General features: G+C 44.4%; 6 protein-coding genes and 2 long non-coding RNA genes across 19 annotated transcripts; 4 read left to right on the top strand and 4 right to left on the bottom strand.

The window, feature by feature from the left end:
- Positions 1 to 3,047: 3,047 nt before the first annotated feature.
- Positions 3,048 to 123,341, bottom strand: LOC148641239 (uncharacterized). Of its 2 annotated transcripts, XM_088619094.1 has the most exons (9): positions 123,204 to 123,341; positions 122,778 to 122,837; positions 121,946 to 122,069; positions 84,681 to 84,727; positions 55,915 to 56,001; positions 41,745 to 41,819; positions 13,914 to 14,038; positions 6,388 to 6,593; positions 3,048 to 4,011 (listed from the first exon to the last, which is right to left on the bottom strand). In XM_088619094.1, the coding sequence occupies exons 1-6, from the start codon at positions 123,231 to 123,233 to the stop codon at positions 41,814 to 41,816; spliced, it is 354 nt and encodes a 117-aa protein (XP_088475220.1). In that variant the 5' UTR covers positions 123,234 to 123,341; the 3' UTR covers positions 3,048 to 4,011; positions 6,388 to 6,593; positions 13,914 to 14,038; positions 41,745 to 41,813. The 2 variants fall into 2 exon arrangements, with proteins under 2 accessions (XP_088475220.1, XP_088475219.1); XM_088619093.1 differs by having other exon boundaries at positions 3,048 to 6,593.
- LOC148641240 (uncharacterized) lies at positions 14,278 to 27,975 on the top strand. 3 transcript variants are annotated; one of them, XR_015929970.1, is made up of 4 exons: positions 14,278 to 14,741; positions 17,600 to 17,667; positions 18,026 to 20,135; positions 21,969 to 27,975. It is a non-coding gene; the product is annotated as an uncharacterized LOC148641240 (long non-coding RNA). The 3 variants fall into 3 exon arrangements; XR_015929968.1 differs by lacking the exon at positions 21,969 to 27,975 and having other exon boundaries at positions 14,310 to 14,741; positions 18,026 to 18,177; positions 19,998 to 21,232; XR_015929967.1 differs by lacking the exon at positions 21,969 to 27,975 and having other exon boundaries at positions 14,313 to 14,741; positions 18,026 to 21,232.
- Positions 123,342 to 131,563: 8,222 nt separating the features above from the next.
- Positions 131,564 to 169,209, bottom strand: LOC148641238 (ubiquitin-associated and SH3 domain-containing protein B-like). Its single transcript, XM_088619549.1, has 14 exons — positions 168,540 to 169,209; positions 140,910 to 140,963; positions 140,260 to 140,446; positions 139,683 to 139,881; positions 138,929 to 139,098; positions 138,270 to 138,478; positions 137,367 to 137,502; positions 137,057 to 137,177; positions 136,529 to 136,651; positions 135,791 to 135,883; positions 135,515 to 135,659; positions 135,275 to 135,381; positions 134,880 to 134,989; positions 131,564 to 134,730 (listed from the first exon to the last, which is right to left on the bottom strand). Exons 1-14 carry the CDS (start codon positions 168,665 to 168,667, stop codon positions 134,593 to 134,595), a joined length of 1,920 nt encoding a protein of 639 aa, XP_088475675.1. The 5' UTR covers positions 168,668 to 169,209; the 3' UTR covers positions 131,564 to 134,592.
- Positions 169,210 to 169,691: 482 nt separating this feature from the next.
- gkup (glucuronokinase with putative uridyl pyrophosphorylase) lies at positions 169,692 to 183,369 on the bottom strand. 6 transcript variants are annotated; one of them, XM_088619553.1, is made up of 23 exons: positions 183,219 to 183,369; positions 180,757 to 180,863; positions 180,356 to 180,400; positions 180,030 to 180,183; positions 179,507 to 179,578; positions 179,077 to 179,165; positions 178,721 to 178,877; positions 178,145 to 178,222; positions 177,677 to 177,768; positions 177,083 to 177,188; positions 176,800 to 176,879; positions 176,422 to 176,490; positions 175,945 to 176,005; positions 175,465 to 175,481; positions 174,948 to 175,005; positions 174,760 to 174,852; positions 174,210 to 174,270; positions 173,886 to 173,999; positions 173,501 to 173,558; positions 173,240 to 173,308; positions 172,775 to 172,838; positions 172,445 to 172,516; positions 169,692 to 172,033 (listed from the first exon to the last, which is right to left on the bottom strand). In XM_088619553.1, exons 1-23 carry the CDS (start codon positions 183,273 to 183,275, stop codon positions 171,938 to 171,940), a joined length of 1,869 nt encoding a protein of 622 aa, XP_088475679.1. In that variant the 5' UTR covers positions 183,276 to 183,369; the 3' UTR covers positions 169,692 to 171,937. The 6 variants fall into 6 exon arrangements, with proteins under 6 accessions (XP_088475679.1, XP_088475677.1, XP_088475678.1 ...); XM_088619551.1 differs by having other exon boundaries at positions 180,757 to 180,890; positions 183,219 to 183,359; XM_088619552.1 differs by lacking the exon at positions 175,465 to 175,481 and having other exon boundaries at positions 175,928 to 176,005.
- LOC148641237 (uncharacterized) lies at positions 171,960 to 175,750 on the top strand. The gene is made up of 2 exons (XR_015930230.1): positions 171,960 to 172,097; positions 172,302 to 175,750. It is a non-coding gene; the product is annotated as an uncharacterized LOC148641237 (long non-coding RNA).
- A 1,319-nt stretch (positions 183,370 to 184,688) lies between the features above and the next one.
- LOC148641234 (alpha-2-macroglobulin-like) lies at positions 184,689 to 216,906 on the bottom strand. The gene is made up of 37 exons (XM_088619548.1): positions 216,890 to 216,906; positions 211,499 to 211,640; positions 209,829 to 210,009; positions 208,879 to 209,035; positions 208,045 to 208,097; positions 206,484 to 206,504; positions 205,898 to 206,066; positions 205,654 to 205,738; positions 204,435 to 204,552; positions 204,035 to 204,149; positions 202,885 to 202,994; positions 202,519 to 202,689; positions 202,030 to 202,248; positions 200,711 to 200,774; positions 199,844 to 199,989; positions 198,818 to 198,964; positions 197,400 to 197,549; positions 195,852 to 195,951; positions 195,420 to 195,537; positions 194,387 to 194,612; positions 193,406 to 193,532; positions 193,195 to 193,316; positions 192,515 to 192,566; positions 191,814 to 191,897; positions 191,505 to 191,681; positions 191,017 to 191,098; positions 190,424 to 190,580; positions 190,169 to 190,243; positions 189,265 to 189,427; positions 188,571 to 188,761; positions 188,206 to 188,421; positions 187,741 to 187,865; positions 187,182 to 187,272; positions 186,987 to 187,055; positions 185,573 to 185,678; positions 185,269 to 185,313; positions 184,689 to 185,055 (listed from the first exon to the last, which is right to left on the bottom strand). The coding sequence occupies exons 2-37, from the start codon at positions 211,558 to 211,560 to the stop codon at positions 185,033 to 185,035; spliced, it is 4,317 nt and encodes a 1,438-aa protein (XP_088475674.1). The 5' UTR covers positions 211,561 to 211,640; positions 216,890 to 216,906; the 3' UTR covers positions 184,689 to 185,032.
- Positions 212,247 to 215,226, top strand: LOC148641235 (uncharacterized). The gene is made up of 3 exons (XM_088619557.1): positions 212,247 to 212,611; positions 213,304 to 213,672; positions 213,961 to 215,226. Exons 1-3 carry the CDS (start codon positions 212,569 to 212,571, stop codon positions 214,062 to 214,064), a joined length of 516 nt encoding a protein of 171 aa, XP_088475683.1. The 5' UTR covers positions 212,247 to 212,568; the 3' UTR covers positions 214,065 to 215,226.
- Positions 216,244 to 228,553, top strand: thy1 (Thy-1 cell surface antigen). 4 transcript variants are annotated; one of them, XM_088619558.1, is made up of 4 exons: positions 216,244 to 216,367; positions 225,041 to 225,098; positions 226,178 to 226,501; positions 227,979 to 228,553. In XM_088619558.1, exons 2-4 carry the CDS (start codon positions 225,062 to 225,064, stop codon positions 228,080 to 228,082), a joined length of 465 nt encoding a protein of 154 aa, XP_088475684.1. In that variant the 5' UTR covers positions 216,244 to 216,367; positions 225,041 to 225,061; the 3' UTR covers positions 228,083 to 228,553. The 4 variants fall into 4 exon arrangements, with proteins under 4 accessions (XP_088475684.1, XP_088475685.1, XP_088475686.1 ...); XM_088619559.1 differs by having other exon boundaries at positions 216,265 to 216,367; positions 225,044 to 225,098; XM_088619560.1 differs by lacking the exon at positions 216,244 to 216,367 and adding an exon at positions 223,208 to 223,371 and having other exon boundaries at positions 225,044 to 225,098.
- The last annotated feature ends 516 nt before the right edge of the window (positions 228,554 to 229,069 follow it).

Genomic DNA, 229,069 nt, shown 5'->3' with positions numbered 1-229,069 from the left:
CTTGAGTAACCAGAACCAGACTCATGAAATTACAGCCTGTCCTTTAACACAACATGCTGCTCTCTGCCGCAAACAGTATCAACTAACAATGAGCAGACCAGGGCGGCCAGGTGGCACCTGGGTATCTGCTAAGGACAGATTTGGTGTGATTTTTTTTTTTGAAACACCAACAAACAAAAGCAAGAAAATCCTCAAAGGGACAATGTGTCACAGCAGGGCTAGTTCACAATGGACCGGGAGTGCTGAGCCCCAGCCAGTAATCCAATGCACGATATTGTAATGTAGAAAACGACTGCACAACCAGCTAAATAAGAAAATTCATAAACGGGGCCCTAGAATTTCAACTGATTTCATTGTTGATCAATCTATACGCTTCTGAAGCTGTTATGGGCACTCGACAAGCTGTTTTTAATTACAGCAGAAAACATTTTCTTACTGCAAAATGAACTGAAGTTTATTCCACTAGTTGTACAGCTTCACCGAGCTTCTAGATTGAGCACTGGTTGCACAAATAACAGGGGGCAGTTTTCTCAATTAGAGGAAATTCTGTCTGGAAGTCTGACTGGCAATATTCTGACGCAAAGTAAGTAATTAAATTACTATAATGACAAAAGAATGAGAAACGAGGAGCCAAATTAGGCTGTTGTCTAAATACTACTAATTAATACAGGAGCAGAAGATGAACTTGCTGATGCGTGAAGCTCCAGTCTTCCTTCTGTGCATTTCTTCACCACCAGTGTGGGGCTCCTACAGTATAAGCTACAGACTGAACACAGAAGCATGCAGCACAGGCTCCTGCAGAGCAGAACGCAGAGACAAAGAGGCCTGCAGCAATCTCAAGAGGGAGAACGCGGCCCAGCAGAGAGACAGCCAGGATCAGCAAGAGGTTAGAAATGAGGCAACAAAAGGAATGCCAACTTGCTGCTACCCTTGCGGGGTCACTGCAGAAGCTGGTCTTGACAAAGAAACCTGAGCGAAGCCACGGATTTGAAAATCTAGTGTTTTCAGTAACGCCTCCATTGTGTTCACTCACCCACCTTTCAGTGCAACATAAAATAAGAAATAATAAACCCCCCCCACCACCACCACTACCTTTGAAGTCCGTAATTATTTCCCCTTGCAATTATTATTAACTCGGAGCCTGCAGCCTTTCTTCTGGTGCCAGGGTGAGCATTCTTCTCTCGTTTGTGTTTTTGGACGCGTGCCCTTGCAGAGCATTTCAGATCTGCTAACGAACAAAGACCAGTCTTCAGAAAACAGAATAAAACGCACCCGATGCCCAGTGCTCATTGCCTGTTCTCTCTCTCTAACTCACAACTGTCATCGCCCCTCACAGCGATCCTCACTTCACCACTTGCGCCCACCGGCCACCCTGGCCCGATTGAAAATGGCTCGGGCTCGTATAAGGCCCCGGTAGCATCTCAAGCAGGAAGGGCCATGAAAAAACACAAAAGAATCTTTGGAATCCAGAAAAGGCACGAACACTTCCATTTTCCAGATGCATCAGGATACTGTGAAATCTGCTACATTGCTAACAACTCTCACCCACTCTGTCTCAAAAGTCTGATGCGAGCCCCACGACTGCTGTGTAACTAATGTCTGATTTCAACCTGCACCCAAAAAGAAGCAAGATTTAAAAAAAACAACATTTTGAGGTTTGGTGCAGTCACGTCGGTGCAGCTCACTGTCAGGAACTCCTGCTGCAAGATTTTGTTAGTTGTCAGGCTTTTGAGCGGAAAACCTGTTAACCTACTAGCAGAAAGTCGGCTCTGGCTCCCTGGGCAGATGTGCAGACCGGGCAGTGAAAGGAATGGGAAGACATCACGCCGCGGTTGTGCAGTAACCCATGAGACCCACATTCAGGTTTCAACGGAGGATCATTTCCGTCATTTCCTGCCATTCCTGCCACATGGAAAGAGGTTTTCCCAAACGTAGATTCGTACATTTCAACTGAAACGCAGACCGATCGATATAAGACTTACTGGACTGAAAAGAAAAAGTAAAAAAGTACACACGAGCTCAACTACTTTATAATGCAAACAGTTTCAATTTACAGTAGATCAATAGCCTATGTTTTTTTATTCTAAAACTGAATCTTCTGTCACATCAGAAATGACTAGGGCAGGCTATGTACTCCTACACATGCCGACTTTTACTTAAATACTAGATAACTGTAATGTATTATTAATTTTGATATGCTTTACTATGTTGTCTTTCTTACTTTACACTCTTCTGCATGAATACATCTGGAACAATGTAAACTTTGCTTTTATTCACTCACTGATTTGGAGAACAGGTCTACAGAATGTGCTGTAGTTTTGATCATAGACTGGAAATGAAGACCTATAACACTGGGCTTGACTTTATGGCAATGGTAGTGGATAAAAACCCACAAGCAGTTTGGAAAGCTTGAAGGAAATACTATTTAAAATGGCCCCTGGTCATGTTTTCTCCCTGTCAGGGGAGTCCAATCAGAATACACTGTATGACTTGAGCATGGAATTGAGCCATTCCCTATCTAGGGAGACTCCCCAGCAGGTATTACATTTGACTCAGGGAAGTCAGAGGGCAGAGGGCAGAGAGTGCATACAGTACCTATGGTACCACCTAGTCCAAACCATGCAAAATTTAGTATCTGGTGACACTACTCCTCTATTGTGACGCAGCTATGACCGACAACAAAAAAGACAAAGACCACAAACATACAGTTTTCATTGGGATTTGTACAGATATGACTTGTGTGAGACATAACTGAAGAAGCAGCACACTGCGCTGAGCCTGGGCAGTTTCAAGGGGTCACGACAGCACATGTCAGTGGGCTCAAGTGCTTCAGAAGCAGAAATGCTTTTTATTCGCTGACGGGCAATGGGTTGCCTGTTGGGGAAGTAGGCCTGCTCCGTGAAACGCGTCTGCTTCAGCGAGACTTCCTCCGATGCGCTTGAGCTATGCTGCAGCTAACTTATTTTTATGTATTAGTTAAAGTAAGGATTAACACAACTAATAACCATTTGTCAACCTTTACCGTGCAGGGCTTCTTTACCACAATGTACCACATGAAAGCTTTATTAGATGCATACATACAGAACAGTTGTATTATTTAGATAATAATGAGAGATTGATATACAGGAAGATCAAGGGATTTGTTATTTCACCACACAAAATGACAATGATGTGTGATGAAAAGATAATTAACATTAAGACATAGGGTGCAGTGAAAATGCTTTAAAAGGTATTACTTCCATGTCTTAATTAAATGGTTGCACGATGAGACACTCTCTTTTGGCTATTCAAACAATGTGTTTTGCAATTTGCAGCAGTAATTCATCTCTATTTATTGTTAATAGTAATACCAGGTATTCCAGGCAGAGGCAGCAGAAGCCAGAGACTCTTTAAAAGGAGTCCTGATATTCAGACAGGTCATACTGGTTGACATCACGTCTGTACAGGAAGAACTAACTGACAACACTGACTGATTTCTGTTTTGCCAACGGAGGGTCTTCTGAGGTCAGGATGTGTGTTTTTGTTTTGTGTGTAGAAATTCCAACACTAATACTCTATTTCCCAGAGGTGCTTTTCTCCTCAAACAGTGCTGTTCAACCTCTCTTCCTCTCCTGGCTGTGAACCACACCTCAGTGGAGGCTGACTGGAGGCAGGTGGGTGTCCTCCCATCTCACAGCCCAAATGAAGCTTCCTCTCTTCACCTAGCTGACCGTAAACACCACAGGAGGCCTGGAACACTGGGCTTGACCCTGCCAATCTAGGCTTCCTGACCTCAGTGGGCACCTGCTGAACTAGGGTACCCATTTGTTCTGCGAAGACAGTTGTGAAACCAGTCCCAGATCCCAGTCCCTCCTTGTCCTGAGGAAGAGCACTTGATCTCCCTCCCTGGAATCAAACTAATATAAGCAGCGCGGTGAAGGATGACATCGGAGGCAAGCAGCCGAAGAGCAGTGCACACTCAGATCCTGGAAACAGATATAACCCCTCTCCACCTCTTCCTTTTTTAAATGGCTAAAATAGCAAAATGAACAGAAACATTAACCAAGGGTCAACGAAAACACACACCATGACATCAGGCAAGAAATTAACTCCGAAAAGTACAGCCAACACAAAAGAGTTCTTAGTAAACACTGCAATCTCATCATACTGTATGTCAGTTTGCACAATTAAACACGATACTCAGGTTTACTCTGAGAGTACCTCTGAACAGAGGCTGGAACATACAAACTTTTTTGCTAGAGGTATCCATAATTCCTTTAAAGTAGAGAGGGGATTATCCAAGCTATAGATTTCCTTTACAATTCCTCACATGGAGGAGCAGATGGTGAAAACTGCATCAGAGAAGATGATGTCTAGGGCTGTGGCATTTCCAGACCTTTCCGAATGACTGAGATAGTGAATGCTACAGCCACAGATTCCACGAAATGTACTGGCTGGGGTGAAGTCACTCTTATGAACGCAAGCCATGTGAACTTTATACACAATTGGCTAGTGATTACTTTTCTTCCCCTGTAGCCATAAACAGTGCTTAGTACCATCTCTTGTCAATTAGGAAAAATGTAGCAACTTCCAGGGCAGAAATGTCTGGTATTCTATCACATAATTCACTCCAATTGCTCTTTACTATTTTTTCTTTTACTACAAAATATGCGTCAATGTAGTAAAATTCAGTGTTTCCTTGTACAGAGCTATGGGAGGGCTGACATGGCTGTGTAGCATATCAAAGAAGGTACATTATCCAATGAGATGAGCACTGTGCTGTGTACTACATAACTTGCTGCTCTTTAGGAACTCTCTCCTTAACTTACAGAAGATTCCATGGCAAAGGAATATTTTAGCAGGGAGGTGACTGTGACATTATCCTGTGAAAGCTATTTTGGGTCAAACACTACAGATAAATTATGTATCGTTATACATCTTTTATACTTTCATTTCTTCTACTGCTGGTGTGAAGGCACTGAAAGGGCTATCTTACTGTGACAAAGGAAGAGTCTATGGAGACAAATGGGATCTGGGGGGAGAATGCAGTCCCTCAATGCCATAGGTCAGGCAGTAGAGGGGTCAGAGTCGCTGTTGCAAGTAGTCTGTGCAAAATGTGATGCACTCGGGAAGTGCCTGACTCCCAGATGATTTATGATGCTTTAGCAATGTTATACAGTATGTGTACTGATTTGCTATTTTTTCTTGGTTTACCCATACTAATCTCATTGACTTACTTTAAATTTCCATTGTTTCTCTTGGTTTGCTTCATACTTTACCAAAATTTTCTATTCTTCACCATGATTTCACTGAGCTTTTATCGTGGTATACTGTACCACATGAAACCTTCAAAAGTGTTTGACCTGAAATGAAGGACTGGCAAACACGTCTAACAGGCAGAGCTCAATGCCTGCAGAACCACACTGTGCTTGGCTGAAAGATGTAAAACCCTCACAGAAATGTTAAAGGCCGCATAAAAAAACAAAATACCACTCTTTCTAATATGCCAGTAGCAGTCAAGCTCATTATTAGGGATTTCTATCAGGTTTTGGCTGCAGGTCATCTGTATGCCATCAGAGGACCATTTCTGGCCCAAATATTTTGAGTGCATGTCTCAAAGCCACAGACATCCAACAAAAACACAAACATGTTTTTTTTCCCCAGAGTGTACCAATGCAAAAATAAGTTGTTTAGTATGTACGGTATTTTGGATTTTCTGTGTCACTCCTTCCGAGATATTACAATTTTGAAGTGAATGTTCTTCCTGAATAACAGAGAGAAACGTATTGTGCATGACTGGTGACTGGGCACCGTGGCACAATTGATTATTTAAGAAAAGATCAGTGCCAGTCTAGACCAACCCCAGGAGAATGTGTAGCAGATTCTGTTCGTTTTCCAGGCTCAGATTGGTTTGTTAACATTGCACCATAAATATCTTTCATTGATTAGTTAATGAAATGCAGTACAAGCGACATTCTAGTTCTGCTAGCATTGCCCAGACACACACCCTGTTCACTGACTGAATGAGATATCAGCTCAATGAGGCACTGAGATCTTTTAGTACAATTCTGATGGGAGCCTTGGACATCTTCAAGAACACTAGTTACGTAACCTGGATTCAGTTGAATAACTGCTACTTGGTTTTTACAGGACAATGGCCATGATCTGTGTAATGTAATTAATTTAAAAAATGTTCAATGAAAAACACAGTTTGTACGATTTTGCAGCAAAGGAGTTATCAGTTCTTCTTACTGCTCTCCTTTAATTCATCCTGCCTTCCTCCCTTCCCCTCTGCTCCTCTCCTGTGGCTCCTGTGTGGGTGACTTCAGGCAGGCTCAGACTCTCCAGCAGTGCAGTGCTGGCTTGTGATGCCGAGAGGCTCAGGTGTGGCAGAGGCCGGTGTCTTACCGTGTGGAGCCTGGCTGGGGTCTGCAGAGGCGATGTTTTCTGACAGGAGCTCCGCGTGCCTCAGGGAAAGCTAGGAGGTTGTACAGTTATCTCCCGTGGTGTAATTCTAAACTATACAACCTACTACCTCAGCCTGCAAGCACGCAATCTGGGGCCATACAGGGGACTCGCCGAAGATCTCTCTCATCCATGCAGTCGGCGGGGGGCTGCAAGATGTACAACCTGCTGTCAGCAACTTTGTCTCCCGAATCGCTCATCCTGTTTCTGCTGCATCCCAACACTTCTCTTTTAATAAAACATGCCCCTCGCTCTTCCCAGAGAGGACGGCTCGCTGCACAGCCACCATGTGTTCGACCCTTCAGGGTTTGACTTGTGTTTTTCAGCCTGTGATTCATATTTTTTCATCTCAATGAACAGAATAACACAACTTTTTACTGTTCGAGTGTCTTGAAAGCTAATGTGACCACTGCACGCAGCCTTGGGTTAACTTTCTGAAAATGAATACTGCCCACTTTGGTTCAGCTGATGTTCACACAAGCTGCTGGTATTTCATATGAACAACTGGGAAACAAGTATTAGTGCCTCTGGGAGAGACATTCATTCTCTCCCAGAGGCACAGTAAAAGTATGACCAACTCACTAAAGAGTAAGTTTTTTTAACTTGATATTTTACTCAACATGCATTATCCTCCTATACCTAGTGGAAAAATGGAACACATTGGATATCTTGAACTTTTCTGCAGAGAAAAAAAAGCCGAATTAGAAAAATTAAAATGACCCCTAAATCCCACACAGAATTTTACAGACCCCTCACACTGAGGAATAAGAACAGCAGAGGCATACAGCATACTGGGGTTTGAGCTGAAGGGAATCTTATGATTTTTTTTATACTCTTAAGGCACTTTTTTGTGATCCAATCTTTTTGTATTTGGAAATAACACAATACAATTGTCTCCCATGCCTATCTCCCTAAAATCCTCCCCAAGAGGTAACCCATCCTCCTTCCTAACTGTTCTCAGGTTCTTCATAATGGTGCTACTATTACAGGCTATCCTTTACAAAGCACACTGCAGCAAAGTATGTCTACCACAGCGTTGTGAGACTTCATAATGCTTACTGTAACACACTTTCAAGACAATGTATCGCACAATGTACACTGTAACACACTGGCAGTCTCTGTACAATGTACATTGTAACACACTGCCAGACTGTACAATGTACACTAACACACTGCCAGTCTCTGTACAATGTACACTAACACACTGTCAGATCACACAGTGTACATGAACACTACCAGCGTCTGCACAATGTAACATATTGTTAGACTGTACAATGTACACTGTAACACACTGGCAGACAATGTACACTGTAACACACTGGCAGACTGTACAATGTACAGTGTAACAGTGTACATGGGTAGAGTAAGCACAATTATGGTTAGTACTGTAACTTGATCAGAGACTGATCTGATGCAAAGCAGATGCTGGTGACACCCAGTGAACACCAAAACAATAAGCAACATAATTTTTACGGTGAACAACATAACACAGCCACGGAGGACTGAGGGTGTGCTGCGGAGGCCCATTCCACGAGACGGAGAAGTTAAACTCAACACACCGTAAAATGAACAATACAGCTCCTCCACCAGACAGAAGAGCACACAGATAACACTTCAACCTTCAGCACATTAATCACAAGCACACTGCTGAGACAAAGTCCCAGGTAGAGAAAAAATTCAAGGTTTAATACCTAGTCATGATATCTATTTGAAAAAAAAACCCTGCTGACATTTCTGCCTCTTTTTGATTTTTACTTGGTATGAACAGTAAATGTTTTACTACCACCACTATTATTACTAAATCAATAAATACGATGAAGGATAAAATTATTTGTGGCTATATTAGGTAAGAATTGAAAACTGCAATACCTATTTTCTTCCCCCTTGGTTGGGTGTATTCTGTTTTCAGATCAATCTGAGAAAGAGCACCTTAGGTTGGAGGCCTGCAATGCGTACAAAAGAGTGAGAGGATTGATGCGTCATAAGGAAGCCCATTTGCTCCCCATGTTTCTGCCCAAAAAAACACACCTCTGCTCTCTTCAAAGCCTTGAACTTCCTAGCACACAGTCAGACCAGCAGTGTGCACAGGAGTGCGAACATCATTCAAAGGCTGTGACTGAGAAACACGGTACGGTTCGTCTAAAGCTCAGAAGCGGTGAAATGGAGTGAGTTTACATCAGTACTGGTGTGCAAGAAAAATAAATGCACTGAACAAAAGAATAAAAAAGAGCACAGATAAAAAGCAAATAAACTTCACACGGAACAGCAGAAACAACAGACCTTAATGAGACAAAAGCTTTCCAAGCTCATCCTTTAATAAATCACGAGTAAACTGCAGTGTGCAGCTCACAAGACTAATTGCATTCCAATTCAACGCTGGTAATAAATAAAAAAAACTTGCTTTATTACCAGTTTTACCCTAAAACGTCTTGTTTTGTAAACATGTTGAAATTACAGGATTTGTAGTTTTTAGCCTCAAATGAATTCAGACCATTTGGGGGAATATTTTCCAGCCAGTTATTTAATTTCTTCTAACACCTGATGCCTGACTAAATCCTGATGCACCTTTGAAAAGAAATAAAAGCGCAGTGCCTGAAACAGTGAAGTCCGGGACAGAGCAGCAGCAGCAGACGGGACGCGGTGAGCTGCAGGACGTGATTGCCGCACTGTCACAGACCTGTAGACACGAGCTTGTGTTGCCTTTCACCACAAGTTCGGATCTACGGGTTTGTGGCAGCAGGCACGATTTCTGTCTTCACAAAAAAAAATATTTGTCAAATAAAACACAGAACATTTTAGTCATGCAGATTTCTTTTGATACCTACTCCAAGAAGCTTCTACAGTCTTTAACTACCACCACCTCTGCCACACAGTCATGGTTTGAGAAGGACTGAAACGCTGTTATCCTGAGAGAAGACGGAGATCAGAAAAGATGATGCGAGAAAAATAAGACGATGCTGATCGAGTTTTCCTTAAAAATTCATTTGCAATGTTTATCACATATGCTACAGTACTGTATATGTTTGACTAACCCTCTCCTCTTATAAAAAATAACAAAAATAATACAATTCTCTAGCACTTTTCAAAGCACAAGTGAGTGTTGGACATGCCCAGGATGAGGGCATGCTGGCTCAATGCTGGCTCACTGAGATCCGTCTCGCTGAGCCACGTACTAGCAGACGCCTGGTCTGGCACTTGGCGTGAATGAACACCGACAGATGACAGAAGAACACAGTTTGACAAACGAGAATAACCCTGACGACAGATTCCTAAACGAGGGAGGAACTGGACAGTTTTAATGTCACTCTATAGCGCCTTCTTCTCTACATCTACCCTCCGATTCTGTTTCTGTTCACCTGATTTGCGTGCTACATTCTGGCTGGGGTGCCCCCTTCCCTGCAGGTACACCCACACCGATGTCTGAGGTCCTCATGACTGTGGTGTGATTTGAGATATGACTTCATTACCAAGAATGACTCCCTTTCAGGAGAGTCAGCCCACTGACAGTTTAAACACCATGGCTGTAGAATAAACAGAGAACACAGAGCAGGTCTTGTAGCTTCCAAAATTTTAAAATGTTTTCAGAAGTAAGCAAACAGGGGAAATATGGCCATCGTCTAGTAACAGTACAGTCTAGCCTTCTAGGAGATTCTTCCCCAGGTCAGCTGGCATGTATACTGGATATTAATGATCCATAGAGAAAGACTGCACTATAAAAAGGATTACATGTGCTCTTGTACTTTGAAGTAAATCTTAATTAGGAATTTAAAATAGCAATGTATACAGAGCTCTGTATCCATCAACAATAAACTGAAGGTGACTCAAGTTCGTGTTTAGAGTCGTTTTGGAATGAGGCAGTGCTCTCCTCATGTCAGTTAACAATATCCTACAGTGCAGAAGACAAAGAGCAGATCTTGTGAAAGATTAAAAAGGACCTAAGCTTGTTAGCAATCAAGGGGGCTTCCTGCTGCCCATTGAAGCAGTTCTCCCAAGCCTGGAGCCTCTACTGTGGCAAAGGAACAGGGTTCCCCAGATCCTGGTCTCCGTAGCGCCCCCAAAAGCTGAATTACAGGAGAGGGAGCTCCAACACTTCACACTGGAGTCACATTTGCTCCTCCTTTTCTCCGAGTAACTGTAAAAGTCTGGAAGAACACACATTCAGCACGAGATCATGTAGGTGTGAAAAAGAGCATTTCATACGCTGTTTCAGAATATTTCCAGCAGTTTATTAGAGTTATGAGAATGGGTCCAAAAATATACTAAAGCTACCCTGTCATCTTTGATCATAAATTGGTCAGATTATCTGCACCTTAACTGTTTATCTCTGTTCCAATCCCAGCACTGAAGAGTCAGCACTGCTGAAACACGTATCTTTGGTGCAGTGAGCTGTGGGCACATGGCCACCATCAAACAAAGTCAGACGCTCTTCATATGACCACGGACTCTTCGTGCTCTGAGTTTGATCCCATATTCTGGAATCTCTGAGTTACAGAACTGACCCAATATTCTGGAATATTGTTTTCTAGGTCTGGCCGTACTTTTCTGTACAAGGTTGTTCAGCAGAGGAGTGATGCAAGACTTTTAGCTCAAAGAAGGACACAAACTAAGTTTTTATTCTATTTGAAAATGGAGCCACTTCTGCATAAATATTTTATGGAAATTCTCTTTCACAGCCCTAAAAATTTGCATTGAATATTTATAAGATGAGAGCATCTCTAACTTCAAAAGTGTAGTATTTCTCCTAAATATAATTGTGGATAAATGCTGTAAAAACTACACATAACAAGGCAGTTATTTTCCTTATGATCATTAACAAAAAAAAAAGCACAACCTCAACTCTGACGACAATGCATGTTAAAGGCATGAAGCTGCACAGGGCTCACAGGTAAATGTGACACTGGAATACATCCCCCCCTCCTTTCTTTTTGCTAGACAACGATGAGTTTTGTGCACCAAGGAATCGATTCCATAGCAAAAGCAGTCCTCAGGAGTAAGACACGTACAGCACCGAGTGAAACAAGAAAGATAGGACATGGCAAAAAAAAAAAAAAAACTTCCTGTTTTAACCAGACTGAATCCTTGAGACTATGAACATGATTTTGCCAGCAGGTTTGTAGTGCCTGTGTAAAACGAGACCAGCCCTGACCCAACAGTGACCATCCTCAGTGATGAGCCCGGGTCCAACTGTGACCTGCCTCAGTATGACCAGTCCATTCCAGTCCAGCCCTGCCCGTTCCATGACTTGCCCCACCACAACAGACTGATCCTGACCTGACTGGAACTCGACTCTGCATGACCAATACTGACCAGTGGTGTCCAACGGCAGCGAAAATCGAACTGCACCGGCCAGCATCAGAGTGAATTAACCCAACCAGACTGAAAACAGCCTGCCTGACCAGTCCAGACCCAGCTGTGACTCACTCTGCTTAGCAGTGCTTTCGTGATCCAGTCACTGGTTTCGCCACTCCAGATCTAAGGCCATCATTGTTCAGTCAATGAAAACGATTTCAGCACAATATATCTTCTCCTTTTCTCCTTAAAAGGATCCAGGGCACCAGGCTTTGAACTGTGCTGTGGCCACTGCTGAACAAGACCGCACAGGCAGCCAGTCTCAGAACACTGCACATTACAAGATGAAAGGATTACTGAGCACTGCAATGCCAGAGCAAGACCAAGTGAAGACACTCTTCACTGGTTCTCAAGCAGAGGTGTGGCTGAGAGCCCCAGGAGAGGTGGAGGCTGATGCAGTGTATCATTAGAAAATAAGGGGCTGTTGGGGACTGAGAAGTCTCATAATCAGACTCAGAGGTGTGGTGAGCACAGAAACTATTGACTCTAGTGAAGGAGAAGAGGAAAATAAATGTGATAAAACTACACCTAAGCCCAATTCCCCTTTTAACAGAAGCTCTAAAACAGGGAAAGCTGCCCCTCCAGCAGTTCCGAGCGAGCTGGTGTTTAATACATGGCGCCCCTGTACGCTGGCCGTCAGGCAGGGCTCGATCTGTATCAGTCTCTGCGAGCTGGCTCACCAATGAAGGGCCGTACCAACACGTCTTTTCCTGGGCCGATCGCAGTCTGGCGCTTTTTAAAGGGAAGGCTGACTGGAGAAACAGGCTGAGGGTTTTAAAAAATTATTTCTTTCACACTCCTGTCTCTAGCTGTGTCTTCGCAATCAGCATGGCCAGAGTGCTGCCTCTGACAGTGAGCGGTGAGAGCTATATGGAAGTTAAAACACCGCAGATATACAGTACTCAAGTGGCTTCAGAGTCTCTGAAAACCATCAACAATGTAAATTATAGCTTTTCTTTCTCATGGTTTTAAAAAGCAAAAGAAATATTCACAATTCAGTACATAGTGCAGTACATAGTGAATAAGATAAACAAAGACAAGATAGTACAAACAAGATCGTGACAAGTGACAAGATAAACAAACCACTTGTTAGGGAAACCATAGTTTTCAAATCCCACTTTTACTCGAGGGTTTCAAAACCCAGCCTTAAGACAAGATGTGTGTGGAAACCAGAGCACCAATCTAAAAGAAAACTATTACTGGCCAAGGCCTCCAGTGAAGGGGTTCCCACTGTGCCACGACACCACTCACACCCATGGCTACCCAGCAATGCTCTACACCAGCAGAATGCAAGCCTTCCGGCCAGCCAGACACAGATAATGTGAATGGGCGACGTGCATGTGTGACCCACTACGTCCCCAGTACAGGAGGCATTTCATACACCCGTTTCAATAATCCTCGGTTGTAAATCAAGCAAGCATTAAGTCTAATGAGATCACTCGGGATTTTTTTCCCCCCCCCAAAGATACACCTTTTTTTTTTGACTGGCAAGTCGAAGAGTTTTGTGATGGGCAAGCCAAAAGCCATTGTGCAGTGACAATGCAGGAAACCCGTGAACACAGCTTTGTTCGTCCCACATTGAAAACAGACTCTTAAGAGATATTTGGCTGTTGAAATAATTTCATTAAATGTTCTGAAATATGAAGCACTGGCGTATCCTTTGCTAAGTATTCAAGGAATCTGAAAAGCAAACTAATTCTCAATTCTACCAAGAGTTCCTCAGGCGACAGATTGCTGAATTTGACTTAAATTGATTTCAAGAGACTCAAGAGGTTCTGAACACAAACACAAAAAATAACACGTACTGTACAACTGTAGACTGAACTTTTATGGTCAGATTTTTTTGGCCATGACATCCATGCGTATGGAGAAACAGTTCGTGATACTACGAAAACAACTCAATCTGCTAGTTCTGCGGCCAGATATCCTTTTTAGCTTGGTTTCTTTTTCCTGATGATTAACATTTAAAATGAGACAAAATAATCCCAAGATTCTCTGCATTTTGCTTTTCTTTTAAAATAACTTCATAGAAAATTGTCGGAAAGAAAACACGAGTACAAGACGACGAATTCGCAAGACGGTTCAGGCTAAGCGATTGAGAAAAAAGAAGAAAGACGTACTGGTTTAGCGATGCGGGTTCGGCAATCAGGACAGAGCCGATCAGTCCAGTCTGGAGACGCGTGGCAGCAAAATGGTGTCTGGCCGAGAGGACGACGTAGGCCGAATCGTTCGGGAAAAAAAATGCCTGGAATAAAAAAAAAAGAGAATCAATGTTAGTTCACAGTTAGCGGACTTGAAAAATGTGCACTTCGAAATCAAATCACCAAAACCCCCCCCAAAAAATCAACAAGTCCCCGTTCCTGTGCCGACATGGATTTACACAGGACAAAATCGAACAATAGCCAAATAATGCCTCCGCTGTTTCAACAAGCACGAATCGCCCAGTAACGACACAACAAGCCCCGAGCATGCTCCTCTCCCACGCCCGTCTTGTGCTGACCACTTCTGAGAAGGACACACAAACCAAAAAAGTAAAAATACAAAAATCTAGAAATCGAAATAAAAAGGCCAGGGTTTCAGCACCGTGAGACGTGAGCGGGTGAGATTTCTGGCGTGGCGGAAGATAATGTGGAATTTGTGAGCGGGCGAAGGAAAGGGTGGTGTTTTTTTTAATTTTCTTTTTGGCATTTTGTTCTTTCGTTTTTTTTTTTTGGATCCCAGCATGATCCTTGGCTGCTGTTCTGACTTTCCTTCGCGGTGCCAAATTCGGACGTTTCCTTTTGTTTTAAAACCCCCGTGAACAAAACAAAAAAAAAAAAACATCAGACTGAATGATAAGCTGTTCTTTACACACACACAAAAAACAGAAAAAGGAAGAAAGAAACAGAGGGAGAAAGGGGGAGAGAGAGAAACGAGGACCGAAAATGAAAGACAGCTCTGAAGAAAAAGTAAGTCTGAGAAGGTTATGTTTTAGTAGAGCCTTTCGTAAATATGCCATCTCTTCAGTTGTGTGCCACAGAGGTCTGTTTCCTCTCTATGAACACAACGGGAGCAGCGCTGCATTCTGCTTGTGGTCCACCCCGTGCCACGTAGAAAAAAGGAGCTCTTACTTTCTGTTTTTTTCTTTTCAAAATGGCTCAAGGCTTGAAGTAGCGAGAGTATGAAATGCCCCGTGCCCTTTTTTTAAGATGGCGAGATGTCTTATACAGCAGCAGGCACGATCCTCCTCGCTCTCTCGTTTCCTTTTTCCCTTCCTTTTTTTTCCCCCCTTTTCTTTTCGGATTAAAACGATGGCGCACAGCTGTGTCACCGCTCCTAATTGAGTGCTGCGCTGCCAGCAGACGAGATGATGCCAGGGCTGCAGAGCGTTTACATAATTCGACAACATCGCACTCCACAGCCCGTCTGTCCGTCTGTCCGGCCTCACACCTGCCCACCCTATCTGCCTGCCTGCCTGCATGTCCTGGTACAACACCGTGATCTCTGTCTGTCCAGCCCACAGCTGAATTCCCTATCAGAGGTTTTGTCATCTGGCTGCGTGTCTTTCTGACGGCTGTCGATCATCTTATCTCTGCATTCATCTGTCTGTCGAGCTACAGTACAGTGTCTGTCCGTCAGTCTAGGAGAAGTTTTAAACCCTCCAGCAGTACGTACGGAGCTTGCAAACCTCCGTCCAGAAAAAATACAATGAACAACGGAGCCATTTCACTTTGATAATTTAAAAACAGCCCTTTCTAAATTTGTGTATTTTAAGTTCTAATTCTTTCTGGACATCACAGATATTTTCTACAACGACTGTTTTTCCGAACCTGGACACAAGTCTTTTTCGGCTTGTCTGCCAGTTTGTCTATCGTTATATTTTCAGACCTGCAAAGTTTATCGCTAAATCACTAAATGGACAAGGCAGCTGAAACAAAACAAGAATAAAATGTAGATGCCTTCATCACTAGATAGAATGTTATGAGAAAAAATAGAATCATTAACTTATTTATAACTAATTAACATTCCAACAGCTACGTGTTTTCAGGTTACTTCCCACAACTTCAAATTAAAATATTACTTTTAAAACTTTGAATTAAACTGTTCTCCTGTTGAACTAATGTGGTATAATATCAAGATGCATACAGTAAAAACTGCACTGTATCACTTGCAACAGTCTTCTAATCCAAATAAATCACTCTTGATTTTTATTAAGTGTTGAATTTGTGAAAGTCGTGAACGTTAAAAAGTTTTACAAAAAGCATTAATGGACATTCTGCTCCTCACCTGTTTATTCTTCAACACCAAAGTGAGTTAAGTTACATAGATGAAGCACTGTTCTCCATTAACCTGAGGTGAGAGATCTGCTCTCTTCCTCTTTTCGATACTTTGTTAGGTAATAATGACCATAAGGAAAGTGATCGGCATTACAATGTTACCAATGCTTTGTAACAGCTAATGAATTAATGGGATGCAAGAAAGTTATTAAGCATTATATAACCAGTAAAATGCAAAAACGATATTTGTAGATGAGTGGTCATCTGTATCATAGAAAATGGTGCATATTTTACACACTTATATAGGATATATTCTGCATTACAGTATATATTATTTCAGAGATAAAACAAGTGTTTATATAGCATTACTTATGCAATACATTATTCAAGCATGAATGCAGCAGATTTAAAGCAAGAAATCTTCACCACACAAGCCACAATCCTCATTATATGGATAAAAAGCAAACTTTTGACATTTTTTTCTGACAAAAAAGCTGAAATCAGCTAAAGTTTTCCTCATTCTTTAAAGTAATAAAAGCTAAGATGATAAATGTGCTAAAATAAAAGTAGAATGGAATCCAAACACTGACATATGAATATTATATTAAATATTGTGCGGAAATATGGGTCTCATATTAAAGGAAAATATATCCTCAATGTAGCACGCTGAATTTAAGTACATATGATGCTTTTCATTCAAACAACTTTTTCTACAGTAGTTGCTTGCAAGAATTTATATATCATGCAAGAATAGTAAAACATATCTGATCTCTCTATAAAAGATTCACATGACTTCAAGAGCACAGTGCGATTGCGCATGTTCAAGAAATCAAATAAAAGTACAAATAAAATTAACAATTCTTCCAGAAAAAAAAAGATCCCAACTGGGGGGCAGGCAACAGCTGTGATTTGCGTGGTTTAACTTTCAAGACCTTTGTGCTTTACCTGTGTGAGAGATTCATTTTCCCAAAATTACAGTCAGGCCCAGCTCATCTGCATGGATGAGGAATGTATTTCAGCACAGCTCTGACTATTAGCTCATCTGTATTTTTTGGGGAATTTTGGCATTATGTGGGTTTTACCGGCAATAAAAAAGATGATCAATTGTGCATTCCACCTACAGTATATATATATACGGCCTAATTCAAGTTAGTGTTAGTGACTTCTGAAATCAGTTCGTTTGGCATTACAGAAAAGCAAAGCAAAGCAGTTCAGCTTCCCGAAGCTCTGCCCCTGCAGTAGAATCTGTCCGAGGGCTGCTCATTGAGCCATTCTGAAGTTATCTTTTAATTTCTAAAAACAGGCTGTGTTAAGAAAATAAGAAAATTGAAACAAGGGAAGACTGGGAAAGTTAATTACGTCGCATAGCGTGCCATCTTGCATTAAGAAAACATTTAAGAAAAACTCAATAGAACAAGAGAAACCAAATGCCAATTTTGTGTTTTTTTTCCCCGCTTTTAGGAACAAATAAAAATACTTGCAAATGATTCTGGGTTTTGAAAATTTAAGGTAATACAGTAACAAATGTTTCCTTTTAACCATTATTTCAGGAAAGGTTGGATTACGGAGCTTAAGAGCAGAAACTGCCATCTAGTCCACATCTCTAGAAGAACTGCAGGTAAAAATAAATAAATTTTGATATCAGTTCAAATGATTAGTGGTTTAGTCATGGATTCATCTGGAAGCCAGATTTATTTGAACAAATCACACAAATTTAAAGAGGCAAAGTATTTAATTTAAAGAGGTAGCAGATATAATTTTAAGCACTGTGTTTTATTTAAAGGGGTAGCTTATTACATTTTTAGTAGTGGCATATTTGATCTATTTTTAATATTACCACAATCCTAGCTTTGTGATCAAGTCTAGGGAACCCACACAGTTCTTACATCCCTTTACTTGTCACCTGCGCTGCCCTGACCAGCAGCTGACCACGAGGAACACTGCCGATAACTTATCCTCACTCGTTTCTTTCACAGAGTCCTGGTAATTGCTTTCAGAAGTCCAGAGAAACAGTGAGAAAGAGCGCCAGCGGAGATCTGTCGCCATGTTAGGAACTGAGCCTTCCGTTAATATGGATGAAGTGACGCAGGAAAGCACTACCCTGGCAGCTTGCAGCAGCTACCCTGAAGTAAGAGATCGCTAGGTTGTTGCTCACAACCCTCACAACTAAATCACATCAGAGACAGGCCTGTACGTGGGCACCCTGTACGCTCCCGCTTGGATACTCAGGATTTCAAAACCCCTTGCAAAAACGTCCCAGAACGGAGTCCAATGACTTGAGAACTGGATATACGACAGTGTTGCGTCAAATGAAGGGCTTCGATTTCTTTGCAATGCTCAACTCCTCTCCCGTCACAATCTGGGGTGTCCTGGTAGAGTTAGCCATGTAGCCCCCACACTGCAGTCTGAGCACAGACAGCAATTCAGGCACTTTCAAATATAATTTAAGAACAGAAAACAATGACATTTTGCTAAGCGCTTCTTTAAGGATGTCGAGCACATTGAACATTAAATTAAGAGTATTCAGGAATATTAAGATGGCTTGCTGATGTGGGACACTGATGAAGTGGGTGATCAGTTTCCAATCCCATCTGCTGTGACGCCCCATACTGGAATAATGACAAGAGAGCTCAAAGGCCACACTCCTACAGTACTTGACTTCAGTTTGGCACCACGAGGTTTTTCCAGAAAGACGGGTTTCGGGACTAATGTAGCCCCTCAACATCCATGCCCCCCAAAAATAAGTGCACAAACAAACAATATTGTGAATATAACACCAGAAATGAAAAAAAAAAAACAATAAAATCTTGAAAACCGAGGGACTACACTGTAGGAGGCAAGAATGTCTATCTGAGAATCCAAAGGCTGAGAAGACGATTCCTTCTGCTCCAGCACCCAAAATGACCAGAATTACTCTTCAGGCATGGCTGGGATACCAGGCTCCTTTTGCTATGTTTTGAGGGCCATGCCAAGAGAAGAGGAGATACCCCAAAAACACTCACAAAGTGCCGGACGCAGTTGCAGCACTCCAGGAGCACAGCCAACAGGAACCCCAGTACTTCTGAGCACAACTAAACAAAAGCTCAGACTGGAGGGAAAAGGTTTAAAAGCGCCAGGACCACGTTCCTGATAACGTCAGCAGAAATAAAGCGTGGTCGGCTGACGGAGACCCTTTGACACATGAAGCAGGCAACTGAATTCAACACTAATAAACTGAAATAGGAATAAATATGGATGAGAAACCCTATCACGCAAGTTAAGAAGCAGGACTGGAAAGGACAGCGTCGGCAAAAACTATAATAAATATAAAAATCTAATCTGGACGGTGGCCTTAGGCCTTTTGACTCGCGGAACAATCCAGCGCCTAAAAAAACTTCAATGAAAACAAAAACAGACACAACAATTAAATAAAATACAAGGTGAGACTAAAAGGAGCTATGCCAAATAGACCCTCCCCAGTCTTTAAACATGTTAATATTGACTTACCGGTCGTCTTTAATGTTTCCAAATGGGATTCTTTATACGCACTGCGCCTACAGCGCTTGGCAATAGGACGGCAGAGTCAAGTCCACTGTGGCCCGCGAGAAACTCAAAACACAAACACGTCAACGGACAAACAGAGCGAAACAACGGAAGAATGAAAGAAAAGGAAAGAAAGAAGGACAGCTAGCAAAAAAAAAACGAAAACAAAAAAAAGCCCCGTTCCTGTTTTTTTTTTTTGTTTTTTTTTTTGGTTTTGTTTTCTGTTTCGTTTTGGGAGAAAAAAAGGAAATTATCTCTTTGTCTCTAAAACCTCTGTATTCTACTAACCGGGTGCCTGCTTAACAACCAAATGACAGGCAACATCTGTTTGTAAGAAAGCCAAGATCCGAGTCTTAAAAAAAAAATTGGCTTAATTTTGTCTCTCTCACTCTCTCTCTCTCACTCTGTCCCTCAATCGCTCTCCAGTAAAAACGACACGAAAAAGAAGGAGAAAAGGAGACAGCAGAAATTCGGAGAGGGAAAATGGAGTTCTGCACGAGTCCCGTCCGCCCCTCCACCTCGCCCCTCTCGCTCCTCTTCCCGATCCGCACAAAGACGGTCCAGGTAGAGCGGCACTCCAGTCCTCTCTCGCTAGCCTTTTTTTCCCTACTTCTTGGAAGGCTTCCCTGCACCAAAAATAAATACCGCTCTGTAGTTAAAGTCAGCTCCTAAAAGAAGAAGTCCTTTTTGGAGTCTGGCCATCTTTCTCCATAGCAAAATCGCTGTATAGAGTGAGTGAAACTGCCACTTTCCACTTACACTTTCACCCTGGCTTCACAACGACAATCCCCACCCCCTGGCTATCCTTTCGGCTGCAAGTTCCGATATCCCGCAGCCCTCAATATCTGCAAACACTGTGCCCTGGGCACCACCTGAGCATCAGAATCTTCTTCACTTTTCATGTTTCAAAAACCGCTGATCTTGGAACTGGCACTCAGATAGGCAACTTCTATCACTGACCAGTCAGGACACTGCTTTTCTTCACATCTCATTGTGTGCGTCTGTTTCATTAATGCTCTATTGTCACACGCTTGCTTTCGTATTGGCTTTGATAACTAAATACTTCGATAATAAGGTGTTGCAAAATAAAAAGAAGAAACTCCAGAGTGAATAACAGGAAATACATCGGGGAGGTGTTTCAGTGCTACGCAGGTTTCAGTGCTGTGTGCTTTGCCAGCTGGCTTTGGAGCACAGTGCAACACTGGTTTGCTTCCCAAGAAAACATCCTCTCAATCAGCTTCGCAAAGTCTCCTCAGGATCTAGCTTTTCCAGGAACCATCAACTGACATGACAACTAACAATCTAAACAAAGACAGCAACAGAGAATCCAGATGTATGTGCTGGGAGAAAAAAAAATGAGCTAGGAGCTAATACAGATGGTATAACACCCTTCTTTAAGATATGGTGTGACAGGCTTCTGTTTTTTCCATGTTTACGCGGAACACTCCATCAAAGTGGGTAAGAGAGTAAAGCAAAGGGAGAGCGATACATTGGCAGCCGTAAAAGCCTGCAAGAGAGCAAGGAGACAGCGTGAAAGTGTGCAGAGAGAACGAGGACAGACATGCAGCTGCGCTAGCAATTAATACGAGAATAATGGGACAGCTATGGAGGAAAATGAGTTAAGTGAATACAACAAATACAAAGAATACAGTCTGAAAGAATTTGTGTGGGAGGCTTTTCCTTGTCTACTGCTTCTTAATACAGCATATTCCAAATCTTCGAACAGCACACTCCACACAGAATTACTAAGGCACCCTACAACACCGCACTACAACACAGTCCAAGACAAGTATGTGCTTCATGAGCGCTGTGTGCTGTGAAGGAAACCCAGGGGCAGAGGGAGCCAGCAGCGTCTGGGGGCCTTCTGGGCAGTTTGAAGTGTGTCAGCACTCGCCCACAAGCACTAAAGTCAACGGTACCAGATCGACAATTGATTGTCATAATGGAAAAGTCTAGATAAACCGCACGTTTCAGTACAATGCAAAAGAAAGAAATTCAAATTCAATCTCACATACACAAAACTTTCCTGTCCTACCTAGAAGAAAAGCCCGATATTTTGTGCAAAGTTAGCTATTTTGTGTTTATCCGTGCATGAGTACAACTATTAGTCGGTTTCCCTCTTTCTTATTATAAAACTTTAGGTTTCTGTTAACTTACTACCAGCTATTATCATGTTTTTAATAATATTAAAAAGATGCCTTTCAGTGGTACAGGCTATAGTCAGGATTAGGATCTTGTTACCATCATGCAGCTGATCTACAGTAAAGGTTGACAATTACTAAATTTATGCCAGCCTATTAATACTTTATTAATATATTTCTTTTACAAAATGTTTCTAAAAGCTGTACGCCACCCCTAATACAAAGCTTTACCTTTTTTACTCATGTACCCATGCAGACTGCAGCAAGCTCACAGGCACCAAGCAGGAAGAGAACTCTACTGATAAGGGGTGGGAAAGGGGATGGGGGAGACCCGTCGTCTGGAGCACACGCATATAGACTGGCAGTGTAAATGAATGTGTTAGCAGTTTGGTTAAAAAAGACAAGACAGGCAGGTTGCCGGCGAGCCAGGAGGGAGGCTTGTCTGTGTGGCTGTCTCTCTCCCCTCGGCTCCTCCATCCTGTATTCTGCTCACGCGCGGCTGCGGCACCCCTCCACCAATCCCCAGCATTAATCCGCACCTCAGACAGCCTGACTGCCAGAGACTCCCCTCTGTACAATACAGATCAGCTTTCAAACTTCCTGAGTGCTGAAATCAGCTGGGCCCGAGCCACGCTGGAGAGGGGCTGACAAAGTGCTGTGTCCCTTTTTTCAAAGACATAAAAATAAGAAATCAGCCTCTGGGAGTCTTGGCAGACTATCTGCGTGTGGCTTTCTGAGATGGAGGCATTAACAGAGCCTGTGTGCAGCTGGACTACAGCACCTACTGCCTGAACGCCAGCCATCGACGTGCAGTTGCATCTCTAAAGAGGAGAGCTCTTCAAACCCCGAAAGCGCTGCTGTTAGCTCTTGCTCGCTGTAGAGGAGGATACTGTACATGTCCTGTATTACTGTCTGTTGTGCTTTTACCATTTAGACCACCATGCTGACAAACAAACGGAGATGCTGAACTAATTGTTTCTGTAGTTAGCACTTCAAAAACACCCTGTGATATACCATGGTAACAACTGTGCTAAGTCGAGAAGAGTGTAGGGAAGCATGCTATGAATTATACCATAGTAAAGAAAAGTAAATGTCTGGTAAAACCCGGGGAAACTGCAACCCGCCAAGGGAAATAAGGTGGGTGGGGTGTTGTAGTATGCTGTGAATTACATGGGCCAGAGCCTATAGTACTCTCTGACTCTCCCCTGTGCTCTTATCTGACTCCTTGCTTCAAGTAACATTACAGGAAGTAGCTTTCAGGAACATTTACTCACAAAGGAACTTGGCAACATAAGAAAAAAGACACGGAGAACCATAAATATTCCCAATAATCAGGTGTGAGAACAGGACAGAAACAGAAAGGAGAAGCTGTTTGTAAAACTGCCATATCCCTCTACAATACCCCTCTGTTCCCTGTGACTCATTAGCACACTGTCGGAAAGGGAGCGAGACACAGCGATCTGACACTGCGATCCATCTAAAGGGCCCTGCGCCAGTCTCGCCACTCCCTGCAACACAGCCCAGCTGCCGATTGAGGGTTTTTTTTACTAAATGACTTATTTTCCCATTCAGTCTGTAGTTCGGAACAGCCAATTGCTATTCTGTCCATCTCCTGCGCTGACCTGCAGAAGCGATCGAAAAACACTGTGTGTGTCTGTGACTGAGTCATCGGGCCAGCTGCCCCGGCTCCCACGGCGCACCGGGACAGAAACAGCTGAGCTGTTTTGCCAAATGGAAGAGCGCTAAGCCCTGGAGACGCCTGGCGGCTTTGCCCATCCCAACCCCTGGCAGTGCCCTGGCTGAGTCATGACCACAGGGGTACCCTGGAATGGCGCAGCCTGAGGTTAAACACGCCTCGGGGGTCAGGGCCCGCCCCACACATCAGAAAGTCTTCTTGCCGCAGCCCCAGTGCCCATTAAACACTGGTCTTCTCCAGATGCCTTAGGGTATTAAACTCTGGAGTTGGACGATCTTAACTTAGGAACACAATTTCACTAACAGCTAAAATCAGATATTAATAATACAAACCATTTGAACATCCCTGTTGTATCCCCAAATTACATAAAGGAGGGGACCCAATTCATCCCCCAGAGCACTGCTGGGTGATGACCAGCAGGCTCTACTGCACAGCAGATCGGGGGAGCAGTGAGAAACTGCATCACCAGTTGAATTAAGAGGGATCTTCAGGGAGGCCGTACTGTATAAAACCAATGTGGAATTCAGCCAGGACACTGGGGTTAAAACTCCTACTCTTACAAAAAAATGCAATGGGGATCTTTAAAGGATAAGTAGTCTCATCCGAGATTAAATACTTCCTGATCCACCTACTCCCCCACCTACTGATCCACCAATGCTACTTTCAGCAGCAACCTGGTTTTCCTTAGGAGTCTTCTATCTTAGTGCTGACCTGGCCTAACTGTGCTTATGTATGAATATAGTTTAAGTAAACCAACTCTATACACAGAGAGCTTGTATTCATCATAAGGGTAGCTACACCAAACACACAACCAGAGACGGCCAACTCAAACTTTACACAGTGATAAAGCTGAGATGAGGCATTCCAGCATTTACCAATTTTAATAGGATTATCTCGGAGGCCCTGTCCACAGCACATCTCCAAGGGGCTGGTGCCAGGCGAGCCGCATGGGCTCCGATTAGAGCACGATGCCTGTGGACACAGTCCCCCTGTGTCTCTGACAGGGTTAAAGGGATTGTTCACAGTCACTGAGCCAGTCTGGGCTCGCACCTGTGGAATCCTTTAGAGCCCCTTCCTACAACAGAAAAACGCAAGGGAACGAGTTTAACCCAGTCCCTGCCGTTTTCACCACTCTTCTGGAAGCGTCTGCCTTTACACTGCTTCACCTGGGCACAGGCGGCCTGCTCTGTACTTTCATTCTTGACTTGAAGGATGCCACTTTGTCACCAGTGAGGTCAACTCAGAACCAGACCATTCAGATGGTTTAAATCCTACCCAGTCCTGTCTGAAACTGACCGTGTTCCCCTCATTAAAGTGAAGGGTTAATATCATGAAAAAACATCAAATTACTAATATCCATATAACGTAACACTGCTGGACAGATAATGTGAAATTCGGTTACTGTGTAACTTTAGGATTTTTCATACCATTTCATTTAATTAATTTCACTTAATTTTGCTTAAACTGTATTAAAACTCTTTAGCTCACCTTAAATTTAAGTATTTCCATTCCTATTTGAAATCTGGTCGGTGTAAGGTACTCTACAAAAATAAATTATTTTGGACCGTAAATAATTACATAACATGGTAGCACTAAGTACCATGGCCCAGAGTAACCGAGAACACATACACTGGGCCACATAGTGGAGGACCGGCTGGTGAGAGTGATGGAATCTACTCCCTTCATGCTCTGGCATAGCTCTTGAGCGTCGGTGTCCTTCAACACGATGGCCCCCCTATATGCACAGTGTTTTAAAAATGCAGGTAAATAAAGTTCCTCAGCTAGAACAGAATGAGGGAGGTTATCTTTCACACTGGACCAGGATCTGCTGGAAGAGACAAAATAAGCCTTTGCTGTTTTTGTTCTTCTCCTTTCCTTTTATTTTTGTCATCCTTCATCTTCTGAAAAATAACAGGAGCAGCAACATGCAGAGAGGCGTAAAGCTGGCCAGACGGCACAGTGCTGGGCCTGGGGTTCAACTCCCGGGGTGCTGTCTGGGTGGAGTATGCATGTTCTCCTCAAGTTTGTGTGGGTTTTGTCTTGGTGCTCCAGCTTTCTCCACCAATCCAAAGACCTTCTGTAAAGTTAACTGGCTTCTGTAAAATTAATTCTGGGGTGAATGGGCGCGTGTTTGTGTCCGTGTCCGTGTGTGCTCCGTGATGGACTAGTGTGTCATCCAGGTTATAATCCACCTTGTTCCCAATGCTTCAGTATGCTGTGGGCAACCAAGACCCTGAATAAGATAAGTGGTTATTGAAAGTGTTGTGATGATTATGCATTTCCTACTGTGTTTTTTGCTTTGCCGTCACTTGAAGCAGCTCCTAAAGCCATTGCACAGTACAGAATCTGATGTTGGCTGCAAAAAACACTATACTCTCTAGGGCTGTCCTACATTTCAAATATTCCTCCTCCTAGTTTCCTAGAATTTAGCCTTGGTAAGATTGATCTTTTCAGAGACAACTTTTGCTTTAATAAAATACAGGCGAAAAGCCCAGAAAATCATGCAGATCACCTATAAAAGGATAAGAAGTGAAATAATAAGGAAGAAAAATGATTATTTCAACAAGTCCAGTACGTCATCAGAAACTGTGCCTGGAGGATTCGGTCTGGGACATTTTAATGATGTATGCTTTCCCTTTAAAAATCACAATATAAGCAACAAAGGGAGAGAGGAGGAGGTGTTGGGAAGTGAGGGGCACCTAATTACTGTATTAATCACTTGGTAATTTCTATTCATTTCTAGTAATTGTCGCCTGGTAATCATGAAATGGGGCCAAACATGCAATATTAACACATCTTGCATGACAGCTAAGCAGGTTCTGGAGCCATAGTGCTGAAATGAAGAAATGCATGCGCTCACAGTTAAATTAAACTGACTAATGCCACTAAGCTTGCCAAGAAAACAGCTTGGCTTTAGGAGAAAAAAAGAAAAAGAAAATCAATGCTGACAGGCAGGGTTTGAAGGGCTGTAACTGTGTACGGACTCCTCGCCCTTTTGCCAGTTATATGCAAATTTTTCGGTATAAAGCTTGACAAAGATATGTCCTTTTTTTACATTTTTAAAGATTTTTAGATCCTCTAGCTAGAGTCTTAATTCCCTCCCCCCTCATCTCTCCCTCTCCTTTTATCCATATCTCTATGCCTTTTTGAAATAGGAGTTCAAGTTTAAATTCAAAAGGGGATCTTTTTGCGTACGACTCGGATTCAGATTCAGATTTTCTCAAGTACTCGACGGTCACTACTGAACACCAGCTTGAACTGGAGGCTCGGCGAAGGCCGGCTTCACCCTCTCTTTTTGTGCCTCTTGGCTTTTCCACGACTGTATTTCCCTTCCTCTGTGTGTTTCTATCTTTACCTCCATCTCTCTACCTTCCCCATTCCTTTCCTCTCTTCATGCCCCTCTCCCTCTCTGCGCGCTTCTCTCGCTTTAATTTACAAATCCTCCAGTGAAGGACAGCCGGAGTGGGCTCCATGGTAACCTGGCGGCCTGCCATCTCATTTCACTGCCAATTGATTCTGGCGCGTCGCCACGTTGCCTACCCCCGCGAGCCTGCTACCCATCATGCACCTGACACCCTCAGTCTGTCTGGCGGTCGGGATCAATCCAGTCAAGCACACACTGACACGCTCACACACACACACACTCACAAGCTCTGCATGCTGATTGCCGTGCTAGACATAGGCGATCTAACTGGGGATGCTACCTGAACGGCACATTCATTGTCCACCACTGCTCAGCTATTACCTTTTCTTACTCACACGCTTCCTCTGAGGATGCACGTTTACATTGTGTCGACTTCTGACCGAAATATACTGCATGCTCAACACCTACACTCCATTTTGCAACTCTTTGCGCTTTGGTTTTTAATCGGGAGATAGAGACATCTTTCTGAATATCCGCTGCATTTCCATGATCTGTGTGATTCCTTCCATTACTATCTGTCACGCTAGGAAGGCTCCTCTAAAATAAACTCAGTATCTTTAGTGTTGCACCGATGCTTCAGCAATGGACATCTGGGCATTGTATGACTAGGCTCCTCACCATGCTTCTTGTATTTTTGGTGGAATAGTTCATGCTGAAGACAAATAATGCACAGAATCGCAAATCACACAAACACAAATAAAACATTAATGGAAAGTAGCTGTCTGTCATCATGGTTTAACTGTGCTGCTTTAACAACCAATAGAAGTTTGGCATGTCTGCAGGATCCAAGTTTATACTTGCATCAGTCTAAATTCTTTTAATCATTATTTTTAAGGCAGTGTTTGCTGCAAAGCTTTTAAAAGTGAAGGAGACTAAAGTCAACACAGTACTCGGCCCAGGCTCTCTGGAAAGATCTATAGTCTTTTAAACTGGGAGGCCTGGTCACCGAGCCTAACCAGTCAAACCTACACATAAATTAGCGTCACAGTCACCTGCCTCGCCATTTCCTCTGGAGCATGTCCTGGGAAGAAGTCTGGATTGGAACCAGAATTATAAAATGAAAAAAAAATATATCTACGTAACAAAAAAGGAAACGGAAGCTAAATGAATGTAATATGTTTTGGAAATTAAACTTGTCTTCAATGTTTTGTTTATTGGTTAACATTATTTGTTCATGCCCTTATAGACTAAAATATTTGTCTCATTCCACTGTTTTCAATTACACAGCAATTTGAGAAAATGGCTCTTCCTCTCCTGTTTAATGGTCAATGAAAAAGCCTGGCAGCACAATCAGCTAATGCAATTCAACACTCCTACTTTTTTAGAGAATCCCAGCGTACACATTGGTAAGAAATATACTGTGATACCTAAATGTCTGCCCACTCACACTGCAATATTGCTTACAGCTCAGGCATCAAACTTCTGGATCTGTTGCATTCAACAGGATCCTTCAGCATATTGTATTTGATCAAATAAACCAGGACTTCTACTGACATTACATTACATTTTGTACCAAGTAAATAAGCTGTAAAGGTATATGTTGTAGGTAAAGTGATACGTCAAAGTCACAAATACTAATAAAAGGTTGGAAATTTACTGGAATTAACCCAGAATTTTATTTTGTTTGAACTGGAACATCACAAAATAATAACTTTGCATTGTTTGGGAGAGAGCTGAAAATGTTGGCTCTGTTGAAAGAGATACTGGAGTGAAAAGAAATCAGTTTCAGTTACTGGGGTGTCCTGGAAACTCACCCACCATGCTTAGCTAATCTGCACCAGAAATCTGCTCATTCATATAGCATCGTCAGCAAAAGTAGGTCTCTAGTCCAGAACAGCTAAGGACAGTGTTGTTCTGAAACAAGGGTTAGTCTTACTGTATATCAGACTGCATTTAAGCTGTGTCCAACCTCCGCTGGATAAGACTGAAGGGCCCTCACAATACATGGCATCAGATATAGTCAAACTGAACATAAAACACTGCTTTCTGGAAGACACAGGTGATTTCATTGAACCGGGAATTGCTCAGCTTAAACACAGCAAAGCTCTCCTTAAATTTCCACAACCATAAAGCTGCCCACCTTACAATCTACACTCTTTCTTGTGAATCCAAAGCTGCTAGGAGACTGAACAAAAATACTGTAAGATACTCCACCAGAAACATGTTCCAGCGTCCATACTTCATCCCATTCCCAAGCCACACATCACACTACAATTGAAGGAAATGTTTCTCATGTGGCTATTACACAGCACATCACCCTCATTGGAACTGCAGGAGAGATGTGCAACAGCAGATGCTGGGGTCTTCCAGACGGTCAGCAGCAGATTTGAGAGGATAAGAAGTACTGCAGCCATATCTGCGCTATTAAAGACACAGGAACCACTTGAATTTTAGCCTTAAGCACCATTTCTGAAACTTCTGTCTGTGATTTTTATGGTTTGTGCAATCAAGTTTTGAAACTGATGGAATTGAACATGACTGTAAAACCGAGGGTCTCACCAGAAATCAATCCTAGGAAGTATTTTACCACTATTACCTCTTACATTTTGTAATTTCCTAGCCAATGGAGGCTACACAAGATTACACACAACCAATCTCAGATTCGACTGCAAGAAATCACAAGCTAAGTGTGTCACAACCAGCTGCAAGTCGGGTGGCCTGCAACAGAATCCTCAGTTCAGCTCTCGGCCGATTTGTTCACTAATGAATTTCACATGCACAGAGAGTGTTTCTGTACACAAAAGGCTGCTCACAGGTTAGCACTGAGGAAGGAAAAGAAAAGAAGCCATGTGGTAATGATCTCGAGGAAGTAAAATACTCCCATTGAGCCTGACAGTTAAATGCCATGGCCAAGAAGTGTACCAGCTCTATGTATGCAGAAGATGTGGAGGTAGGGTGAGCAAACTGAAGCAGGGAAAAGGATCGCTCACAGCCAGGGAACTGCTTCTCTCCTGCATCTTGTGCGTCCCGTGTCACCATCTCCAGCAAGTGATAAAAATAACTCTTTGTGTACAGTGACAGGCAGGTGCATTATATGTTATTATCTCCAATTTAGCACTGGAACCTCTCTAACAGTCCTACAAGAGTTAAAGCTCAACACACACACACACACACACACACATTCTCTCAAATGTGTGTCACAGATAACCAGCACAGCCTGGACCTGAACCCCCAGCTACGGACTACTTACAGTATATTCATCTTCCACTTCTAACTGGCTTATTGTGTTAAAGCCTCTCTATCCCATGACTCACCACATATTTTAACAGCACAGGCCATTCTTTTGTGAGGAGGCTTATTTTAAAGGATTGTGGTCTTGCACCATCACAAGGAAGTGGTACAATCTCCCGTCAGAAGGGGAAATTGTGCCAGCAGTTTCAAATGGGCAACCACCACTTTAATCTGCATTTGAACCCGTGACCTCCGGGGCTTCAGGCACAAGCCTGAGTGGATGAATTGGTGAGAGAGGAGCTTGCAGCTTTCTTTTAGGAAGTGATTTTTAGAAAAGTTGAACAAGCACACTCATGCAAATTCTTTTTATTTCCTGCAGAATTCCAGTCTATGAAAGAAGTGCCCACATGAATGCTGACTCACTTGTGATTCACCAGTTGTTAGCAATCTCTGGGGCTGCAGCCGTGTGTCTGTGGTTTCATGAAGGGAAAACAAATGGAAAGCTGTTGTCAATGGGCAGCTCTTTCGCATTATAACAGCCTCTGCCCCTTCAGTGTATGTTATCTGTGTCCAGCAATTGCTCTTCCATATCATCACTAGACTTCAGGAATGCCACTGTGGTTAACATTCGCAACATCCCCGTTTTTGCAACAGAAACATCTAAGGCAGATTTTTCTACGCACATTTTTTTAATCAATCTCAGTCTGTTAGGTTTGTTGAGTCACTGTACAACAAAGTTCACCTCCAGGCCTGACTGCTGATCATTATTTCTTTTAAGAGCAATCCAGGAATTAATGCAAATAAGCTTTAAAAAGGAACTGTAAGGCAATTCTCCTTCAAGTACATTTACAGACAATTCAAAATTCAAATGCTCCTATATTCTACAGATACATTCATATGCTATATTTTACATACTGCATGCAATTTGGTCTCTCAAAAGACAGGCTCTGAATGTAATTTCTCAGGACTCAGCTTTTTCTAATTTCATTGACAATAACAGAGAGCTCTAAAGGAAGCATACAGTATCTGTCATTTTATCAACATGACTTTTTAAATACAACCTTGAAAATTTAGGCTGCTGCCAGGTGGACACAATCTGTCAAAATGAAAATCAAAGTGGAACTGAAGTTCAACCTGGAAGACAGTGGTTCTGGGACAGCAGGTAGGTACTGTATCCACTCATACCAAAAGGAACTACAGTGCTGCTCTCCTGACAAAGAACATCAGTCAGCTCACATGCTGAAACCATTCCAGAATGAGGTAATGGGCAATTTCCCTGATGTTCAGGGAGTCCAATCACATCACACAGAGTTAGAAGGAAAAGAGCAGTTTCAAAAAGGAGAGATTTAGACACAGATTTCCTTATGCCAATATAATGATCTCAGTCCATTGGCAAGACACTCTGCTTCATTTTAGTTAATCACCTCCTTTTTCATCCTGTACAAATGAAAAGACAATTGAAAAAAGGACAATATTTTTAAGCATAAGGAGCATCACATTTAGGTTAATGAAAAAAATCTTCCAAGACAGTCGGGTTATTATATTAATATGACAAGGGAGGTATTATGCTTTGTACTGTTGACTACCGTGATGAAAAACAACAAAGCACGGCAGATACTGAACATTTTGACTTCTGCATTGTTCAGGAGACAAAACTAAAACTCAGTAAAAGACCTTAATTAAACACCAGTGAATAAAATTTTTCATTACTGACTACTTTGTCAGTTTGCGAAAGGAAATGACAAACTAGTGTCTCACTCTTTTTTGCTCATGAAGTTTATTTTTTCCAATTAAATGTTGAATTTCCTACAAAGCCGTGACCGCAGTCAAAGGAAATGTCACCTTGAGAGCTGCCACTCCCACAAGTTTAGTTTTTGGGATGAAATTGACAAAAACATTTCTACTCTGGCGAAAGTTCAGCTCAAATCCCATGTGGCTGCTTTCTACCATGAAATCAGCACAAAAGAAAAGCAACTCTTTTACAGCCATGACACAATTTAGCCATGGCAGAGTGAAGCAATTTGACTACAACATATGGAAAATCACTGTGACAACTGTGAAAATACTGTGCTCATACACGACACTGAGCTCTCATACAGGCATCCCTGTGGTAAACGCCGATCTGTTTCAGCCTGATCAGATCAGGTACAGTCAAATTTCCTTAGTGAAGCCTTTTGGGCAAAGCTTCAGATCTTTTCATTGGTGTCAGGAAAAAAAAGACACGATCTGGGCTATCTGACAATTTCAGTATGTCTTCTAGGGAGCCTGGCCCCTGGTTTTTCAATTCTGACTTTTCCAGGCAGCAGTACAGAGCCCCTCTGCACATGTAAGAATGTACATGGGTTGTTTAAGGACACAGAGTAGCTTGTGCTACTTGATCCTGAAGCTGGGCAGGCTGGAGGATGCCTAGCCTGTGTGAGAAGCATGCCAGGAATTTTAAGAGCTAAGATTGCTGGCTCAGCACTGCGGCCAGATGTTGAGAGGCTACCTGGAGAAGGGGACTGCGCTGCAGTTAGAGGGGGAAAAACAAGAACTCCTCGCCTGTTAACTGTTGAATATCTTTATCTTTTTTTATTTTGGTTGATATTTACTAATAAATAAAAGGCTTCTCTTGTGTAATAATAAATCTGATCGCTGAGCATGTTCATATCATGGCAAGCAGAGCTGTGTCTATGAGTTCTGAAATACCAACAGGGCTTCTAGAGGGATTTTCAGGTTGCAGTACAGGCTTACGAACTTAAGCAAAATACAACTACATGTATATATTGTTTCTGAAGACACTCATTGTGAGAGGGATCAAATCGAGGACCTTGTGATGGACCTGCTGCAGTTTCACATAGTGCTTGAGGTTTCAGGACGGGTGGAGTGATTTGATGACTTTAGCTGCATTTCCTTAGATTAGTCATAGATATCTTTAGGCAAAATTAACATACATCTTTTGGCTTTGCAGTGCTTTTACCGTGATTTTACCAAGCTTTGGCTGCCTATACCACACCATACACAGTAAAAACTTACAAATGCTACTCACTACATGATGAATGGATTGGCAAAATAAATCACTGCTCGCAGATCCAAAACTTCCCTTTCCACTTAAAGCCATTCATTCTGATTCACTGAATCACTTCCCCAGTTCTGAAGAGTTGGGGAGAAGCCGCATAGTTTATAGTGGCAGAGCAGCACAGTATAGTCATAACGAGTGAAAAATATGGCCCCATTGTGTCAGAGGGCTGGCCTGGGCTTGGCAGGAAGAGGGAGGTAATACTGGAAAGACAAATACCACAGATAAACAACCTACAAACTCCAGAATGACAAATAGGGCAGGGAGGATGCTAAACACTGAACACACTGATAACGGACAGGAAAAACCATCACCATTCTGCATTGAAAAAAGGTCAAAAGGAAAATGATTCATTCTCTAGAGTGACACATATTTCATCTTCTTTTAAAGTAGCTGTTTGCACTATGCTGTCTGCTTCTTGTTATTTTGGAAACCAGCCTGTTAATACTGAACTGCTTGCCCTGAATAAACTGCGTTAGACTGTGCAAATGCGCAGATCAATAAAACAGACTGTATCTCTTTAAGATAAAGAATTTTCATACATCCACAAAATCCCAGCTTTGACTTGTCTCATTACAGTTGGCTGTGCATCTGATTTTGTGTTGCTATGGAGAATTGAACTGTAATGAAAGATTTTGGCTTTTTCTTTTAAAAACACATGGTTTCCATTTCTAAAATATGGCTGCGGTCAGGAGAACCTTTTTCGATTTTGAAAAGCCCTGGAGAAACCGAAGTGAAATGGAGTTGTCAAAAGTTTAGAAAATCTGTTTAAAAAATGATTTAGAAATGTATTAGATTTGAAAAATCCAGACTATAAATCATCATGACAGGTTACTATTGCTCTGAAGGTCTGTCTTAGGAGATGAGAAAAGCTTCAGAACTGCCAGACTCCCTGGTACTGCAGTGCTCCCTGCTTCATTAACACCCTCAGCTCACAGCACCAAGCGCATGGCACAGAGGACTGCAAGTAGCACATACAGAATGGGATGTCCATCGGATTTACTAAAGCACCACCAGAAAATGATTAAATCCACTACCTATATTCAAGTCTACTATCCCCTCTCTCTCCAAGAATTCCTGCACAGAATTCCTTCCACATTTTTTTTTTCTCTCCAGGTTAACTGGTTAATTTTTCAACAGGGCATTCAAGCAACAGTTTCTCTTTCATTCTCTTCTCCATAACCATGGCATCTCTCTTGCCAGATTTAAAAAAACTTACTGTACATATGATCTAAGTTTCAGGTAAAGGGGAATAAGGTTTTGCTGGAGGTAAAAACTTGGAAAACCTCCTGACAGCCGGGGTGGGACTTGGACGGTCATTAGATTCTTAACATACATGGCAACAAAACCCTTAGAAAGCTTTATAGTGATAAACCATATGAAATGCAAAGTGCAATAAAGCCCAGTAAGCTCGTGGTAAAGGGACTGTAAAGATTAAAGATGGTAAAATAAGATATATACTGCACCACAGGTATTAATGGCAAATGAATGAAAACGCACAGTATTAGCACAGTAGAACTAGATATGCAAAAGTGCAGAGCAAATTTACCTTAGCAAACTTATTTGGCAAACAGAAGTTTAAAGGAAAAGCTAACCTACAGTACATAAGCAGTCTCTTTGCTTCATGCAGATACTCCAGATTCCAGCAAATTGATGGATTAAAAGCACGTCCAGCAGCATGGATGCAAGACTAGGCTGGATTCTGCAGAGTGATTGTTAGCCCAATATTAAATAATTATCAGCAGTATGCTTTTAAGCATACGTTCTGCTCTGGTGAAGTACTCTCTCAACACTAAAGTGGATAACGTGATAAGAGAATAAGGGCATTCAACCCTTTTGAGTGCGAATGTGGCCACTGTCAAGCCAGATCACAACAGATTGGCTTTATTCAACAACACACACATACATGTATGAGGATTAGTGTGAGAATCAGTGACACTGAATAAATTCAAGAGTTTATTTAACAGATAGAAAAGACACATCCCTGGATAGGAAATGTCTGAGCACAAAGCAGATTTTACATTCACTGGGCCAAAAAAGATAGACCTTCCAGTGATATTAACAGCCTCTCTCAGTTGTAGGCAAAGTGGAGCTGGCTTGAGAATGAGCAGACAGACCTCCATCACCTTCCCTGGCCAAACCAATCTCCAGATACCTACCCTACTGAAAACAGAAGGGCCTGACGGGACATGCAGTTCACTCCCACACTCTATGAGTCTCATCACATCCTCAACTCTAGGCGACACTGCTAGAATGATGGGATGGGACCGAGCTGTAAACCTTTCAGAGGAAGAATATGTGTCATGAACTGCTGAAGCAGTTCTTGTAGCTCACAGAGGCCCAAACTGTCATTTGATGGGAGATTCTTATGTTTTGGCCTGCGGGTATTCTGGCATATATCAGAAATAATCTCAGAGCGGCGCTCTCACGATTATACATTCTCTTTTGCCAACACATTATTAACTTTTGATGAGACAAACTTCTGTAAGGGTGGCTGGAACTAACTGTTTTACCATCTGCATGATCGTGCGGGACAAGGGTATAAAAAAAAGACAGAATGATTTTAAAAGGAGCTCTGGTTCAAAGAATTTTTTTTCACATTTTCTGAAAGTAGCAGAAGTGCAAATCTAGCAAGGGACAAGAGGCACTGAGAGAAAAGATTTTGTTTCTAATTGAAGACAGTTCTGCAACCTTTCCTGGACTGTAACAGGAATGAGAAGAAGCACAGAAAATCACACAGGGTGCGCTTCTAAGGGTTTCAGGCACACCACACCGAGCTGCTGCGAGGGCTGGGGCGCTGACAGGGTAGCGCCAACACTGCCTGATGCAGAAAAGCTCTGCTGATCTGCGCAAGGACCGGACAGCGCGGCTGTGGCTTTAACAGAGGGGCCACCTGTTGGAACGGACTGAGAAAGGCCAGCAGCAGGAGCCTGGTAGGGAGGCCTGGTGGGTCCCCTCCCCTCTCTCATTCTCCGAGCCCCACTAGGCGGGGCTTTGTCTTTTAATCTAGGCGAGCACTCGACCCCAGTTCCTTCCCAAGGGGACCAGCCCCATGAATAACCCCACTGTGTGAACTCCACTCTTTCATTCCGCTGCACTATCTGGGAATGCCTGGGCCGTGAGGTAAGGGGTCTGAACCTCCACACCAGAATACACATAAAACGACCCATGTGGAGTAACAAGCCACTTTACTGTTCCCCATGACCTCAGTGAGCGCTGAACTCGGGGCCTTTTGTACTGTATCATCTGCTGGAGAGGTCCACCCCCCTTCTGTCTTACTGTTCAAATATCAATGCAATACCGCCTCACTGATTTAAATTTGACATCGGTGCATTTATTTTAGCTTTGCCCAGCTGCACAGGAATGGGTTATTGATTCTCAATGGGGCTTGTGAACTGTGAGGGTGGCTTCAAAGAAACTGTAATGTGGGTAAATTTGAGGACTGGTTTTGGTAGGCTTTCTAGGAAAATTGACCACTGCATCATGAACCCATTTTTGGAATAAGTATTCCAAAGAAACTGTCTTCAGAGAAGCGTTCAGGTCAAAATGAGGACAGGAGTGATAGTGTTGCGAAGAAACTGATGCACAATTGTTCACTACAGGAATTCTGTGATGTAATTTCCCAACATGCCTCCTGTTTTCTAAAGCTGTTTTTTGAAGGAATAGTGTTCAGAACACGGCATTGGACACAAAAGAGAACCACACTGGACACTCACGACAGTTACAGTGAACGACAATGACAGGACACCTCAGTATGGTCGCTGTGTGCTAGCCCTTTAACGTGTTGCCACAGTTTCACAGCAGACAGGAGATATAGGGAGAAAATGTACACGAAGAAGGAGCCTATCTGCACTCCATTTTCATTGGCACAGGTACAGCATCACAGGAGACTCTCAAGCCAGGCCAATTAAAACAAGCTGAAACAAACCGCTGAGCCAAGCATGTCTTTGTGTGACCCGCTCTCACAGCGAGAGAGCGGGGGGCCAGCCTCTGTCATAACTCGCGGCCCTCCTGTTTTTTTAGGTGGAATCTTTCCCAAGGACAGTGCCAGTGTTTCTAAAGGAAAGAAAAGGCTTTCTTTCTTTTTTTCACAAAACAGGGTCGACACATCCTGGTAAAGAGAGATGCCCAATTGGATGTGTCTAAATAGAAACCAGACACTTGTGCTTTTGTGATGCAGAACAAAAAGCCAGTTTCTGTGGAGCTGAAGGGACATTAACCCAATACGTGCCCAGCTTGTGGCAGTAAAAGAAAGGGTTAGCTGCAGATTCATTCACAGAGTCAGAGACCTGCTGTCCTTTCTACTACCTGCTCTGGAGTCCTAACGTACTGTAGTTACAACACAGTTGTCAATAGCACATTGCAACAAGAATAACAGCCACACGTTAAAAAAAATCTGAACCAAATTTAAAAACCAAAGTGAAATGGCTTTATCACAGCGGCAGCACCCAGCTATGACATCATCACTTTTCAGCAACCAAATACCTGTGTAAAGGTCAAGTGCCTATTTGTCAGGCTACTACATAAGCTGGAAAGCACATTGTCAGCACCAGTCCTGTGTGTGTGGGGAACTGAGGCTTTCCAGCTCTACCCTCACCCTGATCCTACACCAGACCAGAACCGTCTCCCTGTACCGACACAGAGTGGAGGAGGTACTGTACTCCTTTTCCTCCCCATGCTGGCTTCATGCTCTATTTCTCCATTCTACTGGAAGATACAATTCTCTTTGCTTTTGAAATTGTTACAAGAAAATACAAGAAATAAATGCCAAACAAATCTCAAATGTTTGCAAAACAGAAGACATGTCAAGTCAAAGTAATCTTAATTTTTAAGCACAAAATTAGAAGAAAAAAACAGAATAAACATTTTGGTTTCTCTGAGCACTGAATGTGCAATGATTCTTAACTTAACAGGGTTGTCTGTCGTCTCCTGACTTTCTGAATTCTTACTTGAGAAGCGTTTGCCCTTCTGAACACTTGCACACTGACCTTCACACTTCACTCATTCAGCACTCCAGATGTGATCGTGTAAGGCTGAAGATAACATCTGTTCCTAAGAAAAGCAACCAAGAAGTATTAAATATCAAAATATGAAATACCCGGAGTCTTCCTCAGAGGACGAACATGCAAACATTAAACGTACTCTTCACAGTGCTGGAAAGGAAGAATTATCCTAAATGAAGGACTTAAAAATATTTACCAAATCTGTATAATCTGAGGTGGAAATTCATAATTTTGTGCAACCTGGCATAATGGAGACGGCAGTTGTCCTACATAGACTAGTTATGACATTATTGGTGTTAGACAAAGTTGTAACAGAGCATAAATGCAATTTTCTTACAGACTCACTACACAGGAAGAGATTAAAGACTGACTTATATCATTTTATTTCTTTCCTGATTCATATCCTATGAATGCTGTTAATTATTGTGTTTGGTATCTGCTACACTGACCAATGATTTAAGTGGAAAATCCTAAAGTTCCTTAACTGATTCCTCTGGCCTGAGTGTGAGGAAGTGAGGATGGTGTGAGTGCATGCCTTTGGCACATGGAGCACTATTTAAAATGCAGTTTCTCTGTATGCTTCAGAGCCACAGATGGCTTTAAGCAAAACAGAACAGAAGCGCTGCACACAGCAGAGTAGTCTTAGGTGATCGTAGTGGCTGTTTATAGCTTAGATAGTCGTACCTTTACTGAATGAGAAGAGCAGTAACAAATATACTAACAGCAGTGTTTACTTTTCTATGGCTTTGCAGCACGAGTTATTATATTTTCCCCAACCACGTTTTCCAGAGACTGAGAATTCAAATAAAATCAGAGAAGGAATGATTTTGATGAGCTGGAATTCACAGCTGGGAAGAAAACAAGTGAAAGCTGAAATACATTTTCACGTATTTTTCATGTGTCCTCTAGTTCCTGTTTCACCGCTGACACTGAAGGAGTCCACAGGGTTGAATTTCTTGATGCCTTTGGGGATTTTAAACGTCAGAATGATATCCCCCTTTTTTGTTCTTCTCTTTTTAGTTCTTTTAGCCTGTCAAGGTTTATATTAGGTTGCTCTAGGCCAATTCCATAGCAGCCATATGTGTAGTGTGACATGGTGACCAAAATTGTCCACAACAGCCTATATTAGGTCATGAGGCAAATTCCACACTTACACAGTAACTACTGTATATATCCTAATGCGGTTTGCCTTGTTTACTAACAAGTCTTGCTTAGCACCCATGGTGACTTACAAAATACACACTAATATCAACATTATGAGTAATTTTATCAAATATTGTATTCAGTATTCAAGTATTCAGACAATCCAAATTTACCACATCATCTACTACATGTTCTGCGTCTTTACTGCTGCTGTGATAGTTAAGCAAGATCAACCCTTTATAAAACCATGCTAACTATTCCCCTTGATCTTATTTCCATTCAGATAATTCCCTAATTTGTTATAATTAATGGTTTTAAAAACTTTACTTGAAAGAGAAGTAAGACTTATTGATCTATAATTACTTAGTTCAGTTCTAGGGGCGGAGCAGTGGCTCTGCGGCTCAGGGTCTGTGCCTGTGGCTGGAATGTTGCCGGTTCAAATCCCGCGGCCGGCAGAGGAATCCTACTCCGTTGGGCCCCTGAGCAAGGCCCTTAACCCCAACTGCTCCAGGGGCGCTGTACAATGGCTGACCCTGCGCTCTGACCCCAAGCTTCTCTCCCTGTCTGAGTGGCTCATGGAGAGCAAGATGGGGTCTGCAAAAAGACAAATTCTTAATGCAAGAAATTAATGTGATCTTATCTTATCTTTTTTTTCCATGGATAGGTGTTATATTAGCAATTTTCCAGTTCACAGGTACTACCCCCATCTTGAGTGACCTTTTGGAAGAGTTGTCTTAATGGCCTATGAATATCAAAAACGTTACATGCTTTTTTCTACTGTCGGTCTCAATGACAGCCTTCCACCCCCCTGTGTCACTCTGCTTGCTAACAAGCTTGATTGCTCTTTTGTGTATGGCTCACCAAAGCTTTATGGGGATTCTGGACTGATTGCCCTTCTTGTCTCCCTGTGAACAGATTTCTGGGATGAGCTTAGTGCACAAAGAGGCACTTGTCAATGGAAATAGAAACCTATGCTGCCTTTCAACTTCCAACCTGGCTTCAGTCGTTTGCTGAGTGGGCGTGGCTATTAGCCACATAGGCTAGGCGAAGGCAAGCTTACCAATTTAGCTAACAATGACATTTTTATACTAATTTAATTATTTGAGACAAATGCGTACAGACGAGAACATAAGCATTGTGAGGCTCTTGCCTAACTCCTTCTCTAAGCACTCATCAGATGGAATCTGTCTAGCGAGATTACCGAGTAAAGCAAGGAACTCTAAAAACACCCATTGCTCCATGAATGAAAGAGAAAGTGTTCGATGTGAAAATGAGTCATTTACAGAGCAGGCGACTTCCACTTCAACATCTAATTAAATTTAGCAGTGGCTAATTAGAAGATGGTTTATTATCGGTAGAAAGAGCTTCACAGTTAGTCATGAAACGAGCTGCCACAGGTTTTCTAAAAGTGAAATGAAAGTCTCAGTAGCCCTTTAAAATGTGTGATTTTTCTTGAGCTGTTTTCTTCCCCACTTATCCTATGCAAGTGATCAGGTCACAGCAGTGCCAGACGAGGTGCTGCAGACCAGCTAAACTGATTATTCTTTTTTCTTAAATGATCAGGTTGAAATTAAGTAATGTTTACCCAAAATGTTTCACTGATGGGAACTCCCTAGTCCAGCACCCTCAGGACTTGACTTAACCATGAGAGGTCTACATTGCAGCCATTTTTCAACAAAATAAATAAACGTACTATAACAATACTTGCAATTTTGCATGATGAACATGCGACTGTACCAATACACACATACGCTTTCTCCTAGCAAAGAGTTACTGACTCTCTTCATCATAAAATGTTAATTGTGTTACAGCAATACTCTGTAGGAAATAAGTAAATAAAGCCCAAAGAAATACAAAATATACAAAATGCTGAAATGCAACAAACCCTGTTCCAACAAAGCTTTAACCAACATAAGTGCACCAAAACTAAATCTCTATTTATCCCATCCTTAAATTGGTTACTAACAAAAATATTAAGGATCTGATCACTTTATTTCTTCAAATAATACACTGTAGATGACCCTACATTTTTTAATTTACTCAAGGCAAATACTGATGTGCTCGTTTTAAATTCTGCAACAATTACACCTTTTTCTATGTCAGTATCAACACATGCTTTACCAGCACTTCCTCTGACTGCTGCTCTCTTAGAAGACGTATTCAGAGGTACAGTAGATAAGAGCTCAAGAACAGAACAGCACACTGAATTTTGCTGAACCACAGGAAGCTTGGACTGTTCCAGCTCATTATAATCCTGCTGGACCAGAGTCCAGACTAGAGAGGTTCAATCTGTTCCTGTTGTTATACTTGTAAATTATGATATCAGATTTTTTTGTGGTATCAAAAAATGGAATCTTATGCGACTTACTTTGTTTCCAGCTGGACGTTAAGAATGATTATGACACACACACAACACTCTCTAATACTTTGTTGCAGCAGCAGAGAGGGCAGTACAGCTTAAGGGGTGAGTCCATTTGTAGCGGTCTGCCTACCGAGTCATGTTCCCATCTGTTAAACAGACAGCAGACGGTATTTACCTGTTTGTATGGGCCACAGCGGCCTCGCAGTGTCACAGCAACACTTCGGTTCCCGGTGGTTAGCTCTGTTCAAGCCTGCTGGGCAAACATAATCGCCATTAGCCTAGAGCCCTGCACGGCCCATCTCCTCTGTCAACTCCACTGCAACGTTACATACAGATACTGTATATTGTCCCACCAGCCAGCCAGGGTGTCATTTAATCAAACATGTCAGCTGAGAGACTACCCGTGAAGGGACTGGCTGAGTCTGCACACGGAGACCCTGCACGGTCAGGACTCCACAGCTGACTTCAGAGATAAAGAGCGTGAATGCTGATAATGCAATGGCAAAAATTCGAATTTTCTCCTTAATTGGCTGAAACAAAAGGAATTCGCATGCTGAAAAGGTACCGAACGTTACACCTAGTCCTTCACAATATACCTAAGGCATAAGAATGGATTACATTTCTTTGGGAGGTCGGAGTGGCAGCAAAACCAAAAGGAAAAGCCCAATGGAAGTGAGACTAGTAGTATGGGAAAGGCATTTTCAGTTAAAAGCCCCTCTATACAGTTTTATATTGTGCCCATTAATGCTTTAACCCCCACTTAAGCCCTGTGTGAGTGGGAGATGGCAGAGTGTCATAAAGACGGCAGAGTCATCCCTTTATTTCAGAGAGCCTCTCCGTCGCACTCAAGCGGAGCTACAACCAAACACTCATTAATACCCCAGACAACTGTGGCTCAGTGCTCCTGGCATCAGTTTAGTATTGCATTGCGATGCATCACAAGGCAGGCAGGCAGGCAGACAGGCAGGCTGGCAGACAGATTGTTGCTGTGCCCAAAGGTGCCAGGCGACTTGCTGCCAGCGTGCCAACGTCCCCTACATGGCAGTTGTCTGAATGGAGTAGTTTATCGATCGTTTGCTTCTCTCTGAGCAAACATTTTAAAGTGGAAACAATTTCATGTGTGCATCAGTGCAACACCTCATCTTCTACATGCTAGGATCAATGATCTTTCAATAAACACACATACAATTTTAGATTTAGTAGGCTTAATTGATAGACACCTTTATCAGCCCTCAGTGTCAAAGCACATGAGTTCTCAGCACTGTTACGGAAAACACACTAAAAAACTGAACTCGGAGGAAAACTACATGTCGTGCTACAAAGAGCAATAGAATAATATTTTAAAAGCAATGTGGTACTTCCAACAGCCAAAATAATAGTGAAAACCCTAAACTCTCCACTACCTCATTTCAAACCCCAGCATTGCTGGGTTGAGCCCCAGACCAGGCTGAATTGCTGAGAAGGACGGCAGAGGAAGTTACACAGTAATGTGGTGTGCTAGGTCTGAGAAGAAAGTTACCATTCTTTCTGAAACAACATCATTATGATCATTATGGCCTGGCCCAAGAGATAAGCTATTTATCTTTTATTCTTCATTTTTTTCCAAAAAGCAAAGGCTTAACACTGCACAAAAGAAGCAAAGCCATCTGGACAACAGGAGCTTTTTTTTTTTTTAAGTGATTTTTTTTTTTTTTGACTTGGTTCTTTGAAACCTGATTTCAAAAGACTGAGAAAAAAATGACAAAAGAATGATGTTCTCTGTTCTGCCAGCACGTCAGGGTGAATCCCACAGAAAGTATGGGCGCGGATACTAAAGAGAGAACGAATGAACGATGCCACCTGTTCTTCCAGCCACCCGTCCAGGTTGGCAGAGACAGGAAGACGGGGGGCTGCGGAGCGCTGAGAAGGGGCAGGTCAGCGGACTGCAGGATCAATCAGACACGCTGACTGCATGTCTAGCAGATGGACTGGGTATCTGACTGACTGTTGACTGCCTACCTGTTGGGCTCACTCACTGACTGTCTAAATGAGCGACTATGCAACTGACTCCATACAGTATCTGCATGTCTCATCTATTGACTGTCTGCCTGCCTGCCTCACCGGCCAAGAGCATCAGGGGCTTCTGCTTAAAACACACCCTTGCAGACCCAGCTGTTTTTTAGCCCAGTCTCTATTTTAATACAAGAACTCATTGCTACAGACAGTTCGCATTTTAGAGTTGGCATAACTATAATATCCAATGCTTCATACGGTCTCAAGCCTGTGTGTCCTTTACCTTCTTTGCCTAGCCTTTGTTTTGGTGAAAATGTAGCAATCCCTAAGAAACTTCTCAGTTTTCTCTGGAGCACACAAAAGAGGGAAAAACCAACTTTTATAGAAGTTTACCACTCATAGTTTGTGGTTTTGTTTCATATGCCACTTTCACCACTTACCACACCTCTGTATCCTTTACCAAGATTTCACTGAATTACTGAATGTACAATGTCTAATATGGTATACTGTATGACAGTACATGAGGAGCTTGCAATGCTCTGGGACATCTGCCATCATAAGTAAAGGCCTTGTACAGTTAGCAAGCTACACAGCACTGAACGAAGGGGCTGCGGATGAACATTCAGTCTTGAAAGGGGCGGTGACCACAAATTCAACCATGACAGTAAGACCGATGAAAGAGAGAACAGACCCTATAGGAATGCCACATCCTTTAAAGCCCTTCAGACTACTGGGTTAATAGGTAAGAACGGCACACGATTGAGGGAGAGACACTCTGTACATTCCACAGAGTAACGCAGAGCAATCAAAAAACATCTTAAATATGCAGTGGCCAACCCCACATGCTTTGAACAGCGCTTAAAGAATAATAAAGCAGATTGGAAATGGGTTCCAGATGTGTTTGCAGGACTTGCGGTTCTGTCCAAAAGGGATAGGTTATGTGTAAAAAAACATTAAAAACAGTATTTTAACTTGAAGAAGGGGTGGAAATGCTGTGCCTTAAATAAGATAGCAAGTCAATCTATCAGTGTGGCTGTACATAAATATTTAAATCAAATCATGGTTGCACTTCAAATAACAGAGTAACACTCCGAACAAAGGTACCTGTGTGGTGGGAGACTTTCCCATCGGAGCTTTCTCTAGGTACTGTCAAACAGTTATGTAGAAGTGGACAAAATGAGAGAGAAGACATAAGCAAATGGAAACGGACTGAGAATGAAGGCAGGACAGATACATCAATTATTCTTTAAAAACAGCTTATTACAACTTTCTAAAGGTAGGCAAGCTGAGGACTAAAAATGCTGCTCTATGTGGCACCAGATTACCATATCTGCTCTGAGGCTCCAGGCAAACAGGTGCTTTCATGCCCTGAATGAAGAGGAGACTAAACCCCAGAGAGGAGAGCTTAAAAAATGCTGACTCGTTGTCTCTTGAAAGCTTTCTTGTACTCATCTCACACCATATTCAGTTACACTACAAACACCCGGCTGCAGGGACCATTTTACCCATCATTGTGTGACTCTGGCTGTTCTCTGCCCATTTGGCCCACAGTGTTTATTTGCTGAATTGCAATGCCCAGGATCAGAGGCTCCCTCTGAGTGCTATTATAAATATCAGAGAGAGGGAGAGAGAAATGGAGGCATCTCAGCTTACAATATGTCAGCCCCCCGTTATCGCATCTCCTGCACTATTTCTGCAAGAGCACTTTCCAGAGAGTTAACCCTGGCAATGGTTTGCGTCTTCATTTAGCAACCACTCCAAACAAACAAAACCCATTTGGGTCCATGGACGTGCATTTGAAATCCTAGGAAATCATGTCTGACAGAAAAAGAATCAAAATCAAAACTGCAGTTATGATTTTTCATCTCAACGAGGACGAAATGTTTGTGGGTTTGTACTTTAGTGCAGTATATAGATTTTCATTCTATTCCCAGATTAAATTCAGACATACTGTTCTAAGAAACTAATTTTAAATATTAAATGGACACACTGTCCAGCCATGCTAAGCCTACATTATACATCAAAGGGCATTGATAAAATGCAAGTTATCATCTATTGTGCATTAGATTTACATGGGTTTTTGAAACCGTAATGCACTGTGATTGTTCTCTTTTCAAAAACTGCTGCTGAACCTGCGGGGCCCTATTAGCCGTTACAAACTGTGGACATATTAGGAAAAATTGTTTCCCGATGAGGGTGAAGTAGTACAACATGTTCCCCTTTTAAAGGTATTGTGGTATACAATGGTCAAGGGCTGAGCAAGGTGAGGTGAAGTTGTTATATGGCAAAGTGTCATGAGAAAAGTAGGAAAGAATGATTTAAAAACATGGTGAACTGTTTAAAAGTAAAAGCAAGGCAAAAAACAGCAACTCTACTTTGGTACACAAGGGTTTCTTATCAACAGTACTCCAGTTGTGCTGTGCATGCAGTGCTGGGGAAGGCCAGTTGGACAGAGAAAGTAAGACTCGGACAGAGGTAGCAGAATGGAGGATTTAATTCACACCCGCTCAAGGCTGTTGACAGGCCTGACACCAGGCCCACTGCACAGGACTCTGAGGGCTATCTCTGATCAAGGCTTGACCTTGAAGAGCCACACACTCTACCACTGAGGGCACGTATAAATACAGCAGGTGGATATCACTGACTCCGCCTGAGGTTCTGTATCCTGACAACTGTAAATAACAGCGAGGTTCACATGGCTAACCTCTGCTGAGTCTATTCATTTTCACATTTAAAAAACGGAGGGCAGATGTACGCGAAATGAAATGGTGCACGCTGTAAGACAAAATATTCACCCACATGCTAGGGCATGCAAAGAGAAGTGATTGACATAGCACTCAGACAGCTGTATACTCTGTCCACCAGTAACACCAAGCATTTCTTTATCTCAACCTCACAAGCTGCTCTCTGTCAGTCGCTGCATGCACAACCTCCCATGCTGCCAGTACAGATCCTGCAGGGCATGCATCAATGTCCCCGTGACAGACTAAAGCAGGGGTACAGAAACTTGCTTCTGTCCCATGTTCATTACAGCGCTTTTCATAAAGGAACCCTGATTTAAGCTCACAGACAAGCAACCTTCTCTGAGGCTACCCTGATTTCACTCTGGCATAATTTAACAGAAGTAATAACTATTAAACAACACTGGCCTCAACATTGCTCGATTACAGTAGATAAAGATAAAGGTGACAAGGTTTGGTGATAAACATGCAAAAACACAATGGCACAAATGATGTTGGACCGGTGTAAAAACACAGCACACCAGCAAACCGAAGGATGGCCTAAGAGCTGATATTTTCATGTCCACTTATTAACTCGTTGCTTTGATTAAAATAATTTGTTGAGTTTAAAGCTGGCAGTGTCTGGCATTGCTTTAGAATTATGAAGCCAGATGGGAACTAGAAAAGTGTCCTGAATACCTGGCCACAGGTAAACCAGATAGTGCCAGTGGAACAAAAAAAGAATGAGGCATCCTTCCCAAAGAACAGAGGAGATGTAAAAACAAAACAAGTGGGGGGAAAAGATTTAATTTCTCAACTGTCGGCTGATTTTCTATGGAGATCTTCAAACGATGATGCACACATGACCATACACACTATGGTCACCCCCCTCAGTCTAGAAAAAAGAGAACTGAAATTGTAAGAACACAAATAAGCTAAAAGAGACATCTTGGTTGACAAATGAGCTCAAACAGTTTGATTTTTAATTGTCTTTTCCTCTGCTCACCCATGACTGACAGATTGTGGGTTCAAGTCACGAGTGCAGACACTATGCTGAACCTTAAATTTTCTCTTAATGCTATAGATATCAGGATGACCTCTGGCTTGAATAGCCATTGTGGTTCTGGGGTGGCCTTTACCTTGTACCTTTCCTCTGTTCTGCCTTTGAACAGAACTCAATGGTGTATAACGACTTGTTTGTGCCCGTTCTTAAAGACCACGGGACCAGTATGCCAGGACAGTAACTCTGAGAAGCAAGGCTGCTGAGCTGGAGCATGGCTCCTGCCACAACAGCAACTGTACAGAGGGTTCGCCTGAGGGTAGTGAATGGGACACTGGACTCATTTAAAGAGCAATTCCTATCTGTTCCAAAATTTGGCATAGTGGAACAGGGGGTGTGAAAAGGGATTGCAGAAGTCATGGAGACCGCTCTTCCTTTTTGTTTTACCGAGCGATCCGTGACACACGTTTATCCACATTATACCCCAGAAACTGCACAGCACAGAGTGAGGAAATCATTGAGGGAGGCAGCAATGCATCTTATGACTCTGTTCCAAAATTGTGTTAAAGTTCAATAACTTTCACTTTCCATGTCTTTCTATGTCTATTTCCTTGTTTTCTGGCATATTGTCCTTTATAACGGCTCCTATATACAGTAGATGAGGGCATAAGCTGAAGAAAGTAAATAACCAAAAGGAAAAGGACTGGTGCACAGAGGTAATCACATTACTAGCTGGAAACCAGTCAAGGGCCACAGAGCTACTGTATATAACTGAACAAATAATTTGCTTGACTGAACACCTATAGCCCTGCTCCCAGGTTCTGATGAGTAAAGAGCCCTGTAATGCCTCTTGGACTGTGCCTCCCCAGAATCTGAGGTTCACTCCACTGTTGTATCCTCTTCCATTAGCAAATGACACACGGAGCTCCTCCAGGGCTCCTGGTCTCCTGCAGTGACCGTGGGAGAGACATCTGCTGCTGCACTGAGTGAAGCGAATGGCAGCTGTCAAAGGACTCGTTCCTTGTTCGGAAACTAATGCCTGGATTAAAGCAAAAGTTCAACTCGAACATCCACCCAAGATCTGAACCCAGTGCTTGATGCCCTTTAAAACAGGGAGCCTATACCTCACTAAAAATCCACCGTCGCTCACAGGGGAATCCAAACCAATGGTGATCCGATGTTCTGGCTTCTGCTCAGTGAGTCTGTGCAGGTAAAAGCAATCGTAAATAAACAGGCTCAAGCTGCTGCATTACTAAAACGAAAACCGGGACAGTACTTGAAGGGCACAATCTCTCTCTATATTAAAAATACTGTATATGCAACACAATTCTTTCATTTGGCACCAGGCAGGCACAAAAGATTTCTTCTCTTCACTGTATTGTAGAAAAGTATAAATGTGTCTTAATGAGAACAGGCTGTCCAGTGCAAGGATTGTGGCCAGAGACTGAGGCTCCATGTCATACTGAAGGTGGGGGAAAAGGTCTTGCATCTGAATCTTTCTGCAGACCGCTCCCGACGCAAAGCTGCAGAACTGGAAAGCGTGATTTGAACAAATATCCAAATAAACCAAATCATTCTGTTTTGTGTTCTGCAGAGGCACTGGCAGTGTGAAAGTGTGAATTGTGGCGAATTAAAATAAAATAAACACGGAAAAATGTCTGTGCAAAAGCTTTTTGTCATCTTTTCTGCAGCCCTGGCCAGCTTTGAACAGCGAGCATGTAGCTCAGCTAGCACACACTGCCAGTCAGTACTCTGCAGCAGTGATGCATTTCCTGAGACTAAACAAGGCTGGAAAAAGTTGGGAGAGGGGGGGGGGGGGACTTTTGATAAATGCCAAACACAAGCAAATCAGTGAAATACACCAAAATAAGAGTAGAAAGTCAAGACTGGGGCAGTACCGAACAGGTTTCTTTTCTTTCTGTTCCAGAATAGCAGGAAAGCCTGCCTGACAGAAAGCAGGGGAGGCCTGAGCGATGGCCCCCGGCACTGTGATCAGTCCAGGCAGGATCACGAAGAACTGAGCTGCTCTTATTGAGGAACAATGAGTAGCTTCATCTGGGGAAGACATCTAGCAGCTTGCGATGCGTCCCAGTGCCAGAGAGTTAGGAGCACAATGAAGCCCATTGTTTCGAAAAGGCTACAACCTCTAACTGGGCACTTCACGTTGCTCATCTCTCACCACAAGGTCACGGCTGCACACAGACTGAAAAGGCCAGGCTCAAAAGTGGTCAGAGTTCGGAAGCTGGAATCTTAGTGTTAGTTTTTTTTACCTTTTTCAATTTTCTTTTTCATTTGCAAACTCATTAATCTCTCGTCTGTTACTTAATACCTGGTATGAGTAGGAACAAGCTCACATTGTTTTTGACATATGACACAGCTTGACTGGAGCACTCCTTGCATTTAGCTGTGGTTCAGAGGTGACAAGCAAGACTCATCTTAAGTACATATCTGTGTTTGGGAAATAGTTACATTGCATTAACAATCTGCACAGTGCTAGCTCACTGTTGACAGTGATGCTTGAGACACTCAGCTCTGCTTGGCTGCCATGATGAAGCCCAGTGAAGAGTATGGCATTTTCATGGAGCAGCCCTGCCGGCCAGCAGGCAAGGCCACTCATGCTCAATAGAGCTCCAGCTGGGAGACAGAGCAAACCGTATACTGACTGCATGTACAAAATGAGTGCAGAAATTTGACATAAATAACAACAATGAATCATATATAAAATGCAAAGATACCTGAGATTTGAATAAATAAAAAGGCAGATGCTTAAACTAAGAACTAGCTATATATTCCTGTATTTTGTGCTGTGACCTGGCATCTGTAAACAGCTGTCTGCACCTTTTTAACTTGATGGCACAATGATCTTTATATTCTATGCTGGACAGGATCTCCACCTTGTCCCTGACAGACAGACAGACATGCAGACAGACAGTCAGCAGTCTGTCTGTGACCAATCGTCTCTTAGCGATGGAGGGGAATGTGAACCATCCTGCTCTATTTTTAAAGCACCAAGTGATGACAGATCATCAGATTCCCTGACTCCCGAGTCCAAAAACATCCCCCTCCTCCCCACAAACACACGCACAGAACCTCCAATACACCCAGACACACAGCTCAGTCTGACATGAGCTCCCTTCGCACTTTCTATTACTGTCGCAGCGTCTCGCCGGCCTCTGGGCAGCCAATATGCGTCTATAATCATCTCGCTTATTACAAGATAAAAGTGGGAATGTCTAATGGGCACTGCAGAGATCTGCTGGGCAGCATTCGGGCTTCTCTCTCTGTCTCGCTGTGTCTCTCCCTGTCATGTACACAAAAGGACACTGAAGGTCAAGCAGAAAAAAAGAGGCTTTTTAAGATGCACCACTGGTGCTCTGCTCCTCCACAGTATCCATAAATGTACCGGCGCTGCAACAAGAAAAATCCTACTCTTATGCAGGAAAATAACACAGCACACAGCTTTGCCAGCAACCAGTACATCCTTCTACAGAAGAACTGCATACCATCCTTATTCCTTTCTTTAAAGGTCTAAAATCTTTCCCCACTCCTAAAATAAAAAAAAATAATAACTGTGTGACTCAGTCTCCTCAGTTGTTTACAAATTTTACAAAACAATTGCAAATTTAGAATGACTTAAAATCAAGCCAACGAGTCCTGGTCATTAAACCTCATGACACACTGAATCACAAAAGTCAATAAAGGCCTACAGAAATGTTGACTAAAACTTGCCAATTTGCTCAACTATGACGAACCACTGAAAGTGGTCCAGCAAACAAAGTGTATGTGACAAGGTTTGAGCGAACACCTCATATCGAACATAGGTCTAATGTCTGCAGTAATAATAATGAAATATCTTTCCGAAATTACCACAGCTCGAAGAGCAAGTACTTCTGTTCTGGAATAACCTTACCTTTATATTGCAAGTTTCGACCAGTTAATTTTCATTTGTTAAAAGGGGATGGCCTTTAATAGAAATATGTAGTTAGTTCTGTCAGCCATGTCTTTGATCATTCGACATAAATCACACACTTGAATACATTCTGAGCAACCTACAAGTGTATATCACAAGTATGAATAATGAAAGAGAATATTTTTAACAAAAAGGAAATTGTCTTTAATACATTCTTTTGTATTTTGTTTGACAGTATCTATTATAAGAAATCTAAGTTCTGATTTATGGAAAATTACAAACACCGTGTCTGTTCTAGGTTACAGCCAGCCAAAGTGGAAACAGCACTCGGAATACCAGCTGGAATAATGTACACACAGACACACAGCATAAGGAAGACATGATGCAAGACTACCACTAAATACATGTGCATCAATCGCCTTAAATGCATGCTACATGCACAGTTCTCATATTAATAGTCTTGAAATCCAGTATTTATTTTTGTAGTACAAGAAGTATAAGTATAAGTATAAGATGGAATAAGAAGCTGTGTAAAATAAATAAATATTTGTACTTCAAGTGTTAAACAAAGCTGCATACAGAAACTGTCTGCAATACATTAGACATTATTCTCCATGATTTATGTGTCCTGTATTCCGCAGGCTCTCTGCAGAGGATTCTCTCTACAATGACATTTGCTCACAGCTCCTGTAAAAACCATATGAGGTGTGGGAGAATAGTGGCATTGCTTGTGGTATTAATGCTCATGCCCTGAGGGCAGTACTCGAACCCAGGACTCCAGGTGTTCATTTTACAGACACAACAGCAAGCCCAATAGCAGCCTGCTCAGTGGGGCTTTGTGAACCTGATTTACGCAGATTTCATCAAAGTACTCTTGACCAGTAAAGACTTCAAGGCAGCTCTGCTCTAGAGATGCTGGCCTGAAATTAGCTCATTGAATTGGCAAAAAATAATCTAAACTATCAGATTAAAGAACTGTTAGGGTACACAAGGGTTTTAAACAAAGGGAATTAAGGGAAGTAAATGCACACTGAGACCAGATCATTAAATTATACTCAAGTACGTATTGTTCACAGAAATGTTCATTTTGAACTTGCAATGCACTCTTATCGTCCTGGGTCTGCGGCAAACACTCCCCTTTTGTCATTATTATAGAAGATACTGCTTCCCTGCAGACACTATGCTCCTGTCTGTCTAGTTCTCTCTCTCTGTGTTCCACTCTCCACTCCACACTTCGCCACAGTGTAGCTTGTTTTTATTGGCTGAGCGCCTGTCTCGAACCACTTTAACACTCCATGAGTTCACCGCTGTTATTGGCTGGCTCTCCATCAGCTAACGACAGGTGAGGCAGCCCGTGCTCCTTAATCAATCCCCTTTAAAAGGAAAAGTGCCGGGCAGAGAAGCACTCCCAAGCCCAAAACTGCCAGGTGTGCGAAGTCGAAGTCTCAAAGAGGGCTGCAGTATTTCTTTCGTTACCAGCTAGAAGAGCAAATTCTTGTGGCAGGTACAGATCTCCAGGTGCACCTATTTACAATTCCCTTTCAGGAAGTTAAGACTTTGAAAATGAACTCCAAACCAAGAGTATATATTTTCACTTCAATCTGTATATCACTGAATCTGCCTAACTCATTAATCCCTCCCTTCACTGTCCAGCAGTAATAGCTAGCAGAATCCCTTGTGAAGAGCACCTCCTTTTCACCAGATACACCTGTACCTGAATAAGAGTGCCTGGCACAGAGCAGCATGCCCACACACATTACTCATGAACTCCAGACGCAGCTGCCACTGGTGTAGCATGTGTCATCTGCCACCTACTTCATGATTGTTCTAACATCTGACTAGCCGTTTTTACAGCTTAAGAGGTCCAGGCAACTATTTTCACACCAGAAAAAAAAATTCTGCAACAGCTCCTCAGAGCTGACGGGGAAAGAAATGGGAATGCGTATTTGAGGTGCACTAGCTTCAGGACACTGTCATCTGCTTAGTGCCCTACTTGTCTCCCTTAGCCAAGGGCTGACTCAGCACGTTTACGATCCAGATCAAGACACCCATTTACAGTTTCTTCTGATGCTGCACCTCTTGTCTCGTTGGAGCTTTAAAAATAATGTAAAGTCATAATAAAGGCACTATAGACAGAAATACATTTATTTTTGTTTCTGGAAAAAGTGCTTATTGTTCTGATAAAATCAGTTTTCGGATTAATGAGTAAAGGAGCTTCATTGCTTCTACTAGCTGTGTATACATAATACTGAGATGCCATCACGATTATGATCTCTTACTTGTATGGACCAGTATTAATTGTTTAGACTGCAAATATACCTACCGCTTTGCAGCTCCCAGTTTTCTTTTTGTTGCTTTGATCTTCTTGTAATTGAAAAAGAGAGTGTTTCTAGCGCATCATCACAGGTTGCACTGCAGCAGCCACGGCGCAGGCTGAGCAGTCTGGGTGTGAGAGCGCACTGGGGCTCACCTTGCTGCCAGCCAGCTTCCTCCAGTGAAGGAAGTGGTGGCAACTCGGCTGTCATCTTCAGTGACTGACACACAGGCTGAGCCTGGTAATCCCCATAAAAAGCCTTTTTATAACTCAGGCTGCCGAAAGCAGCCCCAAGCCAATAGTAATGCCATGTAAAACAATAATTACTTTATTTAAGGCTTACCAGAGGGGAATATTTGTGGAACGGTATGGCTGAGAGGCATATCATAAGCCTGTGCCTGGAGTGGGAAAGTCACTGCGGCTCTTGTGGTTGGGCCTTTTTTTTTTAGGCAACCAGCTCTACTTCAACTGGCTGGAAATGTTCAGAGAAGAAAAAAAAAAAGGATGAAGTCAGAAACTACGGTCCCCCCCGGGTGGAAACTGCCAGGCAATGCTGCGTTATTTGGTCTCATGTGCCGATGTAAGGGTTATTTTAGGCAAGACCTGTCCCTGCCCTCTCTCTGCCTCAGCCCTTTAGTACAGGTATAGCACCACGGAGAGCCACACCCTCACCTCAGACTAGCAGCTGAAAGCAGAGATCTGGTATGACACACCAAGGCATGATTCACTCTGAAATTTACCCACACAGACAGTGCACCACGAACCAACAACATAGACCTTCTGCACACTACTAAAAGAGTTTATTCAACAGCGTAGATGTTTTCTTATAATATGGCCGTTTTGGTATATCTTGTGATAAAGATTCTGTGAAAAATTTGGAAACTACCCTGAGCCCAGTCCCCCTGGACTCACACCACTCAAATGAACAGGAGGGTGACAGGTTTTGAGAGCTCCACTCAGGCAGACAATTTCTGAGGTAATGTAAGTCAAAGGTGAGGAAACTGTGCTGATATGAGCTCTGCAAAACTGGAGCTTTAACAGCAACTGACATCCCATGACAAAGGAATGTGACGGTCAGTCCGTTCCTGTGAATCACTGAGTAAAATCTCAGTGGGTGTGTTGAACTAGCCTTTTGTTATTCTACTATTTCCTTTTGTTTTCAGACTCGATTGGCCCACTCATGACTGCACGTTTCCATCTGCACATTCTTGTCATTTCTGGAAAGAACACGTCTTGCCTGTTGTCATTAAATTAGCAGCTGGCCAGCGGGGCATTTCAAGTGAGAGCCTGCAGAGAGACGACCCATGAGTGAAAATGTTCGATTTAATTCTGTGCTATCCACTGCCGACTCTAATCTTATACGCCTGTACAAAACATTAGAATGACATAGAAAAAAAGTCTATTATACTACCAAGAGAGCTGCAGAAACACTAGAAGATCATCTCAAACAACATCACTCAACTGGAGTGAAAAAGTGAAGCAACTCTTTTGTTCTGGTCTGAATTGGATCATCACTGACAGTATCTGGAGCAGCTGGAGGGCAAAGTGACTGTTTCCATCAGTCTAGGTGTGTCAGAAAGGTGTACTCCTGTACATTCCCCTGCGTTTCAGCCACATTCTCATGGTCTTCTACTTACTTTCCTTCCCTATTTTTTCCTTAGCTTAGCATCATGCTTTACTATGACGTTCTGTTCTTTTCACTGTGACTTCTTTGCAGTCAACAGTATACCACAGTAAACATTTATTTTTGCAAAAAATTAGAATAGTTAATAATTTTGTTCTCCCCACTGGATTTTGGAACTGTGTGTTTTTGACATCCCACCTGATCGCTACGAACCCTGTGACCTCACACAGGGGAGAGTGAGGAGGTGCAGCCGAACTCCTCTGCCCTGCCCCCTCCGAGCCACCTACAGTATCTGCTAACAGGTCACAGGCAGCACAGACCCGTTTCGGAGGATCAGCGGATCAGGCTGGAGGAGAGGTGCGTACCGCGCCCACAGCACCACATGCCTGCAAGTGCCTGAGAGGCTGCAGGGATCATAAGAAAGGTCAAAAAGGAGAGGAGGCCATTCTGCCCATTTAGCCGGTTTATTAGCTGGTGGTTAATTGATCCAAGGATCTCTTCCATCTGTTTCTTGAATGCAGCCAAAGTATAAGCTTCAGCCACATGGCTGGGCAGCTTGGGTAAAGAAGTGTGTACTATTCTCACTTTCAAACACAGAGCCCCATAGTTTCCTCCTGTGTCCTGTGGCTTGCATTTCACTGCTTATTTTGAAGAAGTCCTGTGTGTTGACTGTGTTCACTGTGTCACTCAGCTAAAGACGTGACCCAGACATGCACCCATGACACCTAAATCGCACATTATTAAGTTAGTGTCTTCGGACTTTTTCAGCTTGACCAACAACCTACCATGGTAAGAGCTGCCCAGGCACGGATCTTAACAGATCTTGAAGATTCCCAGCTCACTCCCAACAGAATGCAGATGCACCAACGAGTCTGCAAAAACACATAAGGATTAAATTTTATTTAGCATGTCATAATTGAATTTACTGAAGATCGTTGTTGAAGTAATTAGTTTCACATGTCCATCATGTAAAAAAGATTCTTACATTTCCTTAACAGAACCCAAAATAAAGTAATTTTCCCCATACCTTACCAACAGGGAAAACTGGCCACCAATAATGATTAAATACAGAGGCATTTTCTGCGTTGCAGAGTATTTACTTCGGTCTGTACAGCTTGCCAAGCACAACAGTTTTGTACAACGAACAATGGAGAGGAAGTTAAGGAAAGTTAATGTAAGGGGTTTTAAGCAATAGGCCATTGGACCTGAGATCTGTTGTTCACCTGCCTCACCTCTCAGGATCTCCCAGGGGATTTTATTTCTGAAGTTGAATCAAATTTACCTGGTCAGCCTGCTGGACCTCAGGAACTAACACTCGGTCTTGTCACAAAGGAGATAAAGACAAGACCATTCTATAGATGTTCAGCTAGATTATACTATCTTTTATTTAGGTTCCTCCAGTGTCTTTGCCTCCCTACACCTTTATCCCTGACACTGTGGCTTCTGACTGAGATGCACGGCCCCCACTCCCAAAAACACAACCAGTTAATGAGAAACATTAAGATTGGCAGGATGACTCTTAAATCATCCAGCAGCCGCCAAGATAATCCAGTAACTAATAATTCAGAATACATCAGTTCAGAGGGCATTCATTGCTATGCTGGCAATTCTGTGTTTTCCTGACTACGCAGTCCAATAAGCAATACGTGAAGTAGCTATCAAACCAAGATCAATTACAATTTATTGTCCATGCAAAAGCAGGAGATCGCTTCGAATCAGCTGGTATTGAACACAAACTGTACTTTGCAAAATGTATTAGTGAAACGGTTTGGAAGTTTAAAAGACCGTTTGTCTGGATTTATATAATTGGTGTGGTCATTACATATTGCTGCTGCAATACAGAGCCAATTTAAATAGGTAAAGTAAAAACAAGGGGTAAAAAAAATACTTCACATTCTTTGTATTTCAGCGCCAAACGGCAGAACTGCTACTCCTTCAAAGACATACTCTGATTTATGACAGGCTTATTTTCTTACCAATTTTCAAGAACAAAACCGTTGTAGGCACAAATGTGAAGAACAAAAATCACACACATAAGCTAGCAGTTACTTTTATTAGAGTAGATTCTGAATTAATTTTAAAGCTGTTGTCAATAAATGGCCTTAATTAGGACCAGCATTCCAGAGAATAGTTGTACAACTAAGACCTATTGTAAACGTGCTGCCAGGAGCCTATTACACTGCACAGGAGCTGCTTCGTGGTTTTCTATGCCTACCTCGTATTAGTGAAAATTAAATGAGCAGTTTGAATCATCTGTTATTTTCCTGAAGTTGAATTAGGTATATTTTATATCCTACTGTGTATGTGTGTTGCGTTCATTCACTGCTACTTTCTCTGCACATATCTACTGCATTAAAAATAAAGGGCCTGAATGGTGGGGAAGGAAATTAATGTGACACAATGTTGTGAAACTTACTGATAAATTAAATGGTGGGACAAAGAGGTGCTGTTCTTTCAGGTTTTGTGAATAAGGCATGAGATAAGATTCCACAGTGTGGCCTCAGCGACAGAGGACCAGGTATTCCCTGGAACAACCGTAATTGTGCAATTCAATCTGACAAAGATTTTTAGAAGATTGCTAGTTCCACCTCCTCTTGTTTTCAAATTGAATGTAAGATCTTACTTGATGGATGCCTGGTATTTTCAGTCAGGATTCGGGATGGTATAGAGAGAAGACTGGTAAGAAACAGGGAGCCACTTAAAATGGTGAGAATGAAATCCAGGGAACATTGTTCGCATTGCTAGACAATTATGCCTCTGCGCTTCTATCTTGGCAGAGTGATAACTGAGTGGGATGACCTTCACATTCACATTTCAGAAGAGGCCACTTCACTGACATCACGCTGCTTCTTCAAAAGCCCTTTTAGAATTACAAGGGTAGAGAAAAATGACTTAACACTGTTTAAATGCTCCTTCACGCAACAATTATTGTTCAGTCTCTTTTTTGTGCATTGTTATTGTTTAAGTTTAATTGATGTCGGTGTTGAGAAGGTACTTGAAGAGCTGTGATGTGTACAGTTCAGGCTGGTGTCATATTTGTACTCCTTCCTCCAGCTGAGATATCTCTGTCCCACCTGTAAAGACCAGGGAGTGTTGATTGTACAATATTGTCTCAGCACCCAGAGAACTGACACACATTAACTCAGTAACTCAGCTGTTAGATACTAGTAGCTGTTAAGACATTTTTCTAAAAAAAGAGTATAGTAGGAAAATAAATTCCTCACATCATTCTTCTCTGTTCTTTACCATTTTTTCCACTTATTCAATCCAATTAATTTTTATATAGCACCCTTTCACAACAATGTTGCCCCAAGGCACTTAAAGCTGTGTGACAATAAATGACATTACAAGACGGAAAGAGAAAAGGCCAGAAGACAATGGAGGAGAGGAATCAAAAACTCCTCAGTAAGGAGAAAAAAAATGATGGAAGGCTTTTACCTTATAAAAGAATATGACCTTACATAACACTAAGTATAATAATGCTACTGTTATTACAGGCTACATTGTTACACGTACTGCCAATACAAAGGGCTGTGGGAGTCTGGAACAAGCTAACCAGCCATGCTGCTGAAGCTGATACACTGACTTCTGCTGGGATCCTAGGATCCCTTACTGTAGCTACAAGCAAACAAATGAACTAGATGGGCCAAATAAACGGGAGACGGAACCTTTTTAATGCTCTTAAAAAAGATCAAGCCCACCTGGCTGAGATGGGAGTCCTGCGCTTTGAGCTCCAAACACAAAAAACCTCAGCAGGAAAGCAGAAGTGAAATGGTGGCATAGGTCTTGGCATAGGGACGCACGCAGCAGCCAGACACGCCAGTATGGCACAGATTAGCTATACTGCTGAACAGCCAGAACAGAGAAACAGCCCGAGAGCAAAAATGGTTTCAGGTTAATTAAGAGTTTACCTGATATGATCTGACCTCTGGCAATCGGAGCCTGTTAAAAATGCACTTGGATCTTGTCCTCAGTGTGGACAGGACCTCAGTTTAAAGTCTCAGTCAAGGTCCTTTTTAGAATTTGCGTTACAGAATGAAGAGTGTCACTTGCAATAGCAACATACATTTTCTTACAACAATTACAAAAGAAAGAAGGCAATTTGGCCCATCAATGTCCCCCAGTCTTCCAGACAATATCTGAAAAGAACATGCTTCAACAGTTATAGCTGTTGTCTCAGCAATCAGCAGTAGGTCCTTTGACTAGGTCTGTCAGCAGGGGGAACAACATTGATTCAGAATTGCTTCTACTGCACCGTATAGATTCTCAGCCCTGCCTGCTACTAACCCAGATACGTTAGAATAGCACTGGTATAAGCAGTATGTTTGTATTTGTAACACCATGTTTTTTTTTTATAAACTGCCATCGGAGTGCTATTCGACCATCTTAATGCCAACAAACAAATGTGTGTACGTATATGGATTCTGTCCTCAGCTTAGCTGAGAGATCTAACACGGTGTTTGTTTTCTTGAAAGATGGAGTTTTGAATACTCCTGCAGTGCAGTTCATATCAATGCAGTGGTGTGTAAAATCCCTGTAGCGGTTTACAGTGTCACCGAAAGACTGTGTGAGACGCTTGTGTGAAAGCACATTTTTTGTGTCCTCAAATGACCTGCCACCCTTCTCCAAAAAAACCTTTAAATGCCTTTCTCTTTCCCCGTTTCTCATTCTCCCTTGAACTCTATACGTCCCTCCCCTCTTTCTGTCACTGCGCCCTCCTTTCCTTTTGCCTCTTCCCTCTCCCCGACGCGCTCGACATCCCTCTTCTATTTCTCTCCCTTTCTGCCCCTCTCTCTCCCTCACACTATTTCTGTTTCCATCAATCATTACCCTCTCTCTCTCCGTCTCATTCCTGCCCTCTCGCTCCCTCTGTCCTCATGTGCCCCCTCCCCAATCCGAGCCCCTCCTTGAAGAGGCCTCTCTCTGCTCTCTCTCTCCGACTGACACATCCAGCGGGATGGAGAAAGGCTCTTTTCAGAGGGTGGGGTAATCCGCACTCGTTGCCATGACACCAGACATCTCCCGCTCCTGCTCAGCAAGCGCATGAGCCTCCTCTCTGCTCCATTTCCCCGGAGTCCAACAGTGTGTGCGAGAGTCTGTGTGTGTGCGGGATTGTGGGCGCGCGAGTCTGTGTGCCGTATAATGTGTGTCTATATGAGTCGGTCTGTGTGTGAGCGCGAGTCTGTGAATCTGTGTGCAAGACGGTGTGTATGACTATGTCAGCCAGTGTAGCACTGTGCAAGTGTGAGTGTGTCACTCCGTTAGCCTGTGTGTGACAGTCTCTCCGATTTGTGATTCTGTGTGTCTTTTTTTGTCATGCACATAAGCTGGGCTCAGTGCAGCTGTAAAAGAATCTGACAGAAGCTTCATCTCTGCTGCTCATCTGAGGTGAACAGGCTGCAGGTGGCACTGAGGGATGACTGAAAGGGAGTGTTCTGTGCTTCAAGGTCACCTTGCAGGACCAGCTGAGAGCCTTTTAATTCAGAAAAGTGGTCCAATTATGTTATTGTGTTTCACGGGTTGTGTCATTGTATCATACACCTACAGTATATATATTCATATCGAGAACAATATCCCTGTGGACTTGCATGTATGTGGAGATGTAGAAACAGAGAGTAATACCTACTAGTTTTACAGCCACTATGTGATTTTTTAAACACAGGTGGAACTGACAGCCAGACGATTTGTCTGAAAGTCTAAGGTCATTTTTTACTTTTTTAATTTTTCACTTTCCAGAGGTCTCGGGAAAAATACAGATTATTAAAGTCCAACATACCGCTATGGAAATCATAGCAGTATTCAATCAGGAATATACTGTATGTAGGGGCAGCTGTACTGAACTGTGCAGAGGAACTGAGATCAGAAACCACAGATTTAATAATCTCTCTCAATCTGGTCTCCTCCCTGATCTCTCTCATGCTCACTGTCACATAGCCACCTTTGTCCAAATAGAACGTTCATACTGCAACACCAGCAAAGCTTCTATTTTACACCATCTCTTTATCTGTCTCTCCAATAATTGTTTCTGTAAGTATTGTTATATCTCACCTGTTTCTATTTTAAAAACTAATCGAACCACCTTTTTAGACACCAATATAGTACTCTTTGTTTACAAGTGTGTATATACACAACTGTCGTTGATATAGGAAATATCTGTCGGTTTCTCCAACTCTGCCAGTATGGAATTCGGTTTGTCTCACCCCTGTGGACTCTGAGAGTGTCATGAGGTCAGAGATCACCGACGTTCACACAGTTCTTGCAGCAAATCAGCACACGGCTCTGCCGACCCCAGACTGCATTGAGGCACAATTACCAGCAGAGGGCAGTGCAGGATCTCCCTCGCCTGTTCTCTCACACCTAACAGAACAACTAAAGGGTTGATCACACAGGGGCTATAAAAATACAAATCAAGAAGACGAATGCCGATCAAGTCCTTAAAGTAAAAAAAAAAATCAGTTCCCATGATTTGTAACTTAAAATTCTGGTCCATACCTCTGAATCTGAGGAAAGAAGATAGGAATTTACACAGGTGTTGCACAGGATTAAGGCTGCTGTGCTTCAGAGCAGAGTGCTCTAAATGCTGTTTTATGCCTGGAGGAATATCACAACAAGTACGAAAACTATGAGTACAAACAATGAGACAGTGCTGGTGGCAACGCACACAACATGATGGGCAGCAAAAAAAAAAAAAAAAGACTGAAAGGCAAGTGATGGAACCAAGGCTCCAGTTAGTGAGCCAGCTCCCAGATTAATTAAGGCCACCACACATGTAGGGGCTAGACACAACAGAACAATTACTTTTAAAAAGGTTTTACAAAGAGTCACTGTGTGAAAGAATTGAGGGTAATGGAGTTCTTTCGAAGGTATAAAAACCCTCACACTTTCTCTCCCCCCTTGTGAAAGCAATGTCTCTTTTTTCAGATCTTTGACACACTCCATTTTTAAAATTATGGATTACACAGATTAACCCCCTGGTGCACATAAAGCACAGCAGATGTCTTTGTGTGAGGAATTCCATTTCTGTATCTCAATCTGAACTCCAAAGGCTGGCCCTGACCAAGTTTATTCAGCTTTAAGTTATCAGAGAGTTATACCAAGTCCCAAAGTGCTGTCTTTGTTCTCAGAGCAGTTCCCACACGTTAGGACCGCTGTGAGGAATCTCTGGGGGGGGACTGCACACCTGACACTTGCCCACTTCCAAGACAACACGCGGGCTTCAGAGGTTTCTCTTTATCCTGACAGCAGAAGTTCACATAACAGCATGAGTGTTTGCAGTGGTACACATACAGTACAGTAAGATTTATTAACACAGTAACATTCTATTAAAATCATGTCAAAGCACAGAGAGATGTAGTGAAGCATGGCTCACACCAAAGCACTGTAAACTCTGAGAGAACAATGTGAAGGAGCTTGATGCAGACCTTGGTCTTGCCTTCGTCCCACAATACCGAATTCCTGATACTTTCCCCAGTCCCCTGTGCTCGGCTGTCTATTCCACACCCTGCTTCACCTCCCCAGAGACAGGAGCACTGAGCAAATCTTCCGAAATGCCACAGCGTGCACTGGTACTACAGTGTCTCATGTTGGGGGGTGGGAGCAGACTCTGTCTGCTAAAAATGGCTGAGCCGTCATGGCAGCCTGGAGTTGAGAGAGGTCAAACATTCATTTTACATTGACTTTACACACACTGACAGATGCTGTCCCCTTTGATCTAACTTTAGCCATTCGCCTTCAATCTGCAGGCAACAGACTTAAAACAAGCTCAAAGGTGGTACTCTCTCCATTTGAAAAAAAAACTACTAGAGATACAAAGGGTTTAGACATGTAGTACAAGTATTGGCCAGCTGAGTTCTGAATTAATTAAATCACCTGAACATCTTTAGTACATCTTGCAAGGATGAATGAGTACTGTATTTAACACAACTAAGAGGTCTGGCTTACAAATAAGAACTGTTTAATTCTAATACTGTATGTGTATATATTTACAAACCTGCCCTAACACATTACAATAACAATAGCCAGACATCATTAACTTGTCCAGTTCTGACAGTTACATTAGTCTTGGAGGACACAGGGAGTGGTTGGTCAGGCAGGTTATCAGGCCGGACCCTGGATGTCCCCCTTACAGTGCTCAAGGGGTCAATAATATACACAAAAAAGGGTATTACCATCAACCCAATCTTATGCCAAGATAGATGTGTTACAAGGGCATTCTAAGATTATGTCTGGCAAGCAGCTTTCCAGTTTTAGGACAGGCAGGCCAGTGGCAGCAAAGTACTGATCCTAAAATCAGGATAGACTTTGTCAATGGGGCCTTGAGCCTCCACAGAATACTCTCCCACAACCACATCATGGTTTACACATGGGGAGACTGCAGTGCACTAAACTGGCCAAACCGCTGTTCTGACTTCATTATTTCTACTCAGCAGCTAGTTTCTTATTGGGTAAAAAACACTTCTTTATCTCTCTTTATCTTCTTTAATTAGAATCTACTGAATTTATATTCTAAAGAATTTCAATTTCTCACAGCAAAATCTCAGTGCTTTCCCAGACCTAAGCAGACTTCCTGCTTAATCTAAAAGCAAAGGCTCAAAGAGACCGATCCTCCTAAGGAGGAATTTGCATTGTCAGTTGCAGCGAAAAACAAAGTTCTGCAGAAACTCGTCAGAGCACAGAGCAGAGAAGGTGAACTGCTTGAACTCAAGCCGAGTGCTGAGCTCAGGGTCAACAAGTCCAAGATTCCTGACACACGTTTACAGCAAGCATTTCAGGTCTCAATGAAATCCTTCTCCTGTGGGTTGCATGCCTCAAGATTTAAATAACTACTGCAAACACTTCTTATCTGTTTGATCTGCTTCTCTGCTTGTGGGTATCCTGCATAATTTCTTTTGCTGCAGCACTGCCCTATTACTCTCTTCCTATTTAAAGTGAAAAAGGTTAACCAGCAGCCATGTCACCCTGAAACTCACGACTGGCAGCCCCACTGAAGCTCAGCAGGTATGAGACAGGTCAATACCTGGATGGGAGACTCCTGGGAAAAATGTCATTACTCTGCTCTCCTCCCCACTGAGAGCTGGTGTGTGGTGAGCGTTCTGGTGCACTATGGCTGCTGTCGCATCATCCAGGTGGGGCTGCACATTGGTGGTGGTGGAGGGGATCCCCATTACCTGTAAAGCCCTTTGAGTGGAGTGTCCAGAAAAGCGCTATATAAGTGTAAGCAAGTATTATTGTTAAAACTAGAAAGCCAACATGGGGGGAAGATTATCCCTGTTACACAGGCATCAGTTTCCGAGCACTGTGCTCGTGGCCTCCATAGCAGCCAGCCATACTGTAGGTGCTGTTGTAGTCTGGTTGCACAGAGCAAAATAAAAAAAAAAATCAACAATCTTGAGGCAATACACTGAAAGAACTACTGACGAAAAGGAAACAGAACTGCAGCCAAACGGACACAACATGAAGGTGTTTCAGTAGTTCACTCGATTAGGACACATTCATCAAAGTACCTGAACCTCATGCCAAACCCGATGGCATTTAACAGCTGAGACTGGAGCGGAGCTGTTCGGCTCAGCATGGTGGTGCAGTGTCAGGAGTTTCCCATGCTGTGTTAAAGTGTAACCTCTCCAGTTCTTCCCAGGGTAATGTGTTTATTTTATGAGGACGAACTTGGGAGGCCCTTTTGTTTAACTTTCTCGTGAGGCTCGCCCTCAAAGTAAAGCTTTTTCAAACACGCAGGAACCAGATGGCCCCGCAGATCCATTTACTTGTGTTTAGGTTTGAAAAGAGTGGAGTGTGGCAGGGAGCCAGGGCCAGAATACACACACAGATATGGCTGGGGCACAGCTTGGGAATTGCAGTACAGTACTGACCAGTTACCAGGATATCCAATACCTTTATACGGCTACGAGGTCAATCCTTTTGTTAATAATTAAATCATCTTAAAAGGTACAAACAATTTATATACTTTCAAACCCATTCATGCACATACTTTTGACTCAGAACTCACTTCAAACGGTCTTATTAAATGCCATACCATATTTTTATATTTATTAAAGCAACCATGGGAAAATAGGTACATGACCTCAATAAGATAAGAAGCATGGAAATATTGATCAATCTTGTAAACTAGAGTCTTTCGTGAACCTACGTGGCTCAAAGGTTGAGAGAAAAGAGATCAGAGCACTGCCTATGGATGGGATAACAGTGCAGAGCTGGTGCCCATTTATACAGCAGATGTGACTGGCTCATTGCAGTGCTGCACTCCTCACATGACAATGCTCCCTTCCATACTGTTGGTGTCCACAAGACCAGACATGCACAGAGCAGTGACCAGCGCTGGCAAATTCTACAGCTTTACGCAGGAAACTGATACTCACCGTGTGTTTGTTTTTCCACTGTGATCCAAGCGTGGATTTGCAAGTTTACCTTGGCAAGGGCACAGGAGCTCTAAATAAAGTTCTAAAAGTATTTTAAAAGTACAAAACAAACTTGACAACATAAATAATCATACTACAAAAGTTATATTCATTTTTAATCCTGTCTACTCTAGGTCCTGCATTATCTGTACTAGGGATCAAACACTTCTGATTTAAGTGCTGAAATATTGGTTATCGATGTATCAGGTCACCTTTCTTAATAAAGCTTCACTCTAGTAAAGAAGCTGAATTATTATGCCGTGTGCAGAAGTAACAGACTTGTTGCTGTGCTTTGAAAGAGAGAAGAATATAAGAAAGGTTACAAAACTGAGGAGACACTACAAGAGGATACAAGTATTCAAAATCTGCAAAAGCCTTCACAAAGTTAAAGAAGCAAATTTCTTCAGAATGAACAGTGAGACTTGAACCACAGGGCACAAAAGACTGGAAGTGCATTTAAAACTAAGAATAAGAGGCCCGTGTTCATACAAAGGTAGGTGAGAGTATGGAACAAGCTATCCAGCTGTACTGTTGAAGCTGCTACCATGACTTCTTTAAAGGCACTTCTGGATGAGATCCTTGGATCAATTTACTACTAACAACCAAACATGCAAGAAGAGCTGGATTAATAGTAGTTTAAGCAGTAGTTTCTTATGTTCTTGTGTTAAATCTGAGCATAGTACAGCACAACAAGTTGCTCAAAGCTACAGCTGCGATACCCACATCAGTGATTTTAACTTTTGACCTTCTGGTCATCAGGGAAGTGAAATGTGGACCCTTATCTTAAACTACCCATGTACACATATACTGTGCACTGTCAAGTGATCCCCATGAAATTAGTTCAGATTCCATCAACGCAGGAAAGATGATGCCCAATTCCAGCGATACCAATGGGAGCACTTGGCCCACTCAGTCTCAAGGTCCTTATGAAGTGGATCTGAAATGTACACCAACACTTAGTGGTGTGAAAAGTATTTTTTCCTCGTAAATATACATTTATGAAGGTTATTGTTTTTCCAGCCAAATCAGAACCAGAAAAGCTTGAATACCAGGCAAAGTTTAAGTATAGGCAGCACAATCTGCACTGATGTTACTGATTATTAATATTCACTCTGTGCAACACAAGGACTGGTCCACACAAATTTTTTTAAAAATACTTTTTCAGTTAACATCTGTCATATTCACACTAATATTCTTCGCAATACAGAATATGAGTACTTCCAATTATGTAGCTTAATTTAGATATTTTGAGCACTAAAGAAAGTTAATGTATTCAAAACTCAAGTGGTATTTTTTGAGAATGGATTTTACAAATGTATTTTTGTAAAATGGCACAAACACTATGGCATTTTATTGTTGTTTTCTTTGCTCATAGCAAGTTGTAGGTCTATTGTGAGCTTGCTTCACATTATTGGAAGGAAAATAAACACCTTCATGCAGTGAGCAAAGCAAATTACAACACTGTGGTTAAGCATTCATTTATAACATTTGTCCATTAAAACTTTTCAAGTGCACAGAGTGGACAGGACAGATCTCACAAGCCACACAAGCAGCAGCAAGGGACATAAGAGGTCTGGCAATCTCAGCTCTCACTTACAGGACATACTGTATACCTAGCCTGTATGAACAACATCAGTACACACTAAACCTAGAACCCAACCCAATATATTATTATACAGGACACATGGTAATCCAGCTCAGGTTATAGAACTTTAAATAAGGAAAATGCTGCCACAAACTTGAATCTATCCATCCATACCTTATTTGAAGTACAGAGACACCTGAGATACGGTCACTTCAGGAATAACTACAATGCAGCTGACCGAGAGGAAGTTCGATGGGGGAAGAATGTCAGTGCTGCACAGGAAACTCCTATGGATTTCAGAGACATCTGCAGCACTAGCTTGCTACCTGCATAAACTAACAATAAATTAATAAACCTCACGGCAAAAGCAGATGAAGATAATTCATTTTAAAAAGTACACATGACTTTGCATCCACCTGTAGTATGCAACCTGCTTTTGAAGCAAACCCAAATAACCCCATAAACATATTCGTGTCATTCTCTTCACATACTTTAAATTTTTCAAAATTTTCACACTCTCATCCCTAAACAGCTACTACAAACAAACAGCTCAGTAACAAAAACTAACCCATAAAACAGCTCTCACGCCGAGCAAGAATCACACTCGACCAGCTGCACAGACTCAGGAATAAAACACATCTTAAACACACATGATGGGACTTTTGTTTGCCTTTGCTTATGAAACAAGCAGGTAAAGATGTACAGCAGGCAAGGTCACTCATCCTTTGACATGCCTCACTAAGCTGCTGCCACAACAAGTTTATGATAAACGAGATGAAAGAAAGAAAGAAAGAAAGAGACACTGTTGTTCACAAAAGCAGCTGGGTTCCCCCCCGGAGAAGCACAGGAGAGAGAGTACAGCAGCGCTGGGCTCACAGTCCTGGGGATGGTCTTCCTCAGGACTAGAACAAGCACTGCTCTCCCTGCTGGAGCAAGGGGAAGGTGGTGAAAGTGCTCTTCCTTACGAAGCGTGGAGGGCGGGGTGGCGGTGGTGAATTTGGGGTGCCCTGTGTTGCTGTTTTGCCCGTGCGGTGTTCTTCCCCGAGATCGCGCTGCAGGGTGCCGTGATGGCGCGGCATGGCGGTGCGGAGCTGGGGCTGCAGGCAGCCGGCTGAGCGCACCGTCTCTCTCCCCCACGGCAGAGGCCCAGGCGAGGGGGGTGCGGAGGCTCAGACAGGCAGGCGGGGGCCGGGGGAGACAAAGGGCAGCCGTGGCTTTGACAATGCCTCCCCAGACCTCTGACATCCGCCCCGAGGAGCCCAGGCTGTAGCCAGGAGAGCCCAGGACAAAGACAGAAAGAGAGAGAGAACGAAACCAGGGGACAGGAGAAGGAGGAGAAAAAAAGAGGGATGAATGAAGAATGAATGGAGTGGTAAGATCGCCAGGCTGCTGCTCTCACCTTTTGTGTGGCTTTTGGTTTGTTTTGTTTTCTTTTTCTGAAATTTTCGCATCTTAATCCGGCGTGAAGGTCCGAGAAGATCGCTGGGACGCGCTGGTCAGCGGTGTGCAGATTTGGGGGACGTTGCTTTTTTTGCGGTTGCGGTTTTGAGGGGTCTTTTTTTTTTTAACACTGTCCCTTGGCTTGTTCTGAACGTCCAGCACTGTTTAAAATGCAGTAAAAAAGTCTGGTCAGCTGGTGGCTGTTGTGATGTTATGTGGAATCTTCTCCTTCCGAGCCTTCCTTTCTCCTACACACGTTTGCAGAACAAGGACATTGTTTCTCCCCCTTTACAAGTAAAGTGAGTAAGTAGTGAGTTGCAGTGTGCAGTGTGTGCGCGAGTGTGTGTGTTCCTTGGTGTCTGAGTCAGGGCTCAAGGTCTTGCGTGCGTTGCTGGTCTGAGATGCGGATAGGAGATATCACAACTATCAATTAGTCAGCAATAGCTCAAGACCCCAGAGCATCTGTAGAACAAAGGTAGGGGGGTACGGACAAACAACATCAGCAGCACGGCAGCATGGTCACATTCTCCAACTGGGACCAATAACAGCCTCACTCCAGGCAGACAGACTTCCTCTGGGCTAATTAAGAATCACTGGGCTCCTGATTACAGTGGTATTTTACTATGATTTTTGGTACACCACCGAAATATTATTCCATTGAGATTCAATCTGAAAATTTGGGTTGATCGAGGGTATCATGAAGCGGAGGGGCAGAGAGGGGTCACTGTATCATAGCGTCAGCGAGAGATGTACATTTATTCAGCAAGCCCCGGACCTCTGCACAACACACAGAAGATAAATGAATCAGTTCCTGTTGGGAACTCACAGGTCTCCAGCAACTGCAAAAGGCAGCGACAGGGAACTGTGCAGGAGGTGTGTGGCGGAGGCTGAAATGTCTTTTAATGTCTGGTGTCTTGAGAAAGAGGTGAGAGTCCAACACTGGCCCACAATGTGCATCTTGACACAGAGTTGTGCAGCCGGGCGATCAAGGTTAAAATGGGCGATGAGGACGGCATGAGTGACTTTTATGTCACACGTGAGTGAGTGAAATTATCCATGTTTGCCATTAAATTTAAAGGAAATATTAAGCAAAAATTAAACTAGACAATCAAAGTGTGTAGAGGGTGAGATGATACAGAACAGAAATCCCATGAACAGAATGTGGCCCAGAATTTCAATTAAAATTTAGTTTTAATTTTTTTTTAAATAAGTTTGTGTGTAAATAGAAATATGCAGCACACATAATAAAGACATTTACAGATCTAAATAGCACCTTAATCTCCAATTTAAGAACTATTCTATCAGTGACAAATTGCAACTCCGGGGAACACCGGCACATACTAGGACACCCTGAATTCACTGAACTGCAGCAGCATTTCAATCTTTAATGGCATGTTTTGTTATTGAGCTTGTACTTTCCCCCTCTTTGCAGAGGAATTCCAGAAAAAAATGTAACTCCAATAGTTAGTTAAATACACTACCACCCCAACAACTAAACTGCAAGATCCTCATTCTCTAGTCATCTCTTGGAAGTGACTGACTGCATTAGAACCCAATAAACACAGAAATCCTAGAGAATCCTCAGAAATTACAATATCTCTAATTTTGTCTTTTTAAATGTAGTAAATGTATAAGGATTGACCATGTGAAATAATCAAATTAAATATCATCTCTGAAATTCATATTTATATATACTGTACTAAACATGTGGCAGAGGAGCCTCTGACACTGTGGTACAGATATCCCTCAGGAAAAAAAGTATGGTGTCCCAGAAGGACATACTGTACTTCACTGTGTTGCTGGTCTAGGTCTCTTTAAATGATCAGCTACTAAAGGCCTCGGACAGATGTGCCTATCTTCAAGAAACCATCTAAAAACGGTCCACACTAGACACCTCAATGCAGTGCAGCTTCTGTACTTAGCACAAAGCGCTGTCGCAATATGCACTGTTTCTGCAGGAGGTCTGTACAAAGCCGTCACAGCAGACAGCCCATCCAGAGAGACTCTGTACTAGGCTCCAGCCTGCATCTGTACCAATGTTAGTCTGGCAATGCATCGCTTGTCTGACAGTTTTTCCTTTCCAGGGGTATAGCTGACAGTGACAGGCAATACATGTGCCTCAGTGAGAGGAAAAGAGCTGTACTGCACAACGTACTGGTATCCACAGATGACGTTGATGTCTAGTGCAAAGAACCATAGGGACCACACTGCTCAATACTTCTAAAGCTTGTACTTCAGCTGTATACATTATTCATACTTCCCTCTGCTGCAGAATCAGGATAAAATTGAGATGTGTTCTCCATCCACAGCAAAGCAAACAGGTCTGAGAATGAGCAGACTGTAGCTACATATTTAAATTCAAACCAGTAGTTTTACATTTTTGTAGACTGTGGTATTGTCTAAATAGCCTTTTTTTCCATTCGGAAAAGAAAACAAATGATCGACAAGAAATGAGGTTGTTCAGCAGAACAGCGAGTAGTAATCTGGTCATGACATCCACTACAAACTGAGCTAATGGTATTTGTTATCTCCATAAGTGCAGAAAGCAAAAATCATACACTAATCTGTTTGTTAATAAAAAAGATTCATGTAGTTAAGGTCTGAAAGTAGTGCTTCTGACAGTAACACAGACATGTGCAAACAAAGTCTTGGCCTGTGGGACATTCTGCAGGGCAGGGGAATGGAATATAAGCTGAACATAGTATTTCAATCTGCTCAAAAGTCAACACTGCGTCAACAGTCAGTTCTGAGGCAGGTTTTGCCCAAGTCTCCTGGTTTCAGACAACACATTTGGCAGCACAGGGTCTAATGAATATCAAAATGGAAGAAGAAAGGGACAGAAATGGAAAATTAAGAAGGAAAAAAACCCAAAGATTTCCGTGTTTTAAACACTGAATTCCACTAACCGTTTATGGAGGAGAAGAGACTGTTCACAGAGAAGGGAGAGTTATGTTTCATTAACATATGTCCTGCTGCGTTAAAACACAAAGGTTAGAAAGATTTTCATTTACTGTATGTCTGTTGAATTGGGAGTTCCTTTAAGTCACATTATTAACTATTTTCAACAACTAAAAATGAGAAAAGAAACATTTCCACCTTTCTGAGAGATTACTCATTCCTTTAAGAAAAAAGTTTAAAATAGCCCCAGCTACCCTACACAGAGCATGACGCTGTCGGAGAGCCTGCCTGGACAGAGAGGGGGGAGCGATGTCAGCCGTGGGTCTGGACTGGAGCAGAGTGCCTGCTGCACTGTGTGGCTGTGACACCCTGTGCAGAACCATTCATCTGCCAACACTCCCCACTCCCACCCCCACCCACAGTTATTCAGTTAATGACACCGCAATCAGATCAATGAATCGCAAGGGTGGGAAAATAGCCTTTGCATTTCTGATCTTATTAATTCGCTGACTAACTCTGGAGGCCTACGTGATGGGCAAGAGAATGCGGTGGCATTATGAGGACGCTGGTCGACTCGACAGAAGGTGACCTGGTGCAGATCCAAGAGGAGAAATTCCCAATCTGTTACCCAAACAGAAGAACACTGCTCTCTGTTCCTTTCCCTCCCTTTTCTCTCACTGCAGAGTCTGGATCTGTGCTTTATATTTGAACCAGCCTACAAACTGCCCTTCCCAATCCCCAAGAGCAGACGATGACAGTGGTCTGAGGCTGAACTCTCTACAGAGCAGGTAAGCCAGTGAGAAGGAGTCAGCCAGACAAACATCCATTGATTTGATTCCTAGTTTGTAAAATGGCCTTTTGCATTAACTGTGTATAAAAAATGCCTTTGCTGCCTATGACATTAATACCAAAAATTGAGTTATACAAACCCATTATCTTACGAGCATTATAATATCACTAGTAATGAGTGCACATGCAGGAAAAGTGCCACTCGACAGCATATGAAACTTTGTATTGAATATGAAGACACAAAACATCCATTGTTATCTGAAGAGCCGATGTAATGCATGGATCCACTATGCATGCATTCAATTAAATATTGCACAATAATGTTCCAAAGAACTTGTTCAAGATGTGATAAAGTGCCTCGTTCAAAAACAGTCGATTTCTCTTGAATTTAAAAGGGTGGCAGGCCCAGATATCACACCTAGTTGAAAGCAGCATTAAAAGCCACTGATGAAGGGCACAGGCAATACAAACCTGCTGATTGTTTGCGGCTCTTAACTCGAGGCTGTATTGTGAACAGCACTCTGGTTCTGAAAAGCACCGCTGCTCATGAAATCAATGCAGGCTTTGAAGCTGCTTCCCAAGGAAAGGTACAAATAATACCAAAGGTCTTTAACAAGAACAGATCTTTGAGGATTAAAACCTAACTCTCATTCAGAAGGGCCTACAATACAGCCTTCTCTACACACAGCTGTGAACTCTATTTAGGTCAGTAGCACAAGGTTAGGGTGATTTTGCTTCTGAAATCAAAGCCACCCTCCAGGCAAAGAGCTCTCCAGTACTCACACAACTTGTAAACCGTTGATCTTGACCACGAATACATTCATTGTTGGACTTGAAACACTGGACTCTGTAAAGGTTTTCATTTAGGAATTTTAATTGATTTATAATTTGTCTTGATTTGTCTTGTCTAAAAAATATTGTTGCTTCACCGTCATCGGGGTGCAGTAATTTCACCCCAATTCATCTCATCAAATTATTCAAAGCAGCTTTTTACTTAGTTTTCTTTATTTCATACCTGAAATGCCAAAACGTTTATCGATGCTACACCTGTGCTTCTCTTACACACCAATATGAGAGTCTGTGTTGACAGACAAGACCCCAACCATGGCTGCAGAACTATGGTTTACAAAACTAAAGATTGTACATTTCTGTGCTTTGTCAATGTTCAACTACCACAGAAATCTCCAATATTTTTGATCAATAAATGCAGTTTAATGAAGCTTCAATCATTCTTAACATCCCCTTTCAGTAAGTTGGGATTACTTAGCTTTTTGCTAGCTACAGTGCAGGAGTTCTGTGGACCCATGCCACATTACTACGAGGGGTGCTGTAAAAAGTCAATAGTCTCACCAGTAGGGGCCAGCAATGGCCTGTCTGTTCAACTGTGAAACCAGGTTTTAAAGTCCTAGATGTAATGCATGCTTACCTAAGCCTGTTGGACAATAAGAGCCACACTTTATGCGCGAGAGCAATGCTTTCTCTGCGCTCTCGCATCACTTTATCATGATTTCTCAAGTACAGGAATAATGGGAATTTATTGCCACTCCTGGTAATGAACAGGAGCCCCGGGCTCCAAGAGCATCACCTGGAGGTTTTAAACTTTCAACACTACAAAAGAAACCACTTCCATCACTTGACTCGCTGAGCTCTTTCAGAGATGAAAATACACCACAGTGTCTTGCCACGTTACCCTGTGAAGACAGGAGAGACTTGCTGGTGCTGTTCTGTAGGCTAACAAGGTCTTTAAGAAGCTGGTCCCAGAGACGTGCACTGTGTAACAACCTCACTCCTGTGTTTTTGTGTGTGCTTGCTCCTCCCCCTGCTGTCCTTTATATCACAGATAACTAGCACTGTGGAGTCCCAGCAGTCTCTAGGAGATTTCCTAGCTAGGTTTTGTGGGCCTGGAAAATGACCATTGGCCCGCATTCTGCTAGGTATCTAGGTCGGCCAGGCAGAAGCTCATTTCACAGTAAACCCTTGGGACAGATACAGTGAATGTGCCTTTTTCTTGGTAAGGGAGAGAAGTGGGGTGGCTCAGACTAGAATAATTACCTGTCACAAAAAAACGATAGTCTGGGCGGCAGCAATTTTTGCACCATGAAATAAAATAGTCTGAGAAGATTAATAGCTGTCTTTCTCTCCTTCTCTCTCTCAAGCCATAGGAGTGGATGGCTATACAGGATAAACAAGATAAACAAGGCTGACACTGCATCAGTTTTGAAGGGGAGAAACAAATACAAATGGGTACAGGCATATGGGAAAAAAACATTGCCTACGCAGTTAATAATCCATCAGCACGGGTGCATTAAGTAAAGCAGAGTCGCAACTTTGTCAAGGGTTCAGTGCAGAGAACTGCTGCAAATAACCAAATTCATTTATAATGCACTTCAGTATATAGTATGTACAGTTAAAGGACATAATAACCCTCCCTAGTAAGAATTAAAGCACTAATGCATTGACTTCAGGTTAAATAACAGATTAACGACAAGAAACAACAGCAATCACAAACTTATAGTAATCAGCTAAAATAAACATGAATCCCCCCTCAACATAGTGTAGAGCCTGCACTTTCCCTGCCTCAGCAATTAGCACACCCCACTGGAATGAAATAGGCAATAAATCTGTCAGTGGGCTTGTAAAGTCACCTCCAGCCTGTCATTCCCCATAGCTCGGACACAGAACCTGGAGGGTTCGTTACGATATAAAAACAAGACCATGTTGAGCTGCAGGTGCTGGGGGGTGGGTACTTGGGTAGGCAGGAAGGAGAGTCTCACTCACTAGATGCTAATTTAAAAGTTGTCATAAATCCTGATTAATGACTAATCCTGATCTGCTCTTCTTCCATAAAAGACACCATTAGCCAAAGAAGGTTAGAACTGCAGATGTCTAGACCCTGCTGTAATTGTTAATAATACTATTGGAATTCATATAACAGGTCATCCACACTTCTAAGTGTCACACTCTTTTCAGAATTTGTTCATATGCAGCATATGTAACTACATTTCTCTCCAAATGTAACATCCATGTATGTAAATGTACTCCATATAATGGCGAACAGTATGCATACAGTCTGGCGCTGTGGCGTATAGGACAGTCGCACACTTACCCACCTTCCCAACACCAAGGAAGGGCTGCAAGAATAAATAATCACATGAGATCTAAAGCCAGCCTCAAGACGAGAGGAATAAAGAAAACGGGTTGTTTACACTGGCCCCTGTACTGCCCCACCCTACCCCGAGGAATCAAGAAATCAACACATCCACAGACGTGGAAGAGCACCCACTGGTAGAACGTCACCCTTTACGCGGCAAGGCTGTCGGGTACATCCGAACACGAGGCCCGTCCTTGCCTTGCTGGAACTAGCACAGATGAGATCACTGGCCCATCGGGAGGCAAGACACACAGGAAGCAAAGATGGAAGAGGGAAAGGATCCACTTCCTTGCAGGGCGGGCTGCCAACTGACAGCACTGCGGGGGGTGACTGGGCCCTCTGTGGAGCGGCCTCTGGCTCAGTGTTCGCAGCTTTACCATTTCCATTGGTTTGCCAAAACTCTCCACAGCTCATACTTTACCTTAACAGCCTTTTACAGGAGTGTCACATTCTGCTTTATCTTTGTATACCACAGCACACTTTCGAGAGAAAAATGGACTTCTCCTCACCCCTATTTTTTTGGGTGCAGTCTTTTGGAAAGGACTAAAAAAAAAAAACAGCAAGCCTGAAAAAAAGGCTTCAAGACGGTACTTTGGATTCCATTTTTCACCCGTAACCAGCACTAATGACAGAGAGGTATTCCAGGCACTCTCTTTCTGAGGATCGGACTCGGGGCTCTGGGACTGGCGGAGCACACAGCAAGGGGGCAACGTGAGGGTAACATCTCTGAAAAACAAACTGTCAGCTTGTTTCACAGCTCCTTTCTGCCTTCTGGGGGGGGGGGGGGGGGGGAAGGGGGGCTTCTTATAGTCTTTGGAAGAGCTTAGTCAGGTTAATACAGGTATTGACAGAGAAGAGGCATTGACCAAACAGAGGAGAAGGTGCTCTTTTTACCACTTCAACCAGAAACCGGAGAAGCCATTAACAAAAGGCACAGGTGCAATGTAGGCTAAAAGAGGTTATTTTAAATTAATGGAGGTCAGACTAAATATGTATGGTGCTGTCATGTGATCCCATTAAGACTCCTGTGTTCATTTTTGAAACCATGAAAAGTACGTTGCTGTTCCACAAAGAGCAATTTAGGCCAGTGTGGGGAGAGGCTTAATAACACTGAATGGTATATGAGGGACACAAAAGCATTTAATGACGGAGTAAATGCTTTAGAAAAAGGACATTCGTTTTAAATAGTTGGAACCATAACTCTAATAAAAGGAAATGGAACAGTGTTATAGCTTAACTTTAAAAAAAAAATTCTGATTAAACAGGAAATACAACAATAATGTGTGCTTTTATACAACAATAATTTCAAATTCATTAATAAGGTCACCTTTTGAAAATACTTCTCTAAGCTAAAATGGAAAAGTCCGAGAAGAAAAAAAGTTTGGACCGAAGCCTATAACAAAACCAAACTAACAGACCTCCTCTCACTTTACCCAGTATGCCACCACACCATCATCAGGATTCCTGTGACACCCATGCCCCCCACGACCAGCAATGTCTTATTTTCACACTCAGAGCATATAAGGAAGCCAGTTCAATGCTCTGTCTGAGCTCTGCCCCATACTAAAGTGAGAAAGGGGAACTCCCCATGACTATGGTTTGCCATTCCTTTCCACAAAATCTCCATGTGTTGAGAAGTAATTGCTTCCACGTTTCTCCTCAGGCACGTAGTCCAAGTCAAGCATTCTGAAACTGCAGGCTGTAATGACTGAGCACAACCGTCTGTTTTCCACGGTCGTCTTCAGATTTTCATATTCTTATTTCTGTTCTTTGGGGTCCATTCCCCCAGAGAATGGAGGTACCTACAGTTACAGTGGGGTGGAGTGGAGCGAGTGCTGCATGGGGCTTTGCTCAGGGGCTCATCATCAAAGTCTGCATTCGAAGCCATGTACTGTACATGCCCACTATTATTAGGCAACTGATTAACTTGCTGTTTTCCCACAACATGTTATGTTTCAACCTGAATTCTTCAATGCAGCAGGAAATTATGTTCAAGCAATGCCATTTTAAAGTATTATGTTGTTAATATCTCTTATGTTCTGCTCTGTTTGCTTCACTGCCCCTGAACTGGTAAGGTTTTCCCTAGAAGTACAAGTGAGAGTCTACAAGACAGGATGGAGTAGGTCTCATGAGTGCCCACATGGAGAACAGAGTTTTCTCTTTGTAGGAATGAAGAACTCATTACAGTCATGTGCAGTTGAGTGTCCAACTGAGCACTAAAACAACGATCATGAAAATGCCTTGATTTGCTTCGCGGAAGTGGAAGATTTCTGAATGACTGAACTGCACTTTTCATGAGACACTTTCCAGAAAGCATGTGAAATCTGCAGCATGGTCAAAAGAAGGATAATGCCACTGCAGGAATAGGCCCTTTAAAATCATGCACAGTGCCCACATTTCAGCAGTGTGCTCAGAAAATCTGGTTGTCAGCATCCTTCCGCATCACCTGTTTAGACAAACAGCAGGTTCTTATGTTTATAAATTTGCTTTGAATACTATACCAGGGCAATCTGTGATCAGCAATAAAAACTGTGCTACAAAGCCCTGCCGGCCATCTGCTTCCAGTGACTAGACCATGATTTTATAGCATTATTTATGGGGATGTCATATTTCAATTTACAACTTCTAGGTAAACGCAGCCGCTGTTTTTAGAGAGAAAGTGGGTGGTCAGCCAAGATGTCTGAGCACAGATCGATCTATCAGGGTTACAGCCCTGGAGGGATCAAGACTGACACATCCAATCCAGTTTATGCATACAAATTATTACCGTTTTTTATTCGGAGCTCAGGAGAGGGAACTGAAAGAGAGGCAAAAGGAACCGCATTTTTGGACTTGCCATAAGTACAGAGAAGGAGAGAGAAGACAGATTCATAAATAGTGAGGTTTCACTTAAAGTACCCGACTGAAACAGTAATGAGTGCAAAAAGGTTGCAAGTGATGGGCTGAAAACAAACAAACAACTAAAAGCTTACTATATGTGCTACATCCATGGAGACTTACAGCATTTGCTGTATGAAATGTAGGTGCAAAGGATCAACAGATCTTATTATAGGCATGTACAGAAAATTAAGTTAAATGTTACACAACTACAATAAAGGAAAGCACATTCAGGTTAGTAAAAGAAATGACCTCCGAGTTCTGCACAAAAACAAAGCAAAAAAAAAAGAAGCAGTAGATACCAAAACAACAGCAAGCATAAAGGGAGTGTGGCTGTCAAGCAGCAATGTAGGCAGGTCTCCAGTATGTGATCCACATTTAAAGGAAATAAGTGCACCAGGCCAATTACATGTCCAAAATGAACATTAAGTATTTAAGTGCACTACAGTGTAAGAGTTACTGAACACTGCAGGCTGAGAGGTCACAGGTGTGTCTTGAGGAGGTAGCCAGGGACTGAGCAGTCCCAACGTCTGTGGGAAGGTCATCCCACCACCGAGGGGACAAACAGAATGCTTGAGTATATAGCAAAGTTAAATCAAGAGACATTTTGCTCAAGCTTAAGTACTTTAGCAAGACCTCATTTAGAAAACCACGTTCAATTATAGTCACCATAACACAAAATTGACAAAAACTTAGAAAGAGCTCAGAGCAGAGCAACAAGAATTTCTGTTCTCCTGAACTTTGTACAGGTTCAAGGAAATAGATCACTTTCATCTTGAATGTTGACTGTAAGGAGTTATAAATACACAAGACCTAAGGGGGATCGACAGGGTCAATCCAGAATAATACTTCAGATTATGCTGGAGAGCAAAACATAGATAAACAGGGTCACATTTGGAACCTAAAAGGGAATTTAGGGACAAAGACAAAAACCTCTTTACACCAAGAACTGTGTGTGTATGGAACAGGTTTCTTAGGCGTTGTTGGCTTAAGTTATTACTCATTGTAACGTTCACAGACAACCTGAATTTTCTCTAGCCTTCTCCACCATTCTGCCACTGTATCACGGCAATAACAGCGGCTTCTAGTACTGGGCTCTGCAAAACTTTGTTACTTATGTTACTTTCTCTTTCCTTTTTTTGTACAAATACTGTAAAATGAACAAAGATATGCAGAGAGAGGCAATAAAATTAAAGAAATATGAAGGAGGAAGCTATATTTTTCCAAATAAATATAATTGCTGATTTAATGTCAGTTCAAATCATTTGCCGACAGAAATCTGTGTGGTTAATTGAGATGATCTGGCTATCATTGAAAAATTATGAAAAGAATAATGAAGTCCTTAGCCTATCAACTCCAGCAATAACAAAACATTTCCCACAAAGGATTGAAAATCATGGGCATGCTAAATGAGTTAATTACAGAGAAACAGGCACCTATTTAGACAGACATCATAAATAAAATAATTATAGAAAAGACCTAAAAAGAGGGTATGAGTAGCACAGCAAATAATTATCAGTGCTCTAAGAAAAAACAAACGCATTATTTAATTTGATCTCGTGCATTAACTATGCATTATGTATGCATAGCAATAAAGCTGCTGTATTCGACACGTGCCCCACTGGAAATAAAGGCTTTTTCGAGGCTGACTTCAGTTCTTTTTTATTTTAATGACAAGCACCAAAAGAAAACTTAAAGGAGCCGTAGCCCATATTTCCTGTCTTTGCTTAGCAAATATTGCTTCCTCAAGTCAGTGTTTTTGCAAGGAGGACTTAACTCTGAAGAGTCATGGTTTTGGAAGAGCTATTCACCCACTTCATGATGGTGTAATAATATATTATAATAATATAATGATAAATCCATAAATAATAAAAGTTGTAAAAACTTTTTTAACAAAAAACAACTTTTGATGCTTGATTATCCCCCCCACACATTAAAAACTGTAGAAACCCAATACACACACAATAAATGTGAAGCTTGCATATCGGAGTTCTTTGCACTTCACCAAGCGCACGTCTTATCAACTTATCTTTCAAGAGATAAGTTTTATCCCTGATGCATCATTCAGCTAAGCTGTGTCTGAAAACTGGAGAGAATCCAGGGTTTTTCATGGGCAGCTCGTCATGACACATGACACACAGCCATCTTCCCGTTTCTCAGCTCCAAACAGACGTTCAAACCCCATGGATGTTCCTGCCATACCGGTACACTGCAACTCAGCAGCACACTGCAATCCCGCACAAGAGCAGAGCAGAGCTGGACACAGAGCGGAGTAATAAAGCAGAATCAGAAATCATTTTGTTCCTCTTTCACATGCTCAGTATAGAAAAGCCAGTAGTAACTCAGCCACGCTTATCATTTCAGCCCCCAGTCCAGACCCAAGAGTCACACACTCACCTGCATCTGCATTTTGTTTCACACTTGTGATAGTATATTGCAAACCACAGAACCTTAGGCCCAATGTGAGGATGGGTGGATGTTTCATTGAGCTCAGTCTCACATACACCTGACCAGCTGCAGGAGTCACTGGTGCACAGTAAGTCAAGAATCTCACAGGCTACTGTGACCCAGACCCAGCAGCTCTCACAGCAGTCCATACTGCCACTGAGTGCTTCCAGCACAGACAGTGAATGGTATAACTCGGACTGGTTTATGGTATATCCTGTAAGCTCCCAAATACTGTATAGAACACAGTCTACCTGTGGGATAACTTATGAGTCCAACTAGGTTTACGTCTTAACTTCAAGTCTTCTTTTCAATTTGCATTCTTTGCGGTTCAGCTTTGGAACCAGTGTGGAATGAACCCCAACACTTTCTAACATGCCAAGACACTGAAAAAGAGAAGGCCAACCCAGAAAGAAAAATCTGGGCTGAGAGAAACACACTATTGCACCAACATCATGAGAAAGAACTGGAAAGACAGCAATGTTTCAAAAGAATAACAAAAGAGAACATGAGGTTTTCTTTTTTCCAATTCCAATTGTAATGAAAGTGCAGGGAACCACTGCGGCTATCTCAGATTCATCCAATATCAGCAGCTGTGGCATCCCCCACCACCAGCCTCTCCCTGCTGGGTCATTCAGCAGATTTTAATTTCAGTTCTGGCTTCTGTCTCTCCAGCTTATGCTTCAGTCACACAAAGGCCTGAGTTTCAAGTTGAACGTGAGAACCACCTCATCTCCTGACCTCTATTAGCATATGAATTGTCAGAAAAATGTTGGAAGTAAAGAACTGGAAGAAAGGGAGAGAGATGGAAAAAGAAATACAGGAGAATGGGGAAATTTTATCCGCAATGTGAAATAATCGGTCTCTGAAAACCAGCAAAAATGTAAAACAAAACTTGATCTCACGACTTTGAAAATCATGTGCTGATATCAAATGAATGTGGATTTATAGACCACAAGGAGAAAGATTTTACTTAAGCTTTGAGAAATGCCATAAACATAAGCTTTAAATTTAGATCATCTTCCAAAAAAGCTTTATAATTTTTCCAACAGACTTGTTAGAGAAGCACAGCAGACAGACCACCTGGCAAAGCTCCAAGTAATTACTCTGTACATTATACCCTTCTTATACTGCAAATGACCCTGATAACAGGGCAGCACATGTACAGCAGGAGGCTTATCAGGCAATGGGTGAGCACCCTAATAAATGTAGCTGACCTCTCAGTACCCCAAAAGCTTCCTGCTGCTACAGCCATGTGCATTCTTTTGAGAAATAACATTCGGTGGTCTCATTAGCAAACACGTCTTATGTGTTGTTTTATGGAAACATTAACCTGACCTGCTTCTCTGGTGTGAGAGTAAGATCTAGACCATCAGACATGGGCATGGCTATGCTCCATCTTGTGCTCACCTTGTGAAAGAGGTGTCGAACAGCTGGCGTGGGGCTGAACAACCAGATCTGACTGCTCTCCTTTCTCTCAGGAGGTTGGATAGGAGCTCAGTCTTGAGGGGCCTCACTCCCTGACCTCTCTTATGCAGACGGATGATGTGTGTGAGGTGTCTCAGCTGAGTGTCGTGAGTCCACTGAGGCCTGAGACCACTGACTGACCACACTGCTCTCGCAGTAGGATCTGAGCTGCACTTGAGCCCAGGCAAAGCACATGAGAGCAGCTGGGGAGTATTTTAAAAGATTTACCGCAAATTTCTCAAGAGCAATAATTCGAGAATGATTAATAAAAGTATGTTTTTTTTTTCCAATCTCAGAACCAACAGTCCCGTCATTTTTTACTTTTACTCAATCTGCACCCTTTCTGGCCCACAGATGCAGAATAGCTTGTTAATTTGCTTACCTTTGCAACGACAGGTTCAGTGCATCATCTGGTGAAAGACCTGAAAGTTTCTGTCCATCAACAGTCTCCACACAATTTGACTGAGCTTGAACAGTTCTGTAAGGAGGAATGTGCAAACCGCCAAATCTAGGTGTGCTATTTTGGTACAGACAAATCCAAATAGAAATATGGCTTTAATTCAAGCAAAAATTGCATCCACCATGTACTAACTCAGGGGTGAGTTTGCTTTCCAAACCATTTTTCTTGGTTTTCATCAGCAAGCGCTTGAGTGTGAAAGAATGTTGGAGGATTTGTTTTCCACTTGAGGGTTGTGCGTTACAATGTCTGAATAAAGGTAAAATTAATGTCTTGAGTTCAGGCTGTTTGGCCACAAAATGTAATTCTTCAGTAAGGGTTTGTAGACTTTTATAGGCCCGATATAACATAGTTCTGAGCTAACACTGAAAGTGCAAGCAGTGCTCCACTACTTTTTCCACTACTTTTAACTGCTGAAGTTCTATTACATTTTTATAAGGAAATCACCTTCTAGGCATGAAAGTATTCAAGCTCAAAGCTCATTAAAACAAAAAATGAACATTCTAAATGGAACACGTCCCAAGACTCCTAATCTCCAGTGTGTTGAGACAGACAGCCCTCCAGTTCAGAAGGTACATGGTTATAATCGTTACTGGTCAGTGAAAACAGTGAAGGACGGAGGACAAAATGTACAAAAACCAGATTACTGTATTATAGACAAGCAAATAATAGATAAAGCTTAAAATCAGTTAATTCACTGCTAAAAAACCTCTAAACTGCCACTTGCTAGAATCAAAGTGTTTAAAAATGAGAAGGATGTACCACTGATAGACAAGGATTTATAAATAAATTACTTATTACAGCTAATGATTGCACACCCTATGTGGATAAGCTGTATTAACGTTTCAATTATACTGAAAATAAAGTTTCTCCCTGGTGTCTCCTCTATTTTATCTTTAGTTTTAAATGTTAAGATTTTAAAATAAAATAATAATCAGAAATGACTGTTGGAAACTAACATCTGACCACTGAGTCTCCTACAAATGTTGACATCTTATAAAAGGATATCCCAAGGTCCCTAAAATCTTGTGTTCAGGCAGAAAAGCAACAGATGATTCAAAATTCATTTGTCATCTAGCAGAGCAACTTAAAAACATATTTTGTAGGACAATAGAAATTTACAGTATATTGCAGGCTTCAACTACACATATCTAGAGGCTGTTCTGCTGAACAATCCACTCAGAAAGTTTAAAATTAATCAGTTCTCAAGAGGAAGGGTTTACATCTTACTGAGAGTTTGAAGTGACATTTATAGGTCACTTAAGAGAGAACTGCAGCATCCAGGATGCCACATAAAACAAACATAAGGCGTTTGTTAAGATATGCCACATGTAACAAATCGTTACCCTTGATGTTGTAAACACAGAGATGAGGGTTGGTGTGTCTCTGTCGTTCTAAACCTATTTCAGCAATACCAGATTCTCCAGCACCAGAACAGGTCTTTCCACAGCACGCAAAACTGGCCATCCTGCTTAACACAGGAAAGGTACTGAGATCTTAAACCAGTATCTGCACTTCAAAGTGGACACAGAAAGCCTCGTACAAAGTGGCATTTGGTAAGGAAGATCTGATTTGACTAAATCTGATCCGATATTAGTATTCCCTTTCAAGGTGGTTTGAAAATGAGCGTCGGCGCTTCCTCTCTGCGATTCTTTTGAAGAGCCTAAAATAGCAGCCCTTAAAACAGGAGCCGTGATGAAAGCAATCCACATAACAAACACGCACACGCAAGGCAGTGAAGCTGAAACTGCAGACAGATGCGCACACACAGCCGGGACACAGGCGCATCACACGCAGTGTGGAAAAATGAGACGATGTGAAATGAATGTCACAAGAAGTGCCAGCAAATTGGGAGCCCCTTCTCACTCCACACTGGCTTAAAACCATCCTGGTATCGAATCGTTTATCGCAGAACGCCTCAGTAAATCCGCCAGAGGCGACCAGATTGACCCCATTCGTCAGACTTTATCACAGCGGTCTGACGGTGGGGGGGACAGAAGAGGGGAAATGGGAAGAGTTACAGCACTGACCTGACTCTGGCTGACTAACAAAGGACTCCATTCCTCGCTGGGGCTGGCTTCTCAACGCAGAGAAAATGAAAGACAGAGAGAAAACCAATAGATACAGTTAAACACCATATCAAAACATCAGAAAACCATATGTGCACAGACACAGTATGTCTACTTCTTCCGAATCGAACTGTATGCATCTCATGATCAAACGGGGTCACTGCGTGTCTGCTGGACTGTTAATGTCTGTTAGAGCAGTCAGGTTTTTGCATTGGTTGCTATTAGTTTTTCTTACAACATGCAAGTTGGATTAACACATTATATTTTCATGTAGGACAGCTGCAGATCCGGTCATAAACTGCGAGATTCTTTGCTATGAAGTTAACAGTTTGAACATGCTCTCCCAAACCCACAAGGCTGCTTTCAGGTCCTTTAACATTGAGGTGCTGGCTTTTAATTTTGCTCTTTAAAGGTAAACTGACCTTAAAAGGACTCACAGACTTTTTCCATTATGGTTACTTCAGGATATTTGCAAGCTTTTTTTTTAAAACCAGATTTCACTTAAGAATTAAGCCTAGTTTTGTGAGGAACAAGATTCAGAGCAGGGCATTACTACTATCTGCAAGGTTTCTGTAATTGTACCACTGTCTTCTTCAGACAAGACAATGTCTGAGGCAGGAATACAGGGGCTTAGAATAAACATAAGCAATCCTCTGCATCTATACACTAAAAAAAAGATCACATCATTCCACCCTATTTAAAAAAAACTGGTCAAATATGTGAGATTATGTGCCCAAAAATACTTTTTTGTTACACTATTCACATCACTTCCCAGTAAAAATCTGAGTCTATTCTTATTCTGTATGCAGTGGATGGGATACATTGTCTCCTTAGATTAAAACAACAGACTTTTTTTTCCCCAAACTAAAAATAAACTAATCAAATTAAACCATAAGCCCCTGTCTCATCCCCAGCTATGAGGCAGAAATGTCAAAAGCTGCATGTGCAGCCTGTTGTTTGACCTCTAGCGAAAAGAGGTCAGATTGTTCCAGGGACAACACAGCCTAGCCACTTGTTGTCAGGACAGAACCAGTACATTTGCAAAACATGCCAGACACACAAATACCCACTTGGTCTTGACTGTGGCTGATAAGCAAACGCACATGTGCACAGAGAGTGTAGGCAGTGCTACATATTACAGAACCTCCGGCTGAATATACTTAAAACACCCCAAAATAGCACACACTTTCAAATAAGTTTCATCTGTTCTTAAAACATATTCTGACACAACTACAACATCGTAGCAGGTGTTTTATAGGACACCAATCATGGTAAATAGCGACCCTGATCTTATCAGACTGAATTTATTGCCATATCTTTGCCAAGAGTGCTTTTGGGTTTTCTACCTTCAGACTGACTCCATTGCATACTGTAATTCTAATCACTACTTAACCACAAATCGCTATGCGTTACAGGGACCAGTCGTCCCTAGGACCATCTTATGGAGGCAGCAGTGAGATGACAGGTTCTAGCTTGATCTATGGGATGAATTAAGAGCTGGAAAGGGGCTTGGGCCAGATCAAGTCACTCTGAGTCCTAAACATGTGTTTTTATCATCACTGGCCTGTCAGGTCCTTTATGAAGCACTTTGTACAGAACAAAGACTCATCAATCTCAGATTTGCTGCAGAGGCTCAGTTTCTGCCATTACAGCGCCTGCTATGCTCTCATGTCTCTTCCTCTCTCATCAACCTGTCAGAGTAATTACAGAGTTAGTTCTTCTTCCAGGGAGAACCCATGGAAAAGGAGTTATGAGACAGCAGATAATTACCAATTTTTACCAAGCAGTGGTGTTGGGAAAGCTGTATGTGTTTCCCTGCCTTTGATTACTTGGATTGATAGCTGACAGTAAAATGGTCATGTGCTGCAGACAGTGATAACACAGTTGAGTGGTGAATTACGTATCATATAAACCAGCGCTTTCAAGGACATTTCTTTGATCTGTATAACCTGAACAATCTCATTTTACTTATTAAAAGCCTTTATCCAAAGCAACTTGCAGTCCTATAAGGTCTCTTAACAAAACAGACATAAATGATGGCAAAAGGTGATGACAGTCTGCAATATCTTCCATGTTCTATCATGTGTGCTCAACATTAGTCCCTCCTGTCTCTCCTCATGTTTTTCATATCGAAGCAATCTTAAAACCCGGCTGCTCAAGACATAAATCCCAAGCTGACTGCAAGGAAGTGTGTTGAGGACACGCGTTCAAGCACTGCCGAAGCCTGTCTTGTACTGACCTAATTTCCTCCCATTTAGACCTGAGAAACCTTGTTGTGGGAGAGGTTATTTGGATTGGCAAAAAAACTATCTAAGAAGAATCAAGAACAGCAGGCCATGTGGAAACAAACATAAGATAGGAAACTAACAAGAACTGAAATAACAGGAAAATTCAGATGATATAAACACTTCTGTAATTGTTCTGACATTACAATATACAGCTCTGTGCAACAGCACCCTAGCCCTGGAGCGAAAAGGGGAGCAAACAATCTGATATCATAAGAACACAAGAAGGCCTACAAATGAGACGAGGACATTCAGCCTTTGCCTTTGAGAAATCTGAATTGCATCAGGCCTATTTGTAAATGTCTCTAACACGAGACACATAAGATTCAGAGTAGGGTGTTACTTTGATCCAGGACTGTATCTGGCTGTTCTTCTCTGTGCTGATGCCAGAACCAAACAGCACAAGAGGGAGCAAAGCCCGTGTTTACCATTAGTGTGATACAGGCAGTTTTAACTCGACTATAAATCTACACAGGCAAATGAACAAGACAGTGCCAGGGGAACTCCAAGCATTACACTCCCTGTAAAAAAAATGGCAAAGCACCTCTGTTATTTTATGAATAACAACACTCAACACAAAATAGCATAGTATGTGATAGTCATAAGCAGAGCTTAAGCCAGTAAAACTGTACTGTACCTAATATAGGTTGTGTGAGTGCTGGCTCAGTGTAATTTAGAGACAATGAATAATGATTTCATATTAATATTTCTGGATGGAATTGGCTCACTAGATTGGCTATTGCAGTCTTATTGAGTAGGAGGTGATGTTCTAGGAGTTGCTATTGAAAAACAGAAAATTAAAACGTAAGAAACTTATTGTGTTGAACTTAGTGAACATGGCTTGAGCCGTTTTTAGAGCTTCAGAATCTTGATCTTGGGAGAGAAAGACAGTGGCTGGAGGTGCAGTGTGTTATTTTTGCTAAAAGGGTAAAGGAGGCACGTGAGTGTGTGATGAGAGAGGAAAGTGCTGCTGTGACCTGCTCTGGAGTCACTCAGTACACATTAGTGTGAGAGGTGTATATCACTGCTGTGACCTGCTGCTGGGTCAATGAGTTCACTGCAGTGTGGGGGAGAGCCAGACTCTACACAATAAGCTGTCAGCAGCACAGGCACAAGCAGGAAAGAGACAGGGAAGTAACTGTGCTCAGATCAAATGGGCCACTTCCAGTGACAGACCTGGGATTTAGAGAAACAGCAGAGAACTGTCCCGATTCTGACATCAAATAAGAGCAGCAAACTTCTACCATGCTAGAGTTCGATGTTAACATGCATCACATCTTGCTGTACAGTGCTTGAGGTAGTGCTAAGTGTGCAACTGTTCAGTCATTCAGGGTTATATAGCTGTTCAATTAGTGAAACACCAGAGGACACATTTTCATTACTGCCATATAAATCCACAAGTATAGAGAGGACCTGAGGCCTCTGACCTTTCTGACTCTTTCCAAGCTCCCACAACAAAACAGAAGTGGGCTGCTATGGCTTTGCTCACAAGTGATAAAATGATAAGTCAGGAAAAAACATGTAAAATAACTTCCCACCCATAAATTCATAAACCTGAATAAAGGGGAGAAAAGCAGAGCAAGAAAAAATCATGTGAAACAGCAACAGAGAGAGAAAAGGGCAAAGAGTGAGATAGTGAGAGTCACAGAAAGAAAGGATGTAACAGCAAGAGACTCACAGAGAAAGACGGAGAGAAACAGAAAGCCACCGACAAAGACAGAGAAAAGAGAGGGAGTGGTTAACAAAGGAAGATGGAGAGACACAGGGAAAGAAGAAGGAATGTGGGCTGTATTGATGACAAGGCAACTCAAGCACCAGACTAGAGATGGGCCCTTTACACTTTATAAGGCAGCTGTCAAAACACTAACCACTCTTCATTAGGAAAACCTTCCATATCCGCAAGCAAAACAGGCTTAGAAATAGGATTTAAAACAGCATTCTGTCAGAGTCAAAACAGGATGAAGAGGAGTCAGAGAAAGACATTTATGTGATCCAATGTGTGTTCAGATTGTTTCTCTACATGGAGGCTATAAACCCTGTGCAATTCAGACAGTCTGAATTGCACAGGGTTTATAGCCTCCATGTAGAGAAACAATCTGAAATAAAAATGTTTTGACTCTGACAGAATGCTGTTCCCTATAGCCACACAGAACTGTTACAAATCAAAACTTTGCACCGAGTTTCTGCAGACAACATGCATGTATGTTAATATGCACCAGCCCCTACCAAGGTCGGAATGTTCTGTTTTAAGACATGCAGGTGGAGACTCCATGAAAGCAGAACAACCATCTTTCTCATTGGCACCTGATCGTAGCCACCAGTTACTACACCACGGATGTGTACTATACTCCACACTTGTTTCTTTTTACATCATACAAACGGCTGGTTTTGTCTAATCTGAGTAGACCCCATCCATCTCCCACCCAATCAAGGTCAGACATGACCCCTTATGACAGTACAATGTAGTAAATTCACTTGCTTTTGTCAATTTCCCAAGGTTAAAGCATGGCTGTATCACACATTTAATTCACTTTGCTATAATTTCCCATAGTCTGCATCAAGCTGTTCTATGCGTCTATGTTTTAAATCACTTTCCTGTGGTTAAACCACAGTGAAACCACAGTATACTACAGTATCTTCTGCTTTACCAGGTTACACCACCATAAACTCTGGAGCTAAGCTCATATCCTAAAGACATGGAAAAGTCTTCTAAAAAGTGGTAAGTTGATACCTATGCCTCTTACAACAATAAATATCCATCAAACGGAATGCCTCTGCATTGCACAGACAATTCACTGGAGTCATCACGTCCAGAGGCTGCCATTTCAACAGGGTCAGCAATGCACAAGGCTGTTCCAAAGAAAATACCCTAAAAAAATCACTGGGCCAAATCCTGTATCTTAGATCATGACATCCACCAGGGATTACAGTAGGCAAAGATATCCCTGTGCTGTTGCTGACGGGCAGTATTAATTGTGGTTGGTTATTGTTGGCAAGCTGTGCCGTGAGCCACCTTCATGTCAACAGAAAAGAGGATGGCCACCGTGGTCCCCTGAAGCTCCTCAGCCCGTTTATGATGAAAACTTTGGGTTTCACAATGGCTCCCTCTTAGACTTACACACGGACGTTCCCATCTTGTTCCCTCTGTGTTTGTGTGGACCACGCAGAAGATGGCACCCGTACGGATGTACTGTGCAGTTTACTGTTCTGTGGGTGATTTGGATCATGGGGGGGGGGGGGGTCACCTGTAGAATGACACCCGCAAGCAGCTGTGCATGAGCACCACAACCCACAGGACTACTTAATGGCCTCGTATTATGGTTTTCCATTATTATTTTAATTATTATTAAACTTATTATTCTTCAAGCTGTTTGGAAGTTAAACTCTATAGCAGTCTTCTCAGTGTGGGCAATTGCTCCATCTCATTCTTTTTTGCCATTTCCTCTCTTCCTTACCGTCCACAATATTAACCACTCAACAGTGGCACAACATCACAATATTAAGGTTTTATTTTATGTTTAATTGGTGGGTCCCTTTTAGTAGCAACTGACTGAGAACAGGTACAGAAACTTTCAAAGACTGACAGGCCCTGGACTATACCAATACTTGGCTTCATGTCTTAACTGTTAAGAAAACAAACAAAAAAATACAAGCAAAACATGCAATGTCAATATTAACCAATTTCCTCTCTGATTTTCAGTTCTGTTATAACATGAAAATAAAGTGACCCATTTCATGGATGACTAAATATCTTTTGCTTAAACTGATAAGCCGCTCTGTTCTCCTTGCTGTTAGCTTTGCGTTCACAAGCTTTAAAACTCTCTGACCTCATTGTCAAAGCCTTCGATTCCACTCAGATAACCTTGCACAGCCACTAAAAAGCAGCTTGCAGACCAAAGAAAATAGCTGGACAGATTTCACGTTCTCCCGCCAAAATCTGGGAGACCCTCAATTACACAGAAATGAGACACTAGTTCCCTCATCACGGACTCCTGGTTCTTCGGTCTCGGTTTCCCTTTTCTTCACTTAGCCTCTCCTTATCTTCTCTGTCCTCGTTGCTCTCGATCCCTCTTTCTCATTCTCTTTCCTGTTTTTTCCCTCAGTTTCTCTCCTCTAATTTCTATTTCTCTATCACGGTCATTCTCTCACTTTACTATTCCTTCAGTGCTGCGTCTTCTCTCTTTTCCTCTGCCCTTTCTCTCCTTCTCTCCCTCTCGCAGTCGCTCCGTCACCCAGACCCTCATTCTTTCTCTCTCTTGCTCGCTCTCCTCTCTTTTCTGGCAGCCGCCATTTCAGGGATCCAGCAATCTTGCCGTTATGCTGAAAATGTCCGCGGTCTTTACAACTGCCTCTGCCCAATTCAGCGGGTTTATTTACTCTGAATACTTTATCAAACCATCCAGACATGCACGTACAATAAAATACTTTCCTGTACAAAGATCCTTGCCAGAAAAAGCAGAACAAATGAAATAAAAATGCAAATTAATGAAGAAAACTGATATAGACAAATGGGAGTGCTTCACCATCCCAGCAGGATTCTTATATTTATCAAATCATTTCAAAAGCCCTCTGACTGACTTTGTTACAGTAAATGCATCACTGCGTTTGCTCACTTCCTATCCACATACCACAAGCACAAGGATCACAACAAATATCGTTGTTTGCTGCATAGCAAGGCATGCTCTTGGATGCGAGAGTCAGTTGGGCTGTGATAAAGCCATCAGTCACAACTTTGTTTCTTGGTGCTCCATTTTTACTTGTCATCAGTCTGCTTGTCTAATCCAGAGCCACAGTTTCTTCTTAATTGAACTGGAGACAAAGCTATGAATTGAGAGAGGAGCTGAACTGTTTGTTCTCAGCAGCTCTGAAAAATATTTTGTTACGTTTCGCTAATAGACAGATTTGAAGCTACATCTGAAGTCACGCAAGGTGACAGGTTCGTTGCTCCTCCCTGCCCATATTCAAATACCATACTGATTGCAATGTATTCTCTTTTTAAATGAACAGAGACCTCCTAACAAAAGGATCAATAAAACAGGAAACCTTACAAAAGGTTTAAAGCAGATCACCTGGTGAAACCTCAGGGCAGGAAAATCGACAGACAAATAACAAAACCAATAACAGTGTTCTGCAGAGTGGCCACTTCTGGGGCCAAAGCTCAGTGCCCATTATATCAGATCACACTCCAGCCAAGCTCCAAGAAAGCTAATGACAGCCTCACCAGATCATAAATTCACTCTGCTTTCGCAAAGGGTGACAGTGCACCTTTCACTTCCAGAGCAAACATCACAGGTCCAGACTGAATTCATCTGAGTCTTGCCCCAGTAGTGCTCATCCTGCCCCACTGCCTGCACTGAGAGGCAGTCTGCCAGTCTTCCAGTAAGCTCTACCAACTGCATCCCAATAAGCAGGGTAGTCTGATGGAACCTGTGTCAGACGAGGGGGCATGTTTGAAATCGTGCTTAAATTCTCAATTCATCTTCTGACGTACTAGAAGAACGAAGAAGGGATAGAAGCAATAATCGTAATAAAGAGTCACATTAGACAGTTATTAGAGGTAGGTAAGAAATTTGAACACATTTCTTCTGTTGCATTCTTCAAAGGAAGCACTGGACAAAAAGTGAAACAGATAAAACTGAAATAATTTCTTGACTTTTGTGTACATTAAAGTGAGGGTAAATAGTTTTGAATAAAAGCATCAAGACAAACAACTAGCAAATAAATTAGCAACAGCTAATAGAAAGGTTAGCTTTGTAAAAATATTATATATTTATAGAAATCTCTATGTTCACTTCCAGATCGAGAAAGTTTGGCATGTTGTAAAAGGCACAGCTCTGCTGACAGAGAATGGCTTTGGGAGGGGCTATGGGAGGAACAACCCTCATTACACACCCGCCTGAGGATTTTATTGCTGATAACAGGCTGTGTTTTTATGAGGGGCCAGCCTACCTGACTACACTGACAGGTTCAGACCATCTGTTTGGCGATTCTTAATGCCTTGCAAGGAGGCGGCAGTCTTGTAAATGAGTTTAATAGCTCATCACCTCATAAACTCTGCACAAAAGACACATCGTCTGTCGCTGCATTAAAGACCCTCTCCAACTCACTCATACTGAAGGGATTTCAGAAAAGGAGCTCCTCTCCACCTTCCAGCCTCAGCAAATGTAATCTAACAGGACAAATGCTGGCTCATTGCAGACAACTACAGTTGTTCAACCAGGGCCACTAGTCATTGTAGGGATAGGCTCATTAGCCAATTAGTAGCTTGATCAAGCCTAGTCAAACGATTCCCCTTGAGTTTCACCGTTTCACCAGCATAACTACCAGTGGCAAACTTAAATGAGTGTTGTACAGTATTTTGTAAGTCCTACTATTTGCATTGACAACCTTCAATTAGTGGCTCCTCTTAGCCTCCCAGTCAGTTCTTAAATTGTTCATTATGAGGGATTTTTGACCGCTCCTGCATGCAGAACCTCTCCAGCTCCCTCAGGTCATGCAGGCAGCTCTTCCTCAGCTCACACCACAGACATTCTGCTGGAGACTGACGACAAGAAAACAGATTCTTATTGTTTCTAGCTTTTGATTTGTTGCAAAAACCCATTTGGGAACAACAAGTGAAACTTTACTTGATTAAAATCAAAATGTGACCAAAATGAAAGGATGTCATCCATGCATTTATTCTTTGGGACACTTACGCTGACTGGTTTGAGAATCTAGCCTAGAAAATACTCAAAGCCCACAGCAGAGCTCGGTGCCTTTCAGGGCTGTGTGAAGCACTGAAACCCCTCCCAGCACCAGCGCCATGGCTAATCGCCCCAGAGCTCAGAACCTAAGGGAAGGGCTACATCGCTGTAGCAAATACAGGCACAAGAGGTGGTGCAAAGATTTATGAGGTGGGCTCAGAGCTGTACTTACAACTCTCGCTTGTAATGAGATACACACACCAACACACCATAAATAAGTCTCCAGTCAAACCAAGGCACGGGAAACTCTGTTCTTAACCCTCTACCCTGCATTTTATCACTGGACCCACACCGCAACATCAAAATTGTACACTTACAGCACCCTCCAAATGTATTCATACAATTTATGAGCTGTACTCTAGGTGTACTATCAGCATCACATTTGATACAAACAAATCAAATCCTAAAGACTTGCATGAGTCGCAATATTGTATGCAGAATAACATGTTATTTTTTTTTACTCTGGCAATCAGTATTTAAACACAGATAAAGTTTAATCACTTATTCCCTTTAGCCTCCTAATCACTTCTTAGGAGGGATATTTGACCACTCTTCCATGCACACTGCCACGTTGATACCATGCATTTACTGGGCCATGGTTTCCTATATTTTCACATACACTACCAGGGTTTTTCCAGGTTGTTGCAATGCTTTCACTATTGTGCTTTACTAAACACATTGCTATATCCCTCGTACACCATCAAAGTAAGAGAGGCTACCTGCTTCAGCAGGAGAATTGTGTACTAATAGATTTAGTCTGCATGAATAGACACAGTCCTCAGCATAGTCTAATCTAAAAGGTTCAATCATTTCAAGTGATTACTCGGGTCATCCACAAAATAAAAGCCTGCAAATCTCTTTGCAGTAGCTGTAATCCGTTAGATACTAAGATGCTGGTTTAATGAATCCAAATGTATAATTTTACTTTTGAACACAATATGATGTTTTCATCTAGTAATCAGTAAAGCCTCCGTGGCAATTAATTAAGGGTGCAATTTAGGAAGAAGGTGTCAACAGAAAAAATAACTAGCTTTTGGCAGTAAATCCCAGAGAGAGGGACAGTAAAGCTGGGTTGTGTGCTAAGCACTGACCCTACTCAGGTCAGGGTCTGAGCTTTTATTTGAAGGATACTGAAATTAATCCACCACTAGTACAAATGTATCAGGATGGCTGGCACACATACATATAGATACACAAACGAAACATGACACTCTGGGTTCAATAAAATATTTTTAGCATCAATATTGAATACACTTAAAAAGCAGGATACACATTCTCAATTCCATTATAATTTTCGAAACTGTCAAAACTTTTGGCACAAATAATCCTTCATCGGGATTTTGTACTCTTTTGGTGCTTTCTTTTTCCCTTTGATGACACATAGATATCAAGAAACAGTCCTGGACCAGTGTTTTCATTTTTGATAAGCATATACAGTATACAGCAACTGAAATGTGATCATCCCATTCCACTGTATACAAATCAGGCTGCTGAGTGGCACATCTAGAGCAGCAGCCTTGAACAGAGGTAAGAGGTTGGGCTGCTAGCATTTACACCGCACAGTATGACATCAGGGTGCTTGGATTATGGGCGTGAAAAGTCATCACAAGCATACTCCTGAGTGAACCTTCACACAGTATAACATACCTTATGGGAAACCATGGCAAAGCGAATGCTTGTGTGGTATAAGCATGGTTAATTCAATTAACTACCTCACAAACACCTTGAACGCAGACAATGTTAAGTTGTCCAACCAACAATCATCAATCCCAGTGTGCCAGAAGCACCTGAGACTATAACACATTCACGCCGGAGAGGGGTTTTATCTAGGTGGCCAGGGAGAAGCTGGGGCCGGTCAGCATTTGCTGACTTGCCACACATTGATCACTGCTATGCCAGGCTGGGCATTTCTACATTTTCTTTTTCTAGATTTTCTCAGGGGTTGTCATCACCACAGCAAGACGTTATCAAGATCATTTAAAAAAAAAAGCAAAGACAGAGCAGCAGAAGTAACTCTCCATCCTGTGGATTAATGTTTTTTATATAGTTTGGTATAGATGTGTTGATGCTGATAGTATTCTTTTTTTACATAAAACATATACATTCAAACAAAATAAAACAGAAAATACAAAAAGAGGGGGCATACCAAAACACAAAATAAGTGTTAAATTACGTTTTACACAATTTCTAATTGTCTACTGCACCCCTGTTACTATTACAATACCGAGAGAGCATCTCTACGTATTTTCCCCCATTTTTACTATCTTTTTACAAATACATGTTTATTTGTAATTCTGTGGGTAATTTTCTCCTTCTATACAATTTCTCAAGATATATAATGAAATATCAGATATGTTTCAGTCATAGAGACCTTCTGCTTTAAACTATGCGTCTGTCAGGCTTTTTACTGTTTAATGTTTTGGGACTAGAAATGTACCAGAATTTGATAAGTTTTCACAGGCATTTTTTTTTTAAAACTATTTCTATTTCTAAACTGGTTGTCCCAAAATCATATCACCACAAATTATCCAACATATAGACAATCCTCTACATTGCTTCTCTCATTCCTTAAGTAAGGAAGCAGTTGGAACAAAGCTGTATTGTGTTGTCAGTTCTCGTGCTCGGCTTGCTCACCTGACAGAACTAGGAAAAACAACACTGGAACAGGAGGATAAGCAAGGCACCTGAAGAGTGTAAGCAAGATGCATTAAGAGAATTAAAAATAAAGAACAGCATCAAGAGCTCATTCCAACATCTTAAGTCTAGAACAGGAGAACACTAAGCTTGTCTCACATTAGTTTATTAAAATAAAAAAAATGGTTTGCAGTCAAAGTTGCCCTAGCTTACATTTAAAAAACAGAAGTCATAATAAGCAAGCAGTGGGTTGCTAAGTCCCTCTTTAGGGGGAGGACTCATGATTTTATTTTACATTTTAAACTCTAAAAGTCTTCTCCCTCAAATCAGACTCTCTATAACAACACAAAACCACGAGCTCTGGGGGAGAGAGGCAGCAGTGGGCCCCGCCTGGGAGCCACAGGCCGCCCTGCTGCGGTGAGGGAGCGAGCCACAGAGGGATCCGACAGAAACCGCAGTCAGCCGCTGTGCCTTGAGGCTCTGCAGAAACCCCACAGGGAGAGCAATGAACACAGCCGTCAAGGGCTCTCGCACCCAGGCCACAGCATCGTCAGAGACACCACTCTCACTTTCTCCCGCAGGAGAAAACAAAGCAGATGGAAGGAAAACTTTGCTTCTCCTCGAGAGAATGATGTCACAGGGCCTCCGTGATGTGTCATATTGATTTAACCCCTTCCTCCTTGCAGGGAGCAGGCACTACTATCTTTGTTCGTGAACTAGATCGAGTTTCTTCTGTTTGTTCTGCTCTTACTGGATTTCTTCTGGATTATTACTGGCCGTGACAAATACTTGTGGTTGCCACCTGTTTTAACACCAACTTTGCCAGCGTAACTGATCACAGGACACATGACAGTACTTTCACAATTCACATGATCTGTGTGAATGATGAACTGATGCCAAAATGGCTTTGTACATCATCACATGTCAGTTTCCATTCAACACCAAAGTACAAGTCAGTGTACAAAACTGTTTACCGACATTTTGAGAGTATTTTTAATTTGTTGTTTAGGGTCGAGGTTTAAAGATGCTGTTGGTCCCTAGTTTGGGTTGCCCAGGATTACTTTGCCTTGTGAGACCTGTTAGTGCTGGAATCCTATTCAGCTTCTTTTCTGTGTCAGTGTTAAATCAGACAGCCTGAAGGTTATGTCCAAGTAGGCCCAAGTACTTCACAGACAGGTTTGGCTATTTTACAAAATGTAAAAGCAACACCTTCAGCATTAAAGTAGCTCGTATCACATGCCTTTCCAGTTTAACTCATTCCTAGATATGGATCCATCTGCATGTTCTTGTTGACCCTCTGCTTCTTAGAGTGCTAGCCACCTGCTCTGGTATAGTCTGCAGCACTAAATGCTCTCCAGGTTGAATGTAAGAAAAAAAGAGGGAAAAGCAGACAAGCAATGCAGGCTTCAACACACAAGCCTGTGGTCATGGCTTGTATGATGCTAATTTTTATACTGTATCTCTATCACTAGTATTTAAGGTTTATTAAATTATTAAGAACCTACTAAAGATTCTAAAACAGGGCTATAAAGTTAGTTTAAGCCAATATTTTATTTTTACTGTTTTTGGAATACAGTTATAACAAATTCCAAACACTTTAAAGCTTAAATGTGCTTGAATTAATAGTGAAATCTTGAGAACTGATTTGGTAGTGTATGTTTCTCCCGGTGTCGTGTTGTCTTCTGTAGGGCAAAGTGACACTGTGCCTCCTACAAGGTCCAGGTTGTGCTAAAGCTGTTGCTAGCTGGATGGTTGTTTGCGACTTGGCAAACAGAGCACAGATCAGCACTGTGTAAAGAACTGTATCTCAATATTTTCAACACGCTGTTTAAAGAAAGAGCTTAATGTTCCCTTTAGGCATTTCACAAAAATCAGATTCTTGAAAACAAGTCACATGTCACTCTGTTATTCAGGGTCCTGGTAATCTATCATCTCATAAAACAACAAGCAAAACCACAGAGAGCCACAATTATGCAATTATGCCTCAGCTCTGCATCAGTCATTATATACCAGTCTCCTTAGTCACTGTAGCAAGAAAGCAAGAAGGATGATTTGGGGAGGCTGGAAACTCAAGAGTGCAGCCAAAGCACAGTTTATCAACAGCATAACATGCCTCTTACCCAGATTTCACAATCTGATGTGGTTATATCGTATTGCAAACATGAACTCTACCAATTTTTTTTTAAATAGTGCCTTTTGGGGGTGAGAACCTCAATAAAGACTGGGATTACAGAGCCCCAGGATGGAAGCCATTCAGTTGGCATGTTTTAAAATCTTTGGTAGGATACTGACAGGTCTTGGATACATGGATGCAGTGTTGGGCCTAAGTACAGTATATGACTGCACTGAAGGAATATGTAGCCAGTGGATCACCGGGTATATGCTCTGTGGAGTATGAGATAAAAAGGTGAAAGGCTCAAAGAAGATGTGAAGCCTACTGATTTGCCCTTGAGCCCGCTTCAATGTCTAGCACTTTACAATTTACTTCGGAAAGACACGGATGTTTATGTTGACACATCGCTTACATCTTACAGGCAATGTGGGGAAGCAAAAACAATAAAAACAGAAGACAGATAAAAGTGTAGACATTAAATCACAGGATGTCATTTTAAAATTGTACAATGCACTATTCAGGCCTTATGTAGACAAAAAGACCCGAGCCTCTGTAGTCTTGAACAGAGAGTATGAGGTGAACCGATACAAGTATTCAAAATCCTCAAGGACATTGACAAAGCCAATCCAGAAGACATCTTCAAATTTAACAGTGAAATACCAACCAGACACTAGTGGAAACTATATGGAAGTAAGGACAGGAAGCATTTCTTTACCCCAAGGATTTTGGAAGTGTGGAACAAGCGACCCAGCCACGTGGTTCAAGGACCAGCGGGATGAGATTAAGGGATCAATTTACTATTGACTACCAAACAGGCTGGAGGGGCTGGATATCCTCCTCTCATCTGGGCACGCACACAGGCACAACTTACAGACACCTATTACCCCAGCCAAAATATCTCTAGAGGTTGGGAGAAAACTGGAACACCCACTGAAAAACAGAAAAAGAAGCTGGGGAAACATGCAAGCTCCATACGTCAGGCTCTCCTGTCTGGAGCTGAACACAGAACCCAACATTGTGAGACACCATCGCAACCACACCATGCCATCCTGTACGGTCTACGGAAGCCTTATAGTTACAGAAACTAATGTTAAACTAAAGTTATGCCCAGAACTACTCGGAAAAACAAAGAAAACAAATGAATTTATTTACCTCATTTAAGACATCAAAATTTGATCTTAAACTGTATAGTAAATTAAGGAAAAACTTGTCTTTTGCCTAATCCACATAATCCTCCAATCATTTTAAAATATTCATAGAACAGGCCTTACCCAGTACTTTAAACATATTAAAGCTGACAGCTATTTAAGTACTTTTTTAAAAGACTACCCAGACAGAGCCATTATTTACGAATACATAAAACAATTCATTCAAAATTCTGATTTCAGCAAATGAAGCACTATACCACTGGAATAGAGAAAGCTGGGCAAACAGAGCTTTGCCAACACTGACTTACTCATGATCAGCAGGGTCTCTGGAGTGTTTTCATTAACAATACAAAGAGAGTGACCTCACTCCCCGACCTTTCACCTCCTAAAGGCTGGTTTCAGGAGGACACAAGAGGAAATCTTTGCAAGCTCTCAGCTGAGTCACATCATCCATTTCACACTCAAATCCAACTCTTCAAAAAGGGCTGCATTTCAAAACTCAGAAATCAGTATCTTAACTGTCCATCTCAGACAGAAAACTGAAACATAAAACTTACCAGATTTCCTAATCTCCTGGGTTTGTTAGCTTAATTGGTAAGTGGGATATATATTCACATTGCGTCTTACAGCATTTGATAGGTTAGTAGATCTGTGGGTGGACTGTTTTGTGGGTTTGGTATTTGTTGAGATTTCAGAACTGTGGTTGTAACGCTGGCGAGTTGTTTAGAGAGCGTGAACTGTGCAGTTAAATAGTTTGTTGACTTCAACTAGCAGAAGACTTTTCAGTTGTTGACTGAACTGCAGATGTTCTTTTTGAGGTTCTGGCTTGTTTGGTGAGCTCTTGGGTTTGGTTTTGAGTGATGTTGGTGAAGTGGCCTGCCTAGGAAGTTGTTCAACAACCTGTCCAATCTTATCTTCAACCATAAAATCAAACACAGAGAAGAACAGTTCTAATAACATTTAATAGCCACTTCAGGGCAGAAGACTGCTTGCACACTGGGCTCTGGTCTCTGTGACTCTCCTGATCCCCCGACCCCCTTACACGTTCACCAGCTGCACATTAGCAGAATGTCCTCCTGCTTCAGAAAACATCTTCATCATAATTCAATGGAAAAAGAAAGGCCATATCACCCGGTGGGTGGGTTATTTTTTTTCCAGTTCTGCGCACGACAAACCTAGGGTTACTTGTGGCTTTCTTTCAGCATTCTCACTCCATGAAATTAGAGCCCCTAAACCCAACTGAAGCCAACTCAGGCACTCGCGGTCAGTGCTAACACCACACTCAAAGACTGGGAGGGGGGTGACATTTTTGAGATCTCTACAAGGGTTCACAGGGCAGTCAGTGCCACGCCACGTCATTGCTCAATGATAAATGATTGCTCACCCCCTGTATTAGTTCTAATGCCTGGGTCAAGGGTCAAGGGTCAGGGGCCAGGGGCCAGGGGCCAGGCAGTGTTCAGTATGGGACTAGTTAAATTCACCTACCTTGCACATGAGGGACAGACCAGATATTGCTTTCGTCCAATTTGTCTTGTATTTGGCGTTATATCCCGTGGCACATATGAATTTCTAAGTGCATGTACAATAAATATATACTGTATGTAGTTTAGCAGAACAACTGTCAAGTTGTTGTACAATTTATGGGCCAACCTTGCAACTGTTCCCAAGAACTTCCTAATGTAAGCAATGGTCCGGCGCTCATGGCTGACAAGCGCTGTGCTTGGGACTGTGCTGACAACCTGTTGGTACTGGGCTGCCCACACCCCCCACACTCTCACGTTACTATTTTTACCAGGGATTCACTTTTCCTTTGGAGTCCAGTCTGCATCAGTTTACAGCTCCACATGTCCCCACGCACAAACTGCCTTCTGTCACACCTCAGCACCAGCTGGCTGCAGGTCGGCTTCTGCTTGTTATGGAAATTTTTATGAAGCAGTTTTAAAACATTCACTTGTGCAAACATGCAAAAAAGTTCATTCAACACTCCTGTTCTGGCACTGCCAATGCTCCCTTGTTTGTCTAAAGCATCCCCTATCTAAAGTACACTCATCAATGCTTATACAATATCGGTGAGATGAGCATCACTTTCAGAAGTATTATTAATAATGAGTTAGTACTTCTCCAAATAACTGCTTTTATTGAACCACAAAAGCCAATATTTTTGCAAACTTATTTTTAAGAAAAAATGCACTATGTGGACAAGTTGACAAATGTATTTCTGAAACAGTAGCTTGGATGAATAAAATATCCTTTTCTTGGAAGCACACAGCACCTATGGCCTGTCTTGCTAGTGAAGCCCTGAACAGTGCCCTGCATTCACAAACCTCAGTGCAAAGCAAGACCTAGACCTATACTTCATTCAAAATGATGTCTAAAGAAGCAGAACAGAAAGTGTAGGCAATAAGGACAGAAAATGTCTTATACTTTGCTGTGTGCAGTTGGCTCAGCATGTTAGTTCAAAGCAAAACCACAACTTCAAAGCTCCAGCACTGCCTAAGTAAACTCTTGCAGAAACAAAACTACTTTTTTGCCAGTATGAATCCCAGCCAAACACACTCATACAGAGCCGGGCTATCTCCCAGATATATTTAACAGTTCCACAATTTTACACGCAGGACACTAATCCAGAGTCTAGTTACTGTGAGGCCAGTGCCAATCCTTAACTTCCAAAAACTAACACTAACCTGTGAAAAGGTGCAGATACACGCACATTTTCCCCACTGGCATGGGATTCTTTTCTGACTGTGTCCACGTGGCGTGACTGGGAAAACTTGGAGAACTGGAACAGCTCCTTCACTGCGCTGTGCTGGACAGCCATATCTGACATGCTAATATCGAAACAAAAGAAGCACTGGGGTTGCTTAGGAGGAAACGCGACTGGACTGTAAGGATCGAGAGCAAAAGAAAAATCACAGGCTGGAAGGAACAAGCACTGCTGCTCAAATGTCAACTCATGCAAAGAGCAAAGTTAAAAACTGGCTTTTCATAGTAACTGACCTAGTGTATTTCCTCCAAAGCCAATTCACTGTCTATAGATTTTACAGGGCTAGCAGCTTGCTACAGATTTTTTTCACTTATGATTACATTCTAAGCTAATTAAGAAAGCACAATTTCTTAACACATCACGTTTCTCACTCCTACCCCCACCCCAAGAACCCGAAGTACTGACCCAGAAAGCAGTCCACAGGTTACTCTTCTCGTCTCTCTTCCTCTCTCTCTCGCTGGGGAAGTTGGTGCTCCAGATTCTCTCCTCTGAGCTCAGCCAATGAAAACGGAACTGTGCGGCTTCACTACCGCTAGTCACTACATTTCATTTTCCTTTCTTCCTTTAGCTACTAGTCCAGTGTAGATGCAACACCCCCTCATGCACTCGAGAGCACACACACACAACACAGAGAAAGAAAAATGAGAGCGAGAGGGAGAGAGAGAGTTATGCACAAAGTCTCTAGCCTGCTCGCGTTTCCAGTTCAAATTTAGAGGCTTGATTGTCAGGGCTGAAATACACGCAGTGAGCATGCTCAGAGTTGAAAGACACGCTTTTAAATGAACATTACTTCCTTCCCAGTGGCTCCTCTCTTGTGTGGAAATCCAGCCCACACCCCCCTCCTTCTCATTTTCAGAAAAGCAGGAATGCAGCTTTAGCCAAAGTCCAGACAGCATGCTCCTATCTAGACTGGAGCCCCCACTATATCAATAACTCTGTGAGCTGCCACACTGGCCTCAGGGAAAAGGGTCATTTTGACCAAACAACTTGCAGTCTAACTTTCCTCGCTCAGGTGCTCCAGCAGTGAGGGCCTTAACTCTTTCCCTGCCACATGCAGACTGCCGAGTCCTTTCCCTGAAGAACTCTGTTCTTTAAAAACAAGCGCTGTTTCAGGGGAAAGCCCTTGTGTTTATTCCGCACGATGCAGAAGCAAGTATGAGGGAAACGAAAAGTCCTGAATACAGGCTGAAATGTGTGTTACCACACAAGGAGTTTTCTTTCTGCCCCAAAAAATCCTGGGTGTGCATTTATGTATGTATACATTTAAATTCAATTTTGATTTGCAGAAATGTCAAATTAACATGTAGATTCAATAAGGCCTGCAATTTTACAAATAAATGAATGTAGTTAAGAAATGCAGGTCTTACAGTGTCTTTCTAAAGGACAGAAGATGATCCATGTGGACTTTACCCAGGAGTAAAGTAAAGAACATGGGCCATAACCTTGGTACTGTCAGTTACATTAAAGACTATTCAAGAGGTTTACAAACAGTACTGTCTCCTTTAAAATGTGACAGCTCTGAACCGAATACCAATGCTGAAATCTTTTAATTTAGAACCAGTCAAACAAACAACAAATACTAAATACCTAAAATGCATTCAAACAAGTATGTAAGCCCTTTAATCTTAAAATATTAAGATGTATATAACCGCTATATCCAATAAAGAGCCTATCCTGGACAGGACGCCAGTATATACACAGATACAAACACACACACTCATGCTTAGGCCAATAAACCTTCACGTGTGTCTTTAGTTTGTATGAGAAAACCCACACAAACCAAGAGAGAACATACAAACTCCATGTAAATAGCACCCTAGGTCCGGAATTGAACCCAGGGCCACAGCTCTGCGAGGCAGCGATGCTGACCACTGCAACACCATGCTGCCCTATTCATGGGTTATGTCAAAGCTATAAAACAGTTTACAGAAGTGTACTTTAAAAATCATCATACATTTGCTTTTCATGTCATTCCACACACTGATGTATGATGAAAATGGGTCCTGCCATTGTTTTCCAGATGTGATTTTTACTGTAACAGTATAAATGATTAGGTTAGAGAGACGTATATTTCACCATTCATTTGTAATCTTGGGTCTCTTTAAATAAGCATTCATTTCAGGCCAGACAAGGAATATGTCCGAATACCATCAAATTTTGCCCTTAATTTTCACAATGATTAAACTGAAAATAATAATTATAACAACCTTTACTTTGTATACCATCTCAAAGCACTGGTGTAAAACAACATTTATAAGGACAGCAAATTGCAGAGTAAGCATATAAGAAACACAAGCACTTAGAGGTACAGCAGAAGATACAAGGTCATTAGAAAATGGAGCAGACACAGACATCTAGATTTAAATGCACTCTGCTATTGCTCCGATATCCTTGGTAAGACTCCCTGTCAGTTTTGGGACATGGCAAGAGAAAGCTCCGTCACCCACAGAATGTAAACGAGCTCGGGGGACATATGGAAGACTAGAGTCAGACAAACAAAGGCTGCAAGGTGGGGAGCAGACAGATAAGTCAGGCAGGTGCTGAGGTGCCAAATCATTATAAAGCCTTAAAGGTGAGAATGAGGATTTTGAAGTCGACTTGAAATCTGACAGGAAGGCAGTGCAAGGACTCTAAGACAAGCATATATGACCTGATCAGGATTCTGGCTACCGAATTCTGAACACTAATGGAGTTTGTTCAGTGTGGATTAAGATACCCCGGCAAATAGTGTGTTGAGGTAATCGGTTCTAGAAAGACAAAAGACCAAATTTTATGCTATAGTCAAAGACAACATACAGCAGGATGTAGTCTGGCAATATTTCTGAGATGGAAGAATGACGGTTTTACAAAATGGTACATACGAGGGTCAATAGTAAAGCCAGGATCAAACATCACCTCTAAATTCTTTCAATTTTGATTGAAATGCAAGCACAATGTCATCCACAGGTTACTGCACTGGCTTTACCTTACTTAGTGGGAGATGCCGAATAGCACAACCTCAGCCCTGTTGCAGTTTATATATCATCTCTCTAATTGCATCACTGATATTTCAGACCATGTGATCTTAATATCTGACCAAGTGGGAACATGTAAATGCACCATGTAAAAAATACGGGGCTAGTATCGAGCACTGGGGACCACTAGACTTAAACCCTACTTCAGAACAAAAAGACCCCCAAAGAGAAAAAAGGTTTTGGCGTCAGTAGGATAGTTAGTGAACCACTTAGGAGCAACACCAGAAACTCCAAACACCGTCTCAAGAAAGGAGAGTTAAATGTCATGATTAACAATATCAAAAGCAGCACTTACAGTAGGTCAAGAAGAATGAGGACAAACAGAACCGGAATCCGCTGCCATAGGAAGACTGTTAGTAACTTTAAAAAGGGGAAATGCAAAGCTATTTTTATATTTTAGGGTTATAATGAACTGCTGATGAAGAGTGCATTTCAAACCACAATAATACTACCAAGTACACGGTAACACTTACAACCTCCAATTTACATCACAAAAAAGACAAAGGTTCAATATAGCGCCATTTTGCCATCATTGTCTGCAAATTCAAAATGAGGCAAACAAAAACGTCCGGTGATGCGAAAGCAGCCCTATTAGATTGTAAACATGCTTTAGAGCAAGTGAATTTCGATTCTATATTAATAGTAAATATTTTCATGAAACCTACAAGGTGACATGTTTTTGACACTTCTAAGTATTGCAAAAAAGGGCAACCAACAAAAAAAACTCATAATATCGGATTATAAAATAACAAACAATTGATAATTGTTAGGAAACCATGTTCCTCATGTACTTACAGCGACTAGTGAACAGGAAGGGCTGCTTTCACATCACAATTCAAGCGAACTCTCGCTCTCGCTTATGGGAAAACCAGCGGGTTGTGACTACACTATACAGTTCTTCCACAATGTTCTCAATTCCACACTTCATTAGAAATGTGTTAAATTTTGCAATATTGTCAATAAACTTGTTTTGTTACCGATATTTAATAACCTGTATGAGAAATTGGGACTGCCGTTCCCCTTTAAACAAGGGTGGTTTCCGTGCTGTGTAATTGTATGAGACCGGATTGAAGAGGTTATCTTCACTGACGTGATCATTAAATTGAACTGCAACAGCACGTTCAAGAATCTGTTCAAAACATTACAAAAAAAGACAAAATTAACAGTTCTACAAGTAGCATGGGTTTTTTGGTGAACTACTGTACTTAGTATAATTGTTTTTCTTCAAAGTTTTGATCTGACTCAGTTTAAGAATGCAATTTGTGATGAGTGCAATACCATACCTTGTTTTTATTTTCTGTTATCTAACCTGTTCATATTTCTAGTTTTTCACTTATATCACTAAAAATAATTTTGGATGGACTTATCCCAATGATTTAAGATCTGTTTAAACCAGTGAAGTGTAATTTTTTATTTCAGCTGGTTAAGGAATCAGATCTTTCTGTATTGATCTGTGGCAAACTCAGCAAGAAAGAAGGCAGAAGAAATCTCCATGGGAGATTCAACTAGTCAGAACTGCTTCATATCAGCATGAACGTTTCACAATGTTTTTAAGCCTTTGAGAAAAACTTTTGGGAACACTCAAAAACTGATATTTCTAGTCAGGCAGTATTGATAGAAGTGAATGTGAAAAACACTAGAAAAACAGCAAATACTTTGAAAAACTATGTACAATCACTCAATTGGAAAATGAAGACAAAATTAAAACAAGAGTTTTGAAAAATTATAAATGATTGAAATTTTCTATAACAGTATATTTGTCTATGGTGCTTTATTTAAAAAAAAAATCAAAGGCCTGTCAGTTTTACATACTGTACTTCATTGATAGCTTTGCTGGTGAAAGTATCAGATCTAAAATTACCAGGCCTGTTCCCTGTATTGTAACAAGGCTACTGGCATAGTACGTTGTCATGCTATTTATTACAAAAAGTTCCCCATTTAAAATAAATTAATGATAGCCCTTCTCCAGTCCAGCATCTTATAAGCATGGGCAGTCAGGGTCATAAGAGTCCGGGACCCTTTGTTTTGAGGCCTGGCAACAGCAACAAGATAATCTGAGCTGATGAGGGTGCATGCCCAATCCCCAGCTCTCACTGGAGACCCATCTGAGTCTATTCACCTCAGCTCATCATACCAGAACATTTTTTAAACCTTCACAATGCAGACAGGCAGGAAGCCTAAGCAAGTGAAAAGTAGGTCATCCTCAGAGTGCTGCAAAAAAGGCGAATGTCAGGATGATCACAGCATTTTGCAGCTTTTCCTTCCCAAGCGTTTCTGGACCCTGTCCAGGATGTGGCTTCTCACCAACCAGCAGAACGCTGGAGGGGAGGTGCAGAGGATGATGCAGCCTGGGCCTTGCATGCAAATGTGCAGCGGATCAGCGCCACTGCTGCCCTGCCACACGACGCTTCTCAATTTCAGGACTGAGCGGGGTACAGATGAAAGCTTCGTAACCGAAACCAACAAAAATTCACATTTATGGGTGGTTTCTCTGATGCTCTTCTTGCCTTACGTTTAGTATAGCCCTATTTCAAGACGAATCGCTACCAAAAAATTCCGACCTGGTGCTTGGCCTATACGCACTATTATGCCTAAATGCAGAAATTCTAGTAGGAATTTTAATTTTTCTGTATGTGATTTGAGAATTCAGCAGTATGTTTTGTATATATTTATTCCAGCACGGTTGTTGTTTTGGTACAGGTTGCACAAGGAGAGACTCCTCTTTGATGAAAAGTCTGTCAGCCCAGAGAGGGCTGTGAAGTGATGAAAAGGATAGTTCTGCATCTACTCTGTTGACAGGCACTGTTCAGCACCTCAGGGTAACTATCACAGAAGCTAGAAAACATTCCTGCTGCTCACACTCTTAACTCTGCCCCAGAAAGATTTCCAAACTAGGTCAGCAAATTCATACATGGATAGGTCCAACTGAAGGCAAGTGTAATGGTACCCCTCTTCTTAAACCTCAGCTATCACTAGACCAGTACCTTCATCTGGTAACTCCTTGCAATGCTGGTAAAAAAAAGGTAAAGTCTACATCAGAGCCAGATTCACGGAGGACAGCAGCTCATTGGGCCAGAGCTCATCCTGATGTCTGTATTGTTAAGAGGATGATAGACCACATGACTACCCCATCATGGGACATCAGTCCATCTCAGCAATGCTGGTCCTTACTCATTCAGCTGGGTGGACAGGAGCAATCGGGATAAAAATACATAGATCAAGGGTGCAAAATCTGTGTCTGCAGCAGTGTCACAAACCCACAAACCTTTCAATTTGAACCCAAAGGTTTTTTACCACTACACTATGCTGCCACCCCACCCTGCAGGACTGTACTCAATTTCCACCAGGTCATTTAAGGCCCCAAAGCTCTACGCTCACAATCCACTGCTCTCCCTAATCTAAGGCCTGCTGTCGGTGTCTGTGAACACCACAAACATCATGTCTGACTGAACTCAGATAAGACTGCAATCTCTAAGTATAGTGAGCCATTTCCATATGACTGGCCTTCTGGTTGTGCTGCAGAGGCTACACCATTACAGGCCAACTGCTGAAACACATAACTTATCAAAGGGTTTGCACCTGCACAGATAGCTGCTTTTAGTGGGTACCACACTTCAGTACACAAGAAAGACCCAATTTACAATAACAACACCAGTAATGTCCCCTGCTGAGGACAGGTCAATCTGATAAGGAATGCTGGGGATGTGTGAGGTTATTATAAAGGGTGAAATCAAATTGTACACAACCAGTTACGACGAAAGTCTCTATTTAAATACATGAAGCTCATCGAAGGCTGCAACTGCCATCTCAGCACTGCTGTCAGAGCTCAGCTTTGATAAACCACAGCTATGCGTTTGAAATTACATGTTCGTTTTTGGAAAGCAGGGCATTTTCTGCAGTAATGCAATTGCAGGACCTCTGAAACACCCATCACCACCTGAAGAACAGCTAAACCGTGCTGTAGAGGTCAGGTGAGTCAGCAATGGGTATTGTTTCTCAGAGTCCAGAGTGGCAGCAGCCTGTGCAAAGGCAGAGGGAAACAGGTAAAGCTGCGAGGGCTCCTGCAGCACACGATGACAAAATTCATATTTAAGAAGATTCACATTCACGTAGCGCAATGTTATTAAAATATTTTAATTTCATTTTTAAACTTCACTAGGATTTTCTAGTGTTGAGTCTATACCACAAACAAAAAAACTACCAAGAGTGTCCACATTTTTACATAAATGCATAAACTTTCCTTCTTGTGCTGTACATTTTATTACAAATGTTCAATCTGCGAGTCTCTGCTTCGATTCTAGTGAGACATACTTGCTTGCTAATAATTCTCCAAATTGACAGACAAAAAATATTCTGTTATATATACGCAGTGTTACTGAGGATCAAACCAGAAGTGCTCAGTGTTATGAACCTCACTATTGCAGCCTGTTCACACGGGATATACGTACCTACTTTATGGGTGCTCAGCTTTATCAGAAACAAATGGACATTAGAACTTGTTTCTACATCTGCTGTTTTCCCTAGACATTGGCTGCTAACTCTCTAAGCAGTTTTCAGAGTGACTACCTGAGGCAGCAGTCTGAAACATACCCACACCTGCCTTGGCTACACAGCACTCCAGAATAATTTGGAAAATATAAATGAATTAACAATATTTAAAAACTCACTGTTTTCTTTGTGAAGGCAATCTCAGAGATGTGAGAGGCGTTCAGCCATACTCTATAGAGCAGGGGTTTGTGACGGTACTGCAGGGGGTTCGTGATATGATGGAAACGTCAATGTCAAATTAAATAGTTCTATGAATAAATAATGTAATAAGAAAAATAAGAAAAACAACAGTAGTAATATTAATATTTTACAAAGTGGAAAGAAGCATGTTAAGAGTGTTGCTGTAGCATTTATCTACATTTATTTTAAAGTTTGATTTACTTAAAATCTCATTGGGGTACTTCAGGCAAATAATTTGGGTTACAGGGGTTCAGCTGACAAAAAGGTTGGTAACCTCTGCTCTAGAGTATCTAGTTGAGGCTGTGCTTGTGCCCATTTCGTTACGTGGGTCATTGCTGCTATAGCAGTGTGGTAAAAGAGTTTTGACATCGTTAAAATCACACGTATTGCACAAACTGACCTCCTGCAACAAAAGGAAATATTTCAGCTCGATGTAGTTTTGTTTCTTTAAAAAAAGAAAAAATGGCAACTGAAGAATTAGTGTGTAACAGTGCTTTCCTGTACTGTTCACCAGAAACTGTGGATATACATATTAATATACATCTACTGTATACTGTATGTATAAATGTGCATTATAAACTGTGTTGCATAACTGCACGTATTCTAGTACAGAATACACTGTATTTTTATCCCCTACGAGACAGGCTGACTCCACAGCATATGAATTAACAGGAAACACCTCCTGCTGGGGATGAGGAAGTGTACATATCCCACGGCCTGGATATGGGACGTGTGAGGGAGAACTGTGCCCTGTCTGACTTTCCACCTCCAACAGACACACTGAGGGGCACCATGTGCCTCCTTTGAGGTTCCATCTAGACCAGCCGTAGCTGCCTGAAAGCTAAAAATTTAAATACCACATTCAGAGGAGCATACTGAACAGCTAGCAAAACTCTCTCACTCTTGCTAGGTCAGGGAACTTTCAGCCCAGTAATGTATATCACAGCGTACCTAATAAAGGGCAGAACAAAATCCAAAAAACAGCCTTTCCCTCTGGAAGAAAGCATAAGACAAAATAAGAAAAAATCTAAATGCAGCACAGAGTACCTGATCAATGATATTATCAGGAATAGCAGCAGTAGTATTAGTTCCAGCACTACCAGTAGATAGCACTTTTAGCAGGAATATAAAGGAATTGATTAGTTAGACTGCTACAATTTTGTTTCTGAAAACACTCCACGTTTTGGCTCCAAGCTAATTGCAGCACACTGTTGTCTATATAATCTCCTGCTCAATTTCTCCACTCCAGCTGCTCCACCACGCTCCAGTAACCTGTCTATCTTTACACCAAGGCACAACGGCACGCCCTGCCCCCGCGAGAGCCCTCCAGGCTATAGATGCAAAGGACATGCGTGCTCTGGCCTACTGGATTGCGCTCGCAGAATTAAAACAAGACGCTTCAGTCGCCAAAGCACCTTTCACATCCACAAACCGTCCAAATCTGACTGCAAGCACATCTAGAGGTCACAGAAAGGCACATGGAGAATGTTTAAAATGCACCTGGTTTATTAAAGAAAATTCCTTAAAATGCAGAGAATAATGTCTGTCTACAGAGTGTACAACATTTCTGAATGCCAATCTCTCATTACCAACAAATTTCAGCCACACTTTAGTGTATAAATGTGCAAAAGTCCCCTTTATAAATGGATAATATGTCAGCAGTTAAAGCATTACAGATGGAACAATTACTATAGGTCTAGGATTGTACTTCAGGCTGTGGTCAGGATTAAGGTTTTGTTACTAACAAACTACTAATCTACATCAGATCGTGGGTATTATTACATATATATTGCTCTATTAATGCTTAAAATATAAATTCAATTTTAGATAATCAAGGGTACATTTTTTACTCTTGACTGTCGATACTTACAGGTCGATTAATTTAACTTTCTTTTTGTTTTCTTGTAAATTCAGATCAATGGATATAAACATTTTTCTCTTCTGTAATTTTAGCAACATCAAAGCTTATTAGAATCAAAGCATTTTTCCCCACCCCTGACATGCAGGAAAATGCACTAAAGAGCCTCATTATGCATCTGGTCTGGAGTTCATCCCAGGGCAGACAAAATTCTCTCCAACTGAATACAGGAAGGATGCTATCTGCATTCAGCACAGTAATGTCTGTAACATGCTCTTAATGCCAGGACCTTCAAATCCTATCCTTCTTAGTTCAATTTTAGTTAATCTAAAGTAAAATCACATGGAAGCAATGTGAAACGCTAGCCACAGGGGAGGTGCCCTAGATTCACCCAGCTTAAAGCATCCCAGCAGTGCTGTAGGGAAACAAGGAAGACATGATGACTGTACTATGACAACACCACAGGACCAAAGGGAATGCAGCAATGCTTTAGAGCAGCAGTTCCTAACCCTGTTTTTGGAGGAACACTGTCACTGCTCATTTTACTTGCAGCTGAGTTTCAAATCTCCACTGCTAACTAATTACATAATTGATCTGCTTGCTTGTTTGAACTTTTATCTAACTTGTTCAATTATTCTTGAGAGTGGAAAAATACCCTCTTGTACGTGAGCCGTTTCCAACAACAGCCCACAGAACTTGATGTACATCCTTGTTTCCTGATAGTTTTGGTTAACTATCTAGCTTACTAGTCTATGAATTAATAATAAACAGACCCAGGTGAGAAATGAACTATCAGACATTCCCTCAATATGCATTTTTCTTTCTGCAGAGGTACAACTGGTTGCATTTCAAGCAGCAAACCTGAATGAGGACAGCGCTGAAATTTGACTTTCTAAAAGACGAAAGAAAATGTACAAATAGTTCCCAAAAAGATATCCATTGCTACAGAGCAACATTGAAGTAATCATGACTGTACTATGACAATGTCATAGGACTTAAGGCATTGCATAAATGCTCTAGGGCAACAACAGGGAGCACCAGGATCACATAACAATATGTGCTGTGAAGAAGCTGAAAATAAGTAACCATTGACCAATAATGCATTCTTAAACCAACAATCATTCTTATTGTGCGCACAGAGCAGTCAGCCGCAATGGTAAAATGCAAGCAATTCATTATCCTCAGCCTACACATTGCTGCAAAATGTGTTTACAGCTACACATTGCTTGTAAAAAAGAGAAAAAAAACACACAAGCACAGAGGTTGAAACAACAGAGCACATTAACCATATAAGCTGAAGGAACTGCAGAATGGCTTGGAGGGTGTTCATTTGGGCACTTTTGAGCGCCCAGACCTAAGTACTTAGGCTGAAAACATGATGGCCAAGCACACCAAAGACACATCTAAAGATTAAAACCATTCATGGAAGCTATATTAGACTAGCCTCTTCTCCCTGACTGGGAGGGAGGAGGAGTGATGGATAAAAAGGCAGAGAGAGAGGGAGAGAGATGGTGATCCTCTGGCTCTGGCCATGAGGAGAGAGGGAGGGATAAGGTGAATTAGCAAGCGCTTTTATTACAAAAGGCAACTCTTCATCAGGGAAGCCGCACACTGGCTGAGAGCCAAGAGCACAAGGATTAGTCTGAGAGAAACACAACCTGTGTGACAGGAAGGGGGAAGCAGAGAGGCAGTATGTCTGTGAGAGACGAGGTCTGAGTGAGAACAGGGGTGCAAAAAAGTCGAGACATGCAAGTGAGGGACTGGCAGAGGTCAGAAAAGGTGAGATTAAGGCTATTTGGAGTTTAGAGTCTGAAATGAGAAAGTTCAGAGGAACATGACATCTACAGTTACTCCTACTGTACAACTGCTACGGCTCCTTTCAATACTTCCTGCACTACACCTGCTTTTGCCACAAAGCTTAACTACTTATTACAAATAAGCTGAACTGAATTACAATTGCTACCAAGACAAAAACCATTGTGCATCATCAAGAGAAACACAAAAAGGTTGAAATCTGGTCAAAATAAAAACCAGTTACAAGAACTTCACGCAACAATCCCGGTCTTTTTAATGCAAAATGTTGCTTTAATTGCTACTTGTGTATATCGTAACAGGGGTAATTTATATTCAACCACATTTAAGAAGGTGATTTAAAACATTAAAGCACAATAATAAAGCACATAACACTGTTCGAAGAGCAGAAAATGAAACGGCACAGCATGGTTCAACGCTGCTGGGCAATTTGTGGTTCAGTCAGACAAAAGAAGCCACAATGGGTTTGCACGAGTGTATTCAATATGCGTGTATAGAAAGCGGCACCATTAAAGTGTCTCCTGTCTTACAGATTCACAGGAGCTTCTTACAGCAACATCCCCAGCCGCGCACTCCTCCTCTCTCACTTCTCTGCTCAGGAAAATAAGGAGAGAAAGGGAGGAAAAAGATCTGCATATGATTTGTTAAACATCCCAGTCTAATTACAGTAGCAGCTTAACAAGCCATTAGCTTTACTACAATAGCACCAGTGACTGCAGTGAGAAAAGGAGCGCTTGCAATCGGAGGGAAACGTGTGCAGCAGATGCATCTCAGCCACTGGACACCTACATTTCTACCCATCTCTCTCTCTCCCACACACTTTTCTGTCTCCACCTCCCTTGTTTCTCCTGAAAACTTTTTTTTTCTTCTTTGCTTCAATATGCCCCTGCTTCCCTTAGATATATCTCCTGACTACAAAACATTTTTAAAAAATTCTATAGCCTTAACACTTTTGCTATTAGAATATGTGGCCTGCAACACAACTGGAAGACAAAGCTGATAAAAGCATGAAGTTTCCTCAGAAGTTTGCCAGAGCTTTTTGGGAACATTTGCTCAGCCGCACCCCCTCAAACCACCCCCCACCCCGTCTTTTTCCCCTCCGGGCTGCCTACACAAATCCGAGGCGGTCCCCGGTGAGAAAACATGCTGTGAAAGGCTTGTGTTTAATACTTGCCATGCAAATTTTCTGTATGCTATTCAGGTTTGCTTTTGTGAAGAGGGTTAATGACGAGAATGAAAAAAGGGGGGGGGAAATCTACACAAAACCTCATCGATGTCTGAAAAGATCCAAAGCCTTTCAAACAAGCCGTGTATTTCTGGAAGTGGAGGAAGAAAAAACAGACAAGGGTGACGTAGCCGCCCAGTAAGGGATGGGAATTCCTGTACCAGCCACAGACAAAGGAGAAAACATAAAAAAAAATGCAATACACAATGAAAGACCCAAATCGCTGGCCTTTGGTAACAGATCTTTGGGGTTGATGATCTCAGCCTTTCGTGAAATCTCATCTCTTGGTGTTGGAAATAAAAAGAGAATAACAAAAAAGGAATGAAAAATGTAGAAAATACAGCAATACTTACAGCTGGGCCTGTCTTTGATGGTAACACATTAATCGCTCGATTTGCACGTACTGTAATTAAGTGCTGCAGTTAAAAGGAGGAACCTGTCTGAGATTCCTACACCCTCCTCTCCCTCTCGCTTTCCCTTCTCCTGAGTCACAATGTACAGTCACAACTCCACTGCCCTATTGTCCTGCTCAATTTGCTTTCGTTCCGTTACGCTTTCTCTCCCCCCCCCAGAATAAATAACTTACTTGTACTTGTGCTGATTCAGTCGGATCGGCCAATGGGGGTGCGAAGTGGGCTCATGTCTCTCCGATCTGCCTGCACTAGCCATGTCAGTTGCTCACCTCCTGCCTCTCCGGCACCACTCCACGCTGCACTCTCCTTTCCCTCTTTTTCTCCCCTTTTCCCCGCGGCTAGCTGGCCTGCGCTGGGTGTGCTGAGCGAGGCACACGCCCGCGGCGTAGCGAGCTGGCTGACAAACAGCCGCCGTGCGGGACAGCGCGCCTGAGAGGCAGAGGCAGCGGCGGCGGCTCCGGCTAAAGGGAACCGGCGAGAAATCCAGAGGAAAATCCCGGCTCCTCTCCGTGCAGGAAGACAGGCACGCCACTCCTGCACGTGCACGCTCTCAGAAAAATACAGACGGCTGCCCTGTCTGTGTGCATCTGAAAATAAGGCTAGAGGATGGCTTCCACTGGTGCAACTCACACTTCCTGCATAGGAGCTCTTCACTTTGTCCAGTAGTCATGAAAAAAACACCGGGTTCTGTACTCCTTCTCACTGATGTTTATGAAGCAACTTCCATACAAACTACCCTAAAATACACACGGAGAAGGCTCCACAGCCGAAACGTTGTGTTTCTTTTCTTCTCTTTTGCATGGAATAAATTTTTACTGGTTCCTTCCCTACAAGCTGCTCAGCAAACGTACATATAGAGGACATACAGAAATGTATTTTATTTTAAATAACAAGGATTTCCTAGGCCTGGCACGCCTGCAATGGCATGGTTTAATGTTTTTCTTTTCGTTATTAGAACAGTTGTAAAATAGTATTTTTGTACTGTATATAATTTGGGATTCCTTTATTTTTTAAATAAGCAAAAAAATAATGACATGTAACATCCAGAAAAACTTTACCCCACGACAAGCTGAGGCAGGTGAAGTCATTCGGGTGAGGCAGTAATACTATTTTGTCATTTCAAGAACACAAGATCAATTACCAGAGACAAGTCGGGCAGCCTGGCTCATTTAGCTGCTAGTAGTGAACTGATCCAAAGATCCCATACAGCTGTTTCTCGAATGAAGTCGAGTATAAGCTCATTCCTTATTCTCACAACCCTTTGTGTAAAGAAGCGCCTCCCATCCTAAGTTTTAAATGTTCTTTCTGTAGTTTCACTGTGTGCTCTTGTTCACGTTTCACTGCTGACTCCAATGTCTGCTGGGGTGTCGTTCTCAACGCCCTGGATATTCTGAATACTGGAGTCAGGTCCCCTTGTAGTATTCTCTGTTCAAGATTAAAAAGGTTCAGTTCAAGCTCTCAGAACAAAAGATTACTTTAAATTTAAGAATGTATCTGGTCGCTGTTCTCTGGACTGATTTGAGGGCAATATACTTTTTGTAGATTATATGGTTGCCAAAATTGTACACAACATTCTAAATGGGGTCTTATTAGAGCAATTTTACCTCATCTCCTAGCACAGCTTCCCTCTTGTTTAATTTTTCAACAGACAGCTTCTTCAAGTTCAGTTGTTTCCCCATCTTATATCTACAGTATATGTTTAGGCTACATGCATGTCCAATATAGTTTGACTATTCTGCCTAAATAGTTTTGAATTTTCTTTACTGCTTCTTCAGATTTGCCAGCCCTCCTCTTTGAGTATTATCTGACAAAGCGATTTCTTACTTAGTACACCAGAGCCAAGTTCCATTCATCCATCCATCCATTTTTTAACCACTTCATCCACATTGGGTCACAATGGAGCCACATCTCGTTAAGCACCAGGCACAAGGCAGAATACACCCGTCACCATGGCACACAAAGACACAGACACACTCACACCGGGACCAGTTTTACTAGAAGCCAATTAATCGACTAGTATGTCTTTGGACTGTGGGAGAAAACCGAAGTACCTGGTCAAAACCCACAAGAACAGAAAACATACAAATCCTCGCAGACAGCGATTCAGGGCTGGAATTGAACTCAGGGTGCCAGTAATACTGCAAGGCAGCAAAGCTAACCACTGGGCCACTGTGCCACCCATTAGAACCCACATCATTTATATCAATTAAGAACAGCGGTCCCTGTGGTACTCACTAATTACATCACCCCATTTTAAAGCATTTACCCCTTATCTGTACTCTGTTTGCTATCCATTAACCAGTTCTCTTAACAGGAACAGCCACCAATGGGTTCAGCCCTGGTCAGGATGACATGGTGCATAAAGGAGACTGTGTTAGCTTGCAGTCCTTGTTGCTCATCTCAGTTAATGTGTTCCTGGCACCTACTGTACCACTTCTCTATCGGGGGCCTCTGGTACAGCTGTCAGGACTGCTGCAGCTAGACCTCAGTGTCTGTAATGGAGGGCTCTGCCTTGACCTTCCAGGTCTTGACTGGCTCTTTCCAAATCCTGGTGTGGCGCAAACTTGTTTGGCAGTGTGATGCCAGGTAACATTATCAAAAAAGACCTCCTGTGTTTACTTTTTAAATAAAATTCACTGTTTTAATTCCCACAGAAAGTCTGCCTGACAGAGGCAATAAAGAAAGAGAAATATTATTTTTTTGCTGTTTCTGGATAATTTGCTTTCATCTAACTTCAGAGTGTCTTTTACTGGGGGGCCCTGAAAAACCAAGCAATCTCCTGGGGAACCACAGTTCTTCTGCATTTCATTCTTTCATTCTGTACACAAGATATGAACGCAACACTATTGGTACTGTAGCATTTCACAATATCCTTCAACAAAGCTAGCTATACAGCAAAAAACAGTGTAAATATCACAATCACAACATAATCTGACCAAATACTTCACTACACCAATTCGACTTAAATCCAGATTAATCAGACTTTTTAATCTTCAGATCCTAAAATTGTGCAGGAAATCAAGAGCCCAACTGCAATGAACACCAGAAAAGACTGAAGTACTGCAGTCCAGAGTTGAAAAACCTTCAACACCCACTGCCTCTTGAAACATCCCGTCTCCTGAAAAGCAAGACCAGCTCTGTCCTCAGCTGCTTGTACAAAACGTTACTACTAATTAGGCCACTGTTTTTATCCAAAGCGATTTTCATATTTGCAAAAATCAGCTCAAAAGGCCATTCTTACAACAGAACCATGAATGAGCAGAAACTTTAAAAACGTAACTCTACTTTAGAAGCAAATACAGAAGTGACTATAAAAATGCACATTTATTTAATATGCAAGTACAGAACAGGATGCAAATACCAAAAAGTCAAGTTGATTTTTAGTGCAGCTGTTCTAATTCTGCAGGACGAGTCTTGCTGTCAGAAGAACACCAGACACACTCGTCCAGTGCCTCTTCTAAAAAAAAAGTACTGTGACAACGGAGAATGGACTACAAATGACACCTCACATGAACCACCAACTTCCATCACATCTGCTTTAAGGAAGAAAACAGAAAAAAGAAACTAACAAACCTTACTGGGTTGGTCTTGCTCTCTCCAGAGCGCAGGCTGAGACTGGGAGAACTCTCTTTCAAATGCAGATGTGTCAGAGGCTAAAGGTTGTCTGGGTGTTAATTCTCACAACCCAACCAACAACATGATATAGGAAAGAAGGATCTGTCATTACTTCGCACATTTGCTTGCAACATCTGTATAAATCTTTAAAAAACGTTTTGGCTGTTGGTTACCAATGTGCTGTGTAGATATGAAGTTTGAATGGATTATTGTAACTGCATCTAAAGAAGACACTCATACATCATAGGAATCATGACGTGTTGGTATCGTAGGCTTCAAATGTGCTCCAGATAAAACATTTTAAAAAAAATCTGAAGCACATTTGCTGCCTAAGACACAGATTCATATTAAATCACAACAGAAAATACATTAGATGTTCCCCCTTTACCTAACAAAATTGCCAAAATAAGTCTGAAGTGATCAGAGGTCACAGGTTAAGCACAAAGAGATAGGTGTGTGCAGACACCCATGTGTGTGTATAAAGTGAGGGGTGGGGGGATCTTAACTCCAGACAGACACCAGGCCTGTCCTAGAAGTCAAAGGTCATGGGAAAACAGGAGAACAAAAGAGCACTTGTTGCGAGAAAGGCAGAGCAGCGATGGCCGAGAAGAAAAGAGCAGGAACATGGAGGGGTGGAGGAGGGGCTGGCAACAGAGAGCAGGTTCACCACAGCAAACGACTGGAGCAGAGCCCCAAAGCAATGAGGTCGCGAAAATCTGTAACGTCACATGTCCTCTCAAAGGCCCAGTGAAGGCTGGCCAGCTATCTTTCCCCACGCCAGAAGAGCTTCCTTTATAAACAATGTATCCTTGAGAGGCCTCCTGCATTGTCCACACAGTGACTCCTGACACTGGTACAAAGCTTTTCCATTTATGAGTCATGCCTCAGACTTGTACTGCAGGAAGAAAAAAAAAGGCCAAATGCACACTTAATTAACTTGATCTTCCCAATTAAATACAAACCAGGTGCCATTAACAGAAATTCCTGAGAAGAACATCAACTCATTTATATGATGCAGAATCATCATTCACACAAAACATCTGTGTATTATCACTGAATGACAAAATCTCTTTCCCTATAACACATTATATTTATGGATTCATAGCATTATAGTTGCTTAATATATTTTCAATAAAAGCTCTGTTAACTAATTTTATGAATTGTGGACGTACCTGTCAACAAAGCAAAAAGAAGCTAAGCAAACATTTTTAAATAAGTACACCTCAGAAACTCAGTTGAAGATGTGCAAGAGGGTATGACTAAGTTACAGAAACAAAATCTAGATAAGTAAATTATGAGTAGCTTGTAGCTTTATTAGCTTACTCTAAAGCTGTAAGACTTTAGGGAGTAAACACTGATAGAGGAATTCTGACAAAAGAAATGTGAATTATTGGTGAAAGGCACAAAGGCTAGAGACATAAATTAAAGCTACTATACATCAATATCTGTACAACGACAGTTAACCAGACAGATCTGCTGACATGCAATGTCACATTTTCCGACTATTAGAATTTGTCCCGATGTGAAAATGGAACATTACAAAAAAATCAGTTCTAAATAATTTCTCTCATCACTCACAGCACGACCCCCCCAACGCCCCTCCACTTCACTAAAATTTCAACAGACTTTGTAGCAAACCGCAACGTCTACACATGACGGAGGAGCAGAGGTAGAGCTGAAACAGTGAAGGAAGGGTTGTGACCATCTGTATGAGAAACAACCAGCAGCAGCTGGCGCAGCTCTTACATACAGCAGGTACATTAAAGAGTCAAGTGTACTCAAAGACATCTCTGCTGCTCTGCACTCTTTGTCTGTGCTTGGATTCCTTCCCTACCCCCAGCTCCGGTTCGTGCACCTGTAGGGGAGTCAAATAAATTCCCTTCTGCAGCCGACCAGACAGGGGAAAAAAAACAGCCATTGATCAAAGTCACTGAGTGGTGACCCCTGACCAGACAGAGACACCTTTGACCTCTTGCATCAGGCTTTCATTGCCAGCTGGGAGCCAGAGACATGAGGCCAGAGCTCTGCCCTGGCCTCACGTTTCACACTACTGAAAATTAAAAAACAAGCAGAAAAACACTGCATTGAGACAAGCAGACAGCGTTTTCTTCTAATTGGTTTAGGAGGATAACTATCTGGAGCAAACAGCAGGAAATAAATCTGGAAATGCATCTGCAAATGCCACAAGAGGTCCAAAAATCTGTTCTGAGCTGCTTAACTAAAACTGCTTTTCCTCCACTGTCACCATAATCAATCAATTACCCCAATTACAGGATCTCCAAGCTGACCCTCAGAGACAGATTATGGACAGGCTTTTAACTCTACAGTCGGGACACAAAGAGATCTCCACTTGGCTTTGCCATTCCAGTTTCATTATTAAGCACCAATTTCTCCCTAAAAATGGAACAATTTGTACGGGGTCTTAATTTTGACAGAGACAGCACCATTTTATACATAGTAGATTATTAATAGCACACTATGCATGTCACAAATTTAAAAAAAAATAACAGCTTAAGACCACAATTGGACATTCCTGTCATTTGTTGACTCTTGCCGATAAAGTTGTCAACTGATCTGATTTAGCCAACCACTGGACTAGGGGTGTTCGCAAGGTCAGTAATTATACACCGGCTTCACAAAAATTCTTATACAGTACGTACTGTAGACATTAAGAATCTCTTCTGTTAGCCTGGGAAAGTAATACCAATTCCATTTTAAATTAGAACAGAATCTGCTGTTTTAACATACGAAGCAGCAGTTAAAAGTCTATTGTTTCTGCTCAGCACAAACCAAAGAAAAGATGCAACTGGGTGCTTTGTTTTAGCCTTCGTAGGGTTCCTTACTGACTTAAATGATGTGAAAAGACAAAGTTACCTTTTCTCTGGGCCTCACAAGACTCCCCTGTGGAAGAGGCCAATATGCAGGTCTTGAGGGGCTGAACACCTAGCTTGCTCTGCTGTGCTTTTTTGCACCCAAAATGGACCACTAGTGCCTCCTCCTGGACAGACAGAAGACCATTCTGTTCTTTCTTTTCACCATTCAGTCTCAAACACACAGTCAGGACTGCAAGGTCACTGTCACTGCTGTCACTGGGTTCACTGGCAGTGCTGCAGACACCATGGCAGATTACATTAAAATCTTAAACCAGCGTTAATTCAACAATTAATCTCCTTAATTCCAGAGAACATTGAACTGGAGTACAATGTTACTGCCTACTATGATTAAATTTCTTGCACATATCAGAAACACTGAATATTTTGCACTTGTTGCTACTTAGTGGATGAATTTCACCAATACATATGTCAAGACCACTGAACATCCTCCTAATGGTTGGGAGTCCGATGTAAGAGTCTCTTGATCTTAACCTTTTTCCTTCTCAGACACTGTCAGTCTTTCAAAATTCTGGAACACACGATTCACTAAAAGTTTCCCAGTAACTGCATCTATTTTACTTTATATGTGCTAAAGACAAATCTCTGTTTCTTGTGAATCTGCATTTTCAGGAGGAAATGTTTCAACCACACTAGTTTAACCAGGAGCTCTGTGTTACTGTAAGGTGGGAACATATGGCAGACTTACACCTGCTGAGCAGCCGAAACAGCGAATAACCACACCTGTGCACAACTCTTAACAAGAAATTCGGGATGACTTTACAGGTTTTCTTTCACTGGGTAACAAAACTGGAACCTAGAATCCTGGAACTTACCAACATCTCATGAAGGTTCAGGGTTGACATCAAGCCAGCCGTTACCATCGTGGTAAATATCTGAAAGGGTCAGAAAAAGGACTTCAGCACGTAACCCAACAGGCAGAATACCTTGAGAAGAGCCCCGTTTCAACACCGGGTATCCACACCGCAGATCTATTAAACACTAATTGGATTGCAAAATAGATCAGCAGACGTCAACACTGGCAACTCAACAAGGTTTCATCGGCGAATGCAGCCAATCCTTTGATTCAGTGAATAGTCAGAACTCAAAAATGAATATTTTTTTTTGCTAAAATCACTTTATCTTAAAGTAGTGACGATGTATACCAGGCAATACAGCAATTCCACTCCCCACCCAGCACGCAGAAACGCGCACACCGCTCCAAGTCAAGTCTTAAACTACTAAAAAGCAAGTTGCCCAACCTGATTCCGGACATGTGAAACAGCGACCATCTGACTTTGTCCCAAATGGCTTATAAAACAAAACTGATGCCCAGATCTCTCAAACGCTCAGAAATGGTGGTTTAACACTCACACCTGCGGTCACCTCTCGCATCTCAGCAGGTGATTACCTGATCGCCGCTTCCGGGACGCCTCCTCCCAGACAGAGCTGATCACATGACTCGGTCTGCACATTCTCCTGACTTGGCGTAACTTTTTCTTTAAAAAAAAAAAGACTGGAAGAAATTACTACATTTGTTTGCGAGAACAGCACTGAAATACCTGCATTAAAAAAAATCCCAGCAGCTACAGCGTTTGCAAGGAAATTTTATTAAGAACGGGGAATATTAATACGCCTGAGATATTAGGGAATCAAAAAAGTGAAGATTCAGTCTCAAATCATCCTTGAAATAAACCTTTCAGCTTTGATCAATCGTGGCTAAAACCCTGTGTTCTTGCAGAGCCGCGTACCAAACTCATGTGAAGAACACCTTAATGTCCAGTTCCTGCTGGGAAAGTAATCTCTGTGTTTTGATAAATAGGTATTCACACATTTTAAAGACGTATATTCTCAGAAGGCGATATTAATTTAAGACCAATTCAAGTTTATGAGATTCAGTATGAATGATAACGATTAATATGACCTGGGGCGCTACCGGCGGCACCGACAGACAAATGGCTTCACACCCGACCTCGCTCACTAATTCTATTAGTCACTTCTTGTAAAAGGGTTATGAATACACAAACATTAAGTTTTTTAAGCCAAAGACCCGAACATGGAAACAAAAAGGGATAAAACGGGGAAGAAAATCGTCGGGGTGAAAGAAAGACGCGATTTGCCCACGTGAGCTGCGCGCGAACACTTCATGTCTTCACATTTTCCTAACGGACACTTTCACCTTTCTAGTTTCAGTCATGTGCCCCGAGTTGAATCGCCGAGAAACAACTGAATTTATAATAATTTAAGGATTAGGTGCCTTACAGCGTCCCAACATCCCGCCCCTCAGGCGGCGACGGCGGCTTCTGAAGAAGGGCCCCGAGCGATGGCTCTGACGTCATGCGCCCGGTAAGGCGGCCACGCGGCGCACCGGAGCCATGGCGACCGGTTACTGTTGTAAAATCGGGGGTTCGGTTTAGGGTTTTGGGGCATTCATATTCAAAGGAAAACAGAGCTTTCACCGGCTGATTATCAAACCTTTTTGGGATCCAAAATAAGGAAAAGACCAGAAGAATAACGGACACGGCGTGAGCGTCCGTTCTCTCCTCAACTGTCCACGTCACACCCTCCCCGGGGTCAGAGATCACATAAAACTTCTCTCACGCTGAACAGATTAACTCAGTAAAAATGAACCTAAATAAGAACATCAAATACAGAATACTGACTATGTTAACACAAATTAAATATGTCTCACGCTATTTTCTGGTATCGTTAAATTCTTCGCCCCCTTTTCATCACGCGATTAAACTGATCTATGAGGATTTTTTTTTATCTGTTTTTGGTGCCTGTTGCATTGATGTTGCCCAAGAAATTAATAATGTCATGGATCAGGGTGAAAAATGGAGATGTACATCGTTGAGACCAGAGAGCCCAGCCCTAGTTAGAACTACATGACCCTTTTCACATCAGCGATGGTGAGACGTTAGGACCCCACCAGGCAAGCTTGCTTCCAGAATGTGCCTTAACTGTGTCGAAATGAGCGCAGTGTAGAATATTGTACAATGTTAATAGCAGCAATAACAAATGGCATTTGTTTGTGTTTTTTTCTGTAAATTTCTCTATCGAGTCTTTCAGCTTCGCCTCTTTTTCCCCTCACTGTTTTCAATCTAACTGCCAGGAAGCCATTCCTGCAAAACAAAATCCAGGGGAATTGACAATGTTTTGTCTCTCACTCCTCTTGGGTGAAAGCCTGCTTCACTGTGCTGTTGTTGTAATTCCCTGTGGCTGTCTGAAGCAGCCTTGTCTTGGAAAGAATCTGCGTTGCTGTGTGCATTTCAAAATACAAAAAAAGTCAAATGTGCACAGTAACGTGTAAAACTTCCCATTTACATCACAAAATTAGACTCAATTTCCAGGGATGTGCAGCGCCATTTTCTGCAATTCAGAACGAGGCCATAAAACGTCTGTAGAGACGTGAATGGGCCCTGTGAATACAGCCCTTTTAATCCAATAGGAATATTGCTTTTGATTCCAAGACAGTTTTGCCAACAAATACAACACACTTGTTAACCCTGCCTGCAGATCACGTTGAAACATTTCTGTGGTGAAATGTCTGCTGCACAACCTGGACTTGTTCCCTCGTCCATCACACTGCATCAATCATGACAGAGACTAGTGAGCAGGAAGGGCTGCATCATGTCGCGATTCGTGGGAACTCTCACTCTCACCCATCACAAGACCAGTGTTTTGGTGACAACATGGCAACTTACTGTGCTTTCACAAATCTCACGATTTTGTGCTCAATCTGAAATCTGTACGATTTTTCTATGCTGTCAATGAATTTATTTCGTTGCTGCGATTTAATAACAAGTTTGAGAAATTTGGCCTGCAGTTCCCCGTTAATCAACACACTCAGTTGTTTGCAGCCAAAGTTGCAGAAAACCGCCGAAAACCCAGCCCTAAGCCTGTGTTTCAAAGGTCGGAGCAGGAACCTGACGTGTGGTCGCCCGCCGCGGTGTCAGGATATCTTTCCATCCCTTCGGACTCCGTCCCCAGGCATGGGAGCAAATCGGAGGTGATCCGAGGCGTCAGCCGGCCCGACGGGGAGATGAGAGTGCGCGTTGGCGGCTCCTGTCCAGCCCCGCTCCCAGAGAGCCTCGCTCCGGGCAGGGGGCTCTCGCAGGCAGGACTGCGGTCCGCAGAGCAGGCCACCTGATTCACGTGAGTGGGTCTGGGACGTTTCAGAACAGGAGTCCGAACACCCGTCGGCCCGCAGGGAGCCGAGCTCCTTGAATCAAACATGTCGCTGATGTAGTTGATCAATAACATGCAGGTGTTGCCAAAGGTCAGCCTGTAAGACCGACAGCCCCCGAGCTGGAGACCCTTCACTGATCTGTCTGTGAAAAGGGATCAAAGGCCATTGATGAAGAGGCACAAGTCTGGTGCCATTTCAGCCTCCCTTCAGACAGCCTACATTTTGCTCTTTTATTCACCAGAAAAAATGCACTGCATACTTGCATATTGAGATATATTGATCTACAGGTATATTGTTATATATTTATATTGGTAAGGGACTTGTGCTTTGAAATGCATGACTTGTTTGTTGAGATGCTTTCAAAGCGCAACAGTGGGAGGGCAGGGTGTCACACAATGGCCTGAGCAAGGCCAAAGTAGGTCCGTTTTATACCAGACTGGCTCCGCCGCAAAAGCACCCAAGCAAATCAAGTGCAGTCTATTTACAGTGCTCCCAGTCCCCCACACCAGAAAACAAAACCCCAAAAAAGAAACAAAACGAATTAATCCTCTCTCCCCGCAGAGCCGGGGAGAGAGAAGGACATACATCCCACCCTCCCCCCCCCCCGCCGGCCCCCATCCCAGCCCCAGTCGATGGCAGAGCCATTAGCAAGCGCTGCAACATTTCCCCGGTTAGAGAGCTTCAGCACAGCCCTGCCAGAACGGGACAGGACCCCCGCTGCAGGCCTGAGGGTAGCACTGGTCTTTCCTTCCGTCTGACAGGCGCTCAGTCCTGCCTCGCACATCACTGCTCCTCCGCCACCCCTCGTCTTCAGGACCCTTAACGCAGGTCCCCCGTCTGTCAGGGCTGCCTGGTGATTGAAGCGTCTGGTATCGACCCCTCACACAGCCAGCAGACGCAGCGCCCCTGAAACTGCGCGGCCGGGCTGACTACCAGCTCGCCGGTGATTAACGAGCAATCAAGAGGCAGAGAGGAGTGCAAAGACCACCGCTAGACTGTGGAAGGTCGTGCTCTCTGACTTGCGGATTTAAACTTCGTCCGGTGATGCTGGCTCTCCTGTCTTGTCGCTGTGGAGGTCTGCGTTACTGCCTGCGCGAGGAGCCCAGCAGACCTGCACACGCAGAGCAGAGTCTTGAAGTCATTAGTCCTCGCAGGCCAGGCTGCCCTCTGTTATCTCCAGTGTGAGAAACGTTTGTCTGAGGGACCATGTCACCTGCCTATGTCTGTGTGAGACCGGTGATACTGAAGTCCTGACTACTTGGTCATTACAGATCCCATGGCTGTTGCTAGGAGTAGGGGTGTCAGTCCTGGTGTCCACCCTGGTTTGTGCCATCTGTCCTCACTGAAGTTCCTCCCTTGATCAACTGGTGAATTATTTTTCACATCTCCTGGTCTGCAGCACAGGAAGTAGGCTACCCTCCTGCGTGAGAGGATCTGTGTTATTGAAACTGGATCAGCTTGGCACTGGCTGCGTCAGATGAGCACTGGGACCAGCGGTGCACAGCTGACAGCCTCAGTGTTGTGTCGCTCATTTACAAACTTCCATAAGGAGAAGTCAGTAAAGGAAAATCTGCGCTGAGCACCGCTCCTAAAACCTTTCTGCAGCAAAGTTTAAGCCAAAAATATGTTATTGGACCCTATGCGATAATTAAGTAGCACAGATCGAGATCCAGAAGCAGAAAGAAAGGAAGCCAGGTGTACTCAACCAAATCGAATAGTCAGGAACCGTAGTCAGGGTCGCTGCAGGTCAGAAAGCCGAGGATTCAGAGGTTTAGCGACAATCAAGGCGATCTCGGGTATGAGAACAGGGAGCTCCACTGATAGGTCCAATGCTGAGTGCTGAGGAGCGGGCGAGCAGTCCTAAAGTAAGAGGTATTTGGAGGGTGTGGTGCAGGACGGGGGACGTGGGATGATAATTAGTCTGTGCGTTGGTGTTTGAGGGAATCCGTGCTTGTGGGAATGTGTTGACGTTTACGGGCTTGTGTCTGATTATGTGCGGTTGTGACACTTTCTGCAGGAAGCGATATAGAACTGAACAGGCCAAACTAAATTGCCAATGGGGATTCACGCCTTTAAAAAAAAAATGACTACAAGGTTGCTGGATCCCCACTGGAGTCCAGCTGTAGCCTGGAGACCCACTAGAGCCACAGGGAAGGGGGGGCAGTGTGGTCACTGCTCACACACAGAGCCCCGACACAGATCAGGATTCTGGGAATCAGTGAATGTCAGAGACAAAGCTGTTTGGACTGTTACTGCAGATAAGGAACAGATTTAATGAGACTCCCCTTGATCCTTACTGTAGACCCCCAGATAAGACTTTCTAATGCCCTGCTTATCCTAAGCAGGATCTGGTCTATCAAAGAGGCAGCAGCACTAGAGATCCAAGACAAAGACACGTCCTCAGCCTGACGTCTGCTCCTGAAGGACAGGGACCCTCACTGACAGTGATCGGAACAAAGCTCACATCTTCTCCACCGACACCACCTCACACACGCTGTCCTGCCCAGGTCCTGCTCCAGACTACTCCCCAAGGGGACAGCGCCGCTGTGTCTCAGAAGCAGTTTGTCTCTGCCGTGTGCATTCAGGTGTCTTTACCTTTATTGCACGACAGGGGGAAGCATCAGACTGAGGCAGAGTTTCACACATTCACAGCAGCGGTCATCGGGGCGAACAGGCGCAGACACACACACGGACTTCCCACCCCAGACCCAGAAAATAGGTCCTCTTGCAGGGGGACAGCAATGACCCCTGGAGCGGAGCTGGGGCCCAGGAGAGCTGAACTGGATCACTACGCAGACGCATCATCTGGCTGGAGGGACTGGTGCACATTGCCAGCCTGTCCCTTTTTGTGCTTTAAACTGGGAGACTAACAGGGCCAGAGTTGTTGAAACTGAACATGACCCAGACGGAGGGGCTAATCTCTGCCCATAGTGGGATGTGTGAAAGGAGGCGTCTGGGGGTAGCCGGGGGCAGAAGGATAGGGGATTGAGTCTGCTGCGTGGTGGCCATCTGAAACTGTGTCTGCTTCTGCGGCATGTGTACTGCAGCAAGCACAGCTGGTCCGGATGAAAATAACCATGGCTGCATGGCTGGATCAGTGGATCGGCGCTCAGATGAGCCGGCAGGCTGGGGTCTCCATTTTGACTGCAAGAAGACAGAGCGATGTGCTGACATTTCTCTCTGGTGTTTACAACTGGGTCAGGACAGTGGTTTTGATACCCCTAATCCTACGATCGGTGCCCTGGGATCTGTGATGACCAAGGAGTGAGGACTTCCTAGATCATCCAGGACAGTCTGACACCTCACCTGAATGACAGCGCCTCCTATAGCACAGTGCCCCTGGTCACCTGACTGGTGCAGAGCCACGGGCGCCGCATATTTATCCACCAACTCCGCATAGACGAAACACAGAAGCCAGAAGGTTTCACCCAGAGGACGCCCACCCCAGGCCTGACTGGACACAGCATTGCTGCGCTTCTCAGATCTGAACAGATCGGGCTGCCAAGTGGGACTGCTGCTTCCATCAGCTTACCAGAAGCAACAGAAAGATCCCGTTTTAAAAGCGCCACCTACACGAAAAACACGACTGCGGAGCTTTGGCATAACGGGACTGGGCTTTGGAGAACTGGCGCCGCCTGGTGGCGGCTTTTGGGATCTGCAAGCCGCCGAGACAGCTGTGCGCGCCGGACAAGCGCATCGGATGTTGAAGCTCCGAACACCGTCGTCCAATCGCGTCCCAGACCCGGGTGCGCTGGGACGGAGCCAGAGCCAATCGGCTGGGCAGAAGTCACAGACCACCCGCGGCCTCCCCAGCTGTTCCAGACAAAGAGACGCGGGGCTGAACCGGAGCCCGTAAGAAAAGCGCCGGAGTCGCCTTGCACTTTAGGAACGGGCCGTGTTGTCTGGCTCTCCCGGTGTCGCTTTGCACTCCTCCTTTTTTTTTCCAAACGATACCGCAGGAGCTCCGACATGCAGGGCTGCGGCCACACTGTGTTTATCATACCACGAGCACAAAGCACGCAAGCACGCAGTGCGCATAGCTGCTGCTGCAGAAGATCCCGCATGCTTTTCCTTTTGCTAGAGAGGCGTGACCCTAAGAATCTATAGAGTAACCATGTGTAGGGCACACCCGGCCCAGAGTGACCTGCTCCAAAATGAATACCCCGGCACTATCAGTGCTATGAGAGAGAAGGTACAGCCTGCTGTCTTTTTCAGCGCCACACCTCAATCGGCTGTTAGCCACAGGGATTCACAAATGATACATAACTACACCCTCTCTACGTCTCTGCGTCAGGCAGGTTTTACTCAGTGAAAAACGCAAGTACTTCCCTAATCTCTACAAGGATTACAGGGGTAAGAATGAATATTCGGTGCAGAGCAGACTTGCCTCAGTTCACAATGACCTTTGCTGAGACCTTTCAAATTGAACCCTGTCCTCTGGGGTTAGACTCTGTAGTGCCCTCCGGTGGTGAAATGGTGCATCCAACCAGCTGAGAAAGGAGCCGTTTCATTACTTTGAGTCTGTCCTGAGCTACAGTAGTAGTAGTGAGGCACCAAATTGACGCTTGTTAACGCTGCATTCGAAAAAAATGGGGGAATGTCTCCCCTTAGTGGACAATACTGGGAAGTGCAAGTGTCGTACCTGAATCTACCTGCTGCAGCTTTCGAGAAGTCAGCACCAGTTTAAATGACATTTGTTCTGAATTTGTAATTACAGCAGCATGAAGGTCTTTGTCATCTTAATGATGACGCTCATATTCAGCAATGGTTAAAAATGAATAAATCCTTCTGCTTTACAAGCTCAATAACATTAAGCTTATGTAACATTTAAGTAATGTTCATAAGGGCTACTCGAGAAACAGGCAGAGAAAGAGGAAAGAGTACAGACAGATGGCCTGATACTCAGAGACTGCATGTCTGGCCAGGACGTGGCACATATACACAGAAATTGAAAGCAAACAGACTCGGTCATCAGATTCTCTAAGATACTGGGTCTGCGAATCACGAAATCAGAAGCTGATTTCAGTATATTTTACTTTCCGTGTTTAAGGCTGAAAACAGAGAACGACTGTCTTGGTTGTGTCAGGGCCGACACTGGGTGTGGAACATTTTACGCCTGGCAAATTCACACAGGCGCAGAATTAAAAAAAAATGCGTTGTTGTTCTTCAGCTAAATTCACCCGCAAGCCTGTAGCTGTTAAATCCTCAGGCAACAAGAGCCTTTTAACTTCTCCTGAATGGTGAAAGAGATGAATGGAATTGCTCTCCTAGCAGTGCCACACCCTGCCAGCGCAAGGGAGAGGACAGGCTGTGCACCAGGAGCTGGCATCTCCAACAGCAATGGGGCCGACCAGCTGGTGAGCGCAGAGAGATGAATCCCAGTCCCTAACAGGGCTGCCAGGCAAGACACCAACACACCAACACACCACATGCCAATAAAACATTTATTCGCAAACATCATTTATATATTCCTGAAGCAGTAAATAATTTTAATAATAATAATAATAATAATAATAATAATTACTGAGGCAATTGATCTTTTGCAACAAAATAGTATACACATTCTTTAGAAACACATTTTTGACCTTTTTAATTGCATAAAAATGAAGACAATAATTTAAATACATAAAGCATGAATTCTTTTTCAAAGAAGAGGACTTTGTCAAGTAGAGACTTGCCTTGTATCAGCTTCGTGTTTTGCGTACGGTTTTAGTTTCGCTCGTTCACTGTGGCGCGTTTCTGGCCGGATACATGCAAAGCGCTGCAGAGCCTGGGGAGCTGCCTGGCTGACCCCAGGAGGAGCCAGGCTTCTGCTCTGCAGACAAGAGGACAGGAACCAGGAGGCGAAGGGGACGACAGGACAGAGGGCACACGCAGCCGTGAATGCGGGATGCCGATATTGACCGATACAGACGATGAAAACCACACCAGTGCAAGAGGGGTGCCTCTCTGTCTCGAAGAAACTCTTGAAAGAACAGACAGTCCAAGCTGGGTTTGCACGCCCAAGAGGAAGGAGAGCAGAGGCGAGACAGTGGTACAACAAGGCAGCCGGTCACTCGGAGTGGGGTTCCTCTCTCAGCTCTGGAGCAGAGTCCGTGCTGTGCAGCTTTTTTCCAGTGCTGAGGCAGGATCCTGTTCAGGCTGCTCAGCATTTCCTCGTTGTTCAGCTGGTGCAATCTTCCTATTTGAAAACTGGTTAGCGACCGCAGCCCACATCTCCCCTCGTGCTGTGTCACACCCCATGTATTAACGTTTGACCTCCTGCGAGCAGGACGCAGGTCACAGGAGGAGGCCTGCTGGCCCCATCGCTCGTGCAGACCGCAGAAGCGCCCCGAACCTTCCCGGGAGGAGCTCAGCGCATCAGCATCTGTGGGGCAGCCTGCCTTGCTGGACGCAGATCCTTGCGACTCTTAGTGTGAAGGAGGCATGTTATTCTCATGTCTCATCTGCCAGCACGTCGTTCCCTGAAGAAGCAGTGAGAGACGTTCAAGCTGCTCCATACACCTCAGTGGCCTCTTGGGAATTGCGTGCCCCATAACAGATATCCAATGTTTACTACAGTACATCACGCTACACGTGTGCTCCTGCATGGGGAAGCACAGTGAAGGCACGGTAAAATTAGAAACCTTTAAACTTCATGTCCCACTTAGAACCCTCTAATGGGACTGTGCTTGTTTTCCGCAAACCTGTGGCAAGCAAGGTGAATTTTGGCACCCTACGTTGACCTTTTCACATTTCAGAACAAACTGCAAGGACAACACACACTGTTGCAGTGCACAGAGAACAGCAGGGCATGATCCAGCCTCGGAGGTCAGACCGGGGATAAACTAGTGTAGGGAGCCACAGCCGGGTCCCTCTGAGCCCTCTGAGCCTGGAGGAAGCAGAAGCACCAGGCAGAGCGCGGAGCAGCAGGCTTGGAGCGCCCACCTTGCCATCGAGTAAGCTAACGACCTGAAGACACACTGACAGGGCAGACAGGCTAAATAAATAATCATATCTTTTGAAATATTTTAAACAATTTAAATCACTTGGGTTCCAGTGATGCTCTGAAATGCATCGGTTACACATTTTGAGATTAAGCAGATGTTTGCACCCCTGGCAGGAGGTGACCCCCTGGAAAAAGGCGGAGACCATCGGCAGGTACCAGGAGTGAAAACAGCCATCGCAAAGGAGGCAGTCCGTATCGCACCCTTTCTGAATGGCCGATGATGAAAAGCCAGGCCAGGTAAGCAGGACACCGGGCTACGCTGACGGTTATTGACTGTACTGTATGTGACCAGCAGTGGTTTACAGCTGCAGGTCAAGATGGTCACCCGCCTCGTCCACAGACAGCGCTCACTGGACCTCACGCCATGTGTAATGATGTAGGACTGGGTGTCACCAGGTCAACATGCGGTCAGCCAGGGACACGTCACCAGCCCGCAGTGGAAGTCCTGCTGCTGCACAGAATAATGCAATTTTCTGGGTATCTGTCTTCGTCAGCTCAAGTCAGATTGTAGTTTGTGCTTTTCAGGGCTCAGCTGCTTTCTACTCAGGTTAGGCTTTTAACTTTATAAATTGATTCGGTTTTAGGTAGGATACAGGTAGGGGCGTGCAATCAGGTTGATTCATTATTGTCCCTCCTCCTTGCATTTCATGTTTCTACTGATCCATCACAGGAGACGACTGGAGTCAGTTGTACGTGGAACAAAATCGTTAATCAGAGTTGCATGCACTGTGAGATTACTGCAGCTGCAGTGCCTTATCCTAACTGACTGTAAGCGCTGAACCATTTGCTGAACTGTGACATGGAATCATCCTGAGAGAGGACATTCCACTGGTCAAATGACAGCCCTGACACCAGGTGGCCACAACAACCAGCAAGCTCACGCCTGTTGCATGGGAATGAGCCCCAGATCTACCCACGCAAAGCCCTGTGTTGCTTCTGTGAAGACTGTGAGTCTGGCTGCGAGTCTGAGATGACCCTCCTGTTGGCCGACAGCCACAGGAGACACCCAGTGAAAGACTCAGACTAACAGCCACTGGATTTCACCTCGCAGGGCTGCAGCACTGACAGTGGGGGCGTTAACATGGGCTTCACCCAGGGGTGTCCGCAGTCGGTGCTGCAGCCCAGAACCCAGAATGGCTCCATAAACTCTTAGCTTCAGTGCTGCTCTCCATGCAGATGGAAAGTGTAGGACCTTCACCCAGCCTTTGCTTTAGTTACCACAAGTACAGAAGTGATTATGTGTACTGTATGTGTATATATATAACTGGACTACACTGCAAAATCGCCATGCTGTAGAGGTGTTCCCCTCTACAGTATATCTGTATATACATACACATATGGATACATTTCCACACAGCCTTAGTGGATGTCATGCCCTGACTGAGGTTTTGGCAAATACTGGGAGACTGGAACAGACAGGTGGACAGCAGGTGGCAGGAGCCTGGGAAGAGCTCGTGTGCGTGGTTCTGGGTCACTCCTGCAGCAGGGTCTCTCTCCAGTTGAAGCTGTGATTGGGTCCATGTGTCAAGGGCAGGATGGGGGGGTCAACCAGCTGCCACACCCCCGTGTCTCCCTGTTCCTCACAGGCGCAGAAGCCCAGGTAGGGGATCTGCAAGGCAGGAGGGAGGAGACACACCTCAGTCTCATCCTGGACACTGAGGCGGTGCTGCTGCAGCTCGTAGCCACAGGGTGGCGCTGTGTGAGCACTCTACAATCCCTGGCAGTAAAGACAGACAATCAGGGAAGATGCACACTGACCTTCCGCACCACCTGTACAAAGTCCTTGGAGTTCTGGGGACTCAGGCCCTGGATCTGGCGAGTGCAGGCCTCCAGGGAGGAAGCGTGTGCCACGATCAGTACGTTGTTACCTGCGGAGACCGGAGGGCACAGTGAGCGCTCACCTGTCACAGACACAGACCAGTCACAGGACAGACACGGCTGTTTGTCACTCAGAGAAGGCACACTTATAAAGCCCTCTGATTCAGATCTCTGTGATTTGTTTTGTCTAAATAACTGTTTGAAATCTGAGGATTATTTGTTTGCCCAGGATACTTGCTAATTATTCGACTGGTCTCTTCCCTTGCCCTGGTCTACTGCACACCGGGAAACAGACAGGACTGTCTCCCTGGAGGGACACGAATGGCAGCTCCTACCTTTGCCCTTGCAGTCGGACAGGATTTCCTTAGTCACTTGGAAACTGCGACTGATGTAAGTGTCATACGATTCAGAAACGCTCAGCTTGCTGATTGGAATATGAGGTCTGGGGACAGAGGGAAAGGCAGGTGAGAAGGTCTATATCTGAACAGGCGCAGTTGCCAACTTCGATGAACTCCCGTCTGTCGGGATGTTTCCAGCAGAGCGGCGCTGTGGCGGGGCCAGTCTGCAGCCCTCACCTGTACGCTGTGTCCACACTGAGGCTGGCGGCAGCCAGGTCGGCAGCAGGTATCCAGGCGGGCAGCGAGGTGCCCGACACCCACTTGGTCCACTCGAACAAGCCCGGCTCCACACGGATCTTCATTTTCCCCTCCTGCTGCAGCCCTGGGTGAGAGAGAGGCGTCACGTTAGACCAAGAGAATGGTCTTAACAGTAATCACCCGCAGCGATCTGAACCAGCGGGCCGGCGCTCTAGGGGCGTGTAGGAGTGAGGCGCCGGAGAGGAGCCTCTGTACCTCTGAGGATGTGGTGTGCAGTCTGGACGCAGCGCAGCGAGGGCGAGCAGTACACAAAGTCAATCACCGTGTTGCTCTCCAGCAGCGCCTCTCCTGCCACACAAGGGAAAGACAACTATTCTCAGCAGCGTCTCGCACAAGTCCTGCAAGCACTGAGACCCCCAGAGGGAAATGTTGGCCTTGTAGAGAGCTCCAGTATGGAGTGGGCAGGTTCTCATATTAGTCATGTCTGCCCTGGGCTTTTGCCAGAATCTCCCATCATCCCCAAGTACAGGTAATAGTTGTGGCATCAGGACTGCGTGACAGAGCCTTTGCCCATAGTGAAAACAGAATGTGCTATAAGCCTGTAAAAATGAGTAAGGAATACATAATAATAAAAATAATAACAACAAAAATAGACTTAGACTTATATAGCACTTTTCTGGACACTCCACTCAGAGCTCTTTACAGGTCATGGGGATCCCCTCCACCCCCACCAGTGTGTACCCCCACCTGGATGATGCTCCAGTCCTCTCCCCACACACCAGCTCTCAGTGGGGAGGAGAGCAGAGTGATGAGGCCAGTTCAGAGAGGGGGGTTATTAGGAGGCCATGACTGGGAAAGGCCAGGGGAGAACTTGGACAGGAAGGAGCTGGGTTCTCCAAAGCACACGCAGTGTCCAGTGGAGAGCCCCGGTGCGGTCAGCAGTCCGTGCAGGACAGGGTACAGGCCCCAGCGCTCAGCTGCACCATCGCTTACCCACGAGCCGAGCCTGTGTGGTTCCAAACACGGTGATGGGAGCGTCCTTGTCGTAGTCCCTGTAACCCCCAATCCTGGCGGGCAGGCCGGAGGGCATGTTCAGGTTCATGCGCACGTATCTGCCTGCTCAACACAGCAACACAACACAGCAGGTCAGGCAGGAGTCCTCCGTTCTGCTCAGGCCCCTCTCAAGAGAAAGAAAGGACTGTGCATCCTGGTATGTTTACCTTAATACACGCTACACAGTGTTTCATTCTTATTACATTGCTTTTTCATTTTTATTAACCCGACGTTTGTTTAGATTAGCCCGTACACTGGTGTTAATTTGTAGCCAGAAGGAGGCACTATATATAAACCCAAACTGAACAGAACTGAGTGGGAGTGCAATATCACCGCACAAATTTGAAGGTGCTCCTGTCTGGTCTTGAGGATTTCAGAGATTTATCAGGACCACTCTACCGGACTGAGGTTCTATGCCAGTGTTCTAGCTCCAGTGCAACAGTGGTCCTGCTCAGACTGGGCCCTCACCTTTGGCGTCGAAGCACTGGGAGAGCCAGTGTTTCCCAAACACCACGTCCACCCGCTCGCCATGGCGACAGACGAACAGGCAGCGCTTGGGCATTCGGGACTGGCTGTTCACCCTCAGGACCTGGAGCAGGAGCACAGCACAAGCAGGAGTAATAGTAGTAATTGTGCTCATATCCCATACTGAAGATAACCTTTTCTTTTTTCACAAGGTTAGCAGTGTGCCCTCTAGTGGCGATCATCAGTATTACATGACAGCTCAATACTGCTGTCCCATGCTCTGCTGTATTCTGCATGGCTCTGCACTACACACCTGCATTGGCTGACAGATTACACTGAGGGTGGGGGGCTCTCCCGGACCCGGCTCCTCCAGCATCCGGCCGTCCAGTAACCCGTCACACCCCCCGGCCGCGCCCGAGGGGGAGGCGCAGTTCAGGAAGGAGTGGGATCTGCGCACACAGACAGAGGAGAGTCACTACAGCACACCCTGTGCTCTCCATAGGCTGCCTGTGATGGATGTAGGGGCACGCTGTTTGTGGGGAGGCAGAGGGTGGCTACAGAGAGACAGAATCAATGATAATAATTCCTTACACTTACAGAGCGCTATTCTGGACTCTCCACTCAAAGCTCTTTACAGGACATGGGGATCCCCTCCACCACCACCAGTGTGTACCCCCACCTGGATGATGCTCCAGTCTGCTCCCCACACACCAGCTCTCAGTGGGGAGGAGAGCAGAGTGATGAGGCCAGTTCACAGACTATTAGGAGGCCATGATTGGGAAAGGCCAGGGGGGAAATTTGGCCAGGACACCGGGGTTACACCCCCACTCTTTTCGAGAAATGCCCTGGGGTTTTTAGAGAGAGTCAAGACCTCAGTTTTAAGGTCTTTTCACAGTATAGTGTCCCCGTCACTACACTGGGACCCACACAAATTGAGACAGAATTAAACACGTTTCTTACATTTGTGACCTGTCACAGACTCCAGGGGAGAAACTCACTCGGTCCCCAGCTGGCAGGAGGCCAACAGGGAAAGGGATTATTTCCGGAAGTCCAGTGCAGGGGCTCAGACAGACAGCTGAGGGGACAAAGCAGTGTCACCCTGTGAAAAGCATGTATCCGTGTGAGCATGTGTGGCCAATGTGGGACGATCCCAGCTTGAACCTCCCTCACAGGGGGACCTGAACGCGCTTGTGTGTCAGCATCAGCGCCAGCTCACCCGTGGAAGACCCAGGTGTCGCACTCGTCGGCCCTCATGATGTAGTTCTCGGGCAGCAGGCCGGACAGCCCCGAGCTCAGGGAGGTGCCATACACCCAGCCCTCACTGGTGCTGGTCTGCTCCACCGGGGACATGAAGATGAAGTCTCCAGGCACCAGCTCCAGCTCGTCCTCGTTCTGTGGGGCGTAGGGGTACATCACCCGCAAGGTCTAGAGGCACCAGAAAGAGAGAGAGTCATTGCACCTCCCAATGTACAAAACGACTCAAAGACCTATCTTCAGGTTCTCAGCGAAGAGAAATGAAATGCGCAACACTCATGGTGTTAAACATGAAGACCAGCCTGCAGATCTGCAGAAAATGGAATAAAAGCCTGGCAGCCCGACTGTGTTATGAATGGAGCTTTAACACAAGTACACCAGTGATGTCCCGAACAGACGGCCAGAAAGACAGCCTCAGGAAGTTTTGTTTGCTGGGAAGCTAACACTTTCAGAGTAACACGCAGATGAGTCTGAATGTTTACTCACACAAAACACAGAGGCTCCATCAGGGGAGGAGGAGCACGGGGGATCACTGGCGGGTGCCGAGCTTGGACGAGTTCACTCTGTTGCCTCACTCTTGTCTGTGTGCTACGCGCTCAGCGCTGCGTCAGTGGGGCTCACCTCGTGATTGGCGAAGCGGATGTCACGGGAGAACAGCACGGCCAGCCAGTCGCAGCCCAGGGAGACGTCGATGCCCTTGGACAGCTTCTCAAGGGCGGGCAGGTGGACGGTCTGGAAGTGGTAGGCCAGGGTGACATGCAGCTGCTTCTTATGGGGCTCCACGCGGACATCTGACCACACAGAGAGGGTGAGAGAACCAGAGAGACAGAGATTCATTGGCCTGAAGCACACCACACCACATTCCTGCCCTGTTTACAGCCAGCCTTCAGAGCAGAACTTCAGTCCTGACTTGGCTCAGACCTCACTAAGCAGCAGAGTCATTTTCATGACCAAATGCAAGGTCACCTCCTTAAAATTCACAATGTTGCCAAAATGAACAGGTTGTCAGTTTCCTTGGCGACCGAGGCTGAATGCCGCTTTCTTTCCTGACTTCAGAGCTTGGAAGAACAACATCCACCTACAGCCGAGTCTGCCTTGCCTGAGTTACTCTGACTTGAATGACCCCTCATCCCACAGATGCACAGAACTAACAGAAGCACAGGCCTGGAGATGGCGCAAGAGAAGAGTGCACATCTGGCCCGTCTGATCGGTTGTTGATCGGTCTGAGGACCTCATCCACCCTTTTCTTGAAAGAAACCAGTCTATCGACTGGGCACGTGGGCCCTTTTCACTAAGGGGCGTAACGCTCCTTGTAGGGCGGGGCGCTACTGAAAACATCGGGACCACCTCTCCACCACTGCGCCCACCCCCTCACCTGCTTTGCTGGCAGCCTCGGTGGCAAAATCTGCAGCAAACTTCTTCAGCACCTCGGCGCACTGCTCCTCCACGAAGAGGCCGATGAAGTTGGAGGAGGTGTAGAGCTCCAGGGGGAGGGGGCAGGGGAAGCGGCCTCTCCACTGACACACCGTGGACTGCAGCGCCTCACACAGGGCCTCCACCTTGCTGTCTGCACACTGCAACACAGCACGCCAAGTCAGACTGCGCCACCCGGCACCCAACACGCCCACTCCCACGGCCCCGCTGCTGCCTCTGTGGGCAGATGCAGAGGATTAAAAACAGACACTCGGCTTCCACTTTTCAGCAGAATCAGCACGGATTTAGAGAAGCAAGATATTCTGGTGTCTTCACCCCGCTTACCGGGTTAGAGGAAGGAAGCCCTCACGCTCAAATAACGATTCCGCTCTGACACTAGACAGCTCCGGTTACTAACGCTTGAACTGGATGGCCACAGCCTGTGAATCCAGATCCACTGTGTGCAGGCCGTGGGGGCCTGGTGCTGTATAAAGACCCATGTTTTGCTGTGTTGGTGGCTCTGTGCTGGGGTGTCTCACCATGAAGAACTGGCACAGCGTGATGTGGGGGAAGATGTTGTGGGCCTTGTTCTTGCCGCAGGTGAGCCGGGACTGCTGCCAGAAGTGGGAGAGCTGGTGCAGCAGGGGACCACTGGGGCGCAGGTACAGCACGTACTCCCGGGGCAGGGGGTCGTCCAGGAAGGGATCGTCGACATGGGAGAACAGCCTGGGAGCACACAGCGCAGTCAGACCAGCACACTGCTGCGCAGCTGCGAAACCGAGACTCTGACATTCTGGCCTGTACCGTACACAAGGTGACTTCGCGTTTTTCATGGTAGCCGGGAACTTGTGCACTTGTTAACAGCACAAAAAAAGAGAAGAACAACTGATGACTGGAGGTGATATCGTGAAGGTTTCTACACAAGATTATCTGGTAACTTGTGTTCTGACTGCTGTGTTCTGAGTATGTCCACACAAAGGCAGCGTACTGCAGTGTACAAACTGTCTCGATCAGGGGACAGGGGTGTCCTGCTGTGGACATCAATACCCACTGTACAGAGCACTGCTATATTAAAATCTCTTGATTGCCATTAGCTTTCAGCCTTCTGCCTCAGCATCTTCATCAGTCCCTGTCTCATCACTTTCAGGGATGTCAGTATGGTTGGATGTGTGGGGCAGAAGATACTCACCAGTCACAGGCAGCCTGGACACTCCTGCCTCCTGTCGACACCAGAGCCTTCTGCCTGCAGAGCACAGAGAGAGAGGGAGAGTCATGTCACCTGCATCCTGCTTCCTGTTCCCCCACAAGATGTCAATGTCAATGGAGCCAAAGTATATCAGTCCTATTCTCCCAACTAACACATTGATAAACTAACTGACATACTGATGGACTGACAGACTGATTGACACACTGATAAACTGACACACTGACTGACTGACACACTGACTGACTGACTGACTGACTGACTGACTGACTGACTGACTGACTGACTGACTGACTGACTGACTGACTGACTGACTGACTGACTGACTGACTGACTGACTGACTGACAGGAGTGCAAGTTAAACCTCTGACAGGGCTGGTTAGCACAGTGTCTCTGCCTCACACACAGTCAGGCCACAGGCGGCAGACACACAGGTGTCCCTCTGAGACTCATTAACACTGCTGCGCCTCTCACGCTGAAACCAGCACAGTGGCAGAAAGGCCACACACGACAAGGGGCTTCTCAGCTCGTCTTCCTCCACAAGCTGCTGACCCCCAGCTGGCCAGTCTTACTGCAGAGCGCTAGGAAGAGGGCAGCAGAGCAGTGAGAGAGCAAATACAAGGTTATGTAGGAGGCTAAAAAAACCCTGAAGAAGGAAACAGCAAACACCATTACTGTCTTAACTGAGTTCACTATATTGCAGACTGAGAGGTTCACTGTGTCTTTTGTCTTGTTTCACATCCACAGAGCTCCGCATTTTAACACTGTGCGTTTGCAACATTTTTAAGCCCCAAATACATGATTATATCTAAGTGTGAAATATTTTTCACACTTGTAGCAGCACGCAGTAGGCAAATATGTTTCTGTGCAAACGTTGCCACAGTGAGGCAGTCAGTACAGCCAGAGCTTCATCCACCCAGCTGTGCCACCTTCACACACACCTACACAGCAACTGCTCCTGGAGAAAAGTCTGCGGCTTCTCTGCCTCAGAAAAACACTCTCTCACACGTGTGCGCGCGCACACGCGCAACACACACACACACACACACACACACACACACACACACACACACACACAGCACGAAGAATCAGGGCTTATCGAATTATCTCATTAAGTCTGCTGTGCCTGGGCGTCACAAACTGTCTTCCCCAGACAAATTAGTGCAGAGAAGCAGCTCGTTAGCTGCAGGTCGCCAGACAGTGGAGCCGGGGGCCAGTGGGCAGAGAGTAACGCAGTGCACTGCGGCGCACGCTTCCACGAGTAACCAGTATCGGAGATTTCTGTTCATTTGAACAGGCAGAAAAATGCCAGAAAAATAATCTGCATCTGCAGAAAAGGAAGGGGGTTCTGTAGATGTCCGCCTCCTCAGCTCCAATGCAGTTCTGTGGTATGGCCCCTCAGCTCTCTTCACGCCACCCCCGCACACAGCCTCTCGTGGACAGACGCGGAGCGGCGCAGCACGAGCACACAGACATCCGCACACCTGCGTGCTCAGGACACCACCACCACTCCCCCTTCATACACACAGAGATTCTGCTCAGCCTCCTCTGCTGCCTGGAGGCTTTCTTAAGGAGAGATGGGGATTTAATTCCACTTAATTAGTGCGCCGAAATGGTGTCTTTTTTTCTCATTTGCAAATTAGGCTTTCATGTCTCATGAGCGGTAGTCATATGGCGGGTAATGGAACCATTATTTAACTCTTGATCGTTATTCTATAACGTATAAGAAAGAGAAGAAAAAAAAAAGAGTCTGTCCTGGGCGTCCTCTTCAGTCCTGACACCTTCTCTAAGAGCTTGGCATTGTATCTGTGCTGCACACTGTCAAGCTGCTTAGTTAAAATAAAACACAGCACCTGTGCCTGTCAAAGAGATCCTAATACATGTACTTTAGCCATAAACTAAATAATGACCTGAAAAATAGTATTTTTTTAAGTAACAGATCACTTTCACTAAGTAACCAGTAAGCCCAGGGAGGCTGAGATCACTAGGGTTGAGCCCCATGTTTGCATCACTTTGGGGACATGAGGCATAACCAGTAGTGAGTGTGCAACTAGGGTAGACCAGGATGGCCAAAACTAACACCAGTCAGGAGACGGGCAAAGAAATGACACTGGCGTCCTCCACGCCTGCTCACAGAGACACAGAGGCTCACTGGAGTCAGCTCACAGCACATTCTGGTGTTGGCGTGACTGAGCTGCGAGGGAGTTCTAGTCTGCTAATTGACCATCTGTTCCCCAGCTGATAGAGTTCTCTCTGGTTTTGGTTTTCCTGTCTATAATATATAAAGTGGCGGGGGAAACTTTCACCAGTCTGATGGAGTTTCACTTCAAGAGAGTCTATTCCTAGTGGTGATCAGAGGGCTGGCTTCCCGTACCTGATTAAGCTCTGAGCAGAGACTGCAAGCGCTGCTCGCATGGCGCTGAGCCAGGCCTGCGGATGTCACACAGCTTCAGAACCTTTGGAAACACTGGACCTCTCAGAAACAAAGGATGAATTCTACATGTCTTTGGTCATTATTTAACCTCAGACCTTTTGCGGTAAAACATGCACTCCTGAGAATCAAAAACGGAAATATAATACTCAGTGATGTAGTGCCAAAAAACATGTAGTGCTAAAAAACAATAAAACAGTTAATAAGGTTGACTGAAAGCAACCCCTAGGGCCAAGCACAACACTACCATCTACAGCCACAGTTTTATAAAAAACTCAAACACAAGACTTAGGATTGGTTATCATCAAAACCCACATTACATTAATTCACACAGTCCCATAAGTGGCAGGACCCAAATCACTAAAGAAGTGACCTACTTCTCCTGAAGACACACAGTAATCCAATCTTCCTAATTATCATTCCTTAATTGTTGCAGTTTAGGGCTCAATGGTATTGAATGTAGTTCAAGGCCAAAGTAAGAAAGCAAAAGGAGGAAACAGATGGGAGACAAGGCCTGAGCTATACTGATGAAGAGGCAGAATAAACACACAATAACCAGCAAGACACACTCAACACCCAATGCTGTCTATACACACAGACGCCAGTGGCTGGCAGAGCCCGGAACAGCTCAGACTGGTCTCGGGGAACTGGAGCACGCACAGTGCAGTCCTTCGCACCCAGGGGACAGCAGTGGCCGGTGTCTGCTAGTGCAGATTTGACTTGTGTCCTGTCCTGTTCGGTGTGGTATTGCGTGACGCTGCTGCCTTGCTGGCTAATAACCTCCAGCAGACAGGTACTGGAAAGAGGAAAGAGCAGGGGAAGTGATCTCGTGAGGAGGAACACCAGCCTCCCCGGATACACACAGAGGGGAGTTTCATGGAAGTGCCAGAGTGCGTATCAGACTCCGTCACAACTTTCTGTTGGGGTATCTGCGGTGAGTCACGGCCACACTCAGTACTTTTACATTTGAATGACATTGCTTGACTCCTTTATTCAGGCAGCATGGTGGCGCAGGGCTCAGTGCTGCTGCTTCGCAGCGCTGGGGCCTGGCTCACGTCCAGACCTGGAGTGCATGTTCTCCCTTTGTTCACATGGGTTTCATCCCGGGTGCCTTCCGCAGGACAAAAATGTACTGCTAAACGTATTGCCTTCTGGGAAAAAGGGCCCTGGTGTGAGCGAGTTTAGGTCTGTGTGTGTCCTGCAATGGACCGGCATCCCATCCAGGGTGCATCCTCGTGCCCGCTGCTTGCTGGGATAGACTCTGGCTCCCCCAATGGAAGACTGGAAGAAGTAGTTAGAAAATGGATGGAAAGATGTATTTGACAATAAATCACAAAATACGTCTGCACAGCAGATAAGAGGAGCTTGACAAACAGTCATTTCTAAACACAACAAAACGCTAACACAAATCTTTCTTTCAATGCAAAATGCACATCAGCGATTCCTCCGATTCTCAAACCAGCCTCGTCTGCTAAACCACCTGTGCGGGTGGAGCTGCCATCGTCTGTTCGGAGGCACCAGAGACATCAGCACATCCTACCATCTCCAGCTTTGTGGCGAAGAGCAGCTACATAGACACTCTCTTCTGTCTCACTAAATTAATAATCCAAAACATTGTTCTGATTCTAGACATTTAGTAAAAATGTTATCCTTAGTGGCTTACAGAGAACAGGGCAGGTGTCTCTAACTCCAGTCCTCTGGGTCAAGAGAATCCAACAGGTTTTCTATGTCTGACCCATCATTCTCCCTGACAATGCAAAATCGGAGACACATACTACAATCCTGTTCTTATCGAAACAGTACCTCCACTGCAAAACTACCTCATATCAGCTTTCGAGCTGTCTCCCTCCACAGCAAGCCATTCTTTAGTCAATAAGAAATCAATTAAAAGGGCCTAACCGCAGACATTGCAGCCCACATAGAGATTTCAGACACTCCCTTTTATTCAGTATTTAGGAACAGTGTAAATCCATCAATTGCTTTGTTTCTGGTCTGAAATCTCCTCTTCCGTCTGTGAACATTGACAGATATCCATTGTGGAAGCCCTGACATGGACAGTCAAATTCCCAGTGATTCCAGTGGAAAATTAAAATGTTTGACAATGAACCCTTTGTGCTGCCAACGGGGAGGAGTACCACTCAACTGAACATGATCCCTCCGTTACTGTGCACTGTGCAACTGCAAACCTATTCCCCCACCTCATCTCCTGCAGTGCAGCTTCTGTCAAGCCTTTCCAGAGGTGGGATTCACATCAAGAAAAGAATGAAAAGGCAGAGGGAGGAAGTGAATGGGAAGCAGGTTTAAGCCAGCAGCAGCGACGTCATTAATGACTCTTCCAGCACTGGGTGTTGAGTGTGTGTGTGTGTGTGTGTTGATGAAACTGCCAGTCTTAGCTACACTGCACGTGTCTCACATGCACACACTTGAACTGAATAATTTCCGTGCCAAATAGCCCTATGGAAGGAGCCTTCTCTGAATCAGCTGAACTCCCATTAGTACCATAATAACAAGTCCTGACAATCTGATTACGGTGGATTCTCTACATTAACTCCCTGTGTGCAGACCTGTTGTGAACCGACACACAGCCCTAAGCAGCAAAGGAAGGAGGGCCTGCCCGTGAGAGGGCGTCTTTCCAGACTGTGTTTAAATCCAGGAGTGGGACCTCGTATGGGTCACAGACTTCCTGTCCTACAGCAGCTGCAAAGTGTGAGCAGTGAGAGTTCAGACAGGCCGGCCTTGCCTTGCTAGTTATGGAAACGCCAGCGCACTGTGTTCCTAGACTCCAGCAAACCAGGTGTTACATTGTCCAAAAGTGCATGTCTTCTTTACAGATCACCAGACGTGCTGTTCTGTTCTGCTCATGTGCTCTCTCACCTTAGCCTGAGCACAGAGATTGCAGGAAATTGCATACCACCTCCTTCATCAATAGGTGTCCCTCCTGCCCCTCCTGGGAGTCTAGTTTCTAAACTCAGTGGAAGGGGAACTCCAAACCATTCCATTGGAATCTCTCTGCGATTCAGTCCTCCTCAGGCTCACACTGCTGAAGTGTGGCAGGAGCCATTTTAGAGGCTGACCTCATTAGGGCCACTGTAACACAGCAACATGAGCGCAGCTGGTACTATACAGAGTGATAGTCTCCACGGTGAACCAGACAGACACCTCCGATGCGAGCTGCTAATTAACGCTAACAATGATGACCTCTTCAGGTACAGGCTCTTCCAAACACGCATGACAGAAAGATACCAAAGCCTGGTAGATAGAGATAGAAACCCTGTGATATCAGAGCTTCTGCAGACCTTCAGGCATTGCACTAAGTTCAAGATTGTTTGGATAAATGTTGTTTCTTACCTTCAGCAATGCCTAGCAGAATGTTCTAAGGCAATGCAATAACAACATTAGTGATCCTCTAATGACAGGAGTGTTTTGTAGTTCAAAGCGAAGGAGCAACACTAGTGTATATGTTTCTAGAAATTAACTGGTGACACTGTAGCTACACTTCATTTCACAGATCCGGCAGAGAAGTGCCTTTTTTATCTGTATTGTCTGGTGTGCTACTGATCCCTTTTTTATCTGTATTGTCTGGTGTGCTACTTACCAGTTTCTGGTAGAACTGGTGTATCAGTACTAACTGGGGTGACTAGAAAATCTAATTCTGAACTTGTTTATTCAGTTTAATTCACCGCTGTGTTTCCTTAGGTTTCCAGGTGGTCCTTCCTGTCAGTTTCTCACTGCGACATCGCCTTGTTATTTCCATAACCACATTTAAGCAGACACGACATTTCCACACGCCGACTATCAAAACGCCTGACGTGTCACCTGTCAGTAGAGGGGGATGGCTGGGTTAGTCTTCAAAGAAAGCTGCAGCCGTCTTCCAGACACTGCAGTGGAACTGTAACAGCAGCACATGTGGGAGTGAGCAATAGATTCCCCCTCCCAACAGCTGTGAGAATAAGCACTCATGATATGCAGATTAGGAGGCCAGGCCGCTGTCTTCGCAGTGTGAACCATCTTCAGAAGATAAGTAAAGTTTCCAGTAACAGCACCACAAGCAAACAAATTGTGCAATATCAAAATGTTAGTTCCAAAACTGTGAGACATTTCTAACCACGTAGCTTATGACCGATTTAGATACATGAAAAATAAACAGAATACTTAGAAAACCTTGCTCTACGTCTCCCCTATCATGTCCCCCTCCCCACACAAAGACACCCAGAGCACAGCTGTGCAAGACAGAGAAAGTGTCTTACATTCCAGTCCACTCCCGTACAGTGGAAACGAACAATCAACAAGAAGCTGGTTCAAATAAGCTAAAACAACCACCTGCTTTTGCTCTAGGGACTACATATAGGCTGGCTGCAAGTCACACTAATAATTAAACTAATATTTAAACACTGAGCAGCACTGGCACCGTGAAAAAAGCTGGGGTTTCGAAAGTAGAGACATGGCTACGGTGAAAACGGCCCCTTCTGCACCACTCGCTCTGACCATTAAATGGAGGTCCCGCAGCCATAGTAAACACACAAGATGGGTCAGTTTATTTTATAAGAAAATGCTTGCGACCTCTGGTTCTGGTGTTTTTTTCCCTATTTTATATTTGTTCGTCTGGCGAATGAATTTTCATGCAGTGTGCCCTACTCTTGTCATCCTAGGAGGATCCTAGGAGAATGAGAGGAAGAAGCATGAAACAGGGAGACCCAGGGAAACCCCAGACGCCGCAGGAGATAAGAGGGACTCATGCTGGCAGTCTGGATGGGAGGGGTCATCAGGCAACCATCTACAACGAGCCCAGAAAGTTCACTAGGGCCTGAGGACATCAGTAGTGTAAGCAAGACAATATAGGAGTCTTGAGTGGACAAATTGCCCAGTCACTTTGAAAGATCCTTCAGCGTCCCAGCTGAACAGCTGCACAGGCCCAGCGTCCCCTCTCATCTGTCTGCTTGGTACCAGCGTGTGGGTTACCGCGCGGGAATCTGAGCGAGAGCCAGGGGTCACAGGAGCAGCTTGCGAGGCAGCACGGGGGCCCCCCACTCACAGGCAGCTCGCATCCAGCTCGGAGACCCCCTCAGCTTCGTTTTCCTGGCCTCCCCTTCGCCTTATAGAACAAACCAAAAACCACGTTCCTCTTTCTTTTCTGCTGACCTTTCCATCCTCTCTCTCTTTTGCTGCCGCTCAGCAGAAGAAGGGCTGTATCTTGCAGAACCTCGGTCGCTGACATGGCACCTGAGCCTGGCTTTGCTGGAACAGGGTTCTCCACAAGGAGATCTCCCTGGCACGACACAGCTCTTGGTGCACATTCTTCTCGGAGCAGGTAAGACACTAGAAATATCACAACCTGATGGGGAGCTTAGGACGGTCTGTGCCTGTGTCTGGTTATGAAATGTGCATCATTTCAAGTCAGAATAGGGTTCTCATTTGAAGACAGAGCTGTGAAGGTTCAGAAGCCACCTGGCAAGTCAGAGCTGTAACCTTGAGCTCAGAGCAGAAATAGTCTGGTTGGTTTTGATGAGCGAATCCAGCCCTTGGACATCTCCAGGAGAGGAGTGACATCGTGTGGCTGTGCAGATTTACTTGCATCTGCTTTTGCGACTGTGTCTGTGACAGCGCTTGTGTGTATTTGTGTGCATGCAATTCAGAGACAAAAGAGCCTGGTGCCAAACTGCCAGTTTCCAGAGTGTAGGGCGTTTCCAGTTCAGGTTTGGGCATCACCCTTAGTGTGTTCCTGCACCTCCAGGTGCTCAGCTCTTCAGTGATATGACAAGCCCAGGCTGTCTTACAGCATCTGACTAAATGACATGCTCATTGTGTGAGACCTCGCCCCTCATCAAGATAAAGCGAGAGAGCCGTCCTGCCGAGGAGCGCTCCACCGTGGGGACAGCAGCTTGTGTTTGTCGAGTCTGAAACGCTTTCTGACGTCGTGAAGCTGTTTGAGACCTGGAACCACAAATGTAACAGGAAACAATAGCTCACTCTTCCAGAAACCTGCACAGAACGTGTTTCAGACCTTTTTCCTGCTCTAGATGTTTGTTTCTCACTCATTCAAAGAAGGCAGACCAGCCTTCAGCAGTCAGCCTGTCATAGAAGGAACAGGAAGGAAGGACGAGCCACACAAATACGCCCCTGGCCCAGGGCACGTGAGGCTTTATGACACAGTCAAAGCCACAAGGCCCATTGCTGTCCTCTGGCTGATGATTGCTGTCTCAAGGTCACCCCAGAGTGCCCAAGACACACAGCACTTTGGCATTAAATCCACAACACCAGACAGGCTGATGACAGTCTGGTCTAGACAACCCAATGAGAAACGTTGCCATAACAATGGTTACTACTGAAGAGGCCAAGCAGGCAACCGCAACAAGTGAGTCTGTTAACTGCTGGGCCTCATTATAAAAACCTGGCAGCTTATAGCTCATTATTCAACCTGTGCATAAAAGTAGCTGATCTTTGACAGACACAAGGAAATGAAACACAAATTCCAAAAAATGTGGCAGCCCTTTAGCTCAGACAATTTGGCCTCTCACTCTGACCCTCAGATTACAGACACACTCTCCACACTCACTGCCCCCACTGCACAGACACAGCCCCCACAGTCACTGTCCCCACTGCACAGACACACTCTCCACATTCACTGTCCCCACTGCACAGACACAATCTCCACACTCACTGTCCCCACTGCACAGACACAGCCCCCACAGTCACTGTCCCCACTGCACAGACACACTCTCCACACTCACTGTCCCCACTGCACAGACACACTCTCCACACTCACTGTCCCCACTGCACAGACACACTCTCCACACTCACTGTCCCCACTGCACAGACACACTCTCCACACTCACTGCCCCCACTGCACAGACACACTCTCCACACTCACTGTCCCCACTGCACAGACACACTCTCCACACTCACTGTCCCCACTGCACAGACACACTCTCCACACTCACTGTCCCCACTGCACAGACACACTCTCCACACTCACTGTCCCCACTGCACAGACACACTCTCCACACTCACTGTCCCCACTGCACAGACACACTCTCCACACTCACTGTCCCCACTGCACAGACACACTCTCCACACTCACTGTCCCCACTGCACAGACACACTCTCACACTCACTGTCCCCACTGCACAGACACACTCTCACACTCACTGTCCCCACTGCACAGACACACTCTCACACTCACTGTCCCCACTGCACAGACACACTCTCCACACTCACTGTCCCCACTGCACAGACACACTCTCACACTCACTGCCCCCACTGCACAGACACAGCCCCCACACTCACTGTCCCCACTGCACAGACACACTCTCCACACTCACTGTCCCCACTGCACAGACACACTCTCCACACTCACTGTCCCCACTGCACAGACACACTCTCCACACTCACTGTCCCCACTGCACAGACACACTCTCCACACTCACTGCCCCCACTGCACAGACACACTCTCCACACTCACTGTCCCCACTGCACAGACACACTCTCCACACTCACTGTCCCCACTGCACAGACACACTGTCCACACTCACTGTCCCCACTGCACAGACACACTCTCCACACTCACTGTCCCCACTGCACAGACACACTCTCCACACTCACTGTCCCCACTGCACAGACACACTCTCCACACTCACTGTCCCCACTGCACAGACACACTCTCCACACTCACTGCCCCCACTGCACAGACACACTCTCCACACTCACTGTCCCCACTGCACAGACACACTCTCCACACTCACTGTCCCCACTGCACAGACACACTCTCCACACTCACTGTCCCCACTGCACAGACACACTCTCCACACTCACTGTCCCCACTGCACAGACACACTCTCCACACTCACTGTCCCCACTGCACAGACACAGCCCCCACACTCACTGTCCCCACTGCACAGACACACTCTCCACACTCACTGCCCCCACTGCACAGACACACTCTCCACACTCACTGTCCCCACTGCACAGACACACTCTCCACACTCACTGTCCCCACTGCACAGACACACTCTCCACACTCACTGTCCCCACTGCACAGACACACTCTCCACACTCACTGTCCCCACTGCACAGACACACTCTCCACACTCACTGTCCCCACTGCACAGACACACTCTCCACACTCACTGCCCCCACTACACAGACACACTCTCCACACTCACTGCCCCCACTGCACAGACACACTCTCCACACTCACTGTCCCCACTGCACAGACACACTCTCCACACTCACTGTCCCCACTGCACAGACACACTCTCCACACTCACTGCCCCCACTGCACAGACACACTCTCCACACTCACTGCCCCCACTACACAGACACACTCTCCACACTCACTGTCCCCACTGCACAGACACAGCCCCCACACTCACTGTCCCCACTGCACAGACACACTCTCCACACTCACTGTCCCCACTGCACAGACACAGCCCCCACAGTCACTGCCCCCACTGCACAGACACACTCTCCACACTCACTGTCCCCACTGCACAGACACACTCTCCACACTCACTGTCCCCACTGCACAGACACACTCTCCACACTCACTGTCCCCACTGCACAGACACACTCTCCACACTCACTGTCCCCACTGCACAGACACAGCCCCCACACTCACTGCCCCCACTGCACAGACACACTCTCCACACTCACTGTCCCCACTGCACAGACACACTCTCCACACTCACTGTCCCCACTGCACAGACACACTCTCCACACTCACTGCCCCCACTGCACAGACACACTCTCCACACTCACTGTCCCCACTGCACAGACACAGCCCCCACACTCACTGTCCCCACTGCACAGACACACTCTCCACACTCACTGTCCCCACTGCACAGACACACTCTCCACACTCACTGTCCCCACTGCACAGACACAGCCCCCACACTCACTGCCCCCACTGCACAGACACACTCTCCACACTCACTGTCCCCACTGCACAGACACACTCTCCACACTCACTGTCCCCACTGCACAGACACACTCTCCACACTCACTGCCCCCACTGCACAGACACACTCTCCACACTCACTGTCCCCACTGCACAGACACAGCCCCCACACTCACTGCCCCCACTGCACAGACACACTCTCCACACTCACTGTCCCTACTGCACTCTCCACTGTACAGATTAACATTATTCAGGAGTGACTTCACTTTCCTCACTAATTTCTGCTTTACTTCATCTAATTTGAATGCAGTGAAGAAAAAGAAAAGAAAAGAGGCATTTGTTTCCCTGTGATTAAGGAAGCATGCTTCAAAACACAATTCATGACCAGCAGTCTGAGAAACACACTGCAATTACCCACTAATTGCTTGTAAGAACATTATCTGTGTTTGCTGTTATTAGAATTATTATTAAACTGTCACACACAAATTACGGAGCTGTGAGCCTGCAATTGTCCACAGAAAGCTCTGCAAATGTGTGCCATGGCCTCTCCTTCTTCTGTAGGTAACCAGCGGTGAGTGTGTCCGAGTCTCCGGACCCGATGCCAGAATTCAGGCTCCCCGGCTGCACTTGGCCTGAGCCTGAGGGCACTTGCGTCTCACAGAGACAAACAGTAACAGAACTGCAGATCACGCACAATCAATTGCGCAACTGAGGAGTTTCAAAACTGAACAGCACAGAGCTGATCGGGGAAAAGGTTTTGTAGCCTGGCGTTTGCTCCAACTCAACAGTGTGGAGCGCTTAAAAGATTTTCACTCGGAAAATAAAAAGGAATAATACGCCATGGAAATCATATCCACCTTAACATTCTGCCCAGACACACTGTATCAGTTTTTGAAATCTGATATTTTTTAGAAGAAATGTTCAGGCTCTGACCGGCTGTACAAACTGTCCTTATTGACCTGAGCATCTGACAGATGCACAGGGTCATTTTGTCTTGTTTTCCAGTTCTTTGGTGAGATGAACACACCCACACCCAGACTCCTCGCAGCCTGTTCGCCACACACGTTCCTTCAGAGGGACTGTCACTGCGGGCGAAAACGTGCCAAAAGAAAAATTCACATCACGTTTTGTTACGACCTTGCGTTACGTCGTTATCTGCAGTGCAACTGAGGAAATAATTCTGGAGAAGTAAAGGAAAATTTTACATCTTCTGATTCACACCGACAAAAGACCAATGAGGGGTCAGAGCAAAGAAACGAGGCAGGTTAAAGTCACGGTAACATCTTCAGTTATTACCTGGAGCGATCTTAGACACCCAGTCAGTTTTACAAATGGAACAAAATGAAACCAGTTGAAACCAAGCATCTACCAAACAAACCAGTGTTCCGCACGGGTTATTGCGATCTGAAGACTTGCAGATCTCGAGTCATCAGAGGGAAGATATGGAGTGAAAAGTAACAACACAAAAGATTTATCTTTTCCAGAGTCAGAGTATCATGTTGCAGTCGAGAGCATGGCGATTGTTAGAAAGCCTCAGCGTGGCCCTGCTGTGCCCAGGGCCAATACGTCATGTCACGGCGAGACCCCAGAGCAGCCTGGTGAAGCAGACTGAGGTGTGACAGAGCAGCAGGTGAATGCAATCCAGTAACCGTGGTGACACCATGGCACCGGGACCCAAGTCAGGAATGAATTCCTTCTGGGAACCTGCTTTTCTTTTTCTCAATGAAACATGGGCCTGCAGGAAACATCGGGCAACCTGGTGCCCCACCTGGAGAGTCAATGTCCTGTGGCCTGTGGATCCAGATGCCTGGACCCGGTGCTTTCCCCTCATTCATGGTCAGGCAGCATGCAGTCTGCTTGCATTAAATTCTTTTGAAAACAATTACTGTAGTCATGGGTATTAATCTCTTCGTTAGAGACAGATCTGCTTTATGTTTACATCTTTCAATGGGTAGCATTTCACTGCTTAGATTCAAATAGTTTCTAGCTCGTTAAGACTTATTTAAAAGAAAGGGAGAAGGTTGCATTTGATGAAGGATGCACAATTTGTCAAAGTCTAATTCACAAACTGCAGCCCTACGTTGAATAACAAATCGCCTATCAGGGCCCCACAAGAACGGTCTCTCTCTCTGTAACCTATGACCTCTTTCAGTCACATGCAGTCTGGTTTTAAGCCTTTGCTTTTCCTGGGGACAGACCTGACTGCTTTCCCAACCTGGCCTTGATTCGCAGAACAGATGTGCCCGAGAGGTGTCTTATTCAGCTGCTCTCTGCGGTGAAGTCTGTTTTAGTCTGTTGTCAGCCGAGATTCTGACCAGCTCTCCACTATACCTTTCAATAGCAAATGCTAACAGACCATAGCAACCACTAATCTTAAAATAAACCCAGCAAAGAAACAGAGAAAAGGGAATAATGATGAGATGTTTGACTCTGAATAAAATAGAAAACTGATAAGAAAAATACTAACCCACAGTGTCCTGTCATGCCTGTTGCGTTAAAATGATGAACTGAAACATATGTTCAAGGTATAATACAAGCCAGGATAGTTAGAAAACCTTTGGAACAACCAGACATAAACTAGGCAGCCTCACACCAGCATGTCCCCAGGCAGGAGAGAGGTGACAAGTGAGCTGTAGTTATATAGAACACAGAACTGGGCTGTCACAGTAGCTTACACAGGGCACTAAGAGACAGATGTGGAAAATATCAAAACCAACAGTCCACAGTGCTTAGACAATACCTAGAAAAAATGTAAAGCCTGATTTCCTTTCAAAAACGGAAATGAAAACTTCAAGAACATCAGCTCGCTTATCTTCTAGTGGAAAATGCTGGTTACTGTGACCCAAGAGGGGTCTCAGCAGGGGCTGTGTTTGAGTGGGCGAGAATCTGGGCCTCCACATGCAGGCCAAGCAGGAGAACGCGGACCCCCTCTCTGAGCAGGCAAGGGAATAAAGGAGGAGGTCTGGCCAGGCTATGTGAGCCTCTGACACAGAAATCTAGAAACATACGCATATGCATGCGTGTGTTTATATATATATAGGCGACTTCTGAAACTTCCATTAATCACATCTGTTTTTCTGTCATAAAAAATTCCTCCATCTTTGTTGCTCACTGAATCCCTAGCTGCTTGATTCAGGCCATGTTTGTGCACAGTGTGCGGGCGAAGGGTCTGCACACGTTCTCTGCAGAGCCTGCGGGGCTGGAGAGACTGCGCCTCTTCGCCCTCCCCCACGCTTGCGCTCCTCTGTGCTGCACATATGGGGGCCCTCTTGCCTTTCTCATCTGCGCAGCATCCAAACCCAGCGCAGTCTAAAGGTCAGCAGCCACTTCCTGCCACAGGCAGCTTCCTCTGGGCGGACAGCTCTGAGCGCAGGGCTCACACAGCGCGTGCGTGCCACTGTGCGTGTGCGAGGGAGGGAGGGCTCTCTCTGCACGCCCCAGCCCGAGCAGGTCCGCAGCTGTGAAGAGCCCAGCTGGAGCCTGGACAAGACTCGACAGCCAGAAGACAGATGTGGAAACGTTTGTTTTCAACTTCCTCAGTTTCAGTTCAGTTCCATATAATGTTTTTTTTCTGCATTTTTAAATCTCTGAAACCCACTATTCCAGTATTCTGGAGGAACGCTTTGTGCAGACCACTTCCTCTTCGAGAGCACCCACATGGCCGAGCGTGCTGTCCCTGTTCATATCTCAGGTGAAGCCACAGCTGTGTTCTCTAGCTGCCCATTACGTCTCGTATAACCTCGGAAAGCTGACTCCCTCACATCACGCTTGCTATGACCTTGTGTTACATTGTTATCTGCAGCGCAACTAAGGAAATAATTCTGTAGGAATAAAGAAAAAATCAAAATCTTCAGATTCACACCAACAAAAGACCAATGAGGGGTCAGAGCAAAGAAACAAGCAGGTTAAAGTCATGGTGACATCTTCGATTATTACTTGTAGCGATCTCAAACACCCAGTCACTTTTACAAATGGAACAAATTGAAACCAGTTGAAACGTCTCCTATAACTTTGGAGATCTACCTCTGTCTGAGTGAACAGGACTGATTCTTCTGGTTTATTTTAGTGTTACTTTATTTTTAACGTGCCTCCATGTGCAGAGCCTTTTTGTCATTGCAAGTCCTTTATCAGTGGATTATTAGCTTCCTGTATTCTCGGTTTTGAAACTCGGTAGTGAGCGACACGTGACATGTAGTGATGACTACTTGTTTTCAACAGATTTCTTCAAGCCCTGTTTCTGAACCCCTTTCCCTGCAGACTATGTGCGGTGCAGTACAAGTCCTTCCAGTGAGCACAGGGCTGACGGGAAGACCTCGGTCTGGCTGTCTAACCTCAAGCTGCAGCCTCACCAATCTCACCTTGGCCACATCATTGTCAACACCAACGCCTGGCTACACACTTCAGGTGAGATCCATTTGGCCTAGTGTTTTTCTCTTGAACATCAGGTAAGCAAAGGTTTTATCCTTAAAATTCAAACATATTAGATTCTTCGACTAATGACGAGCAGGCAGTGGTTCGTTCTCCTTTGCTCAAATGAACAGAAACTAATCTTGATGGTGTGGTGTGAAAAGAGCTGGAGTCCGATCATCCCTGGTGCACACACTCTCCAGGCCGGTCCTCACCTTTCTCCTTGTAGCTCCATCCTCTCTCTTTCACACTTCACAGATACGAGTCAATTTAAACCATCAACGCTTTCTTCAGTGGCACAGCAGGAAGGCAGGCGGGCTTAAGCTCTTGTTTGGCATCTATGCTGGACAAGTTCCGAAAAAGAGGCAAAGCCATTTTCGCCATGCAGACTACATCGGGTGTGGATTGATTCGTATCATGCAGTTTCCCAGCTAACAGTAGAAGAATTTCTAAATTGCACATGACAAGGACAGGAAGTTCAAAAAGGCTGTGGTTCAATATTTTTGTTCTGAAAACTGCTGACGGAAACAAGTCTGTTGATACCCCAGGAGCGAGGCTCGGTCTACCACTCTTTCTTCACTTGTGCAGGCCTGATCATCTGCAACTCCTGGGCGGCTGGGCTGTACACTGGAAGAATAAAGTCAGTGCAGGCTGAATGCATCCTTACCCATGATTGCCACAGTGAAAATTCTGGGGTCCTTTCACAGTCTTCCCCAGGTTTTGCAGTATTTAGACCAATACTGCATTATTAATACTGCAATACTGCATTATTTTGCCACGGGTCTTCGCTCTCTTGTTCTTCACCACGTCTCTCTGTTCATTCCCAAATGCATTCCATGATTTCCTCTCCTTTACAGTTTTTACGCAACGGGTTGTAGAAGTCCAGAACAAGCTGCTCAGGCACGTCGTTAAACCTTGACTACTATCAAGAAATGGATGGATGAGGTCCTACTGAAAACAAAGAACAGAGAAGCTACTGTAGATGTGCTGAATGGTCTCCTGTCTTCTGCAACCTTCCTTATGTTACGTTTATTCTGCTTTGACCTGGGGATATTTGTACAGTGGCGGTTTGCTCATTCCTGGTGGTATATTATATAAATTTGCTTACATGAAAATAAGCAGCTCATTTCAATCAGTCCATAATAACCAAGCCGGAGTTACAGGCGCAGTTGTTTTCTGCAATCGAAACCCAGGCCTGCTTCCTCATCACTAAAATACCTTGCGGAGCTTCAGCCTAGCACAGTGAGAGCTGTGCCTTCTGCCCTGCATGCTCTCTGACTGCGATGGAGTACGTAGGCGTTTGTTTGCGAAACCAGAGAGAAAGGAAGAAACTCAAACAAAGCTCAATTCTCTCTCTTCCTCTCTTGTCCACTGTGCGTTTGTCCAGGATGACATCATGCCTTATCCTGCCTTCCCCCAGCACGTCACAGCACATATTATGTGGTAGACATAACAGGGAAATCCAGCCGGCGGACCTGTGGCTCCCACATACTGTAAGCCTGCTCGATGCCTGGGATGAGAAGGCAGTGGGGTACTGTTGGTGACCAGTGGGTCAGCAGTGATGGCAATGGCAGCGATGTCAGTGACAGAGTACATCCTCACAAAAAGAGCTAGGTGAATGATTCGACAACAACCAGGGTTCTAGAGGGCACACATTCCTGCCCGATTTCCTGGGTGGTCATAGTGTTTCGATATGCTGTGATCCCAGATAAATAAATCAGCTCACCACTGTCACAGCATCGTGCTATTCTGGTCCTGCAGTAGAGATTGTTTAGAAACAGCCAGCTGTTCAATCAGTACAAGTTGTTTCCAGTCCTGAAGCCCTGGAGGGCTGGGCCTACATGAAGCAACCTTCTTCTCCCTGGCTGCCTGCAGGGGCCTGCTCAGTGAGGTTTTGAAAGTGCATAATGTGAGGAGAGAAGGGGGTTTTAGTCCCAGACCTCAGTCTCAGCTCAGATCCAGAACTCACTTTGAACCTCCCCACCCCTTCCCACTCACCCCCTGTCCAAACTGGAGACTGGAGACCAATCCAGGCGATGTGCACAATCTAAAGCTCGCCTTTCTCACAGATCAGTGAAGCAGTAGGAGGCACTTCCCCGAGATGCGAAACAAAGCCCTCACTCAGTCCACAGCACGTCTGCGGACAGAAACATTTCTTAATCCATGTGCAAGTAATCAGATCTGAAATCCCTGCTGGCAGCAGAAAAAAAAAGCAAATAAATACAAAATAAAACACACAGCTGAAATTTCTGGCACCGCCAGTCTATTCAGGGCACACAGACGACTAGATAAGAGGAACGCAGTGCTGTTCGGATGATACTCAGACACAGACTTCACTTGACGGTCAGTAACAAATACAGAGCTTGTAAGAAAAGCTGCCGGTCAGACCAGGACAAACCTAGCATTATATATTACATTACATAAATGCAACCAGTCGACAGCAAATGACCTACAATCACAGCTAAGACCAAGTCCAAGTGCCAGTGCCATGAAAACAAGGGAGTCCCTGTGAGCTGAAGTTCCAGCTCAAGGACTGAACCTGGTTTGGGAAAGTAACCCAGCTGGTATCCAACTCTGGCAGTTAAACCATAGCCAGCCTTACTCGTTGTGATTCATCCAACTTGGTGGCCATTTGCTTTGGACCGGCCAGTCAGAGACCTTAAAGAACAGGACGTGCCTGTTGCGCTCACATTTACACTTCCACGCTAACTCAACCAGGGGCCACAGTCAGCTATGCAGAAGAAACTGCGTCAGCAGAAACCATCCTGTAAAAACACTGCCACTGCGTGTCCACACACACACCACTCCGCCACACTCCTTTCTTCAGCTGGACATAAAACATCAACCCACTCTGCCCTCCCCTGCAGCCCGGGGCTGCACCCCACACGGAGCAACACGCTACCCCTGCCCGCCTGGCCCGCAGGCATTACCGCGGCTCTGCCAGAGCTGCCACGAAGACGTCGGTGTCACGAACACGGCCTGAAATCCGTGTCGGGTCTTGTAGTAGACCCTATGCGATGCGGTAAGAGCTGGAGAAAACAGGAGGTGTGGTAAAAAGGAACACACAGGGGTTTAATAGTGCACAAAATAATGGTGACAGTCCACGAGACAGTGTACGGGGAAGACAAAACGGCATCCAAATCCAAACCAGTCCAAGGGCAGGTCAAAGCACAGTCCGAGAGTCCATCAACAAGGAATCCATCCTGGGACGTGACAAGGTTAAAATCCCCGGGAGGGGGGAGCACACGGACAGACAAGACATGGAGGTCCAAGGGTGACGGGGCGAGATCCTCCAGACCCCGGGCTCAGGGAGCGGGAGGTGTCGGGGTGAGGCCTGTGCCCTCAGGAGACGGACGTAGGGTTTCCTGGTGCCAGGCGGGCCTCGCGACACCCGTACCCTAATGATGAGCCCCGAGGACTGGAGGAGCTGGTCTTTAAATAATAAACCTAAGAGGGTACACCTGGGGAGCCTAACAATCACAAGGACAATAATGGGAGCAGTGGAGCGCCCTCTAGGGAGGGATGTCGGGCCCGTGTGCCCTCCGCTCCCATTTCACCGCACAGAGCCCCCATCAAGAGCCAGCTGTGGCCCCTCGCGGTCGGATCGCGTTTCCAGTCGCCGCGTGAAGCCGGCAGCCGTGCCCAGGGCTGCCGACAACCCAAACAAGACTAACTGTGCGGCTTTTCATACCAGACATGACTGCAGTGTGTGCTGGACAAGTGTGCATGAAGGGGGGCTTGAACTGACAGCCCTTGCTCTGTCCAGAGAGCACGATCAGCGATTACTCATGCACAGCTGAAAACACAGATTGTCCAAACGCACAAAGGCGGCACAGAGCACTGCTGGCTCCCTCCTCTTCCTCAGGGCTCCTGACTCATCGCTGCTCGAGCTCTGCCAGCCGGGCTCCTGTAACCAGGAGCTCAGAAAGACAGCAGGACGTTGCCAAGCCTCTCTTGTCCATGTGTTCAGCAGTAGGTCATCCCACTGCCACGTCCCGAAGGAGCCCGGGCTGCCCGCTTCAACCACGCAGCTGGGCCGTCTGTTCCACACGAGCACCGACTCCTCGTCAAAGGTTAGTATCCTCTGAATCTAAACTTCTGACCCGACAATCTCACGGCATTGAGAATCGATCACTCAGCACAAAAGGAGCCTTGAATTGGGTAAAAGTGAATTCTTAACACAAAGATACTCATGTTCTTTATCACAGCTACTGAGCTCCTGCCTATGTCTACACATTAATCCACACTAAAGAGTTCCAGGAGATGACAGCCCTGCAGTGAAATTGGGAGAAGCACTTTATGTGTCTTTACTGACCACTAAATATACAAATATATACAAACAGAATTGTGCCTTTCAAAAATGGACATAGAACATACTAGCAAAGGTGATGCATATTCAAAGGAAAGCAATGTTAACATGCCTGATGAAAGTCACATTAACGGGATTTTGTTTGATAAGGAGTAAAAGGTGTCTATTCTGACACAGGCAAAGGCTGTGCTCAAGAGTGCAGCGCCAGCAAACTGAAATTCATGTGGCCACATGGGAGACAGGACACCATGCTTCTGACAGGTTGCAATGCTACTGTGATAGCATCTGTTTGTATTAATACAGCCCTCCAACAAACAGGCAGGGTACTACTTTACCTAGAAAATTGAGACTCTTGCAGACAGGCAAACTAAAAATTTGTGAGTTTTTTTTAATGCCTTTTTTTTTACATTGAAGAGAAGCCCAGGCACGTACACTGTTAAAATGGCAAAATACAAATGAATAAGTGAGAGTTGGATTCAAATGTTCCACTGGCAAGACACCAAACACAACCAAAAATAAGCAGAAAACCCCACCAGAGCTTTTTTTTAATGGAAAAGTGACTGAAAAATTCTGAGTCTCCCACTGGGGCTGGAGAGCAGCAGCCAGGGTGCGACTGGAAACACTGAACCTCCCGAATGTCAGTGACGGGGCTCTGTGTCATAGGCCAGCACGCTCTGATCTGTGTACAAGTCTTTCCACTGCACCCAGGCGCAGACTGAAACGCAGGCACTGGCTGCGCAGAAGGGCACTCAGGAAGAAGTGTCGGTTATCACCAGATCAAGCATTGTGACGGCAAAGGTCTGAGCCTCAGCGTGTGGTAACAGGCTCCTGCCCAGCTCTGCTGCGCTACAGGCGGGCTAAACAAGGTCAGACACACACTCATGGCCTGAGCTTTAAAGCCTTTAGAGACTGCAGTATACAGTTTGCACACTGTGAATAAATAGAGCCATAATGATCTTATATTAATCTCCCCCTAGCTCGTGTAGTTTCTAACTTAGGTGTAAAGCTCAGTGTACCTTACAGTGAACTGCCTTTTAACTCAATTTTTAATACAGATAGCTTTGGGGCTTTCTGAGTCTGATATGCTGTGGGCAAAGGCCACACTTCCGACCTCGGGGCATTGCACATCAGATTCAAGGATTCTAGGTTTTCCCTTAGAAGCTGCAGTCCAGTACGAGACGACCTCGTTACACAGGAGCAACTGGGCAGCACCCCCAGATCCAGGACTAGAATCATGATCCCGAACCAGCAGGGAGAACAGCAACAACATACCAGGGGCACAGGAGCCTCACAGTTGGAGGCCCTCTTTCCCCCTGTTTAAAAGGTTAATGGAAAATAATTAAGTAGCAATCCAACCCCTGCGGCTTCCGGAAAAGAAGCAAGTGAGTGAACATCAGTGAACACTTTCTTCCTGCACTTCTGGAGTTTCAAATCCACAACACACGTTATAACATAACAAGAAAATTAGCTTAATGACTTTCCATCATCTGAATGACCTTTGTGTTATTGATTTCCTTTCAGGTTGCGATTTCACACCCCGCAACCAGCTGGCGTGGTCATTAATCCAAGAAGAGATAGCGGCAACAGTAACAAAAAATTAATAATACATTATGAGCACACACAACAGGACACGCTAATGTCAGGAAACAAAGAAATCCAGAGAGGCCACCTGAGTCTCATCCTGTTGGCTAAGAGAAACAAGAAGAAAGATTTGTATCTTAAAAACTGAGACACAAGTCTACCTGCCAGTGTGCATTTTTTATACAGAAAATAAGATTCTAATCATAACAATTCAGCAACATAAAGCTTCAGACTTTAATGAAGTAAAAATGTTGATTTTTCCTTAGGTCTTTCCTCTGTCTGTTGTACTTTAGTATCTGTGGGTTTTTGTAAAGGACAAAGATGTGATGTTTCATCCGTGCACGCTCACAGCAGCGTTTTGCTGAGCCTCAATTCCATGCTACAGCATGTACAGTATGTATTTCAAAGCCGCGCCACCCCGAGTCTGGAGAGACACGCTTATAAATGATTCATAAAGCTTTCGGAAAATCAGGACACTGTTCCTTCACGCTGGCCAAGCACTTTAGTAGGCCAGGCCTTGTGTGAGGGAGCAGGCTGTGTATTTATAGCCTGCTTTGTTACGGACAGGCAGTCACAGGCGTAATGATGAGCAATGCCTGTGGCTTTTTCATTAAATGCTGAGGGTATTCTCTCTAGGGGGGAGAGGTGGGCTCTGACCAAACGACAGAGAATGGAAAGTGGACTAAGTACGAGTGAGAAGCTGATATCTTCTCCACCATTTTGGTCACAAGGTAACAGTACTACGGCGAAGGGTTCTGCCCTGTTTTCAAGATTTCACAAGGAAACCTACGATCTGACGGACCGTGGCCTGATCTCACACACATGAATGATGAAAAACCTTTGGTCATCATTTTGCATCAGTGTTTCCAGTGTGCTAACAGGATCGATGTGAGGACTGAAGTACAGCACTGAGACACGGGGGTCTCAGTCATCGGTAACCATGAACCTCATCACACGCAATGTGCTCAGTGCAGAGGCAGGACATGGGCATGAGAGGAGGCCTCTCCTGTAGAGCTGACAGGCACTCCAGTCAGCTTAAATGCAATGAACACCTGCTAAACTGTATTTTCTAAGCAAATAAAATGGGTGTGTACCATTTTTTAACCTTTTTTTCCTTTAAAAAAACTCGATGAATTCAAGCCACCTCACCAGTTTTCAGACACAAAATACTTGGTTCTACTTTCATTATGAACATGAACCTCTGAATTATATAACCATTAATTCAGCACTGCAACAATTCATGAATTAAGCATGAGCTTGATAAAAACACTTGAGCTGCATAAATGACCGGGTCATAAATGAACAATCCTCTGTGTGTGCAGTATTTTTCTCTGTAGACCAAAGCTCTTCACAGCACCGTTCCAAATGAGCACAGATAGATTTATACAATTGCCAATCAGGGAACCAAACATGTCTGGAAACAGTACAAAATACCCCACGTACAGTCCAATTACAAAACGCGAAATGGATTACACTTTTGTTGCGATATGAAAATATTTTGTTGTGAATCTGATCGGTTTTCAAGATTTTGCAGTTAGACGAAAAATCTGCGAAGGAACAGGTAAAGGTTTATTCCACGGTGAAAGGTAAATAAAACGGACACACGGTAGTGTTCCTTTTCCTTTCAGCAAGGAATAAACCTTTACCTGTTCCTCTGCAACCCAAGCATGCTAATGCAGCTACCTACTCGAAAAATGGCGGTTATTGGATAGACATTGGGGATAAACAAGAGGTGTAAAGAAGCTGCTTTGATAAAAAGATGCACCTGTCAAAGGCCAAACGTGTCTGAACTCCTGTCCCGGATGGGACAAGAAAAGATACCTTCTTCTTCTTCTTCTTCTTATTATTATTATTATTATTATAAACCGCACAGCGCACGAGGATCGAACTCCACCACTGACGACGACGTCAGTTCCGACGTCCGCCAAGTGGTTGGAGCGAAAAACACCAGGAAAAGGGTCATGGACAGTATCAGGTGAGACTAACGCGATATCAATAATTGGAAAAAGCACAAATAATGTATTGTGAAGAAAATGGGAAAGGTTTTCAGAGCTGGACCTCTGCTCAGGTGATAGAGACGCGGCTGCGTTACGTTTCAAGACACATGGGCTTATTTACTCATCATCTCCAGGAAATGACTGGTCCGTGAAGTGTGAGCCTGTGAAAAGGAAGGTTACAAGAACGAGCGGCCACCAAGCACACTTTCCTACAGTACGTGTCCACAGAGCTCGTAGAGGCGAGCTGTGAAAGAGCGCTTGCGTTTTCAAACGGGCCGGGGACGAGAAATGGCGTCACGTCTGTCCCGGCTGGCAGCTGAATCGGACCTGGGCAGCAAACTGGTGTTCATGTCATCATACCTGATTTTCCTGCCCTTCATACACAGACACCCCATCGTTTAAAGATAAGATATACATTATGATGAGGTTTTGTCTGGATTTATTGCTTTCAAAATGACCACGATAGCGTTGAACCGTATGTATACATAGCACGCACGTAGCAATACTGTACGTGTAGTACCTGTGATTTTGTAAACCTCTATTATGAACGACACGCAATCTGAGGTAACAAGACTCACAGTATCCGAATAAACTCAAATGTCTGAAAGGGCTGCTTGTGGATGTCACGTATATGAAGTGTTGCTAATTACAATTAATTGTATCAACCCGTTCTTTACTACTAGAACAGACACTGTGGACTAGACCTGCTGTCAAGAGTCCTCCGCATTAATAGACTATCTGTGTTTTGTTTTAGATGGCCTATTAATAAAGCAAATGATAAGCGTAAAACTGTAAGGTACTTTTTGCTTTGGTTGGGCTACATTTAGCTACTTTTGAACGGGCGTATTGTGTGCGTGTGTGTTTGAGTGGTAAAAGAGTTCTCATGATTGTTGCTGCAATGGGTCGACAATGAATGGTGCCTCTGTAGTAATGGATTTTGGTTTAATAATGTTTTCAGTGGGGCAGGGCGGTCCTAGTGAGTCTTGAGCCGCTGGCTGGACAGCGTGTGTGAAGGCAGAGCCACGACCTACACCCACACTGAACACCCGCAGAGATCTGCAGAGAGCCCACCCCTCCAAGATGATAACCATCTAGACACCTAAACAGCTAGTCATCACTTTCAAAGGTCATAAAATTAACAACGTAGCGATTTTTGTTTCAGATAGCCTATTAATAAGGCAAACGATAACTTCTCCAAGCTACTAGATTTTTGGTCTAATTAAAAAAAATGATTCAAATATTCCGCTGATTAATATTTCAGTGATTAACGCTCAGAAACTTTACCAAGCAGTATTCTGAAAACCAGAAATGTTTCCTTCCTACAGCATGTTCGCGTGCCTGGTGTACGATTGCTAGTTGGAAAGAAACTCAAAATATTTGAAAATGGTCGGATTTTAAAAAACTACGCGGTGTTTCAGAGAAACGAGCAGATCTCCATGAAAGGTAACAGGACTGGCTCCAGAGCAGGGTAGTGTGAAATCTGTAACAATATCTGATAATAAGCATTAACGCTGGATTTTGTACTCACACTTTTTTCTCACAAAAATATACGGTTTATACAAAAATTATACAGCGCATTCGCAATTAGTAATATATACCTGAAGAAGGCTCCACGGCCGAAACGTTGTGTTCTCTTTCTTCTTTTTTTCAGCATGGAATAAACATATATACAGTAAAGTTGCATCGATAACGCAGAATATGTTTTGTGCTATCCAGAAGCAGACTTGTGCTCAGTTGCTGGCTCTCTCTATTTCTGAGGTGGCGTTAAACCCATATTAATATGAAGTGATTCTGTAGGTTCTACTGTATACAGTTACACAGCTGTGTCCTGACTGTCTTTGATTCATTTCTGGGATGGAGTGAGACCCGATAGATCAATACTGAACTGTAGGCTGCTGTCCTGCATGATTGCTGACCCACTGCACGGGTCTCACGTTTGGAAGACTGGGACGGCCACAGCACTGAGCTCTGCTCGTTACTCTCAGTCTCATACCAGAGCCTGTTTAGATAATACAAAAATCGCCTTTGTTATGCTTTTTTAGGACGATTTCTTATCGTTTACAGGGTTGGACGTCATGCTGCACGGCAGGTCCTTCCTTGCTTCTCAAACTTGGAGCAGCGCAGCATGTACAGCGCGTCGGTGCAAGGCTGTCCTGCACAAAGAAAGCAGGCCGGACACACCAGGGATGCAGTCCCACTCGCCTCAGCGAAGCCAGAGGCATTAGAGGCCCCTCTTTACATGAAGGGTTGTGGGGGTCTGGAACATGCTCGACGGCCCCCATTGTAAAAACTGACAATCCGACTGAAAGAGAAACTGCGATCAAGTGATCGTAAATGATCATCCCGCTTCATGTACTGATTTGAAAGAGCCATATGTAACTGCTGCATCCTTGTAACCTGGATCACCGCTGGTGTCCATAGGGGACAGAAGTGCTGACGCTGCTACTATGTTTGTGCCTATTAACACCCAGCTTGAAACACTTCGTGAATGTGGGAGATCGACCTCATACTACCTCCAAGCAAATCTCCCCCACCAAAATATGTGCACGGCTACAGAGTGTTTTATAGTTGTAGTGTTATGATATCCCACTAACGAAACACATGAAATTTGCAAAACAAGCGGCCAGGCCTGGACTGCCGGCCCATGACCGCGCCTCGCCCTGAACTCGCGGCGCAGCGCCGTTCGGAAGGAGGCGCGCAGGATGACACCGCTCTCACGCGTTCATGTCCATGTGCGACATTGAAGAGCGGGGAGAGCTCTGCTTTCATAGCAGCGGCAATGTCAAAACACCTCGGGTGCCGTGGCCAACCCCCTTCAGAGCCACATGAATCAGAACCTGCTGCCACAATCTTAAAAACAAATATGAGGAGCCAGGAGTTCTTCCGTAACAGCCTTCATAAACACCTCAATTAGTTCATGAATTACGGACGCATCCACTTGCAAGGATGGAGATATTTTACAGTACCACATTTTACCGTACAGGAATACAAAAACATTTTTAGAAATAACTTACTTTGAATACTAAACAACAAAATCCATTCAACATGCACGATCGTTTATAGAAATTAAAGCCAACTGTCGTTATAATACAGTTTCAAGATGTTACGCGACATTTTGTGGATCTGCACGACTAATTCAGTAGCCTCCAGTAACCTTTCAGTAGCCAATAGCTTTATAGTTACTGGGACAAGTCCAGCATCCAGCTTAAATGACTGTAAACTACTTGCACAACAGAAAGGCCAGAACAGCTACATAGGCATTCATTAATAAGTCAACATCTACCCAATGCAGCTGCAAAAACCGAAAAGGTGGCGTTTTGTGAATGGAAGGATCTGACGAGCAAGCTGTCGGTAGCCAGTGCGGTAGACATCCCGGAGCTCTCGTCAAGCAGCGCCAGCGCGTGTGGGTCACACCTGAGGTGGCGTCAGAGGTCAGCCGAGAGACTGGTGACCCGGACCAGTGCGCTGCCGCTGGGCAGTGACCTGAACGCGGTAGGTACGCCAAAGCCGCCGGCTGCCCAGCGAGTGGCCCGAGAGACCGCCGGCCGCCTGAGGAATGCTGTCACGGGGGGAGACGCTGGCACCGGGCAGCGCGGCTCTGACCCTGCATGGGAACCACTGACGCAGCGGCGTGCCTCTCCCTCAGTCCCCTGTGCGCGTTCTCCACCGAGACTCGCACTGCAGCAAACCGAGACAGAGTGACACCCTCCCGGAAAACGAAGACCCCCAGATGGATCAGATCCGGTGCCAATTTGTCCACCGTTCTTCTTTTTATTATTTTGCAAGTACTAACAATACACAGATAGTGGTGTGTCTTTTAACACGAGGCCTCACCTTACCGAATACCAATAAAGCAGAACCCGACCGGCCGAGCCCGAGCAGTTGGGAAAGCATAACGGGGTTCAGCGGCTTCAGCGGCACCGCACTGCAACAGCGCAGGGCTGCCGCCAGCGCTTGGACACGACAACAGACAATGGGATGCCAGAAGACTACTCACGCCCTGGTTTTGGGAAAGCCCATGGACAGGAGCACGTCTAGGTTGGACCCATGCTTCACTGTTCCCGGACGGTTCTGGCGCTGCCTCCGCGGGACGATTTTGGTGTAGAGATCGTCTTTCGCTGCCATAGTTCAGGGTTCCATTAATTGTACTTCAGCGACCTCCCAGCCAGAGCCACAGAGCAACAGAGACATAGGAGGAAGCTGGAGAGGATTTTGCAAGTACAGTGCGATCGCACTCAAAAAAAAAAAAGTGCAGCTTCAGTTTCCTATGTTAACGCACAGCTAGAGCTCCGCTTCCTGGAGCACAGCGCACCAAATCATGATTGGAGAGGAGCAGGCAGTCGGCTCCTGCCCGTCTCTCTCTCTCAGATGCGCTAATTGGGCGAATCGGAGGAGTTTTCACAGCCAGGATCTCCTCAGAGACGAGTGCCAAACATTTCCACACACACAGGTCTCGAAATTAATCATCCCTTGTGACTGCACTTCCTCCTGCAGTGACTAATTTATGAATGGATCGTGACGGAACGGCTCGGCTCGGCCCGTGCGTGTTGCCATACTGGAGCCCCTCCCCCGTCTTAAAGACACAGCTGCCTGCACACCTTCATACGCCAGTATCGACATGCCACGACATCAGTAGCGGAGCGACGGCGACGTGTTACGGTAGCAAGCCTGTTACTTGAGTCAGTATGTGGCGATATCGGGGATTACTGAAGTGATTACATTCGTAAATAGGACTATGTCCGGGTCTGACAGTCTGCAGGACTGCATTTAAGTGTCCTTATGCTTGTTTTATTCGAATTATTTTATACGTCCTTCAAATGGACAGTTTCTTTTTTAACTGTATGCATACATATAAGTAGAAAGTATATCAGGAGGTTCTAAGGTCATTCTAAGATCCAAATTCAGAATTATGAATGCCACCTTGTTCCAGTTGCTCTTGGACTGTAGTCATGTGACCTGGTCATGTGACCAGCTGGTCCAATATTAGCATGACAGCCCCTCTGTGACGTCATTGTACTCTGGTCACACAGAATTATTATCTCCATCTCCCATCTCAGGACCCTCCCAGCTTGTGTCATACAGCCCAGCAAATGGTTTCACAGCCTTTCAGAGGAGTCAGTGCTCAAGCTACGACACTTCAAAAAGCAGGTACAAAATTTTAATCTTTATTTTTTTTTAATTTCAGAACCATTAGTAACCAGTTGCAGCTTATAATAATTGCTTACAATTATATAGTACTTTTCTGGACACTCCACTCAAAGCGCTTTACAGGTAATGGGGATCCCCTCCACCCCCACCAGTGTGCAGCCCCACCTGGATGATGCGACGGCAGCCATAGTGCGCCAGAACGCTCCCCACACATCAGCTCTCAGTGGGGAGGAGAGCAGAGTAATGAAGCCAATTCATAGATGGGGATTATTAGGAGGCCATGATTGGTAAAGGCCAATGGGAATTTTGGGCAGGACACCAGGGTAACACCCCTACTCTTTTCGAGAAACACCCTGGGAGTTTTAATGACCACAGAGAGTCAGGACCTCGGTTTTACATCTCATCCGACGGACGGCACCTGTTTACAGTATAGTGTCCCCATCACCATACTGGGGCATTAGGACCCACATGGTCCACAGGGTGAGCACCCCCTGCTGGCCCCACTAACACCTCTTCCAGCAGCAACCTTAGTTTTTCCCAGGAGTCTCCCATCCAGGTACTGACCCGGCTCACACTGCTGAGCTTCAGTGGGTTACCAGTTGTGAGTTGCAGGGTGATATGCTGCTGGCTGCTGGCTGCTGATATGACTTATGTTACAGAATCTAATGTACAGAACCATTCTTTTCAATGTACTTAAGATAAAAATGCTTGCATTACTGAATATTCACAACAAAAATGAAGCTCCATGTAAGTATTATTTCCAATGTTCTAGACATGAAAGAATGCAGACATTAAATCAGTTATTTGATAGCTAATTACGATACTTTACAGACTGAAGGCCTGCTGTGTGGTACAATGCAGGAACTGCAGATAAGACATAGCTTAGTTATTGACATAATGCTCACACAACTCAAGAGGCTTGTTCTCACACTTGCTTCCTTTGGCATTATTAGGTATCCTTTAAAATGTACATTCTGACTTGGGAAAAGCATGAGTTTTTGTGTAACTAAAAGTACCATTGGAACAAGTAATAGGTTTATTCCATGCTGAAAAAAAGAAAAGACAACGTTTCGGCCGTGGAGCCTTCTTCAGGGGTGAGAAAGACAAGGCAGTAGGCAAAGGTAAAGTAGCGGGAGAACACAGGCTGGGAGGGAGGAGGAGCGAGAGGCAGGAGCAGGGGACAGAAAGTGAGGCCAATCAGGAGGTGTGAAGTCAGGATAGGTGTAGAGAGGTGTGAAATGAAACCTCCAATGCATGGAGAAAATTTAGAAGAAAAGTAGTCTGTCGTTAAGAGAAGGGGGAAGGTGTGATCCTAGCTGCAGGATTATTTTGGTTTCTGTAGTCTTTCTGATGTATGGGTTCGGAAAACCGTCTTTGAGAACACAGACGGAGAGATTAGAGTGGTTGTGGCCGTCAGAGGTGAAATGAGAAACAATGGGCTCGGAGAGATCTTTAATCTTCACAGCCCTGACGTGTTTTCTGAAGCAGTCTCCAAGTCTCCTTCCTGTTTCTACAATGTAGATGGCTGGGCATTTACTGCAAGAGATACAGTAAATAAGGCTGCTGGAGGTACAAGATGCTGTCTGGGTGATCCGGAATTGTCCTGAGGGGCCTTGAATGAGGGTGGTGGTGGTGGATGTGTACTTGCAACAGAGCTCGCTGTATCACCTGCAAGGGAAAGTGCCTGGTGTGGTTGGTTGCTGAGGGCGCTCAAGGGAGCTGTGAACAAGAAAGTTGCGCAGATTAGGTGGTCGGCGATATGAGATGATGGGGCCGTCGGAAAACAGGGCCTCCACTGGGGACCACCTCTTGATTGGCCTCTCTTTCTGTCCCCTGCTCCTGCCTCTCGCTCCTCCTCCTCTCTCCCAGCCTGTGTTCTCCCGCTACATTACCTTTGCCTACTGCCCTGTCTCTCTCACCCCTGAAGAAGGCTCCACGGCCGAACCGTTGTTTTTCTTTTTTTTTTTCCCAGCATGGAATAAACCTTACTTGTTCCTTTGCAGCCTACGCATGCTGATGCAGCTCCCCACCTGAACTAAAAGTACCATTGTCTGTTTTTGTGATGTGGGCCCATATAGCTGGGAGGAGTGTGTCTTTCACACTTAAAGCTGGAAGAACAGCAGGAGCAGAGGACACAGCTTCCTCCAGCGGTCTACAGAGCGACTGTCTCCGGCTGCCTGCCCTCTCCTGGGCAGGAGGAGCGCTGTTGAGCTGGCAGCCAGCCGGACTGGAGCTCCTCTCTGTCCTTCAGCCCTGGTCCTGCACCGTGCTGGAGGAGGGGTCATACGGCACAACCTGGCAGAACACACAGCCAGCCTCCTGGAAGGCCCGCTTCAGCTCCCCCTGGTGGCAGAACACAGAGCCCTCAGACCACAGGACAACCCGTCTACAGGCAGCTCGCCGGCAGGTAGAGTTTGCAGGGCTCCTCTCTATGCCCTCAGGGAAATGAGGCAGAGAAATCGGGGGCCTAATTCGAAATCTGAGACAGGTTTATAAACATTTTGTATGTACTTATTTATAAAAACATGACTGTGCCTGCAATGACCAGCATCCCAAATCTAACAGATCTCCCGAAGCCATGGGCCCTGTCACCTCTGTTTTGCTTTGACAGGTCCTGACAGAGGCACCACATGCCCCAGCTTCAGCTGGCGGGGGCCTTAGGAGTGATTCCTGACCCCAGCCAGACCCTTATCCCGACCCAGGCAGTGGTGTGAAGGAGAAAGGCAGGGATGTGTGAGACCAGCCCACTCTTACCAGCTTGTGAGGGTCTAGACAGAGTCCCACCACAGCTCCTCCACTGCCTGGCAGCTTCGCTGCTGAGCCGAACTGGGGAGACACACGAAACGCATGGTGACAAACCCTTGCACACCCTTCCTGCTCGAGTGAAGATCTGTAATGTATCTCTTTGTCTAACTGTGGAGTACAGTTAGAAGCTGATGGATCAGCATCTTGCCTAGTGAGGCTTTAATAAGTCTTTAATAATCATCTGTAATGAAATTCAGAACTGGCATCTTGGAAGCCGTAGCAAAGGCAGAAATGCCCAGATTAAAAGAAATTCAGCATTCAGCATAGGACCTGCTGTACCTGTCGTGCCAGTTCCACCATCTTCAGATTGCCCTGTCCCAGACACTCATCGGTGTAGACAGACCTGCGAGAGAGAAGAGGGCTGACTATGGCCCCGAGCCAGGATTGAGCTCTCCTGCATGAGGAAGTACTACAGACGCAGGCGTCCGTGTGAGATCTGCATCCTCTCTCACTTCTGATCTTTCCAAAGAACAGAAAACGAGGCGGGGCAAAGTTAAGCAAGGGAAGTAATGATATATCTACAGACTGGCAGCTGCAGCCCCAGGGTATGCCAGTTTGAACCATTCCAGCTTTTACTGTAAGCTGCAGGCTCCTGTTATAAGTCAGAACAATGTGCTTTGTACAAACCTGCACACGGAGACATCTGTCTGCTGTATGAACATCAGAAGCTGATAAAACCTGAAATGGTTTGGTCCTCTATGGGAATCGTAAGCACTGGGATCTGGGCTGCTATGCCATTCATACCTCCGCAGCTCAAAGTTCCTGTCCATCAATTCAGCCAGTTTGGACCAGTCCCTCTCCTGGAGTGCGTTCCTGGAAACAGAGCCAGTCATTAAGAACAGACATGGAGGTGGCCCCTGCCCCAGAGCATCATCTTGACCTGACTTGATTCCAACTCGGGGTGCCTGTCTGTGTGGGGTGCGTTAGCCAATTGACTTCCACTTATTTTTGGCCATTCTGAGTTTGATGGATAAAGGCACAGATGACTTCAGAGAGAGGACTCACCTGGCCTGGTCTGTCAGCTCTGCAAACGACTTCATGGCTTCAACCACCTCGGGCTCTCCTGCCAGATGAGAACACAGAGCATGGCAGCGGTGTCCCATGAATCCCTCAGCAAGCTGATTACTTTTGGTCACCGATCCTGGATAATTGTCAGTCTGGTTCCTGATAGATCTCAGTGAATCAGCACTTCCTCGTAGAAGTGCTCCTTGAACCCTACACTGCTGCTCTTACTCCCGTTTTATAAAAAGGACAAGCCTGTCCTCAACCCTCCAGCACTGCGCTGTGCCCTCAGCGTCCGGCTACGTATCGGCCAGTCATTGCGTTTGGCCGAATGTCACCCAGTCAGCGCGTCCGGCTGCGTCTCAGCCCGTTTGTCTGTGCTCCTCACCATTTAGCCAGCGCTGACGGACATTGCTGTGGATCCGGCCGGAGTCGCTGGGATCTCCCAGGTATGCCAGCCAGAGTGGAGGTAGGCAGTTCATGTCCATAGGAATGTACTCTCCTGGGGGAAAGAAACACACTGAGCGGCCTCAACACTGCGTACCTGGAAAGTGCTTGCAGAGGGCACGTGAGTGGAAATGGCAAAAGATAAAATCAAAACTGATTGAACCCGATCGGTCTGGATATCCGACTGAGCTAAAGCACGCCTGCTTGATTTGACTACATCTTTGTGTCGAGAGCAACCAGACTGCCCAGTGTGAAGACTGAATACCATAGCCTTTCCCCTCCATGAGCTCTTTGCCGAAGTCCATGTACACCAGCCCCTCGTAGACCTGTGAAGACAAACACAGGGGGGATGTAAGAGGATCCTCTGTGTTGTTCAAAGAGGACTGACCCGTTGCAGGGGACCCGTGCAATGTCACTACCTTTTCTAAAAGCCAGGGGGCAGTATCAGAAGCTTTGTTCACAAGCCAGGTGCAGCAGTTCCTGCGAAGCTGGAACTTTTGAGGTGCCTTTTGAGGCAAATCCTCCTGCTAACTGAGAGCATGCCAGGTCATCTTTGTGTATAACTGCCACCCTGCAGCACTAACCATTCCTCTGAACTGAGTATTCACCCCTCTGGCTGTGACTGCCTCTACTGGAGACTGAATCCCCTGCCCTGTGGAGCTCTCCACCATGAAGCCACAGGTAAGCATAGATCTGAACTAAAATCTCATCTTTATATTCTGTTTTTTCTTGCTAAGATTTACTCGCTGTTAGTGTGGTGATGTCCGTCTGTTGCTGCCATGTTCTGGTCCATGCCATGTTTTCTCGGCACTGACCTGCACTACCCTATCCTGGAGCCCTGCGGTGATGAACAGCTCCTCTGTCTCCACATTCAAGATGAAGTTGGCCCGAACTGGTCTGGGTAGATCCTATAGGCGCACACAAAGAAAAGCAGAAGTCAGTCGCGATGATGGCCAACAGTAAGAAATCAAACCATGCGAGACCTAAGGCTGGCTGTACATACGCCGTCTGTGATGTTGTAAAACTTCATCAGACACTTCAGAGTGGCTGACACGATGGCACTGTGGGAAAGACACAGAATCAGACATCAGTTTAGACAGCACATGTGTGGTCATGAAGCAAGGGATCTCTCAGGGTTGTCCCGCCCAGTCCTGATGAAGGGTCTTGAGGCAGCATAGCGCCATTCTGATACGCAAACAGAAAAAAGAAGAACTAGAATGTCTGAGCTGTGGAGGGAGGATCCACAGCTGTTAAGTGTGTTTTCTTATTATTATTTTTACTTCTTGAACGTGGATTAACCTTGACTTGTTGCTGAGCAGCTCACTCGCTTGATGCAGTTCCCTACTGTAACCACACAAGAGCAACCTCCTAGCTATGTGCCCATGTGACGAGGGCTGCTCTTATGCCACTGCATGAAGTGCCCCCTGAAAGAACAGGTGAGTACAGTGATCTCCAGGACTGAGTGGATGTAGAGGTCATTGTTCTGTGGTCAGTGACAGGTGACCTGGCCACCCCCTTACCTGCTGCCTGCCAGCCCCTAGAGAAGGAGAGAGGAAGAAGAACAAGGAATTAATGCCAGAATTCTGAACTTTTGTACATCTTTATAACACTGTTACATCTAGGAACATCTTTTATTACAAAGATAATATTTGGATGATTAATATTTATATTTATCACACCTCAATAAGGCTCCACAACTGAAACATTGTGTTTTCTTTGTTCTCTTTTTTCAGCATGGAATAAACCTATTGCTTTATATTTTCTATACTATATTTTGAATTAAACTTATTTTTTAAAGCTGGTAACCACAGTTCAGTATCGTCCTTCTATTTTGTTTTGCTTCATTATTTCATTTTTTGTTGGCTTATCGCATCTGGATTCTGGATAAGTATTGCTTCTACCACACTTTCCCTAGTGTTGTAGCACCCCTCCATGGCATGTTGCAATAGAGCAAGGGGAACACGCAAACCCAGCTTTCGACACTCCGCGTGCACACTCACCACTTGACGGGGGATGTTGGTGTCGTACTTCAGAGTGAAGTTCTGCTTGCTTAAAGCGATCCTGTTGACACAGGGAGACACATGGGACCTTTTCAGAAAAACCTTCCGATTCTCTTGTTTTTGTATTTTGAAATTATATTGGCAAGCTGCACAGTACTGGGTCGAGTACCTGTCTGTTTTAGAAACGGGTTCAGAAGTAATCAGACAATGAGACTACAGCTGTTGGCTTTTAATCATGTCTCTGGACTTTCCAAGGGTCCTCTCATCAACGCAACAGAGGATGTTCCGTTATTAAACCAGAACAGTTCTTTAGCTTTTGAGTATTTTTTCTACTTAACAAACACCACTGAGGAACTGGAGCTCTCCCACGACCCCTCTCCTGCTGCATCTTGAAGTGAAGAGCTTAACCATTACCAAGGCTAGAACACACATGGACATCCAGACACTGATGCTGCCCAGAGTGGAAACGTCTCTCACCCCTGCTTGGAGCAAAAGTGGTAGAATTTCTTACAGGTGGCCTGCAGCAGCCTCAAACCCCCCAGGTACCTTAGGAGATAAAGCCAGAGAAAGGATGTCACACAGAGGAGAATACGAATACAGTACAACACCATCCTGGGACAGAGCAGACACGCCCAGCTGCCAGATAAGGACACAAGGTAGGATGACCTGAGAATGGGAAGCACATCTTTGTGTCTAAAGTGTCTAAATCAGGATACCATACCCTATTGTTGGAACATGCCAGGATAAAAATCTTTGGATCAGTGAGCTACTAGCTGGGAAAATGAGTTTCCTCCTCTTTCTCATGCTCTTATGCTCTAGGCTTCATCAGTTGTGATGGTTACTGTGGGTACGTACCCTTCCTTCCTGCTAATGCAGTAGAGGTCCTGGAGGCTGCCAAACTCCGTGGGGTCATTGAGGGGATGAGGGACCAGCACCTGACAAGCACACACCAGAGCAAAGTGGGTCACCAGAGCGAATGTCTTTGCATCCTTTTCTTTTGCAAATTCTGCTCTGCTTTTTCTTGCTCTACATCAACTCTGGAGAATATAAGTAGCGATATCAAGTAGAAAAAGGCAGAAATTAGGTAATGAAATGACTTCATTTTAAATGAATTATGCAGGATAAAGCAGTGTCTCACCAAGGTTTGGCTCTCCGTCAGGGTGACCTCTGCCCAGAAGTTAGCAATGGTCATGGCTATTGTTTTGCCATTGAAGCCGTCGGAGGGATTCCCCATCAGGCCGATTCTGGAGAGAGAGGGCACCCCGTGAGTCGGGCAGTGCCAGTACAGGCATGGTACATTGCTAGCTGCTCTCATTAGACACTAATCAGCAGACTGAAGCAAATGCTTCCTTCAACTTCAACTGGATGGGGAGACTCCTGGGAAAAGCTTATGCTGCTGCTTGAAGAGGTGTTAGTGGGTCCTAATGCCTCAGTATAGTGACGGGGACACTATGCTGTAAAAAGGGGTTTATTCCGGCCAAATTTCCCATTGGCCTTTTCCAATCATGTGGTGAGCATACTGGGACATGATGACTGCAGTCAGATCATCCAGGTGGGTGCTGCATATTGGTGATGGAGGGGAGTCTCTATTAACTATAAAGCACTTTGAGTGAAATGTCCAGAAATGTGATAAATAAAAGTATAATAAATAATAATAATTATTATTATTCAACTTTGGGCACTTTCTATTTAAGCTGTGACAGTCACCTGTGAGACTATGAAAGAGTTGTACCTGGCGTATGATCGGCTGGTGATGGGCTTGCCTGGTGACTCCTGTTGCTTGGCAGAGTAGTGTGCGAGCCACTTGGTATAGTCTGCCAGCCCCTGGAACAAGAACAGGACATGAGCACGCACTGACCATCCTGCACTGAGCATGTCCTTACCGTCATGTTTTGTCCATCCTGCTTTGACTGTCCTGCACTGAGTGTGAACATATCATCCTGCACTGAATGGACACCAAGACGTTTTGCACTGAGTGTCATGCATTGCCCATCCTTCACTTAGTGTGCACTGAGTGCCCTGCACTGAGCATCCAGCACTGAGCATCATGCACTGAGCATCATGCACTGATTTCGTGCAAGCAAACTTGTGAAAAGTGTCAGACATCTTCTCTCAGGATGTAAAGTGTCCTTAAAAGATCATTAATTTTTAGATTTTATAAACAAAAAAGCAGAGGCCCAGGGAGAATGACCAGACCTACCACTTGTCCAATGAGCTGGAAGCCTGTGGGCAACTTCATCCCGAATACAGGAAGCTTCTCCTCATTGACCAGCCACTCCTACAGGACAGGGCAGAGGAAGTGTTCTGTCAGGAGAACAGGTCAACTGCTTACAATGACAGTTCTCCAGGCAGACAATTTATCTGAACTGTTTTCAACCTAGAACAGGGAAAATCCAGGATTCAAAATGCTGAAAAATTCAATCCAAGGGTGCATTTTCAACATTGCCAAGAGTACAAGAACACAGGGGAAGTTAATTCATTAATGAATTTGTTTTTGGGGAAAAATTATTTTTTGTCGAAGGTGATTCTGTGAAATTTAGAATCCCTTTGATAGCACCCACTGGATCAATGCTGTAATCTCAGGGTGCAGATTTGCTGGGCTACCGAGTGTGATTATTATGGTGCAAATTGCACACGAGCAGAAACATTTCATCTTGACTCTGCATATATCGTGGACTTCAGGTGAAATGCCAAGGTTACAGGGTTTCTGCTGTGCTCACTGACGCAATCTCACTCTGTTGTTCCGTTTCCTGCAGCCCAGCTGCGCAGCCCTTACCCAGAGTCTGCCCAGCATCCTGTCCTCAGCGCAAGGATGCAGGTCAAGGAACTGGGCTAGGCAGGGCAAGGTCTGTCTGCGCAGGCAGTAGAAGACCACACTGGCCAACCGGGAGCCCGTCAGTCCTGCATTTGGCTTCTCCAGGAACCGCGTTATTCTGAAATGGAGCAGCAGCATCACAAGATCGTTAGTACACTTATGCACACCCAGCACCACATACTTCCTGCTTCTACAAGGTGCTGCAATCATGTCCACATTTTCTGTGTCCTTCCCAAACTGGTTACAGAAAGGAAAGCAACTGAAGCCAAGACCAAGAACACAGTCAAAGACAGAGAGACAGAGTGTATAGGCCTGACCTGTGAGTTACAGGGCAAACTTCCACGATCCCCCTGGAGGTGGTCTCTTCTCCCTCCTCCATCTCGTAGTAAATGGCCAGCTCGCCACCCTGACAGAGAGAAGAACAAGATGAATGTTGCACCCACATACTGTAGGAGCTCCAGGCAGGCAGGACAGCAGAGGGCGGCCAAAAGCCAAGTGGCGCAGCTAGAGCACTGCAAGAGCCAAGTCACACTAGTGCTGTGACCACCATTAAAGTAACGTGTATCTTTCCAAATTATGTCTTTCATGCTGCATTATGGCAAGAAGGATATACCAATCAAGAACAGAAGAATCTGGACTACAGGCGACATGCAGCCTTTAAAACCCAACTTACAATGACAGGATGGAAGCAGGAGTGTGGTCAGCCTTCTGGCCTGTGCCATGATAACAAGATCCAGCTCGACTGACCTTTGACCGGAAGAACCGCAAGACCTGGGCGATGTCGAAGTTCTGGTCCGCGCATAGCATGTCTCCTGCAATCTGCGCGAGGCAGGAACACAAAGTTAAATTGCAGTCTAACGCTGAAAACTGAAGACAGGAGGCACATCTTCACAAAGAATATGAAACCAACTCATTAGGCCGCACTGTTGGAAGCTGATTTTGTTCAATTCTTTAAGACACAGCTTGACAGGATTCAGATTACTGAGCTACTAGCAACTGCATCACCAAAATGCTAAGAACTGGCCTCGGCAGGAAAGAAAGGGAAAGAAATTGGATGGGCAGCAACATCGAGCTCTGTTTTCATGTAGGCTATGTGTTCCTAATGTGTGACTAACTTAGTCCCTGATCCAGCATCTTGAGAAAGTTCTCTGTTCCGCTGGAGACACCCGAGTAATTAATCCTACAGCCACACGTGCAGCTCTGTGATGCACGGTTCTGCGAGAGGGGGCTCTGGCTGGGGAGCGCAGGGATTGCCCGGTGAATTTCATACCACCATGATGTCATCGCTGAGCCGGCGGCTGCGGATGGCCAGCTCCAGGTCAGCCACGGCTCCCAGCCGGCCCTCCAGCGTGGTGCTGCCATCGTTCACCAGGTTTCCCACTGGAAAGTCATTGGCCGTGGCCCAGCGCTCATAGTGCTTATACCTGCAAGACAGCACGCAGGCTTTACACCCCGAGAGTGAAGCAGACAGGAGACCCCCTGCCAGCCCCTGCGGTAAGGTGGGGTCACTGTGCGAAAGCTCTGCGGTTACAAGAAATGCTGCTTTTCACAAACAAGAACTTCAAGGACAAAACAGAAGCTGGTGCATGAACTTACTTATCAGCATTTGTGACGAGATAAACTTCGCTGAACAGCTGCCGCCTGGACACAGGAAAAACAGAATTACCCCCTTGAAACCAGGCTGAGCGTGTGCGTTTCAGCACATTGCAGAACTTCTCATTTTCAAACAGCTCAACCCTGGGGTGAAGTCCTCACTGCTCTGGAAGTGTGCGAACACTAAGACCACTCTCCCCCAGGGAACACGCCAGTTTGAACTGGTACAAGCTGTGCAGATGAAGCAGAGGCCTAACTTTCAGTGTGTGTGCCAGTCTATGCAATTCTACTTAAAGCTACTTGTTACGCACTTACACAACCAACACCTTACACACAAATGCAGGTAAAACCTGAGATGGCTAAAGGTGCTTCACAGCAGTGCTCCACAGGCCAGAGACACTCACATGTTCACCGTCTCCCACCAGAAGTCCAGGATCTTCTTCCCTCCCACTCCAGGCAGCAGAGCCTTTGGCACCCCTGCAAGGTGACTGTACAGACCGGTGCCATCGTTCTGACAGTGGAGAGAGAGAGAAGTATACTGGAGAGAGAGGGCAGGGAGAAAGAGCAGGAGAACACAGATCACTGCTAAATATAGCACAGCCAGCAGGAGCTCTGTCTGTGTGTCTACAGTACAGCACAGGCAACAGGAGCTCTGTCTGTGTGTCTACAGTACAGCACAGGCAACAGGAGCTCTGTCTGTGTGTCTACAGTACAGCACAGGCAACAGGAGCTCTGTCTGTGTGTCTACAGTACAGCACAGACAACAGGAGCTCCGTCTGTGTGTCTACAGTACAGCACAGACAACAGGAGCTCTGTCTGTGTGTCTACAGTACAGCACAGACAACAGGAGCTCCGTCTGTGTGTCTACAGTACCGCACAGACAACAGGAGCTCTGTCTGTGTGTCTACAGTACAGCACAGACAACAGGAGCTCTGTCTGTGTGTCTACAGTACAGCACAGACAACAGGAGCTCTGTCTGTGTGTCTACAGTACAGCACAGGCAACAGGAGCTCTGTCTGTGTGTCTACAGTACAGCACAGGCAACAGGAGCTCTGTCTGTGTGTCTACAGTACAGCACAGGGCAAATGGAGCTCTGTCTGTGTGTCTACAGTACAGCACAGGGCAACAGGAGCTCTGTCTGTGTGTCTACAGTACAGCACAGGGCAACAGGAGCTCTGTCTGTGTGTCTACAGTACAGCACAGGGCAACAGGAGCTCTGTCTGTGTGTCTACAGTACAGCACAGGGCAACAGGAGCTCTGTCTGTGTGTCTACAGTACAGCACAGGGCAACAGGAGCTCTGTCTGTGTGTCTACAGTACAGCACAGCCAACAGGAGCTCTGTCTGTGTGTCTACAGTACAGCACAGGCAACAGGAGCTCTGTCTGTGTGTCTACAGTACAGCACAGCCAACAGGAGCTCTGTCTGTGTCTACAGTACAGCACAGACAACAGGAGCTCTGTCTGTGTGTCTACAGTACAGCACAGACAACAGGAGCTCTGTCTGTGTGTCTACAGTACAGCACAGACAACAGGAGCTCCGTCTGTGTGTCTACAGTACAGCACAGACAACAGGAGCTCCGTCTGTGTGTCTACAGTACAGCACAGACAACAGGAGCTCCGTCTGTGTGTCTACAGTACAGCACAGACAACAGGAGCTCCGTCTGTGTGTCTACAGTACAGCACAGACAACAGGAGCTCCGTCTGTGTGTCTACAGTACAGCACAGACAACAGGAGCTCTGTCTGTGTGTCTACAGTACAGCACAGGCAACAGGAGCTCCGTCTGTGTGTCTACAGTACAGCACAGACAACAGGAGCTCCGTCTGTGTGTCTACAGTACAGCACAGCCAACAGGAGCTCTGTCTGAGTGTCCCTTTGTCGCAACAGATACAGGCCATACAAATGCATCCCTGTAGCTCTGTCCTGCCGTTGTTACAGATAATGTGTGTGGATGCTTCTCGTCAATAGTGTCCTACTGAACTCTGCCCCAGTTCTTTATCAAATGCAACAGTCTTCAGCCCTGGGTCGTCCGATCCGCAGTATACTGTGGGCGGTTGAGCGCTGTACAAACTTCATTTATTTTCAGAGAAAAGGCAGGAGAGAGAAAGAACAGCACCTTCCAAAACTGCCCGTCTTTTTCCATGTGTGCGAGGCCCCTAGCTTGGTTCTCCGTAAAAAAAACAGAGACCTCTGGAGACGTAACGTGCTTATTGCACACTTCAGACGTTAAGGAGTATTTTGAAGCATAACAACTTTATTAAATCGAGTAATTGTCACTTTATAAATGAACGGTATCAACCGTAGTACGTTAGAAAACTAGTTTTCAGGTCCCGATAGAACCGTTTAGTTTGGGCTAGATTTTAATTTGAACGTTGAACAAAATACGGCAGTCTTTTCTAAAGCAAGAAATATCTCTACAGTTTTGAGTCTCCTGCAGCCTCAACTGGTGCTACTAGATTTCATACCATTTGATTGTAAGCCTTTCAGCTGCGCTTCAAGTCAGCTCGAGATCTCCCACGCGTGACCGGAGTCTGCACCTCCCGCGGGCACCCTATCACAAAATCTTCCATTCATAACGAGATGAGCCCCAACCCGAAATATCATCTTTCAATCGTGCAGCTCCTTCATGCCTGGATATCACGGTTGCACTATCAATATCAAGTCTGATAGCATTTTAAACTCAAAACCCGAGTATGCACGAAACAATTGGAGGGCAAAGTTTCTGTCTGTCCAACTCGTACTACGTGTCCGTATGCGGCAATAGTACTGTACTGAATCGTTAGCGTGGCCTGGAGAACCGAAACGAGCAACAAACGATGTGTACTGGTAAACTGGTAAGGTTCCGGGCCGAGAACACGTTATTTCGTACCTTGATCTGTGTCTCAAGAAGAGTGCCGTGACCCGCGACCAGTAAAATACAGATCATGTCTTTCCGTCGTGACAGACCAAGTACACACGGACGAATCGCTTCATGGTTGGCGCTGTTGTCCTGGGTTCCTATATACGTAAGCTTCTCATTCTTAAAGATACAGCGTCCCTGTCTGCTGAACAATTAAGCCAAAGTTTTGCTATGTGTAATTTCATTTCCAGGTTTTTTTTAAAAAAATATTAGAGATGTCTCTAATTTACTTCTGATCTGAGAAATTATAGATGCAGTCTTTAAAAAAATCAGAAGCACAATCCTAAGGAATGTCAGTGCTCAGCATAGCTCAGTGCTAAACAAGTGAACTTTGAAGTTGAAAATGTAAGTTAATACGGTATGACGCCTCTATACAGGGCTACAGGTAGATGAATCAAGTTATTTTCAAAATAAATTAAAAAAGATCCTCAGATCAATTAGCTATTAGTAGACATGTAAGGTAAATGTGTCCAGTAGCCTCTGCTCATCTGTAACCATTCTTATGCAATGTTCAAAGCTGTTTCTAATGTAGAGACAAAGTATTACTTTAATACTGTGATGCACTTATTTTCCTACCTTCAATTCAGGAAGAGATCTGAGAGCATATAGGAGACCAGACTCTTGCAAAAGGTGCACAACATTTCACTAACTGCTTTCAGGGCTGGCACAAAATCTGCTTCTGGGCTACTGCTTTGTGCTCAGTTTGTGATTTAGACTACACAAACGACTCCTGCGCTATGTGACCTTTAAAGCTAATCTATTAAATTAAATTCAATTTATTTTTATAAAGCGCCTTTCACCCCAAGGTGCTTTATTCCTTTATTTTTAAAGGTAATAACTGAAATACAGCCAGCAGCCATTTCACTGTGCCGCTCCCAGCTGGCTGCCCACTGGAGCTCAGCAGGGCTGAGCCCGGCCAGTACCTGGATGGGAGACTCCTGGGAAGCTATGGTTGGCACTGGGAGTGGTATTAGTGGGACCAGCAGGGGGTCTGTGGTCTGTGTGGGTTCTAATGCCCCAGTATAGTGGCGGGGATTATACTGTAGTGTGCGCCGTCATTCAGATGAGACGTTAAACCGAGGTCCTGACTCTCAGTGGTCATTAAAGATCCCTGGGCGTTTCTTGATAAGAGTAGGGATTTATCCTGGTATCTGGGCCAGGTTTCCCCTCTCACCCTTTACTGTGGCCCCATGTAGGATTGGCTTGCACTTGCCCTGCGATGGACTGGCGTCCCATCCAGGGTGTACCCTGCCCTGTGCTCGTTGCTTGCCGGGTAGGCTCTGCTTTCTATCCTATCTGTCCTAAAGTGCTTTCTTTCCGATTGTTGGTACTTGAATTCTGTGAAGTTGGTGTTTTCGGCATCGGGATTGGTTCAAACACGTCACCTTGAAAGCAGAACCTTTTCATTTGGAAGAATCCTGTTAATCAGAGGCTCAAGTGTGCAATGCATGACTAGATTATAATTTATTTTTCATTGTACAGGGGCATTAGAAATTGATACCAAAATAGAGGAAAACAGAAAAAAGCATAAAGAGTTTTCAGATTAATGGGTGCCCGTTGGCATTTTCAGAGAGCTCTTCAATGTCCACTGCTCATAGGACAAATGTACAGCCCTAGGAGACAAGGTCAGTTTTTTCCTTTTAACGAAAACATTAACTGAAGATCGTAGCTCAAGCAGTCCTGCCGGGTCGTGTAAAATTCTGATCCTTTTGTGGTTTGTGTTCTGATGCTTTGGACACATCTGTTTCTTTACCCTTCCAGAGGCAGTCTCCTGGAGCTCCTTCTCAAATCTGGTTGGTCTCATGATCTGCCAAGAGAGCACATGACTCAGTGTGTAACTCAAGTTGATAGGAAGTTATAGAAGTTAATAAACTCAATGATTGTGGTGATAATAACAGACAGCTCTGCATCTTTTTAACTCGATCTCCCAGACATCAGAAACAGACAGATCACAGAAATCACTATGCTCAAGGGACAGACAACAAAATGGTGCCCCCTGGTGGAGCATGAGTGCTCTTACCTTCTTCAGGGCATGGATAGGTGTATTCTGATGTAGCCTGCTCACCTGGAAGATACAATGAACATTCTGTGAGAGGCAGACCTTCTGGCAATTTACTGTGGTAAATTAATATTTTATTTACATTATATTTCTCCGCACTCAGACCCACATCATGAGCTGACTATGCTGCAGACACCCAGACAGTAAAGTAGTCTTAACAGATCTTAAGGTTTACTGCAAGAAAAGTAAAATTAGAGCAAGCCATTGGGCCTTTTTCAATAAACAATTCCATTGGCCAATTATTCTCTCATTAGAGGATGCTTACTTGTCTGGTAGTAGTCGTAGATCTTGACCACAGCTGGTTTGAGTCCCTTCACTGGGTGCTCCTGGATCATTCTGAATCTGTACTGTTCAGACTTTTCTCTATGAAGCTGCAAAGGAGAAAAAGATGACTGACATGGCTGACACTTTTGGTGGTGCATTTTAATGAAGAACAATGCAAAAGCCGAAAGATGCTTTATAAATTAAAAATCTAGTAACATTTCTGCTAATGTCTGAGAGACATGGGAATAAGTAGGAAGATTAAATTGTGTCATGTTCCTAGTCAGGTTTGTAATAAGAATGATCAGATGAGAGGAGGCCATTCTGTCCATTTAACCTGTTTGTTAATTAGAAGCTAATGATCTGAGGATCTTAGTCATCCTTTTCTTGAAAGAAGCCAGAGTATCAGCTTCACAATAATAGGATCTCCAGTACAGTGCCACCTTGATAGAATGAGCTTTGTTATACCACCGTTTCAGTACATAAACCATGTAGAATTATGTACCCCATGATGTTTTATTTCATTACACTGCAGGTTGGAATCTCTAGCTTTGTAGAATGGCTTTTGAGCTCTGTCAAATGGACGTACTGTCCTTTAAAGACATGCTATTGGGTTGATTCTCCTGAGTCATTGACCCCACTGATGCTTGTGCCTGCTCAGCAGCTGATGACTCAGAAGCACTGCGAAGGGCACAGCATTGCCTGAACTGAAACCAGAGGCTGTGAGGGCGTGAGCACCTGAGATTCTTATCCTCAGGGCTGACCATTGTTACTAGGGCAGCACGACTGCAGTAAGAATCACCACTTGAAGACTAGCGAGTGAGTTAAAAGTGGCAAGTCAAACGTCAGTTAATTACTCGAATATGGAATAGCTAAAGGAATTATGTGGATGTATCAAAGAAAAATAAGTAAATTAGACTTTTTCAGAAAGGAAGTATAAAATAAGTATATGACAGGAATGTGCTTTGATAGACTCAGTAAAATGGAAGGGCAAGGGTCATTTAAGTTTGACATATTACATGGGTATTCAGGTTTATCCTCAAGACCCATGTGAAGTTGCACTGTAATTGAACCAGGACCCTTGAAATCATCTCTTTTCAAGACTAAAAGGTTCGATTCTCTTGGCTTGTTGGCTTGTTTAAATTCCTTTAAATTTGGGAATGTACCTGGTTACAGGACTGATTCCAGAGCAGTAATACCTGTTTTGCTAAAATGTTGACCAAAGGTTTGCACAATATTGTGAGAAAAGTTCTGTGTTTCTGCTCATATTTACAGTTCATTTCTGCTACCTGTCTGTAACACTGTATGAAATGTCAGGTGCTTGTCCAGGCAATTCTGTCTCATAGTTTTTGAATAATAATAATGAAGGACATGGTGTCCATGCTGCCCATGATGTTCTCCAGGTGGTATGAACTCACCCCATCTAGATACACGATCACGTGACCATCTTCAGTGTCAACACGCTTCACATACGGGGCTCCTTTTAACTGCAAAGAGAGAGGAGTGCACCAGGGTCTCATTTTGAAAACTGAGTAAGAGCACTCTTATGCTTCTGTATTGACTCAGGAGAAAAATAATGGAAACTGATGGCACCAGGGAAGAGGAGAACTCACCTCTCTCAGACTGTTTTTGTCAAAGACAAACCCAGACAGGAGCTTGACGTTCACAATCACCATGTTGGTGCTCTCTCTCTGGCCCTTGTAGCTGTGGGGTTAAAAGGAAAAAATAGTTTTGGAATGTAGCGGCAATGCTTATTAATAAGTCAAAATTAAGCGTTGCAGTGCTTTCCTAAATGAGGCCTCATCTCTCTTTCTCATCTCTGTGGTGCAGCCAGAGAGAATCTATTCATGCAGTTGTGATTTAAGGTGTTTTCTCTCAGATAAGGTGCAGCTCCCAAATGGGGATGCACCCAGCCGTGCTTGGCTATCATGACCAATGGCCAGTCCTGGAAACTACAGTATCTGTCTGAGATTCTTGGGAACATCTGGATTGCGGTCCTAGATGTCAGAGGTCATTGTTACTCACCTCTCACCTTCACCAACCAATCAGGAACCTGCAGGGCATGGTAACCCCACGTGCGTCTGAAATGCCCACTAAACTTTCGACCGATCATCACATGTGCTGTATTGGGAACACCACCACAACCTCACGAGACCAGAAACGTGCACTTGCCTCACACTGACGACAGCAGTGAGTGCCCTGTTCCTCGTGATCCTGTAACATATCATCTGTGACTCTGCTGCAATTTGGAAGGTGGAGAAGTCAGGAGGAGGAGGGATGTTGTAGTGGAGAGCCACCTGAGACAGGCAGGGAGGGGAGAGGAGACAGGAGCACAGTTTCATCCTTTCCAGACATTTACAATAAGTGCCCTGTGTTTGTGTCCTTTGGGGATATTGGCTAGGGTTTGGATCAGGGATGTGGTTCAGGATGAAATTAAGAGGGCTGTTCTTCTAGCCTATGTTGTATTAGGCATGCACATTGCATCTGGTTTGGTTGTTACTTGGTAAGTGATCTGAGGACCTTGCCCTTATGTTTTTGTTCATTTTAGAGTTAAGCTTAGATTTGAGAGTGGTGTCATTTTTGTAGTCCCTCAAAATCTTAGTGATGAGGGAACATTTAGGATGTATAAAAACTGACCTGGATCGACATGCAGCCTGTGCCCTGCACCTCAACACTGTACTTCCCTGGGACATCTCGCAGTGCCCTCTCCTGGTACAGCAGGCTGTTGCTGGAGTCCACAGTAAACTGGTGGAGGTCCCCCTCTGTGGACTGCGCTGTCACTTGGCTGGAGACCTCTTTGCTGAAAGCCTCCGCCCCATAGAGAGAGAGTGCCTGAAGAGCCACTACGGTGTCCTGTGCACAAGCACAAACCACACACAATCACTGCTTGTGCTACCCTTACGCTACACAATACAGGGTCTCAGGTCACTGCACTGGAGAGTCACCCAGGAGATCAGGAGATCAGTGGGATCCAGAGCTCGATGATTCCGACAGATCCATACCTGTGTGGAAGAGAACCCTCCATAGGAGTTCTGCTGCTTGGTCAGCCAGCTAACAATCTTGGAGGCCCGGCCCAGGTCTGAGGCAGACAGCGGTGGGTGACTAAGAAGAGCCAGCAGCACATAGGAGCTCATCTCTACTGACAAGGAATCTGAACCCTCTGAGGCCGACTGAGGCCAGTGCAGAGTATCTCCTGAGGGAGAGGGAAACAGGTCAATTACCCAGGGAAGAGAGGAGGATGGCGATGGGTCCAAGGACAAGTCATGCTGAAAACTTAGAAACTAAACAGGTTCTTGGCTAGAGGTTTCATAACCTGTAAATAGGGAATAATGAATAGGATTTCATCCTCAACAATAAATGAGTCTTCACCATGTGTGTCTACATGACAGTGTATGCATTTCAGGTTGTATTTAGATTTTTTGAATTTGTTTGTGTGACACTTCTCAAAAGAGAGTTCAGTTTGTACCTACAATACATAAAGAGCTGGACATTTCACACTTGTGAGGTAATCAAAGGTACAACAGCAGTGCCCCGCTTGGGAAGAGAACCCATAACCTTCCAGTTTCAAATCAAAAGCCCAAACCCCACTCGGCTCTTTGTGTGCAAGTGCGTGTCTGCTCTTCCCAGTGTACTTCCAACGTTAGGTGTCTGTGCATTTTGAGAAGGGTGCCGAGCTGCAGGAGGAGGAGGCTGTACCCTCTCTGCTGGCCAGAGTTTCTAGTTCGGTCCATAGTTGTGCTCTGGTGTCCTCGTCCCCGGCCAGAGTGAAGGTGTAGAACAGCAGGGCTGCAGTGTAGATATTGGTCAGGTTCTGGGTGGCAGAGCGCAGGCAGGAAAGGCTGCTGTTCAAGACCTGGTCCTGAGAGAGGGAAGAGCTCAGTGACTCCCTGACCCACACGCGCTCAGTCAGCTTTTGCTTGAGGCTGTTCCTTTCCAAGGCAGGGTCTTGGAGCAGTCTATACAGCTAGCCTACAATGGGGCTGTGGCTAGAATGACATCTAGGAAGGTGGAACCTTCAGCTTTATTTTAATAAGTTGTTTTATCTACATGATTCAATTTAGACTGAGCAAATTAGCAGCTTGAACAAATTCCCTGGAAAGACATGAAACATGCAATAAAGCCACTACAAATGACAGTCATGATCTACAGAAACACCCTTTTTTGGCTAAGGAATAAAGGATCAATTTGTTTTTGATGTAATTAACTTTAGCAGGAGTAAGTAGAAAAGACACTGTGTGGACTCGGCCCACCTCACAATTTAATATAGTTTATAGGAAATGATAAAAAATAAATTAGGGCTTAAATATATGGGGGTGTTTTTCATTTTCAAATCCCAGTATGTGACCCGTGAGCAGTGAGGGGAGGAGAGTACTCTTGCCATGAATTACATATGGACTAATATAGCTGACCCACAGGGTCACTGTACAAATTGATTGATAACAGGTCCTTGTCCTTGAGTTGGCTGCAGTTTGTGTGTATTGTGTGCGCTGTTCACTCTGGCTTCCACCTCACAGTCCCGTAGGCAAGGACCCAACCAGGACTACAGTGTCAGTGCAGTGCAGGACGACACAGAACAGGTGGAGAGCACGTGGTCACTCACTGTCCTAGACATGTTGAGCTCCAGCATGGCTGCAGAGACGTAGGCAGTCAGGGTCACCTCATCGCTCACACCTCCCTGAAACACAGACCTCACTGTATGACACACAGGTTTACAATCGTATGATTCACAGCCCACCACATGTCAATTACAACTATCACAAATAGTCCATGCAGTATTCCACACAACTCTATCGCATAGCACACCCTGGGCACACGTTCCCAGCTGTTTAACCCTCTGTGCCCCTCTCTCCCTCACCTTCATCCTGTTGTTAAAGAGCCTGCCCACACTTTGGAAGCAACCATTGGGCTGCTGGTGACGGGTGAGCCAGTTCATGGTGCTGGAGATGATGTTGGGGTCAATGTAGATATAGGACTGGGCTCCGCCAAAGGACTTCATCACAAAGGCAGTCAGCCTGAGGAGAGGAGAGAGTTGGAGGTAAAGTCTCAGTAGCTCAGCATGGAGTCCCCACAGGTGGTCTCCTACAGGACTAAGCAATGCAGACCTATCATTGCAGAAACACCATAGCCAGTCTGTGCTTAGCAGATTGATCACATTAGTGATGTTTCTGTATTGACTGCAGTGTAGTGGGGCCGCTGTGTGTTGTCCAGGTTGGTGCTGCACTTCAATGATGGATGAAGAAGGCCCCTCCTACAGTATGTGTGGTGTGACTGGGAATCTTTCAGGATGAAACACTCTATAGAAATGTTTATATTACTTTTTGACTCAGATGCTGACTAACATAAAATAAAATCAGTTTAAGAATTTTAAGTGACATCTTTCTTGCCGACTAGAGAGGATGAAAGGTGAGTCTGTGTGTGTCAGGGCTGCCTGGCCTCCTGCCCGCTCACCATGTGTTTCCAGAATCATCACTGTTCCCAAAGGCACTGTAGGAGCCATCAAAGCGCATGTAGTTGAGCTGCCTCTGGTAGCCTGTCCAAGGTGGAGAAACAAGACATGCCGCAGCTATTGAAGAATCTGATACTTATACTGATTAGAATTTGGTGTGGTTTTCCTTACAGTGAAATCTTAATGGTCAATTTGAATAACTTCAGTTGAATAAATTGGTAGTTCACTAAAGGATAAGTTAGGGAACTGAGAAGCTGGAACACAATGCAAATGGTAGTAGGGTCACAAGATCCAAATATGGTCTGCTATTTGCATTGCAAATGATTAAGAAAGCATACATCCATGTGATAAATTTGAGTAGTCTTGTTCAGTTATATAGGTCCCAGTTTTAAACTCTGGAGATAGAAAATTTGTTTATTCTGTAATTTTATTCCACAAACTTCAGGGGTAACATTTGTCTTCTCTGTATCGACAGCTTGTTCCCTCCTACCGCTCTTCAGGAACTCTGTGGCTCTGTTCCTGATCTCCTGTGTGAGTTGACCTGTGCTCTCCAGGTACTTTAGGATGTAGATGTTAGGGGCAAATAGCACCATGTTCTGCTCTCCACAGCCGTAGGGCATGGCTAGGAGTCGGTCCAGGTTCTGTAGGGCCCGGCCCAACAGGTCTCCTGTACACAGAAAAACAAGGGATTGGAGGGTTGCTCTGTCAGGACAAAATATTTTGCTGAGGACAAAGTTTATTTAATCACGTGTTCATGCTAAAGAGTGATAAATTAGATTGTTTTCTATACTGTATTTACCCAGAACAGAGAGTGAGGCCCTGGCTGATCCCTCCACAATGTCTTCTGGTAGCTGGAGCTGGACCTCCTCCTTCACCAGGCTGCCTGCAATGGGACAGGACAGTGAGGTACAGGGAAGAGCAATCAAGGGGTAGCTTGGATGACTGGGTGAGGGGGAGACATGTGTAAACAAGTCTCTCTGGATTTCCATTAAGACGCAGAGAGAACGGGTTGGAGATTTTGAGAGAAAGAGATGAGGTGTGTTCATTCTTGTTCTTTTATAACTGCTGTTCCTTCTCATCAGTCCCAGAGAAATACATTGTTCTGTATTTATCAGTTCTAACACACAGCCACAATCACTTCTGAAAGTTCTCATGTCAGAAAGAGTTTTTGTGCATTGCACTGTGTTTCTAAGAAGTTTTTTTTTAACCAAACTCCCATGAATAAGCTGAGGCAGCTGAAAGTCAGTGTCAGACATTAGAGAATCTCATAAGAGGTTTATTCCATGCCGAAAAAAAGAAGAGAGAAAACACAACGTTTCGTCCGTGGAGCCTTCTTCAGGTGTGGCCGTGGATTACTCAACTCCACGGCCGAAACGTTGTGTTTTCTCTCTTCTCTCTGCTATTTTTCATCATGGAATAAACCTATTACTTGTTCCTTTGCAGCCTACCCATGCTGACGCAACTCCCAACCTGATCTATTAGTGAATCTCACAGACTCACCTTTTGGACACAGCAGCCAGTTGTAACTGATAGTCTTTTCTGTTCCTTCAGCCTGTGGATGCAGGAGAAAATCTATTAATCAAGAGTGTTGAAGGACTGGAGTTTTCATGTGTATTGACACGTGTGCATCTTCTGCACTTCATGACAGGTTGTCAGGTGTTTGGCTCCCTGGTCTTTGAATCCTTTCAAAATGATGTAATGTTTTCACTGTCGACATATAGTGATTATACTTTTGTCATGGCCTTCATATAGGCTCTTGTTCTTAGAGAGAATTTCTGATCAGGTTTAAGTGAAATAAAGTTAAATTAAAAAGGAGGGTTTTATTTTTCCACATCTCTGTTATGTTCATTTAGGGATTGTGCTTCACACTACCTGTTTTTTCTAGTATGGTTTAACAAACCCACAGTGTTCAGAAAGGTCTGAAGTTAGCAATATTTGACCATTGATCTCTGTTTTTCTCCTGTTGCTGATCAGTGGAACTAAAAAAATATATATATGTTGTTCATTGATCCACTGAACTGTGGTAGGTAATAAGCATCTGGTAAAGTTTGTGTTGTAATTAAGTAAAGTGTGATGCTTAAGTGTTTGAACTTAATTAACAGGTTTGTACAGCCAGATAGCTATGCTAGCTCTGCAGAACATACTAGAGGACAAGATCAAGCTGAGCTGCAGGCCCTCACCTCCACCAGCAGAGTCTGTATGACTGTGTCGATGCGTCCTTGCTCAGGCACCGACACCACTTCGTTGTCACAGATCATCTCTGTCTGAACTGCCTCTGCACTCACAGACACATTCACAGCACCTAGAGAAGCAGATTCACAGCACAGCTGTCCAGCAGGATCCAGAGAGTCACTGAGAAACTCACAGCACAGCAGTAGAGACGTAACTCACCCAGGACAGAGGCTACCAGGGTCCAGCGGAAGGTCTTTCCTTGGCTGGCACACAGGCAGGAACTATACTCGCACCCTGGGCAGGGCTCCAGAGTGAAGTCAGAGGATGGGGCTGGACTCACTTTTACCTGGAGTGACAGGTCAGCACATCATCTCCCCACTCACTCACCTGGCCCAATTTATGTTACCTGTCCTCTAGTTTATGCTGCTGTCATGCTTTGATTAATGCTTTCGTATTTCTAAATGACTTTTTTGAACATTTAGAGCATACAGTGTACGGGAATTCTGTTGTACACACTAGGGTTCTGTAAAAACCTGGACAGTCTTTTGCAGACAGGGTGAGTTTCAGACAAGTGCAACAAGGCTCAAAGCCTTAATGCACAACTGAGAAAGTTCATAAAATCACATGATACACAAAAATATCTAGAAGTATTAAACATAGGTTAAACAATATTTTCAGCTGGTATTTTCTTTTACCTTAATGCAGATCCTGAGTGTATTTCCATTATAGACATTGCATGTCTGTGTGGTGCGCAATATTTAAACATCTACCGGCCAACCAATGCCGGCGAGATGAATCCTTACTTTAACCTAACTGACCAGATGGAAAAATGAAATTTGCGTTCTACAGATCCTACCCACACTTCACAGCACATCATTCTTCCAGTTCCTGATCCACCATGTACACTGTTCTCGTTTTCAATATTAAATGTAAAAATGACGAGACAAATGTGTGTGAACGAGATTGGGATGGATTCCTGACCTTTTGCACCCTATCCTTTGCAAAGCCGAGCTAAAGCAGCAGCACTTGAGCCACAATGAGTAGTGAGAGCAATTATTTTCACCTAAAAAACATTCGCTCACAGTATTATCATTGCAAGGTCCTCAGATCAATATCATAATGAAATTAGCGGACAGATCAGAAGAGAGTGGTCTGGTGTGAGAGAAGCCCTGGTGTAGTTGTAGGGAAGGGCGGTTCTACCATGATGCACTTGGACATGTAGTTGAAGACGGTGGCCTTGAGCTCGAACCGCTCTCCCCTGATGATGGAGTAGGGCAGGGTGAGCTCCACGAAGAAGGGCTGGAAGGTGGTGAGCCTGACAGAGGGGGCCAGGCCCAGTCCTATTGGGGACAAGCAGAACGCCCCAGCCTCCCATGTAGTGATGGTGTCAGGCACAGTGACTGGAACCTGCGCTGAGCCAGACTCCCTGTAGAGAGGATGTCAAGATGGGACAGGTACAGACATTAACTGACCTGTATCAAAGTGGTTGCACCAAATCCAAGCTCTGTGGTATCCCACTGTTGTGGGCTGCTAATGCCAGCAGCCGAATCACTCTGCAACTCACAGCTAGCAACCCACTGAAGCTCAGCAGGTGTGAGCCTGGTCACTACCTGGATAGGAGACTCCTGGGGAAAAACTAAGGTTGCTGTTGGAAGAGGTGTTAGTGGGGCCAGCAGAGGGCGCTCACCCTGCGGTCCATGTGGGTCTTAATGCCCCAGTATGGTGACGGGGACATTATAATGTAAACAGACGCCGTCCTTTGGATGAGACATACAACTGAGGTCCTGACTCTGTGGTCATTAGCTGTTGTGTGGTGAGAGTACTGGAGCATCATCCAGGTGGGGCTGCATATTGGTGGTGGTGGAGGGGAGTCCCCATTACTTTTAAAGCGCTTTGAATGGAGTGTCCAGAAAAGTGCTATATAAGTGTAAGCAATTATTATTATTAATGCTGAATGAGAAGGGCCAGAAAAGCGCTATATAAGTGTAAGCAATTATTATTATTATTAATGCTGAATGGGAAGGGCCTGTGACCTATGTAACCTTGAAGTTACTATAAACTTCAGTGTGGGTGGACTTTTAAAGCATCTAAACATGTGCCTGTCTGAGAACCCTGCAGATGAATGCTTGGATATCAATGCCTGAGCTCACACTGACAAGCAGCTTAATGCTTTTACAGAACATGTTGTTGACCATTGCAGCCAGGATTAGGAACAGTCCTGCAGTGCACTCACCCAACTGGGACAAGGTCCCAGAGCCAGGTCTCAGGGAAGAATGTTCTGACCGTCTCCAAAACTGGGATTGGCTGAGGGTTCATCATGAGTCTTTCTATTGAAGGTGAAAAAAGTCTACCTAAAGATAAGAAATGAGGTCAGAGCACTGAGAGACTTGTATAACACTAGGCATGATCATTAATCATTTGTACTGAGTTCCTAACAGCCTTGGCTGTGTTTTCCCAGCTCTGTTCTTTATGCCTAGAAGGATGCATATGAAGCAATCCAGTGACTTTCATGTACATTTCACATGTACATCTGGGGACACTCCTTCATCTTTAGAGAAGTGCTGCTTTCACATGTTCCCAGGTGTAGTGATCTTGGTAGTTTAACCATGCTGGTCTTGTAATCACCAGCTGTTACATCAAAGATTAATGTAAACACCATGCTTACCACCATGCCAACCATACTCGTTATAGAAAGTCCATCCCTTGAATAGCAGGCAGTAAGGCTTTTGCAGAAACATATTAGTGATAGTCCTGATCCTCAGGTGCTGCAGAGGACAGTGTGAGGAGATCAGTCCTTTTAATACCACGTTCCAAAATAACATTCGCTCTTTTCACTGCTGACAAAGTATTAAATTACAGATCCTATTTTTTACTAAGTGATTTAAGAACAACACATTTCCAGACCTTTATTTATTATTTTCAAACTCACAGAATTGTTACTTATTTCATCTCCTTCATAAGCAGGATGAATAAGAAAATGCTTATCGTGATTATTTATGCAAATCAGGACCTTTGTGTCATGCTACATTCATAGTCCTTGACCATTCCCAGGGGCTGCATCACCCTGTACCTCCATTTACCTTGATTAACGTTTCTACTAATTTTACTTCTGCATCCAGCCTGGCTTTCTCTGAGAGAATTCTATTCAAGGACTTTCCTTACTATTACACTATGCTAAGGAAGGCAACTGTCCTGATCCTCAGGTGCTGTAGAGGACATTGTGAGAAGTTCAGTCCTTTTAAATTCACTTTCCAAAATAATAATACGTGCTTTCGCTTATCTGGACTCTCCACTCAAAGCTCTTTACAGGTCATGGGGATCCCCTCCACCCCCACCAGTGTGCAGCCCCACCTGGATGATGCTCCAGTCCGCTCCCCACACACCAGCTCTCAGTGGGGAGGAGAGCAGAGTGATGAGGCCAGTTCAGAGAGGGGGGTTATTAGGAGGCCATGATGGGTAAAGGCCAGGGGGACATTTGACCAGGACACTGGGGTAACACCCCTACTCTTTTCAAGACATACCCTTGGATTTTTAATCACAGAGAGTCAGGACCTCAGTTTTATGTCTCATCTGAAGGGCGGAGCCTATTTTACAGTGTAGTGTCCCTGTCACTATACTTGACGTGGGCATTAGGACCCACACAGACCGCAGGGTGAGCGCCCCCTACTGGCCCCACTGACACCTCTTCCAGCAGCAGCCTCAGCTCTCCCAGGAGTCTCCCCTCCAGGTACTGACCAGGCTCACACTGCTGAGCTTCACTGGGTTGTCAGTAGTTAGCTGCAGGGTGATATGGCTGCTGGCAATTTAGCAGCATAACTTGGTAACTTTGCTCACTTCAGTGCTGGCAATGTGTTAAATGACAGAGTCTATTTTTTTATTGCTAAGTGATTTAAGAGCTCTATAATTCCAGATCTTCTTTATTTTCAAACTCCCCCAAATTTTCTTATTCAGCTCCGTAATAAGAAGAGTGCACAAGCAATTGCTTGTTTTTTGAAAGGCTATTTTTCACCAGAGTTGTGTGCAAGTCATACTACTTTCATAGTTTTTTTAACATTTCTTCACAAGGCTGTGTCATGCTGTACTTCAGTCTACCTTTCTTAAAGTTTTTACTACTTTTACTGCTGCAGTCAGCCTGGCTTTTCCCCGCGAGATTTTCAGTCAAGGACTACTATTCCTTACTATTATGCTATGCTATCGAAGGCGACATGCTTACTTTGAAAGTGGTTTTAGCATTCCTCTGTGAATCCGGGTCGTGTATTATATAAGATCGTTTCTTCACTCTCACCGGCAGGCAGTCTTTGGGCTTGTCGTAATAGTAGGGGTTATTATAGGTGACCGCAATTATAGGCTGTGAATCATAGATCTGATATTGGGAAAATATGGAGAAACAAGAGATTAAAAATGTCTGACATTAAGAAATGCCTAAAGGGATGTCAGAAATCAGTATAAAATACACAGGTAGTCCAGAAAAAAACATATTTTATTGCTGCCCAAGTTGTTAATTTTATTTTAATACCATTTCCGCCAGTGCACTGACACAATCAGTGCCTCTCATACAACCTGATCTGAAACTTAATTTAGTCAAAGTCTCTCACCTATACTAGTCTCTCTCACACCTGAAGAAGGCTCCACGGCCAAAACGTTGTGTTCTCTTTCTTCTTTTTTTCAGCATGGAATAAACCTATTACTTGTTCCTTTGCAGCCTACGCATGCTGACGCAGCTACCCACCTGATATACTAGACTATACTGTAATTGTCTGATCTCACTACAAAACTCGATGCCCTCTCCTGTATTCTCTACATATCTGTAGAGAAACAGATGAAAACCAGAATGGTAAACTCTTACAATCTTTTGCACATACCATATACTTGCATGTACACAACAGTCAGAGCTATGGAGCTGTGCTCATTTACCATATTTTCATTGTCTGAAAACATTGATATAAATATTGCTGTTACAATGAGTGGCTAGGGTATGAAGTGTTCTGCTAGTGTGTGTGGTGCAAGTGAAAAGGAAAGGAAAGCTTTTACTCTCGGACAACAGCTTGATGTATGAAACAATACAAGAGAAAGGAATGAAAGTGGTATCATTCACTCTACTGGGCTTAGTCATGTTTAGTGTTGCAAAAATCTAAAAAAAATTGTTTGGCCCTCCTAGACTGTGCTATTTCTCATGGCTAATCAATGTAAATGTGGGTGCAATTTATTCTTTATCGAATATTTCACTTTCTATCTGTATAAAATCACCATAAACACATTGTGGAGAAAATCTAAACTAATAATATTAAGAAAATATACCTTCCCATTGAATCAACGGTTTCTATTACGGAATGTTTTCAAGGAACACAACTATCACGTTACAGCAGAAATGGCAGTACGGTATTCTTCCCCTCTGGTGACTACTCTAGGGACAGTTGCTCCCTTACACAAGGTGACATTCTAGGTCTTAGCTCTTAAATTAGAAATTACGTGCGATTTTGATTCAAAGGAGGACAACACCATAGCAGCCACTGAAGATGTCATTTCAACAGTGTGTATATCGAGACCAGCAGTAGGTCCAGCAGTAACATGACTTCAGTAGTACTAGTGTGTCACCCTCATAGAAACAGCGTGTGCTGTCGTGAGTCTTACTTTTGCAGTCAGGTCTTGCTCTGGCTCCACCAGTAGCACACTGCGGTCAATGGCCTTCAGGGCACATAGTGACCCAGGATGGGCACTCAGGTGCACAGCAGTGTCAGCTCCTGGGACAGACTGAGGGGACGCAAACGTCAGGGACACCTGAGGCACAAACATGGGAATGAAAAGCTGACACACACACACAGAACCTACAGAAGTTCAATTGAAAAAGGATCAGAAGCAGCTTGTGCCAGGCTCCCGCAGCTCTAGGAGAAAAGACACAGTAGGATTTAGAATAAAGTTTTAAGGTTAAAAATGGGTACACCAGGTTGGAACACTGTTTCACTGTCTGTGGGAATGTACATATGTCCAGAGGTTCTGGTAGGAGGTATGTAAAAAAATATCTTTGATCTGTGTAATACAGTTAGATCCTCATCTTCTCACGTGCATCTTGGGAGTTTTGCCTGTTCAGCTGCTGAACCATAGGGAAGTAGTCCAGCCTGTTCTGATGCTGGCAGGAAAGGCAATCATGAGCAGGTGGGTGGGTGACGAGCCTCCCTCTCCAGCCCTCTGGGAATTACTAATAAGAGACTTGATCTCTTTGGAAAAGTTAAGATTCATCCTAAAAGGTGAGCTGGACCGTTTTAAAGATTTGTGGGATAAGCCTTTGAGAGCATTAGGTTTAAAAGAGGAGCTCAGTATATACTCCTGAGCTATTATATATAGCTATGCTATAACCTTTATGCCTTTAAATGGTAAACTCTGCGACTGTACCTGGTTTTGTTTTTTTTTGTTTGCTTGTTTTTTGTCTTTTTTTTCTTCTTTCCACTTTCACTCTTTTATTTTTTTCCTTAATTCCATTTTTCATTTCTTTTTCTTTGTTATTCTCTTAAAAAATGTAAAAGTGTAAAAAACGATGTCTCTGCAGTGATATTTAATGAACAGAACTTTAAACAAACGGGTACACCTCTGACCTGCTGACTTGCACAATGATATAGTACAGAACAAAAACTTGTGGTAGCCATTGTAAGAAAGATTTACCTTGTGTCTGAAACATTTTTCCACCTGGAAGTCTGAGCTGTGTGCGAGGACTCTCTCATTGGGCAGGACAGCATATACCAGGACATGAGCCTGCGGGGACAACTCATGGCTCACAGGCAGGATGAAGGACACCTCCCCTTCTTTCACTGCAACAGACACCACAGGCACTTCAGGCCCTTCAGAGCAGAGGAGTTGACTGCACTTGCATCACTGGGAGAAGTCGAGCAGCCCCCAATGACATGGGGCACTGAGCAGGCCAGAAGAGATCAGCACTGCTCTGAAAGCCAAGCATGACAGATTCCATCCAACCCAGGCGATGTTCACTTTGAGTGCACCATTGGTGGGGCCTCATGGATATCTGCTGGTGTGAATTTCTCTGAAAAGTACCTTACTGATTTTTCTTTAAAATTTTGGACACTCTGGAAGTCTGTGGGAATACAGCCTGGTAGATCACTATGCTGCTTTTCACACAGAATGCTAAGTCCTCCACATGCAGGTCTTCCACCTATAATATTAACCTGACTTCTCATTGCTTAAATTGAAGGAGCTGGTTATAGCACAGTTTTATAAAAGAGTTGTCAGCCAGAGAACAGACTGGTGGACAAGGTCTCAGACCAACAGAGGACACCCTAATAACGGGGTGCCTTCAGTTATCCACACAAACCACAAACCTCAGGCATTCAGAACACCATTAGAAATACAATATGTATGTAATTGTTTAGCAATAGTTCAGTGTTTATTGGTCCTCTGTTTAGCAATTTGTTTCCCAACGCTTTGCTTTTGAAACAGCTGATTAGAGATTGGCTGTAGATTAACTGACTCCTAGAGACCAGTGTGAGGGTCGGGGCGAATACGACACAAACACACCTGAACCTGCCACCAGGGGCTCCACCATGTGTCCACTGATTGAAATGGCTCCTCTGGAAACCACCTGACAGCACATAGAGGAGAGAAGCTCAACTCATCTGCTGCTCGACCAAGAACACAGAATAACAATTACTTATCTCCTGTAATATATTATCTTAAAGTCTCTTGTGAGTGATCTGGGCCATTAGAGTTGGGATGTATCCTACTGTCTGTAATGCTGAGTGATTTCATTTGATTTTGCAGATGGGATGTTAGTAATGACAGTGATGTAAATTCCCACACTCTGCCCCTGTCTCCTCAAGCTTTAGAGAAAATTGTCTCAGCATCGGAACAAGAGCTGTCCTTTTCAGTAGGACTGTCATAGTGTGTGTTAAATGCCATTCCTACTACAGCTAAAAACAAGTACCTGTAAATCTGTTGCTCATAACTCCGGTGTCTTCCTAGTTCTTTCAGGACTGCAGACCTCACCCCTTAAGCCCACCCTGTAGTCCAGTCTAAATCTCCTTTTAGCATTCTTAGTGGAAAGCTGTAGAAGGAACTATGTCTCAGCACCTCCATGGGTTTCTGGTTATCCAGAATATTGTAATGAATCTAGTTTCAGACATAATAATAGTATGGGGATGGCTCTAATATGGGTGAGAAATGATGTATTGGCACATGTGTTTCATTTGTGTTAATGGTCTTGAAGTGTTGGTGGGACCATCAGGCATTGTCATGTTCATGTTCCTGTCTTATATAATCATTTGACTAATAAACTGGAGGGAGAGACTTTTGGTCAGTGGTTGCATGTGGAGTTTTAAATTTTGGCCCAGTTCTTTGTACTTTCCACATGCTACTGCTGGCCAGTATATTTCACAGACTGGATTAACTTTCATTGCTGTGCTGATGATGCTCAGCTTAACATGACACTCACATTCTGTGTCGTACACATCAAACATCGGATGTTGAAAACCTTTTTAAAGTTTAACTTCGACAGAGAGGAAAAATTATAATGGGACCTCAGAATCAAAACAAGCTCTGTCCTTCCTTGTTACACCTCTACGTGCTCTTGCTCAGGCATGTGCTGTCATACACAGCCACAGCTGTACTATAGACAGGTTTTCTCTGTATTCAAGTCCCACTGTCATGGGGTCCTGCCTTTCCCCAGATCTCTGACGTGTAACTGTTTTAGGATCTCCTTCCTTTAACTTCACAGGGGCCAGGATTGTGTATGAAATATACAGGAATACCAAGGACCAACCTCAGCCTGTCTTTTTCTGAAAACAGAGAAGGAAAGAAGACATCACATTTTAATCTATGCCCTCAAAAAAACGACTTACCAGGTAGTAAAAGTCAATGGATCCGACATCTGCCTCAATGTCTTTCTGAAAGAAAGAATATTGGGCTCTGATGGCCACTTGTGTCCCACATTGTAGTGTCTGATCAATCTTCTGGATGGAGATAAAGCTGCTACTTGGTTTATCACTGCGTGTGACAGAGTGGCCACCTTTCTCGTACCCGGGAGCCCAAAGGTCTTGAGGGCTTGTAGAGGATTTAGCCTGCAGAGAAACAAAGAAGAGTCTAAGAGGCCTTTCTCCTTTTCCTGTGCTGATCACACCCTGTGCAAGGTGTTGCCAGTGTCTGCTCTTGTTCACTCATTCCTGAGAAACAGTGAGACTTTTTACACAGATCTACTAGGCAGTCCGTCAGAATGCCACCATTGTAAAGGGGGTTCAGGCTGAGCTGATTCCACAAGCAAGGATGAAGACGTGACTTCATGACATCTGGGTGTGTGGCTAGAATCAAGCATCAAGATAAACAGTACTGACCTCCAGCCATATTGTTGAACGTGTCCACTGCGAAGTGTTGAAAGAGAAGTGAACGATCCCTTGGCTATCAGTGGTATCATTCAGTAGAATTTCATGTGGCCAGGAACTTTCACTGGTTACATAGACTCTGTGATTGGCAACAGGAGATGAGTCATGCCGCACCACTCTAATCTGAGGACAAGAGAAAGGCCTTATGTTTTTAAATTTGTCCACTTGCCCCAGCGTGATAGAAGAAAGCCAGACAACTCCAGGCGGAGTGCCAAAATACAGGGCTGCAGAAAAGAATTTTTTTTTTTTTATAAAATGAAATATGATGAATTTGATGTAACAGGACCCCGAGAAACAGAAAACACTGCAGTTACTCACTTTGCCCTGTAGGGGGATCCCCTGCTCATAGTGCTTGGCGGTATCCAGGAACTCAACCTTTCCCAACAGGTGGGTGAAGCGTGTGTCAACACCTCCTCTCCGTACCACTCCTGGAAATGGAGCACACAGACAGCATCATGTGGCAGTCCTACCGGTGAGCTAACGAGAGCTAGTTTCAAATGCCAGTGATTGATGTAACAGATAGCTTCTTTATACTCCCACCTATCGGCTTTAAATTGGATTATCTGGAACCACCAGCAGACCTGTTCCTGCAGATGTTTGAGGATTAGGGCTCACACACCTGACTGTGATGTGGCAGTCAAGGTTTCTGGTGCAACTCTTGCCTGTTACGCTCGGGCTGATGGCGGCTCACATCCCGCCACTGCCACTGGCAACCAGCGCTTTCTATCACGCGGCCAATAATTCAATTATTCTCAAGGAGCAGATTATTTAAGGCTTTCTCTCTCCTCATCCCATTGCTCTGACATGTTGGGAACTGTGCCCAAGTCCTTTTACTGGAGCCCTGAATGAAAAGCGAAATTTTCTCCTGCTACCTTTATTTTCTCTGTTCGAAGGAAGTTGTTTCTCCTCTTTTTTCCATCCTACTGGCAGGGGCCTTATCAACTTCAGCTCGAGTCATTTTCACTGGGAGTCTCAGTCTCTTAGGCAGACGGCTCATTGTTTTTTCCCCTGCGATGCTTACAAGGCAATCTGTTACCTCTCCCCTCTCCATGGCTTGCAAGTGGCCTACCGATTCATTTTTCCTTCATGCCTGTCTCCATCAATCCTTCAATTAACCTGCAACCATTTCTCCCATACCCCTCGTTGCAGCCTGACACCATCCGAAGATCCCCGAGGCTCTGAGACTCTGCATTTGGTGAATTGCAAGCTGAGCTCCATGGTCCTGAGCGTAAGGCTCAGCAGCATAACATTGTCAGCTTTGCTACCTGATATCAAAGCAATTCACTGCAAAGACCGAAAACTAGCAAGGAATGAACGTGGTGTCATGAAGCTGTCTGAGATAGAGCGACAAGTTGGTACAACTTTGGACAGGTCCTGTAATTCCGAAGAGGCATCGGACTGCGACTCCTCTCTGCTGCCCTAAGGAACCATGTGTGCCTCAGAGATCACTGCTGTCGAAGTTCCCCACCTGTTCCGTGTTCCTCTAGCTCACCGTACAAGCGAAGCCTGTTCTCGAGCTGCCCTTCATTCTGCATAAACTCTGTCACGTTGAAGGTGTAGGAGAAACAGCCGGTCTTGTCCGTCTATGAGAGCAAACGCACACTGACATCCTACAAACCCCAGCAGAGTTGTGGATCATACCAGATGAGGAGATTCAGAAAGTCTTTTAATGGGATAGTTCGGATTGTACAACTTTGTTATATATTTTTTCTCACTTATTGTATGTAAAAATAAAACAATAACATTTTAAACATGTTTAAGTTCCAATATTCTTCAAAACCTTGCTTTAAGAATTTATTAGATTGCCAGTATGAACTTCAGATAATTCAGATACCTGCTGCACGTTCTGGTCATTTTTATGAACTTACCTCATCAATTACTGTGCGGCAGATTGTCACATTATCGATAACGTCATGTTGATATTGACTACGTTTCCGGCACAATTCCAGCTTTGCTGTGCCAGACACTGGCTTCCCATATGTGTACCTGCAAATGGACAGGAAACAAAACCATCTCTCACATATTGGGCTTTGCTCTGCTTCTAGTTCCTAGTGGGCTCCAGTGTTGCCCATGCCAGCCGGTGCCAGGAGGGACTGTAGTTCTCCCAGCCTGTCTGGGAAGTGACAGGGATGATCTTCTCTTTTCATGGCAGGGCACCACTGGTCAGTACCGGTCCAGCGCCTGTAGAATTGATCCTTCCAGTCCTGCACCCACAGTAGTTACCTCGTTCTGTCATTTAACGGTCTTTATTAATGTGCATCTCTAGGGTGCAGGAGAAGACAAGCAGAGAGAAGTAAGAATGAAGGGAGACAAACTGTCAACAAGTAAAGGCACTGAAGAGAAATGTGTAGACCCAGGGTCAATGTGTGCATGCCAGCACACAAGTACACTTGTTTCTTCAGTAAAGAAACTACAGCACGATGTTACACTTCAGGAAAGTGTTTACTGAAACACTTTCGCTTCTTTTATTTAATGTAGACAATGGGAAAGGTAGAACACATTCAGTACTAGTGCAGAAAACATGGAAAAAGGGAAAAGGAATTTAGGTAGAAGTGAAACATTAAAAGGGAAATAGGCAAAGAAAATGGCACCATATATCCCAGGAGTTTCTCAGTCTGTCTTCTGGCTGAGTTTTGTGAATTTGCTCACTTGTTCAGCTATCGTTCTGTTCTCTTGTCACCTGGAGTCCTAGACTAACAACTCAAATGCTACTAAAAATCTTTTTTGTTCTGTTGTGTGTTAGTCATTGGTTGGAAATAGAAACTCCCTAATTGTGAGTGATTTGGATTAATATTTTGCTCATTTTCCACATCTAAGAAGGCTGTTGATTCATGTGTTCCCACCTCCATGATCATTTTGACTAGAAATTGTACTGTTGCATTTTCCCTGTCAACTGTGTGTTATTTAGTGACAGTTGAATGAACAACACATTGGTTCTAGAAACCCAGAACACCGGTTCCTTTAAATGATCAATGTTTTAAACATTAACTTACTGAAGATACATTATATTGTTTTATTCTTTATCCAAAAAATCCATTATAATACCTCTGAAGTTTACGTTTGCCGTAATTGAGGATTCAGACTCACTTGCCGCAGATTTTAGCCGTGACTTCAGTGTCCAAAATGAAGATCGAGTCCGGAAGATGAGTCTCGACTTCAAATTTGGGCAGGACTGCGAACAGGAGGCAAAGAATTCGGTGTTACAGTCGCCTCTGAGATCTCATCCCCCACATGGTCTCACCTCCGTCTGTGAGGCAGCTCTGTCGCCTCCACTGCAGGAGACAGGCCAAGCTCAGCCCGAGGAGCATGGTGCCCAGCTCCAGGCGCTTACCAAACTCCTTGACTTTGAAGTGTTGGGAAACTCGTGTGCTTCCTTTTTCCAAGACTGCCAGGGTATATGTGCCTAGTTTGGCTTCTGGATTCAAGGGGAGCGACAGCTGCAGGATGCTCCCGTTGGATGTTTGTTCGAGCCACTGACTGATCCTGTTGCGTGCCGGGTCCTGGGGGTTTAGAGAGAGACGTCAGGGCGGCTTTGTCAAAACGGTACAAGCAGCACATGTGACCTCATCTGGGCTTCCCTTCTTTAGCCTTGAAGGGGTTTTGCAGATGTGAGAATCTAATCAGGAAAGGACCAGGTCACAGAACACTGCCTGGGGATCTGTTTACTTTCATTAGGAGATTAATCCATTTCAAACTAAATTCCTGGACATGCTGGTTCTTTGTTTACCCTCTTAAACTACCCTCTTGTGATTTCTAGTGCCCAACTCAATGTAGGATTTTAGCACTCATTTCCCCATCAGTTATGGTCTGTGTGACCTCTGGATCCAAAAAGGTGATTAAATGAGATTTTGGAAAAAGTCTGGAATCTCCTCCATTGGAATACTGTCCTATTATGTCTAAGGCGCAGTGGTTCTCACCCTCAGCTCCACAACGTCGTACTGCAAAAGAAAAACACAAACATAAGCAGGTTTACTTTGGCTTCACCAATTACTGTAGCTCACTAGATACAACACGCAGTACTTCGCTTCTGCACTGTACACACAGTGAACCTGCAGGTTTCCAGCCTCTCTGTTCCAGCACCCCTCCTTCCAGAAGAATGGCAGCAGCTGGCACAGCAAGTCATACAGGAAACATGAACGCAGGACAGCAGCTCCCTTCACCTTCATTCGGTCAATTTGTTTTGCTTTTCTCAGAAGCTCTTTTGCCTCTGATCCTTGTGGACAAGCAAATTTTGTGAAGCCTTCTACCCTCATTTCTTTCCCTCTTTCCTTTTCTCGTTTGTTTTTCCCCCTCATTCTGCTGCTGATGTATTGATCAGTGGAGGAGTGTGACCCTCTGACCTGGAGCTGCTGTTTGTCTTCACTGATCAAACAACAATGCTCTGACTACCTGTTTGTCCACATGGTTGCTCTAAACTGCTATCAGCAATCTTTAACACAGATGAACTCACAGTGCTGGTCAGATGTACATTGCCAGTAGAACATATGCCACAGAACTGCATTGTTGATCCACAATCTGTACATGAGGTACTGTACATCTGTTCAGCTGTACCTTCTCCAGATCAAGGGAACAATCTGCTGTTCTTTTATAACAACTTAAACAGCTACTCCTGTTGCTTAAAGGATACCCTGCAGCATGTGTCATACAGCCTGTTCAGCCCTTTCTGAGCTCCTGCCTCTTACTTTGTCCTGTTTATAAGGCAGGTCCTTCATCCTTCATCAGCAATTCCTTTCACCTCTGTTCTTCGCTCTCCCAGCCACTCTGATTGACCATAAACCTCTGTAGCTGTGACATCTGTGTGTATTCCCCCTGCCCTTAGTGTACAGCAGGATTCTAGAAAGGTCTTACCCCATAAAGGTCTACTCTAGAACACCATGATACAATCAGAAGAAGCCATATTGAAACATTGTGGTAAAGTGTAGAAAGTTGAAGTAAAGCTTGCAGTCAATGAAATCCATGGCCAAATATAAGTATAAATATAACACTCTATAAGTTAACATAGGTAAACGTCCAAATAGAGAAGATGAACTGGGTGACGATGCAGAAATGAACTATAGTCAATACAATCTAGTGTTTCTTGGCTGCAATATTTACAGTGTTTCCACAGTGGTTTCTTTAAGGTACACACAAAAGGGAATAAAATGCTAAAACTGAATCACTTTCTACAGTATCTACAATGTAGATAACAGTCAGACCCTTCAGCGTGATTGGGCTGGCCAGTCGACGTGCCCCATCGTATGGGAGCACTGCCGTGGATGTAGACACGGGTGCGAACGTGCAACAGCCCCAGAACTGATCCTTGAGTTAGGCCACTCATTCGCTCACCCACATCGAGCTTCCTCTCCTTGTTAGGGCTCTCTGGCACCAGCTAGTTCTCTCTGACACTACTGCTACCACATCTGGGCATGAACTTGTACAATGTACATATAGGAAAAAATTACGTGAAGAGATTCTCACAGGATGAGATTGGAAACATACCACATCATTGACAGGAACAAAGTTCTCATTCAGAGAAACAATCCGGAAATGCACTAAATAAAGAGAGAAGACAAGACTATATAGAAATACACATTCAGGAATTCACGCAAACTTTATGTCTTAAAGTCGTTAAGAGTTCAGTCCAGTGCAAAGTTCACACAAGTTAAGAACACTGCAATCAAAGTTTTAATGATAAACTATCGCTCGAATGTCAAGTTTGTTGATTTGAACAAGATTGTTGGCACAGTATCTCCGATGGTTGTGGTGATATTACATTATGATGGCCCAGCATGTTCACACAAGTGAACAAGTGCTGAGGGTAGAAATCTCGGATTTCTATTGCAGTGCGGTTTGGGTCTGCATCTAAAAGCAAATATTTGACAGTTAAGAAACATCCATCTACTATCTCCATCTGCACTGTGTACTGTGCAGAGTACACAGAACTATCACTGTCTGATAGCTCTGTGGATTTACGAAAGGGATCACCGGTCATTTCAGGTCCATATTTTAGTCTACAGACGTATGAGTATGTGAGAGGCTATACAATTCTGTTTGTAACAGTAAGTGTATGCACGAAATGCACCCATTTCTATGTGTAGTGTAATATTTGCTTATATACAGAATATATACAGTATTTAATTTCAAAACCCCATAGAATGTCACATCCTATTCGAGTTAAGATCCAACAAGTTTATAGGTGGGGGTTCCTAATATTTTGGCCAAGTCGTGTGCACTTAGAAAGTGTCTGATTTTAGTACAGCAGATGTGAAGGTGAGGAGCCAGTGGGCTGAGCTCAGCCCTCCTGCAACCCCACATGGAGGAGAGGGAGAGTACCTGTCTGTCCTGGTTTGTAGATGGGTTTGTCAGTCTGAATGAAGATGAGGGAGCGAGAGGGACGGAAGTGGACCTCACTGCGCTTCTCCATTGTGAAGCTCTCGCCTTGCAGCTGTACCTCCACCACCTCCATCGAGTCAGAGGGCACTAGCGGACCCTGCGGACACAAAGTCACAAACCCCCTGTCTGCAGAAATACAACCACACCGATACACCCCCAGGGTCTGCAGACACACATCCACACTGAAACCCCCCACACAACCACACAACAGACCCTCACGGTCGTAGACACATGATTGCACTGATACACCCCCACAGCCGTTGACACCAAATAATCATCTCCCTGCAAGACACGTCTCAGGGATTCTTGAAGAAGCACATTTTTATAATTAATAATTCCTTAAACTTATATAGCGCTTTTCTGGACACTCCACTCAAAGCGCTTTATAGGTAACGGGGACTTCCCTCCCCCACCAGTGTGTAGCCCCCACCTAGATGATGCGACAGCAGCCATAGTGTTCAAAGTACGCCCACCACACATCAGCTATCAGTGGGGAGGAGAACAGAGTGATGAAGCCAGTTCACAGAGGGATGATTATTAGGAGGCCATGATAGGTAAAGGCCAATGAGACGCCAGGGTAACACCACTAACACCACTTCCAGCAGCGTCCAGGTACTGACCAGGCTCACACCTGCTTAGCTTCAGTGGGTTGTCAGTTGTGAGTTGCAGGGTTATATGGCTGCAGACGTATTATAATATCCGTAAGTCATGTTCCAATACTGTTCTTAGAAGTTTGGTATGTGTATCTTGGCAATGGTATCTTTGTATATATATATAACTGTATTTTTGCAGGTATCTATACCACAAGAGCTGAACACTCCTCTCCTGGCTCAAAGCCTTGGCTCTTTGTCTGGCACCTACCATTGATGCCTGTCTAGTATGGCACTGACCTGGAAGTGCTCACAGCGGTAGAAGCCCTGTGCTGTGGTCTCCTCCAGCAGCAACCTCCTGTCCTGCCCGGAGACCAGCGAGACAGACAGACGCAGGGTCTCGTTGGGGTGGAGAAGGGTGGCACACAGTTTGGACTCAATGCCTTCAATGATCATCTCAGGAAATGTCACCATAAAGAGCCTAGAGATGCAAAACACAAGCCAAACTGGTCAGCCACAGCTACAGACATGGTTCATTCACACGTTGGTCTTTGAAGAACAGAACAGCATTAGTCACCAAGGGTCAATTGCAGTGAGTTTGCTGATTTACTACAGTGCTCTGTACTGAGCTGATTATTACCCAGTACTGTAGTCAAGATCATCCTCGGCTGCCTCCTTGATTGCAACAAAGAAACTTGCAAATCAAAGTGAGAGACCAGGTGATCCCATTGTAGTTCTTTACCAAGGATTGAGCAAAACTGAAGGAGGCTGAGATTCAGAATACCTGAACTACAGTACAGTATTCGGAACAGTAAACGAATATGTGGACTGAAAATATATAGTTACGATTTTGAATATTGTATACAGTATATATATATTGAAGCTAAGCGCTTGTGATAATGTTAGTTTTTAAGTCCTCCAGATGAGTACATTTAACTACCTATGTGATATTCTGTTGATTTCAACACACCACAAAATGAATACAAGTATTGTGAGTTTGAATTGGATTGTGAGGTATATCACAGTGGCTTTAATTTTCATTGACAAATGATATTCTTGGACAACTTAGACTCATAAGAGACGACATTGGTCATTCATTTATGTAGGTTACATTTCTGTGTACAAAATATTGTGGACTTTTATGTGTTGCATTTGTTGTACCTGAGACTGATTTCTGTCTGGTGAATTTGATGGTTTGGGTCTCTGTTTCATACTAGAGACTTTATGTGCATTAGTAGGTGTAATGCTAATAACACTTTTCCTCATGATTAAAACATGAGACACAGGTCTATTGGATTGTGGTTTCAATTCAATATTAGTTGAATTTTACAACAAATATCCCGATAAAGGCTTCATAATATCATTGCACAGTGACAGTGTTTCAATAATAAGCCACTACTACATTCAGAACTTTCTCATTTGATTCAGTGCGATCCTCTTAGTACAGTTGTTAATTTATTTCTCTATAGCAATAGTTATACTAACTGATCCTGTACTTTATTATCCTCCAGAGAGTTACAGCTGTTGCTTTGTGTTCGTTGCAATTGAAAACATTTATAGCAGAGCTTTGGCCTGATTTCAGCATCCAGGATCATTGCTGTTGGAATTTACATAGCAAATCATATCAAGTGTGTATTAAGATAAGGAATGTCCTGTGGCCATGAAAATGTTTACAGACTGAAAAACTGAACTGCAGCAACACTATTCATTCCACTTAAAGCTACACAAAAGTCCAGTAGGAAGCATAGCACACATCCCTAAAAGTGCTGGACAGAAAACAGCAGCACACCTTTGCAGACGGGATAAAGAGGACAATTAAATAAATATTTTTGAATATTTCAAACACCTTTAAACACAGCTTTGAAATCAAGTTGCATCTTCACAGGAGCAACCAAGATGAGTTTGTAACAAACTCTTAGTGTCACAGTTGTTAATCTATAGAGCCTGTTGGACAGCAGGAGTGGACTTACGGTGGTGTGGACGCCTGGCAGGTACAGAGCAGTAGGCAGGCCAGTGAAAAGCCCCTCCACATGGTGACAGCAGACTGCAGCGAGGGAGCCAGCAGAGGGAAACAGGCAGATCTCCTGGCAGTGCTGCTCCAGGAGTGACCAGCTGGAATGAGACCACACCACTTATCCAAGAGGCGTTCCTCCCATCCCCCAGTTGCCTTCTGTAACGTCCCGTAAGCCTCCTCCTCCTCAGGTCCAGAGGACCAAGGGCACAGAGGTGATTGACCTGTGTAATCAGATCAATGAGTGGGCAGCGCCCACAGTTGTACAGCAGTGAAGACTCCGGCTGACCAGATTAGCAATTTAGGGGTGTGTGAATTCACAGAGGAAGGCCTGCACACCAAATTAAAAGGAACCCATAGCACACACCATACTGTGAAGACAGAATCAAGGCATGGGCAGGGAAGAGCTCCATATGACCACAACTGTTTTTTTCTTAATAACTAACCACGGACACGTGTCTTCATTTAAGGTCAAGGATCAGATAAATGGCTTTACTTTACCTACCAAAGATTAGGAGGTGATATGCACTTTAATGCGATCTATGTTGGGAGGCAAAGCTGTCCTATAACAACAGTCATCCAAGTTGCCCGGGGCTGGGGAAAGTCTGTTAAGAATTAAAAACATCCATAGCTAACATCCATTTTAAAATTATCCAGGGAGAAATTCAATCATGGACTGAGGTTTTCCTGTTTTGGATTGATGAATAAAAAGCCTTGGGCTTTGAAACCCAGCCAACTTTGTGATGTCAAACACATCCTCTCCTTGGTGGTGCTGCAGCCCTCACCAGCACAGACTCCTCAACGCCCTGTTGCTGCAAAGCCGACCTGAAGCACACTGGGGAGCAGTGAAGGTGCTCGGACCCAGGCAAGCAGGGGGCAGACAAATAAGTCTTAAAAATTGGAGGGGAAGAGGGAAAGACAGAGAAATTCTGGATCACTGCTTGGGACAGACATACTTGTCAAACAAACCCCATTCTGTTGTGGCTCAATCTCTCCTGCTCTTTGCAGAGCAGAGAGGACAAGCAAGCCATGAGGGTGTATCTCTCCGCCACACTGGCCATACTCCAGGTGGGTAAGTATCTGCTGCCTCTTAAGGATTCTTTGTTTCAGCTGATCCGTGCTTTGTGTGAGCTTGATGTGCTTCTCGTTAAATGCTCATTTCTGTTTTCCCCGTTTTGGGAATAGGCTCCCAAGACTGTTGCCTGCCTGCTTCCCACTCTCCTTGTTTGTTCCTCTTCTGCAAAAATGAACGTCTGTCCAAACAGTCTCCTGGGCGAGACTTGTGAAGCAGGAGAATAGAGGTTATTGCAATTCCTACTGTCCTGATGGGGACTGGGGTTGGTTAATGACTAGATCTTCTGAACCTTGACAACATGTATTTTATTTTTTTAAAGAACACTAATTCATAGTTGTGAGGTAGTTTTAGGTTCTGCATTTCTGTTATGATCACTAGATTTAATGGGCTGATTTTAGTATAAAAACCAAGGGTGTCTGAATGCTGCTATCAATGCTTTAGATGCCCTGGAGTCGAACTGTTGAGTTTGTCTTTCATTATCAGTTCTTCTACACAACTGGACATGTTGAACTGTTTCTATAATAAATGTCTATTAAGAAGCACTGATTTCAGCTGGTACACAACATCGCAAACCCAGGCTTCCTCCCAGGACTGGGGCTATGATGTCTCTGATCTGCTATTTAGATGTGTAAATTGAGATGGATGTTGTATGAAATTCCTGGTCTCTCTGTGTGTGTTCTCTTGGTCAGCCGCAGTGCAGTCTTCAGTGGAGGTGAAACACATCCAGAAATTTTCCATCTGCCTCACCAAGGAAGATTACCTGAGGATGGACTGTGTGCCTACATGCAGCTCTGTGCCTTACTTCTGCTCCTTCTTGGAGAACGGGATGCTGATCGGCAGCACGGACCCAGGGAGGTTACCACACCCCAGCTACAAGCTCAGGTCTAACCTCACTGTGGCTGCGGATGGGTCATGTCGCCTCACTGTGACCGAGCAGCTGGGCCTGGCCAACAAGACCTACTTCTGCTCCTTGCAGATAAAGAAGAAGTTGAAGAAGGTGAACAGACACAAAGACGCGCAGAGAAGGACAGGAACCTCAAACATAACTCTGAACAACGGTGAGTATCCTCTGCTCCTGTCTGATCTCAGGCAGACGTATGCTCTGCATTCCAGACACTGTCTCTCTCTCCCTCCCGTGTTTCCATTCCTGTGTGCGACGATTTCCCATTTACACTCCTGCTAGCTTTAATCTTCCAAACAGCACACAGGTTGAACATGATTTTTTTAAATATTAATATTAATTAATTATTTGTTTTTAATATTCCATTCAAAGGGTGCCATTTATCTGATATGCTGACATTGTGGTGATGAATTTGCTCCTGCTCTGATCGCTGTCTCGTACGCAGGGACTCTCCCCCGATGCTCGGGGCCCTCTGCGCCCCACGCGCTCCTCCAGGAGTTGATGCTGCTCGTGCTGCTGTCCACGCATGTGGCAGCTGAGCTCCTGTGAGCCGGATACGCGCTGCCCCTCCGGGCTGGGAAATCAGTCTGCTACCACACTCGGCGGCCATCAGTAAATCTTTCCCTCTTCACGCCTGTACATGCAGGAACAGTCCAGAAATGTGGACCTTGTTTTGTCAGAAAATTCCCAGATTTGTCCATGTGTGCTTCCCTAAATGGACAAACGAACAAACTGTCAAACAGGTTTCCCTTGACCTGAAGTGTGATAGTAGCCTCATGTTCGTGTAAATATTATGACTTAAGAAAGGCAATATCTGAAAAAGTTAAAGTTATGAAAGTATTGGTTGTGGCTTTTAAAGCTCTCCTTTATAGATTTATATGTTGATCCTAGAGAAACTGTTTTAAGGTGCAGATAAACAGACTGTTTTTTCTAGATTAGTATTTGTGTTGCTTTTCCACAATAGCAAGTTTATAGGTTGCAGACTGACGTGTGAAAATGAAATCATAAATGACACTTGCCTAATGGCACTTCTGCTAATTCTAACTTGCTTCAGTTAGAATACCAGAACAAACACAGCTGTTGTGGGCAGCTAGTGTCGAAATCATAGCTGTGTCACCTTGTGGTCATTGCTGTTTATTTGTCAATACTTTTCACAGAATCCACATTCTCCTCAGCCTGCATATATTTAGTCCTTAAACTAGCAGTAGACTTTCAGATAATTGTGCATGATGAAATACTAGGGTTTATTTCAAGTAGGAGATAAGATATGTACTAGACTCAAGAGTGTCACAACCCTTACTAGGAGTAATTGTTTTGGGTTTTTTTTGATAATGGATATAACCATTAAAAGCTTTGGTTTATAAGAATCCTTCCATTTTCAAACCGCTTCTTCCAATTCAGGTTTGCGAGGGAGCTAGTGCCTATTCTCAGCAAGCATGCTGTTGCAAAATGCATGTTGCTATTGCAATTATAAAAGCTTTTAACACATTAATAAAAATAGCTGGACTGATCTTTGAAAGCCTTGCTTGATGTTTCCCACTTCAAGATGTCTCTTTCCTGAATCTCTGATGACTTCTTAAACCATAAGAATCCTTGACAGTGACCAGACTCCTGCATTTAGACACTGAACGCAACACTAGGGGTAGTCAACAGTACCTGCGTGGCACTATGCGAGGGGTGAGATCTAAAACAGGGGCTCAGGGCTAAGTGTCTCTGGGGCAGCAGGTGTTAAACCACAGCAGGCCCTGTTGTCTCTGCAAGTCTCTTTGGACAGGGACATCAACCAAACAACACATTGAGGCCTGTCCTCCGGCCCTTCCCCATGACCTGGAGCTGTGCTGTGTGGCTCCTCACAGTCCCCTGAGTCGGGGCAGGGGATCCCCACGAGAAGACGGGCGCTACAGGAAGTGGCGACTCCACTTCGACCAAGTCTTAGACAAGGCTTTGCAGTCTTTGGACACATGGTTTAAGCAGTTGAAAAACATGTTGATTTATTTGGCTTTTTGAGTACATTTCAACAAATTCCAAGTAGGAATTACAAAAACGTGCTGCTGATTTGGAAACTGCGCTAATAGATGTCAGGCTCATTCAGGAAAACAAACATCAAGTCTGTAAAGTTCGCAGATTTAGATGGTCATATGCTGGTTGAGGAAATCGAAGCACTGAAGCCAGTTCTCCCTTCTTCATACATTGGAAAGCCTTTGAAAATCCAGGAATTCCTTGCTTCGAATCAGGATTTCCAATTTTTTTTTATTGCTCTCTGTATATTTTTGACAATTCAAGACGCAGTGGCAGAGGGGAAAGGAGCTTCTCCAAATTAAAATGGATCAAATCGTATCTAAGGTCAAACACCGTCCAAGATAGACTCAACAGCCTTGCAATATTATCCACAGAATGATGAAGCAAAAAAACTAAATTTCGACACAATTTTGAAAGTTTGCAGAACAGAATGCAAGAAAGATTTCTTTATAATTTTGTTTAAGCACGTTTTATGTCAAATTATAAGATAATAAATATAGATATTGTTTTATTTTTAATACAATGTAATAGCATGTTTTCCTGATACCTAATTTTAAATAAAATGAAGTCCAGGAGGACCCATTAAAACGGTCCAAATCGGGTTCTGCAATTGCTCAGGGCGGCACTGGTCGCCAGCAGGACATTTGCCAGGTGCAGAGCTCGACTCCGCGCGCTATCCTGTGGGGAAATATCGAGGTACCTTTGCAGTTAAAAAAAAACAGGATGGGAGGGACACGGCGCTCTGCCTTCTTGTCTCGGCAAGATCTTCACAACCCGTCCCGCCCCGATCTAAAAACTCTCTTCGACAACGGACACGCCATCGGGATAAGAAGGTAAGATTGGAGACCGTTCCTTCAGCGGAAACCCATTACGATCTGAAATTGCAACTATAACTCAGACATGTTTTAGGGATTATTTTAAAGATATACTGTAGCGGGATAACACAGATAGTACGAGTTTATTCACAGTTTTTTTACGTGCTCAAATTAATTGCTTGACAGCTGCTTAAAATGGAAAGAATTGTGTCTCTAGCATTGGGCAACGCTTGCGAAATAGCGAAATACATATAGTCGATGAAAATGAAGCGGCCGAGACCGAGCAGCAGGGAGGCAGGTCCCCTATAGAAGCCCATACTATGGAAGCCCGTTTCCGCCAGAGAGTAAAAAAAACGCGCTATGGTAAATCAGAACTGCGACTTAGAAACTCAGAATTGCGACTTAGAAACTCAGAATTGCGACTTCGAAATATTTCATTGTCTGTCCTTTCGTTATTGTACCGGATTCGGGTTCCAGGGCTTGTGCCCTCGCCGCCCCCACCCTACTTCCTCACTGTATGGGCTCGAACCCGGGTCTTACCAACGGAGCTACAGAACACTTTCTTCAGCCCCGGCGGCCGGTATCGCTGTCCTGCGCAGGGGAGGGCGGTGCCGTCACCTCACTGCACCCAGATCGTACAACCTGTATGTCGGCCGGTCCTTTACACTGTACAGTATGTCTTGTACGGTGCCCTGATAAAAATCAAATTAATTACACTAATTGATATAGAATCCCATTTCCGCCAGTGAGGCTTCCATAGTACCCGGAGGGAATAGTGGACGGTGGGCTTTTAAAAAAAGTTTTTATTTAAACACCAGAAATACAAAAACGGAGACAGAATATGAAATAAGATACAAAAATAGACGCTTCACGTCCAGAGGAATTCACAATTATAAACGCTGAAACTTATACTTTTTACATATTTCCATTGTATGTCCTTTTTTACTTAGAAAAGAAGGTCTTCTTTAGCTCCGCTGGCAAGACCCGGGTTCGAGCCCATGCAGTAGGGAGGGGGCGGCGACGGCACAAGCCCCTGGAACCCGAATCCGGTACAATAACCAAAGGACAGACAATGAAATACGGGCTATTTCGAAGTCGCAAATGTGGGATATAAAGTCGTAATTCTGAGTTTTTAAGTCGCAATTCTGAGATACTATGTCGCAATTCTGAGATACCGCAGCGCGTTGTTTTTTTTACTCCGTGGCGGAAACGGGCTTCTATACAGGTCGGAACAGGACCACTGGAATTCGGAATGTGAGGCGCGGCGGTAGGTGGGTGAACTCGCTGCAAAGCTGTAAGAAATACGCCCAGAAAACTACATCCGTGCCTTGTGAAATGAACACTTTACTCACGAATACTCGCTCAAACGAGCGATATATACTGTATACACCGGGGTAAAGTTAGCTTGAAGTTCGAAAACGATTTTGGCACGCCTGTAGCGCTTTCACGAAATCTCTTAGAGTTACAAAAACACCTGCTTTGTGTATAAAATACATTGTGGATGATTTCTCAGCCTTTACTTTTTCGTTTTTATGACATTTTTTTGACCAAGCACGAATATGCTTTTGTCCATATCTCCGCAATGGAAGCACAGAACGCCTTCAAACCAAAAGCATTTTAAAGACCACGACTTGTGGATATTTCCACAGCCTTAACATCAATCTATCGGTGAGCTAATTATCTTTTTTTAAACCTCCGGTTTTTCATCGATGCGTAATTACGCACGAACTGGAACCCGGGGGACCGCTGTGTGCACACGTTCACAAAGCGAGAAATACTGTTCAATACGGCTTCATGCGAAAAACCCGTATATGACCATAGGAAGCAGAACAGCGCGGTCTCCAATTACCCAGACTGTAAGCACGGGAATAAAGCTTTGTTTGGTTTCTGAAACCCTTCCTTTACGTCCTGTTTTCATTCAGGTAAGGGTCAACTATATTGAAAATACTACTGACAGCAGGAAGATTAAAATATTCTTTACTCAGCAGCTTATTAAAAACAGCTCCCATGATGTTCAAACCGATTTTTTACACAGAACACTGACACAGCTTTGTGTTCTGAATCTCTTTTTCTCTTGCTTTTATTTAATGTGGCACAATGCACTGGGATAGGGGTATTCTGTTCACAAACCAATAGCATTTAAACCACAGCACCCACAATGCTGCAGGTAAGTGTTTTGCACACTAAGCAGGTCATCTGACTATTCCCAGCTTTGTTTTGGGTTATGGAACCTTTATTTTTTTATGATTTTCTGAAGATAACACTACAGGTGGGATGGGTGGGTTGTCTTCATGGCTCAATAGCATTTCAAATACAGCACCCACACTGCTGAAACCAAGTGTTTTACACACCAGACAGCCCCCAGAACCTTATACAACCTTGCTGTGGCTGTGGCCCCTTTCTTTAATTTTTTATGATTTTCTGAAGATTACACTACAGGTAATACACTGGGACAGATGGGTCGTCTTCATGGCTCAATAGCATTTCAAATACAGCACCCACTCTGCTGAAACCAAGTGTTTTACACACCAGACAGGCCCCCGAACCTCGTACAACCTTGCTGTGGCTGTGGCCCCTTTCTTTATTTTGTAATGATTTTCTGAAGATAGCACTACAGGTAATACACTGGGACAGGTGGGTCGTCTTCATGGCTCAATAGCATTTCAAATACAGCACCCACACTGCTGTACCCAAGTGTTTTACACACCAGACAGGCCCCAGAACCTTATACAACCTTGCTGTGGTTGTGGCCCCTTTCTTTATTTTTTTATGAGTTTTTCAATATGGCACCATTAGACAGGCGGTACATGGGGATAGTACATCGTGCTCTTCACGAGTCAATAGCTCTTCAAGCACAACAGCCACAGTGCTGCAACCAGGTGTTTTACACACCAGACAGCTCCCCTAACCTTATACAACCTCGCTTTGAGTTGTTTAACATTTCTTTCAAATCACTTGGGTTCATCAATCATTTGATCATTTTTCAGCGTGGAATAAACCTATTACTTGTTCCTTGGAGATTACCATCTGCTGATAAGATATGATCGCTATATTGACCATATACAATTTCTTGCATAAGGAATTCATATTTTGCATACACCGATCCCCCCGGAGTCCCAAGTGATTCTGGTTTTGGAAAGCTAAAGGACAATGAGCTTCACGATACCAGGGGGACAGTGGGTGGTCAAGTCTCCCCTAAACAATGGATCTTGTCAGATTATGATGTCAGTGCATTTAATAAATGTTGTTGAACTCTCTTTAGCCCAAATACAGAGGAGCCCAGACCCAGAATGTTACACATACTGACAGAGAGTGATCTCATTATGTGTGTTTGGATTTTAACAACTATTTTTATTGTTTGCTAGAACCAAAACAATCTATGTTAGACATTTTCATCTTCAGCCAAAAATACAAACCTGTGTACGTAGTGTGGTGCAGATTCTTGTCCCATCCTGCTCTTGGTCCAGGTTGGAGGGTTGCACCGATTCTGAATCTTGTAAGCTGGTATGGATGGGTTTGGGGGTGTTGATACCAGAGTGGTCCCGGAGGGGGATTCAGGTGTCTCGGGGGCATTCTTGTTTTTCTATGAGTTCAGGTTGATTCTGTTGGTTCTGTCATGAATCTCCCTCACGCAGGCAAGCGCTCCCGCATTCCCTCGAGCTCTCCCCATACCAAACGTGCACATGTCAATCAGTCCTCTACTTAAACCCTCATCTGTCCCCCGGTCATTGCTCACGATTGAGATTCTCTCCCGGAGCTTACCTACTAACTACGCCTTTGCCTTACTATGACTTCTCCCCTGGACCTCGACCCCGCTTTTCCGACAACTGCTTTAGCCACTCGATTTTGTACCTTCGCCTGTTTTACGCTTTCTCGGATCCTGACCCCAGCCTGTCTCTTCATTTACGCCTCTGCCTACCGACGCAACTTCTACGCCTTCCCGGACTCCGACCCCTGCCAGTCCCTCGACTACGCCTTCGCCTGTCGATTCTGTGCCTACGCCTGTACTACGCCTTCCCGGACTCGGGCCCCTGCCTGTTTACTCCGACTACGCCTGCGTCTCGCGCCAACCCTACCAAGGGCACCGCATTGGATCCCTATCCTCAGCAGTCAGCCCCTGCGTGACAGGTTCTGAGTGTCTTGGTTACATCCGTTTGTGTGTATAGATGAAAAAACTATTGAAGAGCACCCCCACACCCCCCACCCGTCTCGGTGGAAGTTGCCATGTTCAAAAAATCCTAAAAAGATAATTAAAGTTGCACACAACAAAGCATGACTGTGAAAGGTCAGGAGGCCTGCCTAGTGAGCACAACACTTGATTACAGTCAAAAAAACAATTAAAAAATAAATAAATGTTCCACAACTCAAAGCGAGGTTGTATAAGGTTAGGGGAAATGTCTGGTGTAAAACACCTGGTTGCAGCACTGTGGCTGTTGTGCTTGAAGAGCTATTGACTCATGAATAGCACCCCCCAATCCCCATGTACCGCCTGTCTAATGGTGCCATATTGAAAAACTAAAATTCTTATTAAAAAAATAAAGAAAGGGGCCACAACCACAGGAAGGTTGTATAAGGTTCTGGGGGCTGTCTGGTGTGTAAAACACTTGGTTTCAGCAGTGTGGGTGCTGTATTTGAAATGCTATTGAGCCATGAAGACGACCCACCTATCCCAGTGTATTACCTGTAGTGTTATCTTCAAAAAATCATAAAAAATTAAAGAAAGGGGCCACAGCCACAGCAAGGTTGTACGAGGTTCGGGGGCCTGTCTGGTGTGTAAAACACTTGGGTACAGCAGTGTGGGTGCTGTATTTGAAATGCTATTGAGCCATGAAGATGACCCACCTATCCCAGTGTATTACCTGTAGTGTTATCTTCAGAAAATCCTAAAAAATATAAAGAAAGGTTCCACAACCCAAAACAAAGCTGGGAAAAGTCAGAGGACCTGCTTAGTGTGCAAAACACTTGCAGCATTGTGGGTGCTGTGGTTTAAATGCTATTGGTTTGTGAACAGAATACCCCTATCCCAGTGCATTGTGCCATATTAAATAAAAGCATGAGAAAAAGAGATTCAGAACACAAAGCTGTGTCAGTGTTCTGTGTAAAAAATCGGTTTGAACATCATGGGAGCTGTTTTTAATAAGCTGCTGAGTAAAGAATATTTTAATCTTCCTGCTGTCAGTAGTATTTTCAATATAGTTGACCCTTACCTGAATGAAAACAGGGCGTTAAGGAAGGGTTTCAGAAATCAAACAAAGCTTTATTCCCGTGCTTACAGTCTGGGTAATTGGAGACCGCGCTATTCTGCTTCCTATGGTCATATACGGGTTTTTCGCACGAAGCCGTATTGAACAGTATTTCTCGCTTTGTGAACGTGTGCACACAGCGGTCCCCCGGGTTCCAGTTCGTGCGTAATTACGCATCGATGAAAAACCGGAGGTTTAAAAAAAGATAATTAGCTCACTGATAGTTTGATGTAAAGAGTGTGGAAATATCCACAAGTCGTGGTCTTTAAAATGCATTTGGTTTGACGGCGTTCTGTGCTTCCATTGCGAAGATATGGACAAAAGAATATTCGTGCTTGGTCAAAAAAATGTCATAAAAACGAAAAAGTAAAGGCTGAGAAAGCATCCACAATGTATTTTATACACAAAACAAGCATTCTCGCAATTCTAAGAGGTTTCGTGAAAGCGCTACAGGCGTGCCAAAATCGTTTTCGAACTTCGAGCTAACTTTACCCCGGTCTGTATACTCACCATTTTGTACACGTTAACGTACCCTGCTAATATGAGATCCAAGCTCATATTTCCGTAGAATTCATGTACAGTAGCTGCAGTGTAGCTAGTTCTTGTCTTCTTTAATGTTTCACTCCTCTTTGCTGTTGTCTTAACGACAATTGTAAGAGTATTCTAATAGTAGTGGCGTATATACCGTTATACAATTATGATGGATGTTGTATTTTGTATGCATAATTTGTAAAAACGTTTAATTTTGATTAATTTTGATGAGCTCTATGATTGCACATTCAAATATCAATAGGCAGCTCGATGCTCTGTCTCTTACAGATATGGGTTTTATCCCTTGACAACACACGATTATGAACTTATATATTATTAGTTTTGTTTAGTAATAAACCTTGGTTTAGTTCGTCATTTTTATTCTGTGTACTATAGAGACCAGGTGATTTTCTTCTCCTAACTGCTTCATAGTGCATTTAAACACAACAGAGAGACTATTTTATATATATATATTAATAGGAAATTCGTGTGTGTCTTGAGGTTTTGTCTACGAGCACTAATTATGTAACCAGTCTTGCTAGTATTGAGGGTTTGAGTGTAGATTCGAAGCGAAATGGTTTTGTCTTTATCGTTTTTAGTTGCCTTCACTCCGATCTACCTCCACTGCAGACAGCTCATACCCTACAGCACTGCACTTACTAGGCTCCCCGTTAGGAGAGGCTGGGGCGTTTCCCCGCGGGGCTGAAATGGCCAAGTGGCTTCGTATTCTTAACCACGAGAAAACTGGTGTCATTAGAAGGATGGTGTTTTTAACACATTGACACAGAACATTCCAGTTCTTCAATTTTTACTTGTTTTCCCCAGAGAGGGAATTGCTTTACTACACACGGTTAACTTTCGTAACACTTTCGTAACTTGCCTGTTTTTCGCTGGACTTAAAAACTTGTGACTACTGCTCATCATCTGACTCTGTTCGGGAGTCACTGGGACAATTCTACGGAAGTCCTGCGCAGAATGGGGAATCAGGGATGATAAACGGATCGTTCTAAAGGCGAGGCAGCGATTTGTAAACTGACATCCCTTTAATAAAGGCGGAAGTGTGACTGACCGATCAGCATTACAGGTTTCAGACGTGTCTTCAAAGTGAGCAGACGGTGGAATTCGTCTTTCCCAAATCCGTTCACCCGTCTCTAAGCGCGGGGGAACCAGAGCCTGGCAAGCAACAGGCGCAAAGCAGGGTACACCGTAGACGGGACAAGAAGCTCCGTGAATCTGGCCCCCCTACCAGTAGGTTTGTCCGTTTGTGCCTTTAGTGCTGCGTTTGTGCCGGTTTGTGCTGTTGAAAGTAACTTCCCAGCTGCTTTCGTTCCCGGAATATAGCGGCTTCTTTTTCGGCTGAACGCGTGATCGTGTACGGCGACTCTGCCCCCAGGTGACCCTGTCCATTGAGCTCAAGCGCCTTGTTACTGGTGCGATGATCACAATGTCCGCAATTTTGTTTCTGTTTGCCCGGGCGGGGGGCGGCGGTTGATTTCGCATTTAATACCAGTACCTTCTGGGCGTTTAAAAAATCCAATTTGTCGCCGATATCATCCTGTAACGCGACGGCTTCGGCGAGGATGGAGGCAGGAATCCAGGCTCTTGTTCACTGAGAACACGGCGCTTTATGAATCGATCAATCTTCCGGCACAGCAACGGCAACAGAGGGGAGACGGTTACGGTACCACACACTGGGGTCTATTCGGGTACAGTTACACAGGGTGTAATTGGGTACATGTATAAAAGGGGTGCAAAACCAGGGAAACTACATGATCTCGCCACTGTGTACACCTGTTCCACAATTGGTCAGCGGCTCTCCTAGTCCCTGTCCTGCCCAGCCGGGCGCTCTTCGGCCGCAACGCCAGGCGAGGGCGCTACAATACCCTATTCAGAAGAGTTGCGGGTGTAGCTTAATGTTCACTTAAAAAGTGAGCAAACAATTGCATGTTCTCACAAAGAGGCTTTAACTAGCACGTCTAGGATGTTTCATAAGGGGCACTATGTACAAAGTTGACCCAGGTAGTTCATAACACATCAGCAAAACAACATTGGAAACTCTACCGTCGAACACGTGCAGACTGCAGCAATATTGTAAAAGTATTTTTATTTTCACATAACAGAAGTGAACATATGGTCAAGTTCTTTTTAAAAAAACTGTCGTATGAGTTCTTATGCGCAAACATGAAATTATTAGCTAAAAGTCTTTTTATTTTTGTGCACCCTGACCTCTTAAAGTACCATTTCCAGCAGCCATATCACCCTGTAACTCACAACTAGCAGCCCCACTGGAGCTCAGCAGGTGTGAGCCTGGCCAGTACCTGGATGGGAGACCTCCTGGGAAAAACTAAGGTTGCTGCTGGAAGAGGTGTTATTGGGGCCAGCAGGGGGCGCTCACCCTGTGGTCCTTGTGGGTCCTAATGCCCCAGTATAGCGACGGGGACACTATACTGTAAACAGGCACCGTCCTTCAGATGAGATGTAAAACCGAGGTCCTGACTCTCTGTGGTCATTAAAAATCCCAGGGCATTTCATGAAAAGAGTAGGGGTGACCCCTATGGGAAATTGGTGTCCTGGCCAATTTCCCATTGGCCCTTACCAATCATGGCCTCCTAATAATCCCCATCTATGAATTGGCTTCATTACTCTGCTCTCCTCCTCTATAGTATATGAAAGTACATATACTATAACTATAGTATTCTCATTCCAGAAAATGTTGCGTTTCTTTTTTCCATAAATATGTACGTTTTGCCCAGAAGAGATTTCTGATTCATGTGTGATGTGGTGATATTGGAACAGATGGGTTTCAGTGATCTTGTCATTCTCTTTGTCCCATCTGCTTCTCTGCTGGAGGCCATTGATGGAGTGAGAAATGTCTACATGTTCAAGTCTATTCACTGACATTTCCTTTCTGGCTCAGCAGCTGATCAGAGCTACCAGGATGTATCTCTCTCCCACGCTGATCCTCCTTTTTTCCGGTAAGAAACTTGGCTTCTGCCCCAATCTGTCACAAACTCTTCCCCCTGTCATGCTGTTCCATGGGTGCCCTGCAGGGGGCACTCTGTTACCTGTGTGTGAAAGTCTTCTAGCAAACATTGCTCTTAAAAGGGGTATTTCAAGGGTGAAGCCCATATCCGACCAGGGGGAAGCCTGTGAGTGTCGCTCTGGTTCCACAGCGCTCTTCAGGTCAGTACTGCGGTACCAGTTTCCCTAGTACACTGCTTCTACTTCCTACTGTACAGTATTTAGTACCACCATCTACACAGTCTCATTGTGTTTATCTTATGTATTTTTTTATTGTTGTTGTCTTTCTGTAGAACACTTTGAGAAGCCACCTTTAAAGGTGCTATATACAATAAAGTTTATTATTATTATTATTATTATTATTATTATTATTATTATTATTATTATTATTATTATTATTATTATGAATCAGTTGTGTAATAATAAATTACATCTGTGCTAATGTAGTCAGTTTCCGGACTGAACAAAGAGCAAAATGTGGGAAACTGAACCTGTTGTGGTTGAGCATCTTATTGACCCGAGGAGCTGATTCGTGTGCTGGCCAAAGGACCACACAGAGACTCAGTCTGTCAGCTGTGCCTCTGTATTATAGCTCCTGCTCCTTTGGCTGTCACAGTGACAGATTAGCACCTGCTGGATACAGAATATTTCAGTGCTGCAGCCTGCAGTTAAGGATTGTGCATTCTCAGAACCTGAAAGGGAATTATCCTGTCAAACATCTGTTCTATTTTTCAAATTATGCCAGCCAGGAAGAACCCAGTGCTGAGACTGTGACCCAAGTTTGTAAATTGTAAATTTGTAAATGCAGATTTCATGGATTTAATGGAACAGAAAAGTATTTGCATTGTGGAGGCAGCCCCTCCCTTCAGGTCTGGGGCTGTGTCTTGTCAAGATCATAAATCCTGACAAACAGGCTCATCTGAACAATGGCTTTCCTCCACAATAAAATGTGTATTTAGTTAAAATCCATGCCACAAGGTTTGGGGAAATCAGGAGCTCGAGCCGGTGTTTACCATGTCTGTGTCCTTTGCAGTGGTATCTCTGGCGCAGAAAGTGACAGAACTGTACCCCTGCCTGACCAAGGAGAACAACCTGAGGATGGACTGTAAGTATGAGGTCTCCAGCCCCTCCCCCAACCCGGTCTGCAACTTCACGCAGGACAGCAAGCTGATGGGCAGCACCGACCCCAGCGCTCAACCCGACAGCACCTTCAAGAACCGGGTCAACGTCAGTCTGACAGGAAGCAGCATGTGCCGCCTCTATCTCACAGGCCTGTCTGATGACAAGGCCTACAACTACATCTGCATGATCAGCCAGAGCGGCAAGTCCACCAATATGAGCAGGACCGTGGGAAAGAGTGAGTCTCACCTCGTTGTTCTGTCCACTAAATGCAGGATATTCACCCCTCCATCACTGCAGACAGGCCTTGACTACACCAATACCAATACACTTTATCATTAATAAACCCACTTGCACCATCACCAATCCATCCACCCTTGTGAGTCTGCAAAGCAATGTACTTTGCTCATCTTGCAGATCATCTTTTCATGTAATGGATTACTGGATTAATTCAATATTGTGTACTTTCTAACATTATTACTGCCCGGCAGCTTCCTGCTTAAAAGTAAATCATAGACCTAAACCATTTCCTCCTTTCCTGCAGCAACATACAAACATGACAGTTTAGCAGCCATCTGGCAGAGGGTGTGCATTATGTTGTCAAAGTTCTGCTGATTAGATCCTCAGTTTGCTCTGATGCAGGAGCTTCTCAGTCAGATTTCAGGTACGAAACCCAGAGCCAGGACTAGCTCAGTGATGCTGGGATGGGCTAGCATCTGCTGACACTTCCTGCTTCTCTTAGCAGAGTGAAATTTCTTGCAGTCCTACTTTTTCACCTGGACTCCAGCAGGCTAATTCCTGCTCTCCACTAACTCTGGAACACTTGGAAAAGAACGTGTGAGATTCAATACAGGCTGCTCACACCCAGTGTCATGCTGAAGTGATGCCCCAAATTATAGTGCTTCCTGTGATGAGGTACAAGAACATAAGAATGAAGTTGAGATCAGACTACTTTTGTCCCTTCTGCTTATGTGGATGCTTAGTAGCTCATCACATCTAGAGTTGCTGTCAGGATGAGGCTGATAGGGTGAATGGATCCTGTGCAGGACTCAGGAGACAGAGAAAAACACTAAGCCGAATCACCAAGCAAAAACGAATACCAGGAAATAAGTGAGTAGGTCAGAACACGGAGAGACAACGAGGAAGCAACAATCCAAATCACACGGCGAAGTCGAAAACGAGGAGCAGGCTAGGAGATCGAATACCGAAGTTTAAGCAAGAGAATAAGGCGCACTTGGGAGCTCGATGAGTATCCGCAATAGTGAGCGGGGAAGTGAGAAAAGAGGAGAGCTAAAATAGTGAGGGGAGTAAACGGTGAAAGGTGTATTATTTGCGGCATGAGCGTTTGTTGAAGGGTGTGCGCGTGGGAATGCAAGTAGGACAGAGACGCGAGTGGAATGCGTATCAGTTGCATTCAGGCATTACTGTACAAATCCCAGAGAGCTTCAAAACTGTCAGACATCCACTTCTCTTTGTGCAGCATCTGTTTTCTCTCTTTACAAACCGCTTCCCAGTGAGGTAGGGCACAGTGCCTTGTAAAGAGAATAGCCGGCCAGCAGAGAGGTGCTGAGGGGTCAAGCCGTCTCAGAGTGGGGGGGTCTGACGTGTGAACGGAGCTGTGTTGGGGTAAAGGGTGGCACCTCGAAGCAAGCTGAGATGACTCTGTAAGAAAGCCGATCTAGTGTAAAAGATTCTCTCTCTCTCTCTCTTTCTAGGGGATCTCCAAACCTGCTCTGCTATCAGTGTGCTGTTCCAGGCTGTGCCTACAATGCTGCTGTGTGTGATGTCATTTCCTCTGCTGCTTGAACTCTCTGTCTGAACACCACAAGACAGTGGGCACTGAGCTGTGGGATCTATTACACAAACATTTCTAGCCTTGTGAACTAAGTCATCAGTGGGTCAATTCCTTCTAGATTTAAGCAAACATTAGTATAACCAGTATTTTGTGTGAACATTTTTCATTTATAATAAGAATATAGATATCTTATTGGGATGGGCAGACATTTTCAGCCTTTCTTTGGGGACTTACATTAATCAAGCCAAAGACTGTGGAGCGGAGATGTGGGTGGGTCTTCATAATGTAAGAACTTATGGGAAGAGGGATGAGACTGTGTGTGTTATGACAGGAAGAATCATGTAAAATATTTTCTTGTTAAACCTAAGTTCTTGAGTGTTTCTTATTCTTTGTATGAGTTCCTGAAAATGTAGTGCGGGTAATATTGTCTTCAGTACTGTAATATCCCCATTCACCTTGCTCCTTCAGTAAATTCTGACTGATGCTTTCAGAATACCCGGTGTCCTTTTAATGTGTGTATAGATATAGGGGAGGGGGTATTTATGTGCAAGGAGGGGTTATTTAAACTACTTTTTAAAAGCCACAGTAACGTCAATTACACCTTAAGCACATAATCCATCCATTTTCTAACTGCTTTATCTAGTACATGATAGCAGAGGAGCTGGTATCTAACCTGGGAAGCAACTGGCAGAAGGCAAGATACACAGTGGTTTGGACGTCTGTTGCTACAAGGTTGCTGCCGGAAGAGGTGTTAGTGGGGCCAGCAGGGAGCGCTCACCTTGCTGTCCATGTGGGTCCTAATGCCCCAGAATAGTGACGGGGACACTATACTGTAAACAGGCGCCGTCCTTCGGATGAGACGTAAAACCGAGGTTCTGACTCTATGTGGTCATTAAAAATCCCAGCGCGTTTCTCGAAAAGAGTAGGGTTGTAACCCCGGCGTCCTGGCCAAATTTCCCATTGGCCCTTACCAATCATGGCCTCCTAATAATCCTCATCTCTGAATTGGCT

This window comes from Lepisosteus platostomus, chromosome 25 (assembly GCF_059453375.1).
Source record: "Lepisosteus platostomus isolate fLepPlt1 chromosome 25, fLepPlt1.hap1, whole genome shotgun sequence".
Classification (NCBI taxonomy): domain Eukaryota; kingdom Metazoa; phylum Chordata; class Actinopteri; order Semionotiformes; family Lepisosteidae; genus Lepisosteus; species Lepisosteus platostomus.
Note: the sequence above shows the minus strand (reverse complement) of the source record. Positions and strands in the feature narration are given on the sequence as shown.

Coding starts and splice junctions, on each gene's coding strand:
- thy1 (XM_088619558.1), top strand. CDS start 225,062: ATGTATCTCTCTCCCACGCTGATCCTCCTTTTTTCCG. Junction 225,099..226,177: donor GCTGATCCTCCTTTTTTCCG/GTAAGAAACTTG, acceptor TGTCCTTTGCAG/TGGTATCTCTGGCGCAGAAA. Junction 226,502..227,978: donor GAGCAGGACCGTGGGAAAGA/GTGAGTCTCACC, acceptor CTCTCTTTCTAG/GGGATCTCCAAACCTGCTCT.
- LOC148641234 (XM_088619548.1), bottom strand. CDS start 211,560: ATGTGGAGGGGCTTTTCACTGGCCTGCCTACTGCTCTGTACCTGCCAG. Junction 206,505..208,044: donor TTGTTCCTGTCAATGATGTG/GTATGTTTCCAA, acceptor TTTCTTTTGCAG/TACGACGTTGTGGAGCTGAG. Junction 195,952..197,399: donor ATGCTAAAACCACTTTCAAA/GTAAGCATGTCG, acceptor TGTCCTCTGCAG/CACCTGAGGATCAGGACTAT.
- LOC148641235 (XM_088619557.1), top strand. CDS start 212,569: ATGAGGGTGTATCTCTCCGCCACACTGGCCATACTCCAGGTGG. Junction 212,612..213,303: donor ACTGGCCATACTCCAGGTGG/GTAAGTATCTGC, acceptor TCTCTTGGTCAG/CCGCAGTGCAGTCTTCAGTG. Junction 213,673..213,960: donor AAACATAACTCTGAACAACG/GTGAGTATCCTC, acceptor TCTCGTACGCAG/GGACTCTCCCCCGATGCTCG.
- LOC148641239 (XM_088619093.1), bottom strand. CDS start 123,233: ATGGTCGCTGTTTCACATGTCCGGAATCAG. Junction 122,070..122,777: donor TGAACCTTCATGAGATGTTG/GTAAGTTCCAGG, acceptor CTGTCTGTCCAG/GAGGAGGCACTAGTGGTCCA. Junction 56,002..84,680: donor TGTTAGTCAGCCAGAGTCAG/GTCAGTGCTGTA, acceptor GTGTTTTTGCAG/ACTCGTTGGTGCATCTGCAT.
- LOC148641238 (XM_088619549.1), bottom strand. CDS start 168,667: ATGGCAGCGAAAGACGATCTCTACACCAAAATCGTCCCGCGGAGGCAG. Junction 140,964..168,539: donor GGCTTTCCCAAAACCAGGGC/GTGAGTAGTCTT, acceptor TGTGCTCTGCAG/GCAGAAGGCTCTGGTGTCGA. Junction 134,731..134,879: donor TTGTACAGGTGGTGCGGAAG/GTCAGTGTGCAT, acceptor CCTGCCTTGCAG/ATCCCCTACCTGGGCTTCTG.
- gkup (XM_088619550.1), bottom strand. CDS start 183,275: ATGATCTGTATTTTACTGGTCGCGGGTCACGGCACTCTTCTTGAGACA. Junction 180,401..180,756: donor TGGTGGGAGACGGTGAACAT/GTGAGTGTCTCT, acceptor TCCTGTGTCCAG/GCGGCAGCTGTTCAGCGAAG. Junction 174,000..174,209: donor CATGGAGGGGAAAGGCTATG/GTATTCAGTCTT, acceptor TCTTTCCCCCAG/GAGAGTACATTCCTATGGAC.